The 243793-nt window shown below is 41.1% G+C and overlaps 3 protein-coding genes and 2 long non-coding RNA genes across 7 annotated transcripts; 4 read left to right on the top strand and 1 right to left on the bottom strand.

The window, feature by feature from the left end:
* Positions 1–809: 809 nt before the first annotated feature.
* On the top strand, positions 810–3674 carry LOC145420026 (serine-protein kinase ATM-like). Of its 2 annotated transcripts, none has more exons than XM_080288726.1 (8): positions 810–968; positions 1069–1218; positions 1319–1484; positions 1836–1922; positions 2034–2148; positions 2629–2692; positions 2786–2928; positions 3017–3674. In XM_080288726.1, exons 1-8 carry the CDS (start codon positions 882–884, stop codon positions 3195–3197), a joined length of 993 nt encoding a protein of 330 aa, XP_080144852.1. In that variant the 5' UTR covers positions 810–881; the 3' UTR covers positions 3198–3674. The 2 variants fall into 2 exon arrangements, with proteins under 2 accessions (XP_080144852.1, XP_080144851.1); XM_080288725.1 differs by having other exon boundaries at positions 811–968; positions 3014–3674.
* A 13035-nt stretch (positions 3675–16709) lies between these two features.
* Positions 16710–28632, bottom strand: LOC145420155 (beta-secretase 2-like). The gene is made up of 9 exons (XM_080289047.1): positions 28066–28632; positions 23916–24004; positions 23568–23784; positions 21740–21871; positions 21086–21220; positions 20672–20773; positions 20024–20173; positions 19757–19925; positions 16710–18468 (listed from the first exon to the last, which is right to left on the bottom strand). The coding sequence occupies exons 1-9, from the start codon at positions 28357–28359 to the stop codon at positions 18227–18229; spliced, it is 1530 nt and encodes a 509-aa protein (XP_080145173.1). The 5' UTR covers positions 28360–28632; the 3' UTR covers positions 16710–18226.
* Positions 28592–31204, top strand: LOC145420156 (uncharacterized). Its single transcript, XR_013901463.1, has 2 exons — positions 28592–28729; positions 30533–31204. It is a non-coding gene; the product is annotated as an uncharacterized LOC145420156 (long non-coding RNA).
* Positions 31205–33681: 2477 nt separating this feature from the next.
* Positions 33682–36663, top strand: LOC113036639 (uncharacterized). The gene is made up of 2 exons (XR_013901520.1): positions 33682–34275; positions 35215–36663. It is a non-coding gene; the product is annotated as an uncharacterized LOC113036639 (long non-coding RNA).
* A 10720-nt stretch (positions 36664–47383) lies between these two features.
* Positions 47384–178248, top strand: dscamb (Down syndrome cell adhesion molecule b). 2 transcript variants are annotated; one of them, XM_026193165.2, is made up of 33 exons: positions 47384–48595; positions 67194–67511; positions 68861–69007; positions 128420–128566; positions 130676–130954; positions 133672–133947; positions 136200–136496; positions 137502–137774; positions 140569–140847; positions 140939–141058; positions 143169–143348; positions 157570–157766; positions 158235–158331; positions 158460–158588; positions 158732–158899; positions 159458–159528; positions 159970–160213; positions 160926–161072; positions 162058–162213; positions 162308–162441; positions 162569–162722; positions 162891–163008; positions 163091–163257; positions 163728–163826; positions 164812–165000; positions 165772–166062; positions 168441–168617; positions 168968–168998; positions 169238–169353; positions 169433–169582; positions 171169–171369; positions 171785–172087; positions 176885–178248. In XM_026193165.2, exons 1-33 carry the CDS (start codon positions 48553–48555, stop codon positions 177385–177387), a joined length of 6201 nt encoding a protein of 2066 aa, XP_026048950.1. In that variant the 5' UTR covers positions 47384–48552; the 3' UTR covers positions 177388–178248. The 2 variants fall into 2 exon arrangements, with proteins under 2 accessions (XP_026048950.1, XP_026048949.1); XM_026193164.2 differs by having other exon boundaries at positions 169433–169597.
* Positions 178249–243793: the final 65545 nt, after the last annotated feature.

Below are 243793 nucleotides of genomic sequence, written 5' to 3'. Positions count from 1 at the left end.
TGTGCAACGCATCAGTCGGACAAAGGGCTGGTTCAGTTATGGCCTGTGACAACAAATTTCTATCTGCTTCGCAAAGCTCATCCAACTTTCCTTTTACACGAATTCTGTTCAGCATCTCAGCAAAGACAACATCATCTTTCTGACGCATAATCTCAGTCAGAGTGATCATCTGAAAATGCTCCTGCCACAGGTCGATCTCGGACGGGTCGTGCACACAGAGAGGTTTAGACTGTCGCACTGGGGGTAGCTGATAGAAGTCTCCGACAGCAATGACTGACATGCCTCCAAAGGGTCTCCGAGTCCCTTTGATCTGTTTGAGTCTTGCATCTACATATGCAAAGAGATGTCTTGACACCATAGACACTTCGTCAATGACGATTATTTCAGCATTCAAAAGTTCTGATCTGACTTCATCCAGCTGATTGCCAAGTCCCTGAATGGGAGGTTTTAAGCTTCTCGGGAGCTTGAGAAGAGAATGCAGTGTTGTTCCAGAAATGTTAAAAGCTGCAGTCCCAGTGAAAGCAGTTAACAGGACAGTGGGTTTTGATATGTCAACATCGTCTGCATATCTGGGCACTTTGCTCAGTATCTTAGATGCTTCTGAGTAGATGCATTTGATAAGATGTGATTTTCCTGTTCCAGCACCACCATTAATATGTGCATTGAACGCCAGTGTCCTACAGAACTCAGTCTGTCTGTTCTTGTTTTGTTTCTATGGCTGTGAAGCAGTTTGAGCCCTCACACGTGATACTGGGCTGTACAAATACACTGAACTGCACTAAAATAAAGGATCGTTGTGATGATTTTGGTCAAGTCACCTGTGAGTGATTTTAGTGTTTTAATGCAAACAGGGTCAGGACGACCTGCGACAGGACGCAGTGATGCAGCAGGTCTTCGGCATGTGCTCCATGCTGCTGCAGCGCAATACAGACACACGCAAGAGGAAGCTCAACATCAGACGATACAAGGTTCCCCGATAGACGCACATCTGTGGCACTGCTTCACATTTGCTTTCATCTCTTTTTCCCTTCGTTGCTTAAAAAAAATTTGTCATATACTTGATTCCAGGTGGTGCCTTTCTCACAGCGCAGTGGCGTGTTAGAGTGGTGCTCTGGGACGGTGCCCATCGGGGAGTTTCTGGTGGAGCCCAATAAAGGAGCTCACAAACGCTTCCGACCCCAAGATTGGGCCAGCCTAGCCTGCCGGAGGAAGATGTTGGTATGGCGGTGCTGACAGGAAAACACTTGCAACATGGCAACACATGCTTGCTATGGGTTCAGAACTCACAGCTGTAGTTTTTGTTGGGCTGTCACTGCAGGACGCTCAGAGACTTGCATTCGACGAGAAGCTGCAGGCCTACAACGAGGTGTGCACGAAGTTCAGGCCGGTCTTTAGGTATTTCTGCATGGAACGGTTCCTGGATCCCGCAGTGTGGATGGAGAAGCGGCTGGCTTACACTCGCAGTGTGGCCACCTCCTCTATAGGTACACCGTCTCACAGAGTAAAGCTCATTATGTACTGTAAATACAAGATGCCACAAACCGAAGGGCGACATATAATTGATGTGACTTGAAACTAAAGTGTTGGTGTTGATTATTATTAAGGTGATTCATGGATCCCGGTTTGCTTTGTACATAAAACACCACCTTTCACCTCAGCGTGTCAACATTTTGTTGTCAGTTGATGTCCAGAGTTGAAAGAAAACATTTATCAGTCATGACACAGAATTAAAAAATATACATTAAATATACACACAAAGAGATTTCATATTATCTCCAAACGACGATCCAGTAATTGTAAAAACAAACCTTCTGTTTTCTGTTTTGTGTCCACAGTCGGCTACATCGTGGGTCTGGGTGACAGACACATCCAGAACATACTGATCGACGAACAGACTGCAGAACTGGTGCACATCGATTTAGGTATTCTTACACCAAGAAGGTCACTCTTTGTTTCAGAAAATGTTTTTATTCCTCCAGTGTGGATGCCCCTTTTTCTTCACTGTGTGTGTTTTTGTTGTTGATGTTTTAAAGGTGTGGCCTTTGAGCAAGGCAAGATCCTCCCCACCCCTGAGACTGTCCCCTTCAGACTCTCCAGAGACATTGTGGACGGTATGGGCATCACTGGAGTGGAGGGAGTTTTCAGGAGGTTAGCTCACGATTATGCTCAGATGTTGCTCTTATTTGTCAGCAGTGGTCTGGGACCTTCAGGCCCTTTTATACTCATACATGGAAAACTGGAAGTAAAGACTCTGTGACAGAGCACGGCAGGCAACATGACAAATTTGAATCAGACATGAAAATATAAACTGAAGTGGAGGTGGGTTGCAAAGTGGCTTGCAGTAAAAATCGACCCCCTGTCAATTCTGAGGTTTTACAGGACATAATAAAAAAATGATCTGATCCTTTTATTGCATGAGTAGCTAATCACCATTGATTGATGAGTTTCCTTCACGATTAATAAAGTTTTATAATTTGAAATAGCATATTACATTGTGTCATTAAACAAACTTCCTCATTAATCTTTTCTCAGACCACAGATTAAGATTCATGTTGGGAAATCTGTTGCTATTTAGACATTTTAAACATTTAGCACTATAAATAATCTGAACCCTGCTTTCCCTTTCAGATGCTGTGAGAAGACGATGGAGGTGATGAGAAGTTCTCAAGAAGCTCTGTTGACTATTGTGGAGGTAAAATCATGCTCTAAATATTATGTTTTATTCCATAACTTCATATTAAGGAGTGCTTTTGTAAGTTTCTGTGTCTTTGTGCGTTTTAAATAGGTGCTGCTGTATGACCCTTTGTTTGACTGGACCATGAACCCCCTGAAAGCTTTTTACCTGCAGCATGACGAGCAGCAGGAGCTCAACGCAACGCTAAGCTCCACTATGGGGGGAGATGACATAGACAACAGCCGTAAATCCAGGTAATCAAGGAGAGAAGTGTCAGAATCGGAGCTGGCGAGGTTTTGTGTGTGTGTGTTCAGGCTCTTCCCCTCATATTCTTTCCAGCAGTGACAGTCAGAGCTTCAACAAGGTGGCGGAGCGGGTGCTGCTGCGGCTGCAGGAGAAGCTCAAGGGAGTGGAAGAGGGAACGGTGCTCAGCGTGGGAGGACAGGTCAACCTGCTCATCCAGCAAGCCATGGACCCCAAAAACCTTAGCAGACTTTTCCCAGGATGGCAGGCCTGGGTGTAGACTGGAAAAAAGTGATATCAGGGAAAAAGTGCAAAAAAAAAAAAAGAAGTTTATTTTGGTTGAAAAAAAGAGGTGGGAATTTTCATTCCTTTTTGTACGACTCTAATAAAACTGACTCAACAGATCAACATTAGGAATCAAGCCAAATCACAAAAATTATTAAAAAAGACCAAATAAATGTGTGTGTGTGTGTGTGTGTGTGTGTGTGTGTGTGTGTGTGTGTGTGTGTGTGTGTGTGTTTGGAAGGCTGACATGTTTGCTGTGCATGTTTTATGTTTCACCCAGATGAATGTGAATGTTGCTAAGTGACTGTATGAATGTGAAGTACCATTTAAAGCCTTCTCCAGGCGTCATTTCATGTCTGTTCTTTATTATCAGGTAAAATGTTTTTGTTCTTTTCCTGTGCATTGAATATAAGGCTGCTTTGTCAAATGAGTACTGTATCATTAAATAAATAAAAAAGCAGTCAATCCAAAAGCATGCTGGCCTGATTAATGCATTTCATTTTCACTTTAAAATATCCTCTCCATATTTTCTTGTCGCTCAGCCACTGCATCACTGAAACACGCTGTGTCTACCTGCCTATACATCATGTTTTCAGTACCTTTCCACTGCACACTCGGCGTTACAGTACTCACTCACTGCTCTGACACTTAAGCAGATAACACCTGTGTCATGTTTAGACTCGCCAACTCGTCATTGTCTTTGCTGTGTGCTCAGGAGGGAAACAAACTGATGCTGTCTGAAGTGTAGGCGTGACAGTTTTCATACAAACTCTTTATTTGATCGCATCCATGAGCAGAGCGGAGCCTGGGAGGAGATGCCGGAGGTGCTGGCAGTGATGTGGATGAGATTATCTGAGTGAAAGATTGCTGCTGGAGTTATCACAGGGGGATTTTATTTCAATTTTTTCAAAATACAGATGATTAAACAGAAAATGACCACCAATCCGGTGAGTTTTAATCTGCATTTAATCAGCCTTGAGAAGAAGACCTGCTTTCAATTTATTTTAAGTATTGTAACTTTACAAAAACACTGTTGCTCTGCCAAAAGTATCTGGACGCTTGTCCTCACTTCATCCGTGAATATGAGAAGATGAAACTTCCTGCGCTCGCCGAATCAGATGTTCAACCCCAGTATGTTCACAATGTGGCGCTGAAGCCTCCACCTGAGAGCAGTCCCTCCATCCCCAAGCACAAAGGTATTTGAGTGTCTTTTAATACAGTTTGAATACTTTACACGACTGTACAGATACTAGGCACGTCATTTGGACACTGCTTGTAACAAAAAGTCTCATTAGAAACTGTTCTGTGTATAAAATGTAATCGTGAAGCTGGGTGTGAGTGGGTTTCCAGTCACGGTGAGTGCTCTTCTGTCAGATTTCAAACACAGGTGCATCAAGTTCACTGTTGCTGCTGTCATCTCCTTGCTGCTGCTGCTGCTGCTGCTGGCTGGAGTCCTCCTTGCCTATTACTGTAAGTGAAGGATTTATTTAGTGAACTGAGTCAACATTAGTGAGATTGGAAGACTGATTTTTTTTTTCTGGTTCCTGTCTTCAATTCCAGTTTCTTCATCCTGTATTCATGGGATTAAATGTGGAGATGGGAACCGCAAGTGGGAGTCCCAGTGGTGTGATGGGGTTACAGACTGTCCCGCAGGGCAGGACGAAGCTAACTGTGGTAAGCAGCTTCATGGTGGGAAGAAAAAGCTTCTCTGTCCTCCACCTTTAGATTTGTTCAATAAAGCTGAATGAAACACACTGATAAGAACCTGGTTTCCAAAAAAGAAAAACTTGGAAAACAACAAATGAAATGTGGACTTTTTGGGGGGGAAGTTTAATGCTTTCCCATTCTCGCACTGACAAGATTTCATTTCGGAGCCTGTTTTGTTGCATTTTTTGTTTCATAGCGCACAAAATATTTGCAAAGGGGGACAGGTCTGGACTGCAAGTGGGTCCATTTTTCATCTGGACTACTGGCACCTTGCATTGTCTTGCAGAAATGAACAAAACTAAGGACATCTCTGGAAAAGACATCTTCTCCATGGAAGTGTTATGCTGCCCTAAAAGCTGAATATATTATTAAGCCCTAATGAGACCTTCACATATGTGTAAATTACCCACACTGTGTGCTCTAGTGCCCCATGCAATCATCCATTCTGTTTATTAGGCAGCAGATGAAGTTTCTCTGGGATTTCCAAAAAAATGGAAATTCCCCCCCAAAATCCTCTAAAACCATACTTCTTCACAGAGTCGTGACGCTCTGTTTACACCCAATGGTGCTGCTGACCTGTTCCCAGGTAGCCTCATTAGTTGTTATCTTGATGCACGCTCAATAAAAGAAGGTGAGAGAATCCCAGAAAGTTAACTCTGTTCATCTGGATTTCCAATCTTTGAAAACAAGGTCAGAGTTTATACAACGGAACAGTTTGATGCTTTTATAGGTTTGTTTTTTCTGGAATCATCCATATTCCTCATGATGAGATAATGAGATAATATGTAGACTGAAGCATTTATCTTTCCTTGTTAACTGCCAGTCCTTTGTGTGCTTCACTCTCAACTGGCTGCCTCTTCACCCACTTTCCACTTGTGACAAAATGCCAAGTCATCGCTTGTGTTTGCTGTTTGTGCTCAGTGAGGCTGCACGGCTCCAGTTTCCTGCTTCAGATCTACTCGACTCAGAGTAAAGCCTGAAAATCTGTTGGTTCTCATGGCTGGACCGAGGAGAAGGGCAGAGCGAGCTGCCAGAGCATCGGATACATCAGGTGAGATGCTCAGCTAGTTCAGTCCGAGATGAAACAAAAGCTGCTCTGTGAACGATTTTCAAGCGATGCTCAATTTTTTTTTTACAATTTGTGCTTTGACAGGGGCACGTATTTTAAATCAGGCCAGCAAAGGGCTGATGCTAATGATGGATTCTTACTAGTGAAGTCTAACTTCAACCCTCAGGCATCCATACTGCAACAACTTGCCCTACAGTGAGTGAGCTGGTAATGATAAACCTGTGTCAAAATGCTAATATTGATATGATATTAACCTGATCTCATTCCAAATGTCTTTTTTCCTCCAATCCTTAGAAGTACATGTCCTAACAACATGGTGTTGACATTGCACTGTACTAGTATGTCTTTATACTTTCTTAGAAATGAACCAAATCACAACAACAATTACCTCAAGGTGCTTTATATTATAAGGTAAACCCCCTGGAAACAAACCACCAACCTTTCACCTGGCAAGTGAATTACAAGCACATAAAGGTTTATTCCTGTTAAAAGGGAGTTTTTCCTTCCCACTGTCACCATGTGCTGGATCACAGAAAGCGGTGTGTTAGCTGAGGTTTCTTTCTAATAGCGTAGGGCATAGGTGTCAAACTCTGGCCCACGGGCCAAATTTGGCCCGCAGCCTAATTACATTTGGCCCGCGAAGCCATACCAAATTACTATTAGAGCTGGCCTGCTGGTATTACACAGCTAATATATATATTGTTTAGTATTAAGCTTTGCTTGTTCCATATTCAGTTTTTCAGCAAAACCTGTTTGAGTCCATAAGAAAAGATTCATTCTTATATCTGGAGGAAGTTTTTTTTTCATATAAATGTTAGCCCGCGACTTTGTTCCAGTTTTGAATTTTGGCCCACTGTGTATTTGAGTTTGACACCCCTGGTGTAGGGTCTCTACAATATCAAACCTCAGTGAGAGCGACAGTGGGAACGAAGAACTCACTGTTAGCAGGAAGAAACCTCTGGCAGAACAAGGCTCAGTTTGGGGATAAGGCGAAAGAGAAGAGAGCAGAGAGAGACAAGACAGGCAAAGTATAGTGAGAACCAAAAGTTGCTAATTACTAATGATTTAATGTAGTAGTGGAGTGCATCCAGCATATCAAAAAGAACATTTCAAGCCTAATATTAAAAGCAGGAGGTTGTCTGTCTCCTGAATCCAATCTGGGAGTTGTTTCCATAGTTGAGGATAGCTGAAGGTTCTTCCTTGCAATCACACTGGTTTTTTTCAGTGTGTTGTTGAGTTTTGTCTCTCTGAAAGCCTGTAGCTGTAGAATGCTCTAACAGCAGCCTCCTTTTTCAGATTGTGGAAGCAGGGTGAACTCCAGCAAGGCTTCTGCAGGACAGCTGGCCTCCCTTGGGGCTGTGCCCTGGCAAGTCAGCCTCCAGGTTGCCGGCTCTCACCGCTGTGGAGGAGCCATCGTCTCCCCCTACTGGATAGTCACCGCCGCTCAGTGTGTGACCTGGTGAGTCCTCCACCTTCACCTTCACCACCCTTCAGTAACCGTGGTTTGATCCAGCTTTAATCAAATCTCTGCTGGTCACCCCCCACCTTTGCAGGGCCACCAGTCCTGCAGACTGGGCAGTATGCTGGGATAGTGGACCCATTAGGCCCTCTGTTTAACCCTGCTTACTCGGTGCGTCGCATTATAACTCATGAGAGCTACAACAGCCAGACCCTGAAAAATGACATTGCTCTTATGAGGCTCTCCCAACCTTTGGACATAACAGGTGCTTATGATGAGCCCCTTCATTACATTATTTTAATCACCTTTTAGTTAATTGAAGTTATTAATTATTATTTAATATGGACTGAGATGTGGTGACTGTGGAGATCATTTGAGTTCAGTGAACTCACTGCCATGTTCAAGAAACCAGTCTTTTATATTGCGGCCCACATACAGCCCACTTTCATCTTATCTGATTTCTGTAAGTTTAAAAATTTTACCTACACATTTAATAAATGAGAGACCCTAATATAGGAAAAAAAAAGGGTGATTTCAACATTATTTCTCAGTTTTTCTTACATGGTGAAGAAATGCTGCTTTAGTAAACTAAAACAATCTGTCAGCATGGGTTTAAATTGTAAGAATAAATGTATAAAGTTACAGAAATCAATTAGTTAATTACTTTGGTGTACTGTTTTTTATTAAAGCTGTAGAACTTGTGAAAATACAGTTAAAATTCCCACATTTATGTCCTCCTTTTCCCAACGCCATCCAGCAGGCCGGATTGAGGTCAATGCTGGACCAAATCTGGTCCCTGGGCCTCATGTTTAATACCCCTGGTTTAAAGGAAAATATCTGAACCTGCTATTTGAATGTTGGCTCACATCAGACCATGCAACATTTCTACTGCCTGATTTTGTTGAGCAGGTGCAAACTGTAGCCTCAGTTTCCTGTCAATAGCTGACCGTGTGACCCTCTGCTGCTGTAGCCCGTCTGCTTCAAGGTTCGATGTGCTGCACATTCAGAGATGCTCTTCTGCATAATTTGATTGTAACGAGTAATATGAGTTAACTCTCGTGTGCAAAGTCCCTTAAATCACCTATTAAATCCCCATTCTCCATTCAGTTCAAACTTCAGCACCCTGTCACGTTTGCATGCCTAAATGCATTGGGTTGCTGTCATATGACCCATATACATCACATGATTCAGATATTTGCTTTAAGAATCAGCTGAAATGTGTACCTAATAAAGTGGCCAATGAGTCTGTTTAGCTTCTTTATAGTAGTTTTATCTTGATATCTCTGTTTTGCCAGATTGTATATTATGTTATTGTGCTTGTGTTTATATTCATTCTACTTTTAGGCTGTTTCTAATCTTGAGTTGCTGCATTCCCACTTTGGGATAAGTAAAGTATATCTTATCTTGTCTTATACAGATTTACAGCCACAGATTTACTGCATAAATCTAAGCTGGACTCAGCAAAGTTAATCCCATATTAACATGTTTTAATCAGTTGTCTTTCCCCCCCAGTTCCTTAATCTCAACCAGAAGTCTTAATAACCAGGCATTGTTAGCCAGTCATGGCACCATATATTTTAGGATAAGGCGTTTTTGTTAAAAGTGCATCCATAGAAGTTTTAAATAACTTTTGTTGAGACCTGTTGACATTTTGGAAGATGCACATCCTCAGTGGATGCATTTGGCACTGTTACTTCAGTAAGCGTTACATTTAGCAAACTAGCAAGCTGTCAGCTGAGTATAACCCTCTGTGTGAATAAGCTGTTCACACAGTGGCAGTCTGTGTACAGAGAGGCTGTAAGAGTGCACACATTGACACCATTGTTAACAGCAGCAGCTCGTCCTGTGTTAAACACGTTACAGCAGAGATGTTTACTCCTTGGTAGGCTTCAGGAACATCGGACCTGTGCCTCCCAAACGTGGGCCTGAAAGTCACTGCTCATCACAAGTGCTGGATAACACGATTTGGTCACAGAGCAAATGGTGAGGCAGCTGTAGTTAGTGAATCAGTATTGGTGCTCATTGCCGCCTACTACCACTAGATGGCATCAAAGTCCTGCACTCATTGTCAAGTGATTGAACGTAGAGGAGAGTGTGTGAGCGTTATTTTATATATTAATTTATGTTTGGTTTTTTTTTGACAGACTCTGTCTTTCCATACCTGATGGAGGCTCAGGTGTCTCTCATAGATGCTGCAGAGTGCAACAGTTTCATCGCCTACACGAACAGGATATCCCAGGATATGATAATCAGTTTAGCTGTGTAGTGTCCTTGAGTGTCAGAGGTCCACAGTGTGACCCACCTCGAGGTTACAATGCTTCAGTTTTAGTGGGAATGGAGTCTCTGAATGCAGACTCAGAACAATGCGCTCCAATAGTGTTTGCAGTTCAGCCAGTCCAAACAGACCGTCGCATAAAAGCAGTTTTTGTTCATCAAAGAATCCAAAACATTTTCATGCTCTTATGTAACTGCTTTTGCGGCGCTCTCAAACAAGTCCAGCACTATGTTCTGTGTGCAGCAACCGTTTTAAATAAACTGTTCGTTTTTGTGCCTGGTAACAATCCACTTATACAGTCAGCAGTGAATGTATAGTTAGAGCCCAGAGGAGGCAGCTGACTATTATATCCCCTTTTATTTGGATGATTTAGAGCTTTTTCACTGACCTCAGAAATCCATGAAAGACCTAAAACTGTCCTCAAAAGTCCTCATGTAGCCTCTCAAAGTCACTGTAAGTTAGTATTGCCCTTTGTTTGTTCCTGAACTGTGTCTCAGGCTGACGGCGGCGGCCCTCTGGTGTCCCTGATGGATGGAGTATGGTGGCTCATAGGTGACAGCATTTGGGGGGAACAGCACGCTGGGCAGGATGCACCGGGTGTTTACGGCAACGTCGCATACTTCCCGGACTGGATCCACCGTCAGATGAAGGTTCATTCGTTTTGAGATTTTGTAATGGCACTCATGAACAGGCAAAGTGTAAAATATAAAGAAAGATTAGACTTTGATTAAAAGTCAAATTTAACTTTGCTCTGTGTGATTTCATGCACTTTATGTACCTTTTGATTTAATCTCTTTGGAGGACCAGATGTTATAAGAAGGTTTACCCATCTGGTGCTCTGAGTTGTACAGCTTGACCTGGAGGCTGGATGTAATGATAAACACCGTATGTCTGAATCACAGCAGGGCCTTGACGCCAAGTTAGGATATTAATATGAGTGTTGTGTGTGATTAATCGTATTTGTTCGAGTGTTTGACAAGCCAAAAGGTTAATCAGTGCCCTGACATTATTATGTTTCATTGTCTTTGGTATCCTTCGCCTTTATCATCCGCAGAGGATTACAAAGCTTTTTTTTTTCTTGTAAAGAAGGAACAAAAATGCAAACAAAGTACTGTGCAAAAGTCTTGATCCTCTCCTCATTTCTTCATATTTTGCTTCCAAAGTGTGAGCATACTTTCTTGTCTTTCCTACTTTTTATAAAGTGGTCTTGATCAATAGTTCTCCAGGTCTTCTGAAGGTTTTTAAAGGTTTTTCTTTGGACATTGGCTGCTTTTTCACTCATTTAGACTCCATTACTTGTACTTGATCATTTTCAGAGCAATGCTTTTATTTTGTTAAGCCACTGAAGACTGAGTTGTGAATCATATAAGCTTAAAAACAGCACCTAGCTAAAAGAGACAAAAGAGTGGGGTGGTCGGATGGGTCACCCTGGGCGTCGGTGGTGCTGCAGCCATGGGCTGTATGGGCCTGCGCCTCCCTGCCTTTGGTGGTCAGCGAGGAAGCTGGCTCCTCCCCCCTCCACACACGCAGGGGCTTGGGATGCAGGTGTGTCACTGAGGTGCAAGGGAGGCCCTCCTTCTCTCCCCCCTCATGGCTGCCTGTACCTTAGTTTTCCTCCACAGTTTAGACTCTCTCATTACTTTCATTCTCATGACACATACATATAGGGCCTTCGGGGTGGGCACACTGAACAGCGTCCAGAGTCTGTTCATTCAGCCTCACCTCTGGTGTCGGTGCCCACTTCTCAATTTTAAATTGCATGTAGACACCGAAGGTCTTGGGGAGGGTTACACAGTAAATATCTATGTTTCAGGTCAGGTCTTAGACTCCACCTCTCTCTCTCAGAACATGTCAGGCTCCCCCAGGTGTGGGGCCTATTTCCCGGCCACACTCCCTGCCAGTGGCTGGTGGTTCTCAGTATCTGGGGCTGGGTTCTTGGGTGTGTACTGGCTCATTTATCTGAATTTCACAGCCCTCAGTCTATAAACAACCCCACACACTTCCTTTTTTTCCACTTCATTCACCTCTCATTAGCACATCGGGATATGCCCAACCCGGAAGTCCCCTCTGAGGCCTTCCCCCAAACAGCAGCCTCAATTCATGCTCGTGCAATCTGCAATTATCTACTAGAAATACCAAACCTACATGAGGATGTGGTCTCAGCTAGTGAATGGGCTGGAGTAAAGCAACTAAATGACTGAACTTTAATCACCAAAAATCGCGAAGGCTCTTTAAAGCCACTTTCCGCCCCACAACCATTTCAATAGCTATCAAAATTACCAAGCACACCTTGAGTCATGAAACTTGTGTACTTTACTCTCAGAAACAGTCAGAGAGACTAAACTAGCAACAGGTCCCTCTGCAAATGATGAGCTCGTATTGTCTGTTTGGGACTCTGGGGCCTCCGTGTTTGGTCTTGGCCCGGTCCCTCCGTCCTGGGCCCCCTGCCGCCCGCCCGGATCTGGTGGTGTGTTTCTGTGGCTGTCGGGGGCCAGCCCTTGAGGGGGGGGGGTACTGTCATGGTCCTGCGACCATGACTCAGTGACTTTATGTTTATGTTCTTTATTGTTATTACTTTCATTATTATTCATGGCTGTTTTGGGATGGTTTGTGTTTGGGATTTTAGACACTGGGTTCTGGGTTTGTGCTCCCTCTGTTGGTCCCTGGTGTTAGTGTTCCCCTGTCTCGTCAGGTTAATCAGGTCCAGCTGTTTCCCCCACCTGTGTGTGATTTCCCAGTGTCTCTTTGTGTACTTATAGTGTGTGATTTCCTCTGCTCCTCGTTGCGTCGTCTGTGTTCATCCTCTGTGTTCATACCTGGTGTAATCCCCTGCGTGCTCTCCCTGCTGTTCTCCCTTCATGTTCAGGTTTGCCACTCCCTTTGTGTAGTTTCTCCCAGTTTAGTTCGTCCTTAGTTCTGTTTGCCATCTCCACTTTATGTTCAGTATTGTCAATAAATCACCTTCACATCTGAGTAAGTGCTGCATCTGAGTCCTCCTTTCCACTCTTCACACGACCGCTGCCCCAGACCGTGACAGTACGACGCGACCACAAGATGGACCCAGCAGCGCTTAATCCGTCCAGGGAGCTACGGGAGACGCTCATTGATGCCACACAGGAGCTGATCGACCTGTGGCTGGAAAGCCCGGGTGGCACGTCCCAGCGCGCTATAGAGAGGCGGCTACAGCGTCTGGTGACCGGTCTCCCATGGCTGCTGGACTCGCTCTGTTCGTGGGAGCGGGAGTTTCTCCTTTTGGACCTTGGACTTCACCCCCCGTCTGCATTCACTTTCGAGCAGCCTGATGCGGTGAGTCAGTGGGATGCATTGCTTTCCCCAGTTTCCGGGACTTTGTTTTCTGGGGCTATTCAGAGCGGGATGGGAGACTGTATGGATCGCTTACCTACCTTCGTGGTAACGGATCCTTCCCAAGTGGGCGTGTACAAACCCGCTGCAAAACTGACAGACTGTGTCTCTGCCGCTCCTTCTGAGCCAGGACTTTATTGCCATTCTCCAGCTCAGTTCTGTGTCCAACCACAAGCTTCCCAGTCTGTAGCTCAACCATTAGCCTCCCTTAAGCCACAATTTTCACACTGTTTTTCCACCGCTGTTTCTGAGCAGGGAGACAAACTGTTTCACTACGGACCTGTTCCTCAAAAGCTGGCTACATTAGAGACTATTGCTCACTCCGGGGCTTCCCCAGAGGCTGGGTTACTGCCCTCAGCTTACTCTGGACCCCTGGAGGCCAAGATGCCAGCTGTGAACTGCACCGGGCTGTCACTGCCTGAGCAGGGTCAGTGCTCTGCGCAGCTGCAGCCCTCCTTATGTGTGCCGGAGGCCCACGTGCCTACTGGTTTTGTTTCATATGTGCCAGAGGCCCACGTGCCTACTGGTTTTGTTTCATGTGTGCCCGAGGCCCACGTGCCTACTGGTTTTGTTTCATGTGTGCCCGAGGCCCACGTGCCTACTGGTTTTGTTTCATGTGTGCCCGAGGCCCACGTGCCTACTGGTTTTGTTTCATGTGTGCCAGAGGCCCACGTGCCTACTGGTTTTGTTTCATGTGTGCCGGGGGCCCCGGTGCCCACTGGTTCTGCGGCTGTTTTCGCTGGGGGGCCCGAGGAGCCCGTCCAGCCTCCTGCTTCGCTAGCTGGGGGGCCCGAGGAGCCCGTCCAGCCTCATGCCACACTGACTGCCACGTCGGCTGGGGGGCCCGAGGATCCCCCAGCTAGCGAAGCAGGAGGCTGCTTCTCCACCTGTGGCTGCTTCTCCACCTGTGGCTGCTTCTCTACCTGTGGCTGCAGCGTTGCCTCCTGCAGTACCATCACCTGCAGCGCTACCACCTGCTACTGCCACGCCTCAGCCTGAAGCTTCAGCCTCGCCTGGTTCTGGTCCAGCTTCATCCTCACCTGGCCCAGCTTCAGCTTCAGCTTCAGCTATGGCTTCGTCCTCGCCCGGCCCGGCTTCAGCTACAGCTTCTTCATCGCCTGGCCCGGCTTCATCCTCTGCTTCATCCTCGCCTGATTCTGGTCCAGCTTCATCCTCACCTGGCCCAGCTTCAGCTACAGTGTCAGCTTCGCCTGGCCCAGCTTCAGCTACAGCGTCAGCTTCGCCCGGCCCGGCTTCAGCTACAGCTTCTTCATCGCCTGGCCCGGTTTCATCCACGCCTGGCCCGGTTTCATCCACGCCTGGTCCGGTTTCATCTCCAGCTTCATCCACGCCTGGTCCAGCTTCGGCTTCTGCTTCAGCATCGCCTGGTCCAGCCTTCGTGTCTCCATCCTCGTCTGGTCCAGCCTTCGTGCCCGCATCCTCGGCCACAGCATCCTCATCTTCACCCACTGCGCCTGGTCCAGCCTCAGCTTCAGCGTCCTCATCAGCCTCGTCTGGTCCAGCCTTCGTGTCTGCATCATCCTCTGGTCCAGCCTTCGTGTCTGCATCATCCTCTGGTCCAGCCTTCGTGTCTGCATCATCCTCTGGTCCTGCCTTCGTGTCTGCATCATCATCTCCGCCTGCTGCGGTCCCGGCTTCCGTGTCCTCAGCCTCGCCTGGCCCAGCCTCGTTTGGGTCTGGAGCTAAACGGCCGTTTTCTGGACCGCTGGCCGGGCTACTGGCCGGGCGCCGTTGCCTGACTGGCCGCCGTTGCCTTCCGCACGGCCGGCCCCCAGACAGCCATCGCCTGAGCGGCTGCCGTTGCCTTCCGCACGGCCGGCCCCCGGACCGCCATCGCCTGAGCGGCCGCCGTTGCCTTCCGCACGGCCGGCCCCCGGACCCTCTTCGCCTGAGCGGCCGCCGTTGCCTTCCGCACGGCCGGCCCCCGGACCCTCTTCGCCTAAGTGGCCGCCGTTGCCTTCCGCACGGCCGGCTTCCTGAACCTTTTGTGCGCCTCCACGGCCTTCTTTGTGGCCGGCCTCCTGAACTGTCCCATCCTGGCCTCCTGTGTTATCGGGCCCCTGGCCGGCCACCTGAACTGTGTTTTGGACTCTGCTCCCCTGTGAGTTTTTTTTTTTTTTTTTGTGAACATTTGTTTGGGACTCTGGGGCCTCCGTCTTTGGTCTTGGCCCGGTCCCTCCGTCCTGGGCCCCCTGCCGCCCGCCCGGATCTGGTGGTGTGTTTCTGTGGCTGTCGGGGGCCAGCCCTTGAGGGGGGGGTACTGTCATGGTCCTGCGACCATGACTCAGTGACTTTATGTTTATGTTCTTTATTGTTATTACTTTCATTATTATTCATGGCTGTTTTGGGATGGTTTGTGTTTGGGATTTTAGACACTGGGTTCTGGGTTTGTGCTCCCTCTGTTGGTCCCTGGTGTTAGTGTTCCCCTGTCTCGTCAGGTTAATCAGGTCCAGCTGTTTCCCCCACCTGTGTGTGATTTCCCAGTGTCTCTTTGTGTACTTATAGTGTGTGATTTCCTCTGCTCCTCGTCGCGTCGTCTGTGTTCATCCTCTGTGTTCATACCTGGTGTAATCCTCTGCGTGCTCTCCCTGCTTGTTCAGGTTTGCCACTCCCTTTGTGTAGTTTCTCCCAGTTTAGTTCGTCCTTAGTTCTGTTTGCCATCTCCACTTTATGTTCAGTATTGTCAATAAATCACCTTCACATCTGAGTAAGTGCTGCATCTGAGTCCTCCTTTCCACTCTTCACACGGCCGCTGCCCCGGACCGTGACACGTATAGTGGCAACTAAAAGTTGTTCTAATCAATCATTTGTATCAGTGTACGTTTCAGCCGTATGCTTAGCAACACTGACATCAAGTAGCATTAAGCTGTATTGAACATTTGACTCGTAGTTCTCAACATTTGTGTCACGAATTGAGCAAGGTACTTTGAGGAAGCCAGAGCATGAGTCTGATGACACAGCTTTTTAAAATACCACAATGACACTGCTTCTTATTTTTTTCTTAAATAAAGGAAAAACAGCTGTAGGCAATCACAGCTTTTTAGAAAATATAGTACAGCCTTTTGTTAAAGGTTTTATGCAGCAAGAAAAACCTAGTCTTTACTCGGTGTTAAAACCGGGTAAAGGTGGTGACATACATCATCTTTCAAGCTTGTTAGAATTGTACAAACTCTGTTTTTGCCTTATCTACTGTATTTCTATTTATGTTTACACGTGTTTTGGCAAATTAAGCAGAAATGAAGAGCGGCTCAAGACTACACTGAGAGACATTTAACCATTAATCAAGATAACTGTTACAGCTCTAATATTGTGATGATTATGAAGTAATTATATTCATCTTGACCTTTTGTGTTAGCATAAAAATATTTGCTATTAGCAACTTACATGCAGATAATGTTCAAACACAACCAGATGAATTGTACTTCTGTTTACAGAGGTATCAACCCGACACGTATACAGAGAAAAACTTACATTGAATTATTGCCATTTTCTTTTTCATAATTTGTTACTTTTTGAAATTACTTTATCTATTATAAGCTACATTTAAGTACGTTTTATTTTGTTGTATTTCTCATCCAAAAAGAAATAAAAATGATTTAAAAACGATTATGTCTTTGATTTGTCACAAGTTGTTTTATTTACAACACAGTTTACAATTTTTGGCACAGAAAAAATACACTCATAAATAAGCAAGCAGTTTTAGATTCAAGTGTGCTTTCAGTGAAACAGTCTCACAAATTGACATTTTTTCAGACATGTTAGTGCAGCTTGGGTCAGATTACAGGAAGCTGAATGAGGCTGAACTGTGGCGCAGCATCTTCTGTGGACTGTGTTTGGACCTTATTTCACTGGTGCGAACAGACTGCAAAATGACATTCAATAAGTTGATTCTTTATCTCTTTTTTACTGCTAACAGGAATGTCTGCTTTGCTAGAACGTTAACTGAAGCTCACAAGTAACAAAGGAAATCAATGCTGAAGTGTTTCTGTATATGATTTGTATAAAATGTGCAGTATAAACACCCTTTGAATTCTAGTCTCAGAAAGCAAAGATCTGGAATAATTATAATTACAATAATAATAATAATGATGATGATGATACAATCACATTCAAAGAGACTTAAATATAAAGCTGAGGGTATACAGAATGGGTATAGCTACATTAAAATAATAAACTACATTACAGAAGGAGAAATATTGATCTTTCGTTTTATATAACACTTTGATCGACTTTGGAAGTGCAATTCAGCAGAGTAAGTCCCAAACTGCTGATACTGTTCTAGCAGAGAGCCGAGACCACAGAGGCACTACAGGCGCTGTAAACACAAGTCTAACTTTTCATATTCTTCCTATTACCAGTGAGCAGCTTTACTTTAATTAGTTTATTTTTTATGTAATATCTCTGGGTAATCATTTGACTCCACAGACGAGTGGAAAACTTCAAAATAGATCCAAGAAATAGATCCCGTTGTTGGCATTAGATTGAACCCCCCCCCCCCCAAAAAAACAAACAAACAAACAAACAAAAAAACCAAAAACGAAGGCACTTTTGGTTTATAAGGCTTAGAAACCTAGAAAACACCTTTTGCATGGAGATGATATCAGTGTTATTATCCTTCCTTCTGGATGTGCTGTGATTGTCTGCACCGCTGAGCTGTTCTTTGCTGTGATGGTTAGTGTGTGTATACTTATTAAACTGCTTTAAAAATTTTAATTTTAATCTTCTAGTGTTATTGAAGTTCTAGATTTCTCAGAATACCTTTAGCAGTTTTAATTAGAACAAGCCCAGTTATGATTTGAGTGCCTCCACCAGCCTCTGTAGGTGGATTAAGGCAACATAAGCATAACATTAGCAAACTATCATCGTCAAAGAGAGGCCACGACCACAAAAAAACCAACAAGAAAATACAAATTCACCACCAACAGCTGTTTTTTTAAAGAATTGTTCTGGGGATTTTTCCCTTTCAGAGGCAGTTGATCTGTCTGTGCGACTGCCTCTGTGGGCCAAGCTGATGAGTCCAGTCTAAAAATCCTAAGTCAAGTGTCATTGGTCGGTGCAGCCTCTCGTGGAGGCGCTCTGCTCACTGTCCGACTGTCCCTTCCCCGGGTTTGCTCTACTTTGCCCTCTCAGTCATTTGATGCGGTGTCGTACCAGCGAGGACTCGTCCGTGATCTCACCGTTCCGGTTTCCGCATCTGCAGGGCAGGATGAGCATGAGCAGCAGGATGAGGAGGGCCAACGCGCAGACTGCCATCAGGGCGTAAGATATCATCCACACAAGAGGCTCCTTCAGTGGGCCGCCAGAGCAGTCGGCCGCCACGTCCGCTGCAGAGAAGGGTCCCTCGATCTCTGACAGAGCCACCCCATCGCTCACTGCAGTGACGTATGAGAGAGGTCTTATAACATGATCTCATAAAACCAAAAAAGCAGCATTAAGTTAGCATCACTCATACGCCCTCATTCAATACAAATTTAACAAGTGCCAAATAAAAAGAGTTAACCTGTGACTGTGAGCTAATGTTTGAGAAAAGCTGGAAAGACAGGTAAAGAGAACTTTTGCTGGACTGAGAGCTAGCTGAGGCTATCTTGACAATGAGCAAATGAACGTTTTAAACATTTAAACATTTAACTGAACAACTGTTGCTTTTAAAAGTGTGCAAAATCTATTTTTCATTCCTGTTTTTCCTCGTTTAAGGAACATTTAGAAATTGCTAAATATGGTCTCTTTGGCCGACCGGTCATGGCCGATGGCTGCCCTCCTGGTTCTGCTTGACGTTTACTTCCTGTTAAAGGGGAGTTTTTCCTTGCCACTGTCACCAAGAGCTTGCTCAAATGGGGTCATCTGATTGCTGAGATTTTCGGTGTATTATTGTAGTCTTTACCTTACAATATAAAACGTTTTGAGGGTTCCTGTTGTTGTGATTTAGCCCATAAAAATAAAATTAAATTGAATTTGGTGGAACTGGAAGAAATTATTCATGCACAATTATTGCCTTGTTTACCTGCTTAGATAAATGATCTCTTTCATGCCTCCAAATGACACAGACCATTAACACATTGCAGCAAGCGAGCTCACGTCACTCCTATTTTATAATCTTTACATTGGCTTCAGGATGTCTTGAAATTCTTGTTCTCACATACAGAGCATTAAACAGCCAGGCTCCAGACTTTATCCCAGCTTTTTAATCAAGCACACTGCTGCTCGTAGTCTTCGATGACGGGCTCAGGCATCATTTTTTTTAAACAATGGCATTTAACTTTCTTATTTATTTTACCTGCCCTGCTTAGACATTAAATGCTGTCACAAGCCTCCAACCTTAAGCCTACAAAAGTGTTTGCTCAGTACACAACAAAAATGAACTTTGTACTTTAGTATTAGGGAGGGAGGCTTGGCCAAAGTTCATTTTTCCACAGAACTATGAGGAAGTGCCACTGAAGGCTTAACCTTTGACGTTTAGATCTCAGTGAACAGGACACTGTGTTGAGCTCTTGGTCAGGGAGCCTGAAAGTGGCTGACTTTAGGACTTTGCCTGTCAGTAAGTTATCATTAGCTGATGTCTGGTTTACTCTGTACTTTAGGATTTCTGCTGTAGTTTCTCATAAAAAGCGAAATATTTACAGACATGTAACTGCAGTAAGTGGCACCAGTATGAACCCTGACCTGCACAGCTGCTGAGTGCGAAGCCCAGTCTCCGCTGAGTGCGATCAAACACTACATAGAAGCCTTCCATAACAGTGGCGCCGATCACCATGCCATTTGTTGACGACGACACCCCGAAACGGAAGCAGTCCAGCGTGCCGTCAACGTCCGTGATTGGCTGGATGTAAAGCTGTGAGATGACAAGAAATGAGGATGAGATGAGTTTGTCTTTGTTTGATGGAAGCTCTAGAGAAGGAATGATTATATGATTATATATGTGCCTGGCACCTGAGGCAGAATGGTGACGCGGAACGACTCGCTGGTGTTCGTGGCCCTCAGGTAGATGGACAGCTTAGGGAAAAACCTCCAGGGGTTCTCTCCCTTCATCCAACATGCTAACTTGGTGCCTTCCCAGAACCCTGAAGAAAACTCCTCGATCTGAATTAAAAACAAAAACAAAAAAAAAAACACAGGAGGAAAGAGAAAAAGAAAATAAGACAGTCACAGTAAGAAATTGACAGAGACAGAAAAGAGACAGTGCGAAGGATAAAAAGGATAAAGACAGAAAAAGAAGGTCAACATAGCACCAAAACAAGTTTTGATGTTCTGCTTTCATTTTCCTACTTTGTATTCATCTGCAAGGATGTGGCTGCTTTAATTGAAAATGTTGCCTCCAAGTTCAAATTAACCTTGGGAACTGTTTGTGTGCAGTTCCAAAAAGGTGAGAAATGTGCAAAGCCTAATGGTAAATAAACAAAGGCATGGAGCGCGCGCGCACACACACACATATATATTTTTATAACAGGAAAAAAAAACCCTCGATCCCTCCACTTAAAGCTACTACGTCCTTGAACAGTGAGTGTGTGCTATTCTCCCCTGCATATCTTTGCTCTGACAACATGTTTCATCATTGTCTGTGGAGCGGAGGCAGCATACCAGAGAGCTGCGTATGATGGCTTCTACCAATGCATTGAAGACGTTGACAGGAAGTCGCAGCAGAGTCGTCCCACTGTCGACTATAGCTTTATCCATGTTATACTGAAAGAAAGAGAGAAAGAGTGACGTGCGGTAGGGTTTGTTCTCGCTGCAACGGACTCCTATGGAAGACCTTGAGCAAACAAAAGAATATAAAATGAGGAAGTTCTTTCACAAGCAGACAAACTGGATTACACTGCTCTGCAGCACTCCTACTCAGCTTCTCTTACATTTCAGTGTTTTAACCTTGACACAGCAAGTTAATCAAGTGCTGTGAGTCAACTTCCAAGTCAAAGTTACAGTTCACTTTGAAATAGTGCAGTGTGGAGTTAGGATCAGACAGTGAGAGAAGCGATTCAGACCGTGAAGTTTTACCTCTCTGCAGTCCAGATTCAGATTCTGGTCTCCCACCTCCAGCTTCAACACCTCCACCTGGTAGTACCACTCTTCTATTATAGGGGTGTACCACACTGAGCCTCGATACAGACTTGGTTCAGCCCCACCCATTATCTAAGAGAAGAAGATAACCAGAATTACTGCCTTTTATTTTTTTTGCCTCAGTAAATCAGCTAAGTTGCAGTTTACATATCTGTTTAGCTTCACCACTTCAGTATCTAACTAAACTTAAAATTAGAGCCTGATAGGAATAGGATTCTTAAGACAGATAAATACCGATACTTAGTGATCTAATTCTGACATACCCTGCTATCTTATCCATCTGTCTGCACCAGCGGGTCACATGATGGAGATGCGGTGAGCGAGGCACCAAGGTCGAAAGTATTACGGCGACAGACTTGCTCTCAGCAGGATGCTATCTTAGCTTAATTAGCTCCAGTCAAAGTAGAAAGGCCTTCCAATGTGGAAACACAGTGACATGAAGGACATCAGCTATGACGTTTATAAAAAGGTGCTGGTCACACACACAAGCTATCAAAATCTCAGACAGAGATCCAAAATATAAAGACTGTTTAAAACCAATGTTTTTATCTAATCAAACTCCTCCTTGGGGTGTTACTTCTGACTACTCACAAGACTGCCGCCCGTAGTGTCTGTTTCGCTGCCGGCTGACAGTCCAGCACCACACATCTGGAGGGAAAAGACGTCAGGAATTCCCAGCTGTCTCACCACGGAGTTGAAGAAGGGCTCCACGGACGAGTCAGGCTGGTGGAGACACACAAGACGGTGTTAAATAATGTTGATCGAGTGAAACCTTTACACTTGCGTTTCATACCTTTAGCTTGTGTAACTACATAGATTGTAAAAGCTTCACACACAACATCGTAGAAAATCAATCACCTCAAACATCAGCTCTATTGAATGGAAATGCTGAAATGTGTTTTTATGTGACAGCGGTGTATCATCAGTTTGGACTGTGATATGTTCACTCCTGTTTTCCTCCACAGTGTCACCATGTCATGCATGACAAACAGCCTGGAAGAAAGTTCAACCTCAGCACTCAGGAGTCGCCAATAGCACAAAGTGGTCAGTGTAAGCGTATCGGCTCCACAATCACTGACATTTGATTCCAAAGGTTGTTGCAGTCAGCGCAGAATGAAGGTACGTATTGTGCAGTTTGCGCTGACGTCTTTAACGCTCCATTAAGACGAGATTAATCTGTTAAAAAAAGCTGACACTGGGTAAAGCACCTTGATTTAGCTCTTCTTTTGAAAAAAGAAAACTGATTAATTCACATCTATGGTATAAGGGGAGATGGAAGTAAGAGATGACAAAATACAGCAACAACATAACCTCACCCCATCATTTTATAAGAAAAACACACACTCCTGTAATTATATCACAAACAAGTTTTCTTCTTTCATGTGAAAAGTGGATGATGACATTCAGATAAGATTAGACCGCAAAGTTATTCAGTGGTTTAACAGAAATGGAGGCGAGCAGGAAGCCATGCAATGCTGTCACATTGTGAAACCTGCATGTTCACATTTTCTCAGGTTTTGCTTCCTCCTTCTGCTCTCATCCTTAGGTTTGTGTTTAATTCCACATACATGGAAAACAGCACTTTAATTAGCCAAATCATTTTGCAACGATTCATACAGAAACAGAATTCAACCAGAGTATGGTGTTTGTGCTCCAAAAATGACATTCTGCAAATATGACACACCAAGAAATTGACGAGTAAGGAGCAAATATCCCACGGAGAACACAGGTGGATGCTGGGGCTGTTCCAGGGGTTAAAACAGCAGTGACTCAGGGCAGCAGTCAGAGGATTTGCAGCTTAAGTAGACTGCTAAATTGGAAGGGTGTTTGATATGTGATGTGAGGAGTGGGAGGCATGTAAGTGAGAATGACGTTGCCTGTCCGGACAAGCTCTGAGGATTCACTCAATATAATTAGTTTATGTTATTTTAGTAATCAATGCTTTTATAGTCACTTCGGTGGTGCTTTTGGTAGCACTGTTGCCTCACAGCAAGAAGGTCCTGGGTTCAAATCCACCAGCTGGTACTTTGTTTTGTTTTCCCCACTGTCCAAAGATATACATGTTAGGTTAGCTGGCGATTTTTATATGGCTGTAGACCTGAATGTGTCTCTCTATTAATCCTGTGATAGACTGGCAATCTGTCTAGTATACCACGCCTTTCACCCTATGACAGTGGCTCCAGGCCCCCACAACCCTGAATTGGACAAGTGTAAGAAAACGGTTGAACAGAACACAAATGAAATAAATCAAATCCCCATTTTTTTCACAATTCACATATGAGTGCGCCAAAACGTCTGTGTCGTCTTTGTTTTCATTAGAGTGTAAAACAGCTTCTTACTAGTTAATGTCACACTGGGCAGAAATCAATGACTTTGCTTAATAACTTTACGCAAACTTGTAAATGAGTATCTCCCGTACCCGTGCCAGCACAGGATAGGCCAATCCCAGGATGCCTTGCCAGTTGATCCCAGGGAGGAAGAAGCCATCAGAAGACAGGATGGCGGCGATGTTGATGTTGATGGTCCCGTTTGGGCCTCTGGGAATAGAGACGCTGTCCATTCCAAGCTCACCTTCCCAGTTGCCTTGGGTGTACCTTACAGCTACAGTGCGACCGGTTGAACGGTAGGTACTGGAACTAAAAGCAGGAGAAAAGAAAACAGAATATGTAAACAGTTACAAAGCTATATATAACAAAAACTGAATGTATTTACTATGTTATACTACAGTTATTACAAAATGCAAGCAGGCAGTATTCCAGCCACTCACAGTGCAGTGTTGAAGTAATGAGTAATAAATTGGTGTGGAGCTGCAGCCACGGCAAAGTTACTGCTACCCGTATCCACCAGGATGTTCAGCTGGAAAACAGAAGGCACAGTTTGTTTTAACAATCACTCCAGCTATCTGTTACCCCCCCTCCCCCCACTTACATGGCCCCAGAATCACATGGTAAAAAAGAAAAAAATGACAGCTAAGCACAGTGGGATGCATTCACAAGCCTTTAAGCTTTAAAAAGACATTAAAGTTTGTTTGCAGATATGATTAGAGGAGAAGGGAGAAAGATAGATGTGAGAAATTTCCCCACAGCATGAAAACACAAAAGGTAAATTACACGACAGTTCTCAAGGAAACAATGAAAGGGAAATGGGCCATAAAAATAGCCGAACATAAAGAAGGTTATATCTCTTTTAGGGGCGTTTCGTGCCCATCTGAAAGATTCATATAGAACCGTAAATGGACATTTTCTCTGGAGGAAGAAAACGCAGCTTGGTTGCAGCTAAAATTAATTACACATTTTTAATAACATCTGTAAACATTATTTTAGCAGCACACACGAGAGGAAATGATACACATGAAGTTGCAACGGCACTACTTTTGGTTCAGTTCTAGTGTTGGACAAACTGGTGTGAAAGGTCTTCGTCATTAACAATGCACCTCGGACGTAAGTGTTCACTGAATGTGTGATCTGAGAGTCAAACACGACAGCCTCAAGCTGCTTTCATGACTGTATGACCTAACCAGTTGTTTGGTATGTGTCATGTGAACAGTGGGGACGAGTTAACAGCACTTGAGATCAAGTTGTCTTCCAGGCATCGAGTCAATGAACAGGAACAAATAAACAGCAGACTTCTGTCACCTTCATGTTTCAGCTGTGGCCATGTTAACACTCGCTGGCAAGCATTCGCCACCGAGGTGGGGGTCATAAACCTAATGCCCCGACGCCACCTGATGAATCAGCAACAAAGACTCGTGGCAATCTATGAAAACTGAGCAGCTCATTAGACATGTTCAAATGTAAACAGCGGTTTCAACAACTGATCGACTGTCGCCTCGTTGCGTTTGCCTTTACATTAAGGCGCACCACAACAGCGGGCAATAGTTTACTTAAATTACATTTCAGATAAACGCTTGTTGACCATTACGCTACACTGTTTGCTTATGAGCGCAAACTTTCTTACTCATTTCCTTGTAGCCGACATCCCACCGGCATGCTCAGGTTCATTTGGCCTTTATGAAAGCAGGTCTGTAATTATCAACCACATGTTATCGACTGGTTCACTCAGCCATGGGAAACCCCTGTTGAGCCGGGCTTATCAGTTCCTCCTCATTGCGCTGGCTCCTGTCCCACCACTGTCACTGTGCCATCCAAAACTCCTCTGCCACCTTAGCAGATGGCAGCAGGCCACTCACACAAGGCCTGAACCAGTCAAACAGGCCTGACTGGAAAATTCTGATATCCTGTGGTGAAGGAGAATAGCGAGAAGGGAAAGCAAGGGCAGCTCCTTATCCCCACACCACCTATCTTTTTACTAGTCACACTATCCTCCCTTTGTCAAGCTTCAGAGCTTCAGGCAAGTCTCTTCCCCTGCTGAGGCAGTCTGCAGTTGAGCGTTCGCTGTCTAATTGGTGGTAGCTCCATGGAGGCAGCGTGCATCTGCTACCTGTTTGTACCAATTAGCAGATGTGAGGCTCTCCAGCCAACACTCAGCCTGTGTGTGCCACATGCTAACAGACGCCGCAATTAGTGGCTGATTTGAATAGTGCCTCATTGAACACCGCGGCCCTGTAATCACATCATCATCTAGTTAGAATAATATTGAGAGTATAACTCAATAGTATCGAGTTACACGACATTTTGCCACCGCATAAACAATCTGAACCAAAGCAGATGGCTCTCTGCTGGCAAGGTTTCACTAAAAGACTAGAAGATCAAGAGGTGAAGCTTCCTCTATCTTTACTGTGCATCATAAACCAATTAAAGAAGTCTGAGCCTACAATTATGTTCACACATTCGTAATATTAACATCCTGGAAATTGTGCAAGAACGACTTTAAACGCGAACAAATAATAAAAATGGCTGTTTAGCAGGTATCTGTATCAAGTTCAGCTTTCAGGTGGTTTTAATGCTTGATGCAGCAATATGGATCCATTCTGCGATTAAGCGAGCTAGCCTTAAAAAAAACACTCCATAATCTCACCCAAATGTGAACAATTCAACAAAAAACAAAGAAACAAAAAACTAAATGGCAATAGCCAAACCCCTAAACATGTCATTAACTTTCTGTGAATGTTCTCTGCACAGAAAGTTTTCTGACAAAGTAGGAAACACACAGCTGTAATAAAAAAACACCATAAAGACTGCGCCCTTTCTGATTTAATGTTTTGTAAAGGTGAGCCACCACTGACACATACATACTCCTCCCAATAGAGAAACATATTTAAAATACCAATATGCTGAATATAACTGAATAGTAATCTTAGTTCCAGTGCTAATGCATTGATGACATTTGCTTAACTGACTGACTTTTATGATTGATAATCTGTTGTTATACATTTACCTGTTGAATAATGATAATGAAGGGTAAAGGGGAATTTTCTTCTTTGGGGAACACTATAAAGTGTTCTTTTCTATTAGGACAAAAGTCATTAAGCATACAACGCTGTGACTTGATAATAAGGAAGTGTGGGAAGTGTACTCTGGCAAGTGCTGCAATGTTATCCTCAGCGACATGGCAGGTAGCGCAGATAAGCCTCTGTGAGCCTGAGAAACTGAGATGTGCTGCCCAAGAGTCTTAAAAGCTCTGATCTGTTTAACTCGAGATGCCCCGGGGCAACAGGTCAACTTACTAATGAGATAATTCACCTTTGCTTTAAGCTCCAATTCAAAGACAACTACTTTACAACACAAAGGCAAATCGCTGCCACCCTTAAAGCCTCATGTATTTTTAATAGTGACAGGAGCTCCAGCTCACCCAGATTTAGTCCTCCTCAATTATTAATATGATCTTGTTAGGCGCTTTACATAACAAGCAGTATAAAAATGACGTTCTAATAAATTACACGTACGCATTTCCAAGTTCTGCAACCAAAAGAATAGCAGCCAACGAATATCCCTGCTGTAGAGCAAGTGCTATTTTGTACAACTCTCGGGGTGCTCTCTGCTGCCTGGGATCCTGGTAATCCCTGTCAGCTGCCTGCTAAGAAACACTGGTCCTCGCAGGCAGCATCATGTGAGTGCATGTGAGCCAGAGAAAGAGTGTTGGTGTTGGTGGTGGGGGTTTAGTCTACAGACCCCTAGGCTATAATAAGGCTGAAGCACCCTCACAGCTATATTATCCTTCCTCCGTGGTCCCAGGCGAGCCTAAATGTAAGAATGTACTAGACATACTTATCTTCCCATGACCCTCTGCTGCAGGGGTAAATTTAAACCTCATATTTTGAAGTATAGACTTAATAGCTTGAAAAAAAAATATGGCTGTTAAAGGAGTCAGTGATTGAACATTGGTGGTGGCTTACGACACCAGCTATCATCCACCTACGATGAAGGCTTCATCTCCACTCACACCTTGCATCAGGTGACCTCAACAGGTCACAAGATGTGGTGGGGTGAAGTCTCACAGTAGTTTCACCCTTCCCACCTTGACTCATGTGACGACTCACATGACCAAGTGGATCAGGGACCCTGAGGACCACTTCCACTGGGGATTAGATACCTGACTTCTTTCTTTCTTTTCTTTTTTTTTAAGAAATGAAGGAGCCTCTTGGGTAATAGAGATCTAGTCTGTTGCCTTATTTTTTCAAACGTTCAAGATGACCTACACAGACATTTAAAAGCATATTTAAATACACAGTGCTGTATAGATGGGTATCCATGGCCCTGAGTCAAAACAAACACACCCAGCCCACCTTCTGACCACTGGATCACATGGTGGATGGACCAGCCCCTATTCACACATACACAGTAAACACACTACAAATGCATCCAGGAAAAAACAAATAAACACAAAAACACACAACACAGCGCAAATACAGTGATTAAAGTGGAAAGCTGACACAAGTGGTGCGTTTAAGTCTAAATGAGAAACGTAAAAAATATTTCAGAGAGTTAAAACAGACAGGAGCTCAGGAGCTACATTACCTTTTGACCAGGAGTACCGATTGACATTTCTATGTAGTAGCCTCTCCCAGAGTCTCCTTGCAAATTATTCACCATGTCCAGAAAGTTCACGGTACCGGTGGGATCAGAGGCCAGAGAGAGACCGCTTCCATCAGACTTTAACGCTACTCTCCGAAGAGACGTCAAATTCACATCCGATGAGACGTTGTACTTCCCTGGGTATATTTTCAGCGGTATGGAAAAGTAACAATAGGACACGCCGAAGTACAAACTCAAAGCAAATGCCCCAAACGAAACGAAAGTTGAGTATGCCATGTTAGTTTTTTGTTGTTTTGTTTTTTATCACGCCAGTAACAACAGAGAAAGTCTCAGAAAAAGACTCCTGTTCCGTGCTCAAACTTTTCTCCTCAAGTTTTCACACTGGCCCGTACTGCGGTCGCCATCATGGAAACGATCCCGCTTCATCGTCAAAAAGACACCGCACATGGTGACATGCTTCCGCGGTGTGAGTGACACTGAACTGTCCGCTGTCGATCGATTTCCAGCGAGAAATTTCACCTCCATCTACTCTTACGAGGGCGCCAAGCTAGCCCAAACAGAAGACTCAACTTCCGGCAGTTGCTTTCAAGTTAAAGCACACGTAACTGTTGTAACGGCCACACAAAACAGGCGTTTAACACGCTAGGTAAAGTTAGATAAATTATGAATGGGATTTATGCAATTTTTGCATTTCTAAAAGCTACTTTCAGTCGCTCCCTTATTCGCAGTGTTTGGTTTGCCAGATTTGTATTTTACACCAGATAAGACAACTCCAAAAGGTTTTCTGTCTCTCTTAATTCATAGCGACTCTAATAGGGGTTTATTATTAGACAGATGTAAAGACATTTGTGTCTCATCTAATTCAAAGCCAGTCGAATAGTGGTTTATTTTGAAGGCGCAGTTGCCGAGCTGTAGGTTTTTACCACATCCTTTACTCCTGGTATCAGGCTGAGTGATGTGATTCCACGATGCATGACTTCCTTCCACAACTTGGACTGCTGTAAACCGGACTGATAGCACTGGGGGGCATGTGCCCATTTTTAAAAGACTGTAATTAGATTTCCCCACACTGCTCCACAGATTTTGCTTCACTTATGTGATCAGAACAAATTGTTTTTTCTGTCATCTACCCGAAACCTTTTGTTGTCTTTTTGTGGTAATCTATCTATCTATCTATCTATCTATCTATCTATCTATCTATCTATCTATCTATCTATCTATCTATCTATCTATCTATCTATCTATCTATCTATCTATCTATCTATCTATCTATCTACTTTTAAAATGTTATTGTGGTGTCTTTTTTCCAATTTTAAACACCCTTTAAATCCTGTTATTGGGATTGCTGTGCAGCTCCACATTTATGTAGTGACTAGTATTAGTTAACACAGCCTCAGTTCTGATTCCTCCCCTAACCAACTTCCTCATCATGGCCAGAGTATAAAACACCTGTGCCCTGTATCTTGGCTCCTGGTGTCCAGTTATGTAATTAAATGTGTCTTAACAAAGGTTAACTTTACATATTAGTTCAACGTAGTGTATGTGGGTTAGCTTCTTGTTATGTGTTTGTCCCTGTCACCTGGGGCCTGTACTACAACCTGGTTCACTTACCCTAATGTTACACCATTGTGGTTATCACCTGGATGAGAAACTGTAAGCTTTCCCAAGCATGAATACGAGCCATTCAGCCGTGTAATACAGCAGTGTAATACAGTATTTAAGCTTTCCTTTGGTAATCAACACTTTATGAATGTGTTTAACTGGAACAGTGCTCTAAGTATTAGTCCATTTAAACCCAACTATTTGCTAAAGCATAGTACTCGCCTTAGTCTGGTGAGTAAGACTAAGGCCTAAGAAGAATTACAGGTTTATGTTCTTTTAAATTGTGTTTTTTTTCTCATGGCATACAAGCTACATAGTTTCAGCTGCAACATCAGCTGTGTTAAACTGTTTAGTGGTGAGTAAGGAGGTGGCTTATAAGGATATTGCTTTCAAAGGAGGAGAAAAATGCAAGAAATAAAAATCTCCTTTCCTTACCGCGCTCCATCAGGGACACACTAACTTTAGATTCTAACAACTGGACCCTTATGGTGTCTGCACACTGATATCTGAGGGATCTCCCAGGAGGTATAATACCGTTCTCTGAAAAACTGGCCTGTAGGTGGTTTCATGCATGTTTCTCGTGACTCAAACATGACCTACATGAAGCAGCTGGATCTGCAGAATAAGTCATTATGGTAATGAAACAATAAAGTGTAACCCTCATAACACTGGGAATCAGGGCTAAAATAAATCCTTTGTGTTACAGACCTCTGAGAAGGTGTGAAGGGTCACAAGATGCTTACAATTTTCAGTAATCTTTGTGGTGAATCCTAATGCACGTTTGTATTAGACTCCACTGCTTTCCTGGATTTCAAAACAAACTCTCGTCTCTCTCCCCCCCATGCAGATACTGCTATGTTATGAGTTGGTGCCTGAGTAACCCATGGAGTTACAAAGGTAACTTCCCCTTGGTAGGGTCTCCCAAGGTAAATGGGTTATAGGTAGGGAGCAACAGAGACCCAGTTACCTTACCAGGGATGGGATACTGGAGCACCACCCTGGAGCCAGGCCTAGTGGAGGTGATGTCGGTGAGTTCCTGGTGGTCGGACCTTCACCCATTAGACACAACTGTGGCTCACTGCCTGCTCGGGGAGCAATAGGCGCATTTAGGCCAAAGACTGAAGCCTTGTTTTTGAATATGGATTGAGTTTTTGATATGTTGGTCATTGCGAGTTTTAAGGTCTTATGTGTTCAAATTAATTGTGTAAGACACTATTCTTGTTTCCTCCCAGCAGCTTGAGCCTCTGCCTAGTTATGGAAAGGTTTATTATAAAATGTCTTGTCGGTAATGTCTGAATTTACAGCATCATTTTTATATCTTCGTTTATTGCTCCACCCATGTTTGTAAGGGCTTTGTGAAGATATTCTACAAAGATGACTCGGTTCAAGTTATACCAGTATTTAGGACGCTGAAACTAGGCTTTCACTAGAAGTCTTAATTCCATTGTTCAACTTATGTGTATATCTGAAAGTCTACAATAAAAATACCTGTAAGTACTCAGCCTTGTGCATTGGAAAACCCATGATGTCTAGTTATTTTTGTATTTTTAACACCACACTTGAGAAAATGGTCAAAATGATTTGTGGTTATAAGCCTCTGAATAAATGGTAACATGTCCAGTATCTTTTATTAGCACACCACACTCCAAGTATGCTATGTGTATAATCTTGTTCTGAGTGTAACCAGTGGTTTGCACCATGCAAACTCTCTGTATTTACGTTCACGAGGGCATCTCTTGGTTGGTTGAGACGCCTGCCTCTTCAAGTCCTATTGGTTAGATGTTTTCTTAAGCATTGAAATAATCCTATCATTCACTTTATTTTTCTTCTGTGGTCTTTCAGGCCTTGTAGTGTTGCTGAGCTACTCAATGCATTCGTTCTTTTTAAGATGAACCTTACTGTTGATTTGGCCAATCCTGAAGTTCTTCCTATCTCTCTTAGGTTTTAGGGTTTGTTTGTTTTTTTGCAGGCTAATGATGGCTTCCCATATTTTAAATTACAATTAAAAGCTATGAAACACAAATCCAACACTTGAATCATGTTCAGATGCACTATATTACAAAAGTGTTTCATCTTCTACCTTCACACATATATGAAATTGAGCCATGTCCCATTCTTCATCCATAGCATTTAATATAATGTCAGCCTACCATTTGCAGCTATAATGGCTTTGAAACTCTTCCACACCAAGCTCTCTCATCCATGTTAGATGACTACCGTTCTCCTGGCAATGGCTAAACCCATGCTTGTCCGTCAGATTGCCAGTGTCTACTGATCTGAGTCCAGTGGTGGGGTGCTCTACACTGTTGCATTCCACACTTTGCATTGGACTTAATGATGTAAGACTCGAATGCAGCTCCTTGACCATGAAAATCCATTCCATCAAGCTCTCTATGCACTGTTCTTGATTTATTCTAAAGAACACAAGTTTAAATGTCTGTAGTGATTGACTCTGCAGAAACGTCTGTGTACTATGCACCTCAGCATCTGCTGACCCCACCCTCTGATTTTATGTGGCCTATTACTTTTGCTTTTAGTGGTTAAAATACCACCAATAGTTGACTGTGGAATATTTAGTACTGAGGAAATTTCACAACTGGACTTGATGCACAGGTGGCATCCAATCACGGTACCGCGCTGGAAGCTGTCTGCATGCCTAAGTGCTCGATTTTGCACACCTGTGGCCATGGAAGTGATTGGAACACCTGAATTGAATGATTTGGTGGGTGAGTGAATACTTTGGGTAAACGTGGAGCATTATGTCTACTTCATTTGTCATGAAATAACGAGGGAACAGGCCTCAATTGGCAATGAAACTGCCCGTCGATCAAATGTCCAATTGTGTTTGTCCCCATTACAATGGGGGAAAGTGTATAAAAACTGCTGAAAAAAACCCAACAACTTTTAAATAAAGCTGAAAGTCTGCCCTCGCAAAGACTTAATATTGGTTTAAAACCCATGATGGTGGCGTACACAGGGAAAACTACAGAAACTGTCTTTGTCAAACAAGTTATAATTTGATATATATCCACCCACCAACTTGTGAACTGTTCACTACAGTATTAGGGAACAAAACTTTTGTGTATGCATTTCAACTTTGCATGACTTCATTCCCCAAGTTGGAAAGCTTTACGTGCATGTTTCAGCTGAGACGGCTTCGGTTCGGCACTGACAGCGTATGGGGAGAAAGAGTAAGAAAGGAAGGCAAGATCGCTGTCACAGGTCTTCTCCATGCTGCCTGTTTCCACACACAGACAACCAGTGTCTCACACTGAATACCTCATGAGTGCACAGTAGTGTCACATGTTCGGCTCTTTTCCCTGTCCCCCACCCATGCTTGTCTCACACCCTCATTGAAGTTAATCGCTATAGTTATATTAGCCTTAATAATGTGGGAAACTACTGTGACCACAAAAATTTATCTTTCCGGTGGACTGCTTGTCATGCACTGGGTCTTGTGAATGACCCATTTAAGCACAATTCCTATTTCTTCTTCCCTGGATCTTGGGGTATTTCCTTACCCTGAGAGTTTTAAAAACAGGACGAAGCTTTAATGCATCATTTGTCTGGTAGCCTACTAACCCCTTAATGCAGAAAATCAGGAGGTATGTCATATATCCTTTGACTGAAGAGTTTAACAACTTTTTAGGGCTCTCTACCTGGTTTTGTTTATGAAGTCTTCTAATGAGAAGTGGAGCTTTATGTCATTTAAAGCCACCATATACTTGTAAATTTGTAAACACGTTAAAAAGTGTACCAATTACAAATTAAAAGTTTTAGCTAAAGAGTTGTAATGATGATCAGATCAAACAGATCTAATGGAAAAGACTCCTTTTATTTAATCTTCGGTTTCGTAGAGATCAGGTTCCATCAGATAAAGACTCATTGGTAAAAAAGACCAAAAGTGATTCATCAAAGAATGTAAATTACAACAAAATACCCATTCATGACTTTTATAAAGTATATTTTTAATAATGTGCCTGTCTTATATCCAATTCAATGTTTCTAATCTGGTCCTAAAGCCTCTCCCTGCAGTTCCACTTTTGCCCACAACAAGGCGCTCAACATTCTTTTTGTGCCTTTAATCCAATCTAGGAGAGCTGTAGCATCTGGTGGATGAGCAAATTAGACAGCTTAGGGGAGCCAGTGGTCCTACATTTGGCATTGCAAAGCTCCTTTACTGGGACATCGGTACTTAATCCTCACAGCTCTGATCATTACAGCTGATGAGAGGAGGAGACTGCTCCACATTGTCTCAAATGAAAGCCCTCCTCCTCAGCCTCAACAACAAACATCGACGTCTAAGCACAGATGCACATCTAAATGTAACATTATGCCAACTAATTACCACGATGAATTTAATATATATTTATTAAATTCTCATAGTTTTGTTCTCTAAAGTAAATTATATTGTAGCAAATTATGTTTTTCTTATTGATTAATCTGCTTTAAACTCACTGGTTTTTTTTTTCTTTTCTTTTTTTACAGCCAGTCAAACTTTCCTCGAGCCTGACATCAGATATGTAAATGTCTGATTTTACCTGACCAGCAGGTGAAAATATATTTAGTGCACAGTCATCTAAAAAGAAAGTAAGTAGATGGTAACCATGTGGAATTAAAAAAGTGCTTTCTGTTTTTACAGGGTTTCAAAATTGTACATGTTTGATTTAATAATTAACTTGGGATTTTGGCAATTTTGACATAAGTGAGTGTGAATGAGTGAGTTCTCCTTTTGTTAAGAAATCAATGCAGCATAAAACGTGTTTAGAAGCTTAAATGAAACTATTTGAAGATCAAATAAATGACTATTTCTAAAGATTACTGGCTATCGGCTGCCACAGTGTAAGAAAGTATAGGATGTTGTAAAAATGTTAACACTGCACAAAATATCATCTGAACACTTGTTCTTACTCTTACCAGTCTAATTCGACGCAGTGCATTATTTTAAAGCATAAGCAGGTCTATCAAACAGGTTGATCATAGAAATAAATATTGTGCTGTGAAGCCCCGAATTAGCTCTGCTGCTTTCTCGGTGACCCCAGCTCTCATCCTTTTTATTTTTTTTAAAGCATCACGCAGGGCTATAATAATCAGGCCTGCAGACAGCCCAATCACTGTAAGTGTATAATGCTGCTCAGAGGTTTGCTGAATCTGCTAGCATTTTGAATGCAGTGTAATTACAGCACAGATATGATTGAGCTGGATGAGCGGTAAATGGGGATCACAGTGGGGCAGATCATCATAATCAGGCTGTCCACATGTTTCTCAGGCAAATCTCATTTTTTGGTATCTAATCAGCAGTGCAGTGTATTAGCAAAAAAAAATGGCTGGGGTCAATTAGCTTTTAGTTTAGTGGACTCAAATATTTAAATAAATACAACGTAGCTTGCTTTAAGAATTAATTTAGGCTGAGATTAAAAGGATTTTTTTGCACATCTTTGTTTTTGTTTCTTCTCTGCACGGCAGAGATTGACATATAGTTAGCCTGTTCTTCATAACAAGCTACTTCCCCGTCTCTCCTTCTGCCAGAACTGTCAACCGCCTAACAAGGTGCACATATTCACAGCTGCTGCTGCAGGAGATGAGCCCAAATGAGGAGAGTCTACATAAGATGAGAGGGACGTGCCAGACAACAGGTGCATGGATACATCACGGCTCATCCACTGGCACCACACTGTATGATTCCAGCCATATAAAAGACAGCTGGTTTTGATCTGTTTCATTTTTTTTTAGATCGATTACTTGTAACTGTACAGCAACTCTAGCTCCTCAGACAGGCGGGAGTATGACTAAGGGTGTCTCATCCTAGTCTCACAGGCTACTCACACTTACTCTTCCCCCTGTGGTGATAGCGATGCCTCTCCACAGTGTATCTGTTTGTTCATTCATAGGAAAAGCATTAGTGACACGTAGATGAGTCATAGAGGCTTGCGTCTAAACAGTCCACGGCATGTCAGAAACCCTGCCACCCTTCTGCTCCTCGCCTCAAGGCACTACTCATACCCTCACCAGTCTCCCTAGTTACTCTAACTCGTACATATGCATACATATGCCTCCTGTGTTTGTTCAAACAGAGCGGATCCCACCTGATGTGTTGGGTGCCACAGAGCAGATGTTGCTGTAGTTGTGGGCTGGACTGCAGTGGGAGGCTGTGGACATCCTCATTACTGAGATGCTGTTGGGGTTCTCCTCTCTAGTGGGATCTCTTTAATGAAGTGGTTCTTCTTATAATCATTCACTCTATTCACCACACACTGTAAATACAGGAAATTCTGCGCAGTAGTGAGCAGTCTTGGTGAATACAGCTGAATCCCATAAATACTGATACCTCAGAGAAACAAGAAAGGTAGTGTGCAATCTGAACTATGTAGATTTTTCAGCTCAAATCAGAAATGAGAGGCCTGCCAGCACTCGCAGGAATGTGGATGTTTACAACGTTAATTGTGTTGTGGTGGTTGTTTCAGTTATGAGAGCTCAAATGATTAGTCACATCCATCCACATACCCAGAGTTCATCTTCAGGGTGGCTGTCAAAATGTTGTATAAAGCAGGATTATGACTGTGCAGTTAAAGACAATGGGAATTGCTCACCTTATGTCATAATTTAGAAAGGGAATACAATAATTCAGTGTGAACGAGGACACACAGGGAACCTCAGCGGTTGTTACCATGTTTTTAATGTTGCAGTTATTCAATGCTTCACTATATTTTACAGTCATATACTGTTTATGGAGATTAGAGGAAGAACACTAAATTAAAAAAAAGAAATGGCACTCGCACAGCTGACAGTATCATACTGCACAGCTTATATATTGAATACAGTTTCATGCTAGCAGATCTAGCTCCAGCACTTCACTGTAATTTAACAGGGAATTTTATCATAGTGCATGAAATCTGTAACCATCCATTCCAATCTGCCCATAGATGCCATCGCTTTCAGGTGAGACATGAGCATAAAGGTTTGCTTGTGCCCCCCCCCCCCGGAAAAAAAATAATAAATAAAAACAAAGAACAATTACTTCGATGGTCTGCCTCCATAGCCGAATAAAAAAGACCTTCCCCTTGTCCGTTTTAAGTTTGCTGCGGGAATTTCGACATATTCCGGCCTGGCTGCGTTAATTGTAAAGCCAGCAGATGGAGCAGATGTGTGTGTTTATACAGTATGTGTCACACTCCCTCTGTGACTTTCAGAGGTGATGTCAGGTGCAACACCTGGAGTTTGTCTCCTAATTAGGATGGGCGTCTCCAAGGCGATACCCAATTAGAAAAGCTGAACCCGGCTCTCGGGGCTCACGAGCGGATAGAGATCAGATGCATCTCATCTCTCACTGGCAAATTGCTTTCATCAATAAACTATATTTGTGGTGCTGATACTGTATTTCTGTTCCCACTAAACACATTTTCTCACACTCTTCCACACTTATATCACACTCTTGTTTCCCCCCCACTGCAGGCTGAAGAGAAAATCCACTCTGAAAGAATATTATTATGAAGGCTGGTGCACCGACTCACCTTGCAGTGCGGTATTCAGTCTCCTTTGCGCTTGACTGTGTCCCTCTGTTCTTACACCTATCTATCAGTTTCATAGCATGCAATCTGCATCCTTCCAGCCTCCCACTTCACGCCCACCAGCGTTGTATCTGTTGTGTTCTGCATGCATGTAGTGTGCACAGAAACAAGAGCATTGTGTTTTTGTGAAGGCTCAAGTGTTTTCATGTTCCTCACCCCCCCCCTTTCTGTATAAAAAGAGACAGGAGCTCCTGGGCAGAGAATACCCACCGCAGAGCTGCCCGGCAGGGTTAGGGGGAGTGTAGAGGATGCTCGGCCCCTGGCTACTTGCTACTCGTAAAAGAGGGGAGATAAGAGCTCTGAGGTTGTTGTGTGGTTGTAGGAAGGACTGAGCGAAGGCTGGCGGGGAGGAGGTTGAAGGCGTGAGGGGGGGGGGGGGGGGCTTCTTCATACATTTTTATGACCACGTAGATAAGGTCAGTAGTGTGCCATCGTTACTAGGCAACACTGCGACCCTGAGTTGGATTGAGTTGTGAATGTGAGAAGTCAGATATTCTTATTACAACAGCCCAGCTTCGGTTCTGCTGTGTGCATTTGTTAACAAGCAGCCTGTCTCCGTGTGCCATTCTCTGCGCGAGTCGAGGCTGAAGGACTGCTTTAACTGGACGATTAACTGTGGCACTGAAATAATTAGAAGGCCATTGATTGGGTTATTAAATTGTTACAACCATGTTGGTGATATACTGGTATCTGTGCGCTCTTCAGATACGTGATGATGGTAATGGTGATGAAAAATGACGAGCGGGCGTTTGATTATATATTTTTAATGATCCAGTTCATGTGGGGATACACTAGACTGTGGGCGTATTGATTTTTCCAGTTTTGAAGCAGAGAATGGAGAAGATGGAGACCAGGCACATATGCAGCCGGAGTACAAATCACCAAAATAAATAAATAAATCCACCCTATTCTCTCCCTCCCTTTACTCACACTCTCCACCTTCACTCCCTTCCCTCTCCACTGCTCCTTTCTCCGTCCCCCTCTTTGCCATAACCCTCTCAGCTCTCCATCCTCACTTCCTTATTTCTGCCACTCCTCCAGCAGGTTTTCATTAGGTTCCCCCTTCCACTCCTCTCCCCTCCCCTCCCCTCGCTTACTCTCCTGCTCTCTCCTCCCATTTCTGTCCCCTTCAGCGTCCTAGTTTAGCACGTCAAGGTTGGCTACAGATATGCTCCTCTGTGTCTTGGGGCTAACCAATGGAAAACTGTCTGGGGTTGCTGTAGCAGGCTGGGGTGTTTGTATTACGAATTGAGGAGGAGACGGGAAAAGGTTGCTGTGTGTGCTGTGGTCCGTTTTGCAGAGTCGAAGCGAAGTCTTAAGCACGTGACCCTGAAACGCTTGCAGGGTTAACAGTCGATATCTGAAAAATGTGGTCTGAAAAAAAAGCAGCTCATTTTCTCACAGCACAGTTGAACAGACGACTTCATTAACTTTATTATTCACCACAGCAACAACAAACGCTTCCAAGCGTGTACGTCACTTTTTAGTGTCCCCTGGAAACATGTCTGTCTGAATTTCATTGTGTTTTCTCACATTGAAGCATGTTTTTTCCCTAATTGCTCTGTGTGTATTATCAAATTAGTAAAGGTGTTTTCTCACTTTGCGTGTGTTTTGTCGACTTGTCTGTGCTTTCATACGCTGCAGCGCACTCAGCTGTCAGTTGCAGCACACTTAGGTTAAAACGCATAATTTGGGGAATTTGGCTCATTATTACTGCCTCTGAAATCCTGTAACATCTACTGCGTGTGACTGAAGTTAGGGCCTAAATCTGAATTAGCAATTAAGAAAAACGAATAAAAGAATAGTCAGGTTTTTGAGAGTTTGCAGTAGGAAGGGAACAAAGGCATCGAGCATGCAGACGCTGAGTGGAAATATGGGCCAAGGGATAGCCTCTGCTCTGAGATAACAAACTACACTTAAAGCACATGTAGAGTTCACAGGTGAATACATACAATCATACAATCCAATCCACAGTTTGAGTAATCTGTTTAAAGACTGCGCTTTAAAAGTGCTGATAAAATTATTTTGTAAATTAACAGTAGTAGGTTAGCTATATCCCCTGTTTCATGGTTTCATATGGTATTTATAGATCTTGTCCTACTTTAGAAGAAAATTAATCCTCCAAAAAAGAAATATCTGTCAATCAAATTTATAAACTAAATACTTGGCTATAAATTGGTATAGCAATAGGTTATTGGTAGTAATAGGGGGTTAAAAATGCTCAGGTTAGCATGTGAAGGACCACTAAGATCTGCTGTAGCGGTGTAGAATTCATTAGAAATAAATTGTCGAAAATAACTTGTTTTGTCAGCTCCAGTAGATTTTTTTGATGCTCTTCTGGATTTAACAACTGAAGTGTGCTACATGGCTGATTTCCAGCCAGAGATACTATAACACTAGTATTATTCATTCACTAAATGAAACTAATCAGTATCCTCACCTTAAATGTAAAACGGTGCCTGCTACTCTTGATCTAATGATGACGCTGAACACAACAACAGCTCAGCACCAGGCCAACACAGTGCACTGCTGCAAACTTCGTCACAACACTGCAAAATATCCAGCACAGCACGCACTAAACTGTCTGGCATTTTCATGCAATCCCTAAATAAAAGAACATTAGCATTCTTCACATTTCTTTGCAAGATGTTTTGCAAAAATGTAACTCAGAAACACACAATATATATATATATACCTCCACTACCTGATTTCAAAACTCAGAAAAAAAAAGTTTAAAAATGCATTACAACATCACATATACAATTTAAATGTCCAGTTTTCAACATTTTTAAAAACTATGTCTATGTTAAAAATGATTAAATGCCACCAAACGCTCTCACCTTTCTCTCTTTTCTTTTCTTTTCTTTTCTTTCCTTTCGTACTTTGTTCTCCATCTCTCAGTGTTGCGCATTAACCTCACTCCGGAAAAATACAAAAAGCTGTAAATCACCCAGAAATATTATATGTGTTGAGGTATTTGCAAGTTGCATTTGAAATTCACCGATACGCAAACAGTATGACTGATTATCTGACCTCTACCGCAGCACTAGCTAAATGCTACAGCTGCAACTTTATTTATATCTGTACCATGAATGGACTGCACGGATGAGAACGAATAAAATGACTTATCTTCTTCATAGTGAGCAAGTATCTCAGCACACAAAAAAATAACTCATTTGACAGTAGAATGCATGAATCTGCCTTCACAATTTCATTTCTCATTAACGAAAGGTGCTAGAACACCATTCTGGATCATTCTAGCTCACCTGGAACACCTGGTGATAATTGCTTACTTAGTTAGCAAGCTACATCCATAAACTGTATGGATGCGTCACACGGACACAGATAGCTGCTGATTAGAGCTGAGTAACATCCCAAATAAAATACTAGAATTTCACCCACACATCTTAAAACTAACCACGCAGCTGATAATAACATAGCATAGCGATGCTTCAAGATTGTCTTTTGGAGATAGGTTCATATATCAGTAACAATACATAAAAACAGAAAATTTAAATAATTACGTATTACGTGCGATTTACATAATTTAAGTATCCAGTTCTAAAAAGCTTCTGTATCATATAAACTCATAGTTCCTTTGACATGTTGACTTCCAAACCCTGATGCCTTTCATGCAGCTGGCACATTCCCAGGTTATAGCAGTTCTGCCCTAATTTAAAGAGTGTGCATGTGTCCTAATGCTGATTGACCCGCAGGTATCGTGTTCATCCCAAGGGGAACTACTAGATTGTAAACATATAGCAGCTTGAACTACTCTGGCCACTCTGTAACCTTATACACAGTTGTATAAGGAGCCACGAGCATGGCTTGTCTCTTATCAATGTCATTGTCTTAGCAAACAAAAGGGATCATTATACCGGTGCTGAGAATGTTTCTATTCTGAGTTAATGGGTCACATAGTGTAAAGGCAACCTGATCCTTCTTTGGGTGGCGAAAGGAGTGAGCTGAAGGCTGACATTTTGCTGATGATAGGCCAGTCTGTGTTTTGTTGTAAGAGACGCTGGGCTTCACAGGCGTTGTCAAAACAAGAGACCCCATCCTGAGGGATTACCCGGCCTGTCTGCACACACGCCAGGGACAGGGTTGACCAGAGGGACAGCCGGGGTTGTGTGTGTGTGTGTTTGCACGTGTGTGGAAGGTGCTGAATGGAGGAAACGTAGCTAAAGGAGAATATGCCACTTCCTGTCAGTGTTGATATTTTGGTGTGAGAATTTTTAACACCATTGGAGTATGTTTCAGTTAATCACAGAAAGAGCTTGACTGGATGTAGATTATGGGGAAATTACACTGGCTACAGAAGCATACTGCGTATTGTTACCTACAGTGTTGGGAAGGTTACTTTTAAAATGTATTCCACTACAGATTACAGAATACATGCCCCAAAATGTATTTTGTAACATATTCCGTTAAGTTACTCAATGTTAGTAACGTATTCTGAATACTTTGGATTACTTAATATATTGTCATAGTTTTACAACTACATAATGTACTATTGTGTGATTTATTACTATATTACTATTACTGAAGGCTACTCGCCACGCTAGCTAACATTGTTAGCTAGCTTTAGTCTAACATTCTGCAGTCTATAAACTAACCTCAGGTAACAGGAAACTAACAATATTAGCTCGATGGCGAGTGGCCTTCAGTAATAGTAATAAATCACACAGCAATAGTACATTGAAGATACTGAAATGGGACATAACCCAGGTAGCTACCACAACTAAAACAAGCTAGTTGCAGTAGGCTAACGTTAATTTTTTTTTTTAAAAAGAACTTACTTCCAGATGTTTCTTAAGGGTTGGAGTTGGAGTCTTTTGAGCTGAGAGCATCTTGGTTGCTGGCATTGAACGGTCACAGTAGTTCCAAGTAAGAAATGCATTCCTGCCCGTGCACTGCTGTTGTGCTGGCTCCAGGACATTGTGTAACTGACGCCACCAACATTAACAGGATGCTTACATTAGAGCCTCTTATTTCGTGTTTTGTTTGGAGTTACCAAAAGTAGAGAGGGGATAGCCTAACATATAAAACAGGAAAAGACGGCCGTGTAGTCCATTTATTTTAGCAAACTGTATTCTAATTATCACCTTTTTTAACAGTAACTGTAACGAAATACAGTTACTCATATTTTGTATTTTAAATACGTAACGTTGGCACATGTATTCCGTTACTTCCCAGCACTGGTTACCTACATCACATTATAGACACTTACACTTACTCACTATTACAACATTATGGAGTTAATATTTCACTTCATTAAGAGCTTCAGGTTCTTTTATTATGTCCCACTTTGTCTGATTTCCTTCTTTAACTTGTTTTACATTTTTCTTTTTGTCTTACCGTCAAATAAATAAATTACACATTCACGCCTTATTATTTGTGATTTATTTTTATTAATATTTGTAATTTTAATTTTATACTGCATACGGTGCCGTGGAAAACTATTTTATCCCCTTCTTGATTTTCTTAGTTTTTGCATATTTGTCACACTCACATGTTTCATCAAACAAATTTTAATTTCAGACAAAAATAAATATCAAATGCAGTTTTTAAATTATGATTTCATTTATTAAGTGAAAAAAGCTATCTAAACCCAAGTGACTGTATCAGAAAAAGTAATTGCCGTCTAAACCTAATAACTGGTTTTGCCACTCTAGGCAGCAAGAACTGCAATCAAGTGTTTGATAACTGGCAATGAGTCTTTCACATCCCTGTGGACGAACTTTGGCTCACTCTTCTTTGCAAAATTATTTTAATTCAGGCACATTAGAGAGTTTTAGTCCATAAACAGCCCATTTAAGGCCGTGCCAAAGAATCTCAATCTGATTTAAGTCCAGATTTTGACTATGCCACTCCAAAACCTTTTTTTTTTTTGCAAGGCCACCATTGCTGTTATGTTTTATAGGACATGTTTGTCCTGCTACAGAACCCGAGTGTGCTTCAGCTTTAGGGCACAAACTAATGCTTGGACATCTGGAAGAAGTTAAGCAGCCCCAGACCTTTTCATGGCACTGTATATTGTATACATTATATGAAAAAACAGAGGAAAAAAAAGAGTGCATTCCTGAACTGCATCATACATTTACTCCATTACGCTGTATTTTGGACCAATGCTTAACAGAGAATAAATGAATTTGAGGTGTCATGTGGGTCCTCTAAGTGCTGTGAAGTACTCAAGGAAGCTTAGGAAGGGAACCTATTTGCTTTCTCTAAAATCTAATTTCTCACTGTCTCCATTAAACTACTATACAACTCCATTAGCCATTTAACCCAAGATGATATCATTTTGTTTGAGACCTTAATTATAGTTTTCTTTGCAATTACTGACTGACTTGATCAACAAGGTTGTCCAATAAAAGCTTCCAGTTTTAGTGACCAACACATAGGATAGAATAACATAGGAGCCCATGTTTATGGTGAATACAAAGTGCTGATGGGTGTTGCAACTGTATGTTAAAGCACAAATAATGGAGCCAGATGGGACAGTTCGACATGCACATACATTTGCATACAATCCATTTATAAGAAGCAGAGTTCATCAGAAGCTTTAACTTCCAAAATTTAAAATGCTTGCTCTTCTGTAGTTCCTGATTCATCTGTTCTTGGAGAAATGGGATGAGTGCAGTGCAAATGGGATAAATCACAACAATACAACTTCCACTGGTTTAACAGTGGCTGCCACCACTCTGATTAATATCTTTGATCTAATTTTATCATCCCCGCTGAAGCTGGCAGTAAAATAAAAAGCGCCAACAGATCCCATGCCAGTGTGAGTATCACAGTCAGAGGAGTCACGACCTTGACTGTGCAGTGCCATGAATTGTCTCACATGTGCTCCATTTCCTTCCTTATATGCACGCACCGATACATTGGCACATGCGAACACCCCCGCACAAAGACATGCACTGCAAGGCCAAGACTGCCTGCAGCAGCCCGGGGGCTTCATTGTCACATTTACTTACTGCTGTTTAGGCATCATGCTGGGGGGCTAAAACGAACTCTCTTCTCCTCCCCCAACCCACGCAGTGAACTCAAACCCCACTGAAATCCACTCTGCTCATGTCCAAAACATGGCTGTGGAGCCACTGAATGCTGTTATATAGTTATTGGATTTGTCATATGGATTTATTTCCCTTGTGGCTGAAAATGGCCCTTTTTCTCCTTATAATTTTGGTTTGGGAGATTTTGTCAAATGAACTAAAATCAAATAAAGTTACACGATGGATGAACCAAAAAAGCCTGATTGGTGTTTCTAAAAGTGCAAACACATGCATATAATACAGTTTTATAGAGTGACTGTAGGTTACCACTTTAGTATCAGCTTGCAATGGGAGCACATCAGTCTTAGTGCCAATAAAGCTTTGGACCACAGCTTCATCTTCACTTGTCTTCATACAACTGGTACATTTGTGCATGTTCTGTGGAAGGTGCCTCGCAGTGCCCCCCAAAAAAGGCTTGTGAGCTGATGTTAAAGTGGACTGGTTCATCTCTGAAAGCATTTTTTGAAAAATACCAAAATCAAGACAAATAACATCAAACTGCTGCTCAGACATCAGCTTCAACAACTAAACAGTTTTCCTCTAGTAGAAAAACAGCAGCCATCTTGGTTTTCTCCAATATTTTTCTTTTGGCTTGTTCAGAATTGAAATTTTTGGTGGAAGCTGTTGCAACATTTTGCAACAGCTTCCAAAATGCGACACTGCAGCTGATGCGGAAAAGCAGAAGGCTCTGATTAGTAGGTCGGTCCTGCAGTGCAAAAACAGCTAATTACTCCTGTGATAACAAAGTCCTTTCTAGACACATGTTTCTACTCTGGGGACATCTTCGTGTAGGTGCTTTTAAACATTTGCTAAATTGTAGTTGCCTATTAACCCTTGTGATGTCCTCCCGATTTGTATGCAATTCGTGCCATCAGGGGTCAAAAGTGTCTCCACTTCATTTGACTGTTTTTTAAAGCATAAAGTATAAAATTTTTTTAAAAAAATGTTGTTTTCTTGTGGTAATGAAAGCTTCTCTCACGGCATCCATGTTTTTTATTAAATAGAAGGGAGAGAGGTAATTATTTTATAATTATGGTTTTTAATGTAAAAGGGAATTTAACCCATGCTAACCAGATATTACATACTCATATAGAGATCAAACATGGCTCATAGACAAAGTACTGTAATTACTGGGAGCAATATTGATTAAAAGGATTATATATAAATACAGGTTAGAGCCTTTTTTTCCTCAATCGCAGTCCAGCAATGTGAGCATTCTTTGGTGAAATGAATATGAGTTGAGTCATCAAACACACCGGCTGTAATTTGGTTGTTGTGAGGTCATGTTGTCGGTGTTGATGTTACACTGTGCTTGTTTGCTGTCAAACACACTTTGTGAAATTGTGCTTTTACTGGAAGCGCCCTCATTCGGGGCGTGTGTACAGCGGTGTGACAGTGTATATAGTGTACACACACAGTACATATGCCCCTGACCTATGTGCTGAGGTGAGGCTGTGTCATTGCCTCTATTCCATGCTTTGTGACGCCAAACGTTAGTTTTCAAAGGCAAACAAATATCACCTTTTGATTAGCTTTGCTTTATCTATTTCACTGCCAAAGTTTTAATTTCAGCTTCTCATAAAATCCTGTTTGCTGAGCGAGATTACACCAGAGACGTTATAAGGACTTTGATTACACCAATGCTTCATTTCCCCCTAAAATGTCAGATGGCAGTCTCTAATGCCATGGATCCCTCCCTCAATCCCTTGAACCCACAGTCAAAGCCTTTTTTTCCTCCCTCTCTAAGAACTGTTTGTCTTGACAGGCTGTGGATGTCACCTTTAGTTGTGGAAAAGCTTTCTTTTAACATTACTAAAAAGGCTGAACCGAGGAAAACTACGGGCAGTTCTGCTCCATTTGATTACCTGTAGGGCATGAATGGGCTTTGCCTTCGGCATCACTAACACGTAGTCCTTGAACTTTACAGAGATGCCCTTGAGCAAGGTGTTTTACTTTCATTTTAAAATAGCTTATTGGAAACAGATGATGAAACCTTGTTTCTGTATTACAGTATTTAAGTGTGACTGCTGTGAATGAGTATGGGCAGCAAGCGAGGCGAAAACAAAGCTTGGATAAAAATATGGCACGGCAAATGATCATATCTCACATTCTGCAGCAGCTAATCAACTCAGCTGTTCTTCCATGCCAAGAATTTACAGCCAAAAAACCAGCACAGTGCTCCTAATCAGCTCTAAATGACAGCCCGGATCTTTAACCATTTGCCCTGAAACACTAGCACTTTCTCCTTTCCTCCAGTCTTAAACTTGTTTGGATTTATCTTGCACGTATAGGCAAAAAGTAAAACAGCATCACTCATTCAAACAGACATTCTGGAGTAGCATTAGTAGTAAAAAAAAAAAATCCAGACAATATCTGACCAATCAAACATGAGTAAATACAAATATCTGAGTACTACTTGAACAGTTTTGAGGCAAACAACGCTCCTGTTTGTCTGCTGGAGTGTGGAGAGAAACAGGAAGAACGCTGTGACAGATTAGACACAGGGACAAACCAGACTGGACAGCAGCAAAATGCAAAGATCAAAATAGCTGAACCGAGAACTCTCAGCTCAGCATCTTTACCAACTTAAAAGGCAGCTATTAGCGCTACAAATGTAGTCAGTATAGCCTTTCACCATGAAACCTTCTATTTATTTATCTTTGTACACATTCAGACTTGTAAGGATATGAGCATACAAAATGAGTGTCTTGGGGTATATAGCTGGAATCTCACTTGCAATGTATTCTGTCATGTGGGACAGAGCATGAGCTGGCGGTTATATCACACTGAGTGTAACCCGGCGCTGTGGACAGGCCCACAGGCTTCCACAGCTATACCCTTGACTTCAAGGCAGGCATTAAAATGGAGGGGTGGTGGTAGTGGGGGTTGGTGGTGGTGGTGAGTGGTGGATTATTGGGTTGAGGGAGGCGATATAAACTGTGTGAGTATGTTCGTCTTCGGGGTGGGGGGGCTCTTCATCTTAACCCCTTTTCTTCCCCCTGACAGAGTGGCTGCCTTCCCCTCCTATCTTCTGTTCAATGCGATTATTAAATCTCATCAATCAAGTTCACGTTGTTATTCAGTTTAAAAGAAAAAAACAACTACATTTTCTACTTAAACAACAGAAAATACGCGTCACTGGGTGTCCTTGCAGATTCCCATTATTACGGGGGAGCTCGCTTCTGTTTTCACACACGAAAGAAAAACATTAGGAACTAAATTCAAGCCAGATCTGGGGCACAGCGGCGTGTTCCGCGTACACCTGCACGCCAGCAGACAGCGCTTTCTGTTTGAGCTGATACAACCCCGTGCGTAAAAATCTTTGGTACCTTGGTGCGTCAGGTGCAGCTCATTTCCTTAATGCAAATGCCCCACTCGCTGCGTGCTCTCACACTCTTCCACCTCCACAACAGTATCCTGCCCCGAGGAGCGACCGGCTGCCGCCTCTGCTCCTTTAAGGCAATGAGGAATTAAAGCGTCTGCAGGGGCAGGGGAGAGGGTTATTCTGTGTAATGCTCAGAGAGTCAGTGTGGTGCGATTAGAGAGCGGCAGCGGAGAAGATGCGCTTGCTCGCCTCTTGCTGGACGCACAGAGGCGATGAAGATGATCTGACTTTGGAGTCTGAGCAAAAAACCTGCTTTTCATTCTTCTGCCACCGCCCTCTCTCTTCTCTTTGCTTCTTTTCTCTTTTAGTTGTTTTAATTTTGTAACATTTTATTTATTCATTTATTTTTACCTTCAAGGATGATCCGTCTTCCAGTGTTTTATTCAGGAAACCTGAAACCGGACATTTTTCTTTTAAAGATTTAGTTTAACCATTTTTTCTAAATTTTAATTTTTGTTTGTTTCTTTCTTGTTTTCGGATTTAATTTCTTTTCCCAGGATCCGCTCTAACCCGGCTCTGACTCAGCATCACACACACACCTGGGCTTCACCCCTTCAGCATCCTTTTGAATAACAGGGACAAGCAGCAAGACGCGGAGCACAGGAAGGAGAGTCTGAGCAGAGCTCTCCCCAAGAAAATCACAGAGGCGCATTTATGCTCCGAGACATCCCAGAAACCAAATCAGTGTAACAAAAAAGTACGAAGGAGATATTAAAAGTAGAGACTTGGACCGGTTTGCTTCAAGACAGTGGCAAATGTTTAACCTTAGCCCAAGCGCACAGAAGAGAAACCCAGGGAGGCACCGGTCAGAGGAAGAAGAGAAAGCATAGCTTGGGGGGATTGAACGGAGCAGGGCATGTGGATATTGGCTTTTATCTTTTCCCAGAGCATCTTGAATGGTAAGTTGCACCTGCTCATATTTTTATTATTATTATTATTATTGCTCATCACATACTGCAGAAGGCAAATCACTGGTAGACAGCTAAGTGACTGAGGAGGGAGGATGGAGGTCACCTGTGACCCACATGAAATGGATTTTATATGCTTGTCAAAAGGCTGACACCCCTGATAGAGGGGGAGAGACGGGCGAGGCATGAATTGCGTTTTAAATCCTTCAAGCTCTCCTACAAACCATTAGACCCATATCTGGCCTTCAGATATACACCCTGAACCAGGAGAAATAAAACGGCTATACCATGTTGTTAGTGTGCCTGTAGTCAGTCTGTTTAATTGCAATAGTTAGATATTATGTCAAGTTTGAATAGTTTTTCATTTGAATCATATTAATAATATTTGTTTTTGTTTTATACCAAATGATACTTATTTTTTTCTGTCACAACCTTGTTCCACTGTGGCCCTTAGTAATAAGTGACGTCTTTGATATAATGGACATTTGGTTTAACCCTTTCCCCATCCCCCACAGAGAGCATATTTTTCAAGTTCAAATGGCCTAAATTGACACTAAAGCATAAAAAAAAAAGGCCAGTTTATACAAAGATCTTTAAAGGCAGTCATTCGTATTTGCATTTTAACGTTTTGGGGTTTGTTTGTTTTTTAATTTAAAAAATTAAATTATATTTCTGGCTTGAGCAGCACCTGCAAAACCAGTTTTGTTACAAATGAGAGCTCAGCTTTTTGTTTATTTACCTTAAAATGTAGTTAGCAGAGAGAAAGCGTGCACCATTAGTACAAAATGTTCATGCAACGAATGTAATGAACAGTACAGGTGTAATGTTTTTGGATGAAACACAGTCCTCAGGGGTCATTTTTGTATTTTATTTGTCTGCAAATGCAAAAGTACTTCACAAATTTACTCGTGAAAAGAGTGTGAAATGCATTTTTTCCATTCAAATGCTGGAATTGAGACGTTCAGACCTGGTCGTGCATCTTGTCGCTGTTTTTCGTGTACACAAGTGCAGTTGCATGCATTTGTGCCATTGCACACATGCGAGACACCATGCAGGTATATTTGCACACTCTCACAGTGCGTATATATGCATATATATAAAATCAATGGTGGAAAATTGATACAGTTTATTGCGTTCACTTATTGGCCAGAGTCCCTTCTACAGGGAGGGATTATGGCCGACTGGGTGTGTACGAAAACAGGGGAAGAAAAAGGGAGAGTTGAAGAAGGAGAAGGAAAGAAAATGGAAACATGTCTGGGAGACATCAGGGTGACAAGATGGGGATTGGAAAAAAAAATCAGTGGTCGGTTGCTTTTGTATGGAAAAAAAAGAGATTTCACAAAAGAAAAATTAGGGAAGTGGGGATTTACAGGTATGAATACATTCAACCGCATCAAGGGGCTGTGATATATTATAGTATGCCCCCAAAATGGATTTTCCCCCCTCTGGCCGGAATGATAAAATAAAGCTTCGAAATGGATTTTTGTTTCTGTGCCAACGCGTTTTCGGTGCTGAGGCAACCCTCCGTCGGTGCCGTTTATTGACATTGACTCCATATAAAATGGTATCTCCCTCAGCCCAGCTTGTGCTGAAACTCATAAAGGAACAATAAGGAATCCTCATTAATCATAATCATCTGACTCTGACATTAGATCAACTGCCATGCAAGATTGTGTCCGTTTATTGCTTAAGGGATTATTGAGGAGGCCTGAGGCAACTGATAGGGATTAAGCAATAGACAGCCTTGAGTGCAGACGTTACACTTTTTGTGCTTGTTATTTGCACTGCAATCATTACACACCCACACATATATACATATATACACATATATATGTGTGTGTATATATATGTGTGTGTATATATGTGTGTGTGTGTATATATATATATATATATATATATATATATATATATATATATATGTATGTGTGTGTATAAGTGAATTTTAAAGTATCTTTACCTTTTTCTATCATTTATATTTGATTTTCCCATTATGTACAGGACCCTGGCTATATATATATGGTTGATTATCATGAAAATGAGGTGTTCATCGGCTGAGTAGTCATTGTCAGAATGAATGAATGACCTTGTAGATGGAAGCCAGCACGGAGATTGGATTCCAGACAGTTCTTGCTGTTTCAGAGTTAGGCCTATCATGTGCACACTGGCCTGTCTCTATGGTAACCTCCTTAATGGGTGTTAGGGGCTGCGTCCTAAAACGTTCACCCATTCACTCTTCACCGTATGGGGGGGAAAGAAAGCCATATGATGTGGTGTTGTGCAAAGAAAATACCATGCAGTTCAGAATTCCCGTTCATAACATTGGATAACCGGATGATTTCATTCACTAGGTTGGGCTTAATAATTCTTCACAAACTGGAAACCTTTTTAAAAAATAAAAAAATGGCACACCTGTGGAAATATTAGACTATTCCTGATGGGAACTGTGAGTTTGTCTGCAAACCGTGCTGACCTGGAAGCTCCCGACCCAAAGCTAATCACATCTCGTTACATCGTTGTGTCCACAGGTGTTATAAGCAACCATATTATAACCGAGCACCTCACAGCGCTTCTGGGTTCTCTGTGTTCTTTGCGTACATTCACTGGATATCAGCTTAATGAACTCAATTAAAGAAAGGGAAACGGATTCGCAACCACACAATGCTCAAAAATGTCACATTTTAATTGCTTTCCTTATCTTTGCAATTGATTGTTTATTATCAAAAGGAAGCAAAAGACAACCCCGGTCCTTATTACTCTTTTTATGAAAATTAAAATGTTAAATCTGACACATTCACCAGCCAAGAGGCACAATTACTTTTTGTATTCCGTTTAAGACTTTATGCTCTTGCTATTTCCTGCACCTATCAAAGTAGCATCTATAAATTCAGTCATCAGTACAGGAGAGGAACCATTAAATATCTCTGCCTGAAAGTTGCCTCTGGGCAAAACTACAGCAAGCTAAACCGGCCTATTCAAATTCTCGTTGCAAAGATATAATGAGACAAGGCTTCTCACAGAGTCCCCACCAAGACTGCGATGATTTGTAGACATGCACGCGGCTTAACCCGACGCTTGTGACTTAAAAAGGACTTATCTCGTATTTCTTCAATAAACGAACTATTATGTAGAGGTCAGGAAATCATGCAATCAAATTTTGATCTCAATTAGCTGTGACCTTTCGCGGACTACACACACACACACACACACACACACACACACACACACACACACACACACACACACACACACACACACCAAAATAAGGAAGCTCTTCCAGAGCATCCATCCCAGTGTAGCTTACAGTACAGTAAATAGCTGCCAACATCAGTTAGCCTGCCAATTTTACATGACCCCACATTATTAGCAACCTGCAACACTGGATGGAAATGCTGCGGAGACTGGTGTGGATGGATAGATTGAACTTGGCTGCAAATAGAAGGTGGGACGAGTGTTTGTGTGGTAATAAATCTACATGAAGGCGATAAAGCCAGTGCAGTGATGAGAGCCTCCTTTTGTCGGAGATGCCTCTGTAAAAATGACTAAAGATCAGTGGCTTCCCAGCGGCCGGGTCTGTAAAGCAAATGGAGAGAAACCTGACCACCCTTATTGTTGCACTCACGACTAACTGTTTACTAATTACCAATTAGGATTTGGTTGCACAAGCAGTATCATAGCTCTTGAAATCAAATTACCCCATGAAAGCACCCAGCGTACAGTCAAGTGATAGATCATCTTGTGCAGTCTCACTCTGATCTGAATATCTAATGGGCTAAATTAAGTTTACAAACCCACTTAACTCTTCCTCACTTGTCTGAGTTGTGTGAAGGTTTGTTGGGTTACGTTTTGAACTCTGCGCGCGATTCCAGTTGAAAGAGGTGCTAATGTTGGGTAATGGATACCCTGATGTGCGATCATAATAGATATCCCCTAGTTCATACATCCCAGCTGTATAATGAGGGCTACTCTACTGTACCATACCTCCTCGAGCCTGTCTAGCTCCCTAATTAGGAGCAAGCTTTGGTGACTCGTGCATGTGCGCGCATGCTTATGTGTGTGTGCTGCATTTCACCCAATGTAAAATCTAATTACCGATCACACTGTGTCTGACAGGATTCCACTGAATCGGAGGTGTAATTGCGCAAGCCCGCGTGTAAATGTCTCTTGCATTAAAATGTTAACGATATCATTTAGCATCTGCGGGGAAGAGCAGAAAAGCCCTCAGCACCCAGATGTAGGTGTTTGATCATGTGTGCAAAGTGAGGCTGTAGTACATCTGGCGGGGGTTTCCCTCTCAGAGAGGGTTCTCAGTAGAGAGGATGTTTTTAATTCACTCAGCACCTGTCAAAGTGACATGTTATATTACTGGGCTACACTGCACAGGTACTGTAGTGGGGGAACTGGTGTAGAAGCTTTATTTGACAGTTTAAAAAAGACCAGTGAACCACTTCTGCTCTCCTCTGCAGAAGTGGTTTTCTGTTGATTTTAGTTTCAAAGTAGTTTGGAACACGCCCACTTATGACAAAAGACCCAGTGAGTGTCTCAATAACAGACCCGCAGACCTACAGACCGCTCTTCTTGATGCAAAACCTGAAACGTGAAGATCTACTGCAAGGTGCTAATTCTGATTTAATAAAACTTTTTCAAGGTCAAAAGTTTGTTTCCAAAACGATTGACCTGAGCTGTCCCTCTGATGTACTCATTTGTAATTCTGTCTATCCTGGTTAAGTCTAAACATCTTCAACTCTGCCACCTCCAGCTTGGCCTTTTGTCTTTTCGTTAGTGTCACTGTCTCCAAACCATACACCATAACAGGGGGTCTCGAGCCAGTGTACTCCCAGTTTCAGTTCCAAACCTGGATATATCTGCAGGGTTGCATCAGGAGAGGTATAAAGTGTAAAATCTTTCCCAAATCAAACATGTGGATCATCAAGAATGAAACAAGGTCCTATACGCAACTTATAACAGCATTCAATCAAAAATTTGTATATTAACTGGAGTTTGGTTAATCCCAGTTACAAACATGCCTACAAAACCTGTTACATAGTCAACTTTATCATTTTATTAGTACTCTGTATCGTACTGTACTGTACATTATCAGTCTGGATATGACAAGTTAACCAATTGTGACATGATCAGCACAGGCAGAAGATACTGAATGAATAAATATGTGTTGATACAACAGTACACTGTGGCCCGCTCTCTTTGCCCAAATAAGTTAAAAGCACTCAAACATTTGAGGAAGCTGATTGCCTTTTTTTAAATTATGTAACAGTGACGTCAGACCAACGATATTGTAAAATAGCTTGCCATATCATTACCTTTGAGCAGGTTTGTGTGCACTCGCAGTCAGCTGCTGTCTTCAGAGTGATTTTGGTGGGATAAAATGGCATATTACAGAGTCAGTCTGCTCTCAGTTTGACTGAATGGGGTTAAGCTGGCAAGTTTGTGAGATCTGTCTGAGATAATGTGGCGATTAATGATGAAAACTTGCAGATCTGTTGCAAGTGAGTTTCCGTCTGATTTGAAATTCAGAAATTCCTCCATAAATAGTGACATAGTTTCTGCAAGATGACAATTTAAGTGCAAAATGACACAGGCACTCAGCAACCTCACTTTTATAAAGGACTATAACCAGAATAAAATCAGTTAGCGACCAGATAAGTTAAGTAGAAAGCCAATTAGAAAGAGACGGGTCCTGACTCAGATTGCCAACACGTTGCAGTCAATCTGACAGAAGTTATCTGAAAACCTTCGTCAATCTGTCTGGGAGTGGTTGCAGTCACACTGCGATTGTTTGCAGACAGGTTGGCTCCCACCAGGTGACCTCTGCAATAACCTTACAATCCAAAATAGTTAGAAGGTTGTTGCACAATCAACCTCTGGGTGACAAGTTGGTTGCACACCTAATTGCAATTGGTCAAAAATGAAGGTGTGTAAAACAAAAAACAAATTTCAACACACTCACCAGGCAACTACACATATAAAAAAAAATATGTTATTTCATTTATTTCTTTTTCATAGTTGCAGTGAGGTCTCCAAATGTTAGTCAGGAACTGGTTTAGAAAAAAAATTCTCAAAAAGCTTCAAGTTATTGAAGTATAGTTTATTCAAAAATGAACAAAATGTGTCTCATCAAACCCAAAGTGTTAGTAGCACAATTTAATTAAACTACTCAATCTTCTCAATGACTTTTGTATCTTTTTTGGGTTTAAAGTGTTCTAAGTTAGCTTTGCTAACTTGCTTTAGTTTGTGATCTGCTTCCAATCAGATGTTTGCTTTAAATAGCAATTATTCTAAACATGAGATTATATTGTTACAAGGTTGCATGAGCCTTTGTGACAATATCCCCCCCAAAACGAGTTCATTAGAAGTAAAACCTTGTTTCTCTATTTGCAGTTTTTATGTGCTGCTGTTTTGCCAGAAGAAACTTGGTTTTGTGAAATTCAATCCAGTTTTGATTCCCTTTTTCCAAACAGGACAGAGAAATGTTATTTAATACTTGTGTCAAATATAAAAACATGCATGACCTTTTCATAAAATATAGATTATATGTGCACGCACACCAGTAGTCCTTTTTGGGTCTCATTGGTGTGTGTGTGTGTCTGCAGGCTCACTTGTGGTGAGTATCCCACCACAGTTTTTGCCCATCGTGGAAGACAGGTGTTGAAGGTGCGACAAGTTTGCTATCCATCACCCCTAGAGACAAACAATCACACTGCACCTCATAAATACTGGCTGTTAATCCAGCCATCCACATACCAGGTCCAGGAATTGAACTCGACTCACTTGGTAGCCCAAGGCTGAATTGATTCGCGTGACTTTGTCCTTAGCATGATGCATGCCTGATGTATTGTGGCTCACCAACTGTCTGCCAGCCTGTCTCTTTCTTTCCAGTGATGCCTCTGAGCTTGGCTTTTCATGGACCCTCCTTGTATATTCAAATCTGCATCTCAGTCAGTTTATTCAAAAATGCATTTCCTGGAGATATTTCATCATCAAGTCTGTCCCAGTGTCTCATGCTCCGTTGTCCGAATATTAAAGTAGGCTACGGGATAACGGAGGAGGCAAAGCTGGATAGACAGAGTGACAGAAAGACAAATGGGTCCAGCTTGGTTTCTTGACATTGCTCCTTATTTTTAAACCTGGCACAGATGCTAAGATTTAAGACCAAGTTAGTGGCGGTTATTTTTAGCTGGCAATTTTTAAAGCGCTGTCATCTTGTTTGTAAGGTGTGTGAGAATATGCCTGTGTGTGTGTGTGTGTGTGTGTGTGTGTGTGTGTGTGTGTGTGTGAGATGTGGAAGGTAGTGCTGTATTTCCTGGTGTTCATGTGAAGTATATATATAATGTGTCGGGAGGCTTTACGGAGTGTGTGTTCCTGTGTGCATGCAAACCAGTGCGTACGTGAGTTTAATTGGGAAGTGGGGTGGGTGGGCTAGTGTGTGACATGGAGTGGAGCCACAGGAGTCTGATTTATGTCCTTCTGGCCACTCATCGATCCCTCGGCCCGGTGTGAGACTGAGTGCATTGTCAATAATCTTAGCACTTTGTGGTATTCCTAGAATTCCCAGACCTCCTTTGCTCAGGCCAAGGTGTGATGCTGCAGTAAGCCATCTTGTCCAAGATCAAATAAGAGGACGCGGGGCCTGGCTTCAGTGCATTTGATTGTAGGGTAGTGTAGCAGTGAATATATCACTTTGCTGGGGCTGTGCTGTTGAAGAAGACTTCCCTCTATTGTTCGTGCAAGAGGAGGTAATTTGGGCAAAGCCCCACATGGGTCCCTAGAAGCTTGTAACATTTATATACTGTATGTGTTTTTAAGTGTCCCGCAGACATTTAGCAACACATAGACGGGGTCTATTATGTATTGCTCTGTGTCTCTATCTAGACCATCCATCCCCACAAGTGATTATGCTAATTAGTGTTTGATCAGATGATTAAATTAAAACTCGATTTATTCAAAGAACTAAATGCTCAGAATACATTTGTGTCTGCTTGGCTGCTCGGCTTCGCACAGCACAATTCCCCTTGTGTCCTAGCCACTGGAGGAAAGGATGACCGGAAAGGAAAAGGGAAGAAACTGTACAAAACTGCCTCTCATTTTATTCAGGCAGGCGTACAGAGGGAAACGAGGACTGTAATAAAGCAAGCCAGGGGGGCTGAGGGAGAGTAGAGGAGGAACGGAGAGAAACAAGGAAAAGGAGAAAATAAAGATGTGTGTGTGTGTGAAATGTGTGAGTGTGCCGGGGGTGGGGGTGCTGAAAGGATCCCGGCTGTGGTCCCCTAAGTGTTGAATAAACATGCTTGATTTAGGGAAATGGCTGTGATAAATGTTTAATATGATAAGTCCATAAAGACGGTCAAATGAGTCTGGAGTATTAAAATGAGTACGGCACGCAGCAGCAATCACAGCAGCTTTGGAGGGGGAGTAGGTGGTGGCGGTTGGAGGGCCTGATAATGGCAGGCAGAGCTAACAGGATGAGAGCAGCCAGCTGCTGTGACATCCACATTAACACACTCTACCAGCTGCTGGTCACAGACATCTCTTGGACAAAACAGGGACAGGGGTATGTATCTTAAAAGGGTAACCGAGGCAATAATTGTATTATTACCTGTGCAGTATTGGTAGCAATAAAATCACAAGTGTAAAGCACTTCTCAAAATCGAGTTCAGGAGGGTCGCAAAAAAGCTAATAAGGACGCTGCAATCAGCTGGAAGAACAAGGCGGGCTTCAAATGATAGTGCAATTCAAACCAACGGCTCATTTAAAAACACAGAAAAAGGCTGACAGAACAGGAAGAAACCAAAAAAAGCATATGTGATACTGAGCATGGGCGTCGCGTTAGCAAACAAACATCCAAATGCTGATGGTGAAGATATCTGTAAATCGTGTTCGCTGGCAACAAGTTTAATTTGTTTTTCCTTTCAGTGTCAACTCCTGCAGAAGTTTGCTCATTGTAGCTGCTTCCTTCTGGCTATGTTTAGACACCCAGAACCTGCATTATTTCCTCAGAGCTAATATCGACAATCAGTTTTCTGTGGTCTGGATTTAACTATCTCTGTTGCGCCTCCTCTGTACGTAAATCGAATTGGTTATGTGAGTTTGCCGATGCTTGTGTTGTGAAATCAGGTGTTTGCTTTGACTTCTAAGTAAACAGAAAAAGTTTCCTCTGCATATTTTGCACAGGTGTGCCATGGCTACCTAACAGATTTAGCTGGCACAGATAAAATAACAAAGCCTGAGGGCCAAAGGCTATCTGTGTCAGGTCAGCCTCTTCAGAAGCTTCTCATATACCCCTATGAAACCACCATGGAGCTCCCTAGGTACCATCCAGGTGGACAGCAGTTATGATAAATCCAACAGCAGCAACTTTTCTGAAGGCCCTTAGACTTAATGCTGGGTGACATAATAAGGTTGCTTGTCCAGTATGTGTGATATCTGCTTGTCTAACTGAGGTTGGGCCTCTGGTAGACTGAAAAAGCATCTGTTCAGTGAGAATGTTGCTGCTTAATCATGTTATCAAGAAAGGCAGTGTATGTTGACCATTAGATTATTTTGGAGGTGATTTGATTATATCCAGTGAAGGCTCAATCAAACCTGTTGAATACATACAGACAGTCTTAAAGGATAGAAGATTATGATGTCTATTTCTGACAAACCTGGGCCTGACTGTTCTATAAAGTCATCATTATAAATATAGAGCCATAGCAACGCAGACTCTTCGATGAAGCTGGACTTACTTCTTTAAAGGATGTATTTGCATATGTTTCTTAAGAGAATGGGTTACTGATTTAGCGATGTATTATTTGAATAAAAACTGTGGCAGAAAATATACAGTTATGGTAAAAAAAAAGCACATCCTCTTTAAATTCTAAATTTTTATGTATTAAACATAATAATCTTGGCCACAGCCGATCTTGCAATTAGGAAAATACAACCTCAGAACCTCAGACCTTACACTGCGTCATTATTTATTTAACAAAAATTAAGCCAAATGTAGACAAAGTGTGTGAAAAACTAAGTACAACCTTGTGGCATCCACAAGAATTAAGAGGGTAAGTAGAAGCCAGGTCCTGCTAGTCAAATGGACTTGATTAACTGATCATCAGAGCATGGGAGGCCCTCTATGAGACAGAAGGTTTGGCAGTTTGATGGTCCGGAGCATTCAGGTGTGTGTTAACATGATGCCACAGAGGAAAGACATCAGTAACTATTTTAGATGATGCAACCGCTGCCGTCTATTAATCTGGGAAGGGCTATAAGGCCATTTCCAAACAGTCTGAAGTCCATCATTCTACAGTGAACATTCAAGACAGTTACCGGTCTTCTCAGGAGTCAATTTCCTAGCAAATTCACCACAAGGTCAGACTGAGCAATGAGAAGCTGAGAAACTGCAACAAATCCTTCAGTGCTACATGTCAGACTTTACAGCCCTCAGTTAGCATGTTAAATGTTAAAAGTTCATGACAGTACAATTAAAAAAAGAATGAACAGGTTTGGAAGGGTGAAGGCAGGAGAAGACACTGTCACTGAAAAGGACATGACGGCACAGCTAAGAAAGTTGCAACAAGCTCACAAGACCTGTGTAACAATGTCCTTTAGACAAATGAGACCAAAGTGGAGATTTCTGACTGTAATGCACAGTGTTGTGTTTATAGAAAAGCTCCACAGAGCTGCTGGAGATGACTGCGGCTTATTCTGCAGCCACAGGGCCTGGGCGCCTTGCAGCCTTTGAATTGATCACAAACTCCTTTGTATACCAAACTGTTCTACAATATAAACCTTAATATTGACAGATGGTCTACTTTCTTTATACCATGACTCTAGGCAAGCAGAACAATGCTACCGGTATCTTATAAGTGAGCACATTACATGTGTGTAGTAGCACGAGTGAGAAGTTATTGTATTTAGATGAAAGGATGGAGTTATTATTCAAATTAGCAAGTTGGGTTAGCAAGCTACATCCATAAACATCACAAAAACAGATACCTGCTAACTGGTGCTAAGTGCCAGACTAACAAAGTAGAATAATTTCACTCACCAATACTGGAGTTAAAACTTTTTAAACTTCTACCAAAAATGCTCCAAAAAAGCAGCAACAGCTGTGCTGACTTGAATTCGCCTAGCTAATCCTAGCAGAGCGCTACGTAGCACCAATTAATCAAAGTTTTCTAGCTAGCTAAAATAGATGAACTACTATTAAAAATTAAACAAAAATTGATTCATTGATAAATTTTCTTTTATATTTAAAAAGGTAACATCGTTTTAAATGTAAAAGGCATCCAGCATGCCTGTGTTTGTGGTGAGTCTGCAGAGATAATAAATCAGTGATTAAATGAGACCCTCGCTAGATTATGTGCTGCTTTGATTGTTACTTGGTTCCTTCCATTTAATGTTTCCTTCACACAAATAAAAGCATTTACATTATTAATCGGTGTATAAATATAAAGTATCTTCGCTCCTCTCAATCAACTTTCACCTGGCAAACTTATTAAAATTAAAAGATAACAACTCAACCCCCACTGTGGAGTTCACGGGATAGTCCTCTGATTATTTTATGTAACATACAAAAAAATTATTGGTTTATACAGTAAATACATTACTAAATGCTTCTTTTTAGCAGTGCTGGATTACTTTATACAGCACACCATCAATGTTGCACCCTGTGGGAATAAATCACCCCTAAAATATATTTATAACAAACAATCCTGTGCCTGTTTGTCAAAAGGATTAGCATTAGCTTTCTATAAATACACAGGTTTTATTCATGTTAATTGGGTTGAGGAGAGGCAACAGCGCAGTGCTGCTCTCCTCAGGTCTTAGTAAAATTAGAAAATTATTTTAATTAATAGGTAAAACTGCAGGTGTTGAAATCTTAAATCATCTGTAATAAGTTTGGTCTAATTGGAGAAGCTGCTGCGGTTCAGTAGCAGCGTTTTCCAGGTTCACATAGTAAAATCCAACTCCTTGTAAATCTGCAGTGGATATATGCAACAATTTCAAAGCAGTGCTTTTTTGTTTACTTTATTACAGACCTTGGTTTCCCTCCACCTTCTAGTGCGCTTGTTATATTACATAGCAATATTAGATTTCTACTAGTGGAGGTTTTTATTCATCAGCAGCAGCAGCAGAGGGAGCTGCTATAGTTTGCTACGGTATAATCCCTCATCAGATTCACTTGCACTCATCATCATCAGCAGTAGCAGCAGCATAATTTAGACATCAACGTCTTTATTGCTTAGTTATACTAACTGAGAACCAGTCCAGGGTCTCTGGCTTTCCCTTGATGAGACAGCCAGCCACTCTGGCCCATTTAAGACATGAAAATAGACCAGGGAGGAGGAGGAGGCTCATCTGCTGTGGGGGCCTCGTTTTTAGAGTTGCCCGCCCCTCCTAGACATCAGAGGACTGATCTGTCGGTGTGGATCAGCAGCTTGCGTACAGCCAGCCCTTTCTGTCACAGCCCTGCTTAATATTCATGAGAGCAAATTGGAATACAGTCATTTAACTTCCATGCATGGTGTATTGCCTCTGGGCAGATCAGATCAGTGGGAATGCTTACTCACAGTGGACTCCCTGGCCCTGGCTGGTTATCATCTCCCTGTATCAGAGCTCCTAGCTCTATACATAGCTCTACACATATTGCTTTCAAGTTCATAGACTGATATAAAGAAAAAATAACTTACTTTGGTGAAATATGATTTTCATCCATGGTAATCAGATTAAATGAAATGCAGTGTACCTGTACAGTGTATTTCAAATTTGGGTCACCCACAGGTCAAGGCCCTATTTTTAGCTGCTGGGAATAAAGCTTGATCACATGCTCGAGCGCTGCCTACATCACACTAATGCTACTATCCATAAATGCACAGAGCAGGAATTTGTTAAGGTTGAAAATTGCTTCAGCTGTTAGTGTTGAATGTGAGTGAGCCAGGTATGATCTCCACATCCCAGGCAGACATGCCCTGAGGGCACAGAGCACAGAGCTGCTTTAATTACCCAAGGTTCCTGCTGTCACATTGTCACTATGAGGTACCCGGTGCCACGCTACCATGCAGTGCAGAGTCCCCATGCTGCGGTGGCGTTGACAACTCAGACAATGGATCTGCTCGCTCAACAGATGCAACACAAGTGCCCCCTGAAATATGGGAAGCTGAATCAATCCCACTATCTCTCTGATTCTCTTTTTGCCCCTTCTTGTTTGCTTTCTGCTGTTCTCTCTTCTTCACATGTCACAGAGAGTTCATGACAAAAAAACTAGCAGCTGCATAAAAGATGGAATATGTTGGTGTGGGATGAGAAGTCCCATGTGGCACCGGGACCATTCATCTTAACTTGCAAGGACACATGAGAGAGGAAAACATCACACAAAAAGTGACTGTAGCATGTTTTGAGCATGTGTCAGGCTGAAAAATAATTAAGCGGCGAGTCAAGGACTTCAGGACCTGTGGAATCAACCATGTATACTAATCTTTATTTCCTTGCATTAACACTGATTCACTGTTTACGTGGCTCTGCTGTGGATGGTAACAGCCTGTCAGCCGATCAGTTATGCTGTGGAAAGGAGCACAGCTATGGCTCATAATAGGTGTTGTTTGCTGTATATACAGTAATTCTGTAGGAATGTTACAGCTTCTCTGAAACAGATCATCAGAAGGTCAAACACTCAATAAACAGATTTTTCTAATAGTTTTTCAGTTATAACATTAAACAGACAATAGATTACAACAGCTCTGCAAGAAATAACTGTATAGTTATGTTTAAATATCTGTGTGGCAGTCTAACAACAGACACACTACCAACCTTTGTCGTCCCATTAAAGCAGATGGCAATAAACAAAGAGCTAATTTTCCCATATCTTACATTCCCAATAAAAACCTTTAAACTTTTACGTGATGTTTTTACGTGTATAATGCATATAAAAAACACTATAGAATGAGGACACAGTATAACACAATACAAAATGGTGCTCTAAGGAATATTTTTATATGGTCAATGGGTTTTTTTTTAGTAATAAACTCTCCAAAAATGATCACCTGTCGCTACACACCACTGTTGTGTCTTGCATCTTATTGTTTTATGATGGATAACTTCTGTTCACTCTTCACGCCTCTTTAGTTTTACAAGAAAGCTCTTCTAAGGGGAAAAAATATGTATACATATTGGTTCATAACCAAACAAAAGATGGAGACAGCTGGCATCTAGCTGGTGAACTTAGTGTAGCATTTAGCACGAGTGGGTGGAGACCAAAGCAAAGCTAAAAGGAGAGCCTCTATTGGGCTTTTATGACTCAGAATCACAAACACATCTCCAGATGTAATAAAATGAATGATAATATTATTCCATGTAAGTCAACCGTTTTTGCGCCATGGACCAGTTTATGTCCAACAATATTTTCACTGGCCGGCCTTTAAGGGTTTGTGGATAAATACAAAAAAAGAAAACCAGCACTGCTACCAAAAAAAAAGATTTATTCATAACACTCGGGAAAAGACCCAGGGAAACCGAGTTAATGATAAAAATGATTAAAAAAAACCCCCTGATTAAAAACCGATAAAACCCCAGAAAACCATAAATTTTACACCCAAGCCTCAACTCTCGTGGCCTGGTACCAAACGACTCACGGACCATTACCGGTCCGTGGCCTGGGGGTTGGGGACCGCTGATGTAAGTAATAGTGTGATTTTATATGCATTTATTTATTTTTGGTGATATAGTCGCGTTTGATGTGTTTATATACGTTCTTATATATTCTTACATGCTTATAACGCAATCCAAACACAAACACTTCATACACATACACTTCAGCCCTGTAGAGATTTCTTTATAGCTTTGAAAGTCTTAAAAAATAGTAAATAATGATAGTTTTTAACATTATTGCTCCAATATCTGTCTCATTGCTTTCTAAACCAGTTGCATAAACAGTGGGAATTACAGAAGTGCAACGTGCAAACAAAATACAATTGAGCTAGCTATAGGAAACTGCAAGAATAGCACTCAAAACTATGACAGTAAGCACCAGATTAGTGAATAAAAAGCTTACATTTAAAAGAGGGTAAATATTAAAAAAGTTCTTGTGATAGTTAAGGTTTACATAAAACAGCTTTCCTCATTCCTCCTGTCCCTCTGAAGATCCCGAAAAAAAAAATCATAGTCAATTATAGATGCATATAATGCATTATTGAACAGTGTCATTTATTTCACCTTTTACAGTTGAGTTCATGAAAAATTATGCCAATTACTGATTTCCTCCAGGGCAATGTAGTAAGTGGTTGGACCCTGAGGCCATTTGTTGGGGCATGACTTGCTGCTCTTTGTGAGGTCGAGGGGAGTGATGTACATGCGTCATCACACCATTTTGCGGTCTGGCTCCTGAGTTTAGTCAATTAGGAAAACGAGCAGTGCAGCGATATGCGCACTTTCACCAGAGTCCATTTCTTTGTTAAATTAAATCAATCTCACTCAGCCAGTCTAAATTGAATAGCTCTCACCTACTTTTAAATGTGAAATAGGCGAATATCAAAACAGCCGTGGCATAAATCCTAATCCAATTTCTCTGATGCTCGCGAAGAATAGAAGCTTTTCAAGCAACTGCACACTTCTTTAATCTATCTTCTCTCGAGACATTTTCTATTGTAACATCTTCAAGAGTCAATTAACTTCACTTGAATAATTTGATTGGAAAACTTTGAAGTGTGCTAGCTGTTTGTAACTGGATTTTTTTTTAAATTAAAAAAAAATATTATGTGTATTTTTTAATTTCGTTTAAATAAAATTGACAAACTTTCTTCACTTACTTCCCCAAATCCAATCAATTGAAGTTTACAAAATATGACGTTTTACTACATGCATACACACACACCTCATTCACAACACAAACTGTCTTTAGCATAATCAGCTGTGTATTTTGGATTTCACATGAGGGAAATTCTCTGCTGGATGAAAACGAATCAAAGCAGTATGTTTAAAATATCTTGACATGAGTTATTTTAAAGTGTCTTCTCCTTCTCACTAACCTTGAGCACCATCAGGTGAGGCTGAACCCCCCTAAAAAAAAAACTACTACCACCACCATCACCTCCGATCTGTATTATCAACAGAGCACTGAGAAGATTGATACTCCCAGTGCCAGCTGGAAAAAGAGAATGAATCAGAATTTAATATGACTTTGATGTATTATTTTCATCTTAGCCGGTGCCACAGACCCATCGAGAACCCGGCGCACAATCCCACAGCGTCTTAAAATATTTAAATTGGCTAAAACTTTTTGATGTTAGAGACTGTACAGGTATATGAAAGTTTCTCTGCTGGGAGCATATATAGTGCACATTGCAGAAATTTTATTTGGACCACCCACTCTTAAAAAGTCAGTCTTTCTATAAACGCATATGTGACATTTACACAATCTGCTTTATATATTGTTGAAGAAACTGTATATGCAATATATATTATAAGATATAAACTATATAATACACTATATTTAACAAATACCTATTTTTTCCACATATCTGAGAAACATAATGAGTTGAGTAAACATCTTATCACCCCTTTAAACAAATGAATCTGCAGAAAATATTTTGCATGTATGCATATGGGCATGTTCTAGGACAGGCAGATAACATATTGCAGACAGGCAGCAAGCAGAGTCACGTATTGTATAAAAAAAGGGACGCAGACATTGATTGATTGGTACTTGCTACTTGTGGGCTGTACTACAGTCTGAGTCACAGCTGACATGTTAAAAACCATAATTACAGCATCAAAAATGTGTTTTCTATAAATATATTATTTTATTGTGTCTTACATTTTTCCTCACAAAGGTGATTAGAGCCCCCTAAAAGCTATAATGCAAGCCATATAAGGCACTTTGCTCCTTTTTGGTAATAAAATTTAGGCTGCATTCTTGCCAACCAGGGAGACCAGGCAGGCATGGTGAGATATTGCAGTGATACCTGTGATATTACAGTCTCAGTAGAAAAAACAGCATTGTTTAATTTGACATAACAATTGATATGATTCTGACCAGTGTGTTTTAATACAGGAAGAATAAACAGCTACCATCCCATTTGTGGGTTTCTAGCTAGCTAAAAAAACAACAAAAAACAACTAACTTTGTTAGCCTAAACATTTTAATCTAGAAGTTTCAAGTACATCTAAAATGAGTGCACTTTTTTGACATAGTTTTTCGCGGGTTTGAATGCTACTAATATCAGTGTTAGCTCGTTTATTTTGTATTTTATTTTAAATTAGCATTAGCCTTTATAGCGCTAATTTAAGCTAACATAAAAGATAAGGTTATTTTCGCCATTTATTCATATTCCTGGGGGGAAAAAACTCTTTCACTTGCTGTCTATTTGCAGAAGCACAGTTTACCCCTCATAATATAATATTATTTAAATTATTTTGTAAGAAAAAAATACATTTATAAGAAAATACTGTAGTGGGGGGGAGCAATATACAGAACACTGTTTTATCTAAGCTTAATGTAGCAAATATATAGCTTTATAATCTCACAGAAAAATATACTGTCTGTTTGTATTTTGATAAATAGTTATCCTGCCCTGAACTACAGTCAAAACATTTAAATGAAATGTCTGTATAGTTTTTTTTTAGTGTAGTGGTGTAGTGTACTTTATATAACATTGAAAATATAGGTCTCTGCCCAACTTTTCAATATATCTGCATATTCCTTTCTCAGGAGAAAGGCTCCAGCAGTGATCCTTACCTCCATAATAATTTTTGTGTGTTGAATTCCTAATCTTCAAATGAGTGTTTTGCATGTGTACATGTGCAGGTCAGTGGAGTGTCTCATTGCTAGTTCAGAGCTACTGGAGCAGAGAAAAGGATGGAAATGTCTGCAATTTGAAACCTTGTTAGGAATTTATGAAGTGCTAAAATGTTTTCTCCCCAGAGAGGGTCCAAGCCAGCTGCCAGTGCCACTGTAAGCCATTTACTGCAGAGCTTTGCCACCAGGCTGAGGCGACAAGGCATACACACACAAATGCTGTATTTTTGCCTGAAATACAAACAAACTGTCTTTTCACAGAACCTCAGATCGTAGACTTCTGCTGCCTTGGCTTCTTCACTCTGAAATCAAACAGCTGTAGATTTATATGCAGCTAATTGAGCCAACATTGACATTTATTACCCTCCTATCCTCTTGAGAATGCTCCTGCACTAACTACATTTAATGCCATTCTCTTTACAGTGATGCCAGTTTAAACCGAAGCATGAACATAATCACGGCCGTGGACCTTATTTCATAATTGATGGGAGTTTATGTTAATTTAATGTTCCCAAAATCCCAGGGATGGGAATACACTGATGAATCTATAACTGCTGATCATGAGCAATGAATAAGCAACACTTGGAGTCAGAGATTTTTAATAAATACTGATTCAATCTTCTTCATCTTAACTAATTTAAATTGATACTTAAATATCAAGAGCTTAATATCAAGAGCTTATTTATCAACTTATGTTAAGGTGGTGCTTTCAGCAATAATTACTGCAAAATTTAAAAATGAAAGACTGATAAATAAAATCAAAACCACAGATTGTGATGTTCTCCTATTTTTTTTCTTTTCCAGTTTTCAGTGAAGACCTACATTCCAGCTTATACTTTGTCAATGCATCTCTGCAAGAGGTAGTATTTGCCAGCACCACAGGGACCTCTGTGCCCTGTCCTGCTGGGGGTGCGCCGCCTGCCTCGCTGCGATGGTATCTGGCTACCGGCGAGGAGATCTACGATGTCCCCGGCATCCGTCACGTTCACCCCAATGGAACCCTCCAGATCTTTAACTTCCTGCCATCCAGCTTTAGCAAGCTGATCCATGACAACACGTACTACTGCACTGCCGAGAACCCTTCTGGCAAGATTAGGAGTCAGGATGTCCACATCAAAGCCGGTGAGTCTCCAGATAAGGGTTTGAAGGACTTGTTGTTATTGTGATGATGGGGGAACTTGCATGAGTATGAATTTAACAGACTGAGTGTACAACACTTGTAGTACTGATAGTGTGTTATTTTTTTGTAGTTTAGTGGTTAAGTCCAGCAAAGGTCCAAAATCTTACAATAATGCTGCTTAAAGGCTTAGAGCAACTAATGATTGATCTGTAGGTATAGATCAGACAGTTGCCAGGCACAACCCTTGATGGTCCAATCCCAAGTTGTTCTCAGGACATGCAAGGTCACTTCTCTCTTTGGGAAGAAACCTAAGGTAGCGCTTTAGATTAGGAGAAACTGGCCTGATAATGTTGGACTTCAATGCACAGCTTTTGGAACTAGTCTACTGGAGAAGGCTGGACTTTAGTGCAATCTGCTATTGCCCTCAGTGATTGGACAGGGCAGTGTCGGACAGAGGTGGGCATACTTGTATCATCGAAGCGTGCTTGAAAACTGGGGTTCTCCCTAGTGTCAAAAAAAGAGATCCTGACTGTAAAGCACAAAATAACAGCTCTGAGTTTCTGGTAGTTTCTTGGAGTCCCTGAGTAGGGTGATGGAAGTGGCCCAAGTTGGAGACACCATTGTCCTACTGGGGGACTTCAGTGCTCATCTGGGCAATGACAGTAAATCTGAATGATCTGAATCCAGGCACTGTTCTGGCATTGGAATATTTGTCCATAAATAACACCACGTTCACGCATAAGAATGTTAACCAGGACACCCTAGGGCATAGGTCAATGATCAGTTTTGTAACTGTATCAGTAGACTTTTGGCCAAATGTGTTGAACAATCAGGGGAAGAGAGGAGCTCAGCAATAACTAATGGTGAGTGGAGGATGCCAATTAGCCCAGCCATGCCTAAATGTATACTGAGGAGGTGCGTCCCACCTCTAGTAGAACTTCAGCAGCATTCTGACGGAGGCTGGGGGTCTGAATAGCCCATGTTATGCACCTCCGTTGATCTGTTCCTACATAGCTACAAGGAGTTGTGTAAGGTGGTTGATACCTGCTGTGGACTGTGTTCTCTGAAACACAGATAAGATTAGAAGTTCATGCTATAACATGCACCAGTTTTGTAGTTAAATTTTTTTAGGTGAAACTTGTGTCTCTACTTTAAGCTACACTTTCCACTACCATGGAAAGTGTCCCTTTCTTTGCAATTTTATACCATAGATCTGAACTCTGATGCTTTCTTTGATGGCAGACCCAGTTTGCTTCACCCTAGATGTCTTTAAAAAAATGCATAATAATGTCATTATTTTGCCCTGTAAATGAGACGTGCCTTTTAATTCTGTTTTTTAATTGTTCAATAGTATCACGGGAACCCTACACAGTCAGAGTGGCTGACCAGAAGGCTATGAGAGGGAGTGTAGCCGTGTTCAAGTGCATTATTCCTGCTTCTGTGGAGGCCTACGTCACTGTCGTATCATGGGAGAAAGACACCGTGTCGCTCAGCTCAGGTAGGAGAAAAACTTCAAATATAGAGCTTTTAGCACTCAAAGCCTCCATGTTCACAACATGGTAATAACTGAACTTAATGTGTATATCTGAAGGTAAAAAGCAAACATTGATGCTAAAATGACCGACCACATTTGTAACTTTGTGCAAGGTATGTACTAAAAAAGACTTTTAGTGGCCATGCCGGTAATTTCTGAGAGTTGTGTCCTTTTTTTTTTTTTTTGCTGTTTATGCCCAGTTGCCTTCCACTTTGCTCTGTGCTCTTTGGAAGCTGTGTTCTGTTTAGCTGTGAGTCATCTTCTTACCTGTTTACTGGCTGAGTCTGCCATTACTGGGGCTCTGCAGCTCTATACAGCTATGTCCTCTCACTAGCCAGAGGATGTTGATAACTGTCACATTGAATCACTGGGCTTCTCTTTCTTGTACACACTCCACCTCAGCCAACGCCATTTTGAGTCCAGCAAGGGGTAAAGTGGGACAGTTTACATAGCATTACATACCAATGACCTAGTTTACCCTCCTTATTTGAATCCAGTGGCACAGCGGGATAGCGCAACACACCAGAACGTTCTGTAGCTTGAATTTTTACTCAGGTTAAATGGGATGCTTATCTCTTTGATTGCTCCATGTACTGCCCGCTGGCTGATTTTGCTTCATACTGTGGCGTTCAGGGACCTGTAAGTGAGCACTTGATGTCATTTGACTGAAGGCAGAATCTGGGACGGTGTTTTGGTGGCATTTTAAATGTGTGTGCTCAAGCATGAAGATGTGTCTTCTGATCCATGCCAGCGACTTATTTACTCGAGGTTACTCGAGTTACTCGCTGCAAGCTGCTGGTTGAAGACATTGCCTAATGTCACGGAGAGCGAGCAAATATGCAGCATGCAGATATGATTAGGTTCCGCAAATGAAATGAATCATGTAGACAAGACCCAGAGATGATGTTTATCTTAAGTGTGACTGAAAAAACAAAAGCGTCCATGCAAATGAAATACTTTTACGTGTGTTCTCTAGATCAAAAACAAAAGTTTGTTGTCCTGAATTAGAAAATACATGAAGAACGCCTCTCCGTGTATAGACCAGGAGTAGTATTTGTGCCATTTCTGCAAATTAAAATGCAATGTCTGCCAATTATTTTTTCCAAATCAGCTCTGATACAGTCCACAGTGATGTCTGTGCTTTTTACCGCAGGCCAGACGGCCTATAGAATATGCAGTGAAGTTTTGATGGATTATATTGTACACTTGGTGTTCTTTTGAGTTCTTTCACGAGTGTTCAAAAGAACAACGATATCGGATTGTCTGTGTTTACTCCAATAAGTATTGCAGCAGGCGAGTGCTGTCAAAAGCATGAGCACACGGTCAAAATCACTGCTGCTCGGTGATAAATATTTGATGGTAGATTCTGATGCATGAGCGGATTCACCGCGCACTGTTATGGAGAGGGTATGTTTACTCTAGGAGGGTTAGGAGGTGTGTGTGTGTGTGTTGTGTGCTCGTGTTTGTGCGTGAGCAAAGAACAAGAGAGTGAGTGAGAGACACCATAAGGATACCAACCGGGCTTGACAATGGCAGGGGGATGCAGTCTGGCCCAGCCTAGTTTTCCGACTTTTTTTTCTCCCACAGCCCTTTCCTTTCTTTTATTCAGTTTTACATAAAAGACGATTTAGTCTCAGAGGACACAAAATAAAGCTATCCCACCGCCTCACTGAATTATTAATCTCAGGTTTTTGTTGGGAGCGGTAACATCAAGTGCACTTCTCTACCTTTGCACGGTGCATCAGAATTAGAAGAAAGACACATCTTTTATAAGATATTTCTCTGAATAGAGGCTGAAATAATCAAAATGGTTAAAACATTGTGGCAGATCATGGTGATAAAGACCTGCGGCTCTGAAACATCTAAGCTGATACCAACAATGTGCTCACTGCTTAAATGTTCAGGTGTGAGTTTTTGCCTTTTGAGATCTCTAAGTCGCAGAGAGGAAACTGGCTCAAATCGCAGCTGCTGACATCTGTGGAATATCCAGTGATTCACATTAGGGTCAAAAATAGATGCATAATTACAGACTAGAGCTTGTCTTAATTAATCAGCTGTGATTGAAAAGTTAATTACAATATGAATTACCTTTCAGAACGAGGACTGCTTAGTAGTCATTTGAAGCAGCCTGTTTTCAATGTGAATGAGCATGATGCAAGCTCACCGGGTCCTAATGTTGCCACTAACATACCATTAACCCGTCATGAATTTTAAAATGGATCTCGCAGCACGAGCTTTCAAATGGCCGGCTCCGATCGCCTCCTCGCCGCTTTTGATAAACAATTGACAGAGCTAATACAGAGATGAAAGGGGTAAAAAAATATGAAAGGAAGGAAGGTAGAGTAGGGAGGGGAGGAGTTGAGCTGTGTCCTACTGTGGTCCTGCCAGGATTTTATATGATGGACCTTTATTTGAATGCACGTGTGCGCTCCTGTTGTCTTACTACCTGTGTGCACAAATTCATGTAAATGCAGAGCTTTTCTTTTTTTTTTTACACACCCCGGTGTGTTTGCATGTCAAGTGCCCGTGCTTTTTGAAAAGGGTTAGTGTGTGTCTCTTTGTTTTCTATCTACCTGCCTTTTGTCTCCTATCATTCATGATATGAGGCAGCTTAATGAGCTGGGCGGCCTTGGTTTCAGACAAGAGCTTCTGCAAAACCAGTGCTTAAACGCCGAATGAGCTGCAGAGAACATGTTGTCTCAGAGACCTTGTGCTCGTCTCTAGGATGCTCATAGTTACCTATGTTGTGCAATTTGAGCACAAATTCGCCCTGTGCTTGCATCGTCAGTCGTGAGCTGAAATCTGTCAAGTCGTAGATTAGTTCCTCTTGTGCCTACCGTGTACAGACCAACTTCTTATTGACTGTTCTTGCGCACTATAGATGAAGAGGGAACATTAGCCCAAAGTTATCATGCTGTTGGTAAGAAAGGATGCACACAAGATAGCTCTCAGGGTTTAACTTTTGTTTTGCAAGTAGAGGCATCAAACTTTGAAACTGAAAGAGCGGAATTTTCGGCGTAGTGCCTAGATGTGAGTGTTTAGATTATGTAATTGGATCCTTTCTTTAGGTTAATAAATTATAATTTGACTTGTATTTCTCAATAATGTCAGATTGCTGCCTATCTTGGTCTAGGATGTTGTCCCAAAAAGCATCAGAATCTTTCTTTTTAAAGATTGTGCCAAATCAAGTTTAATCTATAGCACATTAAAAAAACAGCTGTTGGTGAAAGTGCTATGCATCTAAAATAAAAATAACATGAAAATACAGGACAAAATGACAAAATGAGTTTAAGAAGGGAAATGTTTGATCAAGCACTTGGCAACAGTGGGAAGAAAAACTCTCTTTTAACAGGATGAAACTTCTGGAAGAACTAGGCTCAGCTGTCACTGACCACTGACAACACTTATCAACCATCTCATCATTTGTAATAGTTAGCCTCATATCGTTGTCTTTTAAATTGCTGGGGATTTGTAGCTTTGGTTTCTAACTATTAAAATCAAAATGAATGATATGATTCATTTGACAAGACCTATCAGGCCCAGTGCTGTAATGTACTTAGGCTAAGAGAAACTAAACCTGTACACCTATCACAAACTAATCCGGGAGGAAACCTGACACAGCCTATGATAATGACGTGTAAGCCAGACCGATGACCTGCAGAAACTCCCTGGGGGACAGCTGGTAAAGAGGGGAAAGGTGAGGAGGGGTCAGGTAGGATGGGGAGAGGACAGGAAAAGAAGGAGGCCATATCTCCCTGTCACAAGGAGATACGGCCTCCTTCAGGGAAAGAAAATGCATGCCTCTCGTCTTTTCGGGCAGGAGATTAGGTTAGAGATGAAAGACAGGAAGCTTTATTGTGCAATACAGTAAGACACAGGCTTAGAGTGCGAAGGAAGGAAGAGACTCCACAGGTCCTGCCTACTTCCAGGGTGTGCTGCCATCTTGGCTGTCCACCCTCTAAATTCCACACAACATTGCATAACTTTTCTTCTCCGATGTTTGAATAAAATTTGGACAGTGCATACATTCTATAAGAGTACAGCACTTGTCTGTCGTCTAGATTTGGCCAAATCTTTATATAAATATATTTTTACTATTCAGTAATTTTTTTTTAACCAAAAACATGTCCTCATACTTCATTTATTAACAAATATCACATTTTTTGTTTGTTTTGATTTTGTTCGCAAATTATATTGTGATAAACTAAATATTTCTAATATTTATTAACTGTTTATTAATTGCAAAATAGAACTACAAACATATCCTGTATCACTGGATCATACCGCGCACGTTTTAAAGAGAGAGAGTTTTTTTGGTTTGTATACACTATATATAATATATTGTAATATAGTGTTTATCCATAATGATAAAATCAGATGTTGACATTTTTTATGTTTATGTTTGACTGAGGAAAATACTTCTCTTCTCTTCCATCCTCCTCCGCCGGCCTTGACTGTCGGACTTTTTTCTTTTCCTCTCATTTCGTTGCATAACCTGCTTGGCACAGTGCCCCAGTCAATTTCCTCCTGCATGGAAAATGCTATTTTTTTTATTTGCTTTATGCAAATAACTCCATCCAATACTCAGAGCATCGGCGAAGGGGACAAAAAAAAAAATCTGGCTACATTTTTCAGTCACATGCGTGTTGGCTTCTTGCATTCTGCTCACTCGTCTCTCTTCCTTGTGAGTGCTTATAGGGGCTAATTAAACAGTTTGCTTCCTAATAGAATCACAGCCTTAACCAGCCAGCGGCCCAGTCGCGGGAATGTAAAGGATGTCTTCAAAGGGGCTACTGTAGGTGTTTGGTTTACGTGATCACTGTTGCAGGATTTTTATCATGCCAGTGATGTGCCACCGTCTCCATTTTTCACTGAGATTGACAGTGAGGGCACTGAGAAGGCAGGCAGAGATGGGGCTGTAAATTCAACACGCCCAAAGTCAGGCCAACCTTGAAAGGAGGGCACAGTGCTAGGAATGAGCTTGCGAGGGAATAAGATGCAATGAAATGTCGAGAAGGAGAGGACAGATTAGAAGAAAGGAAGTGAGGGGAGAGTTGAGGAAACAAAAGAGTGAGAAGGAAGGGCTAGAGAGACGTGTGGGTGAGGCTTTTTCTTTGGTAAACAAGAGACTGCATCACATTCGCCACATGATCTCGTCCCTCTGTCTTCCTCTTTAAAGCTTTCTTCACTCGTTCTCACTTTCAGTCTCTTTCAAATTTCTGTTTCTTCCTCCCCACACGAGCAGGGTTTGTTGATCTTGTTGTTGGGGGGCTTGAAAATGGGTCAAGCACAAGAGTGCGATGACTGGAATTCAGAGAAAGCTCAAGATATTATTATGAGCATGTGCGCATATCAGCACATATATGTGCCTGTGTGTATGTGTGTGTTTGCACCACACTCCACCCATTCTGCAGTGAAACCCTATGAAAACAACACCGCCTATCATTTTGCTCCCCCCCTCCTCCCACACAGATCAGCAGTTAGTGAAATGCTGACCCTTGTCTTTCACTGCACCCCTTTTCCCAGTCCCCACACACACACACACACACACACACACACACACACACACACACACACACACACACACACACACACACACACACACGCACGCGCTTGTTTTCATATCTTAGTGAAGACATCTAATTGACATAATGCTTTCCCTAGCCGCTTACCCTAACCATTAAAAATGGTTATGGTTCTCAGCCTAAACCTAATGATAACCTAATTGTAACCCTGACACTAAAACCACATTTTGAGCCTTAAAAATGCCTTTAAACTTGTGGGGACGGGCATTTGTCCCCATAAGTGACTGTTGGTCCCCACAAGTATAGTGCCAAGCCAATTTTCTGTCCTCAACAAGGACGTCTAAACATGTGTACACACACACACACACACACACACACACACACACACACACACACACACACACACACACACACTGACTCTAAAGGAGATGGGGTGCTTTTTCTTTCTATAGTATGTTTCTCTGTAAATGTGCTGCTTCTGAGTAACTATTTCTATTTTTAACAGCACATATTTGTTGTGTGTGCAGCTTGTGATGTTGTCACATAAGGAGTGTTTTGGGTTGGTGGGCTAAGGCCACTCTCTCGTAATAAAAAAAGCAAAAAGCAAAATCAATAGTTGTGCGCATTAATCACTCTGCTGCCACAGAGAATTATGGGAACGCGAGCTGAAGGATGCATTTTGTGCATTTGCGACTTATGAGTGCTGCGTGAAGGGGAGTTTGGGGAATTGGAACAGGACGAGACAAGACCCTTTTAGCAAGAAGTGAGGTTAGCGCGGAGATGTTTTCTTGTGTACACGCATTGTGCGCGCAGTCATCTCACTGTTGCCTTGTCTTAGCTCGCTGTTGGGTGGCATTCACACCGTGTTATTTTGAAAGCTTTGATGTTTGAGGCTTTAAAATAGCTGGGATCACATTTTCATCTTGAAGGTTCTTTAATAAGCAGCGGTTTTTGGATGGTTCAGGAACATTTTTACGCTTTGTACATTATTATTTGGATTCAGATCTTCCTTCAGCACAGAGGAGAGATAAAGAAAACCTCGCTCCCCTCTGACTTTCTCTTTGAGCTTCCACTGTTTGAAGTCTCCATCTTAGTTGTGGTGAGGGCTTGAGGACGTGATACATATTTGATAAGGATCGATAGAAGGGTTACTGAGACTGAGATGGAGGGAAATCAATCTTGGACTGGGCTTCCCAAAAGCATCTTAAACCTAAGGTGATCTTTGAAGAATCCAGCTCTGGAGCTGATGCACAGACTCGTACATTCTCACAGAAACACAATGCAATTTTTAAAAAAGTTCCTTTCATGTCCTCTCTTTTCCTTTTTCTTTTTTTTTAGTTCATCTGTTGAACAACTGTTTCACTGATGTTCATGTTTTATATTAAACCGTCTACTGACATAATCGCTATGCACATAAAACAATAAAGCAATCTGTTTAGTGATGGGGGACTGAACAGCAGGCAGCGTTCTGGCACGGTGGCTGTGATTCCCAGCTGATACTCCATACGGATAGACAAAATCAACAACTGTTGAGGCGGGCATTCTTCCATCAGTGTTTACTAATAAACAGTAGCAATATGGCAGCCATTAGGCTGTTTAGGCTGAGAATGATTAGGGTGGTGATGGCTAGGCGCAATGGGAGACTGAACATGCTCTCATCTTTAATAGGCAATTTGGCTATGGGGGATGCCGCTTTGTTTTTGACTTGGCCTGAAGACAGAAGCTTAGATAAGCGCTGATTTGGAAGAGTGTGCTGCGAGTGCAGTGATCTCATTTTAGGAAATTTGTGTTACGGAGGCCAGTGCGATCTGCTGAAAGAAAGTGTAGACTATCGAGATGACATGCAATTTGAAGTTACTCTTGATCTTATACGCATTGTCTTATTACCTTAACAAATAAGACAGAAATAGAAAGATGTAAATAACTTAGCTTTTTTTCCAGAGAAAAGTTAGAAATTTAAGTTTTGTGGTTGAAAGAAGCTCATCTAGAGGAAAAGGTCCATCCTGCCTGAGCTTTTGGATTACTGTAGAGCAATGCTCGGCTGAAAATGGACTGGATCCGGGCCAGAACTAGCCTGGCGTCGGGCCAAAACACAGATTAGTAATAAGCATGGTGTGAGCTAATTACAGCCGGAACAAGCAATTAATTTCTGTTTATAAACTCTCCTGTATGTGGGCTGCTGAATGAAATGGCTGCGTAGGTGCAAGCACCCTGTGCTCATGCATGTGTCTGCATGTGTCATGCATGACAGGTGGTGGGGTTCACGGAGGAATGTGTCCATATGTTCCCAGCTCAAGCACTGGGATAAATTGAGACAAACTGGTGTGCTCAGTCACATCCCATAATGCAGCAGTGTCTGATCCCATCTTAAGTGACTGATTAGAGTAAAAAAGGCACTTAATAACTCAAATTACTCTGCTGACCTAATAGGGATTTTTCACTCCATTTTTTTCTCTCTCTCTCATCTTCCATCCAATCAAGGATTAATACTTGCTCTTATTCTTCTCCCAGGGTGGTAAATCTGTAAAAATACAGTAAATCACATTGAGCCTCTTTAAACTTTCACACAGTGCCTGGGAGCCCGTGGGCCCCATGCTGGGCATCTGTAACACTGATTAGACATGATCATGGTTTCAGAACACCTGCAGTGGACACCAATCACAGAGTCAGAGAGAGGGATCTAATTTTACAACCAAACACTGTGTGGATGTATAAGTTCGTCTTAACATCCAGCTATAGCTTGTGAAAACACTACTGCATCTTCCCGAGTTACGAAGCTCTGGGAGCTCTCCGTGTTATCTCAGCTCAGGTTTAGTTGCTACAAATGTTACCGGACAGCCTCTGTAAAATGCTTGGGACTTGAAAGACACGTGCTCTGACCAGGCAGGATTGCCATTGAGTTGCATTATGGAAAATAAGAATCAGTGTCTGGGAGGCAGAATTTCCCTCTCGGGTCGATCAAATTTGACTAGACTTTGTTTCTTTTTCTTTTCTTTGCTGTGTCTCCTCAAGCGTTGACCTGTTCACGTTCATCTGGGCTAGCGTTAGGATGCATTTTTGCCACGCGCTAAACAAACATAGTTTTAGAAACTATTACATGTTGTTGCATGCATTTTAGCCCCAGACTTTTTCTGTTATAGGATTTCCATTTTCCCCAATAAAGGTGAAGATGTGAAACTAATCCTACCCCAAACCCTTAATACAGTGACCTGGTGAAGCCTGCTAATATCATCAGAATATTTTAAAAGCGCAAATTTTAAACTCTTTTGCCAAATAATAAAAGAAAATGAACCCGATTGAGCTTATTGGTGGCTTGAACATTAATCAGTGTTTGGGACTAGTGCAACAAATATACTATCGTAATTTTTCTCACTGTTAGTCGCTGTACTGTTCTTTTTTTAATGTTCTTTTTGGTGCCAAGCAGCTATAACTGGTCACTTTTCTTCTGATACAGCTTTGTTTTAGCCATTCCCCGAACACCTGAGATGTCCAATTACTGCACAGTTTTAGCGCATCGTGCAAGTTTGAGTTGACTTCACCGGTGACAAATGGACAAATCGCTCTCCAGATTGAATCCATCACAAGTAAATGACCAGCTGACTTCACAGCAAGGTGACCCTCCATCTTTTCCTTGATGTATGAGGCATCAAGCATCATTATTTTTCTTCAAGGCTCGTTTTCTTTCCTCTTGCCTCTTCTTTGGCATGAGCCTTGAGAACAACACTTAGACACACACAGACAATCACACACTCGGTATACTCGTGGCCCGTCTTTGACCTCACCTTGTCATTGTGCAGCCAGTGACTAAGATCCAAACACCCAAACTCCCGGTGGACTGCTGCTAAGTGGCTGTGGTGAAAACAGCGGGTCTGCTATGTCCTCACTGTGTGCTAGCTGTGTGTCTGTGTGCAATTAAAAGCAGACAAAAACATTTATAATTAAGCTTCCTGTGATATTACCGCACTGAATTAATGATTTCGAGATATGTGGGGGACTTCTTGTACAAGAGGTTCTTAAACCTGAGAGGACGCGTCGTACTGAAGCATTAATGGCGCTGTGCGTGTATGTGGCCAGTCAAACTGTCATTTGCAGCAGTGACGTCACGAGGTGACAACCACGGGCAGAGTGGCCTTTTGACAGACGCAGCCTGTAATCTGCACATCAGCGTAGGAGTTGAGCCAGCCTATCACAGCCGAGCGCCCATCGCCGCACACGCTTATCACCTGCGTACAGCTGCTGTTGCCCCTTTGAGGGAGCGAGTGAAGAGGATGGAGAGAAAGGAAAGAAAGCACAAGAATGAGTGCCTGAGACAGAGGCTGATTTGTGTTGTGTCGCAGCACATTCTCGCCTGCATCTTTCTTTCATACAGTTTCTAAGGTGTGCGTTTGAAGAAGCATTTTTCTGGATCCTATAATCCACATTTTTTCCCTCCCATTTAAGGGTCGAATGGAAGGAAAGTCTTTGTGTTTGTTCTGATTAGTGCTGCATCAGCCCAGCAATAGTTAAAAATGTGATTCAGAGTGGAAGCATGCTTTGTAGCCCTTGCGAAATGAGAAAGGAAAGAGAGAGAGGAGAGATAAGCTCAATCTGAATTGATTTTCGTGTTACTTTCTGCTGTACTTGAGTTTCCATAGCAACGTGGTCAGGTTCCCTCGGCCTCCTAGGGCAAGTGTAATTGTTGTCTATTTCTTCCAGCAAACTTTCCTTTCCTTTCCTTTCCTTTGTCTTTTGTCTCTGAAAAATGGAAACATACTGTAGATAAAATGGTTCTTGGGTTTCTTTTTTGCAGCTGGCTGAGACAGAATATTTGTATTAATAGTAGCACAGTACCGCCATCCAGCCAAAAAAATTCCATGTTCTCTGAAAGGGAGCTTTGGAAATTGCTTAACAATGTAACACTTAAGTTTATCCAACTACTCTGACTGAAATCTCATATATATTTAGAGGCAGTAGCTATGTTTCCCCATATAAGGCCAGTGCATAAATTATTATAATGCCCCTAAGACCAAAGTCCCAAACACCGGTCTATTCAAATATTGTTTTTATCCATCCAACTGTCTAAAACTCAAAGATGTGCACTTTACTTTAAGGTTTAATTTAAGAAGCAATAAAGAATCTGCACAACCGAGAAAGTCTAAGTGTCAAGATCGTTTGCAGTCGCTTGTCATGCGTTTTGATAAATGATGCATCGGTTATCAAAACAGATGAATTTCTCTTAATTCACGGTTAATGAATTTCAGCTTTAAATGGGTTCAAAAGGTAAGTGTTTTATTATTTCCTTTGCTTTATGATTTATTGCTGTATCTATAAGGCTTGTCAGTGATTTACAGCTCTTTGCTCCTGTTGTCCCCTGACTGATTACCATAATACAAGAGCTTTATTTTCAAAAGAAGCTCAGATATAATCAGTGAAAATGGCCGTGACTGAACCTTTGCAGAGTTTAGATTAAAAGAACAAAATGTGTTCACGCACAAATTTTGAAGACGGAGACAGACAAAGGAAGCGAGGAGGAAAAGGAAAAAAAAAGAGTAGCATAATCCTAAACTGAGTTTGCTGCACATCATCTGATAGATGCATCTTTAAAAAATAAATTAGATATCAGAGCTCTCTGTGAGAGTCCAGTGATACACTGCTGTGCACATAACGAGGCCTTCACAGCTGTTTGGAGTCTAATGGCTCAAAGAGGCCTTGCCTCCTCAGCAAGAAGATATGGAATGCATCTCAGGGCATTTGATTGCTGCTGATCGAGAAACATTTACATTATGGCTTTTAGGACATTATCGAAGAAAAATGGTCCAAAAGCTGATGGAGCTGAGGTCAGCACTCTGACTGTATTTACAGTATATTAGAAAGTGCCTGAGGGAGGCACAAAAAGTCTGGATGTCTCCGCAAAACATGCTCAGTGATATCTAGGTTAAAAAAGGTGTATATTGTTGATTGAGTTAATTTAGCACACAATAACATTAATGTTTCACTTATTGTGTTCTGCTTTGGGTGGGGATGACAGCTAGCTGCTTAAAATGTACAATGCCTTATTTCGAGTAAGCCTCTGCATCTGTGATGGCCTTGGACCTGCCCCAATCTGCTCTGTGTTTTCTTCCTCCAGATCGATGCTAATTAATACACATTTCCCCCAGGGACGGTGGGGAGGCCATGCAGACAATCAGAAATTGCCGTCATAGGCTAGAGTTGAGCCGAGAGCTTTATGGGGAAATAAACCTTCCAAATATTTGCATACAGCAAATAGCTGGAGCCTCGTGTCGTATGTTTCCAACAGCGCTGCTGCTACGAGGCATCAGTCATGAGCTGGGGCTCAGTCTGAGAAGCTAAGTGGACAATCAGTGTTTATCCAGTGGCATATGTTAATTGGCTTGTTAGGCGGAGGCAGCGCCTTGTCTAATCATGTGCTTTAATGCAAATCCAGTTCGCGCAAAGTTCAGCCTTCTATTGTTTTAGCAGCCATATTCCATTAAATCCAAAGGTGTGCACGCCTGTGGTTTACGGTACAGCCAGCTGTACAATACAAAATGGCTGTGCCTATATGCGAACAGCCTTCTGGTTCAATGCTCGTTTTGTTTACTTTCCCGTTCCTGCTCTTCTCTCCTCCCTCCATCTTCCTCTGTTAAAACAAGTGGAAAAAAATGAAAAAGGGGAGACATGTTTTTGTGCATGCCTGGCGGACAGATAGGCGCTGCATAACTAGCAGTTTCCTCTGAAGTAGAGAGAAATCTATTTGCTTGTAGAAGCTGCTTGCATAATCCTTTAGTTACACTTGCCAGCTGTGAGCAAAGATATGGCGCTGTGGGATTTGGCATGAATATCATTGGGAGGACAAAGAAATGAAACTGATAAGTGTTTGTGCATAGGGTCCTTTGCATAATCCAGGATAACCCACAATCTGAGTTTCCCAAATAGATGTAGCGAGAAACCATTAATGAGAGCATATTGTTTGAAAAGAGAGCACATTTAAAGATAATGTGCACATTTCAAAAACTCTGAAATCAGAGATTAGGTTTAATTTGCTTTTGATTATTGGAAATTTTCTTAAACCAATACATTTTGAATATTCTACTCAAGAAAAAAAATTAAAATAAAAGAAAGAAGGTGTTGTCAAAGCCATAATCTGTGAGCCACGTATACAGTGCAGTCTGGTCTTTTTCTGGGTAACACCCTCATGAACACATTGTGGCCAAGCTAAAACACCTCGTCTCCCTTTTTCTCTCTTTGCTCCATATCCTTGTTTCCTTCTGTCTCGGTCAACAGTGTGCACTGCAATAAAGAAAAAACACATCACTCAACAGCTTTCAATACATCTGCCCAACCTCTTAGGGTATTTGTTTGCTCAGACTCCGCTGCCCCGGCACCTGCATTTTATACTTCTCTCTGCGTTATCGGACTGTAATAGACAGCTGCTGAAAGCTGGTGTGAAATATCTGTATGCTACAGTGTGCAGACCCTGATTCGCAGAGGCCTGTAATATCTAAATAATGGGATGAAACACTCTCGGGTATGAAATGTTTACATATTTTTCCCCTTTACTGGCATAATTTGTGAAAATCACTTGATGTACCGCCTAAAATTTAGAGCCACCATATCTGTAGCGGCTCAATCTGACGATGAATAAGCAACAAGTAACAGGATGTAAATAATATTTTGCCTCCAAGTTAATAATTGCTCAATTTAACAGGGAGAGTCCTTTGGTGCAATATGGTGTAGCTTTGTTTCTTCACAGCATCAGCACTGTAGACGCCTAAAATGAATCAAAAATGATCACTAATGTGCTTTAAGCCATCTCTAAACCACAGCGCAGCTTAAAGTTATAAAGATGAAACTGGTTTAGCTTTTTTCATGATATCTGTTGATTTCAAAAAATGTATTATTGTCAAATTAGTTAATAACGTTAGCAGCATTTGTCTTACTGCATACAATAAAGTGTACATTTAAATAGAAAGAATCCACCTATGAAGATGGCCTCAGTTTTCACAGTTTCTGCAACATGGCTCCCACTGTTTTGTCTTCACTGTGTGTTTATAGTCTGTCTCTCATTCCCATGTAACATTAACATTTCATTATCCAGAGGAAACAATAGAAATATACAAAAGGAAAAAATAATGGAAGTCTCCGCATCCAGAAAGGTTAAAATATTGATGCGGTTGCAGGTAAATGACTCAAAATCTGAGCGAGAGGATGAAAATGTGGGCTATAAGGAGAGCGAGCAAGGCGAAGAGGGGAAGACATCACTTGTAAAGCTGGGCTCTGAGGGGGCTTGGGCGCATAATCAATGAAGTGAAGTGTGTGTGTGTTGTATCTGTGGCGTCAAGTCGGCTTCACAGAAGCCAATCCTATTTTTACAGGGTAGACAGGTCTGTTGCTATGCTCTTTGAGAAGGTCTCCCGCAGCTTGGAAAAAGACACTGAACATCCACTCAGGGTTTGTATCACACCTCCAGAGTGGACAGAAGAAAAATGGGCAGTCAGAGCGAGGGGGGCTCCCTCCACTAGGTGACAGATTCAATTGATTATTGATGATTTGATCCATTATACACTCAAAGGAACGTGTTGACACCAGCAGAAATAGACTCTGTACTTATTCATTTCTTTTTAGGGAGAGGTGTGAATGCAGGGAAGACACATGCTGTCTAGAAAAAGGTGAGCATGACGAGCTCGTTTTAACTATTTATTAAGTATTTCATTATTTACTTCTAAAACTCTCAGCTAAAGCGCGTAACCGGTTCAGTTATCGGTTTAAAATGTTTCGATAAAAGTGAAATAAAATCATGTGATTGGATTTTGGTTGAAAGCACAACATTAAAAGGTCGATATCAGAGTGTCATTGTAAGCTTTGACTCAAAGAAAAGATGTTTGTCTGTCTCTCTTTGTGGTAAACATGTAGCTAAACTGATGCTTAAGTGATTAAACATACTGTACAGGCGGGATTATTGTTCACAAACAAGTCACTCAGATTGCCTCCTGTGTGTTTTTTTTTTTTCTATTTTATGTCATCTTGTCCAGATGTCATCTATTAGACATCAGATTAGGAAGAGTGGTGTTGGATTAGCCAATCCGGAGCCAGAATCATCTTAGATTAGATTATAGTATATGGACATTTGGGTCGCTGCAGTGTCTCTGCTCAGCCAAAATAACATTAAGTCAGTGTTACACTGCTAGACACTACACAGACTGTAATCAGCAGACGAGCAGAAGGAGGATGACGGCATTACACAGAAGGATATAAAAAACAAAAAAATCCTGCTTTTTTACAACTCAATTACAGTTTGCCAAAAGCTGCCCAACTTCACCAGAAAAAAAAATCAACACTGTTCTTTTCATAAGGGGGTTAAAACGGCAGATGCCCACGTAGCCTCTTGTGGTTGCGTGAACAATTGCATGTAAAATCTTAGAATTTTCCAGATGGTTAGTTGTGTGGCCACCGCCACGCCTTATCAGGAAACCCATACAAATGTTAGACAAGCTTCTGGTGTGTGATTTAGTTTGTGGAAGGTGCTTAAATGTAATAATAATATTGATAATACTACCGGTAAATAAAACTGCCTTTAAATAACAGCTACAAACAGGACGTGAACCCAAGACTCGTGTGCTTCTACATCCAGTAAATGTGAACTCTTTGTATTACCTCACCTGACTCCTAAAGGCTTCCTGGCACAGAGTCTTTTTCACCATCTGTCTCACAGAGGCACTAGACCAACAAATCTGCCCACCCTCACGTCCCGTATGTCATTTTAAGATTCATCAGCACTAGTGGCATTTTGTTGTTGAGGGATATGAGGATGTATTATGGAAAAGTCTACAACAATAGCTTTCCTAACAGGAGGTATGTGTGTGTCCTCAGACTGCAGAAAGCCCAGAAATCTGAGCGTGTGCAAAGAAGGTGATCAGGCCTTCAGTACAGACAGCCCTGCTAATAATAATGGTTATTTTCTCCTCCTCCTCCTCTCCCGCTTTCTCTTTTCTCAGTGTTTGTGCCCAGGCCTCCTGGCAGATAGATGTGCAGAGATTACACCTTCTAATTGGTGCTAGCGGCTGTGGGACAGTGTGGTTCACTGTAGTTTAGTGCTGTGTAGACTGGTTTTTATGTAGTGCGGATTTGTAGTAATGATGATAATGACTTCAGAATGGCAAATTTGCTGTTTAACAGAAAACTGCACTAAAGCATGTAAAGTAATGAGATCACAATAGGCTAAACAAAAGTGTGCATTTTTTCCATTAGCAGATTTTTGTTCTTTATTATTATTATTGTTAACTTTCGTAAGTGCTGGTAATGACTGAGTAGATCATGGCCTTTATTATTGATTAAATCATGGTTCAAAATATTAGTAGAAGTGGACTGACATTCCAGTCTTATTTAACATGAACAATGTTAGCTTGTATTTTATAGCCATCTTTTGGTTTCTGCAAACACATATTGAGGTTTGACACTTTGTCTATACTTTGGAAGTGAATCAGGCTGCACAAATTACCTGACACAACTCACATGATGAATGATAAAGTTGTTAATTTGTGATATAATTGGAGATGACACTGACCTGGCTATGGGATGGCAATGCTATCTCACTCCTTTGAATCTGAGGCTTTTTGTGTCACTCACAAAGTGCGGAGAAGTGATAGATAACGATCTCACAATGAAACAGGAAGTGTTGCTTTTCTATTAGCTGCACATTTCGCAGTGTATTCATCTGCAGGAACACGACATCCACACGCACATACATATGCATGCTCTATGTCTGCCATATGCCATTTATGAACACAGGCTCTGTGTGACGCCTCTCCCTGTGCAAGTGTATCTGTGTAAGTATGTGATTCTGGTTGCATTTGTCACTCTTTTTTCCTGGGGTGTGTGTGTGTCAGGTCTGATTAAAGTTAACCCCTGTGAGGCGGCTGGTGCACCCCTCCTCTGTCTCTCCTTCTGCTCTCCCTCCACTCCTCCGTCCCTCTATCACTCCATCCCTGGTCTCCTTCCTCCTGGCAGTCTGACAGCACAGGAGAATATGCTCCCTCAAGGTCTCACCCTCCCTTTCTGGCTCCCGCGGGTGCCGTTTCCGTGGAAACAGTGTCAGAGTTGACTGGGTGGGTGCAGATAGATGGCTGCCCTTTATCGGACTACACCACTGGTCCATTAAACGCTACCAGGCAGGACCTGTGCACACACACGCACCCCTCTGTTCTCACCCTGAATGGACCGATCCACCTGACACGCGTGAATATTAGTCGGCCCAGGCAGAGTGTGTGTGTGTGTGTGTTTGTGTGTGTGTTTGTGCTTTCTTTGTCAGTGTGGATATTGAATGTCTGTGCTTATTACTGCCTATGTGCAGCGTGTGCATGTATGTGTGTGACTGACTGGCAAAATCTCTCATTGAACTGGACGTATTTGGGGAGAATTTCTGTGCAAGTGTCTTCCTTCCTCTCTGTCCTTGGGAAAGAAACAAAATGGAGACTGTTTTTTTTTCCCTTGCTTTGTCTCCCTCCGCTCGAAATGATGTAGCAAAGACAGCCAGATCCCTCCACAGCTAGCTTTAGTGAGAGTGAGTGCGACCGCTCCGTTTAAACAACTGTATTATTGCACTCTCATAAACATGACTGGAGTAATTGACTGTTAAATTATTTAAATGCAGACAGTTGCAGTTTGTGTTGAGACCACACATCAGCAGGGAGCAACGTGGACAAATCAACACAGATGCAAAATTTCTTAATTTAAAAAGGAGTTGATGGAAAACACCTGGCTTTTTGGATCTGGCTGGAACATCAAAATATACATATTACATGAATTAAAACCTATCATGTATCATTCAATCTCCTTTTGTTCCCACATTGGTGTTTTTACTCTTCTACAGTTGATACTCTACACCTTATACAGCTACGATAAACCAGCCTCGAACCAAATGCAGCTGTAGGCTCATGAGTAAAAACCTCCAAATGAAAATATGTCTCAGTTTGCACATGCTTAAAGCCAATGAGCCCTTACTGGAAAGAAACATTTGCAACAACCTTAAATGATCTGAAAACGTTTAATATCGAAAACATGTCATTTGTAGAAAATTATTTTACTATTTTGCACACCCGTTGGAAATGGGGTTCCCAGGCACTAATTTGAGAACCACTGACCTGACCAGTTGCATTGCACCAACTGCATATGAAGTCTTGACTCAACCATGTTTTTGCCATATTTGAGTGGCAACATATTAGAAAACTTTAACAGGGACGCAGCTTATCAGTACATAACATCCCCCACCGCACCCCTCCCGACACAGTATTAAAGTAATTACCTCATGCCAGATCCCGACTGAGTTTAGTAGCATGTGATAATCCATGTAGGCGGCATATGGGAGGAGGGGAATTAGAAGTCCAGAAGAAAATAAAGAAATTAAAGCATCCTGGTGGCTTTCTGCAGACCTGTAGGAGGGAACACTCAGCTTCTCCATGTCACTCCAAGGGTGGGTTTGTGCATGCATGTTTAGGAACGTTTGAGAAGGAGTGACATGATTTGTAACTGTGTTAAGATATTTTTACATCTGAAGAGGGGTGTTGCATGCCAAGTAATTGCGTACCAGACAGATGGTGTAATTAATTACATTATTGGAGACCGAGTGCGTGGCTGTATGCCGTGAAAAGGGTCATCATAATATCACAGAAAACCTCAGCGGTTTGATGATGAGATGATGAAAAAAATCAGCTCCATATTGTCAGAATCACATTCTAATGTGGATGACCTCCCCCACAGAGACTTTGTAAATTGATTGAACTGCCACAGAGCCCGTACTTTCGACAAATTCTCATCCAATTTCACCTCCTGTTTTTTTGGCACCGGGGTATCTTTTCCTGGTTGATTTGCATCAATAAACCTCAGTAAGCAAGGCATTGTAATGCCTAATTGGGCGGTAATGAGCTGTCGCATTATGCATAGTGCTGAGGTTCAAGCTTATTAGTTGCTTGGTTGCCCATAACATTTTCCTGTCTTCTCCGCGCTACTTCAGTGTTGCATGATTGTCAATGCAATCTCCCTTTTCTCTCTCACCTCCTTTTCTCCCTCTCTATTTCAGCCCTATATGTTCTCTCCCACTTCCCTCTCTCCGCTGTTCTAAAAATAGTCTCCTATTATCCAGGAGGCTTGGGCCATGTACAGTTAGGCAGCAATCAGCATGGCGGCCATGCACATAACGGTTCACAATAGCTGTCATTCCACTAACGCTAGCTAATATAATTCTCTGTGCATTACAGAACCCTGCTGGACCGAACAGAGGGTTATAGTCCGTGCTAATTAAAGGTCCTGTATTTTTCTAACGAGTTAATAGACAACCCCGCGGTTGAATAAAATCTCTAAACCGTTTTCCACAAAATACCTCACAAACATAGCTTTTTTCAGAGCTATCCTTTTGTCTCTTTACTTTAAATGCAGATGTGCTGCTGCTCACCATCATTTGTGTCCACAGGAGAATGCAGTCAGTATTTAGGGTCCAGCTGCAGTGCTAGGAAGTTACTGCCACTTTTTAACACTTAACACACAGGAAACCTTGAAAAGTTTGACTATAGACCACCTTTAAAGCCAAGATGGTTCCCTTAATCTACAGTTGCTGTGTTGCAGCGAAAGCTGAGCCAGGTTTAAAGATTATAGTTTTTGCCAACCTCAGTGCAGTTAAATGAAATGAAATTTTATTTATATAGCACCAAATCCCTATAACAGTTGCCTCAGGGTGGTTTATGTTGTGGGATAAAAAAAAAAAACTACAGTGCAAAGTAAACCTCAACAATCAGATGATCCCCTTTAAGCAAGCACTTGGTGACAGTGGGAAGGAAAAACTACTGTTTAGCAGGAAGAGATATTTGGTAGAACTGGGCTCAGAGAGGGGCAGCCATCTGCTCTGACTGGTACAGGGTAAGGTGAGGAAGACGGGACAAAAAACACACTGTGGATGAGACCCAGAGAAGAATAATGAGCCTGATGCAGGAGTTCATAGCAAATACTGAGAAACTTTTGGCGTTTCTGCTAGAAGCACATTTTAACACATTTATGTTTCCTGGCAATTAAAGAGTTAATAGTATTATCAGCATTATCAAAATAAAATCTCACCTGTCCGACTTTTAAAGAAAATCCTTTTTTGGTCCATTTTTTTAAGCTGACGTTGACATGTGCTACATTAAATATGGCGGCCCAGCTGTCCGAGTAGACTAGCTGGACTGCAAGGTTGGACGCTCTTATTTGCAATGGGGGTGGGGGCTGATGCAAAACAGAGCCTCTTGTAGCATTAGACTGGGGAATTCACCTTGTTGAATCACACCATAAGACACCCAGGTGTAAGACAAATCCGTGATTGTCACCTTTTGCATTTTCACGCTTGGTAGAAACCCAAATTTATATTTGCGTCTGTTCCAGGATTTGCTGGAGACAATTCAAATCTTAATTAGACACAAATGACAAACGGTAACTAACAGGGTGAATTGGCTCGATGAGGAGCATGGTGCTCGTTAGTCAATCATTTCCTAACCCAGAAGACACCAGCCAACAAATTGGACAAATCTCCCAGGGCCCCTCCCGCACATTGCGTCCTTATGGGACCCACAATTAGCACCGTAGGAAGGAGGGTGTTTGCGTGTTAGGGTGGCAGTGGAAGATGGAGAGGGTGAGGGGTTGTGAGCCTGTGTGAAAGATTTTCATCTTGCGATCTGAACGCAGTAAGGAAGAAAAACGTGCCCTGAGGCAACTGTTGACATTGCGTTGAGAGCCGCTCTGTGCTGAGCTCCTGCTCAGTATTGTTATAATGTATTTATATAACACTGTTAAATGGCGAGACCTGTTCCACATTCATCTACATAAAGGAGCACTGTATTGCCTAGAGCTAAGCACAGACACGCACACACAGACACACTCGAGTACACAAACGCAGATGAGATCATTAAGCAAGGCCCTCCCATTGCTACCCGCAACCCCTCGGCACACCCGGCATTGACTGTTGATTCCCTTCCTCACTTGTCACTCGTGATTGCCAAAAAGCAAGGCACCATATGCCATTCTGTTTGTAAATGCGACCACCCCCTGTGTCATCTTAAACACACACACACACCTACATGAACAACCATACGCATGCACGCAAACACACAGGCGCACGCACGAATGCGACAGACACAATTTCCCAGTCGTAGTCAAAGACAACGACAAACTGCAATTCCCCTCAGCAAACGGTTCTCAGATGATGAAAGTGAGCGTTTTCTTCCTCTGATTTTTGATGTGCAGCGTGGATGTGATCAGAGAGGCCTCCCTCGCATTGCCACTCTCCTCTCTCTTTCTCAGCATTATGCAGTCTGTCCCTGCACCTTCCCTCCTCCCCCCGCTGTAACAGAAAACACTCACACTAGACAAGAGCAAACTGTTTCCATCTGCTTGCTAATTCTTGATCTGTTAGTCTGGCTTGCAGGGGGAATGGTGACTTTTAGCTCCTGTGTTAACAGGGTCAACCCAGATTTCTTCCTCTATCCTTTCAGTGTAAATCTGTTTTTGTTTTGTTTTGTTTTTATAGGTGAAACGGGATTATTTATCTGTCAGCCTTTCTAGCTTTATTCCCAGTTGACAGTTTCAGTGGGCTGGATCTGTTCACATGTTATCACATTAAAACAAGCTATAAAGAAACATCTGGCTGAGTGAGACTGGCTGTCATTATCCTTCATGAGCTGGTGGTTCATCATTATCACGCCGACTGGCTGACTGACAGCAGTCACTGATTAACATATTGACTCTAATTGACTGTCTGGCTGGCCATCTAAATGACTGACTTAAGCAGAGACTTACTGACTGGCTGGCCGGCTGGCTCACTAACTAATACAGCCACATGGCTGGTCTACTGACTCACTAATTAACTGACTGACCCACTCTACTGACTGACTGATTGACTTGCATCCGCAGACTGACCAGCTGACAGTTGCTTTGTCTCATCATGTGTTTTTATCAGTGCGGTAAGGGAAGCCTCGCTCTTGATATCAGCACGACGGCTCTCTGACTGACAGGCACATTTCCATTTTTTCCCATTAACTCAGATATGGGAAGAAATTTGAAGAAGTGATGAGATAAAAGAGCCTGGGAAGAAATAGACTGGTGGCTCTGCTTCTGAGTGTGTGTGCCTGTTTATTCAAATAGAAGAGACCAGCCCTGCAGTCTGTTTCATCCTTATTGACAAAGTTCTGCTGCATTTTCCTATAAAGTGCAATCAGTGTAGAAAGGATTTGGAACAAGTCGCTGATCACATTTCATTTTTTATTTTTTCTCTGCTTTAGTTATTCTTAGTTATTCTTGTGCAGCTTTGTTAGTTTTCAGTTTGTCTGACCTGCAGTTACCATCTACATGCTTTATTTCAGTAACTTGCATTCAGTGGAAGATCTGAGTAACAAACTATTTCCATTTGATGCCTTAAATGCCGTCTATTGTTTTACTCTGTCTTGAATTTGGTTGTCTTAACTCTGTAATCAAAGGCATCAGAACTGTTGATACGTGTGGTCCTGTAGCTACTGTAAATTTTAAGAGAGCAGTTGTATTTGTCCATGTGGGTGTACAGTATTTATTTGGACACATGCTTATATGCTTGCACTGTACGTGGGTCCTACCGGCGTAACTGTGTGTAGTGAAGCGTGCATGTGTGCTACAGTGTTCACATTGAACACAGAAATCATGGCACTCTGCGACAGCTGCTACATAATCAGATTACTACTGCTTCAATTTGGGTTGCTTTATGTGTGTCTGGTCATTTGGGCCAGACCCATCTCTTGAGGCAACAGTGGTAGGTCTGACAGCATGTGTGGCCAGGATACATTCATTCAATTTGAGTCTGTTACCTTCTCTGGACTTCAGAGAGTCTAGAGACAAGGTCAGTGCTCGCACGTGTGTGTTAAAGTGTTCACATATGTGCTACATTTTTGGGTGCACCTGGTTCAGAAGGTATCTAAACCAGAAGAGCAGAGCTTAAAAGGAAGCGTAGCATGTCAGTGTGTCACACAAGCTGTGCTTTTACATATTCTGCTCCATTTATTGCAGACACACCAGCCTTCTCATCTTTCCCTTTCATCTTTCATTTTCCACATTCCTTCTCTCATTCTCTCTGACTCTTGTTGGATTCTCTAAAGCTAATTAATGTTGAAAAGGACATTTCTTTTAGCAAAGTCCTCCAGATGCTTTTTGGCTCTTACTTGGGGCCATCTTATCACACCAGATTCTCATTTCTCAGGAATTAATTTAAAATTTTCTGCCCTTTAAATTTTTACTGCTGAGTTCAGTGTGTGTGTATTCACCAACACAGTGCTGTGAAAAAGTATTTGCCCCCTTCCTGGTTTCTTAAATGTTTGCACATTTGTCACACTTGGATGTTTCAGGTCGTCAAACGAATTTAAATATTAGACAAAGATAAACCGAGTAATTGCTCAATGCAGTTTATAAATGATGATTTTGATCATTAAGGGGAAAAAAGCTATCCAAACCTACCTGGCCCTATGTGAAAAAGCTATTGCCTCCTAAACCTAATAACTGGTTGCACAACCCTTGGCAACAAGAACTGTAATCAAGTGTTTGATAACCGGCAATGAGTCTTTCACCTCACTGGATGAATTTTGGCCCACTGTTCTTCACAGAATTGTTTTAATTCAGCAATATTCAAGGGTTTTAGTCCGTAAACAGTCCATTTAAGGTCATGCCAAAGAATCTGAATCTGATTTAAATCTAGAATTTAACTCTCCCACTCCAAAACCTAAAATATCTGTTTTGTGAGCAATTCAGGGGCAGACTTGCTGGTGTGTTTTGGATTGTTGTCCTGCTGCTCAACTCAAGTGTGCTACAGGGGATGAACTGATCGTGGGACATTTCTGGTCCTAAAGCAGCAAAATCAGCTCCCAGACCATCATACTACAACCACCATATCTGACTGCTGGTATGATGTTCTTTTTATGAAATGCTGTGTTAGTTTTATGCAAAACCGGACTCAAACCATCTAAAAAGTTCAGCTTTTGTCTCATCAGTCCACAAATATTTTCTTGGACATCTTAGGGATCATCAAAATGTTTTTTGTTAAATGTGAGAAAAGCCTTTGTACTGTTTTTGGTCAGCAGTGGTTTTCTCCTTGGAACTCTCCCATTTTTGCCCATTTTTGTCTCTTTCTTATTGTTGAATCATCAACTCTGATCATAACTGGCCTAACCTCTTGGACGGGTCATCCATCTGCTCTTGGAGTAATTTTTGTAGGTCGGCCACTTTTGGGAAGGTGGTTCATTGAATCCCAAAGCCTTTAAAATGGCTTTACAGACTGACAGAGGTCAATGGCTTTGTTGCTCAGCTGTTTCTTTACATCAGGGCATGATGTGTTGCTTTTTGAGATCTTTTAGCCTCGGCCTAGGTGTGGCTCATGAAATTGAATTCATCTGTCCAAAAATAAAATGTGGTTAATCACAGATAATTTATGATTAATTTACTGGGAGGTTTATTTTTTCTTTACACAGGACCAGGTAGGTTTGGATAGCTTATTCCGCTTAATGAATGAAATGATCATTTCTAAACTGCATTTTGGATTTACTCAGCTTATCTTTGTCTACTATTAAAATTTGTTTGTCATATATAAGTGTGAGAAATATTTAAAAAGAACAGAAAGACATCAGGAGAGGGACAAATACCTTTTCACTGTATTATACACAGTTTAATGGCAGAAATTATACATTGTGTCTTGGAGCAGATGATATTTATTTGGACAAAGTGAACATCTTGATTGATGACTGCGCATGCTTTCTGTTTTTATTTGTGGAGACCTTAAACCCAGGTTTCAGCAATTAGTAATGCATCGTTATGAGAGGAAAGGAGTCAGTACCTGTCTGCATAGCATCTTAGCATTGTTTTAAGACATAAAGTATCCAGTGGCAGCTCTATCTCCGCTGCCATGTTTGATCTTAAACAGACTCTGCAGAAAAGGAAAGAGAACCGGTGACCTCAGTCAAACTATACTTCTGGGACAGCTGGTTGCCCCTGTGTGTGTTTTACCCCGGTGTTCGTGGGTATTGTTTCTACCACAAGGGCATTTTGTCACCTCCCAGCTGGTCTTATCAGAGTCTTGCAGAGCTATGTGGTCTCGGAAAGGTCACCCACACCACAGGAGGCAGCAGACATGGATACACTTCGCACCCCCCACTGTGTTGTTTTCTCTGTCTCTTCAACTTCTGAAGATGGCGAAGACCATCTTTCTTTGGTTTTATTGGGTTTTTTTCTTTCTGTGTGTCGCGTGTTCATTTTTCCACACAAGCGAAGAAACTCGAGGCTGAGGTCAGAGGTCGACATCACAGTCTCGAGGCTCCAATGACATTCCTCTTGTTTATTGCAATTCCTGCGACCTAGACCAAGTGAGACAGACATAAGATTGAAGGATTGCACAAAATGTCCTCAACTTCCTCATTATCTCCTTGGCTGCTTATGCCCTCATGTTGAGCTGGCTCACTCTGCTTCATTACTGTAAGGAGACTATCTTAAAGGTGGAATGGCAGGCTTCCAGTTGGCTCTATCAACCTGTCAATCACTCCAGTCTAATCTTAGCTCTGCCCCTCAGTGCTGCCCATCATTTCCTGGCACTGTGGAGCAGTGAGCAGATTCTAATTCCCCTGAAATAGATAAGGATTTTAATGGATGGCCTACTCAATTATGCAATGGTGTTTTGTTGTTTACTTTTGGTGGCAATACCGCACCCTTCTCTTTTCTTCTTTCTTTTTCTCTTAGGCCAAATAAATAACTTTCACCACTGAGCTAGACCAGCTTGCAAGGCATATGCTGCACAATGCACGTATTAAAATGGTAATGGATACTGTTGAAAGGCTTCTTGTAAACACACACATACACGTCTGCACACACGCGCGGTGCTCTCTGCCACTCTGTCTGTCATTCTCTGCTGTTGTCACAGTAACCATCTCACCTTCCCTTCACAGTCCCGCCCTAATGAGACCACTGGAGGACACGGAGAGGGAGAGAGCAGCAAGGGGGTGGCAGAGAGATGCAGACACAGAGAAAAACAGACATGTATCACAGGAAGATGGGCAGCATGGAGGCAGGGTTGCCATTGTCTTGTATCTGCTCGCTGCACACGAGAAACCCTCTCTGTCAGCTACCGTTCCAGAAACAAAAGCCACTGCCCAGCCAGCAGCATCTGCTGATTACACTGTCTGCTCATGACCACACCACAAGTTCAGTTTGCTGGCTTGGCATTTCCATGTAAATCCAATAACATTATCGTTAATAGATAATTACCCCGCGCTGCATGATTTGTGACCGCAAACACAGATTAAAATTCAATTAAAGGTAAAAGTGTGCGTGGGTGCTGCCTGCTCTGCTTTGCTGAGTGGCTCCATTGAAGCTCAATGAATCACATTCAGCGATTATATCTAATGTACATGTGTATAATGCACTTGAATTCATTTGAAAGAGGCAGTATTAAAATAAATGTGTGAGGGTTTTTTTGTTTTTTTTTTGAATCTCCGGAAAACATCGCTGTACACAAATGCGATCAACGTCACATGAAGGTTGATAAACAAATAGATACAGCCAGAAAGGCAGAACGTGGTGGAGCAGACCAGCAACGCTCATATTAACATCTGTTCTTTTATGTACTTTTAAAGTCTCTCCATCTGCTGCAGCATCATAAAAGCTCTAAATGAAGTGAACGAGGCCTCTGGGCTCTGCACAGATTGGCCCAAGAATTTCATCTGGGAAAACACATCTGCCAAATGTTACAGTAATAAGCAGGCCGCTCATACGGGCATATGAGTGTGTGCAACAGGTTCAGAGGCTCTCATTTAAAGGCATACAGTGTGCTCATATGAGACCAAATGTAAGGCATGCAAAAGTACAACGCATGCTTATTCTTGTCAATGAGATATACATGCGCTTTGATTACACGTGTGCATGTGTGACGTTTGAGGATCCTCTAACGCGGGGTGTGTCAAACATAAGGCCAGAGGGCCTGAATGGGCCGGCAAAGACACCAATCCAGCCCACTGGATGGCTTTAGAAAATGTGAACAGAATTCTCACATTATAAAACATTTCAAGTTTTATAGCTTGATAAAGACCTTCACCGTGACCCTTCATACTACACCATAGTTATTAACCAAGAGATACCATTAAATGATATAAAAGTCCTGTCCTGTGTTTTTTTTTTCTAAATAAAAGGAGATTTTCAGAGAAATTAACAAAAACATTCTCTCTTATAATTACAGGACAGTCTGGCCAATGTGCTAGCAGAACATTTTCTGTAACTTTACACATTTATTTCATACAATTTAAGCCCAAAGAGTCGTGTTGATAGATTTATTTTATTTACTACAGAGATGTGTTATTGAAATTGCACTTATTATCCTTTATTAAAATCTCTCAGGGACTAAATGTCTAGTTAAACTTCTTTAAACTGACAGAAAGGAGAATTTCACTGGTCTGGCCCACTTTAAATCAAAATGGCCTATATGTGGCCTGTAGTGTAAAATGAATATGACGTCCCTGCTCTAGCAGGTTCAGTCAGTGACATCAATCAGAATGTGTCACATTTAACCATGGTATGGAGCTGTTCCCATCTTATTTCTGTGCTGCACTTGTTAGGGGGAGATAACTGCAACCCTAAACTAACAAACCGCCCAGCCAGGAGCCTTTCAGTCAGTCATAACAGCATCTTCGAGCTACATGCATGTCCTAGTGTGATTTAGCAGATTCGGCCTCGTTGTGAGCCCTCGTTCTTTGTTGGAGCCGTTTACATAATAGCAGATTTGGGTTTTATGAGGTGAATGTTAGATAACACACAATCATAGTGTAGTGTGATTTCCAGTCTTTACTGTGGCTTCATATGTCAGGACTTACAAAATGCTGTTGATCAGCACTGCAAATTTGCCTATACTTGCTCCAAAGATTTGCATAGATTTCCTCAGCTTCACTGCCAGTCTCACATATCCAATGATTGTTGAATATGTGATGTGATATGTGATTCCCTCTTCTTTTAGAGGCAGTCCATAAACATCTGGGAACTGAGGAGACCAGCTGTTAGATTTTGGGGAGAGGAATGTTGTCTCACTCTTGTCTGATACAGGATTTTAAATGGTGAAAGGTCTGGACCGCAGGCAAGCCAATTCAGCATCCGAACTCTTCTCCTATGAAGTCATGCTTTTGTAAATATGCAAGGCCTTCCCTGAAAATTGTAATTTGGATCGGAGCACATGTTGCTCTAATACCTGTATATAAACCTGTATTTACCTTTCTACAGCGATGGTGCCTTTCCACATGTTCAAGCTGCCAATTTCAGAACTTTAACCTGTATTTATGGATTTCATTTTGAACTGTGTTCAGACAGCGAATTCTGGAAGCGTTCCTGAAACCATGCAATGATTTCCATCACATAATCATCAGCATCTGGTATTGATTTTCAGCCTTGTCCTTTGCACACAGAGATTTCTCCAGATTATCTGAATCTTTTGATGATATGATGCACTGCAGCTGATGAGATATTTAAAGTTTTTACTCTGTGGTGAACCTCTGCTCATCTTTACCTCTGTGAAGCTCTGCCTCTCTAAGATGTTCTTTACACCCATCATGTTACAGATCTGTAGTCTTTTAACCTAATTAGTTGCATTATGCATCTCCAGCTGTTTCTTTTAGTACCATTTACTTTTCCAGCCTTTCGCTGCTCAGTCCCAACTTTTTTTGAGACCTGCTGCTGTCATCAAATTCAAAATGAGTTTTTATGGGTTTATGAGATTTGCAAATCATCGCATTCTGTTTTTAGTAATAATTTGCTCACGCACGCGGCATTTACACAAACGTGGATGGTGCACAACACGACATTCACATTATCTGTGTGTATGATGACTATCCTGACATTGCTACAGTCCTCACCCAGTAATACTGTTCGCTCCCAATCAACGTCCCTTGTCAATATTTACTATCGTCTGCCGGTACATCAGCCGCCTTTGCCGTGTTCTCGTTTCTCACCGTCAACTTAATTAGTCACATCTCTTGGTTTAATTACATCAAGTGGAAGGAGGTTGCAATCTCAAGTAGATCAAATTAAGCTCTATGCAAATGCTGGAGTGTCTCGTTCCAGGTTTCTGTGGCAACAATGTCTCTATCTTCCTTATTTCTGTTGGGAGGAGTAATGCAAAGCTTGTCATCAGTTGCTAAATGAAATCTTACACTGGAAATCACTCCTATTAGGCAGGTTAAGTGGTTGACTGTCTGTTTAAGTTTCCACTGAGAAGTGACTAATCCCCGCTGTGTGTGTGTGTGTGTGAGAGAGACCGAGAATGAGAGAGGGGGACAATATGAGAATGAACCAGCTTAGATTTGGGAGAAAACATCAGAGTTACATCATATTTGACTAATCAGCACTGACAGCCTGTACAGAGATGATCAACTTCAGCAACTTTTCAGCATCACTGGCAAGTAAACTAACCATGTATCCTTTTCTATCTTGTAATATCTCTCAAGATACTGTAAGTAAATGTTTCAGGATAGTATAATGTCATCAATACAAATTAACACTGTGCTATCAAAACACAGCCGAATCAAGCTTCAGCCTGTGGTTATACATTTCCTACTAATGTACTTGTGTGCTGCACTTCCTCTTAAACTGCATGGTCATATTGACACTTTAATCAATGCATTCCTTAAAGGGATTCTTAAAGCAGTAATCTAGTGCTGCTCAATGCTGCACCTCACCTGCTTAATGCTTCAAAAGTTGCTAACTTTGTTGTTGTGTACGTGTGGCAGCACGCTTGCACCGAACAAGATTTCTGCAGAAAATGGCAAAAAAAGGTCGAAATGTTCCATGAATCTAAGCAGACATCCAGAGCTGAGTGATAATTCTTATAGATTATTGTTAGGTTTGTGTTAAATCCCAAAATAAAACTTAAATGTAATTCTGATTTATTGTTTGCAATAGAAAAATATTAATCTGATTTGATTTCAGTACAAATTAATTGTAGGAATAATTGACTGTAACTGTGTTTTCTTTTTTATTTCATCTTATTTTCTCGCACAGCCCCCATTAAAATGTAAAATTTTTCCGTAGTGGTTACTGGGAGCTGCTGGCCAGTCTGTAGGTCTGTGCGTCTGAGGCAGTTTTATTCCTTAATATGAAAGAAAAGCAAATAAACTGGACCTTCTGTGATGCTGCTGATCACAAATTTGATTTTGTTTTATAATGTAGCTGAAATGTTTTTCTGCTGCGCTGAACTTTTGTCCTTAGGCTGGAAGTTGTGGCAATAGAAACACAGTGCAACTGTGCTTTCAGCTACCTTAGAAACCAATCTTTAAGTAATGCAATGTTTCTTAAATACAATAAAAAAAAAAGCTGTGAGCTTGCATAGAACTGGATTTCTCTAATCATTCCCATCCACTGTGTCGACTCCATCACTGAAATTCAAGCCAAGATTTTTGTAGTGTGATTTGGAGTCTTTACTGTGCACCAAGATTTCTGTCTTGCTTGTGAGCCACAACTCTTACTTCATCAGCCCCCTTCCCATTCCTCTGTCCACTCTGCACTCATGTGGGAAATGCATAAACTATGTGATATTGACAGACACGGTGCACAGGCCTGCCGGACAGTTATGCAAGGATAATGTGAACTGAAAGGTCTTCTGTGTACATTTTCTTTTATATTATAGCCCTGTGACTTATCTGACTATGTGTTAAATTATTGAAATTATTATATATATGTGAAAGTTAAGAAATCTGAAAGAAAGAAATATAGAAGACACCAAGGTAATTATTCCAGATTACATTTTGCTCATCCTGTTTACATGGGACTAAAGTATGCCATGTAAAGGGCTTTAATGTGCAACACATGCTGTGCACTATTGGAGAGATTTTCATGATCATTTGTTGAGGTTATTGTTTTGGTGGACATGTGGTCCCCTGTAATCCCTTCCCATGAAACAACTGTCCATTGTTCACTCATAACCCAGATGATCCCAAACATTAAATGAAGCATTATGAAGCCAGTACAAAACACTTTAGGGGTCAGCAGTTTTTGCACCAGAGACACAGAGAAAGCTGACTAACCTCATTTTACCCAAATCTCAGTAAAGACAGTGATGGGAATATTCAAATCAAAACAGAAATAACAGTTACGACAGTGACTGTATCTCTATGTTATTTAAAAGGCCTGCTGTATGCATTTCTAAACACATAACTCGAGGTGTTGCACATTGATTTAACTCTTCACAAAAGGTAAACTGACCAAACAAACAAACAAAGAAAAAAAGAAGAAGAAGAAAAAAGCAAAACTGCGGCATAAAGCAAATCAGCCAACAGCAGAAACCAGTCAGCATTTACTTTGCTATAAAATTTCTCAGTTGGCCCAAACCAGGAAGTGCAGCATGGTGGTTGGAAGAGTAAACATGAACATGACTGAATATCGTTCCTGCAGTGTGACTTCATTATTGATTAAAACAATGAAAACACACTTTGACTGAAAAACACTCACTGTGCATGTTAATGTTGTGAAAACTGTCCTATGTATTACCAAAGCCTGCATTGGTATCGGATCGATCCTTTGTTTCTGTCCTCTAAGTTCAGTATGTAGTCCAGTTAATTATGTCAAATAAATTACTTTTTAGAAATAAAAAAAATACACCTCAAACATGCACTATGCAAAATGTCTGAACCTTTTTGTGTTGACTGTCATGTCTGTCTCATTTATAGTTCATTTAAACAACAGAAGTTGACCCTTTAGAGACAGGCATATTTAAATGGATCCAAGCAAACCCAGGTTCCAAATTCATGAAAAGCTGAAAGGTGTGTTTTGTTGTGTTAACTAATTATTGTGGAAAGTAAAAATCAGTGATCAAGTGGTTATTAAACCCCAGTCCCACAGCCTGCTGCTATCTGGGAAGCGGCTCACTGCTCTACCACCAGATTTTGGAGCACCGTCTTTCCTTTTTACCAGATTCATCCTTTGGTGGCACAAAGTGCTACAGCTCTTATTTCATTGTGCAGTCTCCAAATCCATAAATACAGTAACATGATCCTGAATCTTAAAAACCTAATGGAAAATCACCAAACATATTTCTTTGAACTTTTTTTGTTTTCCTTTTTGGCGGTGGAGTTCACATAGTCAGTCATGTAATACACTTTTTTAAATTTATGAAATGAGTTGAAATAACAATAGAAATGCATACTCCTCTGTACAGTAACACAGAGTCCATCGTCGATTGCCATCAGGCCAATCACGTTCAGTGTAGTGTGTAGCCACCATCCGAAGGCCCATTTTGAGACAGGAAAAGTTTTGAATAATAGCTGTACTGTAAATATAATGATCTGATAATGTAATACAGTTTAGTAGTTCTGTTATATGCTCTTCCCACATATTTAAATTAGAGTTGAATGAAAGGTGTGGACCTGTACATAAAACATAAAACACAAAATGTACAGTTTAGTCTGCAGCCAAGATGATAAATTATGAATGTGTTACTTGTGATGAGGTTTTTATGTAGTTGCTAACTAATACAATTGTGGTTAGTGTTTGCCTACAATCCTGTCATATACCTATAAAATAAAGCTTTAGCTCATGTTGTTACAACCTGATGATACACTCTCTTGGACCTGCTGTCCTCCATACATTACCAATTCCATTTATGCATTAAAAAATATTCTGAATGCCATATAATGTATATTAAATCACATATTTTCTCTCTACGAGATGATAGACTGAAGTAAAATCCTCCTCTTCATGTGTAGTACTGAAGCATTCGTTGACACTAAATGGCTTCCATTACCGATCAAATAGAGGTAATTTGTGTCACAATCTGACATCGGTGACGGGCTGCATCTGGCCGTGCCCAATCTGTACACTCAGATGAGCCAGGAGAGGCAGAGGGGGGGCAGGCAAGGAAGGAGGAAGAGAAGCAGACAGAGGAAGAGGAGAGAGAGAGAGAGAGCGCGGGTGCAGCTTTCTCAGACAGCTGGTGATGTGCAGCTGTCTGGGAGGCTGGATTACTCCCTAAAGTCTGCTCTCTGAGGGAGAGGCGAGAGGGTGACGAAAAGAGTGAGAGAAATAAATAGAAATGGAGACTGAAATGGGGACAGAGAAGCAGAGTGATGGGGCCTGGAACAAAGGGGATTTGGGCGGGCAAAGACGAAGAAAGCAGTACAAAGCAAAAGAAAACAGATTTAAGTTACTGAGATGGAGGAAGAGAGCGACGTGAGAGAGATCATCAGAGATAAACAGCAGACAGGGGAGGGATCAAACTCATTAAATCAATCCCGAATGTGTTTCACCGTCTTCATTTGAAAGGTTTCGAAAATGTGTTTCAGTGAAGTTACGCTTTACTACAGGAAACAGTCAATTTTTTACTTATTTAAACCATACAGCTAAATTCTGTGTTAACGTGAGTACCCCTGTTATTAAGGTGTAACCTAAAGAGGTACAGTTTATTTACACATATCTCTGATAATACACCAACACATTAAACCATCATTATAGGAACAATTAACCTTTAAAAATCCTTATTTAAACAGCTTCTTGCACTGAGATTACAGACACATACACGTGACCTTTAAATGCTCTGACAAAATGTGGATTTTATTTTTAATACAGTTTGAATGGCCTAGCATTTAACCCCATTTTCCCCAGTTCAGCGTGAATTTGGTGATATGACATACTCCATGTGCATTTGAGTCTGAAAGGTCATTCCTGACTTCTTGAATGCAGCAGCTGAGAAAAACAAGGTCACTTAACGGTCCACAGGAAATTTGATTGCATCATGTGATTTACCTGATGGATGGTTCCTTCTTCGACAAAAAAATACAGTTAATTCACTTCATATAACAAAGACGAAAGGCTTTAAAATGCTTTTCAATGACTCTTTTTTTTTTTTGGATTTATATTAAATGTGTATACTGAATATATACTGTAGCTTACTGACCGCTGAAAATAAATGTTAAGTCTAATTGTTGAATGTTTGTCATTATGCTTCTTAAATTTGTAAGGTCTTAGTTCAATCTATAGGATCAAGACATTCCTTTGTCCCTGACCACCTCTCCAGCCACTCTGTGCTGGGGGAGGATTATTACACATCCCTTGTGAAGATTCTGTTTGATGTTTGGTAAGCTTCCTGCCCTTTGTATGGCTTCACTGTGTTATGCATGGTGAACCATACATTGGGTGTGGGGGAGGTTACCCTCTTTATGACCAGGATGTTGTTAGAAACAGCAGATGCATACAGATGTTTACACATACACACACATAGTGCCTTGTCTTAGAACCATTTGGGGGGTTTTATGGTGGGCGTTGCTTCGCTGTGATGTGTATTGTGTGAACTGTTTTCCCAAAAAAAGGCAGCAAGCGGAGGCCGTTGTTGGGGTCATTGCGGTAGGATTCAGAGTGCTTTCTGAGACACCGGCTGGGGCCTTGCTATCAAGTAAAAGATGTTCGTCTTGTTTTTGTCGTTAACGAGAATAAGTTTCACAGACCCAGCAACAAATATGTGCATATATCCCTTTTTTGACATTTACAGATTCACATAAACAGTAATTTTAGCTCTGTAATTCATAACATATGCTGGCTTTAAATAAACCAAACAAATATAGACCCTATGGTTTTATTATCTTGTCCAGTCTGGTTTTATGTCTGCAAATTATATCACTTATCTCACTCTTCATCGTGTTGTCTCCACGCACTGTGGCATATATAACTGTCGAAAAGAAAGAGAAAGTTAAGGAGGTGAGATGAGCAAGTGTCTCTGCAAGTGCATCGTCACGTTAAGCTCTAATTTAAAAATTCCAACCAACAGTGAGAAATATCCTCCTTCAGTTTTTGATGGATCAGTGTGGCCACCACATGCGCACACACATTTGTTTGAAAGCATGCAAAAGTCCAAGCATGAACTTTTGCGAGGACGCTTCAATTAATTATCCATCTCATAATAGCGTTAAAGCAGCAGCAGGAAAATTAGCTAAAAAAAAATTGCCTTGACTGATTAGCTATCACCGATCACTTTGTCCATCGGCCCAACCCGAGCATACAGTGTCGAGACATCAGCAGCTCCACTGACAGAAATGCCAGTTCGCATTAAGTCTATTTCTGAATACTACTGTCGCGCTTTTGTGGTCAATTGAAGTAATTTTTGATTGTGATCAAAGTGAGCATGGTATCCTGTCTAGCTCAGAAGAGAACAGAGGAGTGAGCAAGGCCAGTACGGCTGGAGATCAGTAGCAGAGGCTGCCAAAGAACAGACACAGTAGCTGGCTGGCTGGCAGGCTGGTATAATAATCAGGCTGTCTACTGCCCATGTGTTCCCCTCAGACTGAACTAATATAGTTTTTGCTGGGTAATGATACCGAGACGCAAGCTCACATTCCCTCATAATTGATCCTGCCGGCTACCGCCACACACTAACGAGCTAAACGAGGAGGAAAACCCTACTAGCAACTGGAGGGTAAGAGAGGCAGAGAGACACAGAGGGAGAAAGAGAGAAAAGAGGGATGGTTTAGACAAGTAAATAAATGCATGCGAGTCAAGCTAAGGCAAAAGAGGGAGAAAAGCTTCTAATACAAAGACACTGAGATTTTGATCTGTTACTATGACAGCGGCATGCTGTAAGGAGATCAAAGCAGGTAGTGTAAAATGGTTGAAGAGTGCAGGAGCTACTTGAGTATTCACTTTCTTTTTTCTCTCTCTATTCCAGAGAGAATGAGCAGAGAGAGAAAGCGAGAGCAGTGCGGACAGAGCACCAGTGCACGCTAGCTCTTTCATCTTTGACAACATCCATGGGGGGATTGGGCTATTGTGAATTTGGAGTGAAATATTTCAAAGGGGTGTTGGAGTGGGGCTGGGCTCCTCGGCTGAGTTCAGTCTGTGTTTCAGAGAGATGAAGCACACCTGGTTCCCAGCCTTTCCTCTGATTAGATGAGGGTTTGTACCCAATGCCACGGGGCCCTCCCTGATTAATCTGCTCTTTATTTAATGACTGACCGATAGCAAGAGATAATATTCTTTGAGCGCGCTTGTTTCTGGCAAAGCCACCACAGGCAGACCTTTGTGTGTCCTTTTTTTAAAATGAATTTGTCATTGTTAATCTTTCAGTTCATATTCTGATTCCATTATTTGTTTTCAGATGCGCTGAAGAACAAATTGTTTTGTGATCTCCCTGCCAAGGGTTGAATTCTTTGGAATTAGCTTAATTAGTGCTGATAGGTGTTGATCACATGATTACTGTCCTGTTCAGCAGAAAATTATATAACTGATTTGCCAATATATAGCATAAAAATGCTTGAAACTATATGGTCATGCTGCATTTTGATACTGCAGAGCACAGATCTAAACCTTTCTCTCTCTTACCCTCTCTGTCTGTCTATCTTCCTGCCATGCTTTCCTTCCCTGGAAGCAGGTAAGTCTTATACAAACTCTAAAGTAAAAAATGTTGATTTGGTGTCCACACAAAGGGCTAATATCTGCATTGGTGGTTCTCCTTTGGCTTCTAATCAATATCCCCCAGATATGCAGTGTTCACACTGTAGCAAATGAGGGGAAAGAGACAAACGAGCTAAACTCAGCAAAGCGTAAACAATGCCCATTTTGAAATACTGTGTGCAGGACAAAGACCCTGTCTATGTGTATGTATATATGTGTTTGTGTGTTTTTTCCCTGCTTTAGTGTGTGTGTCTGTGTGTTGAAACGGAGATGGAAGCTGCTGAATATTCATGGCGTCTGTGCTCGGTTGGGACCGAGAGATAAGACGTTTATGTTCTGGCAGCCTAAGAGGGAAAGAGTGTGTGTGTGCTTGTGCGTGCATGTGTGTGTGTGTGAATGGGGCTACGGGGTGGGGGCAAATGGGCGCGGCGAAGATGTGTCGACATCAGTGGTTTAATGGTTTGAATCTAACTTGGGCCAATTAAAAGGCATGCCGCGTGCACCGGGGTGGGCTCCCATTCATTTCGGGGGAAATTGAGGTTGAAATGAGCCATTGTCGGGCCACGTGGCCACTGTGCATACTGAGTGGCAAGCCTGCAGTGACTCTCCAAAACGGTGGTTAGAGGACAGAGGAGTCTTTGACCGCGGACAAGGAAAGGCAGTGTTTGCTTTCAAAACGGGAGGAAGGAAAGAGGAAGGGGTGCTTGGAGAGGGAGAGAGAGAGGAGTAAGGGATGTAGACAGATGAGGAGAGATGGAGTGAAAGAGGAAGAAGTAGGGGGAGAATGACAAGAGAACCGAGAGGATGGCGCACCGAGAATGACAAGTGCATATAATGTAGGAAAATAAGACACAACTGATTTTTGCAACAAAGAAGTGGAGGTAGGAATGAGCAGCGAGGCAGAGGTGATGAAAGAGTAGGAAAAGATAAGATGGAAGGAGACAAAGAGAAAGAGACAGAGGAAAGCAGCTAATATCAGAATATAGGAAAACAAGGCAGTGAGCAGAAAGAGAGATCTATGTGGGTGCATAGGTCGAAAGCTCTCAGAGGGCAGTGCATGGGGGTTGCCTGGCTGGTTGGCTCAGTAGCTCTTGCCCTCCTGACGTCAGCTGGACAGCACGATGTGGAATTGCTGACTGAGCCTTAAGCATGCAAACAAACACACACAACCACACACACATGGAAAATGCCTGCCAAGACAATGCCTAAATATTGTACATCACAGCATATCAAGCAAATGTGCTCGTACATTTGTGTGTGCCATAAATGAGAAGCACTAAATTAACAGAAACCCTATCAGATCTCATATGCAGATGACGCATATGAGATCAGATAAAGACACGTTTCTGACTGCTAACAAGCCTCTTGTCAAATAAAACAACTTTTTTCATCAACACGAGTCCTGGTACCCAAAATCCAGATTTGAGCTGCCAGAGGCGATTATGTCATAACACTGTCCAATCGAGAAGGCGAGCCACACAGCTCAGAGTGTATCACTTCCTGTTTGGCTTACCCGTGTCCACACGATTGGATGATAACACATATCCCTTTGAGGCTCTGAGTCATTCTGACTGTGGAAGAAGTCTACATGTGACCTTTGGTTAATGTCACACGTCACTTTTGTGTCTTTTATGTCACCCTCGAATGACAACGTGACTTGACAGGAATCTTTAGTGACCAGAGTCAGTCTCCTTCACAGAGGGATGCAGGACCACATCAATGATATTTCAGAGCAGCAGGGCAAACTGAGGTTAATTATCCCTTGAAGTGGTATGGAGGAAAAGAGGAGTTGTACATGAGTCGGTAATTATCCCTGTTTTTATATGAGTATGTACATTATTTGAGACCCTGGGTTCCAGAACAGCAAAGAGAACAGGGGAGGTTTCTGGTGTGAGTTCAGTCCTTTGACAGATGCACACACATCCACACATCACTCTGAAATCCCATCTCAACACAGTCTCAGAATTTGAACCTTATTTTGGCACCTTAATTGCTTTGCTGTAAAACATTCGAAACTAATGCTAGTCTTGCTAGACCTAGTAACATTTATGTATTATGTTTAACACAGAAAAAGCCCAATTTCACATTATAATATGTTAATTGATAGACATACACAGGACTAAGACTTGGTGTGTCTTCTATGAGTTACTCAGATCACTAAAGACGGGATATTTTCAGCAAATTTTGTATATAATAATAATGCAAAGGGAACATTCTTGTAGTTTGTAGACAATTCCTACTAACTACAGCAAACCCTATTCTCTTTGCATTGAGAGTGTTTGAGTCTACCCCAGGTGAGGTCTGGATAAAGGCATGTCTCAGGTGGACTTTGGGAGACATCACTTCTTGCCCTAATGCTCACTGGGTTGCAACTGTTAAATAAACATGTTAAATAAATCCCATGCTTCTTAAAACTCTGGTGTCAGTCTTCACATCTGTGTTGCAACTTTGGGTAACATAAATGGGGGCTTGTCCGGGACATTGTGGATTATTTAAATATTTCTGTGGAGACTAAACATCAGAGGGGTTTTTTGGTGTTTGAGTAATGGTTAAGGTGTTCACTGTGACTGAGCTAACCCTCGTTAGTGTGTGGCAGCCGGGTGGCCTTCCATTGAAGCACAAAGCGAATAGGGGTTGCTGAGGAGCAGAACAGTGGTCTCAAACACTGGCTTTCAGTCTTTATCCGCAGCATGATTGCAGATTCTTTGTATAGCATAAATCTGAAGCTATGTAAGTCAACTGGGAACTGTATTTAATGCCTGCAACACATACACTACAAAAGCACACATAATCTTTCATTTCAAGTGTTTCAATCACATTTCCATTGCTGTGTAAAATTAAGCACCCATGAAGTGAAAAAAATAAGTCGTTCTAAAAAACTGACTGAATTTGGGAGTTGTGCTATAAGAGGTCACCACTGTTTTGATATTCCACCATCAACTGTAATTGGTATTATTGCAATGTAGAGGCATTTGCGAAGTCAGCAGTCTGTTCCTATGCACCAAAAGTTCCTGGGTTTGAATCCAACTTCTGGGCCTTTCTGGCTGCGTTGGCTCTCTCTGGTTACTCCAACTTAATTTCACAGACCTCCAGAAAGTTCCTCTCACATTTTTTCACTCACTTTGAAATAGTTTTTACTATGATGAAAACTAAGTCTGTCACTGTAGCTTCCAGCTACTTCTTCTGAGTTTATTACATACCTCAGCCTTTATATACCTGCTTAAACTTCCCCAGAATAAAAGTTGTGTGCATTTGCATTTGCTGCTGCTATTTGGCACAATAGCAGCAGCTTCATTAAGTACTTCCAATTTATCATTCTTTACACTGAGAGCAACTACAAATGACAATGTGTACTTCAATTCAGACAGATGACCTCTCATGCGCAGACAGTTCATGAGCTAAACTTTCATAATAGTATAATCGTATAGTATAGTATAATCATTTTACTCAAGTTTCCCAAAGTGCATATGAATGTGTTTGAGTCACTTCGTGTAGTACGTGTTTTCTCTAATTGTCAATCTATCAAAACAGAGCCCGTAGGAAAGCTCTGACTCATCAATTGATGACATATTTTGCACAAAGTAAATAATATCCTGTGTGTAATTTGGTGCGCTCCATCAGTGTTGTGGGAATCACTGAACAAAGCAATGAAGAATAATATATGTATGCAAAAGTAAAACATGTCTGAATGACAGATTGATGAAGTCCGCAGTGTTACTTATGCCACATCAGAAAAGGGCTTCAGAGGTTTCTGTTTTTCTTCATTTTGACATGCATCTCTTTGGCAAAAGCCTGAGTCTACCAGATACAAAGCACTTTACTCAAAGCACAAAGAAAGGCCCTATGCTATCTCAGAAGCGCAGCCTTTCAGTGTGTTTGGTGAACAAAATGGACAGAGTGAAGTCTCTGCTGAAGTTCACAGAAAAACTGCATTAAAATTTCAAAGCTGAAAACTTTTGAATAAAGAGACCGAGGGCATGAGGAAGAGATGAGACACAAGAGAGAGTGAAAAAGGTGGATGTGATATTAAAACTGAACCTTGCCTTCTTTATGTAATTGTAAGAGTTGTCACTTAGACAGATGGATGACAAAGCTAACCAAAAAATTATTACCTTTTATATAATGGAAAATGTTCTTTTTCAAACTTTAAAGTCAGCGTTAATACAGATAGATCTTTAACAAAAGCTTTTCCAGTATCTGTGCTAATTTCCTTGAAAAGACAATGGGAAAATTAAGCTTGTTTTTTAGTTACGTAATAACATTTCTCAGGTGATCTCATCAGATTTAAACCCTTAGCTGGCCCTAAATAGCAGGCCTCCACGACTTTCAGTGTAAAGCATACGGTGCAGTCAGAACAGAAAAATATGATCATCAGTTATAACTAAAAAGCTGTGTGTGCCTTTAAGTTTAACAGTTTGGTTTAGTTTACCACCTGGTATTTTATAGTCAGTTAACAGCAGAGACATCAAATAGAGGTTAGAAACAGGCAGCTTCATTAGATGCTCATATCAAAGGCCCTGCACACCTTTGGTCCACCCACACAGGTGTCTTCATCTATTGTGGCTGATTACAACTTGTCTGAGGACTGTGTGGGTGTGCGCAGAGTGCCTGACTGACAAGTATGTGACCCTCCTCTTAGTTTTGTTTTTGCACCTGTTAGGATCGAAGAGGTTATCGTTCCTGAGAGCCTTTTTTTTCTCTCACAGCAGACAGATGGTGTTTTTGATAACATCAACAATGGCTTGGTTCTACTCAAGAAGAATCACAGTGAGCCGGTTAAGAGCAACCATTAATTTCACTGCTCTCTTGATTTGAAAAAATAATATGTGTTTATATAGTTAATAAATGTAATTTAATAACACTGTCTGGCCACAGAACAGGCACACCTGCTCGACTGTTCTTAAACACCATATATACTCAGCCAATCACATGGCAGCAACTCAAGTCATTTACGCATGAAGACATGGTCAAGAAGACCCTCTGAAGTTCAAAATGAGCATCAGAATTAGGAAGTCCTGCCCTGTCTTCCTCCCCTCACCCCAAGTGGTCACGGCAGATTAATACCCATCCCTGAGCCTTAATCTGCTGGATTTCTCTTCCTGTTAAGTTTTTCCTTCCCACTGTTCCCAAGTGCTTTCTCATAGGGGGTCATTAGATTATTGGGTTTCTCTCTCTATTTATTAGTGTAGGGTCTACCTTACAATATAAAGCATAACTGTAGTTGTGATTCGGCGCTATATAAATAAAGTTGAGTTGAGCTGAATTGGAAGAAAGGTGAGTTAAGCGACTTTGAATGTTGCATGGGCTAACAGAAAATAGTCTGAAAAAGAGAAAATATCCAGTTAGCAACAGTTCTCTGGGAAAAATACCTTGTTAATGTCTGAGATCAGACGAAAATGGCCAGACTGCATCAAAGACAGTAACTCAATTAAGCACTGGTTACAACCAAGATACGCAGAAGAGCATGTCTGAACACATAGCACATCAAACCATGAAACAGATGGGCTACAGCAGCAGGACATCCCATCAGTTCCCCCTCCTATCAGCTAAGAACAGGAAACCGAGGCTACAATTCACACAGGTTCACCAGAATTGGATAATAAAAGATTGAAACAAATGTTGCCTGGTCTGATGAGTCTAAATTCCTGCTGCTACACTGAGATGGTAGGGCTACACTTTGGCATAAACTACATGAAAGCATGGATCCATCCTGCATGTCATATTTTATAGCACCAAATACAAAAACAGTTTCCTCAAGGTACATTATTATAAGTAAAGCCCCTTCAATAACACAGAGAAAACAAAGAAAAACGCCAGCAATTACATGGCCCCCTCATGAGCATGTGCTTTGGTGACAGTGGAAAGGAAAACTCCCTTTTAAGAGGAAGAAACCCTCAGTAGAGCCAGACTCAGGGAGGAACACATGTGCTGTGAATGGCTGAGGGATGAGGGAAGATGAAGACACGCTGTGGAAGAGAGTCAGAGATTAATAAAAACTAATGGTGTATTAACACATATTGAGAAAAAAAAATCTCAAACTTGTTTCTTGAAGATTCACTTTACTCAAATAGCCTCCACAGTCACCAGATCCCAATAGAGCACCTCTGGGATGTGATGGAACGAGAGATTGTCATCATGGATGTGCAGCTGACATATCTGCAGGAACTGCGTGATGCCATCTTTAGTACGGACCTAAATGTCTGGGAAATGTTTCCAGCACCTTGTTGAATCTGTACCATTGAGAATTATGGGAGTTAGCTTGGTACTAGCAAGGTGTTCCTAATAAAGTGGCAAGTGAGTGTATGTATAAATAGAAGAAATACACTTTATACATTGAAATTAAATTGCTTATTTTTGCAGCTGGAAACACACAGAAGGTGCTCGTCTGTGAAAGGGGTCTGAATTTTGGTCAGACTACAATAACACACCTCGGACTACACGACGTGAAGCTGGATTGAAATCCTGTGTGTCGTGCACCATCATTTTCTTGGCTCTCTAATACACCTGCTGTTCTCTGTTCTTCAGATACTTTAAAAAAATGTCTATACTGGCATCCCTTATCTGCACACACTGACTTTTATTAGTGCTTGCATGTAATATAACAGGCACACGTGTACTCGTTCCTACGCCACTCTTCCCTCTTCCGAACATGACTGCGACCTGCTCGCTCAGGTAAATTGGGGCCTGAGGCAAGAATGTAATCCGGGGCATGTTTCTGACCCTTTTACATGCTTCATTGAGCCATTTCTCATAAAGAACAACAGCGCTGAATTGTGAAATGTATTCTGTGGTTGCTCCTGTTGCTTAATATCAAAGCTCTGGCATTATAATTTTGCTAAGGGCCATATCTGTCAAAGGGTGAGACGTAGTTATGCGGGTTTATTTCCACTTGCCATGTTCTTTAGGCCAGACTTAGCCTAAATTTTTATTTATATTGCTTCATTGTGTTACTGCTCTGTATGGTTTGTCCAGGTATTCATGTAAATGGGTTTTTTTGTGTGAATGAAATCGCATTTAGCAGCTTTATGTGTTTTTATTAACAAGGTTTACCTATGGAGTGGGTCATCATGCTAAAATGGCACACCGCAAAACAGTGCAACATCAGTTTATATCACAGCTATTATGGACCTTACACTGCATATGTGCTGACCTTTTCAGAAAGCTCTTAAAAGGATAGCCATTGATAATGATATATTTTCCAGTCTTCGCCTAATTTATGACAAATGTTGTCAATACTTTTTGATAGCAAGTCTTTTCTTAGTGAAACAGTGAATATAGAGATTTATATGCTGTTCTTGCGGGCACTTCATGGTACAGAAGACGTAACAGAGGCTAAACCAATGGCACAACTTAATATTTGTGCCGGTAGGATCAGGTGACTTGTCATATTGCCCTAATGTTTCTCCAGGGTACACGCTAAAGTCTGAAAGTCTCTGAGCACACATTTTATTTTAAAAGTTGAGCTGCTCTTGAGGGAAGTCAACTCACAGCTGAAGCTCCAACTGAACTGGGATGTCAGGTATGCTGAAATAGCTATTAATGTCATCATAGTACAATAAGCTGCAGTCTGTGCAGCACCGCAGCCCCGGCAGCTCCGCTCATGTGGCATTAACCGCCTTAGTGAGTGCTCTAAATGAGCAAAGTAGAAATTGCGATCACATTTCGTAATGTCAGTGAAGTGTTTTGATATAGAAAATGAGCAGTTGTGTGTGGATTGCGTCATAGTAAGCTAACATAACCACATACCATACATGCATGTGGGTGCTGCTGCTGCAGCCTCTACAGTCTTCCACAGATTCTTGTTAGAGGACCTGTTGATATGTATCGCAGATCTTGAAACTGACATCAATGGATCTACTACAGCTTTTATTTTTATCACTGGGACTAAACCTCAAATACTGTGAATTAGTTCCAATGCTAGTTCCAGTTTGTCTATTGCCTGCTGTTTGCGTTTCACAGCTCGCTGAACTCAGATGACTGGTCACCAGCAGAGGCTTAGACCTCATTAAAGCACTTTAGCTTTCTCTGTGTAAGTACATTTTGAACAAATTGCTAATGTGTGCTCCTTTAAAAAAAAAAAAAAAGCTCAGTGAGATGGATTAGAGGGTCATGACCTTGGCTTTGCTTCTCTCCCCTGCAAGTAGCCAGGGTTGAACCCTGTGCCATTAGTACATTTCTTCCTCTTCCTACCCAGCAGACCCGATGTAAGAACAGTGAGTCTTTCAGTTGTGTCTTTGTTATGATCAGGTTTGTATGTTTTCACCATCTAATCGCTGGACTGGCGTGACATTAATGTACTGCAGCTAATAAGCATAATGCATATTTTTCTTGTGGTTTTCTTGCAAATATTTTAGCTTGTGCTACTTATCTGTTCATCGAGTTAATGCCATATTGAAACACTCCATCACATCCAGGTGCACTATGTCTATTTATTATATGCATACGCGCTGTATATATGGCATAGTTGCATGCTTTTGCCTGTGCAAAGCAACCCCAGAAATCGATTACTGAGGAGGCCTGACAGCTCTGCTCGCCGGATGCAGCAGAATACATACTGTAGCAAGGGAGCACCATCAGTTGCCCTGACAACACCAGTGCCTGTCAACACCTCTGTCTTAATAGTGACAAATTGTACTTATTACATCAGCGTTAATTCCCCCCGATCTCCCTCAGATGAAGATACTTAGCCCCGCGCTGATCAAATTGTGTCAGCATAATTACTGGGAACAGAACCCTATTAAAAACCAGGGCCTCAGACGCACTGTCCAGACTCATCCACAGGCCTATCACTCAACATGCATCTCTGCGTAGGATGTAAGGGAGGAGGGGGGGCAGAGGGTGGAGAAAGACAGGGAGATGGGGGATTCAGGGGGATGTGGAGGAAGGGTGGGGGATTGTTATTCTGAGGCAGTTGTATGCACAAAGACTGCTGGAGCTGTTCACCTCGAAATATTTTTTGACTGATGGTTGTGCATCCTTAAAAGAAAGCTCTGACTTAAAAGAAAACTGAGAAACATTCAGTTTCTTTAACCATTAAGTATAGCTGCAGCTACATGTAGAGGTGTGTTATCAAGAAAACAAAATAATTCACTATCAGATGTTGATTTTTAATGTTGCCAAAATGATTGTTAGTCGTGATGAATATCAGTTGTCGGTAGATCCCCTCAACTCTGCAAAGTATTTAAGGGTCGTTCACCATTTTGCTTTATAATTTACAGTCGCTGCTGTTTTCTCCTCCATCAAGCACCTTGTTGGAGTTGGAGGAAGCCAAAAATTGAGCTAAAACAACTTTTACATTTGTGGGTTTAGTGTTAATTTTAAATAATCATGGTCTATGTACATTTCCTAGTATGTGGCATTGGAAATCTGTTTTTAGATAAAACAATATTCTTTATCTTAGGAAGCTCTTGGGAAGAGGCATTTTATTGGGAAGTCAGATGAGGAAACATGGGTTTCCCTGGGGTGAGAAGACGTTCAATGTGGACTACACAGAAAATAACTGATTAAAATTAGAAATGTCATTAAAGTGTTAGCCTAGTTTTAAAATAACTGCAATTACCATAAGCAATTTTCACAGCTCTATAGATATGGATTTAGCATCGCTAGTAGCTCAACAGTGAATTAAGTCTCTCTCTCAGCCAGTCCTGAATGGCGCTGGAATGGAATTCACAAATTAGTGTCGTCTGATGGAAATGTGCTAATTGCTGTTGTTAAGCTGCTGCAATAATTAGGTTATGATGGCAGACTGCTACACATGTTGCATGCGCGTACACACACGCACCCAAGCAGCCCCCAAGCCAACATCCCCTCTCCAGCATGGTGGAAATAGAAGGCTAGATTTAATTACTCATTTTACAATCCATCTGTGAATATAATTTTACAGACATGGAGCCCAACACAAAGAGCAACAGTTGACAACAGTTCCTCTTGCTGTGGTTTAAAGAAATCTTCTTTTTAACTACAATGCTCTGTGGTGTTGTAAGAGTACACTAGAGGTAAATGATGAGATTAGGCCGCAGGCCATTTGGCTGTGGCATCTACTAAGATGAAGCAGACAAAGCACAGAGGTAGAAAGATAAACATGGTGTAATATGAGCTGGGATCTTTTCCACAAATGAACATGAGCTTCATAGGAAAGGTTGTTTTTCAGATGAGGTCACTCTGTCCAACGTTGTGTCACCACAACTTTTCACCGTTTATTGCTGCCTGGCTTAGAGCAATGCTCAACGTGATACAGCAAGATTAATACAACGCACTATATGCAATGGGCCAATTTTCTCTAAAATGAAATGATCCATTATCCTAAACTATCATGCAGAAAAACTTTGAGTGAGGGATAGTGATCTCACAGGTTAACAGAGCACCGCCCTGGGAAAACAGACTAACGTCTGACATGTGGAACTCAAATGTTTGTCCAGAAAAATGTATTATAACAGATTTGATGTTTATAAGTTTGTAATTAAGTCTTTCTGAAACCAACACTTGGTCGTGCAGCAGGGTATAAGGAGGCGTTGATTACTGTGTAATTTTTTTTTACTTTAATTTGATTACTGTCTGTCTTATTAGCTTATTCCTTCTTTTTTGCTTTCTCATGAAACTGTTTGAGTTAGATACAGATATAGAGGTCAATTTTCAGAGTTCTTAGCCATAACTGGGGACCAGCTGGGGAATGTTTGATCATGTATGTTTGATTATAAGTCAGTCCATTTCATGTCTGCACAGCATGCACGCAGCAGTGCAGGTAAATAGTCATGTGGACATGTACTATTAGCTACATGCTAACATGTTATTAGCATGGAAGATCTTTACTCTGAAGTAAAGAGCTCCCATGTAGAACGAGGGGAGACCAGCAGGAAAAAATTTAAACAAAACACCTAATCAGACACTTTAAATCACCCTCACCCTGCTAAACGTGGAAAATTTAAAGAAGCTAGCAAAGTGGCTAAAGCTAATCACAGCAAGCCAAAAGCTAGCTGCCTCAGTTATAATGGTATAAAGATGATATTTCTTTTGTTATACAAATGTGTTACACGTGCTTTTGTTTGGTAAGGTGAAGTTGGGTGTATAAGTAATTTATTTTCAGTTAATTATTTGTACCTCTTTCTAATAATATAACACTTTATTTTCACTTATTTAAGTTAAAGAACATCCTGTAACTTACCTGTAACTACAGTTTGGGGAGAAATTTTAAAGTTTAATTTAATTTAATGTAAAGATAAAACTTTGTTTTGAAGAGAAGTTCATTTTTGATTGTATATGCTGTCAGAGAAAAACTCGAATCGTCATTTCTCATTAGCACGTCACACTTACGAAATATCAGGAATCCAAATCAGCCAAGAAAATTGCAATTGATGCATCTCTAGCTAGAAATATTTATTTGATACCTGGTTTAAAGATCAGTAATATTAAATGAAAATTCCATCACATATTACAGTACAGCATAATGAAGCAGGCGAACTGAAAAACACGACTGTACTTGTGGTTATTGTCTCTGGAAAACACTGGTAAATATGTCTATTCTCCTTCATTGCTGAAATATCTCCTTAAACCTGCTGCTGTCCAGACTTTCTTCAATACACTTGCTTATCAACCTGCTGTTTAATAGCTCTGGGCTTCAACAGCGATTACTGGATCGCTAACATCATCAAAGACATCAGCACCCACCAGACTCTTTAACCTTGGAGACCTGACTCTCTTTTTCAGCAGTTTCTGTGATATGTGTCTGCCTAAGTGTATGCTGGTAGCCTAGCTCAGCAAGGTGCTATACATTAATGTAGAATTAATTCTACACCATGCATTCTTGTACAAAGGTGCCCACCTGTCACAAACCAGTTCTTGCGCCATCACTGTAATATGATACTATACTGTATGTGGCTTTGGACTTTAGATAAGTACATTTCCTGTAGTAATACTGAAACAGTAACAGTTTTCTTTGTGACTGAATGTGTTTAAATAATCACACAGTCCTTCAGCCAGTCGACACAAATTAGTGCCCTATTTGGTTTATGTTGGGTTTTATTTTGTTTTTGTACTGATTTTACATTCATTTTCCCATTTTGTTAAGTTTAAGAGAATACTTTTTGGGGGGTTTAAATGCAAATTTTTCATAATGGAAAGCACATGTTAAAAGGCAAACTTTTCACATCTGCAACAAGTTTCTTAAATGTGTCCTGCTCCAGCAACATTTCCAGCAGAGCACTTTTGCCTACAGTTTGCATTTCAGATATTGAGGTACTCAAGTTAAACTCTTTGTCTAATCTGTACTTTGTAAAATGACACTAAAAGGGTACCCACGGTGTGAAGCTTGGTCCTGAATAAGTATCTGCATCTTAGGGGTTGAGAATAAGAATGTGACTTTTTACAAACCAAAAAATTGAGTAGGATAGTAGGAACGTCTGTGGTCACTGATGATTACTAGTTGTGGTAGTTAGTGCCCAGTAAAGCACACTAGTCTGGTGACTGTTGTAGTCTTTAAAGAGCAGTGTTGGGCAAGTTACTTTGAAAAAGTAATTAGTTATAGTTACTAGTAACTTATTTGAAAAAGTAACTGAGTTAGTAACTGAGTTACAATATTCTGAAAGTAATTAATTACTTGAAAAGTAACTATTGCGTTACATTAAAAAAATGTTTAACCCTCTGGGGTCCAGGGTATAATTGGCCATTTTTAACTACTTTTGATTTTCCCTCCACATTTCACCTTTAAAAACACCTAAATACCTTGTTTGGTATCATCCTTTTCAGCACAACCTCACGTTTCATTTTGACATACTGTATTAACACAATTGATCTAAAATCAGACAAAAACATAAAATAAGAGTAGAATTTTTTACTGTAACAACCACAAACATGTTTAATGAATCATATTGCATAACTTTAAATGCAAATATAAATTGTCATATGCACAAGTTTTGCAAACAACAAAGTTATTTGCATTCATTTACCTTTTACCTTGATTTTTTTAAATAACCATTCAAACTATTTACAGAACAATCAGCTGTTCTGCATTCAATAAGATGCCACACAAATTATTTGTGCCACTCCAAAAAAAAAAAACTCCACTAAAAAGGAGAACATCACAGCCTGATACCTGCAGGTCTGACAGCAGCAGGTGTGTCACTCCTTTTTCTACCTGGAGACAGCAGTCGCCTCATCGTTCTGTCACACAACACAAAACTATCCACAACACTACACACTAACTACACAAGACAACACATTAACTACACACTCCAAACACGCTAAACATCACAAATCTCTCACATCTCAAAACTTGCTCTCTCTCTTTTTCTACAGTTTCTCTCTCTCTCGCAGTCACTCATTTTTCCTTTTTTTGCTCATAAGCAGAGAGTGCTTGCTAGCGCTGTCCTTAGGCAGTAAACGTGACAAAACTAGGAAAACGCCACGTATATATTGTTTATCATGACTCTGGTTTTACGTGGCCTATCAACACAATTTAAAAACTGGTATATATCACCTTGTTACTTTGTCTTTAAGTGGTCTTACCACGACTGCTTTATTCTTCCTCAGTCAAACAGCAGCACTCATTTTTTGCCCCCTTAGCTCCAGGTGTGCCAAAAAGTGATCGTCTGCCAGAAAGTGATTACCGTCCAGCTGCTTAAAGCTGTAGTGCCCAGATTACTTACAGCTACTTCCGTGCAACTGATATAAGATGCGGTAAGCTGAACACAGTTTCAACCGTCTGTTTGTTGAAAAATAGTAACGGACCGTTAGTAACTGTAACGGCGTTGCAGTAATTAGTTAGATTAATCGTTACTGAAAAAAAGTAACGCCGTTATTCCCATCACTGTTAAAAAGTAAACTGGAAATACATCACAGTGATGGATTTCATTACTTTTTAGTTCATGATCCACTTACCATTAAGTTACTCTCTCAGACCCCCACCCCCAAACATTGAAAACAGAAAGAAAACCTTGAAATTGGAGAATTGTTACCCCATAATGATTGGTGTGAAAAAAAGATGCTGAGTCACAAAGGCTGAGTCATACAGATTACAGCATCTGTGATACACAATAGCCTTATGAAATATCTCCAGCATAAAAGAAAAACCCGGTTGTGATTCCGTGGTAGAAATCTCAAGAACTCTTCCGTCTAAAGGTAAAGTTTGTTGGTGCGTTAAGAGATGCAAGTTAAAATAAATAAAAGCTGTATAAAATGCAACACAGTAAACTTCCCCATCTTTTCTTTGAAAGTGTTACTACCATCAAATTCAAACTGAGCATCTATTCCAGAAAAAGACCTGATTAGTCTGTTTTTATTTTTATTTTTATAATTAAACATAGACTTTAAATGATTTGCAAGTCACAGCCTTCTGTTTTCATTCATTTTTTATAAAGTGTCCTAACTCTTCTGGAAACAGGCTACAGCTTCTGCTCACTAGATATTCTGTCTACTAGCTGATACTGTACCTCACACTACAAAAGCAGTCTGACCAGTACCGAGACCTGAGCACCACGCTGAAACGGGGTGCACAAGAGTACATGATTTATTAAAGTGACATCCTTCACTCGTTCGGTTGTTTATTAAATATGAATTGTTCGTCTTGTGACAGTTGGACATTTTTTGCATGAATTATGATGCGTAAATTATTCATGATAAATGAAAAGCCATCTTTAATTCACAACAATGTTGGTATGACACTAAAAGTCACTGCATCTCACTCTGTAAATGTCTTCAATTTGGAAATATTTTTTTTCAAAAACTAAAGAAAAATGATAACATATAGTATTTTAGTGTTATTGCACCCACATTAGCTTTTAATGATGTTAATGGTGTTTTGTTGTAGCTGCAACACTAGATGCAGAAAATATACATTGTGACACTTTGACACATTTCTTGTTAATGTTTCGGTGTATGAGTTATTCTTTTGGCACACATGATTGATATAATTATTAGTATTTATTCTATGAATGGTCTGATAAAAAATACATGATTTTATTCTCAAATATTATTCCAAACCTGCAAAACAAATGTTCACCTCTTAATGGATGTTTATCAATTTAAATATGTAAAAGCTTTTGTAGGTCAGTGTCTTGGTAAAGGTAGGTGTTTTCTTGATGTGGGCGTTTGAGACTGCAGGTTTCATTGCAGTGTTCTGACACAGCCAGCCACTGTTTTAGCATTCAGCACACAGAGGGAGAGCCAGGAGAGGAGGAGAAAGAGAGAGACCAAGCGCTAGAGAGTGAAGAAGCAGGAGAGGAAGTAGAATGAGCCAAACAGGAACACAGAGGTTTTTGAGGCTGAATAAGAGACAGAGAGTCTCTTAGTATTCCAGCTCTGATGCCAAAACTTTTGACTGAATCAAGGATGCTTTCTTCACTAGGGCTTCAATGGCAGCTCTGTCATTTACTTGTATTCCTTGAATCTTTTCACACTGCAGGTGCATCGAGAGAAAGACATTTTTATAGGTGACTTTTACAGGTGCTGAAGATTTGTCCTGATTTTAGTGTTAGCTTCAGTATTTGCATTTGCTTTTCATCCACTGAAAGTCTCCATTCTTGCTCCCCCCCCCCCCCTCCCCCCCTCCAAACAATTGATTTGAGCTATTTGAGCTATTTTCTTCTGCCATGGAAAAAAACACCCCACACTGATTGGCCAGGTGATAGCACTATAAAAACAGCTTTATATTTTAACTGCTACCTCATAAGAAATATGATGTAGAATTGATTTTTGTCTTCAGTTTTCCAGCCTTGAGACAAATCCACTGCACATCGTGTATTTTATAACTGTTTTCTCACCTCTTAGACTTTTATTCAAAAACCCATTTTCTTTGTTTTCCCCCACCATTACACGCTGCCTACTTAACCGCAAGTTTTAAGGTTGGACTTTTGTTTTGCTGTGACTCATAAGACATTCAAACTAGCCATACGTACATGTTTGCATGAGATTAAGTGCCTTAAATCATTGCATATTTAGATGTAAAATATACACGGAAGTTACAGATACAACTGGATGGAGTCTTTTCCACAACATATGTGATGGAATGTTGTGGTATTCCTGTGTCCACACAGGAACTGATTTAAAGTGATGAGTGCCATAGAAAGTCAATGACATTTGGTGACTTTGAGCAACTGCAGGCATGAAAAACATGAACAAAAAGTCTGGCAATGCAAAGTAGTCCCAAAAGTCAAACTCTTCTTAACTTTTGTGCAATTAAAGAAAGTACCAATAATACAAAATAATACTGTTTATTGAGATATGCCATTCGGACGCTCGAATGTCCACTAGTGGCCAGCTGTCAGCAAACCATTTCCTCTGTGTGGCCTTCGGTTTGTATGACATAATGTTAGAAATATAGCCTAGACGATACCAAAAACTTGGTGAGATGAATATGAGGTAAATGCAAGTGACCACAACTGGAGACTAGTAGGTCTGCGGGCGGCCAACCATCAGCTTCAACGCGACCCATGACAAGCAAGACTCTACAGGTGTGGAGGTGGCTTTATTCATGTATCTATCCCCATGGTTACCATGACTTACAAAGATTGACTGTTATCTGAACAGTTCAGAAATGGCACACAGACTTGGTAGTAGTTATGTTGTTTTAGTTGCTCTCAAAACTACTGTTGAAAATTTTGGTATGGCTCTGAATTAGTTAACACAACAAAACACACCATTCATTTTTTCAGTATTTTTAAACTGGATTTTTTGGAGACCTGGAATGTAAATGTGCAGGGATCAGTTGGAACTCAACATATTTTCCATATTGACCATAATAGACTGGTAATTTAGTCAGCAGCAGGATTTGAAGGTCAGCTTTGTCACCCAACCCACACAAAGCAGCAACCGGACAAATGCATCACAGTTTGTTTTAACTGAATGTACGGTTAAGGTAGTTTGGGGTTGTTGTTTTTTTTATACTTCAATTTTTGGTTGAGCTCAGTGAATTATGCCTCACTACACACTATACCTCCAGAGGACTAATTCACTTAATTCCTTTCACTTCCACCAGATTATGCAGCCTGTAGTAACCCACATAGCTCATGCTGTAATGTACTTACTGCTACTCCTCACAGTAGAGGAGCCTATTTGGTGTCATATGCACAATATATGAATCATGATTACTGTTTGTCCCTTTCCAGGTAACATACATTTATTCTTATTCTCATATTCAGTTTCATTTGAGGGTTTCAGTTTAGTTTAGTGAATCTGTAACAGTTTCAAAGCACGGCTGTTATACAGTTCATTAGTAGCCAGATAGTCCGAGAAGCAGATTAACAACAAATATTTTCCTGGTTTCCTGCAGGATGGTCACAGCACTGATTTCAGTTTCTCTTTGCGTAGCCGTGCTACCCCGAGGAGTGGTGGAAAGTTCAGTCCTGCGGTCTGACCTCAATCAGCTTAGATTAAAGCTCTGATCCAACGTCTGGTCCCCCTGCGACTTGTTTCCCGATGCAGCATAACCCCGACTCTGAAATTAGTCTCAGAATGCAACTCTCGCTTCTCACCACCGCTGGGTGGTCAATGCATTATATTCCCCGTAATGTTTTTCTGTTGCAGTGGCACAAGATTGTACCACAGTAACTGCTCTAAGAAACAAAGTAAACCGTGTTAGAGGAGAGAGGAGCGTTTGACTGCATCTTTTCGAACACGTGTGGCGCACTGTAAGGCTTTGATGAGACAGATGTTTTAATTTTAATTTAATGTCTGAAAAGTGACACAGGAGAGTTGAAGTGGGCCATGAAGGTACCACACAAAGCCAGAACATTCATAAGCTCATTTATCATCTCTGCGTCTCTGCTGACCCGACTAGAACTGGGTCCCTCCTCGCTGTGTCTGACTCACAGTTTACTCAGAGCCGGTCCCACCTTCCTCTTTAAACAATAACAACACTGACTCACCGGCGCAACCTTTATGGAAGCGAACACCCTTTACTAAACATTTTTAACCTTTCGCACTCAAGCAGCGTCATATACATAATGTAGTATCAACGTCAGTGCGACATTAGCAGGGTTTTATTGGCAACATGTCGGTTATCTCAGCCACTTCCGTTCACACTGGTCCGCTGATGTTGATTGGTGCATAAAAACGCTGGTGGCTTGTCACCGAAATGCAGATTGTCAGCTAAGATCTGACCGACTTGGCTCTCATTTAAATCGCAGCAACTTCAGAGCGTCTGTTGGCAGCGAGGATGCTGTGACACTAGTTCATCTGTACGTCGAGGCTTATTTAGCCTGCTGAGAGTGAGAGCCCGCTGTTCCTATTAGATTCTGTCTCTGGCAAAGTGGGGATGATTAGATAAAGTGTGTCTGGTGGAGTGGAGCTCTTTTTACTTTACAGTAGCAGTGCCTGCAAATGAATGGAGAGAAAGACTCCACTCTCTGACAATAACACCCAAATCTCCACCGAATGTTTTTTAATGCATCTTGCAGCCGAGGCCTCGGTCGCTCTCGCTCAATTAACCCATAGCAGTTTATGTGCTATACACTACGTCTTCACCAGTTTCCAATTTTTACATTTAACTTTTAAACGGCCGTAATTTCTTGCTGACGTTGAACAGAAATTACTCCTAAAAGCCAACGCTGCGAGCGAATTAAAGAGGAGCGGGTTGTGGAGAAGAAATACAATACAGTGCAGTACAATTCAATACAATAGCTCTCATTCTGAATCCCCTCCCTACTGTAGTGTCCCCTTCATTCTGTCATAACACAATAACTGAGCTCTGACGTCTTAAAAGGCATTGCAGGAGCATAGAGGTGCTTGAAGAGAAAATTGCAGCAGCTCACAGCGGCTGGAGTGAAATACCATTTTGCCTCACTCAAGATGGATTCCACAGTGAGATTTCAGACGACCAGTACAGAATCAAAATGGAGAAGCCAGAAGGGAGGAGAGGGAAAAAGGGAAGGAGGCAGTGTGTGTGTGTGTAGTGGACAGCTTTGGAGGAGATGTTTGAATTGAGTTTTTGCTGCTGCATTGTTGTAATATGGTTTCTAGGATTTTAAAAGTACACTCTTACATACATTTTTATTAAAACCAGCCAGCGAAAAGTGATCGGTATGTGAAGTAAAGGTACACACATCAGATAAATGAGAACTGCCGCTACAGCTGCGTACAAAACCAGTGAAAATGGAGCTGAAAAGAGAAGGCGTTGATGAAAAACAGCGTTGTTTTTCTCGCATCTGGCCTCCTCGACCTCTGAGAAGATTTCCTTTTACCAATTGTCTTGCTCGCTGGCGTGCATGCATGGCTGCCGGCATACACACACACAGTCACACCCTCTCTCGCTCTCTTTATAGATTCCACTTGCTGGTTGCCCATCTAACAGCCCTGTATGTAAAACCCGCGAAACCCCTTCAGGACATCAAATCCGTGGAATCTGTTGTCGGTTCTATCTAGGTCAATGCTTACAATAGCTGAGCAGTTTTGTTTTGCTTCTCTCGCCTCTCTCTGTATTCCTCCTGTTTGCTTTTACCCCACAAGGTTGATTTTCCTCTGCCTGTGCAAACATCTAAAATGCATATAAGATGTAAGCATATTAAGCACGCTTTGCTTCCTTCATACATATTAGTCTCCGGTGGAATATTAAAACATGTAGCGGTTTGATGTTAGCATTTGTGTATAATCTAAGATTAGGTTAAATTCGCTCACCACCTCCCCACTCACTGTTTTTGTAGCTAATTGGTTCTGTCTGGTAACACTGTAGCTCATCGTGGCGCTGCGGCCAACCACTGCACCAAATGTAGGAGAGAGATCGGGATTACATTGTGACATACATTTTTTTCTATAATTTTCTCTGATTTTCTGGGGGATGTTGTTAGACGAGGGACGTCACATCTAATTTACAAACCTACATAGGAAAAAGAAACCTTTGCACCTACTTGGATTTTGAAATCTGTTTGGACATTTTGACCTAAACACAATAATAAATATTAAAATTCTTCACTCAAGAACTATTTTTTTAAAAAAGAAAAAAACATTACAGTCCTTAGTTTTTTGGTTTGTTTGTTCTTTTTATTGATTTTTTTTTAAAGGACGTTAATAGATATAGTTAATAGGATGTTAAGTCTCTGTTTAACAATAGACCCACAGCTCCTACCTTTCAGTTTATATGAGTTAACCACTGCTGGTCTCCTTTAGATATCATATGTAATGCAAATTAAATATGCAGAGAAATGTTTCGCTAATAAAAACAGTCAAATGCATTCAGGAAATAATGCAAAACATATATTAAAAATGAAAAAAACTACAGTATGCCTTAAGAAAATAGGAGGGTGTACAGATCTTACTGTAAGTTGTTATATTTTTCTGTCTTCTAATTTGTTTTTACTTTTATCTCATTCATTTGTTAAGTTGTTTAAATGTTTAGTTTTCCTAGGTTTTTATTAGTTTCAGTGTTAGTTTGTCTTTTCAATCATCATTGTATGGGCATACCATTTTTAAAGGTCTTGTTTTTATTTTAGTTAACAACATATTTTTTAATGTCTAATTTTAGTTTTTAGTTTAGTTTCAGTTGACACTACTCAGCTTGAATCAGAGTAATCCAGACTTAAACCACTTGGTGTAATTGGAGGTTTCTCTTCCTTTTGATAATGATGGAAGAATGTACTATGGCCTGTACATTCATATCCAAGCCACTGACTTTCATTTTTTTTTTATACAGTTTATCTGTCAATCTATGTTTTTCTTGTGAGGGATGTTGCTTACGTTGTGCTTATTTTCAACCAAACTAAACATACAGGGGAAACAAGAAACTTCCTTGAGGAAAAAATCCCTCATGAAACATGTCACTCTTAAAAATAGCTGCACATTAACATATTATAACCTTGTTATTGTCGAAATCTTGCTTCACAAGCAGATAGCCAAATATTTGCACAGTAAGGTGATGACACAGAGTACACACTCCAGGCCATAAACGCTTCGGCACATTCAGTGACAAATAAATTCCAGTGCACAACCATGTTTTTGAGTATGCACTGTTGGTTATCTTGTCCACAATGTCCTCTTAGCATGATTTTTTTTTTTCAATTCGTTTACCACCACTCTACATGTGTCAACTTTTAGCTTTTTTCTGTTGTTTTATTGGTTTAGCAGGGGTTTACATCTAGTGCAGAATCCTCTGAGTTTCTTGTCATGAAGTTGTTATTTGATCTTTAACTAGGAAACATGTGCTTACATCTGCGTCCTGGAGAGAATGCTTTACCTGCTGTGCGGTGGTGGAGGGACTTCTCTTTACCATGCAAATGATTTAGCTGTCAGAAGACTTCTGCTGAGCCCATTATCTGTTTTTATCTGTGCAAAGTTCCTTTTGTGTTTTTGAATGAAATGTTGATGTTAGCTAACCAAGTGCCTTTGGTATTTAATCCCACTGTTTTAATTAATTTTTAAAAATCTTTTTACTAGTCATACACACAGCGTCATTACAGTCAGCAGTAACTGACAGCTCTCAATGAAACAGTTGGCTTTGAGGTTGGTGTGAGCTTTTTTGTGGTACAACTAACAGGCAAACAAACAGCAGCTGACCAGAAACCTTTGCTCTTTGAATATCTTCTATCATCTGCAGTATATAATTTGATTAAAAGTTTTAAAGAATCTGGAGAAAACCCAAAAGTCAAGTCTTCAATGCCGCATTGCATTAAAACAGTCATGAGTCTTCCAGAAAGTTCACGGTGCCATTCAGAACTGCAGGTTAGAAGTCTGTCTGAAAATGAGCTGTAAGTGAACAGAAACGCTGGCCTCCTCTTTGGGCCACAGTTCATTTAAAATGGACTGAGCCAATGGGGAGCACTGTTACTGGTCAGAAAAATCTAAATTATGGGATTTTGATTTTTGGGAAACATAGATGTCATGTCACCCAGACAGAGGAGTGGGACGATTCTGCTTGTTATCAGCATTCAGTCCAGAAGCCTGCATCTCTAATGGTGTTAGTGTGACTTAGTTCTTTTTAAATTGGCAGCTTGAACATCTGGAAAAGGCAGCATCAATTTTGAAATATACATACAGGTTTTAGAGCAACAAATGCTCCTATCCAGATGACGTCTTCTTCAGAGAAGGCCTTGCATATTTCAGTAAGACAATGCTAAATCACAGCTGAACTGCACTGTCTGCAGTCCAGGCGGTCACCATTTGAAACTGTCTGGAGCATCATGAAATTAAAAATACAACAAAGAAGACCCAGGACTGTTCAGCAGCTAGAATCCTCTATCAAACAACATTCCCATCTCCCATTGGTCCAGCAGGTGGACTCCTCATTTGCCAGAAGTTTATGAACTGTTGATGCCGCACAGTCGTAAACACGGCTCTGTCCCAACTTTCTACACATGTGGCTGCCATCAAATTTAAAATGAGCACATCATTTTCCCTAAAATTGTGCACTGACTCCATTTAAAGATTTGATATATTTTATATGCTCTACTGTGAATAAAATGTGGGTTTGTAAGATTTTCAAAGAATTGCATTTTGTTTAGTTTTTTTATTTTATTTCTTCTTATATACACAGCGTTCCTACTTTTTAAGAATTGAGATTTTACTTTTAAATGGTGCTACAATTTGTGCACCATGGGGAATTTCATAAATTCATTTTTTGTGCAGTAATATCAAGTATATGTTCAAATTAAAGCTTGATCTGGCTAACAAACAAAAATGCCAAATACTTTTTTTTGGACTCTTAGTATAGCTTATAGTTCTATTTGGGTTCACTTTATATCTTATATTTATGTGGAGGGAAAAAAAGTAGACTAGAGTGCCAAAAAGGATTTAAAAAAATCGAACGGGTACCGCTGCAGCTTTGCAACCCCGTGATGGCACAGTACGATATTTTTCTTCTCGACCCGGTCGTCGTCACCTATTGCTGTTGTAGGACTCTCCCTAGCCCGAAAGGCTTCCTGTGCTATCTCTGTCGTAGCATACCCACCACTGCACAGAGAAGACAATATCCTGTAAATTGCTTTTTCAATCAGTTTTGACGTCAATCTGCTCCCATGGGACTGTGGGCATCCACGTGATGGCTGTGAGGAAGGTTTCTTTCCTTATGGATGGTGACAACCCCACTCAACCTCGTTTGATCTGCAGAATTAACATAATATTACCGTACTTACAGAACTGCCTGTGACAGCATAAGAGGGATTGGTTTTCTGTAACAGACTATGGCGCCAGTGAGGCTACTGCAACAGCACAAAGACAAGACAATAAAAGCTATTAAAGGTTAAGGACTCGTATAATAAACACAATATGTGGACTGAGTTTTTAATTTGTATATTTTGTACATGATTAATTCAATATTTATAGCAGTTACAGCATCATTTAAGATGATATTTCTTGTGGTGTGTATTTATATGTGACATCTGTGACATTAGAAATTCATTAGCACCCTATGGAGGAAGAGAGAAAATCTCTCAGTGGTGCTGGAGTGAATGCATTTTCTTTATATTGTAAAAGCTGTTGTGATGCTATAAGACAACCACACAACTGCTTTCTTTCTTATCTTCTCCAGGACAAAGATATCTCATCACATCCACGGGAGCCTTGTATATTTTGGACGTCCTGCCTGAGGATGGCCTGAATAACTATCGCTGCACCACGCGTCACCGCTACACCGGTGAAACTCGCCAGAGCAACAGTGCACGTCTCATTGTGTCGGGTCAGTACTGCATTTAAAGATAACACTTAGTCAGAAGTTACAAATATATATGCGCTTTTCATATTTGATACTGGGATCATCCCTACAGGGAGTGCAGAATTATTAGGCAAGTTGTATTTTTGAGGAATAATGTTATTATTGAACAACAACCATGTTCTCAATGAACCCAAAAACTCATTAATATCAAAGCTGAATGTTTTTGGAAGTAGTTTTTAGTTTGTTTTTAGTTTTAGCTATTTTAGGGGGATATCTGTGTGTGCAGGTGACTATTACTGTGCATAATTATTAGGCAACTTAACAAAAAACAAATATATACCCATTTCAATTATTTATTTTTACCAGTGAAACCAATATAACATCTCCACATTCACAAATATACATTTCTGACATTCAAAAACAAAACAAAAACAAATCAGCGACCAATATAGCCACCTTTCTTTGCAAGGACACTCAAAAGCCTGCCATCCATGGATTCTGTCAGTGTTTTGATCTGTTCACCATCAACATTGCGTGCAGCAGCAACCACAGCCTCCCAGACACTGTTCAGAGAGGTGTACTGTTTTCCCTCCTTGTAAATCTCACATTTGATGATGGACCACAGGTTCTCAATGGGGTTCAGATCAGGTGAACAAGGAGGCCATGTCATTAGTTTTTCTTCTTTTATACCCTTTCTTGCCAGCCACGCTGTGGAGTACTTGGACGCGTGTGATGGAGCATTGTCCTGCATGAAAATCATGTTTTTCTTGAAGGATGCAGACTTCTTCCTGTACCACTGCTTGAAGAAGGTGTCTTCCAGAAACTGGCAGTAGGACTGGGAGTTGAGCTTGACTCCATCCTCAACCCGAAAAGGCCCCACAAGCTCGTCTTTGATGATACCAGCCCAAACCAGTACTCCACCTCCACCTTGCTGGCGTCTGAGTCGGACTGGAGCTCTCTGCCCTTTACCAATCCAGCCACGGGCCCATCCATCTGGCCCATCAAGACTCACTCTCATTTCATCAGTCCATAAAACCTTAGAAAAATCAGTCTTGAGATATTTCTTGGCCCAGTCTTGACGTTTCAGCTTGTGTGTCTTGTTCAGTGGTGGTCGTCTTTCAGCCTTTCTTACCTTGGCCATGTCTCTGAGTATTGCACACCTTGTGCTTTTGGGCACTCCAGTGATGTTGCAGCTCTGAAATATGGCCAAACTGGTGGCAAGTGGCATCTTGGCAACTGCACGCTTGACTTTTCTCAGTTCATGGGCAGTTATTTTGCACCTTGGTTTTTCCACACGTTTCTTGCGACCCTGTTGACTATTTTGAATGAAACGCTTGATTGTTCGATGATCACGCTTCAGAAGCTTTGCAATTTTGAGACTGCTGCATCCCTCTGCAAGATATCTCACTATTTTTGACTTTTCTGAGCCTGTCAAGTCCTTCTTTTGACCCATTTTGCCAAAGGAAAGGACGTTGCCTAATAATTATGCAAACCTGATATAGGGTGTTGATGTCATTAGACCACACCCCTTCTCATTACAGAGATGCACATCACCTAATATGCTTAATTGGTAGTAGGCTTTCGAGCCTATACAGCTTGGAGTAAGACAACATGCATGAAGAGGATGATGTGGACAAAATACTCATTTGCCTAATAATTCTGCACTCCCTGTACATTGAAAATTTAGAGTTGGGTTGGGCATTTTAAAATGTCATAAGATAAAGAAGCTGCATCTCCACATATGGTGTGTTGCAGACAAAACTGAGTTATGCAGTGACCTATTCTGTCTTTTTCATCGTCATTGTGTCAGATGTTAGATAAAAGTAAACAAACCAGGAGGTATCAGCAAAGAGCTTCTTATAAAATTGCAGTAGATTCTGATAAAAATAAGTCATTTAGCATGAAATGCACATTTATATTCTTCATTTATTTAGTATGTCTGAATTCGGTTGTAGGAGACAGTAAAACTGCGGTAAATTACAGAAGCAAGTCTCTTTCTCTCTTTTCCACCACGTAACAAAATATACAGTATGTAGAACTGAATGTTGACCCGAAGAATCAATATTGGATTAGACTGTCGAGCGGCTGGCAACGCTCACCACTAATTAACACTAAATTCTCTGCTCCTTCCAGACCCCACCAATGCTGAGCCAGTCATCTTGGATGGCTTTGACCACCGAGAGGTGATGATTAATCATCGGGTGGAGCTGCCCTGCAAGGCTTCAGGCTACCCAATGCCCAAATACCGCTGGCTGAAGGACAACAGCCCCTTGGAGCTCGACAGTCGCATACACCAGACAACCTCGGGGTTGCTGATAGAGAGCACACAGCCCAGTGACTCGGGAACATATGTCTGTGAGGTGTGGAACAGCTATGGCACCGCGGAGGTCATGGGTCGCCTGTATGTCAAACGTAAGTGCTTTATAAAATTCAGGGGTTCTTCTATGTTGTGGGTAGCTGAAACTGCTGTATTAGAGTAATGAAGTGAAATGAGTGGGGAAAAAAAACAGCCTTGGCACGTGTTAGAGAGTGGATGGTTAGTTTGGTTCATGTGAGTAAAATGAACATATAAACTAAACAAGAAGTACTCAGAGAGCACATACCTCCACCGAGGCGGCTCACTCTCTGGGCACTTGTAAGAATATACCATTATATTTTGTATATATTAATTTTCTTTTCTTTGCTCTTTTTAAATGTACTTTGTAGACTAGAATCCACATATGTGATTCCCTGTATGCTTATATGTTGTCAATACAAGCAATGTCAGTAAGAAACATAGATTTAAATAGCGCTACATAGCCTTCAGAGGAATCTGCTGACCTTGAAGGAGGTCAGAGGTCAAATGCGACATGATTTTAAATCGTTCTTTCTTTATAGAACTTTCTATATGCTGACAACACACACCACATTTGTAATATTTGTAGTTTCTAAGGTATGAGGCTTTTTGTCAGTTTTCAATAATAAATCATTTAGTTGACCTTGAAGACATCGGTGGATGTAAGCTGAATTTTAAAGGATTGTTAACATGACCCCACTCTACACTCTACACATCAGAATTCATTTGAAACTTTTACACCTTGGTGTTTACAGACAGAACGAATGACACACACACAGGCAAACGCTACCAAAAACATAACTTCCTTGTTGGAGGTAATTAAGGATTATGAAGCTACAACAGTAAATACTAGGGGTGCAACGATATTCGTATCGATATTGAACCGTTCGATACAGTGTTTTCGGTTCGGTACGCATATGTATCGAACAATACAACATTTGTAATTTATTTTATCAATTTTCCTTCTGACGATGCTGTCTGTGTTGAGCGCTCAGTGAATCTGCGTTCGACTACTCTGCCTAGGCTGCACTGTCGAGCGCAGATCCACTGAGTGCTCCACACAGACAGCATAGTCAGAAGGAAGAGCGCAGGGCAAGCTAGCGAGACAGAAGTTAAGCTCTACTTGCAACAGGCAAATTGAACCTCATTCAGATCTGGCGTTTGGAATTATTTTGGTTTTCATGTAAGCGAGTCGTGGACTAAAGTAAAACAGTATGTTGGATGTGCCATGCAATGCTCAATTACATTGGTGTGAACTAGTGTGTTAGCGCAGTTAGCTTGTTAACGTGTTGGCCGTCTAGCCCCATGCACGGAGCGATCGGCGGTAGCTCGTTAACGGAGATTTGCCGTGTTGTGTTAAGGTCATTTCAACGAGATTAACCTGAAAGCACTAGTGGGAACACAACGAATATGACTGCACATTTACGCCGACATCATCCTAGTGCAAAGACAAGTGGAAGCAGACAAAAAAAAGCAAGCATGCTACTAACTTTAGCCGAGTCATTTAGACAGCTGTTAGCACATGATTCTCCTTATGCTGCTGAGAATATAGCCCAGAAGAAGCGGATAGTATAGCTTTTATTTTGGAAAGAGACATTTCTCTGTAATAAACTCTCTTTTCCAAAGATGAGTGATTCCTCAATCAGATACAGGGCTTGCAATATCGCTAGCCCGACATCCTGGAGCTAGCGATTTTTTTCAGTCGGGCTACCAAAATCTATCTCTTCCCTGCCCGTCGGGCTATTGTAGGAAAAATATATGTCAATGCTTTTGCATTCTTTCAGAAATGTAGCTGGGTAATTATGTCATTGGCATCGGTGAGCCACTGTCAATATGTGACATATTGAAGTCGCGTTTGAATTTGCGCTTGTTTTTTTGCTTTCACTTTGCAATCGTGCGAACTGTGTATAGAGAGCGACAGCACTGATCTGTGAGTGATGATAATTTGTGCACCAATTCCTCTGACATCGTCTTATTAATCGTTAGCTTACTATGCAAACATGACAAGTGAAATCTCCCGCAGCAAGCTTAAACATGTGAGAGGTTGATCGCACAGAGAATCGCTGAGCTTATGTGAGTGAGCGTGTAAAAGCATTTCAGTTCTGCTGAGCCAAATAAGACAGGTCAGAGTGAAGAAGTGACAGCCAAAGAAAAGCTTACCACAAAACGGAGAAGTTATGACAAATCAGACTATAAGGCAAAAAGAAAGTGCAGCTTTATGGTTTCATGGACAAAAGAATTTCTGTGGCTGCAATATGATGAGCTAAATAACCAGGGCTGCACATAAGTGGTCCGCAGGTGCGCATTCGCTGTCAAAATAAAAAACACGCACAAGGGTTAGGGTTAAATTTAAAAACTGTACTTTTGAGTTAAAATATATATTTATAATTTTAATAAATGACAAATTAAAAAGGCATGAACATTTTTTTGTATCGAAAAAATATCGAACCGTGACACCAAAGTATCGAACCGAACCGAACCGTGAATTTTGTGTATCGTTGCACCCCTAGTAAATACGTGTGTGTGAGATTGAAATGATTTGCCAGTAACTGACTCCTGCACCAGCAGCACCACTGGGGGCTGTGTTTAGTGATAGCAAGTGACACCCTGCTTGTTTTGTTTGATACAGTGATGTACTGCATTGATGAGAATCAAATGTTAGCGCTAGCATTCTTAATGATTAAGAATAAACATTGAACTTGGACAAATATAATGATAATCATACTGTACCTCATTATTATATTTACTACCCAATTTTTTTTCTTAAACATCTCTTTGATTTCTGTGTCCACAGAACCCTTGAAAGTAGTGGTCAGCCCTCGAAAGGTGAAGGGCAGCGTGGGTAGCAAGGTGTCTCTGTCCTGTAGCGTGAGCGGCTCAGATGAATACGAGCTGTCATGGTATCGCAACGGAGAGATCATCTACCCTGGCAACAATGTTCGCTTCATTGGGCTAAACCGGGAGAACCTCATGATGGAAGGAATGTCGAAAAGTGATGGCGGGGCTTACCAGTGCTTCGCCAGGAAGGGCAAGATGTCTGCACAGGACTTTGTTCAGGTTATCCTTGAAGGTAAAATGGCATCACTGCTGCAAAGGTATCCAAACACACAAATACTGACCAAAACGCTACACAGTAGCAGCTGTCCTATACATATTCAGTGAGTTAGCACAAACAGATTCAGACCTTGAAGATCAATAGGGTTTATGTGTTAATGGCATGCTGCTGCGATTCTCTGCCACCACTAGAATGATTGCCCCACACTTCACAAACACATACAAAAATACATCCACACACTCTTTAATCCATTAACTTACCTTGGAAGCGTTGCTTAGGCAACTGTCTCCTGTGGCCAGGGAGCTGTAAAAAGAAGATATTGATAATCTATAATCATGTGGAATACACCTAGATTATCAGAGAGCAGCAGCAGCAGCAGCAGCAGGCAGACACAGACATTTGAAAAGCCGACAACTCTCTGTGTCTGGTAGAAAAGCTCATGGATCTATGTTCTTAATGAAGAAATGGCAGTCTTCTCAGAAAGACATGATTTTTTTCCTTTCCTTTTGCTGCTTTCTATCACTGTTTTATTAACAAAAATGTTTTCTTCTAAAGAAAAAAAAGATTTGTCTCCAACAACAAATGTATACTGCGTCTGGATATTACAAAGAGTAGTATGTAGACAATACAGGATATAAATGTTTTTTTTTTGAATAATGAGTAAATGACTGAAAAAAATTTACCTGGTTTTTATGCAGGATTTCAGTAGAAGCTGTATCAGATGAACAAAGATTTTACATCACTTGCCCAAAAGTGGAAAAATGTGTAATTACCGACTGGTTAGTGAGTGGCACCTGGAGGTTGCTGGCAGTCACTTGGTGAAATTGATCACAAAGTGTGCTGTGCCACAAAGCCATCTTTATGATTGCCTTGATTTTTAGAAGATTGCTGCAGTTACCAGGAGTTTGCAAGAAAGATGTGGATTGCCAGCTACCAGCCAAGTGCTAACAAAATTTGCATCCAGATTTCCAAAGCCGTAACTTTTGCACGGAAGACAAACTATTTATGTTTTTTTTTTTATCTCACTTTCCAGTTTTGCCACCACTCAGAGAGTAGCTTGTAGACATGCTGGCATGGTCAACACCTGAGAGGGGTGCTAGCTACCAAACCATTTTGGCTTTGCTAGCCAGTGGGGAGCACACAACTGTGTCACTGGGGCTTTATTTGCTCGGGCCTACATTGTCACCATCATTATTGTTATAGGTGGACAGGTTAACACCATATGGTTAGCAATCACATGTCTGAAAAACCCCAATAGGCACATTAGCTTAGTTTGCAAAGCTTAAAAAAATATACATATTGGATTCATCACACAGCTGGTGCAACAGCGTTCAGTGATATTTAGGAGCTTCCCTTTGTGTCTCAAAGCACTAGTTGAAAATCAAAGCTATATATATGTATTTCTCACAGCCATTTTAGTGAGTAGTGAGAAAGGAATCAAACTGGCTCACTGTGATTTGTGCCCAACACAAACTCACTGGCTCGGCTAATTAGTCAGCACAAATGTTTAATTTAAGTGGTATGTGAGAAAAGATCAGTAATCATCCCGTTTCTGCCTGGGAATTGTTTAAAGTCTAGCATTTCTTCCCCACTCTCCCACACTTGGAGTCAGCCTTTTTACATATGCCTTATTGCCGTTGTTTGATGAACTATGAAACACATAAGTAAAGCTGTTATTGTGTCCAAAACTACCGAGATTATAAAATGAGATATCAGCAGGTATATTCAGTTTTTAAACGGTTGCCCTTTAAACTACAAAAATCTATTGAAGACAGGTGTGTTACAGTGACCTAACATGCACGATTTCATCTGTGACTGGTTTGAATCCTGTCAGGGATCGACATTATAACGCATTTCCTTTTCCCTTTTTCCACATGTGCACGTTTCAGCTTTGTTTGTCAATCCTGTAAAGCCTGATTCATGAGTTTTTAAAAAACTAAATAGCAATTTACATACATGAATCTCCATTTGTTCAGTCATTTTTGCTACATCTGGCGTTTTTGTTATTTTATTACTCACAGTAGTATTGCGTGTGTCTGATTGTAGACATTAGGTTTTTCACACCGATGATGTTGAGGTCTCAAAATCTCATATTTCAAATATGATACACTTGGCGTTACAGGGTTAAAACAACAAACTACCCCCAAAATACATAATTTATGATGACATTATTCACTAAACCGCTCTCACTTTTAAACTTAGTACTTCTGTGTGACTTAGCCTCTCTTTTATTCACCACCACGTTCCACTTTTGTCTTCTGTCACAGATGGTACTCCGAAAATCTTGTCCTCCTTCAGCGAGAAGGTGGTGAACCCGAACGAGCCCGTCTTCCTGGTCTGCAACGTCAAGGGCACCCCGCCTCCGAGGTGCACCTGGTCGCTGGACGACGACCCCGTCATCAAAGACAGCCACCACCACCTGGGCCACTACGAGACCCACGAGGGCCACGTGGTCAGCCAGCTCAATGTCACGCACACCCAGGTGCAAGACGGCGGGGTGTATCGGTGCACGTGCAGCAACTCGGCCGGGGTCGTGTACCACCAGGCTCGAATAAACGTAAGAGGTGCTTGTCAAATCAGCTCCTCCAAGAACAAATACACATACCTGTCTGTCTCTCTATGTGTCTGTCTCTGTGTCGTATATGAGAGCTGCTTGTTGTTTGGATCTGGAATTTATCTGCGAAAAACTTGTTCTTAAAATTTGGTGTTTGTTTTTTTCTTTGCTATTATTTTATTTTTAATTTGAAATCTTTATTCACACTTACATCTCCTTTTAAGTTGCTCTCCAGCGACTGATTTTGCCTCAGTTTTGTTTTCCTGTTACTGTCTCTTAATCCTAAACCACGTATACTTTTCTAAAATTGTTGCTTTGTAATTTTCTCTCCAAATTGTTACTGTGCTTTTCCAACACGCTTGCATTTTAGGTCAAATGAATTATGCTGGTTTGCTGCTCGTACGCCTATCTGGATATGGTTTGTAAATAGCCAGAAGAAAAATGCATTTCTTCTGTTTGAATACATTTATCCCCCGGTGTGCTTGTGTGTGCGAGTCATGTGTGTCTGTGTGTATTTACTCAAGCAGCCAATTCGACTCTTCTCGATCAGATGCTAAAGCAATTACTCTGTTTCCATTTTATGAGACACAGAATGAGGCTCGGCATGTATAACATTTGATGGGAAACAGAATGTATTACAGCCAAGTTATAAGCACGCGTAGTACAGTGTTATTTTAATGCTCTCTTTTCCTTCATATAGTTAGCACACTTTAATCTGCTTGTCATTTCACCGCCTTCTACTTAGAGTTCTGTCTTATTTCTTGTAGTTAAACAAAAGCTTTAAACAGCAGCTTCCTTTCACTTCTCCTGTGAGTACTTGGTGCCTGGTAGGACTTGTGGAGCTGTGAGGGGAAACACTTTCATGTTGAAATCCTGAATACGTTTAACGAGTCACGAGTCTGTTTGTAAAAACACCATAATAAAGCAAACCACACTCATTCACACTGTTGTTGTGATTTTCTGTGAATACCGCTGTCCTTAAAATCTTACATTTTTAATCTCTGTGCCTTTTTAGGCCGAGCCAGCATTCGTCCAATGAAAAACATCACCGCAATCGCTGGACGGGATGCCTTCGTTCACTGTCGCGTCATTGGCTACCCTTACTATTCCATAAAGTGGTACAAGAACTCTGCGCTGCTACCTTTCAACCACAGGCAGCGAGCGTTCGAGAACAACGGCACGCTGAAGCTTAGTAACGTGCAGCAGGTGGACGCCGGCGAGTATAACTGCAAGGTGATGGTTCAGCCCAACAAGATGGACTCCCAGAGCGTCCACGTCCGAGTGAGAGGTAAGTCCAATGAAACTGCAGCTCACCAAGTTGCCACTGGCAACCTTGATGTGTTATTCTTACTCTGATTACTCTTTGACATAAAGTCATTAGAAAGGTGCAGTACATCCGGAAAGTATTTACAGCACTTCACCTGTTTCACATTTTTTCATTATTCATTTTTGTTTTATTTTTAACAAAATTGCAAGAATTTCAAGGATGCAAGGATTGTTTTATAGTCATTCGCATCACATGTTTACATGAGGTGGAACGAAATTACGTGCACACAGTCCCAGAGCGAAAGAAACAGAATAAAAAGAAAATAGAATAACAAGTAATAAGTTATACAGATAAATAGAGTGCAACAACCTGAGTACCAGTATGGAGTAGATATAGAAATGTAGGTATATTTAAGCAAACTCTTTTTAAATTCTGTCTTTTTGGGGTATTGTGTGTTGAATTTTGAGGTGAATAATGAATTTAACCCATTTTATATTAAGGCTGTAACATGAACAAAGTTAAGTGAATCGCTGCGACTACTATCAGGATGCCCTGCATAAGAAATGAGAACGTTGATGCCGCTAAAAATACGTTGCATGTGCTTTATAATTTGTTATTGGTGACATACTGTTATTAAATCTATTTGGTAAACCAATTCTGTGATTATTAGTGCATAGACTGTATATAAAGGGTGGTCATTAATTAGCAAACTGACATTTTATAGCATTTAGTGTTTAACTTCAAATGATCTTGTTTTTTCTTGGAACAAAAGATAGCCATGTTTATCAAGTTATCAGCAAATACTAGCAAGATTGTTACTATGTTGTGATATGTTAATCTGGTTTCTATGTGGATTTGAAAACCATGTATGTGCCAACTGCAAATCATATCTAAATGCTCCAAAACACACCACACAGATCATTACTGGAATTAGCTAATGTTACAGTCACATTGAGGAAAAAAAAGTGCTTGGAGACAAATAAAGTTAATGCTACAGAAATAAAGCATCACTTTGCCCTTCGAGCTCCCTTCTCTTTAAGTCTGTGTTCTTGGTTTTTGATCGAATGGTCTATTGTTAACACATGCTTTAGAAATTTGCATTTCTAAAACATAAAAAGGTCACTAAGTACTCATGCATTTACACTTATTTTCTGCAATAATCCAAAAGCATATGGGAAAAAACAACTACTGACCTTCTGTCAAGGGTACCAGGATGATGATAACGTCCTATAAACATAGATATTTCTCTACCACTTCATGGTAAAATGGACCGCTACCTATGTAGCGCTTTTTCACTCAAAGCGCTTTCTTACTACAATTCATCAATTCACAAATTAACAAACATTTACAAGCAAGTCCGGCATAAATATTGGAAAAACTAGCCTAAGTAATAAACTCTACCTACCGACACTTCCCTCTGCAGCTCAACAATTAATATGTAGTATTACATCTATTTAATATTAACAATCTGAGCTAAAAAAAAATGTGCCATTACCCTGTATAGTATTGCATGTGTGGTATTGATCTTCACACGTCACATTTAGCCAAAAGGCATAGGCATATTCCTCCATAGGTTTTGTGGGAAACTGTCACAGTTCCAACTTTGTGTGATACAGTGGTGAAAAAAGGTTTCGGCTCACTCTTCTCCTCCCATCCAGACGCCACAATATAAATAGATCTCTCCGGACTAAATTAATTAATCTACCTGATATTCCTGGGTACATTAGTCTGGCTTATGAAGAAGAAGTGAAGATGGCAGCTGATATTACAGGGCTGACTGACTGATCTCCACTGAGATCTTACAACTGTAATAGATTATACTAAAAAAACGGGCTTCCCCATTATGTCTCATTTCCTTCCCTCTGCACAGTATGTAATGTTGTTTTCACTATAATACACTTTCCCACAGAGCGAGGGAAACGGAGGAAGAAAGAGAGTGAGAAAGAGAGAGTGATGATATAAAGCAACCCTTCCCAGCGGTGCTATAGTGAGGGAGTGCATTTGTTAATTTACTCTGCTCATGCTTAAAATGCCGAAGTGTCTTTGGGGATCCCTGGAGTCCATTATCTCCACTTTGTTGTGAATTAAATAAGCGGCTAAAGTGCTGCTTATTTCAGTGTTATTTGAACTGAATGGACGCTCGCGCAGATGACTTGTGTGATGGCTGGAGATTTCCCAGAGAATATAGCGCAGTCAATTTGAATAGATCATATTGTAACTGTGATTATATCGTGCAGATAGATTGACTTTGTTTCTGAATTTCAGTTATTCAAGACAGGTGCATTGAAGACTGAGGTGGTGCAAGGGATGTAGCCTCTGTTTAGTTTAAAGTTGTTAATTCTTTATATTGTAATATAAATGCAAGTATAAATATTTCCTGTAATCATGATTTTTGTGCTATAATTTGATAGTGTTGTTGCAGCTAGATGTTAATGCACATAGGTGTAGGTTAGTGGCTTGATATATGATCATTTATAGATAAAGGGAAAAGGCTCAGGTTCGTTAAGGTTTCTTTTTCTAAAGCATCACAACAAGTCACCTTGAAAGTTATTATTATTTATTTTCTTTCTCTCTTTCTATGCACTCTGAGGACAAAATGTTCCAGCCTGGGAATGACAACGAATTATTGCAGCATGTTTTGCTATTCAAGTCTTTTATGTTCTTTCAGTGACCTCTTGTTTTCTTAACAGAGAGAGAGAGTGATGCTTATAGGGTTAGTCTCAATAAGGGACACAGCAACTTTAACAGAATCCAGGGAGTTCAGATGATTTTTGAAGACTTGTAATCATTTAGATTTTTATCCCTCCACCTGCAGTCCCTCCCTACATCCAGCCCTTCGAGTTTCAGCGTTTCACCATCGGCCAACGCGTCTTCATCCCCTGCGTGGTCATGTCTGGTGACCGACCGCTGGACATCACGTGGCAGAAGGACGGGCGGCCGATCCCCGCCAGCTTGGGCGTAACTGTGGACAACATAGACTTTACCAGCTCGCTGAGGATCTCCAACCTAACACCCGACCACAACGGCAACTACACCTGCATCGCCCGCAATGAAGCTGCTGTTGTGGAGCACCAGAGCCAGCTGATCGTTAGGGGTAAGACAGCATCCACCTTCCATCTATCAGTAAAATCAGCTGGGAAAAACCATGAAGTGTTGCTGTTTGTTGTGTTTGTTGCTGTGTACAGTCCCTCCTCAGTTTGTGGTTCAGCCTGAGGATCAAGATGGGATCTATGGCAAAACTGTGACTCTTAACTGCTCCGCTGAAGGTTATCCACCACCTACCATCGTTTGGGAACACTCCAAAGGTACATTAAATGAACTGAATGTAAAGGGAAGATGGTTGAACATGTGAGAAGAGGTGCAAACATCAGTCAAAACAGGGAGAAATCACTCTGCTTGCTGCTTTCTTTACCTGCGGCTGGCATACATGTCTATGAATGCGCAGGACATACAAACGCACACACCACTTCAATTTAGGGCTGTTAGTTTTCACAGTTCCCACCTGCATCGTTAGAAAATCATCAGAGAGAAAAAGACGAGAACAGACTGAAGCAGACAGACAGGCAGCAAGGCAGCAGGTGATTTTAGTCACTTGAGCAGGGCAGATGAAGAAAGGGGCCCCAGATGTTTGCTCCATCATCCATATAACCTGGGATGAAAGCTTCACCAAGAGAAACACAACAGCCAACGAGGAGCAGAGCGTGCACATGTGTGTGTCTGCGTGCTCGGTGCCATGATCAAAGGAGTGAAAGAATCAGATCTGTTTTTCACCCTTTGATGGGATTTATGTGTGCTCGTGTGCATGTCTGTGCCTGATTAGCAGTGTCTGACCAGGCCTGATCAGTATGTACGGAGGGATCGGCCTGAGCTCAGCATGTGTCTACTCACTTGTAGTGTTTGAAGCTAGCTTATTGGTCAGGTTTGCTTAAGCCAGACTACCAGTCAGTCCTATTTTTTGGTTTCTGGGACCTTTTTACCTCAGCATTTCACACACTTCCTGTTTCTCTACAGGATAGCTGTCAGAGCAAAGGGACAATGAAAATCAACTTATCCAGGGCAGGCAGTTTAGCTCGCTAATGCCTAATTTGTTGTTAGCCAGACTGCAGTTTGTCCAGAGAATAGCTGCCTGGCATGCTTTTACTGCAACAGTAATAGCTAAGAGCCAGATGAGTGTCTCCGAGAGATATGGAACAGTAAGTAAAGGTCAACTGCTATTAACATAACGACTAGCACTATTTGGATATGCAGAATCCATAATTCAAGGAAGAACACCTCTACCTCCCTCTGCCTCTCTAAGAGCCAGGGGAGCAGGAACAAAGTCACCACTTGACCCTTCTCTAGCCACGGCCACTTGACTGCATTTTAATTAAACAGCAAATACCCACAGCTCCCTAAATGGTCTAATCTGTACACGCTAACTTTAACACGAGCTTATGCAACGTCTGGCTCACTTTGCATGCGTTTAATGCTACATGAGCAAGACTAGTTAAAGATATGGGCCTTATAATTCAGTGTTGGTGACATTTCTTAGAGACTTAAGGGCTGCCAGTTCAGGAAGAGATACTGTAATGTATAACAGTAAAAAGAGACTGATTATATAATTTTCTATTTAAAAGACAGAGACAGTTTCCTACCCATCTGTTAGCAGACTTCAGACAGGTACCGGACAGATTTTGTTAGTTATTTTGAAAAATTTTAAGAATGAATTTCAAATGTCAGTCATATTTGACTTTTACAGATAAAGAACGGCGCAAAGCATCGAACCCACTGCTTCAGGATTAGTGTGTCCTTGTCTTTCAGACTGGCCAGAAATGTGTTTCTAAGGACATTTCTGTGTTATTCTTTTGGTGAATTCAGCAAACACAAGAGCAAAGACTAAATCCAGAGTTGGAAACACAAGAACAAAAAGAAAAAAGGAGAAAATCCTCTTCTAACTTCAGCGGAGAAATCTGCCTGACTCTGCATCGAAGGCTAGTTCCAATATAAGGCCTCCCTGCTCTCCCCGTTGTTCCTCTGCACCAATCTGCCTTCTTGTTAAACATGAGCATTATGTCTGTTCTGATTGCATCACACCAGGAGCTCAGCCTGTTTCGCTCTGCTCAGCAGCTGTTTGGCGATTTAAGGATTTAGGCCTGGTGTTAAGAAACATGTTTACAATCCTTGCTGAATCTGACAGGCTTTGTCGTCAAATCTGTAAACACAGATGCATGGTCAAGTGAATGCACATGGACACACACATTCTAGGTCCTCTTACTGTTAAGTACTGTAATGCTATTTATCTTCATATATGTGTATTTTTCTCTGTGTCGTGGTGCACTGAATGAGCCGTATAAATAAATCTGAATGCCTCTTTTCTGATTTAAAACAGCTCCTGATTTTGTCTTTTTTTGGCCCGTCTCTACCTGCTCGCACTAGGTGCTGGCGTCCCCCAGTTTCAGCCCATCCCTCTGAACACCGGCTCTCGTATCCAGCTGCTGAGCAACGGTTCGCTGCTTATCAAACACGTGCTGGAGGACGACAGCGGCTTCTACCTGTGTAAAGTCAGCAACGACGTGGGAGCGGATGTCAGCAAGTCCATGTACCTCACAGTCAAAAGTAAGAATCCACATCTGATGCAGCTGTAATCAATTTCTGCTTCGCTGTCTGGGCTGAAGGAGCAGTAGGCTGAATTGGCTTCCATTATTTTCAGGAGTTAAGCTGTGCAGCTTATGAACGAACAGATCATGACGAGAACATTTTTCTATATACATCAGTTATACCTCACACCTCCACGTGAACGTGTCTTAGTTTAATGTCCATGACTGCTGGTGTCCTGCTTCCACGAGCATTAGCATGTAGCTCCCCTAACGTGCTAGGAGTGGTACTTAGATGCAAGTGGGGATTATTTTCCCTCTGCTACTGTTATCAAACTCGAGCATGAGGTTCCCTGCTGACAGGCAGCACTCTTTCTTTCTCCGTCTCATCCTCTGTTTTCTTCTTGGGTGTACATAAACAAGACTGTGACTCCAGCTCAATTTAATATTTAAGTTAGTCTGACAGGATAAAGGTCAGGTGTTCAAAATGTTCTCTATCATACTGTGACCTCTGACCTCTCTGTGAAAAATAATTTGTGCAGAACCCGCCTTCTGGGTGAATCTGTATGTTCTATCATTAATATCAGCGGGCACATCGTGGATATTCATGTGTCACTGTAATTAAGCCTCGCAGTGTACAAGGCTGAGAAGCTGTCAGCACTGAAACAGCAAGCTCAGAGAGGAACAAACTCTGTGTTTTCATAGGTCAGTTTGCTGACTGTGGCACCCAGTTGCTATGCAGCAAGTTGACCTATGGCTGTGCCAACCTTTTTTCTTCTATTTTCTACCACGCAGAGAGCAAACACTGCAGCTGCAGCTACTGCAGGCTCAACTCTCAGTAGCATATCAAACTCCAAACATTGATTTTCATGTATTTCAACTGAAGAAAATGATAAGTGAACAAGTTCTTACGGCACACAGTATGCTTTAACCATTAACTAAAAAAATACATAAAATAAATCGGGCCTGCATTTTCTTTATATTATGCTTTCAGTGTATCTGTTAAAATCCACCCATATGTGCTCCTCAGGGTCACAGAGAATGCTAAAGATGTTAGAATAAGATAATATAGCTCAATAATTTAATCTTTGCTGTTGTTGAATGCAACAGCAATGCAGATCTTCTCTTTTTCTCTCATCTCTGACCTTTTTCATTTTAGTCAACTTTTAGTCCCTTTGTGAGGTCTTCTCGCAGGAGTTCACTGAGATAATGTGCAGCAGCAGAGAAGATATTGGTGTGCTTTTCTGGGTGACTCCTCAATGATCATTCTCATCAATCCCCACCCTAAGTCAGAGCTCCTAGGTGTATGTGAGGTGTGCAGAAGGGAGCATAGAGTTTATTGGCCGAATCAAACATGCTGGTGTGCACACATGCAGCTTATTTACATGCTAGAACATGTAAAGTGCATTTTCCACACACTGCCACATTGCTTTAGTATCAGTCACTGTGCAGTCCACCCTTTGGGCTTCCTTATTAGGGGGAGGGTTTTGATTATCGATTTATTGATTAAAATCGATTCTCGCTTGGATAACGTGATATCGATTCATTAAAATCCTGAATCGATTTTTTAATATAATTTTTTTTTTGCCCGAAACGCCAGAATCTCAGGTTAAACCAAACAAAATTTCAACAACCACCAAACAGCTAAAACAATAAATGAGAGCAGGTACACGGATTCTGCACAAAGATGTAAACACACAGCTCGGACCCGCCGACGGATCAGAATCAGTGAGATGTCGCCTTTCTCACCCGACGGCACGGACACGAGCTGAAAGTCGACAGCTCGCTGATTCTGATGTTTCGGCGGGTCCGCGCTTTGTGTTTGCGCCATTTTTGCCCTGATTCTGAAGCTGCAGGTTTTATCTCTCTCCAAACATTATTGACTGAACCAGCAGCAAAAGAAGCAGCAAACTCGATTCACATAAACATCGTCATGAATTCCCTCTTATTGTTTTGCTGCCACCTCGATAAAATCACACTACATGCACAGCTGTCTCTCTCTCTCTCTCTCTCTCTCTCCGACAGCGCTGTCGGACGCTGTTTTTTTTTCCCTTTCACTTACTTCCGAAAAGAAAGCCTCATTTCTGCCGTTCAATACTGAACAAATCTAAACTTTTTAAAATTATGCAAAATTGCAAAACGCTCAGCTGTGTCTCTAATAAAACCTCTGTAACTTTGCTCTGCTTCACGTCAGCAGCATCAGGTACTGTTCATATGTTCATTAACGGTTTTGTTGCGTTTTTGATCTACTGCAGAATATTTTTATTAAATCCCAGGCCAGGAAAATCACCTTCATGTTTTTCTGTGTTTTATCCTCAGCTACTTTGACACAAAGGCATCTGCTGTGACGCTCATGCCCTTGATTATGTCTTGCAAGTGTCAGATTTCTTTTTATAGATATAAAAATATAGAAATGTACTGATGCATGATCTGAATTATAATATTTCTGACTGTCTGAGGCAAAATTTCCCGATTCAAATTGAATCGAATCGTGGATCGAATCGATTCGGGACCTTGTGACTCGGAATCGAATCGATTCTAGAAATGAGTGACGATACCCTGCACATCCATGATGTTCCACCACATCACAACACAGTGAACTCATCGTCATGCACAAGAAACCAGTTCGAGATGATTTGAGCTTTGTGACATGGCTCGTTATAATACCAGAAGAAGGCATCAGAAGATGGGTACACTGTGGTCATAAAGAGACAGACATGCTCAGCAGCAATACTCTGGTAGGCTGCTCTGTTTCAACAATGCTCAGTTGGTGGTAATGGGACCAAAGTGTGCCAAGGAAATATACCCCACACTATTATATCAGCAGCCTAAACCACTCATATAAAGCAGGATAAGCCCATGCTTTCATGTTGTTTACTCCAAAGTTTGACCCTACAGTCCAAATGTTGCAGCAGAAAACAAGAGTCATCAGATTCTGATGCTCAGTTTGAACTTCAGCAGGTCGTCTTGACCACGTCTACATGACTAAATGCACTGAGTTTACCCCATGAGACTGGCTGGTTAAATATTTGTGTTAACAAGCAGCTGAAGAGGTGTATGTAACAAAATGTCCAGTGAGTGTATGTGTGTTATTTGTGGAGGACATGAACAATCAATAACCCATACCTCTACTCGACAGGAAACAGCAGTGGACTGTTTATGCTGTGTTATTGGTGTGCATTTTGTATTCTAGTAGGAAATGGAATCGTGTGAGGAGTGAACAGAAACTGCTTGCATAGTTTCACTTTCATTGATCCTAATATTCAGCTGCACTAGCTGCCACAGCAGTGTGAGAGAGTTGTGTATATGTGTGTGCGTGAGAGAGGCTTGACCTATTGAATGCACTCTGCTGTTGCTGCAGGCTTCAGTTTCACGTTGCACTGGGCTCTATCAAAGGGAATTCTAATAACTTCACTACTGAATAATGTACGCTTGCTTCTCACAACTAGTAGTTTCATTAACATGAACTGTAACCGTAACATGATTTACAGCTTTTATTATTTATATGAAAACATGTTCTTCTGCTTTAAATGAACAGAAACATGTTCTATTCCTTTAAAGCGCGAGTTATATATTCCCAACATAGTTGGGTGAATTTTTGAAGCCACATACACACACGATAGGCCTGTGGTGCTGATAAAATCATTTTTCTCCCTAAAGCACCAAGTGCACTGCACCTGCACATCTTTAGTTGGAAAGATGTTCAGGGATTTGTGCTCTAAAGATGCTTCTTTCCACCCAAAGTAACCAAAATGAGTCTTCCTCACTCCTCATGCGACAACATATGCAACTTATTAGAAAATATCAAACATTCGAGCAGCTGTAAAAGCGACAAAGATGACTCGTTTATAAATAACTTGGCTGAGATTACTAGAATACCTTCTCCTCCCCTCGCTCTGTCACGCTCTCCAGCAAACACAAACACTCCAGTCCTCTTGAGGCCGTGCTGTCGATAATCTGCATTACCGAACTATAAAGTCACCTGCATCTATCACAGTTCTTTCTGCTATTAGGCTAAGATACAATCAGCCACTGCAATCAATGGCCTGCCTTGCTGTGTCTGCAGTCCATGCCGCTGTCCGTAGTGCTGAACTAGCAATGCTGGCTGTACTCTATTCCTAAAATATCCCTTTAATATTTCTCAGGTCATTCAGAAACATCTGTGCTACAAAAAACAAAAAAACATATACACCGGCTCTGACGATAACGCTTGCGGGGTTTTACATGAGAAATGACTAAACATCCAGTTTTTACTGCTTTGCTGTTTTGTGCAACTTGCAGGTAAAGTGACTGAGTTAATTAACCTGCACTTGTATAATTCATATAATGTAATACGATATCTATATAAAATACCCCAGCTTGGATTGTACAGTGTAAAACATGGGAAAATCCTGCCCCCCCCCCAAAAAGGAAAAAAAAAATTCTTAGGTGCTTGTAAAGTAATTTTTTAAAACTTTGCTATAAAATTACAAAGAGACAGTTGTAGTATGGAGAGAAAGAAGGCGATTCGATAAAACTGAATTGGAGATTTATGGTTAAGGCAGCCTACAATGGAGGCTGCAGGCATGTAATAGTATTTCTTACACTCAATGTAGTAAAATGGCCTTGAAATATCATTTTTATATTCTCTATAGCTGCCTGCGGGCTCCGCATGATTTTGTACAGAGCAAGCAACTTTATTTCAGTCAATAACGATTGCTAGTTAATGGACCCCCCCCCCCTCCCTCCCCCCTTTGTATTAGATGCCATTGATTCTCACGTTCATGAACTTTAGTAATATTTGAGAACATTGAGAACTTTTCATTTGTTCTGTAGGTGTTCAGCAGATCTTCCGAGCTTACACTTCTCTTCAGGAAATGTGCAGGCAAACATAAAGAAAGATCAGTGCTACCAATCGTCATAGTCCAACATTTTCTATCATAGTCGAGATTTGAAAAAAGAAAATTAAGTATAAAACGTTTAAGATCACGGTCATATTTTGTTTAATCCAGGATCAGTTCATGTTATATACAAGATGGTATATTCTGTATATAAGTGAGTGATACACTTTTCACTCCAGACATTTTTTTCTAAATGATCTTAGAGGTGACGGGGCTTTCTCCATTGCCGCCCCGAGGCTCTGGAACAGTCCTTGGAAGTCTTCAAATGGAATCTAAAGACCTACCTATTTTCCAAGGCTTTCCAATCTCTCTGACACCTCTTTTATTCTGTTTTAGCTATTCAGGTCTTTTACCTCATTGAATGATGTTTGCATGCGCATACATGTATTTAATGTTCACGTATGTGTGCTTGTGTGTGAATGTGTGCATTTTTGTATATGTATGTGCATATTTGCATGTACACATATTTTTTACAAACATATATGGATGTCTTACAATGTTTTCTATAATGTTTTCATCTTATCTATTTTAATTCTTTTTATTATATTATCCCTCAGTTTAGCACTTTGGCCGACACTTGATGTCTTTTAAATGTGCTATATGATTAAAGATGACTTGACTTGGCTGGACATTTCTGTACCACAGTTACTATATTGATGCCACGTCTGTATGGGATCATCAAAGTAGATCAAATGTGAACACACTTCTTTCTTTTTCTTTTATAGAGTTATTCCAAACCTTCTTAGTCATTTGTGATTCAGTTAGCACTGACGTGTCATCTTCACAGTTAGAATACTTCACATTAGAGGAAAATGTGATATGTTCTTTTGGGCCTCTGATCATACTTAGCTTCCCCTGCTACCATTGGCTCAGCCCCATGCCGAACACTCATCAAGAGATCAGATTTCACATTTTAAACCCCAGCTTGTACTTGTTGTACTCGAGATGCTTTCTGTAAAGCTGAACTAAAGTCGCCTGAGTGGTGTATAATTTTTTTTCTTGGCATACATTGTATATGTTTTTGTACACGCTGCAGGAATATTTTAGAGTTTGTGTATTCATGTAAAACACATCGTTTGCATTGTGCTTGTATGGAGAGGATACAGTTGTGTGTGTGGGGGTGTATGTGTGCCTTTTATGAGAGGTTAGAACTCTTGAGTGCATTTCTGCTTCATTTAAATCCATCAATACCTCAATTAGTAGCTGACGTGGGCTCAAGGGAAGTGCAGTCTGCATGTTTCTCTGCTTTATTTGCACTCTCAGCCCATTGTTTCGTCTTACACATTCAGCAGTGAGAGACTGAATAACACACCAAATAGTGTTAATCTAATGAATATACGAGTTATATAGCAAAAGATCTATTTTACATATTTTTGCTGTTCGTTGTAATTGGTTATTTAAATTTTTACGCTATTTTATGAGTCTAATTATGTCCATATTATGTTATATGTCCAAGTGTTATCAGTTGGTCTGTGTAATTGAATTTTGTGTTAAGTCTATGAGTGTAAGTACAAGCAAAAAAGAAACATTTAAAATTTACTGGTTATTTTTAACCTGCTCCTCAAACTTGTTTGTTCTTCTGGTGCTGTATATACACAGGGCTGCAGTGACACTGAAAAAGTTGAAAAAGTAGTGTTTATTCTTTTTAGTAATCCTTTTTAAAAACCAAATTAGTAAAAATAAAAATGAAAGCACAGGGTTAAATATTAAGCAGGTGTTTTTGTGATTTCCAGCTACTAAAGGTCAGCATGACTGGCTCTCTAAATAGCATATAGCATTAACATAAAATTTTAATACGATTGATACTACCAACTTTTTGATTAAACAAACTAAGTTAAATTTTTTTTAAAAAATTAACTAAATAAAAAAACAGAAAATCCCATTGAGCTTACCTTTTAATATTCACCCTAATCCCCAAAATACAAGAGAAAGCAAGGTGTCTCCTAAGAACACAGGCTGCGGGCTACGAATTGCTAATGCCATCTAATCATGTGCAAAGTGTTAAGACCAATGTGTGACCCACCTGCCACTGGGACATGACCAGTAAATTAAGGTCAGAGTAATGAATATCATCACAAACTAAATTTATATCATTTATATCGATAGTATGATATGTTACCCTACATGATGATTAATTTTAAACTGAATTTCTTCTATTACTGCGGCCCACCTGTAGTTCTGTTGCAGCCCAGCAGGTGACCCCAGCACACACTTTGGGACTCCATCCATCCATCCATCTATCCGCTTCCGCTTATCCTTTTCAGGGTCGCGGGGGGCGCTGGAGCCTATCCCAGCTGTCATAGGGGGAGAGGCGGGGTACACCCTGGACAGGTCGCCAGTCTGTCACAGGGCCAACACACAGGGACAGACAACCATTCACACTCACATTCATTCGCACATTCACACCTAGTGACAATTTGGATTATCCGATTAACCTATCCCCACAAGCTGCATGTCTTTGGACGGTGGGAGGAAGCCGGAGTACCCGGAGGGAACCCACGCAAACACGGGGAGAAACATGCAAACTCCACACAGAAAGACCCCAGCCTGATGTTGGAATTGAACTCAGGACCTTCTTGCTGTGCGGCAACAGTGCTAACCACCGTGCCACCGTGCTGCCACTTTGGGACTCACTAGCATAAATAGCAGAGGTGCACATAAGTGGTCCGCAGTCCCGCATTCGCTGTCAAAATAAAAGACGCACACCAGATAAGAAGTTGCAACGCTGTTTGCGAAGCCAGCTCACCTCCTGCAACCACTTTTCCGAGAATATGCGTTTCTTTTGCGGTTCGGACTCCTTCTGACATTTCTTTGGAGGTGGAGGAACACCAAAGTGTAATTGCTTAAAGTTGTTTAAGTTGAGTTTGCTTCTTCGACATCTTTATAAGTTCTAAACAAATGTCTGTCCTCCTCCAGAAAATCTTATGTACACAAATGCGCGTTGCAACTGACTATAATTACAAATTACAAAAGGAGGCAGAACTGAAACTGAGAATAAATAAACAGGAGGAATAACTTAGAATACAAAACTGAAAATGACCAGGACAAAGCACACATTACAAAAAATGTGAGGATAAACAGAACCAAAATGTCAAAACTCAAAACACAGGGGCAAAGACACGAGACCGTGGCATTTTAGTTTCGGACACATGGTTATTGTTTATTAAGTAAATAGTGTTCACCTTTTTTACACCTCTTCTAATGTAAGGGAATTTGACCATGTGGCAAAAAGCTTTGAAAGGGTATAAATCTTTGCATTCCTCTGTTAAGTCCTCCTCTTCCTTTCTGTTGTCTTTGTTCCCTCTCTTTCACTCCCTTCTCGACCACCTCAGCTTTCTCCTCCTCTCCTGTCTCCCCCTCTTCGCACTCACGCTTTCTCCTCTACCCGTCCGTGTTTTATTACCAGGCCCCTGTAATATTGCTGGATATTAAAAAATATACATCAACTGAGCAATTACAGGCCATCAAAAAGAATAGGTTTAGCCCGGGGCTGTGCAAGTGCTGCACGGTAGATGCATAGAGATCAGATGAGGAGAAGGCCTTACCTCTGCTCGGGCCACTGAAGCACAGCCGAGAAGATGTAGAACATTTTAGGTACTGCATTGTACTTCGCATGTTTCATTCACACGTGTTTGTATACAAGGTCAAAAACAGCTTGAATACCTCAATGTGCACAGAGAGGTATTCATATGTGCAGTCAGGGGCACAGGAACACTTCAGCAGTCAAGCATGCGCTCGTAGGTACAACCGTAAATGATGAATACAGTCGTGCACACGTGATTTCACAGTCATTGTGCGCCCTTTCTAGAGTTCTTTTCATGAGCAAACATGATCCCTGTTGATGTTAACTCGCCGAGGCCTCCGATTTAGATGGAGAAAATAGCCCCTGTTAAGGAGCAATAACATTTAGAGATGGGGCTGAGGAGACTCTGTTTATAGGACTCACTTAAAATTCATAGTTGCTATGCAAAATAAATCAGCAGTTTCCTGCGCGGGGGCAGTGGGTACGGGAATGATGGCGCTGGGAGCGAGGGAGAGGGAGGGGCTCCAAGTGAATAAGGGATGAGGTTTAAACGTCGGCAGTCCCAAGTCTGACACGCACAATAGCGCACAGACCCGAGCGTGCACATCCGCGCAGGCACACACAAACGCGCACGAGTATCAACCCCCTTTTGATTTTTGCTGGCTGCTTCAAAGATGAAAATGTGCTGTGAGGGAGGGAAAAAAGACAGAGAAACATGTTGAAAGAGTCTGTGTGTAAGTGTTTGTTTGTTTGTATGTGGGGGGAGGTTACTGTACGCGGGATCCGTGCTTGTGTGCGGACGTGCTTGTCGAGTCTCTTGATTTGAATGTAGAGCATCAAAAACAAAAGACTGAGAGATATAAGTCTGATGTTTTTGGCAGATGGCAAATGATCACAGATATACAGATGTTTCAAAGACATGTTTGAGCTAATTAAAAGATAAGGCACACAATTTAGTTTTCCCTGTAGAGGGAATTTACAGGTTGTTTTAGCCACACTAGAAGCAGAGATCCTGAGCAGGATGGCAGTGTTATTATTCTGCTCCTTTCATTTTAAAAGGAAAAATTGTATTGTAAACTTGATAACACCCTTTGCCATCATCAGGCCAAGGTTTTTATTCATCCAATACTATTATAACATTGTTATTTTGACACATTAGTGTGCTGTTGTTATCATTTAACTCATCAAACATCCTCACAGAGCTTATGGCATGTGTGTAAGCCTGAACTCACCTTAAAAATCCAATGCTGGTGAGGCCTTGATACGTGTGGTATCCGGTATAGCGACACCTTCACGCATGCCACCGAAATGATGAATAACAACTGAGCAAAAAATAATCTGCAGCATTTTTCAGCCTGCGTGACGTTTCAACACATCAGAGTAATTCAAACGCCATCATGCAAATAGCCATTCACACAAGTGTGGGATAATAAATGATTAATTATGTTTTCAAGTACTTTAAATGGCTTGTGATTGTCTAACCTTCCTGGCACTCCAAGTATAATCAAAGCGTACTGTGTGCAGCCAAAATAAATTATTACAAATTTAGCTACAAATGCTGGTTCAACCACAGGAATGCTTTGTGTTTGTGTGCGCGTGTGTGTTTGTGGATGACGGTGGGTAACAGGTCTGTTTCTACAGTGCTCTCTGTGTTTTACTTTGGATTTGTTTGTGTACATGCATGCCTATTGTGTGTAGATGCACTGTGCATGTGCGCAAGGCCAACGTTGCTGTATTTATGCATTTCTGAGTGTGAGTATGTGTGTGCGCCTGTGCATATCTGAGGTTCGTGTACGCCTGTGTGAGACAACAGCACGGCCAGCGGACTTGTCTGCTGTGTATGAATAATCAAAGTGGTCTCTCTCATCATTAAATCATCACTGTCCTGGTGGGAGCCTGAGGAGGGAGATGGAGCGAGAGAGCGAGGGAGAGAGCGAGGGATCATAGTTAGCGCTGCAGGGGTACATGCTCGCTCTCTCTCCTCCATCGTGTACTGTGGCTGAGATGTGTCATGAGCACAAGTCTTTTCTGCTCTCTGCGCTCGCCCACTTAGCTCCCCCAGACACATCCGCTCTCGTGCGCACACATATTCATACATACGTGCACGTTGTTCAGGAGTGTACAGACACTCGCGCACTGAGTCAAACACACGTATCGCTTCCTTTCTTGGAAGCGAAGGCCTCGGAGCGCTGCTACAAAAGCATCTGCCACATGTAGCTGCTGTTACTGTCCTATTCAGTCACACAGTCCTCACCACTGCGTGCAAACACCTCAAAATGCATAGCGCATATATACCGGTAGTACAAATGTGTTTTCCTAATAAAAACAAGACTTGGAGATTTGTCTTTTTGACAGAATCCTTTGTAGCTGATTAACCGACGAAAGCTGCTCCACTAATTAATCTTAAAATGACAAGGAGTCTAAAGCGTCTCTCAGTTTTGCATCATTTTGTAACCTCTTTCAGCCTATTACAACCCCAAACCTGCCCATTATTAAAAAGCAGATACGATATCATGCAAAAGTCTTGAGTCGGCCCTCATTTCTTTATATTTTGCTTTCAGGGAGCCAGACTTTCTTGTCTTGAGCAATAGCTCTCAAGGCTGTCTGAAGGTCTTTCAAAGCTTTACTTTGGACATTTGCTGTTTTTCCCGCTCTGTCCAGTCCAGTCCTTGTACCTGACCAGTTTCAGAGGAATGTTTTTGTTTTGTTTGCTTTCTTAGCCACTTAAGACTGACATATAAATCATTCAAGCATAAAAAAAAGCAAGGCTGTTGTTTCTACACACACCAGCAAAAAAATCTATTTTTAATTGTATCTTTAGGCACTTTGTTACTAGTGGTCTGTCACAAAAAAAAATTTTTTTGTTCAATTGATGAAAAATACCAAAGATAACAGTTTGATAGCCATAAAATCTTTGCACCGCTAATTCCCCAAGAGCTATGAACTGTGAAAACTTGGCAGCATGATTGCAGGCCTAAAAAACAGCAGTACCTGAGAGAGTCATCTTACTCCTCAGTCGATCCATCTACAGTTCACTTAAGCTTCATCAGAAATGGTCTCAGGAATATGGGAAGGAAAGGTTAAGGTATGCCCAGTTAAACAAAAAACTCAAGTGAAAATCAGTGGCAACTAGTCTTATGAAGAGACGAATCCATTTTTTGGCTCTAATCATCATCAGTATGTAGGGAGAAGGTCAGGAGAGACGTACAGCTGTCTGTAAAACACGGTGGAGGCTCTGTCAGGGTTTGGGGCTGCGTTTTAGCCAGTGGTGTTGGAGATTTGATCAGAATTGATGGCATGGCAATGACACATGGCCAATGCAGTAAAAGGATATTGGATAGGAAAAACACACACTGCAACACTGTCAGTCATGGACTGGCCTCCCCAGAGCCTGGACCTCAACATTATTGAAGCAGTGTGGGACCATATTGAGTGAGGATGGGGGGAAAAGGCAGACAACATCCGAAGAACTATTCCAGAAGACTACTTGAAGAAATGACAAGAAAGGTTAGTTAAGAGAGCTCAGGTTGTGTTGAAGAATAAAGGCGGACATAACAAATATTGAGTTGGAATCTGGTTAGAATCGTACAAACTCTTTCTTATGTATGGTTGCACATTTCAGTTGCTGAACCCATGTCCCATTTTCCATGTCCCTAGTAAAATATAAGGAAATGAGGGATGGCTCAAGACTTTTGCACAGCACTGTAGACTAGAGAAAGCTAGGGGTGACAATTGGCAGGTAAGGACATGCATAATCCCAAGTGGAAATCAAGATTTAAATGAATGTCCTTAATATGCTTTTACAATTTATTCAAATGCTCTTGTGAATACAATTTTAATATAAAACTTAAAAAAAACTTCATAAAACATTATTTACATGTGGCAAACATTATTTGATGTATTATTTATTGTCATTTGTTGAAATCTGTGGCTCATATTTGTCTGCTTAGATACCTTTTAAGATTCAGTCTCGTCTGTAATTACAGCTTTTCTAATAGGAGTGATTCCCATAACCATATTCTGCTGCTGATTTCGATGTGCTGTCTAACACTACTGACAGCAGTCGGATCCTCTGAATTGTTTTACTTGAATTGCAAAGTGTATAATAATAATTGAGATAATGCTCTCTTCGATGGAGATTAACATATTCATTCAGTCTGCTCAGACTGCACGAGCTAATATGGTGTAATCCAATTCAGGAGCTTCACACCTTAGAGATCATTATGGTGTGAATAGCACCTGAAAGTCTCTGCGAGTGTTACGATCAGGAGACAGCTTCGTGTAAGAAGGGAGAAAAAGATGGAATAAAAGAGAGTGTGAGTACGAGGATAGTGTGAGTAGAGATTGTGGGTGAGAGACGTTCACAACAGATACTCATTCTGCTGAACGACACACTCGCACATGGGCTAGATGTGCTGCTAATGAGCCTGGTGTGCGGTTACGGTGTAGAGCCAGACCGACTCCACTCTCAGACCGAAGGGAGTTCAGTCAGGAGTCACTGCTTTTTTCTCCTTCCTCCATTCCTCTACCTCATCTTCAGAAAGGAGCACGTTACCCTTCACTGTCTTTATCAAAGCAGGCGCTGGCTTACCTGAAAGGCTCCTTTTCAGTCTTCTAAGTACTGGGAGAGACAGGCAGACTCAAACAGGAGTTCGTGGCGGTCCCTGGAGTGTTTAAGTGGTTGTCATAATTGTCACAAAAAAGCAGAAATAGAGTTTTCTCAGCATTAGACAAGAAACACAGTAGAGTGTGCCATGTTCTGGGAAATACATATTGATATATTTTAATTTGATGTAAAACTCTATGCTAAAATGTGAAGGTAGTGATTCCAAAGTGGCACATACACATTAAGCATTATGTCACATCCACATATAGAGAAACCTAGCACTAACAGTCAGGAAATTAATAAATCTTCTACTTTATTTCCCCTCAAATGGTGCCATATTTGTGGGTTGAGCAGCAGAGTTGAGCAGTTGGGTTGCGCCCATGAAGAACTATTGACTCTGGTTTGGTCTTGTTCATTGGATCGGATGATTGAAATCTGAGGAAACACTGCTGTGAGATGGAACTCAGAAGTGTTCACAGTTGTTGGGGTTAGACTCCAGGTAATCCCAAATCTCCACCGTCTGAGACCAAACTCTATCCTCTGAGATGACAGTGCTCAACCCCCACAGAGCCGGGTTTATCAGAGACTACCTCCAATATTTGGGAATTGAGAAGATGTTCCAGGTTGCTGTGGCTGTGTATCTAAATAAATAAATGACCCCAAACAAGAGTCAATAGCAAAATAAGCTGTTTGGCATTGACAGAGAATATTTGGCAAATTTTTCATGGGCCCAACCCTCCTACTCAACTCTGCTGCTCAACCCACAAATGCATTTTCCTTACATAGGCGATATTTAAAGGGAAATAAAGAGGCTTTCCAACAATATAGGATTTATTTGCAACAAAGAAATAGTCACCCTTCACACCCCAAAACAAATTTCCTTCCTTTTTCTGTATATAGGTAGATACATTTGTGTGTGTCAGCTTTGTGTATGTAGTGGAGTTTTTTCTACTCTTCGCTCGATATGATGACAAAGAGAGGGGATATCCCTAATATGGTCATCTCAATTATGTGGGTGTGGCTGTGAGCAGGGTAATCCTGTCTACTTGAAGTTTAACTCTTGCTCTGAAAGTTTGCTCAAAGGGAGGTTGGCCTTAAAAGGAGAGGCGCTAAAACAGCTTGTTTCAGAGAATCATGCAAAGCTACTGTAGTGGAGTTCAAGAACAAATAAATACAGTAAACCATATTGTTTTCTTTTCACTTTTACTCATTACCCACCCAACTCTCCGTTCAGTACCAGCCATGATCACCTCCTACCCGAACACCACTCTTGCCACACAGGGTGAGGAGAAGAGGATGAGCTGCATAGCTCACGGAGAGAAACCCATCATGGTGCGCTGGGAGAAAGAAGAGCGCATTATCAACCCCGAGACCAGCAGATATGTGGTCACTGTCAAAGAGGTGGCCGACGAAGTCATCTCAACGCTCGTGGTAAGTGCTCGGTTTCACTGTAAATCGAAACGCATTTCAAATCTTCGGGGAGCACGCCAACCTTCAGTCATTTTATCTGTACAGACAGATGGAAAGCAGAAAGGGAGGAGTAGAGGAGGCAGGGCAGAGGAAAACTCAGGCTAAAAGACATTCTCATTGTATTAATCTTTGAGTATGAATTATTAATTATTAAGGAGGTATTTTCCAATTAAATTTAATGGTTAATACACATTATGAACAAGTACAAATGTAATGCAGTAAATTGAAGCAATGTACGCCAAGAGATAATCGAGTGGAGGTCCAGCCTCTCTCTAGTTTATCGCAAATTAAAAGATGAAAGTGCTGGAGATGAGTTCAGTGCCCTGCTGTCTTTTAAACTCACTCAGGATGAAACAGTGTTTTAGATTCCTACCTGATAGCAAAGCTCTGCACACTTGAAAGCCTCGAGTTTGGTGTGTTTCTCTGTAGATTATGCCTACTCTTCGCGAGGACTCTGGGTTTTTCTCCTGTCATGCCATCAACTCCTTCGGCGAGGACCGAGGCATCATACAGCTGACAGTGCAAGGTGAGCTTCAACTCACCTCAGCTTTTTTTTTTGTGTCAGTGGATTGGTTTCAGGAAAAAGTTTTGAGTGATTTATTGGTGTTTGAGATATTTCGTATCTCTTTCTCTCTCAAACTTACTGTTCCACAGAACCTCCTGACCCTCCCGAGGTGGAGATTAGGGATGTCAAAGATCGAACCATAGCGCTCCGCTGGACTATGGGCTTCGATGGAAATAGCCCGATCACAGGATACGATATTGAGTGCAAGAACAAATCAGGTAGACGCGAGGAGAGGGGAGCGATGTAACTATCACGAGTCAAACTAAAAAAAACAACAACAATCCAGAATTAATAAAAGAGCAAAACCTTTATCGATTGTTTGACAGTGTGTGTTCACCCGCTTGTGTTTTGTTTCTTCTAGCGTCATGGCTATCAGCCCAGGTAACCAAAGATGTCTCGCCACAGCTCAACCAGGCCACTATTATCGACCTCCACCCTTCCTCCACTTACAACATCCGCATGGTTGCCAAGAACGTTATCGGCAACAGCAACCCCAGCAATGAGCTCACCATCACTACTGATGAAGCAGGTCAGTGAGCTTCAGTTTGGGGGAGTGATATTCTGTTTAACGTAGAGCCTGTTTCCTCCGGCCTCGCAAACCTGTTGAGTCGTCATGCACGTAATTATTTTGCAGTTGCTTTAAATGCAGGTCATCATCATTTTTTATATCTTGAGAAACAGCTCAGTCCACCGTTGCTTTTAGTCATCTCTATCAGTGTTCACTTACCCTCTATTGCCTATAATGATCCTCCCTCAGGCATTCCAGCACATTAAAATGGCACATTTTATCAGATTCATTGCTAAAATAAAGTGCTAAAATTCATATATCATTCCTCACATTATTTAAGGTTAAAGTTGATGATGTTACAAGTTTTTTTTTCTTTTTTTAATTATTATTAAGTTAAGGTGAAACCTGCTGGGGTCATGAATCAGCAAGCGCATCGAGGAACATGCAATCTTAGCTCAACAGCACCATCTAGTGTAGCTGAACGCGATTGAAAACAAATGAAATTTCACAGTGAATCATCTTTCCCCGCATTATACCCAGCGGTGTTTAATAACGTTAAATGATGTGCTTCATTTGCAGCTCCTGATGGCCCTCCACAAGATGTCACTCTAGAGCCCACCTCCCCACAGAGCATCAAAGTTTCCTGGAAGGTGCTGTTTGAAAGTTTTTAAGTGCCGCTTTATGAGCTGAGCCATTCATACACAGGGACTATTCTCATGCATCTCATTAGTCATCGAGAATAAACACTAGACAGTCTTTTAATTTACAGCCGAATTTTTCCAAATACAGACCAAATACTGATTTGCATTTGCCATTCTATTTATTTATTAATTAATTTTTTGTGTGTTTTTCAGGAATTTAAACAAACTGCAATAAAGTAAAAATTATATCTTGAATTTAACAATGAAATGAACACAGTAATTAAGTGTATTCAGCTGCATTGATTAAAATCTGTGGTATGTATGGACTGACATAAGACAAAGTATTAATGTAATTATTTCAAATATAAAACACAATTAGCCATAAAGTATTTCAGAATTACCCAATAGGAAGAATCTGAGTAAGTCTGAGCTTCCTGATTCTCCTCACAGCCTCCACAGAAACACCTGCAGAACGGTGTGATCCGTGGCTACCAGGTGGGCTACAGGGAGTACAGCCCCGGTGGGAGCCACCAGTTTACCATTATCAGTGTGGACAGCACGGGCGATACCACAGAGAGCATCGTGCTGGACAACCTGAAGAAATTCACCCAGTACAGTGTGGTGGTGCAGGCTGCAAACAGAGCAGGCACCGGGCCGTCTTCACAGCAAGTGGTCACTAAGACACTGGAGGATGGTAAGCAGGGGATGTGGGCGCCTCTTACCTGGTGCATTTCCATGCAGCCATACTGAAAATGTTGCACTTTAGCAGTTAGAGTAGTTTGTAGCATAATAATGCATTTTAGTTATTCTGTATTTGTAACTGAAGCAGTTTTAGATATTTTGAACTGGATCAGCATATTCTCAGATTCCTCTCACATCAAACCTTAAATGAGCAGGGGCTCAAAACCTTAAAGCTATTCTCATGAAAAGGTTTCCATCTACTGGGCATATTTTGAACTGCATTACATCAAACAGTAAGCTTCTCTTCTGCCTGGGGCTCTAACATAGAAGGATATACAAACTTAAAAAGAAAAATAAAGTGTTTGTTCTTATTTAAAACCTTTTATTTTGTCTCTCAAAACACATCTCTTTTCCAAAATTAAAGAATGCATTCAGTATTTAATGTTAGAATATGACTTAGTCAACATAATAATACATTTAACATATCAGAATCACTGCAGGATGCAAATGTATATCATAAACTTCCCTCATTTTAAAATAATCATAGTTGTAAAATAAAATGATTTATAAATGGAGGTTTTGACTTAATATTTGGTGGCAGGAGGTATTTGTGTGATTTATTTTTGGATACTTGTTCAATATCCTAGATGAGGGTACTTTTCCTTAAAAAGACTCCATTATGCTTCCACTTCAATACTTTTTTTTGTCTCCCTTGTCTCTGATAGTGCCGTCTCGGCCTCCTGAAAATGTTCTGGCAGTGGCCAAGTCTCCAGAGGTCATTTCACTCTCCTGGATACCTCTACCCAGGGAGGCTCTGAACGGGAACCTGCAGGGCTACAGAGTCATCTACTGGGCCAACCTGCCTGACGGAGGTACTAGCATACACACACACACACACACACACACACACACACACACACACACACACACACACACACACACACACACACACACACACACACACCTTTTAGTTGCCACTTAGGCCAATCCTTTGGTCCCTGTCTTTATTTCATTGCTGTTGCTTGCTTACCCAGGCACTAGGTGGCGCTGTGGTTTTGTCAAGATGCAACAATATGATGTAAAATGGTGTTTTGAAGCTGTTTCTGTGTGTGTGTGTGTGTGTGTGTGTGTGTGTGTGTGTGTGTGTGTGTGTGTGTGTGTGTGTGTGTATAGGACAGTTATCACTTATTCAACACTCATGGTGCTTTGTCTCTGACTCATCCTGTTTGTGGTTAGCAGCAGAACGATGAGCTCATTTTTACCCATTTTTAAAGGTTTAAATATAATTTCCAGCCACCTTGTTGCATTAATAATAATGTTTTGTTTTTTTTTACGTCTCATGCAGTTTTATCTCCTTGGGATTATAAACGTACTTGCATGTTTTATATTTTTCATATTTTGTGACCAGCATGTGACTTTTGGACAATCAGCGGTGCGTTACACTACATCCTGATTGCTCACAAATGCTAATCAGCAGTAGAAACGCGAAGCCTGCAGTTCACAGAGGGAAGATTTGTGGTTGTATTTCCTGTGAATATATAGCAGTATAGCAGTGAGCGAACCTGCAGTCTGGCTGGGCGCCATCAATAATTCACAGTGCAATAATTCCAGCGAGCCTCATTGCTTCAGCTCTGAGTGACAGGACATAAGAAGAGAGGGAAGAGAAGATGAGAGTAGAGTAAAAATCCGAGTAATAATATAATAAAGTTTTGTCGGGTTAAAATACTTTATCTAAGTTTTATCACATTTGAAGGGGGATAGTTTTGTAACTTTTCAGAGCTGAATTAACTGCTCTTGCTCTACTCTGCCGCAGTTTATACATTCAGACTTATTAACATGTTTCTTTTTTTGTGTCAGAACTGGGAGAAATCAGAAATATGACCACCAGTCAGCCTTCTCTGGAGCTCGATGGTTTGGAGAAGTACACCAACTACAGCATCCAGGTGTTAGCCTTCACAAATGCTGGAGATGGTGTCCGCAGTGAACAGATCTACGTCCGCACCAAAGAGGATGGTATAAGAAATACCAGATAACTCCCCGTTGACTATAGTTTAGTTGCTCCTGGAAAATGCTTCAGTGTAAATGGCACTGTGTTGTTCCTCTGCAGTTCCTGGGCCTCCAGCAGGAGTGAAGGCCGCGGCCTCCAGTGGCTCAGAAGTCTACGTGTCCTGGCTGCCTCCGCTCAAACTCAATGGCATCATCAGGAAATACATCGTCTTCTGTTCCAACCTGCATCCGATGGTAATAGCATTTGTATACCACAAGATTTTCATGGTCTTCTTCAGTCTTCCTCACAAGCCTCTCTGCACTTTCTCATGCTGATGCTGCCCAGTGATACATTAATCCTTTCCGTCCCTTCGCTTCACAGGTGATGAGTGAGTTTGAAGCTTCTCCAGATGCATACATCTACAGGATCCCAAACTTGGTTCTGACCAGACAGTACAGTATCTGGGTGGTGGCTGTGACTGCTGCAGGTCATGGCAACAACAGTGAGAAAATCACAGTGCAGCCTCTGGCCAAAGGTACAAAATCCTAACTAAACTGGCCTTTTTTGTGTCATGTAGGAATTTTCCCACGGATTATTTCTTTAAGTGGAATTGCATGGTTCCTTTAATAGTGGTGCTTTAATCACACAGAGCATAAACTTATAAGAAGACAGGAACAGTAACTTATTTTTGTGCTGCTTTTAGCTCCAGCTAGGATCCTGACGTTTAATGGGACAGTGACCACTCCTTGGATGAAGGACATTGTTTTACCATGCAGGGCGGTTGGAGACCCTCCTCCCACCATCAAGTGGCTCAAGGGAAAGTAGGTCTCACACAGACGCACAAACAAGCATGTAGTACTGGTCAGCAGGATACAGATAGATTATTTTCATGCCTTTTTCCAGCACCAATGGGACACCTACACCCGTCCTGGTGGATGGTCGTCGTATTGTCTACGGCAATGGCAGCTTCCTCATCCGTACAGTGAAAGCAGAGGATTCTGGGAACTACAGCTGTGTGGCCAGCAACAACTGGGGGTCAGATGAGATCACACTCAATTTGCAGGTGCAAGGTAAGAAATATTTATTTTCTACCTTTTATATACACACTCACTGGCATTTGGGTGAGGTACACCTGTTCAGCTGCTCATTAACACAAATGTCTAATCAGCCAATCACACGGCACAAACTCAGTGCTCAGGGTTTAGGCGTATAGACATGGTCAAGACCAAACCAAGGATCAGAACGGGGAAGCACCTTTGGGATCTGGTGAAACAGGAGATTCATGGACTCATGGAAGTGCAGCCAGTAAATCTGCAGCAACTGTTTAACGCTGTCATACCAATGTAAACCAAAATCTGTGAATCTGTGTCACGAAGAATTACTGCAGTTCTAAAGACAGCAAGGTGCCCAACCCAATTCCTAATTACAGTGAACACCATATAGAGTAAACTGACTTTTTACTTGCATCAAGTGAACCATGAGACACTTTAATCCAAGCGACTAACCGAGCATTGACCTTTGTTTGTCCTCATATCCACAGTACCACCTGATCAGCCACGCCTCACAGTGACCAAGACCACCACCACATCGATCACATTGTCATGGATACCAGGAGACAACGGAGGGAGTTCAATCAGAGGTGAGGGTGTCCAACATCCACAGAACATAACATGTGCACATACAACAGACAGTACAAGGAAGTGGATGGTCAACAACATACACCTTTATATAACAACAATTACCCCCACCACCACCACCACACACAAACTGTGGCCTGACCCCCATTTCTGCTGCTCGTGTCTCATTATCTGCTGGTGCAGCACAATACTGGAGTCCTAAAAGCCAGATTAAAAAGCAGCAGGGAAGATTAGGTCCTTTTAAGTGAAGATTAAAGCGCTCCATCTTAAAGAAAGTGTAATCACACTGAGACTAGTTGTAGTGATTTATCATTGCACATAATCGAGGGGCTCCTGTGCTCAGAGCTGGAGCCGTTAAAGAAGCTGTCTATGATACCTTCTCTGTGATATTTGTTTTGCTTTCCTGCACAAAGCAACAGCCATCACCAAAATACACACATCTACTGCAAGTTTACTGATGTCTGTTTGCAGGCTAGCATGCAGCCTTTTCTCGGGATCCTGTGATGAGCGGTTGGTCTATTTTTCCTCATCCTTTGACCACAAAACCTATAAACAAACTGTGATTAAATTTTTCAGCTTCCTAGCCGATACGTGCCAAATTTATCTGAAATAGTTGGACCTGTTTGCCTTGATTCACAGTTGAGATCCTTTTTAGATGTTTAAGTTCTTCCGTGTCATAACATTTTTCGAAATTGTTCCAGGAATTTCCAGAATAAGCCTCTGTCTAAGCATTATTGAGAGTTTTCCTTTGATGATAAATGCAGGACCAGAAAACATTCTGGTGAATTAAAGGCTACAAATGTTTGTCTCTGTAAACAAAATACTTTCTTACATCCAATAATTAACTGTGGAGCCATAAATATATTAAAAAGGTAGGAACACAAGCTTACTATGTATTACTGGAAAAATATCTAATTTATTCGGACTCAGCTCACTCCAGATATACTGTGTCATGTCTTCATTCATACCTCTTTCTCCTCCTCGCAGGTTACATTCTGCAGTACTCAGAAGATAACAGTGAGCAGTGGGGCAGTTTTCCCATCAGCCCCAGCGAGCGTTCATACCGCCTGGAGAACCTGAAGTGTGGCACGTGGTACAAATTCACTCTGACGGCCCAGAATGCAGTGGGACCAGGGCGCATCAGTGAGATCATTGAAGCTAAGACTCATGGGAAAGGTGTGGAGTACTTTTTTTAAAAAAATATTATTTTTATTATTATTATTATTATACTAACAAGTATTAATATGCGAACAGCAGTGCTACAACATTGGGTATAGTTGACCAGGAAAGGGTGCTTTTAAAATAAATAATATACCCTAACCCTATACAACAAACTTTATGCCACACCTACCCCAAATTAGCAGTACTGGTAATTAATAACATATTTTTTAATGTTACTGCAATGATTAATGCACCAGTTAGGTGCAAGCTCTTTAATGAAAACTTTTTTAATGCTAAAATATAATTATTGTTGTTTTCTGTGATTTTTTTTTTCTATTTTACAAAAATGCAGAAGATCATATGACCAAATGAAAGTTATTTACTTATAATTTTTAGTTTTAAAACAAGTTTTTGATATTTGTGTTTATTGTTTTATTTGTGTTTAATAAATTTGTTATGTGCTCTGCAGTCAAAGCAAAAATAGTTGTTACAGTTTTCCCACAGAGAGAGGATTCATGAGCTTAGATGAGGGAATCCATATTTGGACAAGATGGTGACATTTAGCAGCTAATGCTAGCTAGCTTCAGTGGCGAGCTTGGTGCACCCACACAGTCATGTGTGGGTGCACCAAGCGGGCAGACATAGATATCTGCTAAATAGTGGTGAACTATATCTAAAATAATACTTAAGCTACTTTGATTTCAATCACTGATACTGACTTTGTTTTTCAAGGTCAGTTGGTATTTACTTGCAAAAGTTGTAACTTTCTTTCTGTATTCTCTTCAGAACCTCAATTTGCCAAAGAACATGAACTCTTCACCAGCATCAACTCCACGAGGGCCAGGCTCAACCTGGCTGGCTGGAATAACGGAGGCTGTCCAATCACCTCCTTTATACTGGAGTACCGAGCAGTGGACTTAGGCACCTGGACCACAGCCCAGCGCACATCGCTGACCAAGAGCTACATCCTGTACGAATTGCAGGAGGCGACGTGGTACGAACTGCAGATGAAGGTCACCAACAGCGCCGGCTCAGCAGAGAAGAGGATCACCTTTGCTACTTTGAATGCTGATGGAAGTGAGTTTGGATTTTAACAGTTTGCATGTTACGGATCTTTGGATGAATCATGGATGACTCAAGAAATCATAAAAATGTTTAAAGAAATACTAAAAATGTGAAAAGTAGATGGAAGAAATGTTATTAGCAAAATTGGGCTCTTACTAAAACGAAAGTCTGTTGGGAAATGTTTAACCCTGTCATTCTATTGCAAGAAACCAGTCTGAGCCCAAGACTACAGTAAATGGTCAAACATACTTAGATGTTGATGCCAGATTTGGAACTTGTCAGCAGAGCGCTGGGGAGTCTTAAACACCATCAACACTACAGGGTTGAGTTGATCTGGTTGCTGAACACTTCCATGTTGCAATAAAACCATTTTTAATTGATCATGTAATATCTAGGAATGAAGAAATTCCAGAAACTAACTTGTTGCAATGGTGGCATCCTGTTACAGTACCTCACTCGATTCCAGTGAGCTCTTTAGAACGACCTATTCTTTCACAAATGTTTGTAAAGGCAGGCCATATGGCAGGGTGGGCAACTCCAGGCCTCGAGGGCTGGTGTGTCCTTGATCCAACACAGTTGATGGCTAAATGACCTCGTCAACATGTCCTAAAGTTTTCCAGAGGCTTGGTAATGAAGTAATCATGTGATTCAGGTGTTTTGACCCAGGGTGATATCTAAAACCTGCAGGACACCAGCCCTCGAGGCCTGGAGTTGCCCACCCCTGCCGTATGGCTTGGTGGTTGATTTTATACAGCTGTGGCAATAAAAACATTAAAATTAAAAGATTTAGAGGTGTGGTCCCGTACCTTTGTCCGTATAGTGTATTTACAATGATTGCAATTAACAGTAATAATAATAGTAATTGTTTATTTATACAGAAAACTGTAGAGTGTTCCAGAGTTTGAAGAATATTTCCAATGAGCAGAAAAATTTGAAACGAATAACAAGGTATCCTACATGAAAAATACACAAAAATAGCTCATAATAAGAATCAAAATATATTAGCTGTTAAGAAGGGTCAAACTGTTAAAGGAAGACTTGAATCGAAGGCTGTTCTGAGCCGAGGAAACACTACAGCAAAAGTGTGATCCTTTCGTTGCTTCTCAGACTTGAGAGGTCTGTTCAGTAAAGCTTCTGTTAAATACTCTGGTGCTGTTTGCTGCTCGCAGAGTCGGCGTTACACCATAAAGTGCCATTCTGCACTTCTGCCTACAGTCGAGAATGTATTTTTTATTTAGATTGTCTGTCCCACTGTTTTATCAGCCTTTGAACAAGGCTCAGTAAGAGAATGGGGATGGTCTTCTGATTCTCCATGGGCTGTGGCGTCGCTCTATTTGCCTTGGGCTACAGATTGTGTCAGTCATGCACAAAGGATCTGTGAAGAAGGATAGGAACTTGTAAGCACTGTGCTCTCCAGACGGTTAACTTATTTCCTTTGAAGAGCTTTGCTGAGATGTGTAAGCTGCCTGTAAGGGTGTTATGTGTGCGTGCATGCATGTATGTGAGTGAGTGTGTGTGGGACACAAGTGTGTGTGGATGCTATTGTGAGTGTGAGAGTGGGTCTACAGCTTAATGCAGCTGCTGAGAAGCAGTCCTGCGGACTTAACACCACATATTCAGTCTGCTACAAACCTGGTTCCCCATCATCCCCCCACCAGCTATGGCAGATGGCTGCCCCTCCCTGAGGCTGGTTTCGCCAGAGATTTTTTCCTGTTGAAAGGGAGTTTTTCCTTCCCACTGTTGCTAAGTGCTTAATCAAAGCAGTCATTTGATTGTTGGGGTTTTCTGTATTGTTGTAAGGTCTCTACCTTACAATATAAAGCACCGGGAAGGGACTGTTGTTGTGATTTGGTGCTATATAAATAAAAATAAATTGAATTGAACTGAAAAGGTTTTGAGACCAGGAAGAAAATAGTTTAACTAATAAATTAAGACCAGATGAAAACAACTACTTCACAAACATAGACAGGAAATGGACAAGCTGATCCAATGTTGCCAATGTGCATGCCGTTTAAAACAGCACCAAAATGTCACAAATACATATATTTTTGCAAGTTAAAAAGTGTGCAAAGGTTTGCAACCATGTTAACCAGGTTTAAATCCACCGACTGGTCATGAGTACTCGAGTCTTCTCTTGGGGTTCGGCTGAATCCTTTGTGACATCCCAATAAAGAACACGCATGTGGAAAAGCAGCATCCTAAGAGAGAATCAGCATCTTATCATCCCTGTATTCTTTAACTGTGTTGCATAAAAGCTTATCTTCAGTGTTTGTCTTGCAGGAAACCATCAACAGCACTTTGTTGTTGTAGAATATTAAATGTTTTTGAAGATTCAAAAGCAAAGTATTTGAAAATGTTAACAAATGTTGTTTTTTCACCCTCCTTTCAAGGCACCATCCCTCCTCTGCTGAAAACAGGAGATCCCATCTCAGACAACATGTCAGGCAGTGGAGGTCTGAAGATGGTGGTGACCATCACCTCTATTCTTGTGGTGGCTGTGCTGGTTTTTATTATGCTCATGGTGCTAAAGAGGAGAAGGCGGGAGCAGAGGCTCAAAAGACTCAGAGGTGGGTTGTAGATTAAGTTGTGTTGCTTTTATAATTTGTATGAATTTGCATTCTGTTTACAGTGTGAAGTGTAAATCTGGTCCATAAACCCAACATGTCTGTGTGCAAACCTGATCTCCATTACACAGATAAGCACTCGGACAAAAATGTGTTGTGTAATTAATCTTAAATGTAAAACTTTAGGCTTAGTTTGCCTTTAAAATGAAGAAATTGCCTCTGTGAGTATTTTGCACCTGGCGCCTTTCTGTAAGAGTTGTTGTCAGTGATTGTAGACTCTTAGCGCTGCTGTGGATTATCAACTAGGACAGTGCTATTATAGTATATTAACTGCCTCTTTGCTGACTTCACAGATGCCAAAAGCCTGGCAGAAATGCTGATGAGGTATGTGTTCCTAATTTTAATTTATGCACACAGCTTTCCTTTGAGCGGGGAACATAAATCACTGTGTAGCCCGGAGTTACAGTGCCCATCAGTAAGAATCAAATATATCGCATGCACACTGTCCCTCCTGCTTTCTTACAGCTACTTATCAGCTTAAATTAAATTGAATTAGCATTTCTGCAATATAGTGCAAAATCACAGCTGAAAAGTAAGGATTTTTTTCCTATTAATCTCCTCAGTAAGAACACCCGGACCCCTGACACAGTGAACAAGCAGCAGCAAACGCTAAGAATGCACATCGACATCCCCAGAGCACAGCTCCTCATCGAGGAGAGAGACACCATGGAGACAATCGGTAAGGCCCTCAAAGTCAGACTTGTGCGTCTAAGTGTAAAATATGGACGATACTTAAAGTCTTTTCCTCCGTTTTGCAGATGACAGGTCTACCGTGCTGCTGACAGACAATGACTTTGGGGAGACCAATAAACAGAAGTCCTCCACAGTGACCCACACAGTCCACTACCAGTCTCTGTCACAGGCCACTGGACCGCTGGTGGATGTGTCCGATGCTAGGCCTGGAACCAGTGAGTCCCACCACCGTCAGTGCTCAACATTTATTTCCTCTACTACTAATAATACTAATACTACTGCAAGTGCTGTGCTGTGCTTCTAGCATACTGTTGAATACTGTCTTGTGGATAAAGCAGTAATATTGTTTTATTTGGTTGTTCTGCAGCTTCATCTTACACCATAAAACACAAACAGTAAAAGCTTTTCAGTGCAAATCGCGCTGAAGTACAGTACATGCAAAGCAAATGGGTTTTCTAGCCGGTCTGAGTTTAACAGTAGGCAGCTCACGTGGAGTATTGTACCACCTTTCAGCAGTGAGATGACAAAGCACAACAGCTGGGCTTCTGGTGTTTGAGTCCCACTGAAGCAGAAGTGATGAAGAGCTGTTATCTCCCTGCCTTTTCTTGACATATTCCCATCTGACTGCCGTGCCCCAACTGGCCAGCTGGACCCGAGTACAGACGCAGACCTCAATGCACACACTTAGTGATGTACCAAAGTGATTTTGTGCAGAAAGTTAGCTGCAGATGGATTCACCTAACAATATATTGTGGTATTTGTAACACCGAGTCACGCGGTTCATTTTGTCCTAATTAAATGGCTTAAACTTTAAATTATTCATTTTACAACAGGCTGTTTGAAATGTAAATCAAAACTAAATGGAATGATTATATTCTACTTTATAGTAGAAGACTCAAGGTGCTGAACTGACAGGGTGAGATAACCTCCCTCTCCAAAAGTACAGCAGCAGGGTTCTTGACTGTAAAAAATATGACTGTAATTCATCAGAAAAGTTCTTAATTTTCATTAACATGTGCTTTTTAGCTTTACTTGATATCTGCCAACACATAAACAAGACATAAACAGAACAACAGCATATCTGTGCTCACATAAAATTGAAAACATGGGCACGAGTCCAATATTCATCACAGTCAAACACACGCATTTGCAGTCATTTTTAATCAAACAGCCACACGATTGGGTCGTTTAATTTGTCCGGTGGGGCATGAACCCAGATGCTGACTCTGCTTTTTTTTTCCTCCTCCCTGCTGCTGGCCAAACACCTCCATCATTTATCCCCCCATCCGCGCAGATAAAATTACAGCCTGACCTACTACAATTACCAGCACTATTCTTCTCTGCACAGATCCAATCCAGGCCTTTTTTAAAGACTGAATCTGCCCAGCAGTGAATAGACCAGTAGTCTGTCTGGGTCAGGGTGATAGGTGACGGTTTGTGTGTCTGTCTGCAATGAGACAATTGGATTGAGTGTAATGTTCAGTTCTCTTAGAGAGAATAATTGTAGCTTTACATGAAAGCCCAGCAGGAAACGCACATATTCACTTTTTAAATCCCTGCACAGTTACGGAAAAAATGTGTTTTTTTGTTCGCATCCATTTGTCTCGTGCCTGTCATGTGTGGTGGACTCTGCAATGGTTGCTAGGACTAAATAGATCTATCCATGTCATTTAACAATTATTTATTAGATAACTAATAGTTAAACTAAAAAATATGCCTTTTGTTGTGTCAGAGGACTTTGGTGGTTTGAAAATTATTACCTGTGTTCATTAACAGTGAGACCCCCTCTGTCCTTACTTAGATCCCACTGCCAGACGCACTGCCAAAGCTGGTCCTGCCGCAGCACGGAGCCGATACGCCAGCCAGTGGACTCTGAACCGGCCACACCCCACCAGCTCCTCACACACCCTGACCACTGACTGGAGACTCCCCACTCCGCGTGCCACTGGATCTGTGGACAAAGAGAGCGACAGCTACAGTGTCAGCCCCTCACAGGATACAGGTAGAGCAGTGCTGTCCAGAAACAACATGGACTCATATGTAGCCCTTGGTAGAATTCAGGGTTTAAAGTTGGAGGAGGTGACGGAAATCGTGTTGCTGTTGGGAGATGTTCAAGTGTGAAGAGTCAGCATGAATATCACGTTGGCTTTTCTCTGCAATCCAAATCATTTGGGCTGCAGTTTTTTATTCCAAACTGCAGTTTTGGGGCGTACTCTTGGCTGAAGATTGCAGGGTACAAGTCCAACTTGAACCCACGCATTTTTTATATTTAAAACACATTAAATAATAAATAAACCTGAAAAGCACAGGAAATACGGCAATAATCCACATATATGATAAACCGTAGCTTTTCATAATACACCATTCTTTACAATAACTAAGCACGTGCTATACGATGTGTGACTTGTGACCCTCAGATCGTGCACGGAGCAGCATGGTATCAACAGAGAGTGCCTCCTCCACCTACGAGGAGCTGGCCAGAGCCTATGAGCATGCCAAGATGGAGGAACAGCTCCGCCATGCCAAGTTCACCATCACCGAGTGCTTCATCTCTGACACCTCATCTGAACAGATGACAGCAGGGACCAACGACTACACCGACAGCCTGACCTCTAGCACACCGTCCGAGTCGGGCATCTGCCGCTTTACCGCTTCTCCGCCCAAACCTCAGGATGTCAGCAGGGTCATGAACATGGCCGTGCCCAAAGCGCACAGACCTGGTGAGGATGTGGTGTTTGTCACGCCCAGCGTACACACAGTTCGTAGCTGAACCACCCTTTCTGACAGTAAACTGCATTTAGATGTACAGAAAAGCTTCTATATTCGTCTTCTTCATTAGGAAAACTAGTTGAGAGAATTTAACCAGAAATCTAAGACAAAAAATGTGGGCAGCTGCAATCATTTATGCCACATGCTTGAGACTGACTGGGTTGCTCATCTGAACATAGCTTAACAGATGTTGCAGAGATCCATTTGCTTTCATGTGCACCTCTCTCACCTGTGTGGTTCGCACAGGAAAATTTGAGCTACTTCTTCACCAACAATGTGAGCAAACATGTCCTGGAAAGATTTTTGTTCTCCTGTAGCAGCCAACACGAGCTACAACAACACGAGCTACAACAACACGAGCTACAAGCCGACAGGCAGGTATAGTTTTGTGTAATGGGCAGAACAGCTAAATCACATTACATTAAAGATTTTCTCTAACCTCTCTAGTCTTTCAACAAAACCAGTGACTTTGGTCTCTTTGGTTTTTAAGCTGTTTTGTAAATGACCACATATTATTCTGCAGAAGCCGGTCAGTTCACTTTATGGCCACCCTCTGCTTTAATTCAGCTGCCATCAGCTTCCCATCCTAAGGATGCATCCCCTTAGTCTTCACCCAGCTGGTGCTAAGGTATTGTCTCATTAAACCAGTACAGAGCTCTTTACAGGCCTCCTGGGAGAGTAGCTCCTTGTTTTGGCAACTTTTAGGCCCTTAACAAAGCAACAAGAAGAATTCCAATATGCAGTTTTCCCTGCTGAACCCCGGGGAAGCTCGTCATTGTTAGAACACAAAAAAACGTTTTACTAGTAATTGATACGTATGTTTTGTTGTTTTTTTTTAAACTGTGACTCCAAAGTTTTTCATTACTTCTGCAATTTGAGGTAGACCTGCTGTGCTGTGCTCTCTCCTCTCGGTTTGTAGTCTTACCTTACGTGACCCTCTGCTCCTCCTGGGAGATTTGCAGCTCAGTTACAAGATCTGGCAGTCCCGCTGCAAAGCTGCTGGCCACACACAGAAGCGCAGACATTCAAAAACACACACACGTATTCACAGCTCTTTTGTCATCCCCTCTGATCTCTGGGGCCGCAGATAATTAGCAGAGTCGAAGGTGTTTGGAAATTTAGGTCTGTGTTGTTGTTATTTTGTTTCTCAACAATAAGCATCCCAGAATCTTCAGTTTGACCTGACTGGGTTGAGGCCTCTTAGGCTTCATTATGTTTGTAACATTTATGCACAGGACGGCGGACTCGTATCACCAGTTTAGCGGAGAGAGAGGTCGGCTAAAGGCTATCAGTCAACCTAATCTCTATTGCCTATTGTCACTCGGCACAAAACGGCTCTTTACCGCCACACTGGAGACCTGTCAGTGTGATACCAGACTCTTTTCAGGCTGGTGTGGGAGCGCGGAGTGTTGAGACCCTGGTGTCATTTACATTAGTAATTGACACCAGGTCTGGTAGGTACGGCTTTTCTTAGCTGTATAAGCATTGTGTATTTTGCTGCCTTTGCAGTTAATGGACTATAAAATGACTACATGGTTTTCTGGAAGTTTACAGTTAACAAAGATTTATCAAAGCTCTATTTATTAGTAAGTTGTCTTGTAGAGTACAGAGAGAGAGAGATGCAAAACATTAACCAATCTGGCCAAAATTATTTAGAAACATTGTATGCATATTACTGTTGAATATGTGGATGCAGGATCTCTGTCACCCAGGTCACGGTAGTCCTGAGAGCTTGAAAAAAGAAGGGAATGGGCCTTCTTTTATTTGTGATGACGTGTCCCCCTCAGGATCATCTCCAAAAGGAGAAAGTCCCCAGAAGACCTTCCTGGCCAGTTACCTGGGACTGAAAAAGCCTCTTGAATGAGAGTTTAAATGTTTTCAAAGACCAACAGAAGTCCAATTACAGGGAAATAGTGCTATCCAAAGCACAGGTGAGCATGGAAACTGGATGATAGGCGTAGTTCATCACTTATGGTGTGCACTTGCCCAGGACCGCTGCCGTATTAAACTTCTTAAAAGACATTTTTAATGCCATGTCATGCTTGCTTCTGCAGGTGTAGCCATACAGATGTGACAGCAGTATCGATCTTTCCAACAAGCTCTTAGAAGAGAGTGACTTTCCCAAAATGCCAGACAGCTCATTTAAAACATCTCCACACTTGTAAATTCTAAAAAATACAGACCCAGTGTGGAGGTTGTTTTGCTTGACTGTGGGTAAATGACCTGACTTCAACCCTATATTTGTCTCTATTACACCTGAGTGACATGAGCTCACCTAACCTGTCCATGCAGGGGTCAAAGGTGCTGCTTTCCACTGGGCCTTTGCAACAAATCCTCTGGATTTACGGGGCCATGAGCAGCAATCGTCGCACAATCAGCTTGTAAATATTTTGCGCGTAGCTCTTCCTTAACGACACACATAATATCCTTTGCAGAAGACTACAGCGATAAGGCAACAGACACTTGCACAGATTAATGTGTTTGGCAGAGAGCTGCGGTTGTATCGTGGCTACACATAACGCCCCATTACTGAACGATCGGAAATTTACTGGCTGATGAATTTTCAAACCACATTTCTAATGAGCCCCCACGGAATCACTTAAATCTATATTTAATTCAATCAACACTCCTCCTCATTCATCATCTTTGGTGGCACTAATAGGGCTTGTTATGAAACACAGTAAATTATTCATTCTCCCCGTGAACCCAGAAATCCATTCTCCAAGGTCACGTTGGGCTGAAAGTGCAAACATGACCTCGGCTAATGCTGTGCAGGCAGGAAGTGTGGGTCTACATATAGCGTATACTTCTGTGCATGTGTGGGCCGAGTACATGTGAGTGTGTCAGTGTGCGTGGGAGAGAGAGTGCATGCGTTGAAAATGTTATTTTAGCGTTAAATTGTACACGTGTTGAAATGTTGATCCCTGCTCCCGTGAAACATAAACGCTCCATGACTAATGAAACAGTGCAGGTGCTGCTCAGCTCATCAAGTGTTCAATCTCGCCGCAGAGCACCCAATCTGGTAACCTGACGCTCTTTTGAGATTGGCTTGTTTGCTGTGTTAAACATGTAATCCACTCAGTAGAATGGATACAATAGCAGTAAACTCGCTGAACCCAAAGCGCCTCTCCTAATCCAACACCTCACAGGATTATTTAACAATTGACAGGACAGCATTTAGTCAAAGTTTATCACTTGGTCAAGATATTAAATCTGACCTGCTTTATGTGTCCACAGGCCTTTGAAGGTTCTTCTCATTCCTGCAGTGAAACACTGAGAGAAAAGTGCAAATTGACAAATGAATGAATGTCATACATATATGCCGGTGGCAGAGACAAAGGCCATCACTCAGTTTCATCGCTTTAAGAGGAGAGAGCCACTGCATCACTGCATCCGTCCCTGACAGTGATAGCAAAGTTAACACTGTAATATTCATTTTCCTATTACATTATCTCCTGCACTCTTTTCCCAATACCAACTCTTAAATTAAATAGATTCACAAATAGCGAAGATTGGTATTACATTAAAATAATAGTCGTGAATCATAATCCCGAGAGGGGCCCAAGGTGAGAAAATGTACCGGCGTGAATGTGAATTAAATATAGATTTCTTTTCCGGCTCTGTGCAATTAATTTAAACTGAGGGGAAGGAAGAACAAGCAGGGAGCCCAGAAAGTAGCTTCACTGTTTCAGGGCAAGCAGAGGCATCTCAAAGATTTCTTTATTTCCTCCTCACTGAAGCAGTGCCTTAGATTGATTTAAATACCCCTGATAGCTGACAATAAATAACGCTTCCCAAATCGATGTCTTCAGCAAATCAGCAAATGACCGCGTGTAATCTTGTGATGAAGAAGCCAAGGAGAATTATCACCCGACTCTATTGCCAGTAGCTCTGCAGAGCATTTTAATGGCTTTCACCTCATTGCTTTGGTTTATGGTGCATAACATAACTACTCATTAGTCCCACTGGTCTTAGCATTTCCTCCAGACACAGAAGCTAAATGATTTAAAAAAAACATCCTGACACCCATTATAAACTGTCTCGCCCCCCAAAACCGTTAGAATCTATGTAATTGAGCATTTAGCAGCTAGAGATAGAAAAGACAGATATTTCCATCATGGGCAGAGAAAAAGAAAGCTACCCAAGGTTGGTAACCCCACTGGCAACCTCCGGTCTCTAGAGAAGAATATGCAGATGGTGAGTAGTTGCTGAAGTTTTCTGGGTGAAATTGGTCACAGGAACCCTGGGTGCTGCACCTTGGTCTCTACCAGATTATTTGCATGGAAAACACAGATTTGTCTGCAAACACTCTCTAACTAACCACCTAGCACCAGCCAGACTAGGAGAACAATTCACCTTCACAGCCTCAGCACTGAGACCAACATGATTCAAAAGGTGCAACTCCATTGCAGTCCTCACTTCTTCATTACTGCTTTGTGAGTAAGTGACGAAGGTGTTTTCCAGACATGTCAGTGTCTTCAGTACAAACTGTGGGCAACTGCAGCAATCTGCAAGCAACCAAGCAACCTCAAGGAGGTTTGGGTGTGGCGCTGCATACTTCTTTGTGACCACTTTATAGTATTAGCAAGCATCCTCCTGCTGTGGTTTCTCATTAACCAGTGGTTGCCATGCAGTCTCCAACTGGTCTTTAGGCCTCTGTGAGTGGGACATTAGTTAGTTTCACAAACACCTTAGAAGCTGACAGCATTTTTAGTCTTTTTGCTTGTCTCCTGTGTGTCACCTCCCAGGAGGAGAGCTGGTCCACTTGCCGCCTTACCTCCGTATGGACTTCCTGTTGAACCGCGGCGTGCCTCTTCCAGCCCGAGGTGGGGGCGTCAGCAGCAGTAGTGGCAGCAGCAGCAGTGGAGGTGGTGCTGGAGCAAGTGGAAGTGGTGCCGGTGCTACAGGGGAAACAAGAGGAGGCGGAGGAGCCATGGGTCAGACCTGCCTGGAGCCCCAGAGGAGCCGTACCCTGAAGAGGCCACCTCCCATGGAACCCACCCCTATGGAAGTGCCCTCACCCAGGGAGGTTCAGCAGTGGCAGCCAGGAACTGCTTCCACCCTCCCACACAGGGATGTCCGGGAGAGGGGAGAGGCCCGTGGTGAGGTCCGGGGAGAGGTCCCTTCCTCAGGAGATCTAGCCCAAGCACAGGCTGCCAAGCTTAGCACCTCCCAGGAGTCACTGCTGGACTCCAGAGGACACCTGAAACAGAGCAACAACCCCTATGCCAAGTCTTACACTCTGGTATAACACTGGGACACAGAGGACTGCTTCAGACAACAGGACTACTGCAGACACACTGGAGGAGGAAGGACAAGAGGCAGACGAAAGGCACAGGATGGACAGTTTTCCACAACAGAAATTGTTGTATATAGAGCTGTTTCTGACATGCGTCTGAAGTGGATGCTTTTCTTTGAGTCTGTCTTTCTTTCTTTCACTCTTTTCTTTGTTTCCTCTCTCGCTCTTCTCTGTTGCTTTCACACCTTTCATTCTCTCACGCCTCGCTCCTCTTCTGATGAAATTTTCTCTCACAGTTTTTATTTTCTACTTGAATATTCTTTTATTCTAAAGTGACAAAATATGAGGATTGCCAAAATGATTTATTTAAAATTTGAGAAAGAGAAAAAAATACTATTGAATTTATATCAAGGACAATTATAGTCATTATTAATATTACTATTATTATATAAAACAGAAAATATTTAAAAAAGAAGAAGGGACAGGGAGGAGGACTCTGCAGGAGAACGTTGCTTTCTTAATTTATTTTTGTTTTATTGTCGCAGTGTGATGAAATCTGTGGTTGGGAAACTGAGGGGGTTTTTAGCACTACAAGGAGCCAACAGAGGAGAAGAGGAGAGACCCCAGACGTGACCGCCAATGCTGACCAATCGTAATGTTTTTCAACCTTTCTGACGACTGCATGGCGACTGATCCAATGACAATTAATAGGAATGGCTGGACATCCCAAAAAAAAAAGAAGAGACAGAGAAAGAGAATTTTTGTCACACTATGAAATTATACAATGTGAATATATATAAAGAGATCACTTTTATTTGTGGATATTATGGGGAAAATGATTTGGTTAATAAAGTCCTTAGTCATGTTTGCACACATCTGAGTTTGATTTATATTTCCAAAGATCAATATCCCTCCTTTTTCTTTAACCTGGTTGTTCTTATACTTTCCACCTACTTTCCTAATTTACCAAAAAAGGGCAGCCATATCTGGTAATATCTAAAAGAGGTTTGATCAATGACCTCCTGATGGCTGCAGCCTGATTTTCTGCATATTTAACATCATTTTGACAATCTTCAAAGTTTTTTACTTTGAAGATTGTTCCTGGAAATGCATTAGTGTGCAAAATCCAAACACTAGTGCATCCAAAATAGATTAATAATTAAAAAAGTAAGCTTTCCTTTACCTTTTGTTTTTTGTTTTAACTTTGGTAATAACAAAAATAATGAAAATCTGAAATCCTGTATCTTAAATTATTAAAATGTTTAATTTCCAGTGTGAGTAAATTACTATTCAGACAGTGCAAATACCTTGTATCACTATAGTTCAGTACACACAGCTGTCATTGGGGAACAATGCATCGAAGCCACAGAAGTTGACTGCTGAAAATATTAATGGAAAGTTGACTAGAAGTGAAACGTGTGGTAGGGAAAGGTCCACCGGGTGCAGGGGTGTTTGCAGCCGTGACAAGATTGTCAAAAAGAACAAAACTGTTCCACTTGGGAGAGCTGGAAACTGAACACAACGCACACAAAAGAAGAGACTATCACAACTAACCAGGAAGTAACAGAGCAGAAATGCAGACTTTACACAGAGACAAAAGGTAAACAGACAGAGACGGTGACAGGACTGAGAGAGGCAGGAAATACACAAACTAACAACTAAAACTGTCAAAGAACTAAAGGCACAGATAACTGAGGTAAGGAAAGCAAACCGCAATATAAAGAGAACAGAAAACAACATTACAGAATAAGATTGATGAAAAATACAAAACTAGAGAAACTAAACATCTCAAAACTCAAAACCACAGTCCAAGACCCACAGAGGTTGCATTCGAGGTGTATGATCTGTCAGACATGGTCTAGGCTTCTGGCTGGAAGCTGTGCAATATCAAACCCGCAACTCCTCCCAGAGTTAATTTATTTCGTTTGGGGATAGTTGTAGTTTGGGAGTTTGTAAGATATTTATATAGCCATCGCCATTTGAGGAAAAGACCTTCATCTAAAAAGCTGCTGGCAGTACAAAATATAATTAAACTGTAAAGGAAAAAGTTGAAAAACCATTAACAAGTAAGTAGGAGATGAAAGGTTTAATGATATCTGGAAAACAAATCCATAAGTTGCTTCATTTGTATACTCATACAGCAGAAAAGAAAACTGAATTAACGTTTACCTTTTGCATTGATCGGCTGACTGTCCGACGTCACAGTGGAACCATAACACCGATCATCTGACAGCACTTGATGTCCATTGTTAACCTGAACTATTCCCAATTTTGTGTGAATTACCAGTTACTGTGAAATCCATACATACATCATATCATGGCAATATGCAATTTAGAGATATCTGCCTGTAGAAAGGTAGGCTTAGTACACTAAACTAAAAGTAACACAAAACCACTTTAAAGAAATCTTAAATTTTTAAAGATCATTTTTTATTATTATTCTCTTATTTTTCTTATTTTGTCGAAACATTTCTCACCAACATAAGCATCCACAAAAACTGAGCTGAAGCACAAAAATACACACATCATTAAAAAACAAACACGTCACGTTTTACAGAGGATTACTGGTGTGTAGAAGTTGTTTGAATGCAATGAATCGGTCTCTTGAGTGTGTCCACACGTCAGCGGGGAGCATGTAACAGCGAAGAACAACCTTGGCATGGCACAAGCATTAATTAAAACAGGCTTGTGTGGATGCTCGGCGTTGGTTTTGATCAACAGATGGCACTGTGCAGTCACTGAATTGAGTCCTTTTGCTGATAACAAGCAGTGAGCGTGTGGACTTGGAGGAGGTGGAAAAGGATGGTTCAGCACCAAAACTATTTGTGACAACCTGGAGAGAAACATCAAGGGCAACCCAGCATCCATTCCAGCGTGTGTCTGCCATTTGCAGGAGCACGCCACCCCGAACACTGTGAATTATTCATGCCAGCGCTGACACTGGGGGCTAGATCAGGTTTACACTGTCACAGTGATCCCCACGGTGCCCCAAATGTGGATGAGACAGCAGAAGCTGGGAAAAGATTGCTTGCACCCCAATGAATAACCACACACACACACACACACACATTATGCTAATCCTTGGTGGTAAATCGATGCAGCTGAAGTTGCTTTAAGTTGTTCTGTTGCTGTTTTATTCTTCCCTTTATGGTGCGTACATTTGTCCATTCAGTGCAACACAAAAATGATCTGCTGCAGGCTCTGAAATTGGCTACCAGGAAAACTTCATGCAGTTGCTATAAATGTTTGCAAGGAAACGGTCACACTGGAAATCAAATTTAGCACCGTGGGCGAATGACAATAATTGCAGTTTCTTTTTTAAACCTGTGGACTCCCTTCGCTGGTGTGTGGTATTATAATAAAGATAGATTGCCCACCTGCACACCAAGAATACTTCATGCCTGTTCACTTGCCCTCATACATTAGGAAGAAGTAGGACTGGGGTGTTAGTGTGTGACTTGCCTCCTGGCTGTGGGCCATTATCGCGCCTCCAACCACGCTCAGCAGCCACAGAGGGAAACTCTGAGATAGTGGAACGGGATGAGGAGGTTTTAAAGATAAAAGTGTAGTGCAGTGGTTTGTAACCGTTCTTTCTTTTGCTATATGAATTCAAGTAACCTTTAAGCAACACTATGCATACACTTTTAGTTTAGTTAGCTGTTCTATCCATTTATCTCTTACTTGTCTCTGACTTTTCTGCTAGCTTGCTTGCGGAATAATTTCAGATTCAATATGTGGGTATACTTTGTGGGGAAAAATATTGTTTATTTTGAGCAGCAGAATTTGCCGTACCGAGTAGACCTCTCCCACGGGAATGAGGCTGTACTGTATGACTGCTAATTTTCAGAAGGAGCCCTTGTGTGCTGTGGTGCAGATTTTTAGTAGATTTCTTCTAACTCTCCTAGGAGGATACCATAGCATGATGTGCACTGTCAGTGAACATACGAGGTTAGGAACAGTCAAGAGAGCTCCCAGGTGGTTTTCATAATGAGGTGCCTTAAGAGTTGGTAGGAGACAGGGGTGCAATTTAGAGAGCATGAAACGGAAGGAAATTCCCCCGGAGTTCTCAGATTGTTCCCACTGTGTTTATCTCTCCGAGGCCCATTATTTTTCTTCTCAGTCTTGACCTCCATCTCGCTGCTCTGCCTCTGTATTGATCCTGCAGCGTCTGTCCTTGTCTTCAGTGAAGGACTTGAAGAGCACAGTATTTTTCTGACAAGAAGATTATTTCACATGGGTTCCCTTTGTCATCTCAAGCAAACCAGTGGACTTTCAGTACTTAACGAGTTAGCTGTGGAATTGTAGGCCAACAAATACACTTCAGATGTTTACACACTCTCATCGTGGACATGAAGTTCATGGTAATTTTGGGCTTTTAATCATTTTTTTGAACTCTTCTTCTTCCGAGGTAGAATGATTGTAGAGCATACACCTTTAAGGTCTAAAAAATAATAATAATTGAGTGCATAAGTTTAAATTTATTCTCTAATCCACACTGATTAAAAAAAAAAGAATAAAATATACATACACCAGCAATAATGAGACATTGCTAAATGTCCCTTAGCAAGTTACACCACGACCAGACACTATTGGTAGCAATCAACAAGTTTGGGTTAAATATTATATATATGGTAGATTTAATTTAGACTGGTTAGTTTCCTGCTAAAGACATGGTTAATAATAATGCAAATTTTCTTTTTTCTTTTTTTTTTTTGCCTGTCCCGTTTGGCTCTTTTGCCATCAGAATTGTTGTCTAAAGGCAAAGAAAGATGCCCAACGGATTTACTTTACCAAATTGACCATCCCAGCCTTGCCATAATGGTCCATTTGATTCACCTTTTATTGTTTATTTTATTTTCACTTACTGAATATGGGACAGACTTGACTGGGGGAAAGAAGGGGAGAAAGAAAGAGGGAAAGAGAAACAGCTGAGAAGAGGGACGGGGGAGAAGGGCAAAAGACAAAAACCAACAGAATGAGCAGAAAAAAAAAAGAAGAAAAAAAGAAAAAAAATGCATATATCAATCACCTGGGTCACCTGCTGAGAAAGAAAAAAGAAAACAAGCAGAAGAGAACAAGAGTAATAGAATAAACAACATCACAATGATATATGGGAATATGACAGTAAATACTAAATGTTAAACATTATTGTGCAGCACATAAGATCAACAGAACACAGTGTGCTTTGAGGTAGGAGCCAAAAAGGGTGTAGTTTGTGGGTGTGATCACCCGTGTGTACACCTGTGAGCATGGACGCGCTTGTTTTTTGTTTTTTAAAAGGTTCCTTCATGTAATGATCTGCTAGAGGGTGTGGGGGGGCCACAGCCCCGTCCTCCAGGGCATGAAGCAGGTATGGAGGAGATCAAAACTCCAGACATCCTGAGGCCCCCAGAACACAAGAGACTCAAGAAGACCAACAGAGGGGCAGCCGCGCCACTGTCCCAGAAAGAGCTGAGGAGAGTCCCAGATGAGGGCTCACTCAGCAGCCGCGGAGCAGAAGCCAGGGGGAGTTGCAGTGACGCGCCCGTGAGCTCCGCCGGCAGCCAGCCGTGCCTGAGTGACCGAGCCCCAGGCCGAGAGGCCGGGGGCACCCCACCTCCGAAGTGGCCCGAGCGAGCCCCAGGCTCCAGGCCCCGATAAGCGGCCGCCAAGGAGTGATAATAATGCAAATTTTCAATAGAGTTGAGGTCAGGGCTTTGGGAAAGCTTAACGCTAGCATGCTTTATCCATTCCAAAACCAGTTCTGATGTGTGTTTGAGATCATTGACCTGGTTGAACAACCAGTTGTATCTAAGTTTCAACTGTCTAGCTGTTGATTTGAGGGGAAGTTGAAGAATTTGGAGGTAACGTTTTCATTATTCTATCCATACCTCTGGCAATTAAACAGCCCAGTGCATGATGCTACCGCCACCATGCTCGACAGCTGGTACACTGGTCTTAGGTTTGAAAGCCTCACCTTCACTCCTCCAAACATAACTCTGGGCATAAAATGTTTCTCCAGTATGCATTTGTCTTGACCATGTGGGCAGCTGCAAATTTCACTCACTTAAAGGTGCCAGTTTTGGTGCTACTTTTTTGCTCATCAGTTTCCTGTTCATGGCGGACTTAAGCCTTGCAACTAGTAGTTAGTCATGAGCTGTAATTCGAAGTTTGTAGACCTTGCTCATGTCATGTAGAACCATAAGAACCATTTTTAAGTGATTTAAGTGGTACAGTGTACAATCATTCGACTCTGGAAAAAGAATACTTCAAAGAAAAGAAGTGAGTGCTCAGGAAGTCACTGTAGTCAAGGACGCAAGCTGTTTGTTAGGTGGTTTGATAGCTATGATCCCTGTCAAATATCTGTTATTATAATGAAAAACTTAATACTGTCATGTAAAACATTACAGATTGCAAATGTTTGAACAATATTGATCTGTCTAAAGGAAGAGATCCTGTGTTATGGACTACTAAGTGATGGATGGTCTGATTAAGCCAAGTCGATGTTGTAAAAAGCTGTTGTAATTGCTCACAGTTAATTAGAAACTGGCAAAGAGTCATGCAATAAGGAGTTAGAGCTTTATAAACTTAAGGTTTGTTTCTCATTGAAGCAGCTATATCATTATATATATCATGAAATGAGCTTCAGATCAAGGTATCAATGTGTCAGTGTAGCTGGTGTCTGAAAGCATAATCCAGATGCTCCTCAGCAACACCAGCAACCCAAAGAACTGCAAATCTTTCAGAGAATTGCATCATACTTCATAATTTAATCATGGTGGTCTGCGAGAGAGGCATGTTGTCAATAATGTGTGCTTACTATGTCTCATGACTTTACACAGACTCACATCTGGAGTGATGTTTAACACAAATTTACTTTACTGTCCCCTCAAGTCAAAGGCTACTTGAAGTGCCCATAAAACTTCAGTGGAAGATAAGTGAATATGGAAAAAAACACAAATCAATAAAACCTCATAGATCTGTCACACTTATACAATACATACATGGGTATTTTTAGAAAACTGAGATTTCTGCTTTTATTTTGAAAACTATTTTCATTCAGATGAAAATGCCAAAAATTCTATCAAGCCAGAGCAAAAGGTGGTGATATAATCCTAACTGTACAGAAATGTTAGCCAATCAAAAGATGAAATACAACAACAAAGTCTGCTGTCGATACAAGGAGGAACAGGTGCGCACATGCAGCAGGGCCAGGCAAACATCTTTGTTTTCCTCAGTTTAAAAGCAGAGATGGACTTTCTAAAAATCTTCAACCTTAGAGGAGTTTTACAAAAATCTTTGTTCTCACTGATGTGTGGCTGAAAGGCCAGGATGCAGAGAAAAAGCTGTTTCCCGAAACACACACGCACGTGTGGACAGGGGCCTTAATCAGCAGAGCCTTTCATGAACAGCACTTTTTAGCTTTAACTGTAAAGCTAACTGAGCCAGACACTGTATTAGATAAAAGCATCTCTATTGATTTCTACAGTTTTATTTCCATATGTAAGAGTTTAACAACTGATTTATGTTTTATAGTTATTAATGCAGTCTTTTCCTTTCAAGTGCAGACAGATGTAAACTGTTGTAATTTTATGAGCTTCTGAGGCATATGCAGAAGCCAATAACACTCTGTAGGAGCAACATATGCAGCACAGAAACTCAAAGCTTCACACTGCTGATGTTTTTTTCCCTTAGCATCTATGAGATGTGACATCTAACTATTGATATAAACTGCAGTCTTCTCCAGGAGCTATCCTGAAAGATCACAAGTGGTATTCTGGGGGCATTAAAAGAATTAAAATTAAAATTATTTATAAAATGAAGAACTTTAAGCATTTTGATTTAAATTGGATTATTATGGCTTATAGTCCATGGAAATCAGAAATCTGGTATCTAGTAAAACATTATAAACACTGTATTTCTCACAGTATAGTTCAATACCCCCAACCTCAGTCATGGTGAAGACCATCCAACACTTGTCCAGATAACGGTCATCAGTGAGGAGAGTGAGGGAAGGTGATTCCTGAAAAGCTGGCTTTTTGCAAAATGCTGTATCAAATAATATTAATGGAAAGTTGCCTGCAAGGGAAACGTGTGGAAGAAAAAGTTGCACAAGCAACAGTGATGATGGCAGCCTTGAGAGGAACTGACCTGTTTTTCTGTTTTCCAAAGTCCTCTCTACAGATGACAGTGAAATTTCAATTTCATATTGAAATCAAGGCTGTAGAGTCTGGAGGAATATGAGGTGCTTGAAGTCCAGTGTGAAGTTTGTGCAGTCTGTGGTTATTCGGGCTGTTGTATCATCTGTTGTTGTCAGTGGTTCTTGGTAATGTGTGTTTAATCAAGTCCAAAGTCAACGCAGCCACACACTGGGAGATTTTAGAGCGCTTCATGCTTCCATCTGCTGACGAGCCTTATGGAGATGCTGGTTTCCTTCTTTGGCAGGACTTCACACCTGCCCGCAGTGCCAAAACTACTACCAAATGGTTTGCTGATCGTGTTATTATGTAGAGAGAAATTACTTCACATAACCACGATATGATCTACAAACATAAAATAAGATTTACAAATGTGTATAATCGCTTTAGTGTAACTTTGCATAATCGCAAATGTGTGTTGCAACAACCTCCTGTCAGCGAGTGAAACATCACAACCCTTAATTGAACTGAATTGAATTGCACAGTTTTCCATGTTGTTTAACATGTATTTACCCACTCTCACATGCAATGATGTGTGACCATATGCACAAACACACACCACCTAGCTCTCTCTGGAAAAAATACCTGCTCTCACACGTACGTCCTATTAAAACAATTACTCGCTTACAAATTCAAGATCACTGAAAGGAAACTAACTACTGCATCTTTATGACTGATTCACAAACTGCTGTGAGAGCAGGCAGGCTCTAATTCACACACGGAGCGATTTCAGTGCAAGTAAGCTGTGTGTATGAAAGGCCGACTACACAGTGAGCATTTACATAATTTCCTTAGTGATTAATAAAGTGTTCGGATTCTGATATGCACAAAAAATTTTAAAGTCACTTTACTAATCTGAAAAGGCTTGTTTTTAAAACCTCCGCCTGTGCACACAAAGGTCCAATCGTATTTGTGATGTTCTTTCCCTTCAATTAAAAATTGTTAAAGATAGAAAAGTGCACAAGTTATTTGTTTCCCACTTACGCACTTATTTTGTACTTAGAGTACAGTATATAGTGAATTTGCCATCATTGAAAAATTCCTTTGAGGTGGAATTCGTAGCTGCAAAGGTGAAGTCTCATTAATGAGAAAGAAAAGCGGGTATAAATAGCAGCTGGTTTCTGGGGTTCATTCACAATCACAGGGTCAGTGGAGCAGCAACACTGCCGGGGGATAAAGTTTCTAGGACGGTTTTCAAATATGAAGATGGGAAATTATAGTTCACTACAGCGAGTGTGAGGTGTCACTTTTTGCTTTTCAGAAATTGGTTCACAGCGTTTTTTTTCCTCTTTTAAATTTTCCTTTAAAATACCAAATGTGACAGCTTACTTTATTTACCTCTGCTGTACCTTTACCACTAGCAAACTAGCATGATGCTAAATATGGAAAGACAACCTTAATATTGCCAATCCTGCATATAATGCAAATGCAAAGTAAATGTTCTAATTATTTAATAAAAGCTTACTGTTTGTTCCAGAAACCACATCGTGATTGACAAAGTCCTAAAGCTGTGGCATCACAGCAACGTGAACAACACTGATTATGGTGAGGCAGGAATCACACCAACAGATGGATATCAGACACACGTCTGGAATGGCTTGGCCACATTCAACACACAACCCCAAAACCCAATTTTATTATTTCATAAAACATATTAGTTCATTTTGAATCTGATGCCAGCAACAAATCACAAAGAAAGGTTGGTTCTTGGGCAGAATTTGAATTTGTAATAAACAAAAACAGATGGGAGAACATTTTGCAGTTAATTAGGCTAACTGATAACAGGTCAGTAATATGACTGGGCATGAAAAGAGCGTCTCAGTGATTTGGAGTAAAGTAAAGATGTATGCAAGTCGATTATTTCATTATTTGTCTGCCTTGGTTGCTCTTCCAGGGGTTTCACCTCCTGTATGTATGTGAAAAGGCCTCTTCCTTCTGGTAGTTGTTATTCAAGAAAAGAACTGCTTCCAGCAGCGTAGTCAATGTTTGGCACTTCTCTTTGAAAGAGGGTACAAGCTTGCTCAGCTTGTCTGTTTTCAGTCTGCAGTCCTGCAAGTTGTGCCACACTGTTGGTCTTTCAGCCTGCTCAATGGTACGCTCATTGACTCTGTGTGCACTTGATTTTAATTGTTCATTTTCAGCCAGGGTGGCTTTAAAGACCTTTCACACTTCTATTTGCATAGAGGGCCACGTCCTGGACCAAGCTACCTTGGAAAAATTAAAACAGTCAATTGATGTGTATAGAGTCAGAGCAAAGCTACTGCAGACAGCGAGTATCACGGCTGCGCCTGCTGCAGTTGTGGCCATGGTCTGGCATGTGCACCTGTACATACGGATGTCTGAAATATAAAAAATTGCCAAAAATGAAAGAAAAATAAATAAATTTGACAACAAAATCAAAAATGTGTGGATCAGCTGAGGCTCTCAACTACAGGGAGTGCAGAATTATTAGGCAAATGAGTATTTTGTCCACATCATCCTCTTCATGCATGTTGTCTTACTCCAAGCTGTATAGGCTCAAAAGCCTACTACCAATTAAGCATATTAGGTGATGTGCATCTCTGTAATGAGAAGGGGTGTGGTCTAATGACATCAACACCCTATATCAGGTGTGCATAATTATTAGGCAACGTCCTTTCCTTTGGCAAAATGGGTCAAAAGAAGGACTTGACAGGCTCAGAAAAGTCAAAAATAGTGAGATATCTTGCAGAGGGATGCAGCAGTCTCAAAATTGCAAAGCTTCTGAAGCGTGATCATCGAACAATCAAGCGTTTCATTCAAAATAGTCAACAGGGTCGCAAGAAGCGTGTGGAAAAACCAAGGCGCAAAATAACTGCCCATGAACTGAGAAAAGTCAAGCGTGCAGCTGCCAAGATGCCACTTGCCACCAGTTTGGCCATATTTCAGAGCTGCAACATCACTGGAGTGCCCAAAAGCACAAGGTGTGCAATACTCAGAGACATGGCCAAGGTAAGAAAGGCTGAAAGACGACCACCACTGAACAAGACACACAAGCTGAAACGTCAAGACTGGGCCAAGAAATATCTCAAGACTGGTTTTTCTAAGGTTTTATGGACTGATGAAATGAGAGTGAGTCTTGATGGGCCAGATGGATGGGCCCGTGGCTGGATTGGTAAAGGGCAGAGAGCTCCAGTCCCACTCAGACGCCAGCAAGGTGGAGGTGGAGTACTGGTTTGGGCTGGTATCATCAAAGATGAGCTTGTGGGGCCTTTCCGGGTTGAGGATGGAGTCAAGCTCAACTCCCAGTCCTACTGCCAGTTTCTGGAAGACACCTTCTTCAAGCAGTGGTACAGGAAGAAGTCTGCATCCTTCAAGAAAAACATGATTTTCATGCAGGACAATGCTCCATCACACGCATCTAAGTACTCCACAGCGTGGCTGGCAAGAAAGGGTATAAAAGAAGAATTGAGATTGAGAACCTGTGGTCCATCATCAAATGTGAGATTTACAAGGAGGGAAAACAGTACACCTCTCTGAACAGTGTCTGGGAGGCTGTGGTTGCTGCTGCACGCAATGTTGATGGTGAACAGATCAAAACACTGACAGAATCCATGGATGGCAGGCTTTTGAGTGTCCTTGCAAAGAAAGGTGGCTATATTGGTCGCTGATTTGTTTTTGTTTTGTTTTTGAATGTCAGAAATGTATATTTGTGAATGTGGAGATGTTATATTGGTTTCACTGGTAAAAATAAATAATTGAAATGGGTATATATTTGTTTTTTGTTAAGTTGCCTAATAATTATGCACAGTAATAGTCACCTGCACACACAGATATCCCCCTAAAATAGCTAAAACTAAAAACAAACCAAAAACTACTTCCAAAAACATTCAGCTTTGATATTAATGAGTTTTTTGGGTTCATTGAGAACATGGTTGTTGTTCAATAATAACATTATTCCTCAAAAATACAACTTGCCTAATAATTCTGCACTCCCTGTATATTTGAATCAGGTTTGGAAGGAAAAAGAGAATCGTTGAATGAGGAGTGGCAAACAAAAACAAAAACTCACAAAATGCTTCCCAGTTATAGCAAAGGTACTCTGTGGTGCTCATATTGTTACGACATTTACTGCAGTGGCCCACATTCGAATCTGTGACAGCTGGAGCTTTTCTATTGAATGTTTTTACCAAAGTGTATAAAGTGGCAACAGATGCATCCATCAGTCATGTTTGTTTTTCTGTAAATATACTGTTCTAGTCCCTTCATGGTTCAATGTCTTAGGGAGCATTTAGCTCGATATACTGTTTTTGCATTTTGTTGTAAGGGTGTATCGAGATCGAATATCGAATTTTTAGAGGCAGATGTTTTTATCAGTCTTATCTTGTCAGGGCTCTGTGTGCAGGCGGATGGAGAGGAGGATCCAAATGCGAGACTCTGAGACTCTGGAATTGAATTGAGACTGAATTGAAACTGAGAACCTTAGCTTTATTGCTGGCGACAAACGAAAACGTGAACAGAACAATGACACCGAGAACTGAACACACAGGCATAATTCTGAGGGTACGACGCGACACTGACACAGAGAAACACAGGGCTTAAATACACAGATGGCAGTAATCAAGGGATGAGAGACAGGAGGGGAACACACCTGGGAGAAATCACAGCTGACGAGACGTAAACTGAGCACACTCACATACGATACAGACCTACACAATAAAACAGGAAACTCAGACACATGGAACCAGACAAGACATTGAACTAAACAGACAGCTTCACAAACAGACGGGGTGACACCATAGACAGACAGAGATACAGACGCAGACTCAGACCGAATGTAACACGTAGAACTCAAACAATAATAATAATCATGATAATAAATTGGAAAATGATAATAATAAACTTGGACCATGACATATCTAATTAGCAGCACACACGTTTGATCTGTTTTGACAGCCAGTTTTGCCTAATTGGATGACTGAATACTGCCTGTTGGATGGGAGCGATTGCGTGCACGATGTTCTTTTGTACCGGATGAAGGTCTGTTGGACTGAAATATTGTGTTTTAATAAAATAATGGTAAGTGAGACAGTGCGGACAGTGAGGTTATTATTTAATTGTCTAATAAAGGAGCAAATGCCCAAAAGAAAACATCTTTAAAAAAGACCACTGGGTGGTCCGATCACCGCAATGCTGAACTTTAACCTCCTAGGACCTGGCGTCCACATATGTGGACATCACATTTTGGGTTGTCTAGACCAAAATACCAAATTTTGCTCTACAAGGGTCTGATATCCACTTACGAGGACATTATATATATACTGTTCTATCGAAATTTAAAGCGAATGTCCTAATTTGTGGATCTCATTTCTGTCAGAAACAAAAATCATGTAAAAAAAACAAAAAAACAAAACAAATCACGTAAATCTTTGTTTTTACTTTTTTTTTTACAGGTCACAATCAGCTCAAATAGCAAAGAGAAATTAAAAATGCATGCCATGAAAGAGTTCAGGTCTTAGGAGGTTAAAGATAAACTGTATGAACTTGAAGTTCCTCACACTGTCAGGTGGACTTTAAAATAAACTGCGTATAACTTTTGTGTTGTTTTACGCCTAAAACCAAAACCCAAACTGAAAGCTGCTGCCTAGAACTTCTGTAGCTTTATGAAGAGCTTCATATCTACAACCATCAATAGGTAGACCAAGAAAGACAGAACAGCAGAGAGGTGTGTGTTATATGAAACCATTAACTAAAACTCCTCAGGCACCTGTCTCTGTTTCTGACATCAAGTTTTAATCAGATTTTAGAGAGACGGAAAATTTTTTGTTTTGTTCTGAAGCGTGAGAAGCAAGTTTAGCTTTAATCCATCAGCGCTCAATTTCCTGTCGTCTCGCTCCGAGATTTGCCAGCGGAAGAACGTTGACGTGCAAAAGAAATCAACTTTGGATGGAAAATACCTTATTAGGTATTTACTGGTCCTTTGTGCTGGAAAACTGGCTGGTGGAGTGTTAGAAGTGAAAATGATAATTGTGCTAATTCCAGAGGAAGCATCAGTCTTTGGTACAGACAGAGGGCTCGTTGTATTTGACAGCGAAATTCCTCAGATCATGCTCACAGGCACACACGCTCACTCGATTAGATCAGATTCATGTTACTGTTGGTGTGACAGGATACTAATGACTAATGCAATTTTAATGAATCAAACTGAGTGGAATCATTCATCTCCACATCTCCGGGGAGCATAAGACTACCGTGCAGAAATATCCTTATCTCTGAACAACTAACCACATCTCACTACAACAATGTGTGAGATTTTATGTTTCTATAATGTTGTTAAAACACACATTTACGAGAAAAAAAGCAGATCGGTTGATTTATGGGGTGATCGTGGCTCAAGAGTTGGGAGGTCGCCTTGTAATCAGAAGCTTGCTGGTTCGAGCCCCAGCTTGGACAGTCTAGGTCGTTGTGTCCTTGGGCAAGACACTTCACCTGTTGTCAGAGGGCCCATGTCCGGCAGCCTCACCTCTGTCAGTGCGCCCCAGAGGGGGGTGTGGCTACAATGTAGCTGTCATCACCATTGTGTGAATGGGTGGATGACTGGATGTGTAAAGCCCTTTGAGGTCCTTTGGGACTAGTAAAGCGCTATATAAATACAGGCCATTTACCATTTCCAAGGTAATACATTGGCATGCAAAGTGCACAGCAGTGCGTAAACCAATCATGAAAATGTCAGTTTTCATAAGATCATGGCTGATAAATTATTATCAGTAACATTGTAGTGTGAAGGTGATGTCTGTGGCTGTTGGGACATAAGCACAGAAACCAGTTTATTTAGATGCCTCTACATTTACAGGCTGCTTTTACAGACTCTGAGGGCTACGAAAAATGCTCCAAGATTTATTCTGGTTTCTGTAGGAGTGATATTTGTCTCTATAGGAGGAACAGGAGGCACACAGTGAGTTTCACTGTTCTATTCTCAGTACACGTGGAAAATTTCATCCTTATTTCAGTGCATGCATTACCATAGTGTTCACGCTGAACTTAGTGTCTTGGTAATTAATCTAATTTGAGAGGATTTGAGCTTTGTGACATGGTGTGTTGTCCTGCTGGATTGGCAGCCATGGTTATAAAGAGACACGGCAGCAACAATAGTCAGGTAGGCTACAGCATGTAAACAATGGTGGGCAACCCCTTACACCATTACAAGAGAGTTTACAAAAAATACAGACATCCTCGTCTCCATATCTTGGTTGGATTTAGTGGTTATTTGTGTTGCCTTCCGCTCTAGGTCGTCTTGAACATAAGAAGATAAAGATTGATTCATCTCCTACGGGATATTCATGTGTCCAGTTGCTTACACACAGAGATCAACTCAATAAATTAACAGTTTAAAGAGTATAAATGTTCAACTGTTGTTACTGCTGGAAGGTAGTGTGGGGATCAGGTCATGAATCTTTTGTCCTGACAAATCATTATAAAATCTCTTGATAGTAGAAACAAAAGATCTTCTAAAGCATTCTGTCCTAAAGCACTTATCATCTGATAAGGTGACCGCTTAATCTACTTTTATGGTCAACCAAACTCCTGTGGAAAGGATGACTGTGGTTTTCAAATATGGCATTCCTTCTTCTCTGTACACCTTTCCATCACAATTCCCAATGAGTGCACAGTTCTACCAATCCCCACGCCAACCTTCTTCACCAACTTGTCTATTCTCCTAGCGTCCTTGTGCGTCACACTGCCTCCCCAACACACGTCAGTAAAAAAGAAGACCTTGGCAACACCAGCAGGCCGTGTTGAAATGCACTGATTTGCTGCCAAGTCATTGGCTGATCAGATATTTGCATCAATGAGCAGGTGAACAGGTATGCTAATGAAGAGGCTGGTGAGTACATATCCCTGCTGTACTATTTTTAATCTTTTTTGTGCGTAAAGTACAAAAAAGGGTGACTGTTGACTTTAAAACCAAAACTACTAACATTTATTGTATTGTACAACCCTGCTTGGAGAACACAGAGCTGTTTCTACTGTAGGTGAGAGTAGCACACCTTCGAGGCAAATGTCAGGGGACGAAGAACCCACAACGGATGACACAGTCGTCATCCTCTTGTTCTTACTGTCAGAGGAGAAGAGAGGGACTTATCATAATGCAAGACGAGAACACAATCTCCATATGATAATGCCATATTTTAATTCTATTAGGAGAGACAAACACAAACAAGAGTCTGGCCCTTGGGAGGACTGCTGTTCTCTGTGGGCCTTTGGATGACTTGGCAGGGAGCTTTTTAATAGGTATCAGGTGGAAAATAAAACAAACAGGGTGCTGCAGCGAGTCCTTCCAGAACACAGTGACCTTTTGTGAAAACACAAAGATCATCCGCACTGCTGCTTTTAAGTAAGCCTGGCGATGTCACCAAACATGCTTTGTATTGATTTGTTAGCAGGTATATGGGACATAAGCAAGGCACAAAAATGTAATTAATATACTACACAGGTTTTCTAGACAGCTAAATATAAAAATACAATGGTTGCCCTTTCTTTTAGTGTTTGTTCTGTTAATAATAATAAGAAAATAGTAGCTGTTGTCTCAGCACTTTAATCCTCCTAGGCTTACAAAGCCGATCCGCAGTGAGGATCAATTCCCTGGGGTGCAAAGGTTACCACTGACCTTCATAAGCTTTGCAGGTTTAAACCCCCGACAAGCTTATTCTCTTCAGCATCTTCTAAAGAATAAGAAGATTTAGTGCATAAGGGCAGTCGTGAATTTGTTATTTAACTGGTAAGTTGTCGCAGCAGCACAATGCGGACAGCAGAAAGAGTCAGATCACAGATAAACCTGTTTAATGATGACTCACCTTATACGACACACTGCCATTATACAAACTTTGATAACTCTGCTACCATATTACAGGTTCGGCAGGCGCTAATGTGCATTTAAGCTAAGTGCTAACATCAGTATGCTAAAACGGTGATGGTAAATGGTAAACTAGCAGATTTATATTCATCATTACTTTTCTGTTAGTACAATTTATTTAACTTACTTGTTTAGTGCTGAACTTCGACAGGGTCAAATACAGCTATTTACGCATGTACCACGCATGTACCACTATTGCTGTGCTAGCTGTTGCATTTTACGAACATTTGCTAATTGTTGAGCCTCTGACTGCCCGTACTAGAATCTACTAGATATGGCCATTTAACAGTTTAAACAAAATGGAATATCACATTTTTCTGATTGAACTAAAGTAGTTGATTAACCAGTCAAAATTTTGGCATCACTGTTCGTATTGTGATAGCGCTAGCATGGGAACAAAATTAAATCTTCTTTTAGAAAAGCATCAGTGATTGACAACTTGCTTGTTAGAGTTGTGTGTTTTGTGTGATGTGCTTTGGTCTTCATTCTTTTGAAACCAGACATCAGGGTTTAACTTTTACAGTGTCTTTGCCAGAGTTGGTTTGTTTATTTATACAGACTAATGAGGGAAGGGCTAACCACATAATGTGCCGGTGTCGTATACTGTACTGCATAATGATGCGAGGCTTTGTGTCTTTTCTGTAATCAGTTTCAAAAGGAGTAAGGCTTGTTTGTGACAGCTCTGCAGCTGAAATCCTGGCCACTGGAATAATTTACACAGAACTATAAAAAAAATCAAATAATGAAGCAGCAGCCGGGCAGTTCAGACAGAAATCAGATGTCAGTTCCCCTACAAATGCAGTTTTTACACAAATCGCTACTGAAAACTCAATAAAAGCCAATTTTAAAATTGTATTATTATTATTTTTTACAATCCTTCACTTCACAACAAAATATCACTGTTGGAGTTTGACCTAAAATATATGACATTTAATGAGGTGTATGCTGTTGGGTGGTTGTAGGTTAGCAAATGCCTAAAGCTGAGAGCAGCTCAGTGGGAATCAGTCACTCAGTTAGCCTGGCTTTACACAGAGAAGGTCATCAAGCTGAGAAGGGAATACATTAGGCCAAGCTTATTCAGAACAGTTTCTATTCGCAGACAGAGTAAAAGTCCCTACGCATACTGCAACAATTCAGCAGCCACATTTCAGCACAGTTTCCACACAGAGTTTTTATTTATTCAATTTACATTGATACACATTTTGATAGTACCATGCAGGTAAGAAATAAAAATGCCTCTGGATGAAATATTATGCTCGGAATGAAAAAGCTCCAGGCAGGGTTTCCTTAAAACAGCCTTCACTCTAACATTAGCTTTTAATCCACCCACACTAAGAATACAGGTGCTTTTAGGGAAACACGGTCTAAAGCAGGACAGAAAGGGATGGTGAGGGGAAATATAAGTACAAAAACATATTCTAACACAAACACCAGCTAGACTTTATGATATACGGGACATATATGGCAGGACAGAAACCATATCGTTATTACTCTATTACTTAGTTATTGATACAGTAGTCGAATATTAAATAATAGCATTTATAATTATAGGGTAAGGAAACTTCACAGACATGTTATATGATTAACAGGCTATTGCATTCCACCCCCCACCCCACCCCCAGCCCCATCGCAACCCTTTGAGTTCCAACTGGTATGAATTTGTTTTACATGCAAATGTCACACCGTCGTCGCTGTGCCGTCACTTCCGCCCGCCGTCCCTGCACACAGTGACAGAGCAACATGGTGCTCACTAGGACTTTTCATCGCACTTCTTCTTCTTCTGGAACTTTCTGAACTGGGACTGGATGGTGACGGCTGCCTTTTCAGTCTCTGGGTCGTCCAAGTCGATGTCAAAGTCCTCTGGCACATCCGTTTTGGATGCATCTGGAAAGGAAAATGAAAAGGTGTTTGAACCTTTCATCAGTGTGGACAAAGTTGGAGTTTATCCCACGGTCAGGTAAGGCCTCTGCTCTGAAAAGCGATTTTAGATTAGCAACCTTAAGGACAGAGGTCAAGTTGTATTTTTCCACTTATTGACATCTCCGCGGGACCGTTTTTGGATCAACATTTAGAATTTAAAAAGTTGTTTTTTGAAGCCTCATCAGCATATCCCGATAACAAGGCAGTGCTTACTGTAGAGAGATCACTGCTTCTGTTAGTTTGCATGACTTAATGGTCATATAAGGTCTTTCAAGACATCTGCTATATATGATCAGCACTGTGTGGACATGAGTAAAGTTTAGGCTTTTGTTAGCAGTTCGGCCTTCATTTGGGCTCATAGGTACAGATCAACAGAGCATTACCAAGGTGAAAAGGCATGCACACAGGTGCTGATTTCCAAAGCTGTGGTCTTTTCCGTAACCTGAAGTAGTAATGTGTAGACAACTAGTCTAGTGTGAACGTTGGCAGGACATAGCTGGCTTGATCTCATAATCTCTCAAAATCAGCTTATGTAATACTGCTGTAACTAACTACTACATTATTACCTGAGTACTCAGTAGTTACAGATCAGACCACATCTTTTGGCACAGCCGAAAAGTTTGACTGAAAACATTTGACAGTGTAGCTGTTACAGATACTTAAAGATGCTTTTTTTGGTATTTCCTGCTACTGTTAAAAGACTTTTGCAATGATGACACTCACATGCACAGATAATATGTAGCATACACAGAAACACACAGAGTTCTGTCACAACATCATATGATATGGGTAAATAATAGTGGAGCAGGGCTTCTGTGAGGGAATCGGGCAGAGTGCAAGAAATAAATTGACGACCAGTTCTTAATCCTATCTGGAGCTCAACCAACACTGGCAAAAAGGCCACGACTGTAATCCCAGTGAAAGCAGATCATATATATGCACACTACCAGTCAAAAGTTTGGGCACACCTTCTCATTTAATGTTTTTTCTTTATTTTTGCTACATTGTAGGTACATACTGAAGACATCAAATATATGAAGCTAGATATATGGAATTATGTAGCAAAGAAAACAATAATTCTAAATATGTCTTATATTATATAAATCTCAGAAGAGATGAGCCAAGAAACACAAGGAATGGACATTAGACCAGTAGAAATCTGTGCGTTGGTCTGATTAGTCCAAATTTGAGATCTTTGGTTCCACCCACCGTTTGTTTGTGCGACGCAGAAAAGGTGAACAGATGATCTCTACATGCATGGAAGCTCAATGAGAGAAAGGCAAGAGTGTGCAAAACAGTAATCAAAGAAAAAGGCTGGCTGCTTCGAAGAATCTAAAATATAAACATGTTGTGAGTTATTCCACGCTTTTTTTGCTTACTACAGAATTCATGTGTTCATTCATCTACAATGTAAATAGTCATGAAAATAAAGAAAAACTATTAAAGAAAATGTGTGACAAACCTTTGACTGGTAGAGTATATATATACCAAAATCAAATCAGTGTTAGGTTATCATTTTAAATTTCTACACAGTGGAAAATACAAAGCATTTGAATGTCATTCCAAATGTCATTATTGTTATTATTGTCCTTAATATGGTCAACAAGCATTTGTGCATTTTTATTACCTGACAAACGGTTAGAAACATGAATAAATAGCCGATCGAGGAGTAAATGAGCAGATGAAAATAGCTGTGGTGTTACAGAGAAGAGTTTTGGTGATTAAAATGATTTCCTCCCTGTAGGTTATATGAAGGGAGGCTATCAGAAGATTTTTCTCAAGCAGCATTCACTGTGGCTCCAACATATATCAACAACAACAACTTTTGCCACCAAGAATAACAGTCTAGAAGAAAGTAAAAGTCTCTCAGGCCTCCTGAAAATAATAATCATAGCATTGTTTTTGCCATGTAAAGAATAACTGTATACAATTTTTACCATTTTGCATCTGTGATGATTAACGATCCTCAAACACAACCACAAGTTAGGTGGTTTTAGCCATTTTATTTTTCTGAGCAACTAATGAGTCACCAGCAGAGCTCCACATGAAGTCTAATGCATTTTGCTGCCTTACAAAACTTCTGCAAAACATTGATTGTCTCCAGTTTGATCAGCAGAGAAACACACGACAGAAGAGCAGAGGAGCGACTCGTGTATTGACCGTGCAGCTAATCCTTGGGTTCCCTTGAGGTTGAACTTGAGTACCTCTCTCTTGCTGCTCAAGGAGAAAACACTAACCTCTATATCAAGTCGCACTTTGAATCCAGCATTAATTGATATTGAATTTTCCAACGCTCTGATGCCTGCTGTTTTCATCCCAGCGGCATTACCTATTGAGCTGTGCCCTCTGCCGTGTCAACATGTTCGTAATCTTTGCAGTACGACTGGATGAGATCTGTACTGTCTGTCTACAGAGGAAGGTGAAAGGATGGATCTGATCTGATGCTGCCTTCAAGTGCTTGAAGGGATCATGTCAAGCTCAGCTAAGTCATAAAAAAATCAAGTCCAGCTTGTTTGAGTCAGAAATGCATCCATCAAAGAGCTGACCTTTTTATAATACATTAAAATCTCTTTGTCCTGGTTGAATGCGGTCAGTTTATGTTGCAAAAACTGCTAAAAGATTTGATTAAGAATCCAAGTGGCATCGAAGGTTCTACTCCTTTAAAGCTACAGACAAACATAGAATCGTATTCATACATATCACATTAAGACCTCTGTAAACTGAACCCAGAAAAACAATTTCACTAGTGACAGGTGATTTGCAAGGGGCTCACTGAGTGATCTGTAGGCCTGCATGACCGTGGCTTTAGCAATCATTTTTTTTCAGCGACTGGCATCAACCACATTTCAGGGAATATTCATTTTAACCTCACAGCAGTTGTCGTTGGATGGCCGTGTATTAGGCTACGTTCACACACAACACGTTCTGTTTACGGAAGTAAAAATGGCGGCTACAGAGCTAGTGGGTGTTGTTGCAATTTCTGCACAATCGTAACCGACAGAATTTTGACAAATTAATTAGAGAAAGAAGGACACTGAGAAAAAAGAGAGCCCGTGCTTTAACAATGGCCACCATGCTTTCTCGTTTGTCTTCTCCGGCGCTGATAATTGGCTTCTGTCTTGCGTCAGTGAAGTAAAAGAGGGATTTAAACAGCAGTCGCTTTCTACAACATCAGATATGTATCGGATTTAGTATCAGAAGTGACCAAGGTCGGATTGGAAAATATCTGATTTGTGCTGTTCAAACTGTCATACCATGATCGGATATGGGTCACATAGGGTCACAAAAGTCAGATTTGATGCGCTTTCGCCTGCGGTGTGAACGTAGGAAAACGTGTATTTTGGACAAAAATGGGCAAAATTAACGCTGTAACCAAAACTGGCTTTTCTCACTATACAGTGAATTATACTGTATATCGTACATGGACCAAGGAGGCTGCACCAGTGAGAGTAATTGGGACAGTTTCAATACTAGTGCATAAGCACAGTAGACATAAAGTCAAACCTGTTTAGAAATGGATAAGTTACTATTCTAGTTTTCAATATCATGTCTCAAAAGATGCTATTTTGGTCAATTTAATCAACATTTGTCCAAGTATGTAGAAACTATACCACTCCCATCATTGTGAGTTGAGAACTGCAGAGCAAGGAAACGTGAATGAAACAGTTGATGCCCATTGGCTAATGCAAGCACGATTTACAGTACTTTACTAACACTGTGCTACTTCGATCCTGCATGGATGTAGCTTCAATTTTAAAGGTCTGAAAAAAGAAGCGTGTTTGAAGGCCACCAGATGGTGACAGATGTGGTTGCATAAAAATGGCTTTCTGCCCCGACCTCTGTAAACACTGTTGAGTTTATGGTCTCAGTCATTCATTTTGGGCCATGTTGAATAAAAACTTCAGCCTATTTTTTTAAGTCTTGGTCATAACATGTTTCAAAATGGAGGATTTTCTGTGGTATGCTCATCGGCTAACGACTTATGCTTACTTTCATAGTGGGAAGTCAAAACAGGACTTCGGAAACTAATGGGTGACATAATGGTAGCGACATTTATCCTTTGTGCTCTCTGTGGGCCTGAGGGGAAACTGCTATAGTGAATTAAGAGCAGTAATGAAAAAGTATTTAAAATAAGATTTATGAACATTATTAACAAGGGAGGAAAAAAAACACGTCTTCCAAATTACTGAAAGCAAATGGGCTCACCTCTGTGTTCGCCGCTAGTCATGTCAGTCAGAGCCACATGTCAGCTATGTTACCTAAGCACCTTCATTAGCAATGCCCTGACTCGCTGTTTGTGTTTTGTCGATCAGCCGTCACGCACGCTGCATGACTGACCCACTCATTCGCCCACTTTGTTTGGATGATTATAAAAAAAAATTCATTTAAAAAAAGAAAGAAAAGGTTAATTAATCTAAAAATAAACTAATAAATACATACAGTAAATAAGAGAATTAATACAAGGATAAATCAATACAGTACAGATAAAAATATAAACATGTCTTGTAATATCTACATTTAATACTTTGTGTGCTTTTATTGGGAACATTTCCTTCCTTCGTCCTCATATTGAGCTTCAGCCTGTTAGAATTTGTGATTTTCTCAGACACATTCCCACGTTTCTAGTTTCCTCTGTCAACACGAGCAGCTGAATTCTTTGGTTTGTTCACCCTCAGACTTTCTTATCTTTTTCAAATCACTCGACTCTCATCCACCCATCCCACCCATTCATGAGCTCTGCCTGTCTGCCATGCATATGTCCCCCAGTTTGTCCACTGTCATTGTGTTTCATTTGCTTCTTGTACACCACTGCTTCAATCTCTGTTATTCTCACTTCTAAAACTAAATAGAGAATAAAACCCACTAAAAATGGCATTACCATGGCAACATTTAGTTTCTCTCTGCAATCAACAACTGCAAACTGGAGTTTTGCACAGACCCAACACGTCGTCGTCATCCCGATGAATGCTTGGAGTCTTTAGGATGGATTTTCTTCTGTTTTATGAGACAGGAAGCCACGGCTGAATGTGACAGTGACAGATCATTCTCCTCACTTTGTGGATTCATCTCCTGCTCACGACACAAATTACAGATCATCAAACCCATTACCCCTGTAATATCTGCTGTCGGGGTGCCGCACCCGCTCGTCTGATTTTGTACTTTCAGCAAGTAAAAGAATAAATAAACAAGTCCATGGTGCTGTTGTGTGGTATCTGCTGAAATTTAGGCCTAATTGCTATGAGGTCTGAAGCTAAGGTGATTTAGTTTAAATGGAATAGATTCATAAGAGTCATGATAAGACCCTCCTTGGTTGGCTTTCTTTCAGAATGCCTTTTAAAAGCCGCTTTGAAGCCCACTGAAAGTTGGGACATCTTATTGATTTCACTGCTTAAAACCAGTTGAGCCATGAGAGGGATTTGTGTGAGCCGGGGACGAGAGACATGAAAGAAGGCTTACAGACCTTGAGACAAAAGAAAGTGATTGTTGAAAGTAAAGTAGAACTTATTAAGTTTTCGCACAGCATGTAGACGGCTATTTTAGCCCACGTTACTGCAGCAAGTTATTACATCTGTGAGTAAAATGGTCTGTGCTGCATACTTTACGCATATTTTTGCTGTTGTTGCTAGCAGCATGCCACAAAGACACATAATTTGCTCCTATTTCTTTAATTGAACCTACAACCTGCAGTGTGTTCTTACAAAGTCTGAGTAACTAGACAAAAAGGATAAAAGAGGAACTGGCTTAAAATAGACTACAGCGGAAGACCAGTATCTGCAAGTAATGTCCTTAAGAAATAGGAAAAATAATAATAATCCAATACAGGACCCGAGAGACGCATCTTTCCCTTCAGTTGATTTAACTCCTTCTCACTAAACCCCCATCTGAAATCTTCTCAGTGAACAGGTGGCTGCAAAGAAGCCATTCTTAAGGAGGTGAAACAAGGAGAAAAAAAGATGAGCTATGCTAAATTACACAAGAGCTGGACTGAAAGACACTGTCAGGTCTGATGGAGTGATGGTTCCAAAATCGAATGTTCTGGATAAAATCATCTTCAGTATGTATGGAGGAGGTCAGGAGACAGGTGAGTATCTACAGCCATCTGCACAACACTGTGGCTGTTCTGTCATGGGGATCAATTTCAACCAGTGGTGTTGGAGATCCCTTTAAATCTGATGGAAATATGAACACAGAAAAGTACCTCAACATTACTGGAGCAGTGTGGGATCGTCTTGACAGCGAACAGAATAAAAGGCAGCCAGCATCCAATAAAGAGCTTTGAATGTCCTTCAAGAAGCCAGAGAACTATTCCTGAAGACGACTTAGAGGAATGACAAGAAAGCTTGACTCGGGCTTGATTCAGGCTGTGTTGCTGAAAGTGAAGGTTTTTGTGTCAAACATTGACTTTCAATCTCATTAGAATTGTAGAAATTTTATTTCCATGTGTTACAAAATCACTGCATCTATTTCTCAAATGCCACAAAATAGAAAAATGCAACACATTTTTCCACGAACTTAGTGAAGATAAACAATCTAGATCTTTTGCTTCTAAATTCTTCACTTTGGGTCTTATTCTCAGAAAGCAGTGTGCAACACACCAGGAATTATAACTGGCAGGAATATGCAGTGAATACCAGGGGTGACAATGAAACACCCGACAGCCCCTTCACAGGTGTTACACAGCTGTAAAAAAAAGGGTTACAAAATAGTAAAATGCTGCTTCTGGTGCTGAAAGGATGAGATTTGTATTTACTTTTTGTTTGCGTTCTTGTTAACTATTGTGGGTCTGTAGCTTACAATATAAAGCATTGTTGGGATTCTGCTATGTTGGCATCATCAACAGTAGATGTCACAGTGAATGGAAGTTTATTTGTCAAGTATGTAACTTGAATCAGTGACACTTACAGCATATAAGATCATAAATTGAGCTTAAGAGTCTAAAGTGTGGCCTGGACTGTATCATTATACAATGCTATCAGTAATATTGATCAGGTGACACAAGGGGAGGCATACTCTGGCGTCTGATTTGCATAGCAAGAGATAAGACGCAGTAAAGAGACACCTTATCCAAATGGACCCAGTAGTGCAATTGCCACATATACACCTGTGAAGCTTAAAGTAGACTGGGAATCCTTGAGATAGACAAGAAGCAAGAAATGTCCTCCAGCTATCAGAACAAGCCAGTCAGAATTTTTAAACGTTTTTGGCATTTTTTACCATGGCACCTCTAAATTTTACACAAAACGAATAACAGAGTTGCTGAAAGATCTGGACTTGAAAGAATTTTGTTTAACTATGACATATGGTGCACACAAACAGAACCTCCCAAGAGGTTTTAGCCTCCCAAAGAACAAAGCGCAATAGAAATAATATAACCATTTTTTTAAGTCAATTTTCATTTGTGTGAACATACAAAATATTTTTCACATTTTTTGTCTATTAAATTTCAAAAGATAACTAAAAAAAGACTCCTTAAGAAAGGAAAATGCATCTTAAGTAAGGTAACACACGCTGTTCCCAGATCAGTTGTGCTCAATTGCAGTCACCCTACAAAGACTCATTTGGAGCCATGAAAAATCCTCATATGTACTGTGTGCATATATATTTATGTGGGTAGAAATGTGTGTGTACAGTTTAAAGCCAGCGTGAAAGTCAAGGAAACATCGTCAACCCCTGAGGCCATGAGACACTAGAGAGGCGCAGAAAACCGCGAGAGAGACGATCGATATGCGCATAAACGTGGAGGACCATGTCAGCATCGATTGGTACGGTTTTCCCCTTTATGTCTACTTTTTATTTTAATGTTTTTTCTCTTTCTTTGGCAAGGAAGCATCTGTGTAATCTACTTGCACATGGCATCAGATTTGAAAGAGGAAGCCAGAAAACATGGTGCATTCAAAGGCCTGAAGAAGAAATACTGTTTGTGTTTTCAGCTCCTGAAACAGAAATACAGTGTGCATTCAATAACATTATCCAACAGAATAGGAAGAATTCGTTATGGTTATAATTTAGTACAGTAAAGCTAATTAAAAAGTATGTAGAAAATGGGTCATCTTCACTTTGAGGGCTTGTCACAAGCTAATTATACAAGGATGACTTTGATCTCTAAGGTGAGCCCGCTTGAAATTACGCCTGTGCCTGTTTGAAACGAGGGGGAGGGGCCGTTGGTGGAGCAGTTCCACATTGTTCTTTAACATTACTTTGCAAGCTTAACATTTACATGAGGTAACTGAGCTGTTTTCATGTGTCATGTCCCACATGAATAAGCAGATAACAGGGGGCACTTCCCATATGACAGCATCACTGTGCCCCATCCTTAACTGCTACTGTCAGTGTGGTTTGTTCATGAAGTATCATGTAAAGCTGTGGTACTAACAGCTGTTTCAGTGGCAGGGACAGTCTGTGTCGTACTTGGGCTCATAAGGTCACTGAAGAAATGAAACATATGGTACAAACACATGACATCTGGACTCCAACCACGTCTGCCAATGTCACAGAAGCCCACTAAAAGGTTCTGAATAGTACACTGACTTCAATATACACCGTCACCTGTTCAACTACTCATTAATACAGATATTGAATCAGCCAATCACATGGCAGCAGCTCAATAAATTTAGATATGTAGACATCGTCAAAACGACCATCTGTAGGGTTTATAGAGATCGGACCAAAAAAACTGTTAATTTCCTTGAAGAATAATTTTCAACAAGAATTTTTTTTCTGATTACAACAAGACTGTAACTAAATAAAAAGGACAAAAAATATGATAAAAATGTATTGATACATTTGTCAACCAGTAGAAGTGAGATGAAATTCAAGGGAGACGAGATCCAATCAGAACTAACTAAGTTGCGTAGATGCGAGTTGAGTTGGGAAGTGATTTTTTTCTCCCTGTTTGCCATGAAAACATAAAAAAATGTCAACGCTAGGATAGATTTCTGAAATCTGAAAGACTTAAATAACTATTTAAAATGCAAGTCACTACAGTCAACCTGTTGTGGACGAAGCATAAATGAGTTGGATGAAAGAATGAAAACAGAGGCCTTTCACCTAGGACAATGAGGTTTGTGCGTAGTGAAAAAAACAATAGTAATATTAATTTTTACTGTTAATAGTTTAATGTTTTCAGTTTAACTGCCTGGTTGTGTTCAGGTATTGTATAGCTGAATAAAGGCTGGGGTTAAAATACGCCCTTTCAAAAACATTAACCGTGTATTCAAGCCCTGAAAGCACAACTCTCCTACATGTGACATTATAAAAATGTGCCTGGCTGTGCTCTTCACCTAGCTGCTATTACAATTTGAGCATAATGCACACCAATCTCATGTTTCTTTTGTAAGGTTTTCATTGTCTGAATCATTCAATCGCACACATTCACAGTTGCTTTGACTCTACTCTCTTTCAAGCACTGTTAATGTCAATATAATACATGAATTTCTCAAATTAAATGGCTACAGGGAAGCTAACTGAAAAACTTTAAAGTGAAAAGTTTTGTATTTTACACGTTTAAGTTTAGTCATTTTAGCTAAACAGGCTGAATTATTCTGTAAATGAGGTGAACCTTGAAAAGAAATATAATTACAGATTAGTTTACACATCAAACTCTAAAAGCCTCAAATGAAGGTCCAGGTTCCTCTGCGGTTAGATAAACAAACCTTACGATGGTTTTGCACTAAAGTAGTAAAATTAGCAAAATTTCATCATGTTGCATCATGAAAATAAATAATATTCCAGCTATATATTTAACAAATAGCAGATAGGACACCCTGCAAATGACCTCTTCTGATCAACATCATTTGCAGTTACTTCTGTTTTATCTATGTCAGGTTTTGCACATTATTATCACTCTGCAGACTTTTTTTGTACGTTTAAAACAATAAGAGCCTGTTGTGTCACTTTCTGAATCACTTTCTTTTAATAAGAGTGAAATATATGAGCACCAGCAGCCAGCACTCTCTAACTCTTTATGCAGAAAAGCAGAAAAAAGATTCATTTGTATCCACTTGATAAACATTCAATCTGGCGTCCTTATCTTTGCAGTAAACACTTGCATCCTCCACCCGCTGGTATCAGGGAAACAGCCCCTTCTGCATCTCTGAGGTGCATCACAGCTGCATGTACTTAAATGTACCCAGTTCAAAATGAGTTCCAGTGCATATGAATACATCTGCTTGTGGCTGTCCTTGAGCCCGTGAGAGGCTGCCTCTAAAGACTGTGCTGTGGGCGAGTCAATAGCAGCGTTACTCCCCCTCCCCACCCCCTTCGCCCACTCTCTCTCTCTCCCCCCACATCTCTGTGTATTAAGAAACACACTTCAGACACGCTGGGAAAGCAGTTTTTACAGGCTTCAAATTAATTTTCAAGGTCAGACAACAAAGGCGCATTCTGTGTTTGTGTATGTGTACTGCGGGCCGTGTAGTTTCCTTCACTTTCTCTTTTCATTAAGTGAGTGAAATGCTAGAACTGAATTTTAAAGGCAGTGAAAAATTAGTCTCCTGCATCACAGTGTTTACCCTGCTCGAGATAATCCCGTTAATTGCTGTTGGTGAATAATGTAGCTGAAACAGCAGCTCGGTTTAATTGGAGCGACTTTTTGTTTTATTTTAGACGGGGTCAGCTGCTGCGTGAACTTGGTTCCAAGCTTCTCTCAATCGCAAATGAGGATGCACTTTTCAAACGCACTTTCCAGGCAGATTACTCCCTTAAGTATTTCTAACTCTTTCAGGTGGATAATATAAGAAATTGAAACATTGGAACAAAAGATTTGCTTTGATTCTATTGAAGTTGTATTACCTTACAATATAAAGTGCCTTGAGGCGACTGCTGTTGTGATTTGATCCAATAGAAATAAAACTGAATTGAAGTTGCTTTATGTAACTTTATCTATACAATACATCATTATCTTTGCAAAAAAAAACCTCACCATCACACTCATCAACTAATTGCACATAAACTGTAATATTTTCTGACAATACTGCCTGTGTGTAATGCAACAAACGTCGGTGTGTGTTTGCATCTTAGGTTTTTGGGCCATTCCTTTGAGTTTTAGAGGTTTGGGAATTATTTTTGGTCTAATGAAATGTTTTCGGTTTTAGTCCTATGGTATTCTGTGTTTCGAGTTTAAGGTTATTTCCATTGTATTATATTCTTATTTCTGGAACTGTATCTGTCCCCTCTTTTGTCACCTGCCCCTTGTCTTGTCTCTTTGAGTAGTCAGCCTTTGTCACTGTATTTGGTTAACTTTGGTCCGTCTAGTTCATAGGTTCTTGTCTAGGTCATAGTGTGAGTTTGTTATGTTTCCTGTTTTATTTTGATAGTCCTTTGTCTCATGTGCATTGAGTTCCTGTCTTCCGTGATTCCCTCCTGTGTATTTATTGTCCGAGTCTCCCTCTGGTCTTTGTCGTTGTCATACTTTCCCCCATGTGTGCGTGTTCAGTTTTGTAACTTGCAAGTGCTTGATTCCTGGTTAGTCTGAGTTTCTGCATAGAGTATTTCGCTCCCCAAGCTCTGGCAATAAATGCTGTTCAAAGTTCGGTCGTGTCTCCAGATCTTCAATTGGGTCTGCACTCTGCCAGCCACATATTGGCCACTTTTTTGGCACCTTTGGGTTTTGTGTTTCTGAATTTTGTTGTTTGAATTTCTGTGATTTTGGAGTCTGATTCCTGTATGATTGTGAGTCTTAGTTTGAGTCTACAATTCATTTTTATCCATTCAGTTCAGTTCAGTTTGTAATCCCAACAAACATTTCATGGTTGTATAATGGTCAACTGGCCGTCTGTTTGGTTTGTTTTTTTACATGTATGAACAATGGCTCCAAATTTAACCACTGCAGTGACGTCGGTTTCAGGTACTTCTTCAGGTTGCTTGGACATCCTTATTAGACTTTCTACCAACAGAAAGCTTAAGAATTGTTTCCTACTTACTATAGATTAGAATGAAAAAACAAAACATTTTCTAGTTTGCGTCAGTGGTGACGCAAACTCATTATCGCACGCTTCCAGCCCTGTTTTCTTTCCTATTGAGGTGTTTATACACACAAGGAGCTGCACCCCTGGGTTTATGATGCTGACAACAGGGACAGAGCGGTGATGCTTCTAACAGTCGAATGTGTTACCATCTTCATTCAACAAATGAGGCCCAATTTACATGTGCACAAATGTAAATGACTTAAAAGTAGAGAAGGTGTGTGGCCATCTATTAGCAACTAACCAGATTGGTTCTCTAGGAAAGACAAAGAAAGTGTAGAAATACATGGAACCATCAACAGTCATCTCTCTTTTGTTCGAGTTTTCAGACATACCACGACTGCTTTGTCTGCTTTGCTTTGTTTGGCATCAGGTTTTTAACTATGTTTCCTGTGATGTTTTGATTTTTATGAGTTGCAGTTTTAGCTCCACAAGTGTTTTCTCTCTGTCATCATCTTTCTCTCTCTCTCATAATCTTTCTGATGATGCCTGTTCTCCTCTCTCTGTCATGGCTACTGTTTAGCATTCGTCTATTTCCTGTTTTACTTTGAACTTTCTTTAATGCCTTGTGTTTGTTGTACTTCGTGCTTTGTGATTACATACAAAACTGCTCCACTGTGTACTAGTTACACATTCGCCTAACAAGCAAAAGATCCCCGGGTGGAGACACAAATCCCCTGGGGGTTGCACCAGGAAATGCATCTAGTGTTAAAAATCTGGGAGCAACCGACAGTATCCTTTTACAGAGCAGCTGTTGCTGCACAGAACACGTCACGTCTTCACGAATTTCTATGGTTTGAAAATATAGCTCCAAGTGATTAATTTTTTGTGAGTTCAGGACTTCTGAGTGTGGCATGCCTAATTAAAGCAGTCTCTACTTCATTTTTAAAAAAAAAAAGAAGTTTTTACATGACTAACATATCTGATTTGTGACATACAGGTGTCAGTGTAACAGCGGTGCTATTGAGTTTTAATGCAGTTTCCCACAAATAAAGTGAATAAGATCCGAGATTCACTGTTTTATCTCATAAAAATAGCGCAGCCTACTTGGTCCCATCTCAATCCGTGATGCGCTGCTGAGTCAGGGCATCAAATCAGCGCCATGATTTAGAGAAGGTGAAAGCTGGGAGGATATTAGTTCTCTCGTTGAAGCCTTTATTTGCTCTGCTGTGATGGGTTTAATGACAGAAAGCTCAACAATAAACATGATTTGTAACGTGCTCGGTGCACAGAGCTGTGCTTTATTTCCCCCAGGACTGAACTCATACAGGCCGTCTGTCTCTGCTCAGGGAGGCAATCATCAGAGAAGTGTGTTTACAGACACTGGTGGTCATCTCACTTTTGTCTCCTGGTTTTTAGGGTGTTTTTTTCCAGCTGAATCAGGATATCAAAGTTGCAAACAAACCTCTTTGTCAAATAATGTAAAGCCATAAAGTATAAGCAATATAAACAAGGTGATCTTCTGTCAAGCAGGGGAAGAGATTATTATATTGTTCTGAATAATAAGGAATAATTTGATAAAAATCACATAATCTCTGACATTTATCAAATGTTCTCCATGTTATATATGATGACATCATTCCCTGAACTCTTGTAAGAACAGATCTGATGGAAAGCCTGAGGTGAATTTGTGTCTTTGTGCATGTCCTTCTCTCCTTGTTGCTGTCCATCTACTGTCATCTGTCTTCTAAAACCATCCTATACTGTAAACTCCAATCTCCTCTCCCCTAAACCAACAGTTTGTTTCCCCTAAAATAAATGTCCAAGTATATTCCAAAGGAAATAACAAACAAACATATCGTTTTGTGACTTTTTTACCTTGTCCTCCAGAAGTCTTATTGTTGCCAGCAGCAGCTCCAGATGTTTGTCTCTGCAATACAAAAAACAAAATGTAAGAGTCAGTGGAGCGCAGATTTCTTCTCATTTTAATCCACCAGACTTTACTCTGACAGCATCCTGTCTTTGTATCCAAAGGGCCTGAGTACGTGCCACTGGTCTGTGCTCTTATTGGTTATTAAGACCCAGTCTCATGATTGCTTCTGACATACTGGAGGCTGCGCTGGCACGCCTTCCCCATGACAGCCAGAGGGGGTCTTAAATGTGGCCACGTGGGCTGGGCAGTGCAGGCCCTGTGGACCAAGGAGCCCGTGACAGTAGAGACAGTTTACAGTAAGACAGGGACTGACACAGTACCCGAGGGGTTGCTCTTTACTATGACTTGTCACTGTGACACTACAGAGGTCACAATAGTAGCAACATGTTTTCTTTTCTCACTATTTATGAGATAATATAAGTATATCTTATACAGCCTCATGCAGCTGGATAAGTACTTAAACCTTAGTTTTAAATAAGGGCTTAAACGACAACTAAATGAGGATGTGTACATTGTAGGTATAGTTTTATTGTATAATAAAGTCCAATTACATTATGTACCTTCATTCTAATACCACATTTCACATCAGTTTATAGTATTAACAAGTCAATAGTACTTTGCACAGGTCCAAAACAACCTGTTTGCTAAATACACTTTAAATAAATAAAATCTAGATGTTACATAATACAGATAGCCACGCTTAGCCGATATAGCATTATCATTATGCCCTTAAACACTAAAGCAGCGACATTTATCTAAATGCCATGTCTCATTATCCAACAGCCATTTATTTGCCACATCATATTAACTCTGTATTCCAAACACACTCGCTTTCCCCCATCAAACTGCAAATAAGCACTAATCTCTAGAGAAATAACACACACACACTCGCACACGCTCAGTTAATGTATGTAATACCCATTTCTGCCAACACAACATGTGATTTTCTCAGCGTGTACATAAAGTGAGCCCAAACACCGGGGAGTTTGAAAAGTTTTGCCTCGTAATGAGATATCAGTCTGCTGGGAAAATAAATGTTCATCTTTTTTTTTTAAATATCGGTCATAAAAACAAGTTTATGTAAGAAAAAAACAACTATATAGCTCTTGGTAGTAAAATGCCTTCATTTGTATGTTAAAGTGTTTGGGATCCAGACAGGTACTCTCAGCATTAGAGGCATGAAAAGGGTAAAACATTATAGAAGAGTATAAGAGTGACACTTCATCACAGTGAGCAGATTAGGCAAAGCTATTCTTAGAACCATATTATAGCTTTTAATATGCAGCACAGCAAGGAAGAGAAGGCACATCATCATCATCATAAAGGAACCAAATAAAAGAAGTAAAGACGGATTAAGGAAAGGAAGGGAGGAGGATGGGCTGCAGCGAGGAGCAACATCTCAAGCCTTTTGCTTTTTCCTCTTTTTTTTGGTGAGTAGCTGAGTGTCAAAAGCCAGCACACATTTTGATCAGTCGTTGTCCAATGAAAAAAACTGTGACATCCTTGTAAAGCTGTGTGCGTTCATATTATTAAAAAAAAAACATCACAAATCTTTTTGTGTCTTTATTTTGAAAAAAAAAAAAAAAAAGCATTTAGTTGATACTTTAATGTTGGTGATTAGTCAAGCAAGCAAGATAATTCACTTCCACAGCCTATCAGCAGATGTCTATTTTTAAAAAATATATTTATATAATTTCTTAAGCTTCAGCTGGTCCAGAATTCAGTTGCTTGTATTGTCACTACAGTCCACTCACCACATCACTCCTGTTCTGCAACAGCTTCAATGGCTCCCACTTAAATTCCACATTAATTTCAAAATGTTTCTTTGGCCATTCAAGCCATCCACAGCCTCGCCCCTCCATGTCTGTCTGACCTTCTCCAGGTTGCCACTTCCCCTCGCACTCTTAGATCTTCTTCCTCCCTCCACTCGTCTCACAAGAATAGGGTTCAGAGCTTTCAGCTGGTCTCCTCCCTGGCTTTTGAACTCATAATCTTTAAATATTAAATATTATAAGATATAAAATATCATTTTGTATTTTTTTTAAATAGCAGGTTAGCTTAACTTCGCTTAAACCCTGGGCACTAAGCCTGTCAGAGAAATAAAGTTTTTCTCTGGAAGCATGAATATGATGTCACTGCACTTTTATTTACTTGTTTAAAAATATATTTTTGTCATTCAATTATTGACACGAAGAGCATTCCCTACAGTGTTCAAAATTAATGGAGCTAAAAGCAGATAGCATCAAATGATCCTCTTGTTTGCTGCTCCACCATATCAGCCCATGCTAATTAATTCAGTATTAGCTATCCCTATCCCCAGGCCTGTGTTTGGGCCCGCCTTGGTGGCCCATTTATCTTCAGAGCCACAACCGAAGGGTTCTGTGGAGAGAGAGCGTGCAAACACTCCTAACTCACTGTCACTTTAATAAAAATCATTATGCACAGAAAGTAGACACCCTGGAGGAAATGCTCACTAGCAAACTTTTAGTTTAAATTTCTGCTGCTAATAACTTTTTTTTGCAGTGCGATTTCCATCTGAAGCCACACACATGGTGCAAGGCTCGAAAGTCCCCCGTGCAATCACTGTGAGTCGATTTGAGCTCAGACATGTGCAGTCGAGTAAGTTTCTTGCAGGAAATCACTGCAGAAATTACAATGTCACTTTAACATCAACAATATGCATTTTCATATTCATAACCAGGGTGTGAGCTGTGATCGTTTCTCCCTTATGTATTGAGGAGGAGGGGATAAAGAGAGGAGAGCAGGATCAATACCTCCCTTTGCAGTTAAGATGTAGTCTACAAACATTGGCACTGGGAAGATAAATGACCTCAATCCACTCTCTGACTGCCTCCTGTGGTCCGGGGGGGGGGGGGGGGGGGGGGGGGAGACTGAGACTTTCAGCCTTTGCAGTCAAATGTGTTCCTGGAGCCTGAAGTGGGAGTGACCAGAAACCAGATCATCCAACATGCATTATAACTGGTAATAGTTCAGAGGAAGATTCTGTCCTGTGATTGGTTAGCCGGTTGTTAGCTAAAGGAAGACTTTTTTAAAAAAACCTCAAAAACCATCAACATGCAGACAGTTTGGGCTCTTTCACTCAGTGCAACTCTTATTACTAATACAAGTCAATAAATGCCTCAGAGATCAATGCAGTGATTATATCTTCAGAATGTGTTACAGATTAAATTTTACTTTTACATTACTTCATAGTTCCAGCTTTTTAAATATGCCAGCTTGCTACAATTCCTTTTACCAATTCTGATCATTTAAAAGCTTTGGCTGTATTCCCCAACTGGTTGGGTGAGGTTGCTGGCAGTCGCTGTGACATTGCTAGCAACCCCAATGCGAGCAGGTATGGTGATTGGTTGATGATCAACTGGTAACCTCTGGTTGCTAGGGAAAAGTGTGAATTCCATGACCGGTTGGCAAGTGGTTGCTGGAGGTTGCTGACAGTCCCTAGCTTTGAAAATGTTGTAAACAATGCTGCACAGTAAACCTCCTTGTGACTACTTTTATCACTAGCAGGTTTCCATGGTCACCAGTAGTTTCTGTGTTGTGTGCAACTGTGCAAACATGCAACGTAAAGTGAGGAACATATATTTTTACATTAAAACTTGGTTCTTTGGAAATGTGTTAGTTACAATAAGATACAAAATTTACCCTGAAGATAAAAAAATCTGTTTCCTACTTGCAACATGCTTTTTACAGTCTCACTTTGCAGCCAAGTCGGTATCTTCCATTAAACTATCTGCTAGCCAAAGCAGGTTTTGATGATCTCTTGTGTCACCCAAGAATGCCCCTCTAACAGTGTTTGCGCAAATTAATTGTATTTCTATTTAAATATTAAAGGTAGCCATTTAATATAAACCATCACCAACTACTGGCTGCAGCCACAGAAAACAAAATAAAACATTTATAAATTGACTCCAAACGTTCTGCTTGTACAATGAACCAAAGAGCAAGTCATGTTATATATCAGATAAATGTGTCAAATTAGTGAAGATGAGTAGAAAGCTACTGTCTGTAACAAAGTGGTCGTGCCACTAAAGTAATGTTTCTTTATCCCAATGCAGTTTAAACAGGCAAGTTATGAAAAGAAACTGCTTCACATATAGACATTCAATGAGAGGAAACTACTACAGCTACGAGGCGTTAGCTAGTTTTGGGCAGTTTTCATGGTGGATTTGGACCATTTTAACACATCTTTCTATGGTACTCACCTGCTTTGGAGCAAATTTAATGTACTCGTTCAAAGGACCTCAGCTTTTGCCTCTTTTGGTACTGGGATAACTTTTTATCACTGGAGCTAGCATCTTGGCTGTCTCCAGAGTTTAAGCTAAATACAGCTTGGTAGCAAGTTAGTCGCAAGACTAGCATAAAAGAGGACTGAAGATAAAGTAAAGTACAGAAAATGAAACGGGGCCTTCACTTGCATAGTGCTTATCATCAGGGCTTGACATTATTTACCCATGCTTAGCAGAGTTATTGATATGATATTGAATCGCACTGATTCAATATCATATCGCATCACATCCGCATCCACATTCAATCGCATCCACTCACACACTGAGCACCGGCTCCCCACAGGGCTGTGTGCTGAGCCCCCTCCTGTATTCTCTCTACACCCACGACTGCAGTTCGACCCACAACAACACTCTCATCATAAAGTTTGCTGATGACACCACGGTAGTCGGACTCATCTCAAAGGGAGACGAGGCAGACTACAGCGAAGACGTTCTGAAGCTGGCAGCCTGGTGTTCAGAAAACAACCTGGCACTGAACACTAAGAAAACCAAAGAGCTCATTGTTGACTTCAGGAGACACAGCGCTGACTTGGCCCCCCTTTACATCAACGGGGAGTGTGTGGAGAGGGTCCACACCTTCCGGTTCCTTGGTGTCCTCATCTCTGCTGACATCTCCTGGACAGACAACATCTCAGCGGTCGTCAAGAAGGCCCAACAGCGGCTGCACTTCCTGAGAGTCCTCAGGAAGTACAAGCTGAACTCCAACCTGCTGCTGACCTTCTACTGCTCGTCCATTGAGAGCCTGCTAACCTACTGCATCACGGTATGGTACGCAGCTGCACCAAGGCGGATAGAGTGAGGCTTCAGAGTGTAGTCAAGGCAGGACAAAAGATCATCGGCTGCCCTCTCCCCTCCCTGATGGACATTTATTCCTCCCGCTGCCTCAGCAGAGCAGCAAACATTATCAAGGACAGCTCCCACCCTGGTTTCAATATGTTCAGCCTGCTTCCCTCAGGGAAGCGCTACAGGTGCATCAGCACAAAAACCCACAGACTCAAAAACAGTTTCTTCCCCAAAGCCATAACCACCCTGAACTCACACATGCACCAATAACACAGCCCCCCCCCCCCCCAATTTTTTTTTCCAATTTTTTTTTTCTTCCTACTTCCTCTATGGACCACCACTGTGCAATACCAATTCTATGTGCAATAACTCAACTGTATATACACAACACTATTTATTAAATATTACTTTTTTTTAAACGGCTTGTATATTTGCACATTTTACATATATATATATATATATATATATTTTTCCCTATGTTAATACTGTCCATATGTATATAGCGCTGAAGAACTGTACCCCCCAGCATGTTTACACTGAGCAGGAGATGCTCTGTATCTCATTGTACAACTGTATAGTGACAATAAAAGCATTCTATTCTATTCTAATTTTACTCATCTCTTTTCTATACATATTTTATTATTTTTATTTTAACCTCCTGTAAATTCAGTGGGAAACAATGAGGTGAAGCCACGGTAGCAAAACAGAGAAAGAAAATGGTTTCATTTAGGGAGCATGTATCTGACTGCCTCCTGGGGGATTTAGCTCCTGCTATTTTCACTGCAAGCTTTTAAAAGCTATCCACCTGCTCGGTCAAAGGTTTCCCATTCGGTCATGTCAGATGGGTTTCCATGGTTTAATAGCTGAGGAGTCAAGAAAACATCACGTTACGTATCCTCTTTTCTCAGCTTCTCTCCCTGCATTATTAATCCAATGCTTTCAATGAATTTCAAACGGCGTGCGCTGTGCTTTGATGCTGAGGAGAAGCATGAGCGGTGCGAGGGTATGAAATATCCACGCTAACTCAAAACACAACACAGCTGTGCCTTTTGGGAAGAAAAGTCTAATTTAGGGCTGGTCTTTGATGCAGTTCAAACCACAACAAACACGGATTACTTCAAGTGTGTAAAAAAAAGTGCATACAACACTGCAGGTGATGCTTACCTGTCAACATGTGTTCCTGATTTGTTCTCACTTTTGCATTTGTCTGTCAGGAGAAAGCTGAAGGGAAGTGACTTTTAAAATTCACATTAGAATAAAACAGCTGAGCTCTCTTCCAGTCACCCCTGCAGCGCCAAACAAATATCAGGACCAGATAAGAGCACTGTTTTGTTCTTCCTTGTTACTAATCCCAGTTCAAAGAGAGTAACTGAGTCTCTGCTGCAGCCTTTAGTAATAGCCATGAAATTAGCTGCTTCCTGCATTGGAGCTATTGGAGCTGATATTTCACAATACACTCATGTGGCTCCCAGAAGCTATTGTGGCACCAGTTGACTAGGAGAAAAGAGGACAGTCAGACTGCGTTGCACTCCATCAGTACTCACTGCACACAAAACTAGCCTCAAGCTCATGGGCCTGAGTCTTTCGTGTTTGCTTTTGGAGCTATAATGTTGATGTAAAGTCACAGCTTTATTACAACACGACCATTCGCAGATATTTTTTTTAATTTATTTGTATCACTAAAGCTGTCCAGCAGGCCTATTAGTAGATAGTAGCATATGAGTCCATTCCATTTATTATAAACTAAGCAAGTCAGTCATTTTTACCTCATTTAGGGTTGTTAAATGGTTACAAATTACATATAACCATTCATATCCTTCACAAAGGGTTTGTTGTTCATGGTCCTTTAAAGCCAACCGATAGTGCCAACATTTCAAATGACAGCATTTACCATTCATGGCCGTGCTCCAGCAAGAATTTATATAGCAGTTAATCTGTGTTTTCCAACAATTATACAGACAGTTAAATTCAATACAATGTAAGGAAGCAGTGTTAATAAATGTACTAGTCCAGCAACCACCGTGGTGGTGTTTGCAATCTGTCTCTAAGCACACTGGAGATTAAAGCTGAGATGGTAAATTCAAGTTTCAGTGAGAGGTTGTTGCGTCATTTAGTCATCAGCATTAATATTTCACTTTTTCCACAGTTACTGCTGAAATATACGCTGTGTGTTAAAAAATTACTTGTTTATCTTCTAAATTGCTGCAGAGTATGTCTGAGGGTGGTTTTCATAAATCTGGTAGCCACAGTTACAGCACGAAATAACAACTGTGAGGTTTTAAAGGCATCAGTAGAAATCACTGACTCTCTTCTCTTAGATAACACCAGTGCATATGTAAGCGTTGCTTGACTTGAGGAGTTGGAAGCAAAAACTGTGAAGAAGACCTTCTGGCTAATAGTTGCTGATTTATTCTCCCTGTGGAATCATGGACCAACTATTTACCGTTTAGGAAGTGCAGAAATAGTCTGATCTGTGTTTTTTGGGGGTTCTTGGAAGTTTATGCTTAAACTGTCCGGTCTATTAGGAGAGTCCCAACAGAGGGCTGTTGTTACATGCCATCCAGTCTTTGTTTAACCTAAACCTGAACTCTGTCAGTGCCCTATTTGCTAACACAAACCTGCCTAACCTATACAGACATGCTTGCGTGCACAGAGTGGTTGTATGTGACAGTGCACCCTGGTAACAGCAAACAGCTACTACATTGGGGCGCGCAATAAATCGAATTTTAATCTCGATCATCATTTTAACTTCTCACAATTAAATGAATGCGATCAAGCGATATTGAAAATGTGCGTCTGCCAACAGAACTTAATGTAAAGGCAAATTAAGTGCAACCACGTGTCAAGAAAAACTCAGTTGTCCGCAAGAGCAACGGTGAGCTATCCATCCAGTATTTCATTGGACCAAATGTTTTATCCAAATTTCTCCAGTACACATGCTGAGTGCAAAGACTTCACAAAAATGTTGCACATACGTGACAAAAGCCGTTTTCATCTGACACAATTATTTGTCTTTTCTAAAGTGGCCACTGTACGTAAAAGCACATAGGAGAAATAGAGAGTAATCTCACAACCGTGGAGTGTTTTTTTTATGAGTTTTATTTGCAAATGTCATGCAGATACAACGAATGAAGGGAAAGACTTTAATTTGCTTTTCAGAGATGCACTTCGGTCAAGTGACTGAATATCACATTTGTCTGCAATAATGCTTTAATTTTGATTTCTGATTTAATTTTTATTGATGCTGTCTAGCACCAATAGAAACATTTGAATCTCTCCTCTGACACAACCAAATAATTGCAATGAATGTAAACGTCGCCATAATAATGGTGTAATACTAAAGTTACAACAGGTTCTGCGGGGTTTAACAGGTTACAGTTTGGCTACAGTTCAAGAAGCGTCTTGAGGTCATTGTGTTTATAGCAAGAGTTCTTAGCTCAGCACTGAGGTGATGATGAGAAGCTATAACACTCGAGTGCAACGGAGAGAGGAGGAGCCATTAAGGCCGAGCTGCTCTGGAGCTGAGCCAAGTGTAAATTGCAATAACAGCAGCGCTCGATGAGTGAGATTACTGAGGGGGAAAAGGGGGCTATCCTCACGTTGCAGATTACCCTGCACTCGAAAAAAAATCAGTGCACCTGTAGAAAGGATGGAGGAGAACAACAAGAAACTGAATTTCCTGCACTGAGAAACAAACAAGTAGATGAGAAACCAATCAAGCAGAAGAAAACAGTAATTATATGATGATGAGGGAGCTAGAGAGTAAAGAGATACATATTGTGTGTCTCATTAATCATTTACAGACTCAAAGGGACACAAGGTCAGCAAACAATGCTTTGATGTGTGTGTGTATGTGTGCCTTTAGGTGAAGTTGACAAACACAAACTATGATTGCAGCGCACCGCATGCAAAGCTGCTGTTTCTGCATTGCAATTTTGTGCCTCCGGGCTTTCAATTACAGTACTGCAAGGAGAAAACATATACGCGTACAGTGCAAACAAGAGTCCCTGCATGCACACGTGCCCCTAAACAGAATAGCAGAAAATCCAGTGCGCGCATACCATAAGCGCATTGCACATCAGAGAAATGTAAATATGTTTTATCTCTGATTGGGCATTCATCTGGGGATGGAGCGGGAAGAGAGCGAGGAGGTTTTTCAGAGAGAATCCTTTAAATCATCCCCCTCCTTTCATTCTGCCGAGAGCGAGCCTTTATTTTCCTCACTCCAAGTCAAAGTCGGTTATCTGCCCTGCAGAATAGGATGCTGGAGGCAAACCGACACTTTGAACCTGACTTTTGTGTGATTTATCATCAAGTCGTCAAACTCCAAGTTTTCAAAGCATTTCTTGTTCAGTGAATGTCAGGATTGCGTCTAAGCAAAAAATACCAAGTCAGTGCTTATGTAGTTAGGTCTACATAAAACAGGTCCACATGAATGGAGTCTTAAAGGAGTGCTTCTACTGCCATCCTGCAGTTAGACACGATCTGAGGAACTAGTGGTTATCTGATGATTAACCTCTATGGGCCAATGTTTCAGCACCTCCAGGGTTGCCAGCAGCGAAGACCTCTAATGTCAAAGTCAGCGGATGGTAGCCAGTGGTTTCGAGACTACATGTTGGCCAATGAGTTCCAATATTATATTAAATATGATGTTATTATTCTGTTATTTTATTGTATTTCTTTTGAAAATTAAACGTGATATAGATAGGAAAGTATAGAGGTGCTTCTCTAATGTCTGAATAAGAAACAGTCAACAAACAGAATAAAACATGGCAGGTCTGAGGGACTGTCCAAGAATAGCAACTTTATTTTACATGAGTGGGCGGTGATTTCATACCTGTTGATCCCTAAACTGGGCAACATCACAACCATCCTGGTTATTGTATTGAATTTTTTCCTCATTTATGGCGTTTTTTGCCCACAGATTCAGCATAAATCTCTGGATGACCAGTTTCAATTGCAAGGTGACTACATGGGTCACCTGCAGGAAGCAACGATCGCAGTTCAGCTCAGAGCGACTGCAGTCACATTCAGACAGATTGGAAGTTTGTTAATAATTGCCGTCTAATTTATAAGCACGGACATTTTTTCAGCTTGTTGCAGAATCCGTCTGCACTGATGAGCACAAGTTGTCTGCAACACGGGTCTTTGCAATAGCAGACTCGACTCACCTGGTTGCTACCTGGTTTTCTATATAAAAGCAAAGTTGCAGAGCACCAATGTCATTCTGCAGTTAGACTGTCATTCTTCGTCATTAATTGTGGAAGAGTTTCTGTCTCAGATCTTTGATGTTCCGTCTGTAATGTAAGTAGTGGAGGTGACTTCTGTTCAATGGGAATTTCTATGTATGTAGATGGCAACACATTTGTAATTATCAACAATTTATCACAGATAGCTGAGGTATTATGACAAACAGATTGCAGGTAATTGCAAATTTGATCACCTAACTGAAAGCCGACTGAAGAGGTTTACACACCAAATGCACTGCAGAAAAAATTCAGAAAAATTCCGCATTTATCAGATTCATACTTGTAACATGTAATGCATATCCGCAATGAAACCATTGTGTTTGCAAACAATTCAATGAAAAAGATGAAGTTGAAATGAAGAGATGGTCCTGATCTTTCTAAACAAGAAAAAGAAGAAACTGAGGTTCTGGGTTCATCCGATTCTCAGGGAAAGGCAGCAACAGGAGGAATTTCATGGTTTCCTACAAATGTCAGTGTGGCAGTTTGGCGGAGGTGGGAGCACATCTGAGGAGGGGGAGAAGAAGCTGATTGACCCGGAGCAGATTCTAGCTGTGTCTGAGGTGAGACAGTGATAAATTACTACTCCCATATCATTGTACTGATCAGAGCTGTTCATTCACGTTTGAAAAACTGAGATCGACCCAGAAAAATAATTCCTAAATTAAGTGGTCAGTGTAAACAGCTAAAATATTTTTAAAACAAGAATTTGAAGGCAGTGAGCTAAACCCTCAACTCTCTTACTGCTGTTTTACTGCTGCAAAAGTCATGTTGAAGACAACAACTATGAATGGTCACAAACCTGGTCCCTTTTTTTGAAGCAACTGTTTTAAAGCCTACAGTCACAATCATTTTGATCCTGCCGCGATCTCCAACTACTGTTTTCCTACTGTAGCTTTAGAAATAAAAAGCAGATTTAAGCCCTGTCCCCACAAATGAGGGCCAGATACTTCATTGCCCCTCATTTCCTCCACAGTGTGCGAGCACAAGTCTTCATCACTTCCATCTGTTAGCCTGCACAACCGAGCCTTTAAGGAAACAAAAGCGGCAACAAGGATGTGAGGCATCAGCAGGAAGAACGGAAGTGTTAGCGCTGCACTAAAAATAACAAACTCACCATGTCGGTTGCATATCTTTTCCACAGGCTTCCCACAGTAACATACAGAGATATGTGCGGGGCTGTAGACGCCTTGTTTCCATGACAGTGACATGTTAATAAAGGCGTAGCGATCTGCATCTGCAGCCTTTACGGCCATGTTCTGTGCTTTTCAGGATGCTGCTGTGCTGTTTCCCTCTCAGTGCTCTAACTTTACTCTCCACCTGCCTCTTCAGCTCTTCAGAAATCAGCGTGTTCATCCTCACTGTGCAGGCAGTGGGAGTGGGTGTCTGCTTGTGCTCTTTACTACAAGTGTTCTGTGTGTGTCTGCGTTTGCGTGCGCTGGATTGTGTGTTACAGACCACTCATCTGTATGAGCTCCATTGGCAGTTACATAAACCATACTGTCATAAGGGCCACAGGGCGTCCTGAAGCATCGCCAAATCAGTGCTGGGTCAATAACTCCTCACTGCAGATTTTTTGGATTTTCTTTCCTTTGTTGGGCGGCCAGTGCACGTCTGGTTGAGAGTGTGGAGGAAGTGGGTGGGTTCTTACTCCTGCAGTGCAGCACCATGAAACATGATTACTGAGTTTCCCTGGATGTTTTTTTCACTTTCTCTAGAAAGACGGGCAGTAGTTTGACCACAGTAATTAGAACATAAAGAGAGGCTTTTATGAGTCAAAGAGAGACATTAAGTGAGCATTAAGGTTGAAATGTGTCTGAGCTGCTACTCTGCATGTGAATGTGGCATTCATGCCAAAGGAAAATGGTATTAATCACTAGTGACAACACAATTACTAGTATAGTTTTCTCTTTTAACTCCGTAAGCTTTCACCGAAATAATGTTTTAAATGGAAGTTTGGCTCAAAACGGGTACATTTTCATTCTTTTGTGCCAGGAAAACAACTCTTATTTTATAAAATTATAAAAATTGCTTTTTTAAAACCTTTCACCGCTGCCAACACATCACTGTTGTGATACAGCTGCCACCAATAAACACTGGCAGATATTAACCAACGCTGTTGCTCAGCTCATATTTGGGCGCATTCGCAATGCTGTTAAGCTAAAATGCTCTCAGGGAATACACCTACCTTCAGCCAAAAAAAGGGCTCCTGTTAAATTGCTGAGTGTCGGTGCGGGAACGGCACTGCGATGAAGGAAGGTGCTACTTTTACAAATAACGAGTGGAGTTGGCTTTCCTCCTCAGTGGAGAATTAGTGATACTGTAGGGGGAATCAGCAGGGGAGGAGTACGTGTCACAAACATCAGCTGTTTGAAGGTGACTTGAGATGCCTGGACGTTTGCACAGTCAGCCCGGGGAACCTCAACACGTAGAAACTCAGTCGCACACATATCGTTTCATTAGGCGAGGAGATGATGTCAAACTCCTCGTTCCCCTCTTTTCTCTTCCTCACTACTCCTGACACCGTCTAGCCACCTTTACTTGTGCCTGTCAGTGTGAGAGACACACTTTTAGTTGTTTTGCTTCCTTTGCATTCCTCCGAATTTCGGGCTGAGGAGGGCTTTCGGTAAAATTACGAGCCTAAGCAAAAAAGCAGGCCGGCTGTCACGCAACCAAGGAGCCCTCCCTGGAAAAGCTCAAATCAAACCTCTCACACTGACTCACAAAAGTCTTTTTCTTTTGTTTTGCTTTGCAGCAGTGAAAGTCTGAGCTCTCATAATGCGGTCAACACTAAACAAAGAAGTGCTAATGCCTTTGGGGCGCAGAAAAAAAAATAAACTACAAATATCCCTGGAATAAAAATCATTTGTTTTCATGGTGTGCTACTAAAGGGGGAAAAGCTGTTTCCACTGAGAGAAGCAATGAGGGAAGGAACAAGAGGAAAGGAGGGGGAAACGCATTAGAACCCCCTTCAAATTATTTTTTCAAGCTTCCGTCTGTTACACAAATTAATGAGCCTTGAAATTGGCGAGATTACATCTTTCTGTGTTTCTGTCATTAATGTGGGTGTCGCAAGTGTCTGGGGATTGGTTTTCCTCGCATTGGCATTGTACATTGTGCTGCCACAGACTGCACTGACCAAAAGAGCCACAGACTAACCAGCAAGCCAGGAAATAAACGTGAGCGGCTTGAGGGTTCATTCAGTGAGCCTGCTGATTTGACAAAGCTTTGCAGCAAGAGCGAAAACTTGTTTCTATTTTAATGTTTTTAACACAAAACCATCTTTTCACAGAAAGGTCAAGTTGTTCACAGAGCTTAATGAAGCCAGTGGCTGAATATTTCAGTTAATTTACAGGTGTTGCTTCACACTGACTTACACTTTCATGTCTAAATAGTGGCTGTTTTGCTGACCTCCTCTGGTTAGCTAAGCTTAAAGACAGGAAATCTTAACCTCCAATGATCACTTGGAAAACCCGCCCACAAAAACGTTCATTCGTACACCGACCGGTGTTGGCCAAGTTACCTGAAAAAAGTAATTAATAACTAATTATTGATTACTTCTCCAAAAAAAAGTAATTCCATTACTTTACTGATTACTTATTTTCAAAAGTAATTAGTTACTTAGTTACTTTTTAAAAACATGATACACAACCTAAATACGTAATAAAGCAATAGACCTTTCAGCCCAATTCTATTTTTTCTGCATGATCCATCATATAAGATAGAATTTTAAGTTAATTTGTGTTTACACTCATTCTTTCAAATTGATGCAAGTAAAACACAGCAATAAATAAATAAGATCAAAGACTCAGCGGTACTACGTCCTGTCGCACTTAGATCTATTTTCACCTGTTTAATAGGAGTGGGGCGGGTGGAGGTTTGCCCGGTGCTACAGCGGTCATGTCAGCGGGGAGATCCGGGAGTTTCTCTGTGAATTTCACATTCCCATGGCGGCTTGCTAGGTACATGCTCAGATTTGAAGTTTAATTTTTCGCTGTAGAAAGAAGTTTTCTTCCCACGCAGAGTTTACAGCGGATGCTAATGTTTCTTTCACTTTTTGCGGGCTAAAACTCAAAGTAATGTAAATACGTCCACGCTTTAAACGCTGCATGGTCGTACTCTCTCCCACACTCCAGATTATCTTTTGTTGTTCTACACACGTCTGTTGCTGCAAGGGGCGTCACACGCTCGTACGTCATTGTCACGAGACACTCTCACAACCAAAATCACAGTTTAGCAACACAAAAAGATGATAGCTCTGTTTATTTTTATTTATTTTTATTATTATTTCATGAAATCTGAAATCACACTGTAAGATCTTTGTAAACATACTTGCAAACAGACTTTCTTGCCTCATCTATTGTTTTATTAACCAAAATTATATTTACACCTGGAAAGCTTCTGTAGCTTCTTGCATTAACTCAGTTGTGTGGCTCACAGGAATGGTTATTTGTATTTTGAAGCAGATGAGATGAGAATGAGGGAAAAATGAATATTTTGCATCCCGGAAGCTTCTTAGTTAGTTGACCTGTATAGCTGATTCATTAGCATAGCTGGCATAATGTGATAATTGAGGTTTTGGCTTCAGCTTCTTTGTCTGGCTCAGGATCACTGACCATTTTGATCTGATGAGCTAACATCGAAGTAGACCGGCTTGTTTAGAAGCGGGCCAACCAGCTGGCAGGAGCTCTGTTTTTCAGATACAAGGCAAGCGGCCATCATTTGACGGGGGGAGTAACATAAAGAAAGCATGCTACCTAACCAGGCGACCCAGATAGCACCCCAGTCTGCCTTTGTGGGCCAGGCAGCAGGAGAGTATCTTTGCAAATGAAGTGAAAAGAGCAAGGTGTTCAAATTAAGGCTCTAATTATGTGGAATGACGATCTGTCCTCTGCTTGTGCCGTCCCGTCGGACATCGTCAGATAGAGACGGCCCACAGAACAACTTCCTGAAGAAGAACTGGTATTTGATGTGTTAATAATCAGGAATCAACTCATAACCTGGAAACGATTCCACAAACTTCCTTTCTCCTTGTTCAGTGGGTTCCCTAATGTGTATTTCTTAGCAGTAATAACCAAATCAGAACTGTGGATAAAAACAACAAGTGAGGAATTGGAAATAAATTAAATCACTCTTAAATTAATTTTATTTAAAATAATGAAATCATTTTTCTACAGTTATTTTAAGGCTTGTGTCCCACAGTTTTCTGCCACACATGATGCCCATTGAGAATTTGAAAAAAAGAAAAAGTAGGTCAAGGACAGTTGAGGGTGAAACAACGTAAACGGCAAAAGTTTCTTTTCATTCTTTTAGTTCTTGAAGTTTACGTCAGAGAAAGATTAGTCTACTGTCCTACCACGAGAGGCGAAAGTATAGAAACCACCAGCCTACCTACTACCAACCTAAGATCTTGATCAGATAGTAGAGAGTTCAGTCTAAGAAATCTAAAGGTGAGAGGGGTGGATGTGGATTTGATTTTTGAAAGTAGCGGTGTTAAGGGGAGTGTGTCTGTACTCAAAAGGAGCATGGACTGTGTATAAAAGACAGACGTAGCTGCTTTGACATCCGTCATTGGTTACTGAGGTCTTGTTTTAAAGCATGTGGTCATCATCAGCCTGATGCTTTGGAAGCAAATGATGAACAAAGGATGGATCTACTAAGATTGCCCACAGAAGTCTAATTCAGGCTTTAGTCTCTCCTCCTCCAGCTGATCCTTGTTCTGCTCTGCAGCCTTGGTGAGTTCAGTAAAGAAGCACATGAAGCAGAAAATGCAGAAGGTTCTTGTTCAGGTGATCCTACAACTTGCAGCGAAACTCCAGAGCAGAATTAAGATTACTGTCATGAGGTACAATCCAACACAGATGGAGGAGAAGCTCAAGCAGCTGATAAATCTCAAACACTGGCAGTAAGAAAACACAATATAGGAAGGGCCAGAGTTAGCTGGTTAGCAGCAACTGAATTTTCAAAGTAACGCCAAGGGGATTGTCTACTAGTTTATTGATTGTAAACAGCATTGTTGTCTCCGTTTTTATTATTCCCGGTGGGAAAGTGCAGAGGCCAGGAGTTGAACTGTGTCTGCTCAGATGAAAAGTGTTTCAGGCAGATTCGCTCTGAGCAAAGACGGTGACCTGAGGGCCATGAGGAAAAAACAACTTTACTTCTTGCATCCGAGTGATTGTGTGCTATTTGTTTTACCATTTCTGGCTAATGCGAAGAAGGAATGCAGAACCTGCTTTTATATTTTGGCATTGCTATCCAATCACATGAATTTATGCCACCTGATCTGTGTTTCCCCTCAGCTCTGATCACCGCAGACATCCAGTTATTTGTAACGCCAAAGACCCACAATGTAGAAATGAGAACACAAGTCAGGCTCCATATTTGTCCATAATTGAAAGAAAAGAGAATACTGCGATTAGACTTACAGCTTTGTTAAATTAAGCACTCCAACTGGAAAGTGTCACCGCCACTGTGTTCATTATAAAACATAGCCCAATGCTTCTGCAGGAAAACATTCAGATCAATTCTGTGGTTTATTAAAGAAACAAATAAGACGTCACACTGATTATTGTTACAAATACATGTGCTCAAAAACATCCCTAGAAAATGAAACCAATAATAATCAGTGTGACATTTAAGCATGGCAAACACACTATTATTATACCAGTGAAGACAGGACACGATCTACAAAGAGGGATTAAAAGAAAAGCCAGCAGAGTATGAACACAGTTCTGTTGCAGCAACTTGTAATTTTATGCACTGCGGCTCGTAATAATTACCGAGAACACAGACACAGGACATTAAGTAGCAAATGCTGATATGAGGACAGTTCAGAGTTTGCTGGATTCATGCATCAAGACTTAGTGTAGCCTTTATTCTTCCTGACAGAGACATTTAATAACAAAACACAAATAACATGACCTCCGTTTAAGAACTAAATGACCCGAATGAAAGAGCTCAACTTGGAACTGCTGAACAAAACAGCAGTTGTTGTAGCAAACTGTAAGTTGTAAGTGCAAGCTGAAGAACGTTGAGGGCTACAGTTGTTGCAAAAACATCTAACAGCGTGCACAATCTTATTAAAGAAGTCTTATATGGCTTTACCACCCTGTGGTCCCTGAGGTTTTCCTGCTCTCAAATCTGCAGAGTGTGACGCTTTAATGATTTTGTGGGAGGGAAATTTGCAGCTCTGCTAATTCAGCCCTTCCCAATCCTCACCACTCGTAAGGTGAATGACTAAAATATAGGTGCCCGCACCGTTGCTGATGTTGCTGAAATGTGTGATTTATACGACTGCGGTTAGCACAGAGAGCAGCCATGACTCTGGCCCCTTTTACCCAGCAACGGTGTCTATTAAACCTGCACTTACGTATTTTACGGTTGGCAACCTGTGCTTTCATCTTTCAGTCTGTAGTGTTACCGTATTGAGAGTTAGTTTATTGTTCAGTCATAACGTACAGTGCTTGAACGTTTTTCTGTTTTTCCTCATTTTTATGTGTCATATTTTTCCATCAGTGTCAAAAAGTGGCAATGATGAGTGTTTTTTGTGCATTTTATGTTTGATCTGACGGCATCTCATGCATCAACCAGGACAGGACAAAACAACTTCTGTAAACCACAGATTTAATAAAGATGTCATTTTAGGTTATTGGTTCCCTTCACATTGTAGCTATTGGCTGTGCAAGATGCAGGGGCCCATCAGTGGTGCATGCACGCAGCTGGTGAATTTATGGCTGCATACTAATCAGACAACAGTCGCACATGCATTACAAAAACTGTTTTCATCCCAGTCGCTTAAGCACCCAGTGTGTAATAGTTTCGCTGCGCATTCGACACCAACCCAAGTGATTAATGACGCTGCAGCTGAGTAAATTGCCATTCATGTCTTCTGTGCTGTTGATAAAGATTGTGCTGGTGATGAAGTGTCTGTTAATAAGACACATGAAGGAAACTAAACCTGATATGAATCAACAAACAGATAATAAATGGGCTGATAGCATTATCTGGCTGATGTGACATGATTTCTAAGTCATTTTAAAAAGAAAGAAGCACTCTTTTATAGTGAACAGAACCCATACTTAGGATACCTTTTGATACCAAATTCTGGAAACGTGATGGTACTTCATGTTGTTTGTTTGTTTTCTTTTCTTTTCTGTTCTTTTCTTTTTATTACCGTAGGCAGTGCATTGCTGAGGCTGCAGTACTTCCTGAACTGACAAGCTCAGCATACACATACAAATGTTTTTGTCTTATCCTTACATGTTGAAGAAGAAGAAGAGGAAAATGCCCAAAAGCACAGAAAAAAACTACACATGGACAAATGCAACTAGTGCAACTGCCACAATAGTCGTCTCCCAAACATTTATAGAAAAGGTGTGGAAGCAATTTGTTTTGTTATCCTACACTTTAACTTTTTTTTCCCTTTGAGACAGTTGCTATAGCCGTTGTGAGATCAGCTATGTCACATAACTTTAGCCTATTATATAAATACACTTATATCAATCCATCCATTCTCTTCCACTTATTCTTATCAGGGGCTGGATGAGCTGGATGATGAGCTGGATGAGCATTAGGGCTGCAACCCTCAACAGGTTGCAGCCCTAATGCCGAGAAACAGACAACCATTCGCACTCACATTCATTACCAATGGGAAATTTGCTAATTAACCTAACCCCACAAACTGCATGTCTCTGGGCTGTGGGAGGAAGACGGAGTACCCATGCAGACACAGGGAGAACATGCAAACTTCACACCCCAGCCTTGTTGCTGTGAGGCAACAGTGCTAACCATCGTGCCACTGTGCTACCCAAAATATGCATATAAATATTTACATAAATGCTTAAGCTAATATAATAATTACCTACTTTATACCCCATATTAAAGTCAGCAAACTGTTATATTTAAGTGAAATGATGTGATAATTGCCTTACCATTATATTTTATTAGTAGCCATAGCTGCTAGCTACTAGCTTAGTTAGCTAGCTTAGATAAACTAGTATCTAAGGGGGTGTCCAAATTCATGGGCTGCATCCTCCTGAGGACCCGGCCCACGTAGACCGCGAAGGCTGGGTCCTCAGGAGGATGCAGCCTATGAATTTGGACACCCCTAAAAGCTACCTAGCTTAGCTTTACAGACTGTTAATACGGCTATTGGGTAAATGCTGATAGTTAAATTAATAACATCAACATGTGGTCTGGCCAGGTTAACATTTATGATAACTATTTACTATTTCACTGCTGTTGAAATGGGAGCTTTACTGAACTCTTAAAATTCAGAGCAACTGGTCATGTGATCAGCTGTGAGTGAGGGGAGGGGCTGTGTTTCTGTCTGCAGCACTGCTGGCATTGATACTGTTGCAAGTGAGTATCTAATCCAGTATTAATTTCTAGTATCAGAGCTTTGATTTTCTGGCAACCTTAATCCCTAATGACTGATACACTGGTGGCCTAAAATGGTTACATTACATTTTTTTGTTTAAATCGGGATTTATATTTGAATACTAACAAATAGAAATTTTGACCAGTGAATGAGGAACTGTTACAGGTTATATATTTAGCCAGGTCAATTCAGAAATTTCACTCAAAACCAGAAACAACAATCTAATGAAGATAAACAGATACTTGTTTCAATTGCATTAAAGTGGTGAATCAGCTGACCAGCACCCTAATTCTCTTTAAAGGTGCCATCAGAGTGCTTTGATTGTTGGTACAGATCATCTGTTAAAACTATGACAGGCTAACAGCAATAAATGGCAAATAGGAGACGATTTATTTAATGTCAACACATTTTAGTCCATTTACAACGCCAAGCCAATTTATCTGTCTGTTTCACTGGGGTGAAAAACACTTTTTTACATGGGTCCATCTGTCCATTGGACAGTGTATAAAAATATGGCCAACAGCCTTGCAAATCAGACTGAAGCAGATCTATGCAATCCCCAAAAGTCCTCTAATCCAGCAGTACATGCTTCAAAGCTGCTTAATCTCTGATTGTAGGGGCAGACCAGTCCATGTTATAGGTTTACAATCTGGAGAGACTAGGACAGATGTATTTGAATTCTGCTAAGCATCAATGCAGATTTGTACCCGTAGATGCAGCCTGCATTTCAAACACAAAGTATATCATGCTACTTATGGACAAATCAAACAAATGGGCTGGAGAACAAATGCTTGAACTTTGAGTTGGCAAAGTGTTGAGAGCAACAAAAGCGAGACGGAAAAACCATCATCTGAAGCAATTCCTCACATCCACCCCAGATAATGACCAAAAATGAAAATGGATACCATTACTGTCACCGCATTAATAAAAATGACACATAAAGCCACAGCAGCAAATACATTTAAGCGTCTGGAGTCATTAACACGCTGAATTTATTACAACTCCTGTTACAGTTCCTACCCAAAGCTCATGGATAACACCAAACAATCCAATCGGAGGCGTGCGACGATGATGATGTGTGAAGATGTCAGTCCAGCATTACTGGAGACTAATGGAAGTCGGAGAGCTGCTGCCACAAAACACACAGCAGAAAATTATCTGGGTGTCAGACTCAATTACAGTCGCCTTCCCTCGTGAAAAATAGACTAAGTTAGGAGAAAATAATTTGATCAAGAGCAGCAAAGCTAAAGATGGGTGGTTAAGTAAGCACATCTGAAGTCTCGCAAAAACTGCAAAGCTATGGAGAGACGCCTGATTTATGCTGGCTATTAATATGATGGCATCATTGTTACACTGGCCTGGGTTATTTCAGTCTAAGCACTTAGAGGAATCCAATCTCTGCTTAAAGTGGATTAAACAGCTTTTTCTGTCATGTTTATGCTTCCTGCCTGCACCAAAAGTAAGGCGAGGTTAATTCTGAGCAGCCTGAAAACTCAGATTTCTTACTGAGATCACATGAAACTGTTCTTATCATTGAAAACTCAAGTAATTTAAAGTAAAAACATTGTTGGTCATTTAGATATTCTAATATAACCTTTTTTATTTTGAAATCAGTGAAAGGTCTGAATGTCCAAGGAAGCTGGAAGTTGTATTTCTAATCAAGCTAATTAGCATTTCCATTCTCAGATGGGCCAACTTGTTCAAAAAATTGCTGCACATCGCAAAAAACTACGGGTTAGGATGAGAAAAACACACACACATGAATGCAACTTTTCTCAAATGACCCTGTGCACACACCCACCACATCTGTGCTGCTACTTTATAATCCAGCCAGTTTGTGAGAGCACTCCTTTGACGTTAATTAGTGCAGCAGAGTATGGATGGGAGGTGACAGTAACAACCAAGAAGACCCTTGACTCAAATTATGATGGAGCTTATTTGGCGGTGATGGAAACAAGCCATTCCTGAAGCTGCGGACACCGGAGACTGCTGTTTGGGCTTGACGAGAGCTTAGTTATGAGTCAGTGTCTGCAGGAATGTAACAGCATAACAGTGCCATTGTGTAGTTTGCAAATGCCTGCAAGTCAACGGGAGTTCAAGTACCCTTCAAACAACTATTTCGTGAACTGTGCATTAACCCTTCGTCGTCCCTTTCTTAGTTTAGAGTCACGCTGTTGCCACTTCACACACATTTGTGAAGTGTCCAGTGATGATGTGTGGATTTTCTGTGTGCTAGAATTTCTAATCCTGGTTACTGTATGTTTATTTTATTAGTTTAACTAAATAGAGTCCCAAGGTTCTTTTGTTCTTGCTTGTTTGAATTGTTTTTTTAGTGCAGGGAGTCTTCATAATAGCAGTTCTGCGGGGCACACACAGTCACCATGGAAACTGATGTGATCCTGTTAAAAGGGTGTCTGTAACCATGATAGGAAAAGGAAAAAAAATGTGTTTTTGCTTTTTGCAGCTCCCTCCAGTGGCCAGTAATTTTTTTCATCTTTTTTTTTTTGGGGGGGGGGGGGGGGGGGAGGGTATGGGGGCGAAAGTAACAACCCAGGGCAGGGTGTTACATCAATACATGAAGTTTGAGCTTGTTAAATCAAACTGCTGCTGAGATAAAAGCTCACTTCCTCTTCAATGGATGTCACAGACTGTTTTGAGAAATAACTTTCATGAGGTTTTATCTAAAGGTCATTTGTTTTCTGCAAAAGATTTTTTTTAAAGGAAAAACCAACTTCTCATTCTGTGGAAACATTTTTAACCCTTGAAAGCCAGAACCATGAACTAATTCCCCCCAAATTATATATATATGTTTTGTTAAGAAAGTAAAAGTGTTTATTGAACCATTTGACAAATATTTTACAAGTTATAATGAGCATTTATGAGTTTTAAACATATTAGGAATGCATTTCTGCCGATTTCTGGTAACTACGCAAACACTTCAAGGTCACGGTAATGAGACACAGCTGCAGCAATCATGCGAAAAACTGCTTCTGCTTCATATTTCTTATTAGAATATCCAGATGTTGTCAAACAGGTGAAGACAAAACCACTTTGATAGAGACCACAGAAGTAATAAAGTCTCTAAATCAGCCACTTCCCTCCATGTTGACTGCCTCACAGTTTTCAGGCTCTCTAGTCAGCTTGTTCTCTCCTCCATGTCATGAACACACTGACAGATGTAAGCAGCTTTAGGGACTTTCAGTAGATTATACCACTAGATTTCTTTTAAGTTTCCTTTAAGTCATAGATTTGGTTTATTTGCCAAGTGGTAAAGAAGAAGAAGAAGAAGAAGAAGAAGAAGAAGAAGAAGAAGAAGAAGAAGAAGAAGAAGAAGGGGAAAATTCAGAGTAGGTGTGTGCAGATGAGGGAGAGAAAGAGGAAGGTGGAGAGAGCAAGGGCAGAGTGTGAGGCGGGGGTGAGGGAGGATGCACTGCAGTGCTGACCGCTGCGAGACTCATCCATCCAGAACATGCTGAGCTGCTCTGCTTTGCTCACTGGCTTCAAGTCAACTTCAGAGTCTGAATACGTTCATGACTTTGATTGAGGACTTCTTCGCTCTGCGCAGCACTCGCCCAAACGCTCCAAAGTTATTTAGCATCCCCCACCACTGCCCATTCTCCTTCCTCTTCCTCACATTTGCAGCAGAGCCACATAGTCAATAAATTTATACCTCTTTTAACCAACAGGCTGGCTTCTCTTCACTTTTCACAGCATTACCAGACCAAAGGCTCAGGTTATTCAGGGGATTCAATTATTTAGAAGCTGTTAATGCTTTCATTGTGTGTGTGTGCCTGGAATGAATCAATTACTGAGGCAGCCAGCGAGTGGCTTGCTGTAAACAGCTTGAAGAGACGCAAAGGTGACGTCTGCCACCGATCCATTTAAACGAGTGACAAACTGCATACCCACTACCCTGCAGGACCGAGCTCTGACAGAATTGCTGCCATTGTTACCTGAAGGCTGTTGCTGCTGTGAACACGTGGAAGCGGCTCGCTCTGAAGCCAAACAGACTCAGAACTTATCCTTTGTGCAAACATTTGTGCCTACTCCATGTTTTTTAACCTTAACGTATGCACGATGAAACGCAAACAAAAAAATTCTATATAAGCTTCTGAAAAGCAAACACACCTGCCTGTACAAACAAGAAAACTCCCACAACTCCAAGCACACTTGTCCCTGGTAAGCACTTCAGTTCAACTTATTTTCTCATAAGATGCAGCAGAAAACCGTAGCGCACTATGAATTCATTCATGCTCGCTGTCCGAATTTAAGCCATCACAACAACAGCAGTTTGGTAACAAGATTAAAAATGTCAATTTATTAATTTAAAAAAATGGTTTTTGTTTGTCAGGTTTGCCAGCTTCTGTTTTAGTTAGCAGGATTATGCAAACACCACCATGCTGAATATCATTAAACTTGGTGCAAAGGTGGAGCCTGGGAAAAGGAGAAACCAGTAAAGATACAGATCCCTCCATCTATAGCATTGTGGACACTGGGAGTAACTTTATTTCTAATTCACATTTATGCATGATTTTTTTTTCTTTTATTCTCTGTATATCGATGGGAGTTGATACTTCTATTTTGAAAGGAGAAGAGCGGGGAGGAGGAGAGAAGGAGAAAGACGACAAATGGGGATAGTGGGAAGCATCAACTGGTATGTTTTTGAGAGGCTGTGTGGGTAATTCATCCAGTATAATCCATCCAGTATCCATGGCCTTAGACACAGGCGGGCTAGTGCAGTTTGTACTAGCCAGTAGTGTCTGCTTAATAAGCAAGAATTATTAACAGACTCTTCAGACTGAGGGCCTCACACTAACCAGATTGAGCACATCACCAACTATATTGCATCTCCATGGGAGCATGTTTGTTGCTTCTATGAGACAGTTCAGGGCGACTCCTCTTGAACGTGGCTGGTGCGCAGGAGCAGCCACAACCAAAAAACAGTCCAGTCCTTTAACAATGGGACTTGTTGATTCAGGGTTGGTTCTGAGGTCTGTGTGAGTGTGTTCATGGGGCCAATACAATATTCATTTGAATAAGAATGACCTTGCATCTCGCAAGAGACCATTTATTTTTCATAATTCCTGTTAGTAAAGAGTTCTGTTCAATTTGCCAACCTTCCTATACATTAATGCTTTGCATGTATATATATGCAAAGCATTGCAGATAGATAGATAGATAGATAGATAGATAGATAGATAGATAGATAGATAGATAGATAGATAGATAGATAGATAGATAGATAGATAGATAGATAGATAGATAGATAGATAGATAGATAGATAGATAGATAGATAGATAGATAGATAGATTAAAAAAATTCTGTGAAAGGTATTGTTTTTGCGAGCACAACTTTGACTGACTGAACTCTGATTGCAAGGCGTCTGCACCTCTGCTTGCAGCTGTGTGCTGATGTCCCATCAGCAGATGAGTCCAGACATCTCAAGTACTGACCAGGATGGAGGTGTCACTTGGATCCACCTCCGTCTTCTGACAGTGTCAATCAAACGAACAAAGAAAAAAGAGCTTTGAATATATTATTGTCAGAACAGCAGCTCTTTTTAAATGATTTTGTAAACCAGGTGTGATAGTTGCTGAAAATATCAGCTATCCATACCTAAAGAAAAGAAAAACTGTGGTGACTCTGGGTGTAATACGAAAAAATTTATTCATTAAATTGAGCTATTTATAACCTCCTCCCTCCAATTTCATGGAGCTGAAACATCTGTGACTGTGTGGCGTTTTGGCGGAGTTAGGAAACAGCAGTTTTCCACTGAAAGCTGGAAGCTGTGATGTTACACGTTTTTAGCCAGAACTGCTGGGAGTTTGTGAAGCACAATAAACCTACAGTAGAGTTGGCACAATCGCCATGTACTACCAGTCACACAAGCTATATGATAAAAAGCAAAACACTTCAGCAGCCTCTTCGTATCCCTGCAATAAAAAGTGTTTTAAAATGACAGCGAAGAGCACAAAGGGAAAAAAAGAAAAAACAAACACACACTGCGCTCAAATTCACCACCTTTTGTTCCCTGTAACTGCTGTCAAACCACGCTGTGTAGTTCAAAAATATAAATCACAGCAACTGTACTGAAAAATACAGTTATTTATCGTAAATCCACTGTCACTTCACGGGGAGTAGCCCACGGTGCAATAATGCGCCCCGGTGTTTCCTACATCGCTCATTGTTCGGCACACTTTGATAGTGTCTGACGCTCAGTACTGAATCATATCCGAGCTGCAACAGAAGATGTGAAGAAATCCCATCAATTAACAGAAATCCGGCGTACACGGCAGCTCGCGTGGGGCGTTAAACGTCTCATTAATACAGTTTCCCTTTGCGCAAGGACCGTGCGTAAAAGGGTTCATCCCGACGCTTCTTTGGTTTAAATCATAAAATAGTCCTACCTCGCTCATGATGGACAGTAATGCCGACGTTTCCCTCCCTGCTTCCACTGCGTGTCTTGTTGGAAAGTGAAGTTTCGGGCACGGTGATCTTTAGAAGAGTGGCTCGCCGCGGACAGAGCAGCTTTATAAAGCGTTAAGCCCAACTCCTCCGTGTCATCACATCACTAATAAACCAATAGGAACGCCGTGGGCAAATGTGTGTCCCAAGTCACCACCCAACTTCTTCAAGCTTTCATACGCTGTGTAAGCCCTTTTCACGGTGATCAGCCAAACGGAGCCGCTGTCTCCTGTTGATGAACACCCACTCACAAAATGTGAGCACCGGGAGGCATTTCATGCGCCAGTCATCATGTCATCAATAAACAGCAACATGTACCACTGTCATTTTCACCTCAGCGTGTGCGCCAGTGCGAGCTTCGTGGCAAAAACTCAGTAGTAAAATTAGCAGCTTCTTTAATTTCCCTTAAAAAGGGCAATATTCACTGCTTTATAATGTTTGTGGGAGTTCTCTGTTGTACAATTCCTCTTATATTGCTTTGCATTACATTACACTCGGATACAGGATTAGTTATGCCTGAATAAATGTTTACGCTGGCTTTTTCTTTCATGGAATCTCAAACAATGCTGAATTTATTGCATCAGAGAGTTTAAGATTTGGGGTTTAAGTTTATTAAATTTCTTGAAAATGAAGGTGCTTGTCTCCATTAAGAATATAAAGTATTTCTAGTAATCCTTTTACTGCAATCTACAGTAACTGTATCCAGCCCTGTCCATTTCCCTTTTCATCCCATTCAGCATCTATTTCAAATTGTAGTAGGTAATCATCATTTGTCCTCAATCCCTTGATCCATTTTAAAAATTGCATGCAATGTTTCTCAAACTGAACATTTTAAATAGCAAGCAGCTTCAATCCGGTATCCAGAAGGTAACTTCCATCTGCATCATGTACATGTACATGGAAATTGCCTCAGATAAAGAGGAACAGGTCCAGTATTCACAAAGCTTTGATGTGGATGCTATTTGAAGGTTGTTCGGCTTTCTTGTGGACTATCACTGGAGTGCCTTGAAGTCCCAGTGGAGTTCAGATAGATGGAAGAAGAGGAAAGCACTTACAAATGAAGCCTAACGGCGCTGCTGCGCTGACCTGTGTGAGTCTCAGAGTTAATGTCAAACGCTGACGAGCTGAGGCGGATTTGTAGTGAAAATGGCTTTGGGTGTCTTTGTTCTGCAGAAACAGACCTCGTCAGCTTGAGGTAGTTGGAGGAAAAAGAAGTTGCTATGCCAAATGTAGCAGCTAGTAATGCAGCTGGTAGAGGGTTACAAAGTTAGTGCAAAGCAATGTACTGCTGCATTACAGCTACTTGTATTAAAAACAGTTTACTCCTTGTACAAAATGACTGTTTGTATCACTCAGTATGTCTTCCTTCCTTACCCTGAAAGGAGAACATACTCGATGTGTTACATCACTGTGTTATAGACAAACTCAGTGTCATTAATGAGTTACTGTGTCCTACAGTGCCCAGTTGCTCTGCAAACCTAAAAAAGAACAATAGGGTTACAAAAAATGAATGTTACAGAATATAAATTCTTAATCTAAGAGCGTTATTGAGCACTTTAAAATGCAACTTGAAAGTTATCTTGCTCTACAGTATTCAATTCAAGCATTTGCTCATGCAAGGTCTTTTTAAAACTCCACTCAGTCTTTAGCTCACAGAACTCCAGCTGCTAAATCTCTCTTTTATAGTTGTTCATACATATAGATTATTAGCATTTGTATCCACATTTCAGAGCTATAAAAAGTTTTCTATGGACATAGTTGCATGTTTTTTTCCAGCATGAAGTTGTGGCCTAGTGCAGCCAAGCTGGAAGTTCCGTAAACCTGCATTATTTCTTTTTTTTTTTTTTTTTTTTTTTTTTTTTTTTTTTGCCTTTGTAACTTCACCTTAACAGTGGTGCCTTATTTTTTTTTTTTTTTTTTTTTTTTTTTTTACAACTTTATTTATAGTTTTCCAACAAAACAGTCCAGAATTTCTTACAAAAGTTGCAAACCCTACCCCCCACCCCCATCCAGGTGGCATCCCCACAACCAGGAAGCACAATACACACAACACAAAAAAAAAAAAAAAAAAAAAAAAAAAAAAGGGGAGAAACACTCAAACCAATCTGTGACAGTCATTATAGCACCAACAGCCGGACCCCGGCACATGAGAGAAGAAACAAAGAAGAAAAAGGGAATAAAGAAATCCCAACAGTCAAAGTACGGGCATTGAGGAGACTATGGACAGCAGTCCGAGAAGAGAGCAAGAGCATAAATTACCAACAAGTAAAGAACAATAAATCAGGCAAAAGACAGACTCTTGACATGAGTTATGAACCGTGACCAGGTTTTGTCATATTTACTCTCCAAGCCGCGCACGGTATACCTAATTTTTTCCAGAGCTAATCCCAACATCACCTCTCTAATCCAATGGACGTAGGAAGGAGGGTTTGACGCCTTCCAGCTCAGCAGTATCAGACGGCGGGCATGCAACGAGGCAAAGGCTATTGCGTTTTCGTGGAGGGGAGAGAGTCTCAGCTCTTCCCGAGGTACACCGAAGATAGCTATCAAAGAGTCAGGCCGCAGTGTTTCACCCGATATAGCTGACAGTGATTGAAAAATTGATGTCCAGAAACCATACAGGGAGGGACATGACCAAAACATGTGCCCCAAAGAAACAGGAGAGTAATCACATCTAGGACAATTCGGTGCAACATCAGGGTACAGTTTAGACAGTCTGTCATTAGAATAGTGGAGCCTGTGGACGACCTTAAATTGAATCAGGCCATGTCTAATACAGAGAGAAGACGTATGTATACGCTGTATGGCTTTCTTCCAGATGTCTTCTGACATGAGTTCTCCAACCTCCCCTTCCCACGCCGCCTTAGGTTTGTCCCATGTATGAGGGCAGCTTTCAAGAATCAATGCATAAATCTTCGATATTGCTCTTTTAGTGGGCTGACTCACATTAAGAACTAGATACAGTAGGTCCTTAGAGGGCAGAGACGGGTACCCTGGGAGAAATTTAGAGGCAAAACTCCGAGCCTGAAGGTATCTGAAGTAGTGAGACTTTGGTAAGTTATGGTCTTCACACAAATATTTAAATGAGACAAAGCCATCCTCAGTGAAGAGATCTTGAAAGAAAACCAGACCGTTTCTGTGCCAGACTGCAAATGAATGATCTATTTGAGATGGTGTAAAAAGATGGTTGAACATTATCGGAGAAAAGCTACAAGTATTTGTCAAGTTAAAATGTTTCCTGAATTGACCCCAGATCTTAATTGAATTTTGAACCACCAAATTGGAGTTCAGCCCAGATGCTTTGACATTCAGTGGGAGAGGGGCAGTTAAGATCGAAATCGGAGAGATTGGGAGTGTAGCTCTCAGTTCCATATCTGCCCAGACTGGACCCTCCCCATCCGCAAACATGGTTATCCAATATGTCAGCTTGACAATGTTAGCAGCCCAATAATAGAATAAGAAATTAGGTAAGCCCAAACCACCATCAGCTTTAGCTCTCTCCAGGCTTGCTCTCCTTATGCGTGCAGGTTTTTTGTTCCATATGAACAAAGAGACAAAGCGATCCAGCTGGGCAAAATAGGATTTGGGGAGAAAGATGGGGATCATTTGGAATAGATAAAGAAACCTGGGCATTACAGTCATCTTCACCACATTTATCCGTCCTGCCAGCGAAAGTGGAAGTTTTGACCACCTACCCAGATCAGATTTAGTACTGTCCAGAATAGACCTGTAGTTATACTGGAAAATAGTCTTAATCGAGCCAGCTATTTCCAGTCCCAAATATGTGAATTTGTCATTTTCAATTTTAAAAGGCAAATCGTCATAAGTGGTCTGTTTTGCCAGATTGTTCAATGGAAACAGTAAAGATTTTGATAAATTAACCTTATACCCCGATATGTTGCTGAACTCCCGCAGCCAGCGGAAAAGGTGGGGCATACTCCCAATTGGGTCTGATATCTGCAAAAGGAGATCATCAGCATAAAGCAGAGTTTTATGAGTTACCTCACCCCTGGATATACCTTTAATCCTCTCATCAGATCTGATAGCAATTGCCAGCGGTTCGATCGCAATGTCAAACAGGAAGGGTGACAGGCAACAGCCCTGCCTCGTCCCCCTGTAGAGCGAAAAATATTCCGAAATCAGACCATTCGTCCTGACTGCAGCCATAGGCGTTGAATATAGGACTTTAATCCATCTACAAAAAGTAGGTCCCATGCCGAATTTCTCCAGAACTGTGAAAAGGTAGGACCATTCGATTCTATCAAACGCCTTTTCAGCGTCAAGGCTCAGAATAACTTCCGGTTGTATTGTCGAATGGGGGGAGAATACCACATTAAACAGTCGTCTCACATTAAAAAATGACTGCCGTCCGGGAATGAAGCCCGTTTGGTCCTCATTAATAATGGTGGAAATAATAGGGTCCAAACCTGCATTATTTCTAATGGCCAGCAGAGGGAGACTGCTGTGGCCTCATATCTCACTGGATTTCCTGTTTATGGTGACAATGGCTAGTTTTAAGTAGAGCGGAACCGATATATTGGCTATTGGCTGTTAGCTAGTAGCCAATAAACTATGTTATGATGTTGATGTTGAATAGTTTGTCCACTAGAGGGCACTTTGCAATTTACCTGTTAGCAACACAAATGTTTGGAATACCACAGACCCGACAACCAGAATCAGGTGGAAACGAGTAATCCACAACTTGCTTTGTCAATAAAGCAATATTTTTTTAAACTGCTTTGTTACAATATCTTAGAAAGAACTCACAAATAACTGGTTATTTTTTATGTTTTTTAAATCACCAAATATCGGTATTGGTATTAATCTTAAAAGTTCCCATATCAGTTTGACTCTAGTTTTAAGTCACTGATACTTGTTCACATATGATGTTCATTTCCTCAGTGGAAAATCAACAGTTTAGCAGAGTGTGGTTATCAGATCCAGTCTTTGCATGTGCTTTGTGGCTCCAAAATCCTGGAATCCTCTTCATTAAAATTTTATTTATAGTGCCAAACAGTTCCCCCAAGGCACTTTATATTGTAAGGTAAATACGCTACAAAAAATACAAAAAGAAATAGAGAAAACCCCAATAATCAGATGACCCCCAATGAGCAAGCACTTTGGTGACAGTGGGAAGGGAAAACTCTCTTTTAACAGGAAGATACATCTAGCAGAACCAGGCTCAGGGAGGGGCGGTCATCTACTGTGACCAGTTGAGGGTGAAGGGGGGAAGACAGGACAATGGCATGCTGTGGAAGAGAGCCAGAGATTATTAATTACTAATGATTAACTGCAGAGTGGCATGTCAACACACAGTGTTTAAAGAAAAGATCATGAGAAACCAACAGCAGTCTAAAAAACAAAGACATTTACCCACAAAAGGGGGGCTGCCCGAGACTTTTGCTCTAATTATCGAGATAACAAAGGTGAAGGAAGTCATATATACATGTAAGTCTGATGACTTACATGGTGTTCAGTCTAGCAGGACACAACAACTCTTTGAACTGCTGTGAAACACAAGTACCCAAAAACTCTCCTCTGTATAGGATTGCATAAATGTTCAAACTGTGTGATTTCAGCAAGAGTTCTGGCATGCAGAGACTATAATACAATCATTACACGTTTCTGAACCCTTCTTTTTTTAACCTTTGAAATGTGAAAATTTCTACAATTTTCCGAGAAGAAATAACCATAATGAAGACATACTGGGGTAAAAAGTGGAGTAAGAACCTTTTTACTGTGCACTTCCTCACCTTCATCTTCACATACAGTATATCCTCAGGATAAAAGACAAAGCCTGTCTTGAAAACAGTGCACCTAACAGAATAACCTAATGTTTAAATGTTTAACTGCTGCAATTAAAAGGCAAAAGAAGAAAACAGCTGATTTTGTCCACAGGGAAGACAGCAGTGAAACATTTACAATCAGGAACAGATTGCCAGTCAGCTAGTGGCGCGGAGACGTCAGAGCAACATTTTGAGAAACATATGGCTGTCCTTGAGGAGAAACTGAGCATCACCTTAAAGTGAGGGAAGGTGTTTTCATCTAAGGATGCATAACATGCAAAATGAGCATGAAGTTACGAACTGACCGTCATGTTTTGTACTGTTTCACATTTGCTCTGCGTGTGTGTGTGTGTGTGTGTGTGCATGTGTTTGTGTGTGTGTTTGTGTGTGTGTGTTTGTGTGTGTGTGTGTGTGTGTGTGTGTGTGTGTGTGTGTGTGTGTGTGTGTGTGTGTGTGTGTTCATTAATTAAGGGGAAAAAGTTTTCCAGACCTCATTGGCCCTGTGTGAAAAACTCACTGCCCAGACATCCTGTAATAACAAAACTGAAAGTTTGTGTTAATTCACAGTTCCTTTAGTGTAATATAAATGGCCATGTGGGTCGGTCTGTGTTAAATGAAAAAGCTGTAAAAAGTCCAAAATTTACGCTCTCTGTCAGTTACCACAGCTCTCCAGTGGGCCAATTCTGGGCCCCAGGACTTATGTTTGTCACCTCTGCATTAGACTAAAAATAGGATGCCACCAGTAAAAATCAGTGGTTACTCTTGCAGCACCAACGACGTCTGATCCTGAGGCAACAGCAGTGGTTGCCTGGTTGGAGGAAACCTACAAGGTTCTGAGTGAACTCCCTAGTTATTGTGAATTCCTGTGCATGCAGACAGCACCAGATTTGGGAACTTTACTTGCAAACTGATAGCAGACTGACATCTTATTGCTGTAATTGTCTGCGACTGGTCATAAACTTGTTGCCATCTCCCAAGCAGCCATTTCAAAGTTCATTGCATGCAGTCACAGTACGTTTGGTCTCCAATCACAGTTTTCTTTGTGTGACAGTAGAATAATGAAATGTCCATTAAACTACAACCAAGCTGGATTTGAATTACACTGTATTCCGATGTGGGATTGGTTATTGTTTGCTATTATTAAACACTGCACCTTAAAACTTCCCATTAACAGTGTTAATGCTGTTATATCTTCTGTAAGGTTTGGATTCATGAATTAAAAACCTCTGTTTTGTTTTCCTGCAGATACTCTTCCCTCAGAGAGTTTCACTGAACCTATTTTTATTCTCTACGTTGTGTGTCTGGATGATGCAGTGTGCACATTTATGTAAATATATGTTAACTAGGCCTTTTGTAGACATTTGAGTTCTCCAAAACTAAAATTATTTTTGCTGTTTTGTTAGGAAGCTCTATATACACACAGCAAGTCCACGCTGTCTTTGACCTGAAAATAAATAAAATGTGGTTAAAATATTTTTCATAATCTAAAACGTAATCACTGTCATTTATTTAAATTCAAAAAGCATCATTTGCAGTTTTCCAGAGTACGGCAAAGAAGTGACACAAACACATGAAATTCTGTGTTTGATCACGTTGTTCTTCCATGGCTCCTCCATAAAGCATGCACTAGCTCTCACACAATCAAT

This window comes from Astatotilapia calliptera, chromosome 14 (genome assembly GCF_964374335.1).
Source record: "Astatotilapia calliptera chromosome 14, fAstCal68.1, whole genome shotgun sequence".
NCBI classification, from domain to species: domain Eukaryota; kingdom Metazoa; phylum Chordata; class Actinopteri; order Cichliformes; family Cichlidae; genus Astatotilapia; species Astatotilapia calliptera.
This window is presented reverse-complemented; position numbering and strand designations above follow the sequence as displayed.

Excerpts from the sequence above, each read along its gene's own strand:
- LOC145420155 (XM_080289047.1), bottom strand. The coding sequence starts at position 28,359 with ATGGCATACTCAACTTTCGTTTCGTTTGGGGCATTTGCTTTGAGTTTG. Across the intron at positions 24,005-28,065 it reads TCGGTACTCCTGGTCAAAAG|CTGAACATCCTGGTGGATAC; the intron begins GTAATGTAGCTC and ends TCTGTTTTCCAG. Across the intron at positions 23,785-23,915 it reads CATTACTTCAACACTGCACT|TTCCAGTACCTACCGTTCAA; the intron begins GTGAGTGGCTGG and ends TCCTGCTTTTAG.
- LOC145420026 (XM_080288725.1), top strand. The coding sequence starts at position 882 with ATGCAGCAGGTCTTCGGCATGTGCTCCATGCTGCTGCAGCGCAATACA. Across the intron at positions 969-1,068 it reads TCAACATCAGACGATACAAG|GTGGTGCCTTTCTCACAGCG; the intron begins GTTCCCCGATAG and ends ACTTGATTCCAG. Across the intron at positions 2,149-2,628 it reads GTGGAGGGAGTTTTCAGGAG|ATGCTGTGAGAAGACGATGG; the intron begins GTTAGCTCACGA and ends TTTCCCTTTCAG.
- dscamb (XM_026193164.2), top strand. The coding sequence starts at position 48,553 with ATGTGGATATTGGCTTTTATCTTTTCCCAGAGCATCTTGAATG. Across the intron at positions 158,332-158,459 it reads CATACAGCTGACAGTGCAAG|AACCTCCTGACCCTCCCGAG; the intron begins GTGAGCTTCAAC and ends ACTGTTCCACAG. Across the intron at positions 163,827-164,811 it reads CGGAGGGAGTTCAATCAGAG|GTTACATTCTGCAGTACTCA; the intron begins GTGAGGGTGTCC and ends TCCTCCTCGCAG.